The sequence below is a fragment of the Numenius arquata genome, chromosome 19 (genome assembly GCF_964106895.1).
Source record: "Numenius arquata chromosome 19, bNumArq3.hap1.1, whole genome shotgun sequence".
Classification (NCBI taxonomy): Eukaryota; Metazoa; Chordata; class Aves; order Charadriiformes; family Scolopacidae; genus Numenius; species Numenius arquata.
Genome location: NC_133594.1, coordinates 1,442,977 through 1,706,551, shown reverse-complemented (window position 1 = coordinate 1,706,551; position 263,575 = coordinate 1,442,977). Strand labels below are relative to the sequence as shown.

At 49.5% G+C, this 263,575-nt stretch overlaps 5 protein-coding genes across 10 annotated transcripts; 1 reads left to right on the top strand and 4 right to left on the bottom strand.

Annotated features, from left to right (window-relative positions):
* Positions 1-4,359: 4,359 nt before the first annotated feature.
* Positions 4,360-21,777, bottom strand: LOC141473623 (taperin-like). Its single transcript, XM_074161196.1, has 5 exons — positions 21,115-21,777; positions 19,675-21,030; positions 5,200-5,383; positions 4,807-4,937; positions 4,360-4,422 (listed from the first exon to the last, which is right to left on the bottom strand). The coding sequence occupies exons 1-5, from the start codon at positions 21,775-21,777 to the stop codon at positions 4,360-4,362; spliced, it is 2,397 nt and encodes a 798-aa protein (XP_074017297.1).
* Positions 21,778-32,105: 10,328 nt separating this feature from the next.
* On the bottom strand, positions 32,106-78,183 carry NSMF (NMDA receptor synaptonuclear signaling and neuronal migration factor). 5 transcript variants are annotated; one of them, XM_074161157.1, is made up of 16 exons: positions 78,077-78,183; positions 68,916-68,977; positions 57,596-58,075; positions 52,983-53,058; positions 50,670-50,675; positions 50,016-50,084; positions 45,808-45,860; positions 43,255-43,344; positions 41,499-41,620; positions 39,596-39,679; positions 38,917-38,950; positions 37,989-38,059; positions 36,768-36,847; positions 34,838-34,940; positions 34,382-34,457; positions 32,106-32,568 (listed from the first exon to the last, which is right to left on the bottom strand). In XM_074161157.1, the coding sequence occupies exons 1-16, from the start codon at positions 78,181-78,183 to the stop codon at positions 32,471-32,473; spliced, it is 1,611 nt and encodes a 536-aa protein (XP_074017258.1). In that variant the 3' UTR covers positions 32,106-32,470. The 5 variants fall into 5 exon arrangements, with proteins under 5 accessions (XP_074017258.1, XP_074017260.1, XP_074017259.1 ...); XM_074161159.1 differs by lacking the exon at positions 50,016-50,084; XM_074161158.1 differs by lacking the exon at positions 50,670-50,675.
* A 22,017-nt stretch (positions 78,184-100,200) lies between these two features.
* Positions 100,201-247,128, bottom strand: PNPLA7 (patatin like domain 7, lysophospholipase). 2 transcript variants are annotated; one of them, XM_074160969.1, is made up of 35 exons: positions 247,096-247,128; positions 243,564-243,629; positions 243,051-243,138; positions 241,689-241,771; positions 236,809-236,897; positions 236,246-236,386; positions 234,745-234,904; positions 233,598-233,678; positions 227,200-227,328; positions 225,732-225,812; positions 224,193-224,337; positions 223,478-223,570; positions 218,908-219,008; positions 218,014-218,160; positions 213,479-213,556; positions 212,445-212,650; positions 206,317-206,448; positions 204,028-204,151; positions 186,106-186,219; positions 172,190-172,250; positions 168,906-169,076; positions 157,398-157,461; positions 156,213-156,381; positions 154,893-155,075; positions 153,701-153,819; positions 134,721-134,877; positions 126,086-126,202; positions 121,647-121,716; positions 119,868-119,984; positions 117,383-117,531; positions 115,771-115,923; positions 112,969-113,076; positions 107,672-107,756; positions 102,035-102,138; positions 100,201-101,013 (listed from the first exon to the last, which is right to left on the bottom strand). In XM_074160969.1, the coding sequence occupies exons 1-35, from the start codon at positions 247,126-247,128 to the stop codon at positions 100,933-100,935; spliced, it is 3,999 nt and encodes a 1,332-aa protein (XP_074017070.1). In that variant the 3' UTR covers positions 100,201-100,932. The 2 variants fall into 2 exon arrangements, with proteins under 2 accessions (XP_074017070.1, XP_074017071.1); XM_074160970.1 differs by having other exon boundaries at positions 168,906-169,055.
* Positions 247,129-247,890: 762 nt separating this feature from the next.
* On the top strand, positions 247,891-248,519 carry MRPL41 (mitochondrial ribosomal protein L41). Its single transcript, XM_074161286.1, has one exon. The coding sequence runs from the start codon at positions 247,970-247,972 to the stop codon at positions 248,375-248,377; it is 408 nt and encodes a 135-aa protein (XP_074017387.1). The 5' UTR covers positions 247,891-247,969; the 3' UTR covers positions 248,378-248,519.
* A 2,734-nt stretch (positions 248,520-251,253) lies between these two features.
* On the bottom strand, positions 251,254-260,688 carry DPH7 (diphthamide biosynthesis 7). Its single transcript, XM_074161210.1, has 9 exons — positions 260,469-260,688; positions 259,513-259,649; positions 259,007-259,094; positions 258,224-258,309; positions 256,734-256,900; positions 256,170-256,242; positions 255,307-255,372; positions 254,379-254,551; positions 251,254-253,311 (listed from the first exon to the last, which is right to left on the bottom strand). The coding sequence occupies exons 1-9, from the start codon at positions 260,604-260,606 to the stop codon at positions 252,689-252,691; spliced, it is 1,551 nt and encodes a 516-aa protein (XP_074017311.1). The 5' UTR covers positions 260,607-260,688; the 3' UTR covers positions 251,254-252,688.
* Positions 260,689-263,575: the final 2,887 nt, after the last annotated feature.

Genomic DNA, 263,575 nt, shown 5'->3' with positions numbered 1-263,575 from the left:
GCCGCTGACCCAGACGACCGTGAATTTGTGCGCTGCGATGACAGAGCTGTTGGGCTACAAGGCATTCATTTTTTCCTCCAGTTTTTAATGTAATTTCTTCCATCTTTAATGGAATAATATCATTGAAAGAGTAGAAATGTCGGACCAGTAAAAGGTGTGGGCCGTTATTTATCGTTGGCAGTAAAGGGTGCAGGGGCTGTTGCTGTGGTTTGGGTGCTGGGGTGGCTCTACCCGTTCTCTGTTCCCGTGTCTGTAAAGTCTTCCAGGCAGGGACCCCTTGATCCTGCGTATAGGGTATCAGTAGAATTCAATTCTGAATTACACATGCATCAGCTTTTTCAAAAAAAAAAAAAAAAAAAAGGAAGGATCTTTCCAGCCCTGCTTTCAGAGAAGCAGTGATCTCGATAATCTTCTTTCCTTTGGTCCAAAAGCAGCCCTCCCCCTGTTAGCTGCTGCCTAAATTCTCCTTTTCCCAGTTGTTTCTTGAATGTGATCAACTACTCCGTGTCAGACCCTCTTCATCTCCCAACACCAGTACTTTCCCGTGACAATTATTTTTTCACACGAGGCTGGAGCTGTTTTCTCCTCCCACTTCAGGACCCGATGGTTTGGGGTGAAGTGGGGGAACTCACAAAAGAATTTAACAGCTTAAAAATTGTGTCGTAAAGCTCCTCAAACAAACAGCACCTTTTAAGAGTAAACCTTCCCTGAGATACAAGTCACAAAACCCCCAGCCTCCAAACGGATTGATGTTTATTGAAATTAAAAGACACTCAGAGGGAGTAAAAAGCAGAGGTGTCTCCAACTGTGGGGCGCTTACCTTCAGCTCTTCTCTGACCACTCGGTGATTTCCACAAGTTCATGGGAACGCAAATGATCTTTGGGACTAAAACCCTACTGTCACACTGTTACAACTGTCCACTGTATTAAAACTTTGAAATGGTGAGACAGACAGGCAGCGAGATCTCCTAAACCTGTTGCAGCTTGGCTTCCTAGAGCGCAGTAAGTGGGAATGTTGGATTGTGTACAGTGTAAGCTAAAAATAGGAGAAAAATAATAAAAGGAAAGATTTAGTCTGGCTTAAGGTCATTGTGGAGTTGAGTTAGTCTTGAAGCAAGAAACCTAAAGTGTGCGGGTTAACAGTGGAGACAGGTGAAACCGAGTCAGCTCAGTACAATTTAATCCAAAAAACTCGGGTATCAACATCTCCCTTAAAAATAACCCAAAACCCCAAAAGTTCACCCCACAGCCTGCTTCAGGAAGTTCTCTGCCTCATGCTCCAAGACCGACAAGCTGCTTAAGCTGTTCCATATTCAGAATGTGGGCACCAACCAGAGAAATTCCTCCCCAGATATTCCCACAGTGAGACAGGACGATACATCACCACGAATTAGATACTGTAAGGGCTGGAGAATCCCTCTTGCTGCAAGGTAGATCAGCTGGATTCAAAGGAAACTCATGAGAGAAAGAGTTTATGTAAAAATAAGCTATTTTTATTTCTTTCTTTCCCAGATTCTGGAGAGCTCTCAGACATTGCTAGATGTCCTGAAGGAAGAAATCGGGAATGCTGGTAAAGCCAGTGAGCCGCAAAGCACTTCAAAAGAAAGAGAAAAACAAGCACGTGGAGAAAAGCATTCCTAAATTTGTTCTTTAGCCTGGAGAGGCCTGTCCTGGGACAGCTGTTGGTCTGGGACAAGGATGCCACATTTAATAAAAGTCTTTGTTTTGCAGGAGTAAATTTTCCTTTCAGCTGCACTTTGGTATTAGTTAGAGATCTACTAAAGTTAGTCCTCAAAAGCCAGAGCTCAGGGGAAGCATCTACAAAAAAATACCCTTTATTTTGAGCACAGTGATACCGAAGCACATCCCTGGGGGTGACTCACCAGCTTATGCTTCTGCCCTCAAACAGCGTTCCCATCGCTCTGCCAGGAGCAGGCTCAGCGTTCACCCGGAGCAGGCAGGGATCAGAGTACAAAGCCGGGAGGCGCGAAGGCAGCACTCGGCGAGGTGTAAATCACAGCTACACGGTGGAGCAGGCAAAGTGGAAGGGGGAGTAGAGAAGTCGGAGCAGACCAGGGTACCAGGAGCTCCTGGGGAGAGCACACCCTGCGCTCCCACGCCTCCCCTGAGCCTCTCCCAACCAGAGACATGGCAGGCACAGGGCTCATCACCGAGAACAGCATGACAGTGGCTGAAGTCAGCAGAACAAGCTGCAGGATATTGCTGGCTCTAGCATTCCTCATCAATTCACGGCAGAACAAAGTCAGGAGTGGGTCAGACACCTGGTCCCCAATTTTAATTGCAAGCAGTTTGTGCTTTACTGTTAAGCTGCAAATCTTAAACTGGCTCGACCCAGTTTAAGTCAGCGAGATAGGGCTGCTTTCAACTGGCCTGAGCTTTTCCACAGCGCAGGATGCTCACTGGGACATTTTCTGCTAGAAAAAAGCTGTGCATAACCTTTTCTTCAAACAATGGTCCCTGATCTTTGGCTGTGGGCACTGCTCAGCGTTTAACTCCACGTATCTGATAACTTCCTTATCCCTTAAATCTAGCAGTCACTAGCGGTCCTGCATGCTTCCTCCTGCTACCCCGCTCTCAGCATCTTGTCCTGAAGTGTGTCATTAATGGGAGAAGCCTTAGCACACGGAATTCACTCGGTATTTGTATCGTGTCACAGGCTGAGGCCCTGCCAGCCATGTATGGTTCCTGGGAGGTCAGGCAGGGAACGGATCTCGAGCTAGCTTGGAAAGGACAAGCCTTAGAAGCGCAAGGAGGTATAAAGTGTTCCTTTGTGGCCCCTCCAGCCAACATCTAACAAGCTGCTGAGTATCTCACTATTTTTTTTTTTTTTTTTTGCATTATCTTTCCAGGAATATTTAGGCACCCAGGGCAGAAGAGGAAAACAGCTAGAAGTAGGTATGTCCTAACATTTAGTTCTGTCCGTATTTTTCAGCATAACAACCTTCCTCCTGCTGCTACAATATACACCAAAACGAGTGCAAGATACACAGGACATTTTCAGTTCACAGACTGGTGTCACCTTGATTAGACATTCATCATCTCTATATAACAGACAAACCAATAAACCTATCAAATTTAATCAAAGATACCAGCCTGTTACTTCGGATGGAGCCACACGCTGGGGTCCCACTCATTTCATAAAGCCCAAAGAGGCCGTGTCTATTCCAACCGCATCTCTTTTAATCCCAGAAGTATAAATCACATTAGCAGCAGTGTTCCATCTCTGCCAGAGTGCAAGTTTGACCCTGAGTTTACAGTAGTAGAAAACTGAAATGGAAGAGTCTAGCAGATTCCTTTGCATATTGGCTGCATTAAACAATTATAATAGAACTATAAAAATCCTAGGAAAAAAAAAACAAAAACAACATATTCCTTGTTCAAGTTCTGCAGAAAAAAGGAGTGGAATTGCCCTCCTGTGCTTTGCATTAGAGGAACAGAGTAAGCACGACTAGAAGGAAACCACCCCCCCGACCAAGGGAGTTAAATCTGGCCCCATTAGATGCTGGACAAAGCAACCAGAGGCACTGGCAAACTGGAGCACAATCACCAGTTCCTAGAGACTGGAGGTCAGAGCTGGGTATGGACAGGTCAAAGCTATGGCCAATGTTTGGGAATCTTCAAGAGGCTCAGGCCAGTCTGGACACTTCTGTACAGATCAGTGCAAAACTGACACCTAAAGCTAAAGGCATTCATTCCACTTCCCATCCCTCATGCTGTGTTCGGGTTCCTTCACAGGAACAGACAGAACTGGCACGTGAATTCCATGATGGTTCAGTGAAACTAGACCCAGAAACGTGCCAACACAAACCAGGAACCTTCAATGGTTTTCCATACTGACACCCAACCCAGCTGCCGAATCGCAGCCATCCCTGTGACTCCAGCTAACTGCCCACGTGCTCCCAGTGCTCCAACTCCAGAACCGTTCTTCACTGGGGCCTCCCATGGGAGAGGTGTCACAAAAGCCATCCAGACCCCATACAGCGCCTGGATGTGTGGACTCAGATAAACACTGGGAGGATCCACATCCATCCTGGGATTACAGATCTGGTCTTAAGATGCTTTGCCTCAGCGGCAGCTGATCTTGAACGAGGAATATGCAAGGCCACAGGTAGAATAAATCATACGCCTTAAAAGTAGTAGTTAGGTCCCAGAATCCAGTGCAAATATTCTCCGAAGATGTCTGACAGCATCTAGTCCACCCTTGGCATCGGGATCCAGCGAAAACCGTGGTGAGGGAGGGACCCAGAAGCTCGCTCAGCGGCGCTTGCCTGGGCGTTCGGATGGTGCACTGACGCGTTCCGTCCAGCAGCCGCTGCTGCAGGACAGGAGATGGAGCGATCAAAAATACAGAGCGGGCTCGCTGCTGAAATCGGAGAGTCCGCCCTTCTCTGCTGGGGTGAGCTGTGGAGAAAGCAGAGTTGACACAGAGGCGTCATCAAACCCGAAGGGAATGAGTACCCACACCTTTGGACGGTGAAGGCTGCACTGGCACCTCGCCCGGGGCTAACGAGCGCATTTAATTCCCCCCTCCAAACATGCCCTGGAGTACAAAGCCTGCCAGCTGCCTTATGTCTCCTTTACACACGTGGAGAGGCAGGTCTGCGAGTGGCACTGGGACCTTGTGTCTCTTTGTGCGTGGTGGCCCACCTCCCCAGGCAGCAAACACACACACACACACACGTGCACATCCACCCCATCCCATCCCCTCCTCTGTCCAGACCAGCCAGAGCACTGGGATAACCACACAGCAGGACAAAGCCAAAACCTGCTTATTTCAAGTCTCACCATGACTTGGCTCCCACGGGCATCGGCTTCCTTTGGGAGGGCTCCCTCTGCAGCAGGCATCTCCTCATACTTCTGCTCCTGCCACTCGCTGAACTTCACAGAGTGCTTTGGGGTGTAGCTGGATAAATCTGCTGGAAGGACAAAGCTGACATGAGTATTTCTCACTGCCCCAAAAGGAAGCAGAATCGGGATCCTAGCAGGGACAGCACGGAAGCTGCCTATCTGTGGTTCCCTGTTCTGGTTCCCCATCCCCACTAAGCCCCAGTTCTGCCATCAGTTGTCACCTCCATTGGCATTTCCACCTGTGTGGAGCCCCATGAGGGGCCACAGGAAACAGAGCCGGTGTCAGACACCACCAGTAACCCCACAGTGCCACCACAGCGCCTCGCTCACCTGAGTTCGGTGTACTGGGATGCAAAGTGCTATTTGGGCGTGGAATGTAAAAGGTGCAAGACTTGTCCTCCTCTGTTTCAGAGGCATGTCCATCCTCTTCCTCCTCTTCCTCTTCTGCCAGTGAGCTCTCTGATGGGTACTCAAACATAGTCTGCAAACTTGTCTCATTGAAAGAGATCTTCATCTAGACAACAGCAAAGGGGAATTATTAGAAAGCAGCACAAGAAACCATTGATCCCAGCCTCTGGCGACGGCCACCTCCCATCCCAGGGCTTCACTCTGCTTTGAAGAAGCCATGCATCTCCACCCCACCATTCCCAGGTTTGCCAGATCTCCTGCCGCGCTGAGAGAAACCACAGAGGCAGATCGCCAAATCGATGGGATGGGGTCAGGAGGCTGAGAGATCCAGAGCACCTCTGGCTTTTCATCCTGGTACACACTTTGCTATCCTCTCACACCAATGCCCAGCAGCCAGGAAGAGCTGCTGGAGCGTCCCTCAAGAGGGATTGGTGTTGCCAAGGAGGACAGGAAAGCATCCATGTGGTGGAAAGGTGACATCGCTAATTCCTGCCAATTCGTTTGTGTACCCATGCTCTAGACTGTGGAAACATCAGTGATCAGGACTACATTTTTGACTACATCCTGACAACAAGCTATTTACACTAGATAAAAACCAGGGTTTAATACCAAAAGTGAGAAGACGGAAGCAGCTAAAGGAGAGGTGGTACCGGGTGGTAGTAATAAGAGAAAATACTGGAGGTACTTAAAGGCTCTCTTTTGAAACCAGTTTTATTTAGTGTTCTCACTAGTGACCTTTGCACAGTAACTGGGAGACTGAGAATGAAGATGACTCCAACATGGGAGGAAAAAACAGAATTTTATGGGTCATTCAGAAAACTGGAGAGCAAGAACACCAGAAATGGGACGATGTTTAAGATCAACCCTTGCTCTAAGAGAAGTTCATCACCTGTGAATAACTGAGAAAGAAAATTCTGGATAGCAACAGGACTGTAATCATCACTAGGATGCTGCTACAATAAACCAGGAATAAAGCAGGGCATTTCCACTGGAAACAGGGACTGCCCGGCTCCATCCTCCCCAGTATCACCCAGTAGGTGGAAGAAGGCAGCAACTGGACTCCCCGTTTCTCTCCTCCAGGCAGAACAAACCAGCTCCCTCAGCTTCTCCTCACATGCCATTTCCTCCAGCCCCAGGAGCTCTTTGGTAGCCTCTGCTGGACTCGCTCCAGCTTCTGCATCTATCCCGTAGCAGGACGCCCAAACCCTGAAACTCCAGATGTGCTGTCCTGAGTTGAAAGGAAAAGCTGAGGGAAGAGGTTGTTCCCCTGCAGCCTTTCATGTCCTAATCATTATCTACCATTCTGCTTGGAAGATGTGGTTGCAAACCATCTCAGCAGGTGGAGAGGAGCTTCAGCCTGTCCACGTTAGCAAAAACGAAGGCTGAGAAAAAGCATAACAGCTCTTTGTAAGTACACCAAGAAAATAAACACCAAGGAGCAAAGAACTGCTGATGCCAGCACACAACAGACAAACAAGGAGGAAGAGCTTGCCAGGAATAAATTCATGCCAAAAGCAGGGAAGTATCTAGGCAATGCGGATCACGGTTCAGGAGCAGCTGCCTAAAGGTTGTTGTGATCCCTTTACTTCTAACTACATTTGAAAATGAGCAAATAGGGTTATGAACAGAATTAAAAGGGCATGGCTGCTTGTGAGAGGCGGTAGGAGCTGGATGGTTCAGAAGATCTCTTCTCATGCTGTGTAATAACAACCAGCAAGAAGAAAGTGCAGCACATTTGCTCCATGTGCCATATTTTTAGTTTCCCTCATGTACAAAACACCCCACAGGCTGAGAAACAGGTATCAATCACAACGCACCACCCGTGCTGCCCAGACACGTGTATTTCTTGTGAGAGCAGCCGCTGCCTCTGCATCTCCTGCACTGGGAGCACCGGTGCGATGATGCTGCCACCAACGAGGTCTTCTAAAGCCAAACCTGCCACCGCACAGGGGCCAGACCCTGCACACCATCAGTGAGCGGGAGCCAGCCCGCTACTGCCTCACCCTGCGCTGCCACGGACAGACACACGGAAGCTCTGTGCGTGAGAAAGGTTTTGAAGGCAAAACAGTGAGTATTTTACTCCTGATTTTCAAAAAAGCAATGCTGAGAGCTTGATTCAAACCCAGGTACCACAGGGAGTGCCTAACACCTCCTTCTGCACTGCAAATAGGCACGATGGAGCTGTGGCTGCTCTGCCCAAGTTGGGGACATCCCTCGGACACAGGCTGACTCCCTTCCCCACACTCCCAGGAGAAGGCAGGATGGAGGGCTTAAGCCCCTCTGCTGTGGGGGGTTAGGGGGGTTCAGCCTGGAGAAGAGAAGGCTCCAGGGAGACCTTAGAGCCCCTTCCAGTCCCTAAAGCGGCTCCAGGAAAGCTGGGGAGGGACTCTGGATCAGGGAGGCAAGCCATAGGATGAGGGGGAAGGGTTTTAAACTGACAGAAGGGAGATTGAGATGAGATGTGGGGAAGAAATTCTTTGCTGTGAGGGTGGTGAGAGCCTGGCCCAGGTTGCCCAGAGAAGCTGTGGCTGCCCCATCCCTGGAGGGGTTCAAGGCCAGGTTGGAGGAGGCTTTGATCCATCTGGTGTGGCGGGAGGTGTCCCTGCCCAGGGCAGGGGGTAGAACTAGAAGATCTCTAATGTCCCTTCCAACCCAAACCACTCTATGATTCTATGAAGAGCAGAGCGGAACCATCTGCCTTTCCCCTTTCCCTGCCCCTGACCTTCTCCAGATGACACACAGGGAAAGGAATGATTATATTTCAGAGAAAAGGGGTTGGAATAAAATGTCCCTGAAAGATCAGAGCATCCCAGTTGTTGTTCCCTGAATTTCTCACCCCTGCTGCTGACCTAGATGCTCCCTGATCCGAGCCAGGCAGGGACTGCTCACAATGTGGCGTCTGTGCTGGGGGACAAGCCACGCTGCCAGGCACGATGGCCGTGAGGCTCAGAAGCTCTCCCCGAAGCAGACACTGCTCACAGGCTGCTTACGCTGGCAGGCAAGGAGTTCTTGGCTAAACATGGAAAATAAAGGGGACAGGAGACACATGCCTTGTTTTTAGTTCCATCTCCCACGCTTAAATTCTAAGCCTTCCTGGTTTTCTACTAACAGGAGGAAGTCTCTAAGAAAAATAACTTTGAGTCCAGTTTGGGCCAAAGCTGCATGTAGTGCAGGAGGAGCAAACAGCCTCCCCAGGGAGTAAGACCAAGGAGTAGAAAGCAGCAGAAACAACCAGGAGACACCCCCAGAAGCAACACACCAACAGCCCAGGATAAGCCCTGGACCGGAGCAGCTCCCTCTCGCCCACAGCCAGTTCCAGAAGGCTCTGCCAGTGGGGCTTCTCGGGTACCTGCTGCAGGAGGCAACGCTGGAGATCCTCAGAGAGAGCAATCATTAACCACGGCAGTGCCAGCCCCACGCACCCAGAGCCCCAGCCTCGGGGAGAGCTCGTCACAGGACAATTTGCTGCTTCAGCAACTCCTCCCGTTGGGCCAGCGCAGCCCACGCGAGGCTGACACCAGCCCATCCTGCTTGGCGTGAGGGCACCTTGGCGCAAGCCCTCTCCCCAAAAACCACACTGGCTCCCTCTATGGTAGCATCCCATTCCCCTGCGCCCACTGCACGGCTGCCAAGAAGCAGGAAAAGCCCTGTGCCTGCTCTGCAATAAAGCACCCGGACGCACCCAGGCAAGGCAAACACCAGGGGAACAACCAGGCACCGGCACAGGGTCGGACTCCAGCTCCCTCCCCAGGCACCAGGTGGTTCCAGGGGAAGCACAAAGATCTGCCCGATCCAACAGAAGACGGAGGGCAACGTATTCAGGCATGACATGCGGGTCATCATCGCTGCCTTCAGAAAGCCTCTGAGCAGAACTGAGCGGTGTGCGCAGGGAACACAGGGAGACTCAGTCCCGGGAACCATCCGAAAAGGAAAATCAAGAGCCCAGGCAATAGGCCAGCACTATATGCTTTATGGGAACAGACTTTATGGGAACACAGAAGGCGACAGGGGTAGTTTTCCTTGAAGAAAATGGTACCCCACCAGAGCCCGGCCAGAGGCCTCTGCTCGTCGTGTCTCAGCAGTGGTCCCCCTGCTTCTGCCTCGGCAGCAGCTGCCGCCTGGGGAAAGGAAGAATTTTGCACCCTTCAGCTGTGGATACTTGCAGGGATTTGTCACTATTTGTTCAGGTGACGGCTTCACCCAGAACTCTGTCACAAACCCAGGGTCCAGCCCAAACCCATATATCTGTGTATTAATACTCTGCCCAGCAATCAGCCACGCTGGGAAGAATAAGGCAGGCTTTTAGGGGAATCTTGTGCTGTTCAGCCACCAGAGTCCTGTTGCCATAGCAAAAATCATTTATTTATTTGCTAGGATTTGAACAGTAATGAGTAATAGAGTACCCAGGAAAGGGAAGCCAGGGTAAACATTGCCCAACAAGCATAAATCTGAGTAGTCATAGAGGGCTCACTTAGAAAAGAAAAAAAAAAAAAAGACATATTAGAAATAAAAATAGCCAGTTTAGAGAAACCAACACGAATGGAAGTCAGCAGAATCCTCACCTCCAAAAGCCAAGGTGGGAAAGTCTGCAAGACTCCACAGTCAATGAAACAGCAAACACCTGATGGCTTCTCACAAACCAGGGCTTCACCCTAAGTCTCAGTAGCAAATCATGGGGTTAATCTCCATCCTCATCTCTTCTTAGTGTGGCTTTTCTCTTCCTCCATTATCACATTTGCTCCTTGCAGGTGTGGCAAAGCCAAAGTGATAAGGTAGGGTGGTTTACACCCTTTAAACAGGAATGCCTTTGGCAAGCCAAATTCTCACCTTGTAATTCTCACCTTGTAAGGAAAAAAATTGTTCTGGGCATTAAAAGAAAAAAAGAGAAAAAAAAAATCACCCTTTAACTATATTCCAGCAAGAAAAGTCAGAGTCAGCATATTGATCCCCCTTAACGTGGTTATGCTGCCCAAGTACTTCACAAGATCCACAGAACTGAGTAGCACCAGGGATCAAGATTTTGCTCTTTTCAGGTACTAATTTTCCTCTAATCATCCTCTGTCCCCAAGCAATATAATCCTGAAGTGACAATTAGTGCCTGACTCCTGAGGACATGCATGGGCTGCGGATGTGCTGCCGGGTGTGATGTAAAGCAGCTGGTTCAACAGCTTCTCACACCCGGTCGGCCAAACGCCGCCTCCTCTCTCGGCATCGGGAGGGTTTCGGCTAGTATCTGCAGGAAGGGCGGACAACAATTCAGTGTGGATACAAAAGAGCGAGAGACTGAGATCTGAGACAGAACGAGCATGGATAAAAATCCATGGTTTGAAGAAAAATCACCTTGTGCTTCTGTGCAGTCTTACATTGAGCTTAGCTACATTTGTTGATGCACTAGTTGTCGAGAAATCTGGTCAATGAGACAAAAAACACAAGCCATCAACTCCAGCTACCTGAAAACGGCAGCAGCAGAGAGCTGGGAGTGCATCAGGAAGCCTGTTGATACAGAGCATCCCATAGAGGTTTGCGAGAAACAGCCCCCCAGGCTGGGCAGAAAAGCTCCTCGAGCACCAAACCCCATTCGGTTGGTGGAGACTCTGCCCAGAGGAGCTCAGGATCCGTGCGAAGAGAAGGGTCTAACAGAGAAGAAGTTCCCAGCTCCACGCTGCCATGGGGTGAGAGGGAAGGTCCCTGCACAAAAAACTGCTTGTGAGATTGGAAACAGAGGGCAGAAGTAGATATTTTATGGTGGACAAAAATCCCCACAGGGTTAACCCAGATCTTTCCATCTGACCCAGCCTGACCGTTCCCACAGATCAGCAGATTTAGCAGAAGGAGGTGGAGGAGCGGTTCATAAACTGTGTACCTCTGCGAGGACCTTCAGTTTTTTCATGACAGCCCACAGTCAATGATCTAGACAACTCCTGTGCGATGCAGTTTTCTCTCTGAAACTTTTAGATAAAGGATTTTTGGGGAAATGAGCCATTTCACAGGAGTTAGGAACGAGCTTATCTACATGCCTGTAGATCCATGTTCATGTGTCAGCACCAACTGGTGAATAACTCCAGGCACAATCTCCGTGTGCAGCAGCCTGGAATAGTACCCCAGGAGCTGCACCAGCATCAGCATATTACCAAGGCATTTGCTATCATTCGGGAGAAGATAAGGAGCTTTTGTACATCCAGCTTTTCCTGGACACAGGAAGAAAGGGTTTTTCCCTGACAAGCACCCAGAGGAATGGTGGGGGACTCGAGGCTTGGTTCCTCCATTGGATTAACTCTGTATTGCCGTGGCTGAAGCAGCCTAAGTATGCCCAGAAAACTGCAGATGGCACTTCAAAAACATACTTTTCTGTCATTCTGTACAAAAGGAAGAGTTTTGGGGGCACAGGAGTTGGCCGCATCACAACAGGCTCACTCGGTCACGCTTTTTCAAGCGTTTCCTAAGAGTGACACTGAGTTTTGCTCAACGATTAACTGCATCACGGAGCAAGTTACTGAATAGAGCTGGCAGCACGGAAGATTTACAGCAGTGGCACGTCAAGGAAGCGCTGGGTTGCTGGGAGAAGAGAGGGTGCCTCCAGGACCGCATCCCAGCTCCCAAGGCATGAGGCAAAACAAGAAAGTCTCCATTTACAAGGCAACCCACAAAGCCAGCTCTGTGTAATCAATATGCCGAAGCACATGGCAGATAGGAGCAATGGATGGAGATTCGAAATATTAAACTCCTTGCACAAGACGGGCAAGTTTCAAATTCCTGCTGAGAAGTGACAGGGCAGGGACAGTCCCGGAGAGCACCGAAGGGCAGGCAGCTTTGTTAACTCTTCTGTGTCAGCCAAGAAGAGATTCCAGCACCCAACCAACGGCGGGGGCAGTCGGAGTCGCGGTCTGCCAGGGTACAAAGCCACCATTCACCCAGGGATCCTTCATTCCTCGCCACATCTGCGGGCAGAGGTGCCAGAGCCTTCCACAGTCTAACAAGCAAGTCAAATATTGCTTACTCAGCCCATAAAAATTGGACAAATCTCCCTACGTATCTGGAACAGATCTCATCTGAGTACACAAAGAGAGCAGGCAGAAACGAGATACAATTAGTGCCAAGACTCGGTATCTTCATAAACAATGCACAAAACTCCCAAACAGCAGAGGATTCTGCTTCACAGGCAGCTCCGAGCCCACAGTTTGTGGCTCCGCCGCGGCGCTGGGAGATGCCACCCACCAACATTTCTGTGTAACCGAGAGCGACCAGAGCATTCCACGCAAATACCTCGGTTTGGTGCAAGTGAGCCATCTCCTGCCCGAAAGGGCCGGACGGAACATCATTTCCTGGGAAATATGGGGAGATTGGGAAGAGAATTACTTCCCAGACTGGCAAAGAGCTCGTTCTAGACTTCAGGAGCAAAAGAACACGAAGAGCATTAGCTGCACGACAGAGCTCACGTCTCTCTTTGCCCTTTTTCTGTACTACTAATATGCAAAAGCCACTTCCCCGAAGAGAAGTGACTCTGCAGCAAGTTCACCACGGGATGTACGGATATGGCTCAGACCAGCATTTTCACCAGCTGCAAGCTGTAACACTTCCCCAGGCACGCAAGGGTTTTGCTCTCATAGCGTCCGAGATATTTTCCTCAGCTTACAGTCCATCCCATGCCTACGGAACAGCAGCTCCATCCTGGCAAGTCCCCAAGATCATCCGAAGGGCACTTCTCAGAAAACACCAGCACCAAGTTCCTTCAGTCTGGATTTTCCCAGGATGTTTGTGAAGTTTCCCTGTGCGATACAGGTGTTTCATGTGACTCTTCCCACACAAACTGTCCACGTAGCGATACCGTTACAGCTTCACGGCACACCCACGGCCCACACTAGGAAGAGTCTGGGTTTATAAATACATTTTAAATGGCCCAGGTTTCGCTCAGGACGGGAGCGAGCACCACCCCAGAGGCAAAAGAGATGCTGCTGCAGCAGTTCTGACAGAGATTTCCTTTACTGCCACTGAACCTGGAAAGTAAAGATTTTAATTTTCCCTACCGTCTCCTTCACGTAACACAGACAAGCAGGACTTCTGCCCCAGCCAGGCGGAGTGTGTACTTACAATCACAGAATTGCTGAGGTTGGAAGGGACCTTTCAGATCATCTAGTCCAACCATCAGCCTCACACTGCCAAAACCCATCACTAACTCAGGAACACCATGAGCTTGTACTGGAAAAAGCAGAGGGGGGAGCAAAACCCAAGCCCAAGACAAACTCAGATGGAGGGAAATTATAAACCATCTCCAATCTGGTCCACAGATTAAAGAAACCGATTAAGATAACATTAACCGTAATCCTCATGATGGGAATTCGGAGCACAAAGCACTTCAAATCTCTCAAGCTCTGGGGCGGGCTGAGCCCTGGGCACGTCCTAACCCGCTTCAAAGGCAGGCTGGGCTCTGATTTGCGTAAGAGTTTCTATTTTAGCTTTTCTGTCCCCTTCCCCGTGCTGCCAACAGCGGGGCAGGGGACGGCAGGAAGAGAGACGGGGGGGAACTGGAATTTGGGAGCAGCTTGGGCGGTCGCTGGGGCAGGAGACGAAGCATGGGAGCGGCACGGCCACGGAGAATCTCAGTCGCAGAAAATTTCCCACTACGGAGATGAGATAAATATGACTCATCTGCTCTGCCAGGGGTTTAGAGCAACAACTTCAAGGAGTTGGCAGGCAGCGGGGCAACAAAAAAAAAAAACCAACCTACTTCCCCACTGACAGCCTCAGGCCCAGCTTGTGAGGTGGTTTAAAAACTACAACCACAACAAAAAACTGATTTCTAGAGTCTTAAGCCATCGACATCACAGGCTAGAAATCAGCAGAATTAGAAAAGAGCAGGGAAATTGCCCGGTGTGGGTGAAGGAGCCTGCTCCCATCGGACAGGCGGCGGAGGGGAGGCACCACACCTCCTCAGGTAAGACACGTATTATTCTGAGCGGGACTTGTCACCGCTGACTTCATCTACCAAAAATTCAATAGGTCCCTGTCAGATACGTACTGCAGCCCCTCCTTAAAGGTGGCAGATGTATCTGTGCCAGCAGAGCACAGCCACGAGACAGAAAATACAACAGGGGCACTCAAGCTCTCCGACCTGAATAACACAAATCTGTGTCCTGATCCCTCCAAAACACAGAGACGAGGGAATCTAAGTCATTTTTGCAGAAAGATTTTTGCTTCTACCACCAGGTTAATTTCCTTGTGTTATGGTTAATTTACTTGTGTTACACATGGCAAATAAATACTTCAGGCAGTCACCGATATTTAGATTCCAGACTGTGCAGACTTGCTCCAGACAGGTCCAGGCAACAGTTGGAAGTGTTCGTCCCTGCCAACATCTCGAGCCCACACCTGGTTCTCACAGGAGACCATCTCCAGCAGAACCAAGCAGATGGGAAGCCACAGAGCAAGAAGTGCAGCAGGTTAGACCAACAAAACGGCCGCCCCGTCCTGCCCACGATGAAAAGCTGAGGGATGTTAGAATCACCTTTTAACAGGCATTTAAGTGGGCATTAAGGCACATTCAGGCATTACGCAGTTCAAAACATTAGAAAATGGACCACGGTAAAGTCCACGTAGCTGGAACTTTTTGAAGTTCAGCTGAAGCTGAACATATTTGAAGACAATTTTGTGAAGAAGCAGGAAAACATCAGACTCCAACTGTTTGGGTCCCACCAACCTTGCTGTTGTAAGCCCTGTTGACACAAGGCTGCAGGTCACCTCCCAGCACTCAAACTGCCAGCTGTGACAAGCAAAAAACATTAAAACCATCAATAATCTGCTGTCTGTTGGCTCTCAAAACCTGTTATTTACAGCACTTTGGGTGGCCTGGCCAGAAGTCACCTTTCTTGTAGGATCCCCAAGAGGTACCAGGTCCCGGAGGGGACAAACATACTGTGATTTGGGATAAATTTCAGGAGTGACAAGACATAAGGAAGGAGCACAGTTGGGGCAAATTCTGTACACACAGGACCCTTCCTGGCAGAGTCCAGCCTCCAACAAGAAGGGAACATGAAGCCTGAAGAATGACAACTGCTGGCAGCCTGCAGCCCCTTCCCGTCCCTCGCTCCAACATGCCAGTCACATGTTTTACAGAAACCTAGATTTCTATCTTGCGGACAACTTTATTGCACGTTATTCTGGCAGGCAACCAAACCAGGATTGGCTCTTGTCAGCTCAGCCGAGCTAGATTTTATCCTCCGAGATCCCAAAGATCCACAACCCGCAGCAAAGCCTTCCCTTCCTCCTGGGGCTGTTATCGGGCTGTGGTGGCTTTACAACTTCTGTGATAACAAAGTACGAAGAGGAGCACTGAACAGAGGTCACCAACAGCGCTCTGCATCCTCTGCCCCACTCCCTGTTTGGAATAAAGGTCAGTAGGTCTCCTTCCACCCCTGCACATGTATCCTGTCCTCACCAGCCAGCCTCTCCCAGCAGCTCACTTAATTTTCAAACTGCACTCACACCCCCGCTGCTTTATCTGAACTAACCCTCACGCCACTTGGAGAGGTCTCCAAACAGCCGCAGAGTGGTGGATGAACAGGCTTGAAGGGCATCTTAACACCTGCAGGAGGACAAGAGCTCCAACTCCCTGCCCGCACAGGCAGCCCAGTCCCTGGGACGGGCACGGCTGGGTCTCTCCCATCCACCTGCAGATCTTGCCCGTGTCCCATCACACACAACCCCATGTTCATCCTCACAGCCCTGAGTGAACAGCAACTGTCCCACCGCAGATCTTGCCTGTGTCCTGTGTCCCATCATACACAACCCTGTATTCACCCTCACAGCCCTGGGTGAACAGCAACTGTCCCACCACAGATCTTGCCTGTGTCCCATCACACACAACCCTGTGTTCACCCTCACAGCCCTGGGTGAACAGTGACTGTCCCACTGCAGATCTTGCCTGTGTCCCATCGTACACAACCCTGTGTTCACCCTCACAGCCCTGGGAGAACAGTGACTGTCCCACTGCAGATCTTGCCTGTGTCCCATCGTACACAACCCTGTGTTCACCCTCACAGCCCTGGGAGAACAACAACTCTCCCACCACAGCAGCTCCAGTTGGCATGAGAGAGCTGGGAAACCATTTCTTTTATTCTGACACAGGAACAGCATTTCTCTCTCTCTCATCAGCTCAATACCCAGCTCCAATCCCCAAACAAACAGCTGCTTCACATATTTGAAGTGTCTGGAAGGAGCAATAAAGCTATTTTTCCTGAAAGACCTTGAACACCAGCAGGCCATGGCAAAGTCCGGCCACGCAGCTGAGAGCAGGGGCTGGAGCTCCGTCCCCGCTCTCCCAGCCGCGCTCCCAGCCCAAAAAGCCACAGAGGACGTGGACCGAGTCAGGTCCATGTTGCTGGCATCTCTACCACAGTCAGGCAATCAATGGCCAGAAAAGGGGACGGAAAAGGCAGGCTGAATTTCCGCATTTGGAGAAAAACATGATTTGCATCTCTCAGAACAATCAGTGTAACTGCCAGGACCGCCTCCCTGCTCCCAATAAATCATTAGCCCCAACCGTAAGCACAGACACCCGCCGAGCCGCAGCATTCCCAGGCTGTGCCAGACCTGCTCTTTATCTCGCCCAGATTCCTGCTGGGCACCAGTGAGAGGATGAAATTTTCCAAGTCATCGGGGTTTCACCAAACACCACTTTCTTGAGCCTGGAGCACACTTTAAAGACCTTTCAGCAAATCTTAAGGCAAGGTCTGGAAAGGAAGATGCTCAGCAGGAGGCAGGTCCGCCTGGGGAGAACCAGCCCAAAAGACCCAGGCAGCTGCTGGGGTGATGAAACCAGCATCAGGTTTGATTTTGATAGCCCCAAAGAGAAAGGGACATTGGTTTTACTGCAGCTCCCAGCTCACAGGAAATGTCTGCATCTGCCCAATTCAGGCCAAAACCGAGTTTCTGAAAACCCCGACATATCTACAAAACAGAACCCTTGGTTTTGGCCGGTTGCCTTGGCGACACACAGCAATCTCTTGGGAAGAAACCAAGGAATGTGTCTTCACACTGGCTCCTTCCTGTTCAGGCATCAACGCTCAGCCTTATTATCCAGAGTAAAAGCCACAAACATCCTCTAGGTTAGGAGTAAACAGAAATCTGTCCATCGGCTTTCCACCGGCCACAGAGTCAAGCGACACTCCATGCTCGCCACCTCTGGCAAGGAGAAGGGAACCGAAAGAAAAGCCGGTATTTCTCCCACTCCGTCACCACATTTCATTTTACCCAGCAACTCGTGGCTCTTTACTACTTCTCCTTAAGCTGGAACTTATTTTCCAAAGGGTCCCCATCTGTTCAGCTCCCGAGCCCTGCAACATAACAGGCAGTTCCTCCTTCGCCTTTTAACATCTCTCTTCTCAGAAACTAGATGGCTATGCAAGTTCTCACGCAGGACATCCCCCACGTATAACTAATTCTCAGCAAATGCTACTACAGCTGTACGTGACGCGCACAAGTATTGAGCACTTTTCATCTCCAGAGTGCCCGCAGAGTGCTCTTAATGCCACTAAGCTGATAAGAACAGAAGCGGAGAAGCTACATGACCTGCCCAATGTCACACAAATCCAGCACAGAGCCGACAAAACAGTCGTCAACCAATTTCAAAGATTCATACGTTTTTTTAGGTTGGGAAAGGACCTCTGGAGGTCTCTAGCCCAGAGTCCTGCTCCAAGCAGGTCCAACCGGATCAGTTGTCCAAGGCTTTCCTTGGGCAAGTTTCAAATAGCTCCAAGGACGGAGACGCCACCACTTCTCTGGGTTCCTGTTCCAGTGTTCGACCAGCCTTTACACAATTCCGTCGCTGCACTGGCCTTGTCCTCGTCTCCCTTCCTCCTCTTTGTACAGTTTAAGGGTAGCTTCCACCACACGCCGCTCATTGGTTTTGATTACTTGAGCTTTATTTTATTACTTTTGCTTCATTCTGTTACCAGCAAGGCTGCTGCCCCAAAGCACCGCCCTGCACAGGGAAATCCGCTCCACTGACTGCAGCAGAAGCCGGGCTTCTCTAAGAGAGGCTGTCCTGCAAGGTTTCGTGTGTATTTTCTGCTCCATCCCAAGGTTACCCATAGCTGTAACATGCCTTCTTGATATTTTCACCATTTATACCACACGCCCGATGTGGTGTAAACCAAATTAATACCCCAACCTGCACAGAGCAAAGAAAACAGCTGGAATGAGTGCAATCCAGCAGGTATGTAAACAGCAGAACAATTCCAGTGTGATTAAGCATTAAGATGAGGACAAGAAAACACTACAGGAGCACTGAGCGAGAAGCAACACTCCTGCTTATTCTGGATCTCATGCTCCCCGATCTGCTACCTGCATTAGTCATCATCAAATTAACACGGACTGGGTGCTCTTATGAAGGAATCTAACAACGTCAAGCCACGAGAAACAGCACTCCCTGCCTCCCTCCTAAATGAGATGCACCCTATTCAAAGGATTTCCTCAAATTATAATGCTCAGTGCCTCAGGCACCCGTGTGGATTCAGTCTATCAAATATTTAGTCGAATTTAGGTAACGGAACGTAAAACAAATCTTCCCGCTATGGAAAAAGATGTCCCGCCACAGACCTAGAAACGGGGATTTCTCACCCCACTGCGCTGCTTTCAGAGCCCAACAATTCACACTTACTCCTCCGGCGCAGCAAAATAACCCAATCTTTCAGCATGAATGTGTCTTTATCACACCCAGCTGCGTTTCACCAAGCCATACAAAGATTAATTCTTAATTTACGGCTCACAAGGATCTAACTTAGATCCCAAGCAGTGAGAAAACCTGACATTCCCTCCAAAGACGTCTGGAGCAGTCGATGTCCCGCAGACCTTCAGAGATGCCACCACACATCCAGAACGAGCAGCCAGGTGGTATAATCCTATCAAGGGGAGTTAAGTTGTTGCTGATCTCTCTCTGCCTAATAGAGACCTAATTCTTGAGCCTCTATCAATAGATCACTAATGCGGGGAAGACGCCAGCCACTGTACTGTGTCACAAGCCGGGCAGTGACCATGAGGAACCTCAACCTGCCCAACAGCGAGCAGACACAGCGAGCAGGGCTGGAGAAGGGCTGCAGCCCTTCAAACCACGCAACTCACCTCCAGTTTCTAAACACCTGACATATTTCACTTTCCATTATCACACCTCTGAGAAGTGACTGTGGGAGATGCCCTGCAGTTATCACAGGTCACATCCCACTCCCATCTACTCCGTGGACCAGCACCCAGTGCCCCCTCCCCGAGGGCAAGCCTCTGGCTCCCAAAAGCACCAGAAAAACGCTGCCCATCTTCCCACCCAGTGCCTTGTGGAAAGACAAGCCAAAAGTAGTACCAACTACTTCCAGCCTGGCTGTTCAGCACAGAGGCACCCCAGGCAGTTACCTTCTTGCGGCGGGAGCCCGTCTTGCTCATGCAGGACCTCTCCAGGGACAGGTATCCCCCAATGACTTCGATCTCGTTCACAGTGGGGTAGCGCTTTTTATGGGACACCCCCGTTTGGGGCCCATCGGCGTTCTCCATGGCTTTGCCTTTGCTTTCCTCCTCCTCTTCCTCCCGCTGTGGCCTTCCGCTGGCATCATTAAGAGTCTGCAGCCCCGAGGCAACGGGCTTGCTTTTGGGCACGACAGTGAAGGTGCTGCCTCCCCTCTGATGGGGGACAGAGTGTGGTCTGTAGAGGGGCACGGAGGAAACCTCCATCTCCATGTCAGGGCCGGCTCCTCCAGGCTGACCCGCCAAGCTCCCCGTCCTCGCAGCCGAGCGGGCCCTGGGGGAAAGCTCCCCGCTCTCCGGCTCCACAATGTCATCGATGAAAGTCACAGGTACCAAGGGTTCCAGAGGCGCCGGCAGGGAAGTGATGGGCTCCTCCTGCTCCGGGGCAGAAGCCCTTGGGGGCTCCTTGGGTGCCTTCTCCTCCGAGGACGGTGGCGGTGGCCCCGGCCTGGTGCTCTGGGCGGGGGGCAGAGCCGGGCTCCCCTCCCGGCGGGGCACGAAGAGGAAGGAATTGCGTGAATTCAGGCGTAGCTTGGCCAGGGCTTGGGCCTGCAGGTCATGGGCTGGGATGGCAGCCAAGTCAGGCTTGGGGGCCGGGTGGATTTCGAAGGAGCCCCCAGCCCGGGGGGCAGAGGCGGAGAGCGGCTGAGTGGAGCTGGTGGCACTGGGGGCCAGACTGGCACTGGGTGGGGGGGACACGGCCGCTTCGGCCTCCTCCGGCTTTGGCCTCCTGGCGTTGGCTCTGGCATGGGAAGGGCTGGCAGATGGCACTGGCGGCCCCTTGGGTGGTGCAGGGCGGCCGGTGGGGACGGCACCGGGCTCGGGGAGGCGGCTGCCGGGGGGCAGCCCCCGGGGGGTGACGGTGAAGGAGTTGGAGCCGATCTTGTGGAGAAAGCAGTTGGCCTGGGGGGCTGCGGCTTTGGGGGCAGCTGGCACCGCCTGGGGGGCTGCAGCCTGGGGGGCTGCGGGCTGGGGGGTGACAGCCGGGGGGGGAGCCGGGGCTGTGGGCTGAGGGGTGACAGCTCGAGGGGGAGCCGGGGCCGTGGGCTGAGGGGTGGCAGCCCGGGGGGGAGCTGGCAGCGGCTGGGGGGTGGCCGGCACCGCCGGGGGGGTGGCAGCCCGGGGGGGAGCCGGCAGGGGCTGGGGGGCGGCCGGCGGAGGTGCCGGTCCCGCCTTCGGGGCCGAGGCCCGGGGGGAGCCGGGTCTCCTCTGGGGAGGTGCGGAGGCCCGGGGGGAGCCGGGCACCGCCTGCGGAGGGGGCGGCCCGGCCCGGGGGGAGCCCGGCACCGGCGGAGGAGCGGCCGGCCCGGCCCGGGGGGAGCCCGGTCCCACCTGCGGAGGAGCGGCCGGCCCGGCGCCGGGCCCGGGCCCGCTCAGCGCCTCCCCGCCGCGGCGTCGGCGTCCCCGCGGCCGCTGCCCGAACTTCTCCAGGAGGCGGCTGACGGTGCCCGGCTCGGCCGCCTCGGGCGACTCCGGCGGCTCGGCCGCCTCGTAGATGACGACCTGGTCGGCGCGGATCTCGGCCAGGGCGGCCCCGCGGCGGGCCAGCAGCTCCCGCAGCGGGTCGGGGCGCCGCGGCGGGTCGGAGCCGGAGGCGGCCGGGTCCCGGCGGCGGCCGGGCAGCGCGTCCCCTTCGGCGAAGCAGGCGGCGGCGTCGGGCTGGGACTCGATGATGAGGATGTTGTCGGCGCGGATGGTGCGGATGCCGGGCACGGCGCTGTACAGCTCCAGCAGCTGCTGCAGCGGCCGCGCCGACTCGGCGCCGTGCCCGGGCAGCCCCTGCCGCAGCCGCCGCCGCTCGCTCTCCAGCCGCATGAAGGGGTTCTCCCGCAGCGGGCCCAGGCTCTCCGCCACCACCAGCCGCTCCCCCGCCGGGGGCTCCGGCTCGCCGCCGGCCGCCCCGGCCAGCTTGGCCCGCTTCCTCTCCAGGATCTCCCGCTTCCAGGCGGGCTGAGCCCGCGGCCCGGCCCCGAGCGGCGGCTCGGCGCTGCTCATGGCGGCGGCCCCGGCGGCACTGCGCTGCCCAGCCGCCGCCGCCTCCTCCTCCTCCTCCTCCGCTCCGCCGCACCTGAGCAAGCCCCGCCGCCGGCCGCCGCGCCGCCCCCGGGCCGCCCTCCGCCGGGCGGGGCGGGCGCCATGACAGGCCCCCGCGGGCGGGCCGCTCCCTCAGGCCATGGCCGCCGTGGCCGTGCCGCCGCTCCCCGCCGGGTGTGGGGTCGGTGTCAAGGAGATCCGCCCCGTTACCTGCCCGGAGGGGAAAGGGAACGTGGCTGGAGACCTGCCGGGGTCCCTGCTTCCCACACCGCCCTGCCCTCACACACACCGGGGCGACGGGCTGGGGCGGGCCCCGGGGGTCTCGGGCCTGACAGGAGCCGGGGTGACCCACCATAGATAGCAAAAAAAAACCCTAATCTGCTCTTTCTCCTCATCCTGAGCTGGCCGCGTGGTGCCAGGTCAGGAGCGGAAAATACCTTTTGGGGTGACCCTGCCATAATCTCGGCCACGGTCTGAGGAAGAGCGGGCGTCTGGGCACGAGCAGCCATGGAACGAGCCGTCGCCACCGGAGGAATTGTCTTATCATTCATTCCCTGGAAGGAATGTCTTATCATTCCTCCCCGTCAGCGCAGAGATTTAGGGAGAGCTCTGGAGGAGACAAGCGGGGGTTTCCAGGGCACACGGCAGCCGAGCAGGAAAACGTTTTCCCCACCACCTTGGCCGTTCGGCGACGGCCGCTTCTTGGGCACAAAAGCGCGGGGAAAAGCGCTGCCATGGCGTTATTTCCAGGCAGTGCCTATTTTTAACCACCAGCAGGTTTCTTCGCGAAGTCAGTGCGACCAGGAAACGATCGCGCCACAGCTCAGGACTTTCCACGCCTCCGATAAGGCTGTGTGCCGAAATCCTGGGGCCCGGGAGGCGCGGGGGACATGGCCCCCAGTGACGTAAATAACCTTTGGCCAGAACTTGCCGCGGTCCCAGCCTGGCCGGGAGCTGCGGAGCCGCACCCCGGGGCTTCCTCGACGTGAGCGACTTCACCCCGCTCCTGCTGGGCTGCTGAAAACACAGGTGTGTTTACGGGAAGGAGCACCGTATCCTGCTGATAAGGCTCTTACCTTTGCACCCCCGAGCCAGAACAGAGCAATTATACCTTCTTCAACTGGTACCTGGAAATGATACTACTGAAAATAGCGTTTTATTGCCAAAGCTGCCCGGGTGCTGTGGGATGCCCAGATGTGCTGTGTGCCCCGAGGAGCTGCTCTGCTGCGAGCCAGCAAACCAGAACTGGATGGAAGGAGGCAGCATTTTGCAATTCAGCTTAAATAACACAGGGATGGTTTAAGGTTTACACATGACCCGCTGTGCTCGGCTGAAGCAGAGGTCCACGATGCACCATCCTGCATCCTGGCCCTCGCCGGGGCCCGCAGCGGGTGCCCGGGGCTGAAGGATAAAGACCGGGCAAGCGGGTAGTGACATTTCCCCGCCTCTGGTGACTCATGGCTCAGGCACGTACAGAGCCAACAATGTGCCTTTGTACTGGGGAGATCTCAATGGATTTCTCTTTCGTGGTCTTGTCTGGTTGGCTTTTGAGCCCGTGTAAAGCCCATAAATCCTGAAATAATGAATCCCACAGTTTATCTGCACCTGGTGCAAAGAAAACGCCTCCCTTTGTGGGGATTGAATCTGACATCTGCTGGTTTCGCTGCATGCCCGCCTGCCTGTATAACAAAAAAATAAATCCAGCCATTATTCACCTCCTCCCCTGCCAGTCAAGATGTGAGAGCCGTCTATCGTAGTTTCTGTCAACTCTTTCTGAGTCAGTGACACAGCGTTAAGGACCGGAGGCTGAAACTTGCCTGGCAAGCGAGCGCTTTGGAGCTAATCCCCTGCCTCGCTGTGTTTACACCCCCAGCGAACTCGAGCACTGCCCCAGTGCTGTTACCGAGGCTCCCGGGGATCCCGCTTCGCGCTCATGTTTTGGCATGAAAACGAATGCTCGATTACAAACCCCAGGTGTGAGGATGGCAGGGTGCCACCATGGAGCACGGGCACGAGTTCCCGGTATCCCAGCGGTGCCAGGGCACAGCTGATGTGGCTGCAGAGCTGGCGAGGGGACGGCAAATCTGACACGTCAGTGCCAGACGTGGCACACGGTGCTTGCGAGGGGACGTAGGGCTGGCACCAGCAGGATCTGCTGGGACAGCCCCACACTCAGCCGGGCGATGAGGGAAGAGGGAAAGAGCGGGGCCCAGCAGGACTCAGAGACAAGTGAATTCACCTTAAACCCCCAAGAGGCATCTCAGTTTCTCACCCTTTTACGGGACAGAGCAAAACTCTGCCTGCACAGCTCCCACTCTGGGCCTGTGTCCATCACACCACTGTGCGGAACGGAGCACGAAGGGAGAGGGAAGAGGGTGACAGGTAAAAATAATCCATTTTAACTGGGTTCCTGCAACAAATTTGATTTTGTACCCGAAGACACTGATTTGGAAACAGGACAGTGCAGCATGGAATGGTTCCAGGGTAAAGAATAGAGACCGTCTTTCTGGCCATGGGGTGCTCCGGGCTCCAATGACACCATGAAGGCCCCAGGAGAACAGTGGCCGGGTGTCTGGCCAGAAGCCGCCTGCGTGGGTGGTGGCAAGGGGTTAAAAGTGAATTCCGTCATCTGTCACGCTGCTGAGATGGATATGGCATGTCCCACCCTGCTGTGGCCGTGGCACGTGGAGGAGAATGTCTCCAAACGGGGAGGATGCAGAAACGAAGGGCGAAAGATCCCAGAGCTGAAGAAAAATGCCTGAAATGCCAGAGTTGTCGAGCCTGTTTGGCGCTGATCCCTGTGCTCAGAGGGGCTGCAGTTCCTGCCTTCAGTGAAAGACGAACACACAGGTGACTGTCAGCACTGGAGACAGATAAAGGGGAAAATTGCAGCTGGGAGATCAAGCCAGACCTGCTCACTTGGGGAATTAGGTCAAATGGACCTGCAACAGAGGGAACGCGATGCCTTCTGCCCTTCTGGGGACGTGCTTTATTTTGGAGCTTGTCCGTTTTCCCTAGAGGGATTATCAGGCCTTTAGCCTCCCTTGAATTTCTCCAGGGCTCTGTTTCTCACTGTGCAGGATGCTGCTGGGAGATTGGCCTTCCTCCCGGGGAAAGGGATAATGCTTAATGCTCTGTAATTCCTTAGCGATCCGGGCCGTGCTCACTAAGCCGCAGATGCTGCTGGAATCGTGCATCGCCCCATCCCATCCCCACCGCTGGACCTGCCTCTCTCAGATGGTCCCTCGTTTAAAGGAGTTTTTACCTTCCTCCCCTTTTAAGTGCATCTGGGCCTCTTACACCTCTGGAGTTCTCTGCATTTCCCTGCCGGCTGCCGTTCAGTGATGGCCGGTGTCCGTATCTCCCTCTCCTGACAGCACATGGCATTTCCTGGGCCTGCAAACTCAGCCAGAGAGCAACAACAACAAAACAAACGAGAGAAAACCCGCTTTCCCAGAAAACATCTCTTTTTATTAAATCACGTCTTAAAACCTAGAAACATTCATGTATTTGAAACCTGGTTATCGTACACGAAGCAGCAGATAGTCTCAGAGAAAGGTGTCAACGTAGGCAGCAGAGATGGCAGATGTCACGGCCAGGTTTGCCCCAGGCGTGGGCAGCCAGAAACCGCCTCAAAAACCGGGGAGAGTGCTTTGGAGTAGCTTTCTTTGACTTCCGAGGAGCCAACCTGCTGGTCCAGGGCCCACCGAGACCTCGGAGCTTACAATCTTTGTTCTCAAAAGTCTCCATCGAGACAGCGCGGGCCTCAAACCAGCATGTTCTGGGGTTGAGCTCTCTGGGAGCCAACGCTACAAGCTCCGTATGTGCCTGTTCTGCCTTCAGCTCCCCGTGGCTCTGGGGCGCAGCGCGGGCAGGTACGTGCGGAGCAGCCTCGTCCGAGCAGCGGTGCCGGACGCAGCCGCTGCCCCGCGCTCCCGTCTGATTCTGAAAGGAGCAGGACGCTGCCGGCTCCCTCTCAACTCAGCTGAGGGTAAAGGCAGAATCAGAGCACAGGGTGTCCCGTCTCCACACGGTTTGTCAAATGGCCAACTACTATTCAAACTTGGGTGGTTTGGGGTTTTTTTCCCCCTGTTATTTTGACAACGATGCTTTTTTCTTTCTTTTTTCTCATTTGGATGAAAGTAACTCAGCTCAGCTATCTGAGTTTAGGAGCACTATAGGATAGAGCCTGTCCTTGTGCACATACCAGATCCGTCTCCAAAGCCTGCACCGTTACCTTTTCCACTTGTTAACCATCTATTCGGTTGTCTTTTCAGAAAACCGATGATGCGCTACCGCCGCAAAGGGAGGGCTCGCAGCTGAGCAAAGGAGCTGGGAATGAAAACTGGTGCCTCAACTCCAGGGGGAAACAGTAAAGATCCCCAAAGCTCATTGACTCACAGCCCCGTGAGAGCTCAGTTCTTGCTGTTGCGTGATAACACAACTGAAGTCACCCCGGTTCCAGGAATAGTGTTGTTAGAGAACAGGAAACACAGAGCGGAAGAACTGCAGCCCCTTCTTGCTCATTCGGGTACGACTCCAGCCCGGCTTCCTGGGATGGGGAACATCAAACTCACTGTTTCTTCACTCATCCCCATCTTAACACCCAGCAAAATGCTGTCTCATGGCATCGGGGGCACAGCAAGCGCAGGGGAGCAGGGTCTGTACTCAAAGGGCATGGTGGTGATGGGTTTAGGGCATTTCAAGTAGAAGGGCAAAGATACCTGTCCTTGAATTCCCAGCTCTGCACCAGCTCTGAGTTAGCAGGGCCTTGCAGTGGGGACTATACCACTACGACTGAGGCTTAGCACTAAAAAATAAATTAAAAAAAAAAAAATCTAATATTTTTTAGTGTTATCTAATATTTTAGCCCCACAGTGCCTGTTGAAGCTTTCCGAATACCTGCAACGTGCATCTGTGCTGGTCCTGGTCACCGCCACCGTCACCAGCTCATCTGGATGCTGAGATAAGGAAGGAAGCCGCGAGTGCCCAATTAACTAAATACAGCTGCCTCCCCCCTGCCCCAATGTAAGACAGCCCTCGGTGCATCTTATCTGTCCTTAAGTGTGTCAACTTCAAGGATACACACTAAAAGCAATACAGTAACGTGAAAAATTATTAGGTTGTATTAGCTCCTTAAAATTTACTAAACATTTATAGAAAAAAGCAATTTAGCTTCCCCTCAGATGGATTCTTTACATTTAATGTCCATAATGTTTGTTCCTTCCAGTCTACTTTTTTCACCCCGATTGGCAGTATGTTGGGCTGAATTTATTTCTGAATCAAAGCAGCTACCGGTTCCTATCGCGCTTCGATGGCTCGTGCACAATCTCGGCAAGAGGCTGCTCACTGGCTTTTTGGGCAGAGACAGCAAACCCTGGTGTCTTCCCATTAACTGAGCCGATTACCTGCAGGATTACCTGGGAGCAACAACGATCACAATGGGGTTCGTGGTAATTAAACCACCCATTTACTCACTCAGCTCTCGCCTATGACAGTGTGCAGTAAGGCTGACTTGTCATCAAGACCATAACAGTTTCCAGTTGGCTTTGGCTTGTGTTTCCACAGCTGATAATTAAAAAACACTCCCATGGAAGATGGAGAAAGTCACAGGTGCTCTGCGATCAGTGGGACAAAATACAGGACCACAAACGACGTTCACAGACGGTGTGGAAAATGGTATTGCCGCTCGATATCCCTTGGGAGGATCCCTGGCATCCTTCAGGAAGGGCTCTGTATCACCAGCTCCAGGGACCGTTGCGGCAAAGCCCAGAGCGATGCAGCTGTACCTGTCCCCGTGAATCTGTCTCGGTACCGATCGCTCCAGGAAGGATGACACGGCCCAGCACGTCCTCTGATTGTGGCTCCAGTAACCCACACCAAGTGCCACGGGCCTGGAAGGATTTTTTTTTTTTTAATCATACAGTAACACACCTTATCCTGGACCAATACACCATTAATAACATGCAAGCGTGCCTTTTAAACTGGGCTTTGATGGGTTGAATGTTTACACTTACATCAAGACTGCAGAGCGAGCCTGTCCTTCCCCCTCCTGTCTGGGCTGGCATTAAGGACACACTCGCTATTTAAAAAAAAATCAGCATTTTCCATTCTTTCAACCAACCCCACTCGTGTCGCCTGAAGGTGCCGGAGCAGCGCTGGCAGCCGCTCTGCCAGCAGAGCCTTGGGAACAGGAACTCCCGGCCACAGGTCACTAAGGCAGTCACATCCCCAAACAAAAGCAGCTCTTTGTGAGACGGATGCGTGCCAGGAGCCGGAGAGACGCTAACACAGCACGGACACAGCCATGACGCTGCCTCGCACTTTACTGCACGAGGCAGAACAACCCGGGGGCAATCGAGGGGAAACGTCTCCCCCAGACCATGGGGAAGAGCCTGTGTGTGATGAGACGATGTGAACACACACACGCACTCCAGAAGCCACTGGAGCAGGAAACCCGTGTCGAGCTCCAGGCAACAAGTCCGGGCTGAGAAATGAAGAACAAATTCATTTCCAGAGTCCCCTCCGCAGAGGGAGCCCCTCCAGGGGCCGTGGCTCGGGTGGCTCCAGAGACACTGGGAGGCAGAAGCTGGTGGGATCCCACGGGTGCGGAGTCCTCGCACAGGACAGGATGCGTTGGCTGGTTGCCTTTTGCAGTCAGATGTTTTGCTAGAGCTACAAGGATTTTTCTGTTTTGGGGTGTTTTTTTAACGCAGGAAGGGATTATCTGCTGACTCATCCGTTTCCCATCCTGGGCTGGAGGTCAGCGGCGAAGGGAAGTTGGGGGCTGCAGCACGAGGAGAGGTGCAAAAAGCTGTATCTCAATTTTCTACCTATTTCTACATCCATCAGGTAACTTCAATTTTCTTCTTCCCTTTCCTTCCCAGCCAAATGAGAGGAAAAGAGAAAAGCCTCTTTGGAAAACCCTCTGTAAGGCAAGTGCCACATCCAAGAAGACCCCCCCCAGCTGGGTGAGTATTCTCTGCAGGCAACAGAGAACCTCTTTGGGGGCGGCTCCCAGCACGAGCCAGGCTGAGGAACAGCAGCTCACGCACTTGCTGCCCACCCTTCTCCCCTCCCAGAGGTGACAGTCCCACCTCAGGCCCCACCACAACCCCCAGAGCTCTCTGCTGATGGCCACCGGGCCAGGCGAGGGCTCTGAGGTCACATCCAGCACGGCCTGGAAGCAAGAGCAGCAGAAACCCCCCCTGCATGGCAGGGCTGCCACCCAGTTCAGCTGTCCCAGTTTAATCTGCTTCTTCCCGGGGTTAACCAGGTGTCTCTGTTTCTCCTGCCCTTCCTAAAAGCAAGTCCATTCCGCACAGGAGCAGTTCCCGGTGGTGGGGCTGAGCGTAACGGTGCCACGGGGCTGCGGATCCTCCACCAGATCCCCGGCAGCTCAACCGCACCGTAACCCGCTCGCTCCAATTACCCTCATTAGAGGCTCCACCAAGCCCATTCCGATGGCAATTAGCGACCGTGCGTGAACAAACTGGTTTCGGGGCTTCAGACAGACACAGCCCAAGAGCCGGGAGGTGAACGACTGAAGGAGCAGGTAGAAGTGGAAGGACAAATAGTCCTGTGTGCTCAGCAGCCACCACTGCTCCCGGCAGAGCCAGCCGTGCCCCGCGAGTCATCCTTTACAGCCTGGTCCCAGTGAGGAAGTTACAGGCTCTATTTTTAACTCTGAAGTTTAAATAATTACAATTTTTTTTTTTTTTTTTTTTTTTTTTTGCATCCCATCCTCCGCTGATCCCTTCCTTTCCCAACAGCCGCTCGGAAAAATCCAACCGGTTAAAAAGGGGGAAGAAATTTGTTTTCCTCTTTCAGCAATGGTGAACTTCAACGACGCTGTTCGCACAAAAGACTTGAGACATCAAAACACTGTTGTCTGCCCAGTCACAGCTTCTAGAGTATTTCATCTTTAGTCAAGTGAACGCTACAAAGGAAATAAATACGCTCATGTCCTAAACATCACAAACTATGAGGAATATAGATCTTTGGAAAAGAGAAATGCATTCAGCGTTTGTCATTACACTACACTACAGTCAACGGCACCAGTACAACCAGTAATGGTCATTCCAACGTACACCTTCCTACAGGAGTTACACAACTGTACAATCCACCTTCCTACTTTGCACCCCGAGTTCTACAAGTGGTCGATGAGAATAGATATACAATAGCTCTACAGAGAAATCACTGAAGTGGATACATAAACGGGCCCTTCCGGAGTTCAGTAAGATTTTCAATAATTCCACGATGCTACATTCATGCTACCAAGTTCACTGAATTGGGATTTTACTTTAGAAAAGAGAAAGGAAGAACAGTTTGTCTGTCTCCAGTCAGGAGCGTAACCACGGGAGGTAAAAGGGTCAGAAAGGGAGAGAGGGTTGTGTCAGCGTTTAATCCTGCCACGACCGTTTCCTTCTCCAAATAACGCGTGGCTTCTGGCTTTCATGGCACCCACAGCCCCCACCTCTCCCCAGCACGGCTGGCGGAGGCTGCTGCGCTAAATAATAGAGAATTGGCATAAATTTTGTTTCCTTTTTTATATCTGGCATTTTCTTCCACAAGCTACAGAGTGGTGCCTATTGTCCCCTTCACTGAAAATATGGAAAACACGCCCAAGTCGAGGGGATGAGACACGGGGACGAGATGCAGCCACCAAACCTGCTGTGCCCGCCCCGACAGCTCCCAGCCAGAGCAGGGGGCGACAGCCCACAACTATTTGGTTGCTTTCCATGACTTTAAACCATCTCTCTCCACCTATTCCTCCCTTTTCTGTATGTACATTATTTCTTCCAAAATTTTGCTATAAAACTGCTATAAATGTACAGGGTTCAGCAGTTCCGGCCAGGGGCCTGCTCCCCGAAAAGTACAGCCACAGATACGTCACAGGGGAAGGGGGACTCTACAGATCAGAACAACTAGTTTTTTGCAAGTATTTAAAAGAAGATTTGTACATATATTTTCCTTCACTTCACAATCAACTAATTTTAGACACCAGGAAATCAGGAAACCAAGGTAATCCTTCCTGGTTATTCTCTAGTATATTTTACTTATAAAAGAAAGAACTTTTATCACCTCCCAGAATTGCCAGAGTGACCTACACAGACTGTGGGTAATATTTATCCTCTGAACAGGCAAGTAGAGGATGAAAAAAAAAAACAAAAACCCTTCCCAAAACAAAAAGCAACATCCGACCTAAACAAACAAAAAGTAAATATATTCCAAAATAGATCCTCAAATAGGAAGTACAAATCTGGGTTCTCAAAGGACGGCTGCTCTGACCAAGCTCTGGCTTTACTCCGTCCCACACAGGGAGGGACGCGAGCAGCTCAGACCAATAAAGAGGTCCTTTTAGCATTGGGAAAGAGGTGGTTTATGCACAAAGACCTGGCGATCGAGTGAACACAGGGCAGATTCACACTCATGCTACAAACCGGTGCTCTGCTCCTCCAGAAGCATTTCCCCCACACGCCTGGGTGAAGTCTCCGTGGAGGGTTTCTGGTGGCCGTGGCACCGCGCGGCTCCAGGCTGGCAAGAGAACGCGGCTCAACACACAGCAAAACACTGGCATCAACAAGTAATTACCATGGCTATTAATTTCTAAGTCATTTTTATACCGTAGCGAACCCCATGGAGGTTTCTCAGCCAGGCACCCTATTTCTAACCTAAAGTATTTCAGCAAAACTAACAGTTTTGCAAGCAGCAAAAGAGAAAGTAACGAAGTTGTGTCTAATCGGAGGAGAACTATACATTCGTGAGAGAGCACATACAATTAGTGCAACACAGCTACTCTGAAAGTAACGAACCAAACCGGATTAATCGATGCAGCAGACATGCAGGGTCTGCTAAGTTACCTTAGAACATGTTTGCTGGTGATTAAATACGTCTACAGAAGATATATTACCGTTTTGAATATATTTTCAAGCAGACCAAAAATACCTCATCTATTGGTTACTGGTGTGTTATTTTTAACTAATTAAATATCGGGAGGGATTTTACCCCTCTTGCTATAAAAATTGCACTTATTTTCTATTAAACAAAAAAAAAAAAAAAAAAGAGTTAGATTTCAATTCTATATTCCAGTTTATATTCACAATGGAACTGGATCGTCTTGACCTAAGTCTGAGGAGTAGGTGTAGCCAGTCCTTGCTCTCCGAGATCCCCAGGCACGGAAGGTCCCATCAGCACAACCCCCTCCTTCCTCTGTGCTCCGGTCACTTCTTCACTGTAGTGCATGGGTAATTGATTTTATTCTATTTTTATTTTTTATTTTTTTTTTTGTAAGAAAACCTGAGCTTCAAAAGTCTTTAAAAGGACCTGGAATCAAATCTGGCCCATTCTGACCCAAAAACAGCTCAGTTCTGCAAGGAACTCCATCCTGTCCTCGTTTCACACAGCTCCTCCCGAGACACCACAGCTCTGACCTGAGACGAGCGAGGTCTCAAACCCTTTCCCTCCAGTCTCTCTTGACCCAGGAGATTTTTCTCCCGACACACTTCCGAGGGCTCCTTCTCCCCTCCCTTTAGCGCTGCTGCCTCCTATAGGGCTTCGAAGGGCTCCCTGTGCCAATAAAAAAGTCTCTCTGCAATAAGCACGACTTCTTGGACACCGGTGATCGACTTCCTCTTGCAAAGTCTTCTCCAGCTCATAAAATGTCATCATAATCCAATAGCTTAGAGTGCTGGCGGGTCTTCCAGAGGCGGTAAAGGCGGAAGTCAAAGTAAGTCTCAATCATTTGCTTACCTAGGAGAAGCAGAAGGAAGCGGAGGGGTTACAGCCCGCACCAGGGAGGGACGCGAGAGGCCACAGCAGCAAAAAAACTCCAACCCACCTATAGATGGGGGCACAGGAGAAGCCACCCATGTGCCTCATGGGGAGAACACTGGCATTCGGCACCCGCCCAGAGCACGTGAGGGTGCCCGTGGGAAGCAAACGTCTTTCGGGATCTTCTCAAACCACAAAAACCTCCCTATAATCCCCTCGCAGGGTCTGTCCCTGGGGCGGGAACGGAGCACAAAGTCTGGCTCCAGACTTTGACCCCTCTGCGCTGGCTGCAGACGGGGGGGCCGGGGGCGGCAGAGCCTCAGCCAAGGGCTCCAACAGCCTGCACGAGGCAGCCTGGCTCAGGGACTTTGGAAAATTACACATCAAGAGTAAACTCATTGTAAAGATTTGCGGGAAACATTAAAAATAATTAACATTGAATATTCAAAATAAAAATGGGTTTGTGTTTTGTTTAAATTCAGGCTAACGGGTTGTCTCTGTCCTGCAGAGCCATCTCTCCTCGCAGTGAGGAGCTCAACAGGACACACTAACACAAGTCCTGCGGCACCGGCAGCTCCGGTGGAACCTGGGGGTGGCAGAAGGCAGTCATAGACCCAAAGCCACCCACGGCGCTGGGGACAGCGAGCGCCTTTGAAAACACAAGGGCAAACAACCCCGGAGTCCGAGACAGGGCTCAAGTGGGGATTTTGGCTTTTGAGGCCTGATTAAGATTAGTTTCAGATGACTTTGCAAAGGATTAGAGGAGGGTACGCTATTGGCACGTCCCAGATTGATGGAGGGGATAAATCCCACCATACTCTTCCATCCAGCCTCCTGAGAGATCAGCTGCTTAAATGCACGTGCGCAGAACCCGCGGCATAAAAACCCGGGAATTTTCCTGCGAGGTGCTTCTTGGCACACGTGTACGGGCACGTTCCCTGCAGGATCCGTGCAAGCACCGCATAAAGCTGCATCCACACCTCCACAGGACACGCACGGATAACCCTGCGCAGCACGAACGCGCCCAACTCCCGTGCGCTGCTGTGACGGGAACGGGAGTTACGGATAACCCGTCAGTGCTGATGGCAGCCGTGAGCAGCAGAGGAAGAACCTACAGCGCTTACAGCCTAATGCTGCGTGTTCTTAACCCTCCAAGAGAACAAAGTACCAAGGACTACAGCGATGATAAAATAACAAGGGCCAATTCAGAATACGTCTGCATCTTACAGAACTGCAACCACAATTACTTATATTGATCAAAGAACAGGAAAAATTCTAGAGCCCCTTGAAATATCCCAAGCTACAGGCAAGAAAAAAAAAAAAAGGAAAGTAAACTGAGATGTAGAAAGGCTCTAATGGGCTATATCCCAGTCACTTGTTGATGACACAACACACTCGGTACCCGTGGTTTGAGTCCTGCAGAAGAGACCCCATCACAGTTGGTTACAGAAAAGGTTCTGCTCCCACATGCATTTCTCCCCAAGACTTCACATACCCTACTAATATGACCAATCTCCTGAACTGAGCCTGGAAAACAGCCTAATATTTAGGCTACTTTGCCATGGCCAGTGGCCTGGGAGAGGACTCTGCAGCTTCAGAGATGAAATGTGAAGATGGAGGAACTGCAAGGGGAAAACCAGGGTCAGCAGCTGAACTACACAAGGTGGTTACAGGCACAGTGAAGACCGTGGCAGGACTAAAGGGACCTCAAAATTGCTTTTTGAGGAAGATTCCCACTGAAGGGGGCAGGTTGATTGGGAAGGTGTGCGTCTTTGTACAGAAAATAAATTACCTTGAGCTGATAGTTCAAGTGGAGACTCAAAGGCAACCCTATAAGGATTCATTAAGTTTTTCAGATTCTGAAATAGCTGAAAGGAAAACATATCGAGAGTTAGCAGCTGAAAACAAAGGTGATCTCCAGGGCTCCCAGAATTGCCCACCCTTGTTCCCTACCTCTAGAAAACATTCCACTAACATCCTTTCAAGCATCTAGCTCAACAGTCAATAAATAAAGTGCTTTGAAGGACTGTTCTCCTCAAAGGCTTCAGTTTTTGTCCTGCACATCATTTATCATTCCTCCCTGGCCCTCCGGGGAAGGCATAATCCATAGGGTGGGGGCCCATTTACAGCCTCTCATGGGAGAGGATGGCAGCATCTTCCCTCACAGCAGGAGAGGAAGGGTTAGACCTCACAGTAGGACTGTTTGGGACTCAGACCTTCTCCAAGATGCGACCCAGAAAGTTCTTACCTTCTCCCCATTGGGGTTTCCAAGAACATAGCAGCCCATGATGTGAATGATATTTGGTTCAGGATTGACTTTACTCATCAGCCGGCTCAACCTCTTCCAGAAGCTGGAAAAAACAGATTTTTTTTATTTAAATTATGTATTATGTTCTTTCATATCTCCTCATATGCACGAGTAAGTACCAGGATGTGTGTGCACACACTGCTCAGAGGGGGCCTCAGACTTGTAGCCAGAGGAGCAAGCTGCTCAGGAAGAGCCCCTGGTTCTTAGACAAGGAAGAGCAGGGGCAGAGCAAGGGCCTGAGGAGCAGTTCCAAGTCATGTGGCAGAGAAGGAGAAGCAGCCCATCGAGCCAAGGAGGCTCCAAGGTGAAGAGAAGGGAGCAGAGTCCACCAGGAGTGCTTTTAGACTGACGATTTTACTAAGCACCCTCTTCCTGAGCAGTTCCCTCCAGTTTCCTCTCCCCCATTTCTAGCAACAATTGTCCAATCTCAATACGAGCATTATCAGCGGTCATTGCCAGGGCAGGAAATCAGAAGAAAACAGCTGAAGGGTTTGTTCTTCTACACAATGAGAGACACACCACCAAACCAAGCTGTTCCACCTCAGCCAGTGGTTGGTGCTGCTCCCTGGTCATAGAATCATAGAATGGTTAGAGTTGGAAGGGACCTTAAAGATCATCAAGTTCCAACCCCCCTGCCATGGGCAGGGACACCTCCACTAGAGCAGGTTGCTCAAAGCCCCATCCAGCCTGGCCTTAAATGCTTCCAGGGATGGGGCAGCCACAGCTTCCCTGGGCAACCTGTTCCAGTGCTTCACCACCCTCACCTTCACTCTGGTCAGTCCTGCTTTACCTTTTGTGACTACGGACCACGAACACTGCGCCTAAGGGACACGAAGTACAACCCCCTCCCTGCGTGGGGGGTCACAGCAGACCTCATGTGGGTTCTGAAGCCCAGCAGTTCCTCCATGGGGTCTGCAATCAGATCGCAGCCTCCCAGGCATGTACAGGCTGGATGGAGACACTCACTTCCAAGCACCCAAGTTGCCAGCTGTGAGTTCCCAGATTTTCGAAGGTCCCCGAATTCCCAGTTTGGGACCAGCTATGCCTGGACCGCGCTCAGAAGCGTGTACGCACACACGTGCTGAAGAATTTTGTTGATGGTGTTTGTGCCAGAGCATGAGCGCGCCGAGCAGATGTTGATTTTAATACTCAGTTCTCGGGCCAACAACGCGTTGTGTAGGAACAGGGTGGTTGCAGCCTCTCCCCCACAACAATGCGCTGTCAGCCAAGTACCTCCGCGCCAGCAGAAGGGAGCGGGCAGCAAAACAGGCAAAGCTTAACTCCCTGCAAGGAGAAGCAAAACTGCCTCTGTGACCCCGGCCGACAGGCTGGTGTGTCAGTGACAACCCTCCTCAGTGACCCGCTGGACTTGGAGCAGGCTGCGCAGAGACAAATTGCATTTCCCCCTGCAGTCGGGAGGGCAGTTACTGGAAACAGCTGGTGGGGGAACGGTTTGGATTTCTGCCACGAGTCGCCTGCTTAGAAATGCCATCTCAGCCTCTTCTGAGCCACAGAGGCACAAGGTGCACGTTCTGGTTTCTGGTCAGCAAAGCCTTCGTTAGGAGAGGAAATATCTTTTTCTTTTCCCCCCTCTTTTAATAGTGTCTAGTCCAGAGAGACACTAAACAGCAGATAAAAGCATAAATCTTCTGGTGATCCATCCCAGGGCTGCACCACCCCAGGGATGAGCATCTTCGCAGCTCCCCCTAAAGGAGCTGGAAGCTGTAATTGTGTCGCCCCTCCGTCTCCTCTTCCCCTGACCACGCCACCCCAGCTCCCTCCACCCCTCCTCTTGGCTACGCGCTACAAACACTGAGCAAACCCAGCAGAAAAACGCTGTGCAAGTCCAGAACGAAAGGCAGAAACTCACAGGATCATATCTTCCTCCTTCTCCACTTTGGCAAAAGTGGCAACTTTGTTCTTTAACAAGTATAAGTGACCGGGACCCCCCTGCAAGAGAGACACAGAGAGATGAAAACCACTTTATACAGTCCCTGGAGAAGGAAGAGACCAAGCCCCTGGATGTGTTTCTTGTCCTGCACAGCCATACCCAGCCGTGCCACAAGGGAGCAGAGCGGACAGGCCAGGCTGGCACGGCCGCTGCAGCCTCCTCAGCAGACACCGCAGGCGCTTGCTCAGGAAATATTCACATATGGGGAGCGTGCTGGGGGTTGGACTCTCTGCTTTTTACTGTTACGTGCCCACCTCACTTTAGAAAGGCACAATAATAGATAAAAATCTTTACTGTGGGTGGCTGGAGAGTAATAGGGAAGACAAGAAAGTCCCTTTCATTTGGGGACGCCAAGGGACTTGCCGTCACTGGCAGAGGAGAAGCTGAGCAATGCGGGGACAAGCGGGCAAGACGTCACTGTGGAAGAACTGGACTTTGGCAGTAGCTGGTGTAAAAAGATTGAGCAGAACATCAGGAAAGCCAAGAGTGGCCATCTCCGGGTCGGTGTGCTGCACACCCTGCCGCCTCGCAGCACTCGGCACGTGGGGGGAGCTCAGGTTATCTCCCAAACTTCTTGTTTCGAGGGGCCTGGCACAGCTGCCGGGGAAGCCCGAAGCTGAGCACCCTGCGGAACGAGGAGCCTGGGAAGGAAATCCCCGGCCAGCCCCAGATCCAGCGGGGCCTGAATCCGTCCCTCCCACCGCTCAGCACGCCCGGACCCTGAGCCCTCTCCCGCAGCACACGCTCCGAGCTGTGCCACCTGCGCGCTGATCCACAACACCCACCGCTGTCACTGTCACGCTGAAGCTCTATGAAAACTACAACCAGCACATTGCAAATCTCTCTTCCTTTCTCAGAAATCCTCCTTTTTCAGCCTGCGCTAATGCTGCTTTGCCTGCTTTTCCTTGAAAGCTGCTACGAAGCAGACTGGAGTTGGCCACACTAAATCAGATTTTATTTCCTGCTGTCACAGCAACTTTAGACCGCTCGGTGTCTGGGGAGACGAGAAGTGAAAGCTGAACACATGCAGTTACTTTAACAGAACCTGACTCTGGAGTATTGGTTCCTCTATGTAATTTTCCCCGTAGAAAAGGACAAATTTGTAACAAACCACCCAAGCGCTTAACAACTTTCACCTACCTGGCAAAATATCAGCATCTTCCAGATTTTGCAGCCTTTCCGATAAATGTTAAGCTTCTTCTCTATCTCCTCTGCAAAAAACACGTTGGAAAAGATGAAGCTAAAAAATTAATCTTAGTTCTTCTCACTTTAGTCTCGAAGGCAGGAGGCTGAGCTGTGAGGGGTGCTCAGCTCCTGTGTTCCCACTGACGTCAAAGCAAACCCTTTGGTTTCACGCTGTAGAAATCAGGAAACCCCAGTATGTAACAGAGAAGGGACAGTGCAGCACCAGATGCTGCTCTATAGCGACCACAGCACCATACCAGCAGTCCTGACCCTCTATTAATGCTCCTGCTCACCTACAAGGGTACTTTGCTGCCCTGTACCTCAGCTTCGCTTTCATAAACCAGGTGCTTGGCATAGAAAATCCTTTCAGTCCCTAAAGGGGCTCCAGGAAAGCTGGGGAGGGACTCTGGATCAGGGAGGCGAGCCATAGGACGAGGGGGAAAGGTTTGACACTGAAAAAGGGGAGATTGAGATGAGATCTCAGGAAGAAATTCTTTGCTGTGAGGGTGGTGAGAGCCTGGCCCAGGTTGCCCAGAGAAGCTGTGGCTGCCCCATCCCTGGAGGGGTTCAAGGCCAGGCTGGACTGGGCTTGGAGCAACCTGGTGTGGTGGGAGGTGTCCCTGCCCAGGGCAGGGGGGTTGGAATTAGGTGATCTTTAAGGTCCTTTCCAACCCAAACTATTCTATGGTTTTATGAAAATGGGCCACAGAAGTGAAGTTTTATTACTGCAGCATATCCAACAACAGCTGACTGTCAGGTGTCACTGGGGTGATACAAACACCTTTATGAGCAGCAGCCGAGGCACAGGGCAGAGGAGTGACTTTAACATATTGATCAGTTACGCTTGCAATGGGTAGGAGTTAAGAAAAGGAGTAAGACATACCTAGGATGTCATCAAAGGTGGCATGTTCGTGGTCCTAGAAACCGAGAGAAGACATATCAGGGTTCACTGTCACTGCACCAGCTCCCATGACATTACGACAGTCTCCAGGTGCAGCGGGCAGTGCGGGAGTTTCCTGGGCTGTCAGTCCCACCCTTCCCTTTCAAATTAAGTTAGTATTAAGTGATTAGAAAAAGAGACCTGTGACCCCTTGCTGGCATTTCAGACACCTACTCAGGTGATTGAAAAATCAAGGTTAATTCACGACTGACAGGGATGCACCGCTGTACATGGGGTGATGGGGGTCGCAGTCCACTGCAGAGCTCTGAGGTCCTGCTCATCCTGTCCCAGGAGGAGCTCTGCTGGTGTGCTCAGGCCTGCCCTCCTTCCCTTGCTAACGATGCCCATGCTGCCTGCCTGTGTCTGCATGCTCTGGTAGCCCACACGTGCTATTTTCACTCCACCTTATTCTTCCACCTAGTCCTGAGCCCCCACAAACCTACCCCAGACCCCAAAGCACAACCCCAGCCCTTTCCTGACAGCTTTTCCAAATCACATCAGTGTTTTGGAATCGCTGTAACAGGAACTAGGGGTAGGGACCTAAGAAAAAAAAAAAAAAAAAAAAATTCTCTGTATGAAGCCTGCTTCCCACACCTCCAGACAGCAGAAGCGACATACTTACGTAGAGAATGGGGATGATAGAGGGATCGTCCCTGCGGATAATTGTCGGGACATACTCTGCTTTGGGCACCTTGGAAGAAATGAGCTAAAAGGGGAAAAAAGTGCAACAGCATGAGGAGAAGCTGGTACAGCCTGAACAGAAGCACAAAGGCCACGATAACAGTTGTTCTCAGGTGTTACCCGAACTAGCAGCTATTCCAGCCTACCTACATCCCTGTGGAAGTCCTCCAAGCCTTTGGACCACTAGAGAGCACCCCCAGGCCTGCCAAGTACCCCTGTGTGTCACAGTCTCCTCAACCCCCATGTGCATCACCACAAATGGCTGTATCCCAGTAAAGGCCACTCCTGTACAGCCTTCCTCTCTGCCAGGGTCTGTGCTTCTGGCTGTAGAGGACCTCAAACCAGCACGCTCAGCTGGCCAGCAGTGGGACGGCCGCACGCCTGAAGAGGAACCAGCCAAGGGATGAAACAGCATCCAGCACAGGGAGGCACACAGCCATAGGACGTCAGGCAGATCACAGAATCATAGAATGGTTTGGGTGGGAAGGGACCTTAAAGACCATCCAGTGCCACCCCCTGCCCTGGGCAGGGACACCTCCCACCACACCAGGTTGCTCCAAGCCCCCTCCAACCTGGCCTTGAACCCCTCCAGGGATGGGGCAGCCACAGCTTCTCTGGGCAACCTGGGCCAGGGTCTCATCACCCTCACAGCAAAGAATTTCTTCCCCACATCTCATCTCAATCTGGGTGAAGTTTCAGCTGGCTCCATCAGCACAAGAGCCCGAGCCGATGGGCCTGCCACCAGCACAAGCCAAAGGGCTATGGGAACACGGGCGATTTGGCTGTGCTGGGATTTCAGGCACCTCTGTTCATCGCTGGGGGAGCACAGTGGGCAGCCTGGGCTCCAGCCTGCGCTGCCTTCAAAGCCCTCCCACCTGGTGGGGTCCAAGTCCCCTCTTTGGCCACACGGGAGTTAATATAAAGCTGTGCCTGAAGAGGAACAGTGTACAGAGCCCAGGGATGCACACTCCTCACACACCACATGGGGAGACACGTGGCAGGGCAGTCACCAAGGGCTGAGCAAACCCAGGGGCTGGGTTCCTCATGTTTGGGTCTCACTTGGCTGCTTCACCCCGAGAGTGCTTCAGGGCTGAGGCTGCACAGCCAGCCTGGGGACACGTATCAAAGCAGAATGTCTCCACGATGGAGCCTGGAGCAACCTGGTCTAGTGGGAGGTGTCTCTGCTTGGAACTTGATGATCTTTAGGGTCCTTTCCAACTCTAACCATTCTATGATTCTATGTCCTTCACTCTGCAGGATCCGTTCACACACAGCACTGCTGGGCTGGGCTGGCAATGCTGCCCTGAGAACAATCTAGAAGCTTGAGACCCCATTTTTCTCAAGTACTTGTGCCTGTGGCCAAAGAAGGGATGTGTGAAAACCTGGTCCCGTCTGCCAAACCCCACAGAGCAGAGTAGGAGGGAGCAGGAGGGAGCCTAGCACCAAGGAGTGATAACAGAGCAGGAAGCATCTCAAGGGGTGACATATGGCTCCAAAGAAAATCGGGCAAGTAGCAACAGGAGGGAGGGAGTGCTGGGACTGGGGACTCTACTGTCAGGGTTACCAAGGCTCAGGCCAACTCATTTCAGTGCTGGTGATGGTTCTGCTCTGATTTGGGCTTGGACTACAGGTCCTTCCACTTCCAGTTTTCTTTCAGCACATTATCCCCAGCAGCAACAGACGCCAAATACCATCTTGGCTGATCTCTGAGTGACCCTCATGCACACCTGAGGAGTTGTCTATCCAAAAGACTTGCCTCTTCCCCTGAAGATCCTAAACTTAGCAGCTCTGAAAGGGGAGACAGAGCCTGAGCACATATAGGTAGCTGAGCTGGAAACTCTCACCATTATTTTTGGTGGAATAAAGTCTTCTCCGTCACATGCCATGGCTTCAAGTTCCTTTTCTGCTTCCCAGTTCAAGTCAAAGTCACCATCCAAAGTGCCGCAGGAATCCTGAAGGTCATGGCCTGCCAGAACACAGCGTGCATTACAAGGGAGAACAGTTTGCCTTCCCCACGGGGTCCTGCCTGGCAGCGACCTCACAAGAGGTGCCACCAGCCATGAGACTTGTGCCCTCCTTTCTTCTATGGAGCGACAGACACCACACTTCGGGGCTGGCACCTCTGAGCAGACAAACAATGAACGAAGAGCGCACACACAGAGCCCGATGCCACACATCACAGAACTTCTCATCAGTCTCACAGTCACCAAGCTGAGCTTTCACATGGTAATTCACAACAGTCACCCTGTCATTTCAGAAATGGAGAAGGAGAGACAGGACGCAGACAGACTCTCTACGCTTCCACATGGCCAAGCTGACGAGCAAAATTCCAAAGACTTCAAAGCTGGTCTCCTTGAAATAATTACTGCTCTGACTACGTCTTCTGAGTGATTATAAAGAAACTCTGCCTTGTTGGTCAAACTGATCCTGGCAGAGAAGTCCCAGAGCGTGAGGACAGCCGTAGCAAACACAGTAGGATATATATACTTGAATTTGCCCTCCAAATTGACCTTACCTGTCGGCCTTCAATGCCTCCTGGGGAAAAAAACATCTGGAAGGAATATAATTGACCGTTAAAGGTTAAAAATAGAGATGGTTCCCCGAAGCCAGGGACTGAGGAAAGAGAACCGAGATGCCTCTATTTGTGATTTTTGGGATGTCCGGGTGTCACTGGGCAGTGCCTGGAGCCTGTCTGAACCATGGCGTCTCCATTCGCCTCCGAGTGAGCTGAGGGAGCGGGGAGGAATCAGACCGCAAAGGAACCATCGGGTCATGTTTTGAACCTCGCCTTTCATACATCTCCCCCTACAACCTGGTACAGTGTCTCCTACAGCTAGGAGGGCTGGGTCTCCTGCATTCCTGGCAGGTCCAGTCATTTCATTAGTGACGTTCATTTACTAAACAACCCACTTCAACATGGGCAAACTCATATCCACCATGTCCCTTGCCTACAGGATTTCAAATCTGGTAAAACATCCATTCCCTTTATAAAAACACAGGGAGAAGATGCTGGCGTTCCCTCCCGTAAATTAACGCAACAGCATCTCACTACCCACAAGCAGAACATGGCAGCATTACTGGGGATTCCCAGAGGAATTCCTGGCAGCCCAAATGAAGATCAGATTGCCCCAAGCTATCATCTGCACAGCCAGCACGGCCAGGAAATCAAAGCTACATCTCCTGGAGCGCTGCAGCTGTGCTCCTGAGCTATTCCAGCCTAAGAAAGCGCTCAGAAGGGGCTCTCGGGTGGGAAGCCAGGCAGGTTAGCCCCACTGGGTGAGCATAGCCTTGGACTGGTGTGCCTCCAGGTAGGCTGTTTTGGTCCCAAGCGGATAAGGGGTGATGGGAACAGAGGGCTATAAGAGCATCCTTTGGCAACTGGGCAATAACGTCAAGTTGGATGCGTTGTGCTCTACAAATAAATACAGGTACACACGGATGAATAGGTGCATATGCCTGGAGTGTTACTTGCTCAGATATTGTGAAACTAGAAGGATCACAGATGGGACAAAAGGGCACGGAGGAGTTACTCCAGTGGGACTCAACACCTCAGCTGGAGGGTTTGGCCACAAGAGGAAGCTCAAAGGACTCAGAACTCACTTTCTCGAGAGTCATGGAAGGAATCAGCTTTGATGGGAGTCGGGTCACTCCAGGACCTGCTGAAGCTCCTCTCACGCCGTTCGGCAAATGCTAGGATAAAACCAAAGCACGACATTATCAGACTCCAAAGCCACCTCTGCTGCTGCCAGCACAACAAAACATCCAGTAGATTTCCACCAAAGCCACACATCATGGACTCCCCTGTGCTTGTTCTTCCACTTGCCAAACGTGAGTCCTCTCCACACAGCAAACAGGGGTCTATCTTCCAGACAGCAGCAGACAAAGTGCCCACTTTCTGAGCAGGATCATTACAGGGGATGCAACACGGAAAAATGAGGACATTTGATGGTCTTTCCTTAAACGCACACCACTCAAACCTCAATTTAATCAAGGCTATTCCAGTGTCCCGCTCCGACTCAAAGGCCTCACAGGAAGATGGACTCAACAGCTAATGACTCGCACACGACCAGAAGGAGGCAGTAGTTCTCCAAGCATTCTCCCTTTGTGTTCTAGTGACACCCCAGAGCTGGAAAAAACGGGGGGAGGGCTTGGAAAGCTCATGCTTTCTGTATTTTGTTCTCGTTTTGCTTGCCTGCACTCCTGTAAGCACTCCCCGTCGAGTATTTTTTTTTCCCAATGGGTATTATATTGTTTGCATGGGCATTTCCCAAGCGGAATGACGGGAGCCTGGCCCAGCTGGCTGCACCACAGGCAAATTCCTGTGAACTGCCAGCCACAATGTCTGATTTGGCAAGCCTGGGTGAGAGCCATTCCACCCAGATTAACAGCCACTTATAGCCACTAATACCTATTTCTGGTAGCAGACAGAGCCAGTTTGTGCAGTGTATCCAGTAACAGCCTCTCATGTCAGCAGCACAGGAACCCACTGCAGATCGCATTGCAGGAGCCGAGAGGCAACCTGTCCTCTGCTGCAGCGTGTCCAGGTGTGACAAATCGCACAGGAAGCTCTTCAGGTGACCTCCATCCTCAGCTTTCCTTTCAAACCAGGCATCTAGCTATCGTGCACATGAAGAAAGCTTTGAAAACATGACCCGAGAGTTACCAGGCAGGGCAGCGTGCCTGAACTTCCAGACAGCTCTAGGGGAAGGTGAGCCCTGTTCACGTCAGGCAGCGCTAACTCAGACGCCAGTAAAGATGCTTTGAAGGGCAACGCTGTTTGCTGTTCACTTCCCACAGCATATGAGAATGGAGAGGAAAGAATGCAAATTCAGCCCGGCCAACGCTTTGCTGTGGGTAGTCTGTACACGATGCCTGGCCAGGGGGTGGGAAGAACAAGCTGTTTCCTCTTCTGGAACAGTCCTCAGCTCTCAGGAACCGGTTACACCATTCTCAGGCCATTTCACAGCGTGAAGGAGCTGCCCCAACCAAGTTATGGAGGAGTGTCACCTTCCTCAGGAACAGGGAACTGCTGTTTCCCAGGCTTAAGAGGTGATTTCTTCCCCAGTGAGGCATAACAGAATCACAGAATTACAGGGTTGGAAGGGACCTTTGGAGATCATCTAGTCCAACCCCCTGTCAGAGCAGGTTCACCACAGAATCTAGAGCAGGCTGGACAGGAATGAATAATCCAGGCAGGTTTGGAATATCTCCAGAGAAGGAGACCCCACACCCTCTCTGGGCAGCCTGTGCCAGGGCTCTGCCACCCTCACAGGAAAGAAGTTTTTCCTCATGTTCAGACAGAATTTCCCATGTTCCAGTTTGTGCCCATTGCCCCTTGTCCTGTCCCTGGGCACCACTGAGAAGAGTCTGGCCTCATCCTCTTGACACCCACCCTTTAGATATTGCTCAGCATCAATGAGGTCCCCTCTCAGTCTGCTCTTCTCCAGCTGAACAGCCCCAGGTCTCTCAGCCTTTCCTCAGCAGCGAGGTGCTCCAGTCCCTGATCATCTTCGTAGCCTCCACTGGACTCTCCAGTAGTTCCCTGTCCTTCTGGAACTGGGGGGCCCAGATAATACTCCTTTATTTCCCCCTTGCTCCAGTCTCTTCCCTGTTCCTCTTCTTTCGCCCTTCCACCGTCCTCTCAGTTCCCACCAGGCAACTTTCCCCCAGTTCCTGCTGCAGAGATGGTGGTGGGACAGGGGAGGAGAAAAGAGAAAGCCGCCAGTCTACAGGGCACTTGGAGCACCGACTGTCCCCAGGGAGCCCCGGCTGGCCCACAGCTTCAGTAAGAGGCCAGGCTGCCCTTGCCAGCTCTGCTGAACTCCCTGCTCTGGTCCTCCTCAGAAGCATCTATGCCAGTGATCACCAACAAGCACACGGGACAAGGACGCTGCAGCTCTCCTTCCACTCCTCGCACTGAGGCCACAGAGACATCCCACAGCTAAGGCAGAGGGTCCTTGGAAATAGCTTATGGGCTGCTTGTAGACATCCATGTGTCCTGGAGGCTTACAACCTGGCCTTTTTTGTGGGGTAAAATGGCATCAGCATGTCAAATCCTTTCTCCAGCCCAATGCTAGGTCCTTCCTACCCACATCTCCCCGTGTCCCACCAGCACAAACTCCTCACAGCCACATCTTACAGGTGCTCACTTACTTTGTGCTTTAACCCTTCGGCTCCCCACCATGCGGAGGTGCTTCCGAAAATTCCTGAAAGAAAGGCCAAACACAACCTCTGAGAAAGGTAATACAAAGCAATACCTGAGCCGTGCAGGACTGAAAAAGCTGGGAGGAAAAAAAAAAACAAAACTGGGAAGACGGTGTATTTCTTTCTGGGCATTCAAAAGCTGGAGACCCGCTTCCCAGCCTGCACCTACTCAGTGATGGGGACAGTGACATTTGCCAAGAGCGTGGCTGTTTCTTCTGAACTCCCCAGGCTGGTGGCACAGAGCAAGTGAGGTCCTACATGGCAGCCCCCTTCTCACGGCCGGCTTTCACTTTGCTGTGACTAAGGTACTTGTACCGTCACTCTGCTGAGGACACTGCCATGCCCTTGCTGGCAATGCTGCCCCTTCTCCTGTCACCAGCAGTAACTGCTCCCCTCCAACCTTTCTTTTGTTCTTCCCTTCAGCAGGACAGTGGGGTGTGCGGGCTTTGCCCTCCTCGGCAGCACACACACCCTGTGCTGATGGCTGTGCTCGTTCTCAAACACATTCACAGCAGCTGCTAAAATCCCACCTGTACCATTAGCAACCACATACTGCTCCCCAGGGCAAAGAGCTGGGAAAGACTGAAGCGGCTTCTTCCTTCTGGGATAGCACCATTCAGAAGGTCCTCGTGGGCCTGCTCCCTGCTAATCTGCCCGTCTCACCACGCATGTCCCTGCCCAGGACTCAGGCAGGGTTCAGAGCTACAGAGTCCACAGCTCCGGAGGATAAACCTTGGGGAGCTGCTACACCTGGTAGGTCTGTGTCAAACAGACTGTCCCGGCCGCTCCTGAGAGACCATGGCAAAGGGATACTTCGTCCAGCCCCTCCGAGTGCAAGGGACCCGCTTCCCTTTGTTTCCCCCCACTCACCTAGAGAGGAACCAAACAGGACAGGAACCAAACAGGACACCAGAGGAGACACAGGGAAGAAGCAGCAGGTGGAGTAGCAAGAAAAGTGTCACTCCTCCGTGAACTCTACTTCGGGTGACTTCACCCTGAAGTGCAGCCCCCATGGCCCCCAGGGATGTCAGTGAGCCTACGTGGAGCCTTCCTGGATCCCCTCCTTCCCCACCAACACACACCACAGACATCAAGCCACAGAGACTACCGCTGGTGAAAGAGGTAAAATGAGCAATGTCTGGCTCACACACAAGTTAGTGGGATGAGTAAGGACAGGTTACAACCATGCAGATGCTTTAGCAAGCCAACTGGACGAGAAGACACTTCCAGCACCGACATCAAGCTGATCAGAGCTAGTCAGATACATCTATTCTGATACAGAGAGATCAACCCAAACCTGGCCCCTGGGGAGGGAGAGCACTCACCCCACACCACCATCTGCACTGTCCCTCCTCTAGCCCCCACGTCGCCATCGGGATCCAAATGCAGCCACTCAAGAAGGAAAACCAGCAGCTGGGGAGCGGAGCTGGGAGCAACATTATTGCGTGACAAATTTCCATCTGCGCTTGGACTATTAATGTTCTTTTACAAAGCTTTGTTTTAGCTCTACTTGGGTCCGTGAAGATCCACTGCTGTGGATCGGATGACTGCCCCCCTGAGAGAAGTAACGAGAACAACTCACTTCAAGACATGCTGGACTGGCTCTAGATGCAAAAGGCTTCTGGCGTGTGTGATGGCTGGTAGCATGGGCTATCTTACTGCACATTAGATTAAAATCCATATAAATACAGTATTTTAAGGGAACCAGGGTTGTTCTTTACCCAAAAAAGGTCTTAGACATATGTTACAACTCAGAATGAAAATCTTTATGGTCCATTGTGAGACCAAAATCACACCAGACACTGAGCACCGATGGTAATTGCCAAGGCCACTGTCACATCCTTTGGGATTTTGGCATTTTGGAGTAAAAACCATTTTTCTGTGAAATGCTCGGTTGTCCTCTCTGCAGAGGAACTTCTTCAGCCCCTGGGGACAGGGAGTGAAGCCATCTTTGCCACAGAAGAGCGATGCTCCCAGCTGCCTGGACAGCTTGGTCTCTCCGTGAGTGTGGGCTGAGGGCAGCTGTCTAGATAAATCTGCTAAATCCTGCTGAGAGCAGCTCCTGGGAGAACCCAGCTGCTCGAGGGTAATCATCGCACTAAACGCTCGGAGAACAGGACAAAGGCCTTTTCCCCCTCCTCAGCTCTTCTAGAAATAAAGCACTTTGGAAAGAAGGTGTGAGCCTGGGACTGTCTCTCAATGTGGGCATCCTGTGGCCATCTAGATCCTTCTGAGGGCTTTTTACAGCCGCATTGGTCCTCAGGCCCCTCTGTGCTTGCCTGTTAGCACCAAAGGGCTGGCAGAGCACCCCTGGGGGGCCACACTCTGCTCTGAGCAATGGGGTGACACAAACCTGCCCAGTCCTCCTGCCCAGCTCCTGCAATTGCCCCCAGAAAACCCAGTGTTATTTGATCACCACCAAGATCTCTTCACCCATCAAAATTCAACAGTTACAGGGGTAAAGTCTCCTTAGCACTCCCTTTTCTGAACAGTCCTCCTCCTGACAGGCTCCAGCTCGCCACGCAGTCCACACGATCCTGTGCCACCTCCATGGGACCCATCCCAGTCAAAGGGTCTCTGAGACACAGCAGCCCCACTCCGCAGAGAAGCCTTTTCACCACCCAAACAGAGGTCAATGACAGAGTTCCTGACGTACATCAACGCTCTGCAAAATGCCCAACAGCATCTCTCAGGTCCTCCTCCCCATCTCCTCTTGGCCGCGGTCACAAGGCTCAGCAAACCACCGGGCATCACTCGCTCTCGAGGCAACACCCATTGCACCAGCATGTGCCACCCCATGCAAACTGGCCTCCTCGTGCACCAGACACACAGGGCCGAGCACTGAAGAGGGTGGGTGATAACAACAGAGCTTCCGAAACACCCGGGGTCATGAAGGGCTGTCCAAGAGCATCCGAAACTGCGGTGGGAGGCGTCCTCCTCATTCCCGGGAGAGGAGCACTGAGCAGTAACTGCAGGCAATCCTTACCGCTGGGCAGGGACTGCTTACATGGCACAGCCAAAAGCCCATCGTTGCTACCCTGTCTCCTCTTTATCACCAGATAAATACAGACGGGCTCCCCCTGCACAATCCTGCCCAGACCTTCAGTGTCCACAGGAGGTGAGGGGACAGGCTGGCTGCTCAACGCGAGGATGACATGACTGCGTCCTCTATCCTGAGCACTCAGCATCACCGAGGTGCACAACTCCTACTCCTGTATTCGTAAACCACATGAACAAGCCAGTCTCTAACATTTCTGTCTAAAAAAATTCCGAGAAACCTCTTTCTTTTTAAAGATACACTGTCTGTTTATTTACAGCATCTTTAGTTTTGATTCTTATTTCTCTTCAAAACCACCAACCTTAAAATGGCTAAAAAAAAAAAATATCTTCCTGGCAATTTCCCAGTTAGGAAAACCTGATGTTTTTCTCCCACTTTATTTTGAACAGCACTGAAGTGATCGTGGCACATTTTAACCAATGACATAAACGCCATGTTACCCTTCTTAGTAGGCTGCCAAAACACACGAGCCTTGGCACATCTGAAAAACCAGCAGGGTTGTGATGACCACAGCGGCAAAGTGATGTGCCCTGCGAGGCCAGCAGAGGGAAACCAGGGCCCATCTGTAACACCCAGGCAAGGAATCAGTCCCCATTCCCTTTTCTTTCCTTTCTGTTCTATAAAAAAAAATTTGAAAAAAATAGAATTCTGATCACTAGAGATGGTAATTTTGTTTCGGTCTCAGATTTTTGAGGTGCCTTTGTAAATGCAGCAACAGCACATAAGTCACTGGTTAGATGCTCAGCTAACCTCAAATTCCAAATATCTGGGAGAGGGCTGGGGAAATTGCATCTTTTCTTTTTTTATACATATATATATATATAATTTTGTTTCTGCCTGAGACACAGATGCTGTATATTTCATTTGGAAGCTTAAAAGAAACTTGACAGTGTTCCTTTAAGAAGATGGAGACCAGCTCTCTGGAGCCCCACAGCATTGTTCACCTCCACATTTCTAACACATCCACCGCTCGTGTCCCTATGAACAGCAACACAGACAGGGACAACCACGTTCAACGTCATCAAGCGTCACTAATGACACCCGGAGGGCCCATGCAACACCAGGCAAGGTTAGGGCTATGGGGGAAAACGGGCCCTACCTCTGTATTACAGCTGCAGAATCATTCTCTCGTTTCCGTCTCTTCCTCTCTGCGTAGCCCCTGAACGCCCTGGGAAACCATTTCAAGCCATTAACCAACTACACAGCTTTGAACTGGAGAGGACACGAAAGACAGACAAGGAAAGCTCTCACCAGACAACAGAGAGAGATCGGGCCGCCCGAGGAAGAGAGCCAACCCTTGAAGGACTGCGTGCGAGTCAGGGGGCAGGCAAGAGACTCACCAAACCAAGGGTCCTCACTCTCTGGGGCAGGTGGCTGGACAAGCACTTGTTCCTAAAGCAAACAAAGTGGCCAGAGCGTGGCCCAAGGAATGGGGGCGAGCGGCCATCGTCCCTGCTACGGAGGAATGGACCTACGAGACTGCAAACACAAAACCTCTGCACACCAGGATCAAGAGGGAAAAAAAAACATGCTAGCAACTGTCGTCTCCGTTTCAAAGATGAGGATGGTTGCAGTGTGATCCATGTAGGTCTACCAGGTGTAGCCATCTGACCTCCTGCCAGCGCACAAACAGCCCTAGCGTATGGAAAGCATGAGGGAATGTGATGGACAGGAGAGGAGAGGAGAGTTTATCCAGGACACCAACAGACAAGGAGATAAAAAAAAAAATAAAAAAAGAGAAGATTATACTTACGAGATGCTAGAGATTCCAGGAGATGCAGGGAAAAAGAAAGAGAAGAGGACTTCATTAGTGCTCAGCCCTGGCCAGCCTTCTGAGGGAATTCTCACTCCACAAGGAATATTTCTTGTTAGGTGGAAGGAAATTGCCTTTTAAATTAAACATTTCTCAGCGGTGAGACTCCTGTTTGACCGAGCTAAATCCTCCCTGGGCAGCACTGCCATGTGGCTTGGATGGAAATTAAACTCCATGTAGACCCAGAGAATGTGCAGATGTACAACTGAGGGCTGAACATGGCCCATCACGCTACAACAAGAGCTCAGCCTCATGGGCTTCTGGAGCAAGGAGACCTCCTCCCACAGTGACAGAGGCTTGTGAAGTCAGTCATGCTGTCTGGTCTATGAAGGAATCATAGAATGGTTTGGGTGGGAAGGGGACCTTAAAGATCACCTTGTTCCACCCTCCTGCCCTAGGCAGGGACACCTCCCACCAGACCAGGTTGATCAAAGCCCCATCCAACCTGGCCTTGAACCCCTCCAGGGATGGGGCAGCCACAGCTTCTCTGGGCAACCTGGGCCAGGCTCTCACCACCCTCACAGCAAAGAATTTCTTCCCCAGATCTCATCTCAATCTCCCCTTTTTCAGTGTCAAACTCTTCCCCCTCATCCTATGGCTCCCCTCCCTGATCCAGAGTCCCTCCCCAGCTTTCCTGGAGCCCCTTTAGGGACTGGAAGGGGCTCCAAGGTCTCCCTGGAGCCTTCTCTTCTCCAGGCTGAACCCCCCCAACTCTCTCAGCCTGTCCTCATAGAAGAGGTGCTCCTGAAGCACCAGGAACAAGGACGGTGGGCTAAAAACACTAGAGCAGAGGACAGGAGCGCTGGAGGAGCCATTCCAACCAGCTTAGGGAAGTGCCCTGAACTTTTGAAGATGTTTCTGTGCCAATGTGTTCTGTGTTCTGTGCCAATTTCTGTGTTTTCTAGAGGCAGCAGAGAATCTCCAGAAACATTAACTGGGGAGCGACATTAACCAAGGGAGCTCCCTTTGGCCTCCAACTGCTCTAAGCCTTGTAAACCTTGCCAGGGGCCACAACCCTGCAACAAACCTTGCGTGCAGCAAAGGTGACTTCAGATAGCAAAGGATGTGCCTGAAAGCAAAGGAAATGTGCTGATTTTGTGCATGGTTGGGTGTGTCAGAACAGAATAGATCCGCAGACTGCCCCCAGGCCCTGTGTCCCCAGGAATGTTAACCAGCTGGGGTGCCACCAGACTTACAGTCCCTGAGGAGGAGGCAGAGGGACATAGAGGCCAGGTAAGAGAAGCAGCACAGTTTTTTTTCCTGGGGGATGCAGGTCCCTTCCAATATCTCAGCAGCCACCCCTCTCCCCAGTGCTGGATCCAGCTCTCCCTGCATCAGTCCTGACAGGTCTGATCCAGCCTGGGTTATCCCAGCATCAACAATCAGCCTCTTTTCAGGATTTGGGAAGGGAAAGAAGGGAAAGAAGAAATCGCAGAGAAATAGATTACAAAAAGGAAACCTGATTAGACAAGGAGAAATAAAGAGAGCAGTAGAGCTGAAGGTGAGACAGATACTGGAAGAAGAACACAGGGAAAAGCGACAAGGCTGGAGAAGGGCCCTGGAAGGCAGAACAGTATCTCATTTCCCTCACTGCTTGCCTTGGCTTTCCTGCCAGGTAGGATACCAATAAGACGGTATTTCCTGACAAGCTGGGTACAACCTGGAAATGAGGATGCCCTTATTCTCTTCAATCCTTGGAGAACCACCTCCTTCCAACACACCACAACCAGCGGCACCTAAACCTGCATGGAGTGTAGAGGGAGAGGCTGTTCCTCACTTGGACCTGCAGAGATTTTACTGACACCTTCTCCAAATGACCAGACCAGCACAGAAGCTGTAGGGCTATATCTCATCCTCTGGAACAACGGATGTGGGACAAGCTTGGAATAACAGTCCTTCAGGGCAGTGGCTGCAGCAGAAGCAAGTGGTGGAAGGTCTCAGCTGGTGCTCCCACAGGACCCTCGCTCTGCAGAGGCACCCAGGGACAGGGCACGATGTCATGGAGAAAATAAGGGCAGCAGAGAAGAGCTGGGTAGCCCAAGGAGTTAAAGAAGGTAAAACCAAACAAGTGGGAGTAGTAGGAAAGAGAACCAGTAAGTGCAAAAAATAATAAGAGACAAGGTTTTCTCTTTCTCTCACCCCGGGACTGCGGTGCCAAAAACACAACTCAATTGCTCCAGGCTCAGATACAGTTTTGAGTGGGCCACAAGCTTTAAGACACACAATAAAAGCTACAGCAGTAGTTTCACTTACGCTTGCATAGTTGTAGTAGCAGTTTGAAAACTGAAGAGGTTCTCTTTGGGGAACCAGGTTCGTATGGGGACATCATCTGGAAGAGAGAGAGCAAAACCTGAGAATCCAGGGGGCACAGACGTCGTTCAGAACAGCAAGATTTTCCAGCTCCTTCTCTTAGTACTTCAGCATCCTGCCCTGTACTGGACAGGAGAGGCTCATCCTCCTCAGATACAGGCACACCGCCACCGAGTGTTTTGTACATTTGTGCTAAGCCTGTCTATCAGGCTACTAAATGAAGAATGAAAGCTCTATCCTAAGCGTGGAAGATTACAATAATCCAGGAATTACAGCAGAGACATTTGAACAAGAAAAAAAAAAATCCGGGGAAAGGAACATTTTTCATTAAAAGCATTTTCCAGCCTCTGCTTTTTCCTTAGTACCATTAGTTTGAAATGTTGAAATCCAGTTCTTTCTGATACAGCCTCCTGTGGAAGATGAAAAGCACTCACCTTCCTCTCTTCACAGCTGTAAGCCTGAGACAGACTCTTTTTTTTCTACCAATGAAGTTTCCATAAACCCCTCACACCTGCTCCTGATGACCCAGCCTTCAGGAGTTCTTCTGCTTTTAGAAGTCAAACAGCACATCAGCTGTGCACTCTGCAGATAACCCTGTGCTTATTTGGTCCCTTATGTTTGCAAACTGCCCTGTGGATTATTTCCTAATTCCGCTGCATTAGGAGACCCTATCATCTTCACATAATGCCCACTAAGACAAAAAGCAGGCAGCAAAATAAGTCACTAATTACGTGCGTGGGATGGTGGCGACCAGAAGGAGGAATCTGAACAAGCAGCAGCTCCTACCGGGAGCTCTCAGGCTGCAGTCGATCGGGCAGGGGAGCAGAGGTGTAGAAAATCCACAGACACAGGACGTGCAAGATCCCAGTGGATTGGATCCTAGGGATTTGGGGCTACTTGATTTTTCCTCTTGCTTCACTCCCAATTTGTGGCTTCCTTGCTTAATGCCGTGCCATGTGTTGCTGATCACGTCTTGCTTTACTCATTCAAGTTTTAAGATCATTAGCAACTACGGTATCTTACTCATTAATATTCTGGCATTGTCAAGAGTGGGTTTTTTTTATTCACTTTCATTGGCCAAAACCCAATCAAAGCCTTGATGTCTGCTGCAGGCATAATTACTACAGACCAGATACCTTACCAGCTGTTTGGTACGGAGCATCAGCTACCAGACTGATGCTGCTGTTCCCTGACAGCACAAAAATCGGCTGCAATTACAGATGCAAAAAATGCTAAATGCAACTGGGGAGGCTTCCTTTGAAGTGAAGCTTCCAAGAAATCACATAGAAAGCTGGAACAGACACTCCTCAGCCAACGGTTTATGTCAAGCCTTGTATAGAGGCACCCTAAGGAAATATATGTGTTACTTGAAAACTGCATTCTAGTACTTATTATGAAGTTCCTATGTCTGCTCTCCTCCAAAAAACAGAAATGAAATGCAAAACAGCTCAGACTGTAAATGAATTACTTGTTTGAAGTCTCAGACCCACAAAAGTGGCGAAGGAGGAGAAGTTGTACAAATTCCTTTTTAGCCAACAATTCTGTACAGAATTCTCAGGGACTACACATCTCAAAGGACTGACAATCTCTTAATATATTTTACAGCTTTTAAACTACTAGCTTTGATTCAAAGCAGAGTTTATAAACAACAGCTAATATCCTTATGAGGCTTTGCCTGGACAGTCACTGGAAGCCTCCCCTTCTTTTCTGATAGACAGGAGTCAAAACAGGAAAGATATCACTCCCTACCTGCAGCCCTCAATGGAGAATAAAGGATTTGTGACCCTTCAGAGGCGCCTCTTTACCAGCCAGAGGCAGAAGAGTAGCCGAGCAGCACACAGCTGGGGACCAGGGAGCACAGCTTCGCTCCACAGCTCATGCAGCTAATTAAAATTCAGATTATGAGTATGGCTATTTTGCTTCCAGGAGCAAAACAGCTCTACGCTCCTTTTTGGCCAGGCAGAGCATCTTGTTCTCCTTTCTTGTTACCACCAACTGTGATGAAACAGCCAAGGAACCGTGGGCCTGGTTAGGACTGGAGGAACATCACCACCACGTTCAGCATCTCCAGCCACTTCGCAGGCAGATCTCAGCGCTTCTGACCAGGAGTGGATGTGTTTGTACCAGGCACCGGGAGCAGCACAGGAGATGACAGCTTGTGCTTCTCTGGAATGGTGTTAGGCATCATAAACTCAGCATAAAAATCCATATTAAATTATGCCAATCTGGCCAAACTGCCACAAGTGTTGGTTTGCAGCAATAATGTGGCGTGTAAATCCAAACGGAGAAAGCAGCACTGTAAAGTGAACCTCCGGGGAAATTAGTCTGTCTCTCTCACCTCCATTCATCTCCACTGCTTTCTCTGCTGGCCATGCATGAAGGACGTTCCAAGAAATACTTCTTGCAGCCTGCAACAGTCGTGCCATTCCATTCTCGGTTTTTCTCCGAGTAACGACGCTCGGACAGAGAGTGCAAATGAGACCGAGCTGAGAAAACTTTCACTCCGTGATGCCAGTGCCACCACGGGGTCTGGTCTCAGAGGCACAGCACTGCCTGTGCAGACACACCTGCAGCCTCAGAAGGCTCATGGCAAGCACCAAGGGGACCTGTCCCTGCTCGTACCAATGTCACACATTCGTGGAGGCATCTGCAGGTTCAGCGCCGCCAACTCTGATCCCAACTAAGTATATTTTCAGAAAGGCAAATCTCCATTTCACATAGATAACCGGCCCTAACAAAAATCACTGCCCAGTTGAAAATACATATTATAAATGCCAAGGCCCAGAAACAGAACACGGCATCTCTCTATAGCATTTACTAGCATGTTTTCCAGCAAAAGGAAGCCTTTAGCTCCAGCTCTGAGGAGTTAAACTCCTCCATTCGTGATCGGGAGCTTTCCTTTGGTTCTGTACCAAGTAACCTGCTTCAGTCCCGCAGCACGGAGCACGTTTTGATTTGTTCAGGAAAGCTTTCAACATAAATCCGTGTGCATTAGAACAGGAAATCTTCACTTTCTTAATTCAGTACACATCGTGAGGCTGCAGCCGATCCAACTCAGCACCCTGACCTCCACAAGGCCAAGCCCCCGGGGCTATGATCTCCTTTCCCGAAAGACTGGCGCTGAAATGGCTTTTTCCGTCTTCACACAAGCTTTCTGGCTGCGTCATCATGTGCAGAGCCATCTTTTAGCAGGTAAAACAAGTAAAACCGTAATAGGTTTGTATACAGGAAAACTCTTCTCACTCCTTTACTTGCACTCAAGCAATAAAAATAATAAAGTCTACATTTGCACATGTAGTGTCTGATGTGAAGCCCCAAAATCACAGGGAACAAACAGAGAAACAGAGCTTACAAACTATGGAAAGGAAGCAGAGGGAACTGCAGGTGTTCTGCACACTCGATAATCCATTATTTTCTAATTGATATTCTTTACTATTAGTCCATGTGTTAATTTAGTGTTATGTGTTAACATAGAATGTGTTAATCACAGAATTTCAAGCATCTAGCCATGAAAATATGGTCCAGAACCCAAGCTTTCTGTGATTTTACCTGCAGTAAATACCACTAGGATATTTACTAGAAAACTATGAACCCAGGAAAGATGTACAGTTTGATCTCCACGGTCCTTATACTCAATTTATTTTCAAGGAGAAAACCTTGACCTTTCCTGGCTGGACATTCTGCTCTAAAAGGCTTGATGCGTGTTTACAGAAAAAAAAAAAATCAGACAAATTAGGTCAGACTCCTTGCCAGCCACATCCAGAGCTGACAGGCAAAGATGGACTGCGTACCAGCTTATAATTCAAAGCACATAAATCATGACATATATTTGATGAATAGTTAAGTTTTTAAAGACAAACAGGAATTTTTAAATGTAATTGAATAATTACAATTATTCCTTGAAAATATTGAGCGAATGGATAGTGAGTGGGGAAGAAAGTCCAATATTGTGTTATTTGCTAGTATTCATGGAAAGATCGTGAGGTGGCACTACATGGGGGACCCTGCTAAACTGCTTCCAGCCACGCAGACGAGCATTTTGGGGACACACCGATGTGCAGAACACTGTACCTGAGCTGAGGCTCCCGCTGAGCACCCCAGCATGAGGATTTCACTCTCTCAGCCCCAGAGTGAGGCAGAGGAGAAAGGGTCCCACTCTCAACTGCCTCCTGGATGAGCACCAATACAGGTGCTGGCACAGCCCCTCCTGCTCTTCCTTCACCAGAAAGGGAGCCCAGAGACCGCCCTCACCAACCTACATGAAGCTGCCATGAAAGCCACCCAGGCCATCTGCTGCTAACACGGCAGGAGCAGAGACAAGGGAGCTCAGACGAGTTGGCCTCAAACGGAGCTGAGCTTATTTCCTTCGACAATCCCTTTCCATGGACACTAGTGGGAGGTCCCAGCAAGGTGTTGAAGGGCAAACACAACAGTGCCCAACTCAAGGCAAATGGCAACGAAACCACCATGCTGGGCTAAGATGGGTGTCACCCTTCACCCCTGTGTCGATGAGTCCCTTTGTGTCCTTCCGGCACCTGGCACTTGCCCTTACTTACCAGACACTCGATCGACACTGTACATCCTCTCCAGCCGTTTTCTGTGCCACCCAGTCTCGCCGGATTGATGCTGCTCCAGGTCAAAGGAGTGCTGGGAAGAGGCCACCAGCCGGGCACAGTTTGGGCACTCCTTGGAGCCCTGCCGGCTGCCTGGCCAGCCCTTGCAATGCCTGCCGACGCCGTGAGAGCCACCAGCGCTCTGCACTTGGTGGCTGTGGTGGCATTCCTCTTGGGCAGCCCCCTTCATCACCACCAGTTCCATACTTTCGTTCTCATGGTCTGACAGCATTGGCCTCTCGCCAGAGATGGTGTAGACTCGTGGCTTCGGTCCCTCACTTGGCATCTTCTCCGTTTGCTCCTCAGAGAAGCTCCTCTCAAACTTGCCATCTGAGATGACAGAGAGCCGGCGCTTGTTCTGTGCCGCCTGCTGCATCTCGGGGGAGTCCTCCTGTCCGATGTAGGAGTCTGCTAGCAGGTGATCTGAAACGAACAGCACACGTTCCTTAAAACCAAAGCACCCCAGACACCCACAAATTCGGGAGGCTCTTTGTTACTGCTGCAGAAAGGTGAAGGGGGAGAGAGACACGGCAGGTCCCCCAGGAACCTTTTTAGGCGAACGTGTGCCCAGGGCCTTCTAAACCTCCAGAGCTGGCACTGAAATGAGAGACATGTCTCACAAATACACCCAATATTTTAAGCCTGTATGGCCACCAGACAAGGCTAGAAGCAAATGCAGGTCTCATTGTACAGCCTACAAATACACGCAAAACAGCCCTTGTTCGGTGCACAGTCCCGTCTGCTTCAGCGGGTTTGGCCACGCAAGGGCTACTGAGCCGGTGAAAGTCTGCAGGACAGGGACCAGCACCGACTTTCTAAGAAATGACAAACTCTTTGTGTTTTGCACCCCATTTTTTAGAACTAAGGTGCAAAACCACCAGGGTTTGGGGTGGTTTCCCCCCGCCTCTGATTTTCTGCCAGTTGGTTTGACATGAAAGAAATGCAAAAAGGCTTCATTCGGCAGCTGTTGCGCCGCGTCCTGCTCCCTGCAGCTCCCCCAGGTCAGCAGGGCCCGTCATGTGCCCAGATGGCCACAGCACGGCCTGCGGACGCCGTCCTGAAGGAAACAGCAGCCATGGCTTCCATTTGGAAGATGGAAAGGAGAGAGGCCCATGAGCGCAACTATCTTTGGAGCCCACACACTGGATGAAGTGCCAGGAAATCTCAGCATTTCCATGGCAATTCCATGCATGAACCCAACAGTAGCTCCCACCCACCTGGCTAATCCTTTTTTCAAGTAGCTGTTAATTACCTCTTACACTTCCCTTCAGAGGGAAGCAGCCAGGGGACTGTTAAAAAGGCTCAGCAGGGAATACATTATTCATGTGGCTGCTACCCCAGAAAAAATAAAATCATTAGTGTCCAGCACAGACAGCAGCATTTTAAACAGAGGCAGAAAGCAAACCCAAACCTTTACTTCACTACATACTTAAGGAACATCTTCCCTTTAGCTACTGAGCCGTGACCTGGGAGAACTCAGCAACAATCTGAGGCCTGGCCACCTTGTAGCTGGCCATGAAGAGATGAAGGAGGAAGAGACAGGACAAGTCTGATGTTATAGGTGTGCAACATGGACCTTTCACTGCTGCCACATTCTGGCTCCTACAAAGTGCCCATGTGCCCCTCTGAAAAGAGCCCCCCCAGTCCAAGGACCTATCCTTCCAGCTTTTGAATCTGAAGCCCATCCTGGATTGTGCTCACATTGCCATGGGCATCTCCTCTGCTCTGGCTGCAGCCGGGGCTGAACTGTGTTTAGCTGGTGCCGGTACAGTGTGTCACCCTCTTTGTGTTTTTCTGCTTGAGCTACAACCTCCTCCAGCACCACTGGGAGATAAATACACCTCCAGCCACTCAGCTCAAGAAGTGACTGTCAGGACCGTTCAAGGCTGACACAACTCAGGTTCTTTTCACTGGTCTCACAGTGAGACCCCACAGTGTGCAGATACTGCAGCCGGCAGCTGTTTGACTCCTTGAGCTGACCAGAAGGAGCCTGAAGGAGTCATAAGGAATCACAGAATGGTTTGGGTTGGAAGGGACATTAGAGATCTTCTAGTTCCACCCCCCTGCCCTGGGCAGGGACACCTCCCACCACACCAGGTTGATCAAAGCCCCCTCCAACCTGGCCTTGAACCCCTCCAGGGATGGGGCATCCACAGCTTCTCTGGGCAACCTGGGCCAGGCTCTCACCACCCTCACAGCAAAGAATTCCTTCCTGAGATCTCACCTCAATCTCCCCTTTTTCAGTGTCAAACCCTTCCCCCTCATCCTATGGCTCCCCTCCCTGATCCAGAGTCCCTCCCCAGCTTTCCTGGAGCCCCTTTAGGGACTGGAAGGGGCTCTAAGGTCTCCCCGGAGCCCTCTCTTCTCCAGGCTGAAGCCCCCCAACTCTCTCAGCCTGTCCTCACAGCAGAGGGGCTCTAGCCCTCGGAGCATCTTTGTGGCCTCCTCTGGACCCGCTCCAACAGGTCCATGTCCTTCCTGTGCTGAGGACTCCAGAGCTGGACACAGTACTCCAGGTGGGGTCTCTCAAAAAAAAAGCTCTCTTGAATCTATAGCTGATGCTGTCTTTCCAGACTTCACATGACACCCAAAACACATGTCTAGACGTAGTGAGGAGTCACACACCTCACTGATGCTGTCCAGGTAAAGTATGAAAGGTGGGCAGTGGTCTACTTCACCCATGGTCTCCTGCACAGAGACAGCATGGACACCTCCACCTCCTCCAGAAAGAGAGCCTGATGGACCAAAAGGGCTACCGCCAGCACAATGGCAAGCTATTCAAGTGGAAGAAGCTGCTCCACCAGCTGCCATTCAACAACTTGTCCACCCAGTCCTACCAGGTGCAGGATACAGTGTCATGGACCAAGCAGTGCAGAAAGTGTTGACAGGCTCCAAAGTCTCTCCAACCACTTGTCACCCCTCAGGAAGCAGCAGGCCACCACATTTGTTTTCCAGCATCTCAGACTCTCTCCAGTTACAAGACTAACTGTGTTCTGGAGCCTTGGGAAAACACCACTAAGTGGTTCTTCAAGATCTGCCAAAATCTGTTGGCTAATAGTGCCAAGCACACCATTTTTTAAATTAAAAACAAAGGCCAGCTCTAAGTACTCATCTCATCTTGTCAAACTTACTAATCTGTGTGGGCACAATGACACTATATATTTCTTAAGACACCACAAAATAACGGCTGACAGCTGCCCCTGTTCTTCCCAAAATGAATACTTTATGGAAGACGTATAGCCTCGTTAGAGCAAACACCCAGGACTAGGCACCTTTACCCACGCACTGACACCACCGCAATTCAGAGATCCAAGAACTTCTGAACTCTGGCATCTGTGGATAATGCAAAAATGAAGTGCCCAGAGTATACTAAGTCTGAAACTGCTGATCATCACAAGTGCAGAGAGACCAATTCCAGTCTCTGTTCATAAGCATTGAGGTCTGTCCAGCCCCATAAAATTTACAGATGTGTAAGTGGGAGATGACTGGTTTCTAGTAAGAGTCAACTTTTTCCTGAAATCATGGCAGGGTTACAATTCTTGACTGGATATATTTGACATAAACGGCCTGTCTGATCTAGCATGCAAAATGCAAGGATAATCATCTCTTCCTACCTCACTTGTCCCTAACCCAAGGTGTTTTCACTTGTACTTATCCAGGAGTTTCCATGCTCTACACCACAAAGGCCTGTCACCACACCGATGTGCTTTCTCCTTTCAAACAACTGGATAATTATTTCTTTTGATTCAATTTAGCACCTTCAGTAATGACACATTGGAGAAGCAACTTCATATGGGAAGGGAATGTGAAGCTTTATTCAAGACTTCTAGTTAATAAAGAATTTATCTTGGAAAAAAAAAATTAGTACGAAAGGAAGAGAGATTCAAACATCCATCATAATGAATTATTGGCTTCTAAAAACGAACCACGTCTGCACTAGCATTCACACACATGTGCGTGTTCACACACACCAGCAGCCCAGAGACATCACCAGTGACCAGTTCCCACATCTGTGCTTGCAGTGAACTTGATTCAGGGGCCAAAGCACTGAACCTGCTTTAGCTGTGGTATTTGAGGTTAACAGTTTGCTTCTGCTAAGAAAGAAGTCAAGCTGGTCCGGAAATCAATGCTGAATTAAACCTGAGCCATGGGGATATTCAGTGAATAGAGAGAAACAGTAACAGGGGGCTTCAGCAGTGCCTGGAATTGCCTTCTAAGAGCCAGCAGAAGCAGACTGCTGTTAACACCCTCTGCCTGGTTACTGCTGCTCCGCTTCGTTTCATTCTCACATCGCTTTTGCCACCTCTCCCACAACCAGCTGCTCCAGCCAAGCGCCGTGCCAGCCCAGGACAGCAGGACTCGGGAAGCCTAGCACCGTGCCATCCTCTCCAGCCACCCCGACGAAGCTGACCTGGTAACACCTCCGTTCCCTCACTTGCTCTCATCAGCAGCACCTTGTCTCACACAGCTGCAAAGCTACCTTAGAGCAGACAAAGCAGGTTCCTCAAAAGGATTTCTTTTCAGCTAGATTTGTGCTCTATGCAGATTTATTGTGCCCGAGGTACTTAACAGCAAGATGCAGGGAAGAGGATGAACGTGCTTGATCTGTAGATCATGTGTCTAATGGCAACAGAAACATCCAAATCGCATTTTCATCCCTTCCCTGTCAACCTGGGCCAAGTCTAACAGCCCGTCCAGAGCCCGGGGGCTCAACAGCCCAGCCCCAAGGGCCAAGACACTTCTCACCCCCCGTTGTTTATTTGACACGTCTCATTGGCTTCTCTTGCTCCTCTCTGATATTTCTTTCTCCACCTTCCAAGCAGCACTGTCCAACGCAGCTGTCAGGGTATGCGTGGCACCAAAGACACAGCCACCGACAGCAATGATAATCTCTACTGGTTAATTTGCAGTATCGTGGGAAAGCAAGAATCCACATTCTCTGTACATGTAGCTCCTGATAATTAAGCAGTTATTACTATTAGATACTTACAATACATCTTTTCTGATCCTGTAACTCTAACTTGAGCACTCACTCTGCCCCAGGTAACTAAAGGTGAAAGGACTGTCACATTTCCCGTTGCTGTCACACCGTTCTCAAGAGGAGGCAACAGGCAGGGACAAGCCTCAGATGAGTGATGCCCATTCACAACAGTGGGGGGACTCTTCCAGCCAGATCCCTATCTGATGCAGCCTGCCTTGTAACCCCACGGGATGAGAAGTTTATAAATCAAGGCAGAATATAGCCACAAGGCACAGACAGAAGCTTAAAAAAAAAAAAAAAAGGCCCAAATTTATTACTGTATTTAGCAGCCAAACTGATGATTAAAGTACCTTAGATTTAAAACTTCAGCTCCAGCATCAGAAGCAAAGTGGCAAAGGGGAATCCAGATTAAACCCTATTAAAAAAACATCTGTCATCTCAGAAAAATAAATTTCAGAGAAACAGTTCTCTCTTCCCTGCTCCACCTCAGCTGGACCTGTCTGGACCTGGTGTTTACGGTACCAGCTTTAAATGAAAGAACTGTCTCGGCCACTGAAGATGACTGGAAAGATTTTAGGTTTGCAGTATATGGACTTGCAGCATTGTTCGTAGGAGGAGGAGTGAAGTTAACGCTTTTTTATTATTATTTTACAGTAGGAGGAGTCCAGGTGATACTCTCAATAGGAGAGCAGACGGCTGCACTGGCTGGAGCCCAGAGCATTGCAAAATTAGTAACATCTTTTCAAACAGCACAGCCGAGCAGTTCCTCTTGCCATTTCAGCTCTGAGACGTTCCTTATGCCTGTCACTGCCCCGCAGGTGTGCTAAGAGGCTGTCAGGTCCTGTTCTCCTCTGCTCCCTCTCTGAGCGTGCATCCTGCTCCGTACCATGTCAGCACTGTCCTTCCTGACGCCAGTGTACCCAACGGGACCTGCCAGCACAGGGCTCCTGGCTCCAGGGACAGGCTGGCAGCCGACGTCGCTGCTCCGCAGGGCTGAGATGTAGTCAAGAAATAGGCACGGTAAAAACCATGAGATTTATTCAAAAATATTGAAGCATGAGGTAGGGAGATAAAAATGGAGATACAACAATTAAAAAAAAAAGGTCACAGTGGCATTTCAGCCAGGCAGTAGCTTCAGGATGACACGCACAAGGTTTGCTGTGGGATTACCCGGAGCCTGGCCAAGCCAGCCCCGCCGTGGCTTTATGGAGCACCCTGATCCTACCGCTCCCGAGGAAGGAACGTCACACGCTGCTCTGCAAAGCCACAGAGAAAAGGCAAGGGCCGCTTCAGTACGGGAGCTGCTCGGAGGAAAGAGAAGGTCACTTAACTATGACAAAATGGTTCCAATTAGTCTTCTGCGCTGAAATGGGCCTAGAAAACAAACAAGCCGAAGACACTGTTGACATTGTGCCTCATAGATGAGTAACCTTTAGTCTGGCCTGTAACGTTAATGTGAATAGATGAAATTGTTACTGCGAGACACGACCCAAAGGAGCAAATGGCAGCTCCACCACCAGCCTTAACATTTCCATGGTAACACCGTGACCTACATTTTTATTCACTTTATAAGTAAAAAACCATATTCCACGGCAAGTTTTAGGATACGCTCACACCATACCTGCACTGGCTGATCCTGGAAACAGCCTGAAACCCTCAGAGATGAGATTTCACCCCTCTGCTCTGCCCTGAACTCAGGCTGCCTACAAACCCCTCCGGACCTAGAGAGGTCTTTCTAGAAAGGCCACCTCCATTGCTCAAGGCCACCACATCAGCACAGGGACACTCCGAGAGCTGGGCCAGACACACTGCTGGGGTCTGTCCTGGGGACAGGGACACAGCCTCGGTGCTTACCCTGAATCGGGCTCTACTGGCAGCTCCACAGTCTAAACCTAGGCAAGCTAAAGGTCCTTCTTATGCCTCAGTGCCCTCGGTATCTTTTTCCTCTCACAGTTCCAGCACACGGAGATAAAGAAATCTAAAGCGGTATCTCAGTGCGGGGCCTCTGACATCTAACCTGGGAGAAGGAAACTCTGGGCAGGTCCAAAACTCTTTATCCCACGATCACTCTGAGTGATTACTGCTTCTACATTTTACTCTTTGCAGCCTTTTTACACTTCTCTTTCACAACACTTCAATCCTTTTCCCTGTCTTTCTTCTAGGTCTGTCCCAAGGTACACCCACTCCTACACTAGAACTATGCCACAGACAAGATGGGAAGTCTTTGGAAGGTACCAGAAGGCTACAAGAGCCAGGCAGGACTATGGGAACAGCCTTGCAGTCAGAATGAACACGGACCATGGGAGTGTTCTTCTTGGGGACCTTCCCCGAACTTCAGCCTGCGTGAATGAGCCAGCAAGAGAGCAGGAGGTACATTACCACCTCCCTTAACAGGTCACGTCCCTCCAGCTGCAGCAGAGTCCAATCCTCCCTTTTTTCTAATTCCTCAGAATATCTTAAAGATCAGGAGGAAAAAAAAACCTGAGTGATCCCAAGGGGACAATCCCTTCATCCTCTGCCAACAGCTCATACCCCATCACCAGGCAGCTTCCCTGTTCCAAGAGAGAAACAAAGAAAATAAAAATCTGTATTGCCATCATCCCTGCTGTAACCTCACAGAACAGAGTCAGGGCACTCTGAGCCAAGCGATGCAGAAGTAAATGTACCTCCCATGTCACCTGAGAAAGCCTCCTTCCAGAATAAGACACCGAAAAGTTGCAGAGGGACAGTCACACAGTATTCCTGAGCCGTGAACTTCTCAGGTCTCACATCAGGAAGAATCCAATGTTGTAACCAACAACAAATACTCTTCCTCACCTTTTTCCTCACTACACGTACACCCTGCAATGCCCTGCAATCCTCTTTACCTCCTGCTGATATTCAATTCCATAACCACTGCCCTGCTGAAGGAAATGGAGAACGGACAGACTGCAGTTTCATTGAAACTAGAAGATAAACAAAGCCTTGCAAATAACTCACCCCTCATTAAAATGCTTGGACATGGCAACATGATGCTGATATGCAATTCTTCATTAGTTCTTCATTACCACTCCCCAGTTTCTCAAAACCATTCTGCCACACACGTACACACAAGCTTTCCAGAGGAGCCCCAGAAATAGATTCTGGGGTGTAGAAGTTACCACCAAAGAATAATCTCTTTGATCAGTTGTGGAACGTGAGGTAAGAGGTGGGATGCAAAAGCCGTTACAACACCTCCTTCCCTTTGAGTCAAGAGACTCTAAAAAGTCAAGCCAAAATGGAGGATCCTCAGAGAATGAAGTGGAGCAGAAATGGAGTAAGTCGGGGCTGTCTCTGCACACTTGGCATCTCCATCCAGATGGTGGGTCTCCTGTGTCTGCCTGGGGTGTTACAGAGCTCCACCCTTCCAATGAGGAGCTGAAGCAGGTAAAGCAGCAAGAGAACTGGCATCCCAAATATTCACACCCACCTCATTTTCTGCATGAGGATTGTCCTCCACAGGCAGAGAGGAGGGTTCTAGCTCCTAGATCCGTAAAAGAGGAGGATCCTGCCCCTTCCTCCTCCATTTAGGCCTCCACTGTCCCACTGATGGCTCTGCCACCTTCCTGCTCCTCAGACCACAACCCTTTCCTCTTAATGCATTCATTAATCACTTTAAACCTTTCTTAAACCTTTTTTTTCCCTGGACTATAAACTACTGAGGTCAAGGCCTGCCTTCTCCCATATGAACTAGAGCCTTAGTGCCAGCTGCAGTCCGCTGGCAGCTCCAGGAGCATGTATATATACAGCTGGGGTTATTCCAGCAGAAAACAGGCCTATCCCACCAGGTAAAGATACTCATGGTGAAAGCCCAGATTTCCTTGAACAGTGATATACATGCACCGAGGCCTCACTTCTTCAGTGTGTTGAGCTTTCCTGACCTCAGGCACCAACACACACAAGCAGGAATTTAGCTACAGGAGACTGGTGGGCTTGGACAGCCATAACACCGCCTCTCTCTGCTTTCTTCAGCCAAGCTGAGGAGCTGGAGCAGATTCAGGTACTTCTATATATGTGCTACATCTTCCACTTATGTAGGAGAGGCCCTTCATTTGCTTCATTGGAGTCATTGGATGAAAACTAATCACACCGCTCAAGCCCTCTACTGAGCCAGAGGCGAAGCATTCAGGAACTTGCAAAAGCAATACGGAGATAGAGAGAATTTCGGCAGGAAGGAAAGAGTTGACTTCTCCGTTATTGGACCACTGGGACAAACAAAAGGGAGCCAAATTTTCTACTCTCAACATTTTTATAGGATAGCACCCTTCCTACCATGGTTATTTATAAAGAAGTGTTACAGACTGTGTTAAATTATACACTGCAGAATTTCAAAAGATGCCTTAAAAAGCGATTCTTCCCCCCCCCCCCCCCTTCTATAAACATTTAGAGTAATTTCTAGGGAACTTCATTTATTTCCAAGTCAATACTTAAGGATCCCATAAGGACTGTGGTATATCCATGTGTACCTCTTGCTGCTTGATTCTTACCTGTGGCAACTAAATTCTCTTGGATTCAAATACAGTCTCAAGCCTGACACACCACAGGGGCAGTGGGTATGAGAAGGCTTTGCTGGAGAGCGTACAGGTATTTTGCAAGCACAGAGAGCGCTTAAGCACTGGTCTAGGGAGCATAACAGCAGCACATTAACCGGGAGTCACATCATCTCTGTTTCCATGTTCTCCTTATCTACAGTCAGAGAGAGAAACGAGCACCAGGAGCACCCATAAGGCTGAGCAAAACAACAGCTTTGTAAGGACACATCAGAGAGGCTCCTTGGCCTTGACCAGGGCTCCCCAGGTCTCAGGCATCTGACCAGATCTGCCATTTCCCCTCGTCCCCATCAGAGATTCTCTGTCTGGCCTGAACATGACCCCACCAGCACTATGAGGGCACTACAAAGCGAGCAGGAGTCCACCCTTCTCCCTGTTGGAAACTGGGATGAGGGACTGCAGAAGAGGACTGACAGAGACTCCAGCTGACAGAAGAAGCTGCAAAAATGGCGATGATAAAGGATGCCTTTGCCATTCGGGGAAGCCTCCTCAGAGCTGCCCGGCCGGTCTCTGCACCCTCTTGTCCAACCCCTTCCTTCCCTCTGCCCCACAGATGCTCCATCTCAGCTGCACGAAACCCCAGCCCTTCCCTTCCCAGCACCATGGGTTGCTCTTAGACCAAGTAATTTAAGTAATGTATCACTGGAGTTTCTCATGGTTGAAAAAAAAAAAATAATCAAAGAAAACTGCAGTATGCTGTTTTAAAGCCGTTCCATTCACAAAGTTAGCACAATTCAGCCAAGGACAACTTGAAGGGCATTAGAAGAGATCCAAGAAAAAAGGCAGGGACTCATTCAGATGGGTGTCAAAGACTAGTGTGATTGGGCTTGCTCTTTCAGCAAGAGGCATTTCCTGCCTGTAGAGGTTTAATTAAACACACACACTTACAGTTTACCTAAAATGGTAACATCACTCTACATTACATTCTATTTAATAACTTTATCCCCTCCAAAACAGTTCAGTGCTACAGAACAATCTGCTACTTGCTCACATAGGATTTTCCGTGGATTCCACAGGATTTTCTATAGGTTTTGTAGTGAATTTATCATCCGCAAAGTGTTTTCTTTCCTTACAGAGAAGGCACGGCCATGTTAGCAGTCAAGTGAGTTTCCCTCATGGTCCTTGCCCATCAAGCAGAGCTCATCATAGGCTGAGGGTGATTTCTGCATCTAAATAATTAACACAATAGACAGCACATGCTGGTGCCTTCAACCAGACAAGGCAAACCTTGTTTTAACCCCTGATGAAGGAAACCTTGGGAATAAATCCAGAGGTGACCTTTGCCAGCAGACAGACTGCTGCACAGACACCAAGCAGGTCAATTAACACACTGTAACTCACCTTCTTTTTTATTCCCCAGAGAAAGCGAGAGCTAGGAGTGGCAAACCAGTGCAGAAGCCCTGTGCAGTGCAGTCTTTCACTTCCCAGCTGAAACTTCATCCAAGGATATCAGCTCTAGGAGTGAATGTATGACAGGGCACTCATCCCCTAAATCTGAACTTGTCCCCACAGCCCACCCAACCCGTGGGTCACCAAACTGCCTGTTCTCCTCCTCAAGGGCTTCACACATCTAGAGGGTAACTCCTTCTGTCTCTCTGCTGATGAGGTCTCACGCTAATCCTTTATGATAAATAAACGTGCTTTCATTTTAAGGCCTATTAATAAATAGGTGCATGCACATACAGATATAAAGAAGACGTGTCAATTCTCTTACCTGAACCGTTTCTACCTTCGGGATGGTTTTGTGAGAGATATTCTCCAAAAGCCCTTGCAGCTCTGCACATCCAGACATCACAGAAGGCAGGAAAGAAGAGAAAGAAAGAGATGGGTAATGGTTAAAGGCCAAGGGAAGAAGGAACAGTTCAATATACTGCTGTTTTCCTGCAGCTGCCTTTCCCTCATCTTCAAGTAACTCCAGTTTGAACCTGCTGCAATAGCAGTGGGGGTTTCCTGGTTATCGCACCTCAGTTTTCCCCTGGCCAAAGAGGAAGACAGTTGGACTACAAGCCCAGGACTGTTTTAGTCTTTAGCTTCTCTGTTAAACCTGGAAAAAAAAATAAATATTGAAATGTACCTGCATTAAACTTGGCCTTGTTTCTGTGATGCACATAGGAACTGGATGACTGTCTCGAACCACCTTAAGTTAAACCTTTTCTGGCAGCCCAGGGAAGAAAGGATCTCCACCACAATCCCAACCACCACCGCAGTCTTCTGCTCTGATTCTGAATGCTCCTGCCTGTGAGCTATCACACCTTAGACATCAATGCTAACACCCACCTCATCCACTTTAACCCTAAGCTCTCAAGCACCAACTATGGCAGTATTTGGGTTACTGGACAACGCTATTCGAGAGACCCCCACAACACCCCACAAAAGCAGTTCCTGTTTCTCTGATGGATTCAGGTCCTGTGGATGACTGAGATTTTACTGAAATATATTAAGAATCCACAGGCAGGGTGAGCTCAACCCGTATCACACATCAAGGCCTACACAAGAGAGCAAACCTATGAATATTCCAACCACAGAAAAGCTTTCTGCTTTCAGCCCACACAGGAAAGGAATCCTTGGTCAAGGCACACATTCCCTGGTATACATTAAATACAATCACCAGTCTCCTATTGCCAGAACATTGGTAAAATCCTGCTGCTGTGCTGCTTCTCCTGTGACTTGAGAGCTAATACCAGCTCTTACCCAGCCATCCATTTTCCCCAGGTCTGTAGAACAATCTCTGAGGTCTGCAGCATCACAATCAGGCTGGCATTTGCCAGTGGACAGTCCAGAGTAGAGGCTCACAAACAGCGAGATGGAACAGCCACCCACCTCCTTGGCAAGCCAGGCCAAGATACCCCAGCAGCCAAGCCCTCAGCCTGCAAGCACACCAGCATCTCTTGGGGGAGGAGACAAGGACGTGCTGTACCAGGGAAGATCCTCCATGCCGAGGTATCGCACCCACCATCCTCCTCCTTCAGAGGTGCTCAACCTCAGAACATCCTTCTCCAGCTCAAGCTGCCACAAAAGGCCACACTCTTACGAGCCATTAAACATCTAAGTGCAAAATGGCTTTGACCTCCAAAACAACCTTCTGCTTTGCTGCCCAATGCAGCAGCACATCCCAGCCTGCAGAGCCAGGATTTTCCCCCACTGCTTTTATACACCTCCTCCCAAAATGGAAAAGATTAACAAAGCTACAATATACCTCCCAGAGCGACTGGAGCTGGAAGGAGTGGGAAGTCCATTTGTTATCCACAGCCAGCAACAGGGGATCGATATGAACGATGAAGAAAGAGTAATTTAATCTCCCCGGGACTAAATTTCAGCACAGCCAAATGCAAAATGCTTTGGAGCAGCACAGCCGGAGCTATGCAAGAAGCAAAGTTTAACCTTCTGTGTCATTACAGGCTCAGATGTGGTGCTGAGGGTTTTTCTGTTTCCAGATTCATAGAATCATAGAATGGTTTGGGTTGGAAGGGACCTTAAAGACCATCCAGTCCCACCCCCTGCCTTGGGCAGGGACACCTCCCACCAGACCAGGTTGCTCCAAGCCCCCTCCAACCTGGCCTTGAACCCCTCCAGGGCTGGGGCAGCCACAGCTTCCCTGGGCAACCTGGGCCAGGCTCTCACCACCCTCAGAGTGAAAATTTCTTCCCGAGATCTCATCTAAATCTTCCCTCTTTCAGTTTGAAGCCATTACACCTCATCCTATCACTACATGTCCTTGTAAGAAGACCCTCTCCAGGTTTCTTGTAGGTCCCCTTCAGATTCTGGAAGGGGCTCTAAGGTCTCCCCGGAGCCTTCTCTTCTCCAGGCTGAACCCCCCCAACTCTCTCAGCCTGTCCTCACAGCAGAGGGGCTCCAGCCCTTGCAGCGTCTTCATGGCCTCCTCTGGACCCATTCTTGCCTGTCTGGTACCAGGCTGTACCTTTAGACACTAGCCTGGGGTAGCAGTTCCCCAAACTGCCTTCCTCAATGCCTAAGCACCCCCAGAGATGGTCACACAGAGGCTGTCACACTGGGGAACTGTACAATTAGCACGCAATCCCCCCTACAAAGAGCAAAGAGATGACCATCATGGTTCACCCATACAGGGGGACAAGTGCCTCGTGGATGTTCTTTGCACCCACTATCTTTCTGTCTGGGCAAAAAGCAAGACACACAAATGTAAAGTTAGGAGCTGGAGTGTGGCAACTACAGGGAAGTAGTTGAGTTCCCATCCCTGGAGGTACTTAAAAGACATGTAGATGTGGTGCTGAGGGTCATGATTTAGTGGACTTGGCAGTATTAGGTTTATGGTCGGACTTGATAATCGTAAGAGTCTTTTCCAACCTAAATGATTCTATGATTCTGACATCAGGCTATGAAGCTGCAAGAGCACTCCTGCGCTACTCCTGCGCTCCATCTCAGAGATGGTTAAGGCTCAGCCAAAGCCATGGCTGATCTCACGTAGCTCTGGCAACAGCCCCGCTATGAGCAGACGGCTGGGCTAAAGACTGCCAAGATCTTTTCCACCAAGACTTCTGGGACTCCAAGGCTTCCCATGGAAACATCTGTCCTTGCAAGGCATCATCAAGACCATTCATAAATAGGGCACTTACAGTCTTGCGAATGACTTTGAAGCTTCTCTTGTGCATCAGCAGTCACTCCATGTAGAAAAAAATAACAACAACAAAATAATAAGCAAGTCATCAGTGAGAGAACATGGTGATTTTCACAAAAAATGCTAAAATATGATGATAAAATCTAGTCTGTAACTAGTTCAAAAGCTCCAAGAGCACGTTTGCTCATACATCATTCTCTCCATTCATCTCTCTGCCAATGTCCGAAGTTGATCTGTCTGCCTTAAAATCTGAACGAACCTTGTTCCACAGTGGAAATGGCGTCACTCAGAATAAGCGCCCGAGTTTAAAGGAGCTGCAGTGTCTCTAACCTCACTCTTCTGTATCCCCCAGCAGATGAGGTGGGAGGATAAAACCCCAAGCGCCGGAGCTCCCAGAGAAGAGGCGATACCCAGACCTCTCCTCGCAGGTCAGAAGCACAGTCAAGGATCACATTGCTGCCCGGCCCAGGCTGAACCCACAGTTCTGGCACCACTGTCCCATTTCCACTGCTCTCGGACACCACAGGCCAACCTAAGAGCACATGAACATGGACGCTTGATCACAATTAACTAGCAGCAGCTAATGAGGTAATGAAGCCTGCACAGTACAATGTGCTGCGGGGGTTTTCCAGCCAATTACACTGCAAACTTCAGACTAATTTTTTTGCCTATTATCTCAGTGGTTCCCTTCTACATTCCTGCTTCCCAAGTGCTACCGGCTTGTCCTTGGCCGTGCCTCAGCTGATCTCCCACAGATGTCTGCATGTGCCCTTTGCCAAGGGGACTCTGCTGGCCACAATGGCTCCTTATGCCCAGTCTCCCCTTGCCAAGCCCTGTGTGCTCCTTTGCTGCCCTCGCTGTGCTCACAGTCACCCCAGTTTACCAGCATCTCCCCGTATCGTCAGCGTGCCATTTCCCCGCTCTCTTTGGCTGCCCACTTGATCCAAATAAAGTCAGAGCAAACTTCAAACGCATGGTGTCTGCTCTATTCATCCCATTCTTTTCTATTTCTTTTATCAACGCACTGTATTGACGTAAGCCACACAACTGTAGTTTTCTCTCAGCTGAGTTTTGCCTCCACTATCACAGCCCAAGAGAGCTCAAGCCCCATCGAGACTTCTGAAGGCACTGGACAGAAAACCCTTCAGCCGGGCTCAGAGCAGAGACACCTCAGGATAATTTAACTGGCAAGAGATAAAAAAGGAAACTTATTTCACATAAATGTGATGAAGTACAAGGTGCCTTACAGATACAGGGGCCGATGAGCTATAACCCTGAGTGTATGACACTGCAAAAGCTGCATACAAATGAGCAGGTAGTACCGCGAGGTAATCAGCTGACGACACGGCAGGTTTAGCCCTGACTCATCTGGAGAGAGGTTTTCATTTTAGTAGCAGCTCAGACCTGCATGTTACAGTGTCAGCACAGCTTGGTCTAACAAAGGGACATCATCCAGGGACCACAGCCCTGGTACACGGCGCTGCTGAGTCTAACCAGTAAAGGCAAGAGAGTTTTCTCTGCCATTGCCTCATAGAAAACACCACCATCTTCTCCAGCTTCTTCTCCATCAAAATGACTTCAAGAGCGCGGAGGGTGGGATGGGGCAACACAACCCCAGCAGCAAAGGCAGCTGCCCTTCCGAGGGCATTTTTCAGTACTCGCTGTGCCTTAGATGTCAAAGCCGGATTCGGGTCTGGAAGAGAAACTGAATGAGATTCTGTGAAGCAGCATAGATCTAGACATACATTTGCTAGAAGGAGGAAAGCTGCCAAATAATAAAGATCTCAATTACGACGTGATGAGCAAGGAATAGCCCTCATGTCTCTGAAATAATCACATCAACAGGATAAAAGGGGCCCTGATGCATACTAGCTGCTATGAGAAACTGATACACGCTAATTTATGCAGTCCACCAAACTGATGCTGAACTGAGTGAAGAAATGTGTGTACTGAGACACTCGGAGACACACAAAAGACCTGAGATAACTCCATGTAAAGCACAGCAGCGGGCTAAGCAAAACCTGCACTAGTCAGGAGTATTACATGCAAAAATAAAGAACACCCACCACCTTCTCGTGTTCCTTCAGAAGCAATGCCCAGAGGAGCTGCAGCAGGAATCTGTTGTGACAGCATCTGACAGTGCTGCATCTCAGGAAAACAAGAGAAGAGACCTCCTGCATCATCAGGACCTACGTCCTCCTACAGCAGCCACCCTGCTCCTGTCACCAAGCAGGTAGGGGAACGCTGCCAGCACATCCACAGTTAACGGCTCAGCCATTAGAGACTGTTGACACCTACCTTGTTTAAACCTAATAGTAACAATACCCTGACAAAAATTAAGTTTTCTGAAATGTAGGGAGATGGTAGCTGGAAAAAAATAATTTTAAATTTTGAAATTTTGAATTCTCACTCTCAAGAAAGGGAAATGGGATGTCGGCAATGGATCTTAAAGTGAAAGACCCCATAGTCCTGGAGGAATTTATAGTCACAAAGCTTGGACGGAAGAAAGGACAGAGTAGGAAGTTGTTAAAACAGGTAACCAAAGCTTGAGCGAGTTCGTATCATTCACAGGAAAATTCATAAGTGGAAAAAAGGAATCTAGACTATATGAAGAACCCTGATCTAAGCCAAAAATTGCTCACGCAGTAAGAAACCTGGGATAAGGAACGCATTCAAGTACCTCAGCATTTTGTCATTGCAAGATTTACCCTTTCGCAGCAATTAACGCTTCCTGGCCTTGTTTAATCCCACTCTCGAGCCCCCTCCAAGTCAGAAGAGAGGGAATGAGATCAAATTCCTCTTTCTCTGCGGGGTATCATAGACTAGACACCAAAGTCTTGAAATTGGCTAAGATGAACCACACGCTCGACTCTAATATTCCTTCTGCTAACTACAGAGATGGTTCTGGAACACCCAGCGAGAGTCTCATGTCTGTGTGCTCCCACTATCACATGCACCCAAAGAAAAGGCCAGAGCAACACAAAGCAGAGCTGCAGGAGAAGACTTACTTTATCAGCACATTTTGGGGTGTCAGTATTGTTCCGTAGGCGTCAAAGCAGTAAGGACAAAGAGAGCTCATTTCTAAAGGTTTTGGTCCATCCGTGCCCTTGACACCGTGCTGAGGAAGCCAAGGAGCGCGTGACAGACACCCCATGGGCCAGGAACCCCGAGGAGAACCTACACAAGCCCAAAGCGCAGCAGCCAGGGAGCCACCAGGAGAGGGGCAGCACCAAGGTCATGACTCAAGGACAACTGCGTCATCCCTGCCTTTGGGCTAAAAAGGGCAGACTGGAAGAAAAGCACAGTACCACAGTGAGACCTCACATATGAGCGCTTCAAACCCGATCAGAACGGCAGCACTAAAGCCTCAGCCGCCTCCTGGGCGCTGGACACAGAATCAGCGCAGAGTTTTCTGCTGGTCTCTCAGGAGAAGAGAAGACCACAGAGACCAAAGTTAGCAGCCTCGCAGATGCTCTCAACAACACCAGCACACAGCAACTATGCCATTATTTTCTAGGAAGCTATTAAAAGGACCCAGCACACAACAAACTGCATGGAGCTTAATTAATTCTCCTGGGACAGGAGGCTCCCCTGAGCGGCTCTGCAGAGATTTTAATTTAAGAATCTAGGGAGCTTGCACCTCTGCTCAGATCCCATTACTCGTGACAGCAAACAAACGATGGTCCCTGCTCAGTAAGACAGTCAAATGCACACATACACGCTTCAACCACACATAATAAATATACATCAGCAGGCACTTGGACTTGCAGCAAATTTCAGGAGGTGATTTTACCTCTCAAAAAGAAAAGCCGGGAGAAATATGAGCAGGGCAGAGCTTAGGAGGTACAGAGAAACAGTCCCAGGGCACCTCCTCCTGCAGCACGAGGACAGGATCCCACGGCTGCCTACCTGAAGCCGCAGGGGATGCGATCATTGCAGCAGTGCCACCCACACAGGTGACCCAAGTCCCCAGCCCTCTCAGGAAGGACAGAATATTATTTGAAGCCTTATCTACCATCCTGCAGAGCGTCCTTGCTGTGCATGAGTAAGATAAGGATGTGCGGGATACGTGGAGTAGGACCCAGGGCAGAGCAGAGGAGCTGTGTGCTATGTGCTCCAGGAAGCCCCAAGGAAACCTTTCAGCAGGTGGGTCATCACCGCTGTAGAGGTTCTGAGGGTGGCAGAGCCCTCACCAGGCAGGGGCTGAGACAAGCCTGGAGTGGCAGGATGGAGACACAGCGGCAGCACTTGTCCACACCGGCGCCTTTTCTGTGCAAAGAAGCAATGCTGGGAGCTCCTCAACAAGTTCTTTGCCCTCCCCAAAGGCTTTTTCGATTAGGCATTTCTAGAGCAGGGCATGAACAGGGAGACACAGAAGAGCACCCATCCTGCGCCATGGTCTACACGACCAGACACTCCTCAAGGACCTTATGTTCCCCAGCCCAAGTCCACTCAGCTGACTTTTCTGGTCAAACCGCCACAATTCACACCACCAAGAGACACCTCTGAGCTCCCACACAACAGCAGCAGCAGTTTGTCAGCAGTTCGAGCAGGCAGCAAACCACCTCCTGGACCCTACACAGTTGATGCTGCTTGAGCAGCATCTGCCCACCCTGGTGTGAGCTAACAAGCCATTGCGTTCAAAACATGTTAGTCGCTCCCAAACACCCACACCACCATTTGAAATCTTCCCGATTAGCAAATACGTTGTTTGTGTGACTGGCTGTCTAATCCTACTGCCAGAACACCATTACAACAGTTATGGTGCATTCTGTGTCATTTCTGTAATATCCACCTGGCTGACAACTGCCAGGAAAAATCCCACTTCCAGGTCTCTGAATGCCGCTGAAAGCGCTCACGGTTTCGTTACTGGTTATGAACAGGGTACATCACAACGTGGGGAAAAGTTCCAGGCTCTGCCCGGACACCTTTCTCCAGAGGCACTCCAGACTTTGAAGGATGGATTTCTTTACAACACAAACACAGAGGAATATATAGACATTTTTGGATCTCTCCCCTTCAAGCCGCAAGACTACCTTTCCTCCCAGCACAGCAGAGATGCCGTAGCGCCGAGTTACAGCCACAGAGAGGTGACTGAGATCTCTCAGCAGCGCAGATCGAGTCCTACACATGACTCCGGGTTATTCTAATGCAATTCTGTCTAACACAAAGGAGGTGTTATATAATGCAGCTGAAAAGTTTATTTCTTCCTTTTTTTTTTTTCCCAGCAGCAAAGAGCTAGTTCCGCTGTAGCGGAGGCACTGACAGCCCTACCCCGTTGCACAGCTGTGCCGTGGGAGCAGCCAAAAGCTGCGCCAATGTCCCCAAACAGTCACCGGGTGATCGCCGTGACACTTGCACTGCAGCGTGGGAGAAGGGTCGACTCCATCCCTCTGGGCAAAGGGCACGGTAGCAAAGCCCATCTGCAACAGCTTTTCAAACCCAAGTACAACCGAGCAGCATTTTCTAGGATCTCCCATGTTTGATCCTAAAAAGCACTGGAACCAGACAGTAAGTGAAATTCTGCACAAGCAATATAAAAACGTAACAGGCATGATACGGAACCCAAATCTTTTTTAAGCGGTCAGTGTAGCGGCTTGGGACACTGCCAGAGAGGGCAGAAATGGTGGGTGCAGATTTTCACACAGCAGTTTGCCATTCAAAAGCTCAGGAGCCTTTGACGAAAGCCGCTGACTTTGCCCTCGGACAGCCAGCCAGCATTTCAGCCGAGGAGAAGCCACCGAGGGCACCGACCACGCTCCCAATCCCCCAAGATTAGAAAGACCCAGCCCTGACAAATCCACTCCTGACCTGCTCCCTGCCAGCCCGGCAAATAGAACCCGCGGGTGATGCGAGCGGCAGGGACACCTCTGGGGACAAATTGCCTCTCCCAAGGCCGAGGGTCCGCTGCGTGCGGGGGGAGCGCGGTCGCCCACAGTCACCACCCAGCCGCTTTTGGGGGGCACCGCAGCAGCGGGTGAGGGGGACACACCGGCGGTGTCCCGTAGGGACAAACCGGGGTCCCTCCAAAGCGCTGCCACTGCCGAGCCCCGGGGGGACAACACCCTGCCCCGATGACCCTGCGCTCCGGCCCTGGGGGACAAGCTCCGGGGTGGTGCCGGCCGCCTCGGCTGGTCCTGAGGGGCTGGGGGGGGGCCTTCCCCACAGCTCGGCACCCCGACGCGGCCGGGGGCGGGCAGGGTCCCCGACACGGCGGGGCTCCCCGAGGCGCCGCGGCGAGGCCCGCCCCCGGTCCCCCGTCACCCACGCCCGGCACCCACCTCACTTTAGCCGCCACCGACGACATGGCCTCGTTCCTCAGCGTCTTCCTTTTGGACACGGCTGTGCCCATATTCGCGCGAGGGGGAGCCGCCGGGGGAGCGCTCATCGCACGACCCCGCGGCTGCCCATGCCGCGGCGGGGCCGGGTGCCGGGGCGCGCCGCCGCCCCTCGCTGCCGGGCTCCCCTCAGCGCCCCGCCATGGCTCGCCGCCCCCCGCGCCCCGCCGCGCTGCCCCCGGCGAGTGCTGCGCTCCGCTGCCGCCGCTGCCGCCGCTGCCTCCTCATTGACTGCGGCAGGAGGGAGGGCCCGGGCGCGGCCCGCCGCCCAGGAAGCGCCGCTATATTTGGCCGGCGGCTCCCTCCTCCGCCCCCGCCTCCCTCCCGCCTGACATCATGGCGGGCCGGCCGGGAGCGGGGCGCTGGCCCCGCCTGAGGTGGTTGCCTCGGCCCGGGGACCGAAGGGTGGCTGTGTCCCCTCCCGCCCCCGCGGCCATGGGAGTCCCGCGTTGGCCGCCCTCCTGCCCTCCCCTCCCCGGTCCCTGCCCGCACCTGAGGGGAACGGCCATGGGGGGCGGCTCCCTGTGGGCTCCCCTCAGGAAACAGACCGGCAGCCCGCACAAAACCCGGTCGTTTTGACATAAAACTACCGGTTGCCTTTGAAGGAACCAGTGAAAGGCTTTAGGCGCAGTTTGTTTTCCACAGCCGGGTGGTGTGTCGTGGTGATGGGGCGGTGGGTGGGGGCAACGGGGTCCCACTGCTCGACAGGTCAGGTTTTGAACATGGTGTCTCTGAGGAGACACTGGCCAGGGACAGTGGCTTTGTCCTCTCAGCTCGTGGTTGCCTACCGCCATGGTCCCAGAGCAGGTCCCAGGGTGGCATAGGAGTTGCCAGAGGTGGCAGAGCCATGAGGCACAGCTGGGTGTCCAGACACCTCTTCATCCCCAGTGTCACCTGCAAGAACAAACACCTTCCACAGGGTCATCAAACCCAGTGCAAGGAGATGATCGGCCGCTCAGTCAGCCAAGCCTCAGGAGGTTTTCAATTCATAGAATCACAGAACTCCTTGAGTTGGAAGGGACCTTCAAAGATCACCTATGCCATGGGCAGGGACATCTTCCACTAGACCAAGGTTGCTTCGAGCACCATCCAACCTGACCTTGAACACCCCAGTGATGGGACATCCATAACTTGTCTGGGCAACCTGTTCCAAGGTCTCACCACCCTCATCATCAAAAATCTCTTCCTTACACGCAATCTAAATCTAACCTTTTTCACTTTAAAAGCACTGTCCCTTGTCCTGTCACTACAGACCCCGGTAAAAAGTCTTTCTCCATCTTTCTTATAATCCACCTTTATACATTGAAAGACTGCAAGAAGGTCTCCCCGGAGCCGTCTCTTCTCCATCTGAACAATCCCAGCTCCTTCAGCCTTCACAGCAGAAGGGTTCCAGCCCTCACACCGGTGTCATGGATGTAGGTTTTGATCCCTAGGAGGGTTTGGAAAAGTGCTTTTCCTTGAGGAAGTATTTTATAAATCTGCTTTCAGGGTACCTGAGGGAGTGGGGGCAGCGAGATTTTAAATATCATTCACAATATATACAGAAAAAACACTTGGGTGGATCCTTGGCTCTGCAAACGAGTGCACGGATCCCAGGAATTCAAAGGGGTAGAAGTTTTATAGATAATTAAGCTTCCTACAAGCTTTGTGAAAAGGGGCAGCTGAAGGAGGGAGTGACAGACAAACAGACACACCTCATCTTTTCTGTACCTGGGGAAAGGCTGCAGCACGAGCTCACGTTTTACTGTCCTCCAGAGACTCTGCATGGAAGAGACCCAAAGTTTGGGAAAAGCTCCAGTCCTCTCTCTCCATAGACTCCAAAGTCAAATCTGCAAGAAAAAATATGAGGACTTGAACAAATTAAGTCTAACTGTTTGGTCTATTAATCTACAAATTGAAAAATAGAGCAATTCATGTAGAGAGGAGAAAAAAAGATGAATAAGGTACCCAACTACCCTGGCGCGTGTGGACACAAAGAGTGGGATGTAGATACCTCATTAGCTGGAATTTTATCATACACTGGGGAATTCACTGTGAATAAGAAACTTTCAGAAATGGACCTTCACTTAGACTGTGAGCGGAAAAAGTGCCATGTGTGCGAAATAAAGACGTCACTCTGCTTTTTCACTTAGACCAGCTGACCGAAGGAGAGGTGCTAAGTGACATGGGCTGCTCCATCGCTGCCACCGAGGGAGCTGGCCTCCGTGTCCTGCTCGTCTCTCCTCTTCCCACGGGGTTTTGTGACCCAAGTAGGACACACACAGCTCTGCTGTTACACGGCACTGAACAGAGCCTTCTTTAAACATTACGGTCTCAATCCCATGTGCTGATATCGGTGAACAGATTTTTAGGGCAGCTTCGCCTCAGTCCTGCGTGTCGGAAGCAAGTGTGGTAGAGCTGATGCTGCCCACCTAACGCGATGATGCCTTGCTTCAGACCATCAGAAACACAGAGACATGGAGACCTGAAGGTGCACACACAGACAAAAGAAAGGAGAAAAGAGAAACACAGGGCAATACTTTAAAAATAAAGTCAGCCCGAGCCTTTTCACTAAGCTTTCCCCCCCTTTTTTTCCTGTGTAATAAGAGGGGGAAAATGTTCTTTATTTCTACGTTTAAATATTTTGTTAGTAGTGGAAAATGCTATTCTTTAAAAATTCAAACAAGAAAAACCCCAAACTAACAGACAGGTCTACTCTATCCCCAACATATTCCCCAGCAGATCTACCTGGAAATACCCCAAAGCTGCTCACAGTGACATTTTTCATGTACGAAACAAAACCCAGTGTCAGTGCATTGGATTTCTTCCCACAGAAGATTACTCCCATTAAACTTCTCCTCATGACTATCCCCCCCCACCGGTTTTTGTTGCACAGTAACCAGAGAATTTCTACAACAGAAAATGAGAGAAAACCCATCTGTTTTTAGGGAGCACCTTAAAACTGTAGAGAACTTGAGCCTTGGAGGCAGTTACAGTCTCAGCGAAGCAGTGTCCAGCACTGTCAATTCCCAAAATTAAAAAGCAGGGATCGCTCCACCTTCCTCCTGTTTTCTGCCGCATTTGTGCCTCTTGAAGCTCTCTCAAAGTCTCCCTTGTCCATTCCCCAGCAAGATCTCGCTCCTTGAGGCTGGGGAGGGTCTAGCCCACTGTTGGGCCCACTTAAGGCACATTGGCTGCTCAGAGCTTGGCCAGATGGGTTTTGAAGACCTCCAAGGATGGAGATGCCACCACCACTCGGGTCCACAACTCAGGGATGCACTGCTCTCACAGGGAAAGATTTTTTCCATATGTTTAATGGGAATTTCCTTTGTTGCAACAAATGCCCACTGCTTGTTGATCTGCGTGGCCTTGAGAAGTGCCCAGCTCCATCAATCCATAGCACTCCACGGGCACTGGTCCATTTCCCTGCACTTTCCCCTGTTGCTCTCTGCTCCTTCCCTACCTTCATTTAAGGTTTTCTCCATAACTTTGGGTTTCTCTCAAGTATCTGGAGGTCTGGGTGACCCCAGTGTGGCACAGAAGAAGAGGCAGTCGGCCTCCGGCTCGTTGCAGCTGGAGAGATGCCTTTGCTTCGTGCTAGGAAAAAACGTCAGGCGAGCCAGGCAGACTGTTCTCCATCACTTCTCCATGGCAACAGGCCTTCCAGACGCATGCACGTAGGCAAACAGGCCGAGGAGGCAGGGAGCACCACGGTCCCTCCGCCCGAGCCCCAAACCTCCACTTGTGGGGCTGTCTCTGCTGAGCCCAGGTCATCCTCCGGGAGCACACCCCAAAACAGGTTCCAAAATAATCACAGCCAGTCAAAGAAATCCTTCCCTCCTTCCACCGGTGAAGGTACAATAGCCTGAAGCCCAAGCCGGTGATGATTTTTGTCCATATAAATGTGTCACACTTGAAAAGTCTGGTATCTCAGCATCCTCTCAGACCAAACACACATCTCCGTCCAGTGGGAAACCCAGAGCATTAGACCTGGTTAGGTCTAGGTCTTGGATCAGGCTGAGATGAGATGGCCTGATGATTCTCAGACTTTAAGGATACGGTCTTTTTATGTTTAGAAAAGCCATTTTTGTCTAAACAAGCAAAAGAATGTGTATCCTGACAATTTAAAGGCAAAAAGAGAAATAAGGCAAGCTAAAACCGGTCACAGGAACAACCTGCAAAAGGCAAAGGCAAATAATAGTAAATACTTCTTCAAACGCATCAAGCACAGGAAGCCTGTTGGAGTCTGGAGAGTCGGGAATTGGCCACAGTGCAAGAGGAGCATTCATAGGGGATAAGGTCAGAACAGAAAAACAATGAATATTTTGCATCTGTAGTCAGTGAGGGAAAGCTCAGAGAAGTTCCTGTGCCAAAAGTCATCTTTACATGGATGTGGCATTGGATTTGGCTCATATTCAAGTGTCAGCAGAAGAAGTTGAGGAATAAATAGCCGAACCAAAGAGTGCAAATTCACCAGACTGAGATGGTTCAGCTAAGTGCTCAGGAACTCAGAGATGAAGCAGTTTAATTACTTTATTGTAGCCTGTAATCACAGTGTGTAACACAGCCTGTGCATCCCAGAGCTTCAAGGTGACAAATGGGAAGGGTTTGGGGTTATTACAGACCATGAAGTTTGAGGTCCCTCCTGGGCAGACCGATAGAAATGGTAATAAAGTATATGATTAGTGCATAGTTGGATACATCTGAAATACTGGGAAGAAAAAAAAAAAGGTGTTTTTTCTTGATTAAAAGAATGCTTCATAAATCCATTGAGTCCTCTGTCAATGAGCATGTGGTATGGACTGCCTGGATTCCCAAAAGGTCTGTCACAGGAGTTTCTTACACAAAAACAGCTACCATGGGCTTAACAGAAAAGGCTTGAAATAGAGAAATAATGGGTTAAAGGGCTCTCAAAGAGCAGCTATCAATAGGCAAGGCCCCCGAAAGGAGGGAGTGCTTGAATGGAGCCCCACAGGGACCTGTGTTGGGGTCTGCTCACTTCAGCATATTCAGAAATAATCTAGAAAAGGAGTTGAAGAAAGGGGTGACCAAGCTTGCTGATGATGCCAAGGTATTCAGGCTCATAAATACATAAGACGCTGTGAAGAATTATACAAGGACCTCATGATAGTGAATAATTAGGTAATAAAATGGCTCAGGACATCCAGAGCAGATAATTACAGAGATAGGCACACAGGAGAAAACCAATCCCAACTTCAGTGGCACAGTACTGGGCTCTGCACTGATCCTTATCCTCTGAAACGGCCTCTTTTTCTCCCAGGTTCATGTGAGTATCATCCCCACCCCAGCTGTATTTGTGCCTCACAAACCGGTTGCTGGCTTTGGAGGGGGTACAAGCCCAGGAGGTAAAGGGAAGGGACCCAGCAGTGTGGTCAGTGTAAAACCAACACAAAGCAGGATGTTTAACAGGCCGTGTGGGATGACTGTAGTTTCTTTGGTCCAAATTGAGACGGGGATCGTTTGTGGTGCCTGCAGAAAAGATGGTGAGTTATTTAGTTACTGGGAAGGGCAGAAAAGAGTGGACAGAGTTTGAGGACAACAGCTATGGCCAACTGCAGTGGGCAGCTCAAGGTCTCCCAGGTCCCTCTGAAATATCATCTAACCACCTTCCCGCTTGGCCAGTTTAGTCACTTCAGGATGTTCCTGTTGAATTCATCGATTAGAAACTTCACTCTAATGAGGCACTGTAAGAAAATAACTTTCTCAACACTGGCATAATTAAAATTAGGCAATACATCAGGGAAGCAATATCAATAGCTAACAAGTTGGAGTTAGCCAAGAATAATGGTTTTTGCTTTGAGCAGATTCATTTGGACAGAGCTGTTCTTAAATGGCCAAGCATTTGACATCAGAAAATAAGAGGTTGTTTAAATGCAGTCCCAAAGATAGTCCTGATCACTGGATGAACAGGAATCAACCGGGATGCGGAGCACTCAACCCCAATGTTAGGCCAGCTCACCCCCAGCTATTTTTAGTAAAAGACCTAATCAGTAATTACCAGGGCTGGATAGAGCCTCTCAGCCTTTCTTTCTGTTATGTGACATGTCCCAGCCCTGATGTCCTAACGAGAGCAGTGTTAGGGGGAGAGGAATTCAGACCCCTTAGACCGTGGTCACTGGGTTACCTGTGCAGATTAAACCCTCTCCTCCACCCTCCTAAGTCACTGCACTTTCCCAAATCTTCTAATTTTGCCAGCATTATGAAGAAGCCAAATACTATTTTATATTACCTGCCTGCTCCTGCACAAGGCAGCAGTGTCCCCGGCAGGGCAATCCAGAAGCAGCCCTGGGCCAAACTGGAGATTTGGAAGGCAGCGTCTGAGCTTAGGTGGGGGTGAAGGATGTGGAAAAGCAGCCTTTCTATCCCAAATTTGGAAAAAAACATTCAAAAAAGGCCTTGGAGATTTACTTCCCATACATAGCCATAGTCTTGGGCGCATCTGAGGGCTGGTGCACCCTCTTGGGTGTGAAGGCCCAGCGTTGTCCAGGCTGAGTGTGGCTGGGAGGGCGCAGTGTGAGCTCCTGGGCTGGGCTTCTCGCACGAGGAGGGTCCCAGGCACAGAGAACCGGGGTGCGTTCCCCCCCAGCCGCAGAGCCGCTTCTCAGCCCCCGCCGACCTTCCAGGGGCTGGAGCAGACAATGACTCAGAACAGAAGCTCTTGCAGGTTGGGTCCAGTGGCAGCAGCCTGGCTTCCCACTGGGAGACTCCCATAGAAGAACTGAGTTGCCCTGGGTCCATCCAGCTCTGCAAGCGCAACCTGAAAGACCTTGCTCTGGCTGCCATTTGGAGAGACAGGAAGGCAATGATGCTGTGGGATCAAGTAGATCCCCCTCTACTCTGCTCTGGTGAGATCCCACCTGGAACACCATGTCCAGCTCTGGAGACCTCAGCATGAGAATCAGAATCAGAATCAGAATCAGAATCGTAGTGGTTGGAAGGGACCTCAGAGATCATCGAGTCCAAGAAGGACATGGACCTGTTGGAGCGGGTCTAGAGGAGGCCACGAGGATGATCAGGGGGCTGGAGCTAGATGACCTTTAAAGGTCCCTTCCAACCCAACACATTCTATGATTCTATGATTTATTTTGCCACCTTCTAGCCAAGAGCAGTGCAGGAGCCTCAGCAGCATTCTCTGAGCGGACATTAGAGATGGAGAGGACAGGCTTCAGCTTGGCACCACCATCCAGCAGCCCCTCTGGCCAGGCAATGCCTTCCCCTGCTCCCGCTGCACTGCAGCACCAGCACTGGCACGGCCCCGTGTGGGAGGCATCACGCTACTTAAAGAAAATTATGTTGCTGGCCTTTTCATTATGTTGCCCAGCAAATGTTCCCATGAAATATAGGCCTAATTATCTACCCACATTCAGATTACTCCAAGATGCAATTTCCTTCTACTCTGTGGAGTTTGCTTTCCTTCTGTGGATCTCATGATTGAAATACACTCAATTAGCTATTACTCTGCTGGCTGAAATCTTGAGCTGCCTTCCCGACAAGGCTGTTCCCTCTCGGTCCCGTTGGCATTACAACAGCCAGGTGACACAAGCTCACATATGAGCCACAGAGATGTCTCGCCACTCAGCCATGCCTGTTCTTTATTAGATTTGTATTGCAAATGGGGAGCCTAGTCAGGACTGAGGGCTTGAAAGATGAAGCATTGAACAAACTTGCCTTAAAACGTTGCCCCAGGAGGCTAAAATAATTTTCTAAATGCAAGCCGTGCCTTGCGCCAGGCAGATTGGAGCCAGGCAGACCCAGTCCCGTGCATACCCTTGTTAATATGCACGCACACCAATGATTAATGATGATGATGATGATGATAATAATAATACAGTTCGGACACTTAAGGGAGGACAGAAGCATGTTCAACCCCACCAACCATGTAGACCCTCCCATCCTTTCCCAAATCCCTCTATCCTTTCCCAAACTCCATCTTGAACACAACCAGAGTGTTCCCCATTGTGCCTTCCCACTCCCTGCATCCCCAGCCATGCAGTCTCCGCCTCGTGCCAGCAGAAGGCCTTTGCTTCTTGCTGCTAAAACAGTTTTCTGGCCATTTACTGAGCCTGAGAGCTCCTGAGCACCGATACTGGACAACTGTGCACAGAGTCTATAATGTTCAAAACCACCACAGGCAAGCGGAGCTGCCAAAGACCCCCCAGAAAGGAAGCAGCGGCAGCACGGGAGGGAGGTCGCTGTGGTCTGCGTCCATCCCTTGCGGGGGAACATTTCAAAAGCTCGCTCCTTAATCCCTGCCAGGGAACTCACTCTGCCCAGGAGAGGAAGACTCTGGATGAGACACCACGTTCTTGAGTCAGGAGAGCCAACAGGAAAGCGGGCATTTCAAAAGCAGCATAATATTATATACCTCTTTTTTTTCTTAAAATGATGCAGCAGGTGGAAAGGAACAAAAGGAACGAGCATTGGCTAGAGCAGGAGGCAGGATTTCAGCAGGATGGCAACGTCAGTTCACTCCTGTTGGCTAAATTAGCGGCATCACATTGGCATAAGCAAGTCACGGAATCACGGACTCATGGAATTGTTAGAGTTGGAAGTCCTTCAGAAGAAACTACAATAAATAAAACCAATTGGTGTAACAAAAGAAACAACAACGTGGATATTTCATACAGGGAAAAGACTCCTTAACTTCTCCACAGAAATGTGGAAGCGCCGGTGAGAAGGTTCTCTGGAGGTCTTTGGTCTTGCTGCCTGCTTGGAGCAGGACTGTCACCTACACCACAGCGACTTGGCTGAGTTGTGACGCTCTTCTTGGATGGTGATCCCCTTCCCCAGGGTGACGTGTTCCCACTGGTTCCTCCTGCTGAAGGGACACTGATTTTGCACCTGCCAGAGACAGGTTTTACTCTCAGGTCCCCAGCACTGGCAGGGACCATTCAGCAGCTGTGGAGATGCAGGACTTGGCCCTTACAATGGAGGTTCCTCAAGGTCGGGATTCCCGAAACAGCTCCAGGAACAGACCCGATGGTAATTGATTGCTCAATGATTCAGTGATTACTCAGTCTTTGCTCCATCCACACCTCAGTATTTCATTGTTTGGCAAAATAGCAGTCTGACTTTGTCCTGACATTGGTACCACGCAGCAGAAGAGCTGAACTTTGAAGCAGCTGTGTTTTATTGAAGATGGAAGAAAAAAATGTTGCCACTAAAGGAAAGTTTGTGTGACTGCGTCCCTAGAAACTTCTCACTCCTGAAGCTTTGCTCCAACCCTACCCTGCACCATGTCGAACCCTTGAAGGTGCTGGGCACAGAAACGAAACAATTTCCAGCTCCCTTGCACGTTTGCTATTACTGTTGGCAAAAGGGCTCAGGCAGAGCTGGAAACACAGCACCCACGCTCTGCGCAGCCCAGGGCACAGCCAGCTTCTGCCAGCTTCTTGCCTGCCGACACAGGGCTTCTGCCCGTCACGAGGCTGCTCAAGGGAGCGGTGAGGCCAAGGAGCAAGGAGAGAAGCAGGTAGAAACGTACGGGGAGGATGACTCAGAAAGCTCAGCTGGAGGATGAAGAGGGATGTGTTGGAGCAGGGCCAGAGGAGGCCACGGAGATGCTGCGAGGGCTGGAGCACCTCTGCTGTGAGGACAGGCTGAGAGAGTTGGGGGCGTTCAGCCTGGCTCCGGCCAGTCCCTAAAGGGGCTCCAGGAAAGCCGGGGAGGGACTTTTTACAAGGGCTTGTAGTGATAGGACAAGGGGTAATGGTTTTAAACTGAAAGAGGGGAGATTGAGATGAGATCTCAGGAAGAAATTCTTTGCTGTGAGGGTGGTGAGACCCTGGCCCAGGTTGCCCAGGGAAGCTGTGGCTGCCCCATCCCTGGAGGGGTTCAAGGCCAGGTTGGAAGGGGGTTTGAGCAACCTGGTGTGGTGGGAGGTGTCCCTGACCAGGTCCGTGGAACTGGACTAGATGGTCTTTAAGGTCCCTTCTGACCTAACCCATTCTACGATTTAACCGTTCACGCTTGGCAGGTGGAAGTAAACTATTTGCAATGGTTGGGGCAGAAGGAGGGAGAAGCTGAAAGGGAGGTGAGGAAAAGAGGAGAGCTGGGCTTTGCAGTATCGTGGGCATTGCAGGGCTTTCCTTGGCTCCTCTCTCTGGCCTGAAGTCCATACCTGTGTCTGTGCTAGTGATGAGAAGTGGCTCCGGCAGCATGGGGAGGTTCACACCGGTCTACACACATGTGAGGGCTGTTAGCAGCTCCTGGCCGTGGTGAGGGTGCAGCAAAATAGGTGCCATCTGCTTCAGCTGGGGCATCACACAAAGGCGCAGGCTGTAAAGAGCCTCTAGGTTAGACCCTGTTGGCAAGGATAACAAACCCCACAATTGCAAATAAAATAGCTCAGGGCACAGGAAAGGAGTGGCTTGGATGCATGCTGTAGGAGGGTTCATCTGTTTGACTGTCCCTGCCTGTGCCCGACTTCCAAGCCGTCCTGCAGAGAGGAAGAGGAGCCCTCAAAGGTTCATAGTGAAATGGGATGGGTGCTGAGGCAGGTTTGGCAGGAGCTTGGGATGGGCAGCAGCTGGACCCATCACCGTTCTGCAGGAAAGGACCTGGATGATGCTGCAAATCTTCAGCTGAACCAGAGCCAACAGTGTTGTGCTTGTGCGGAACAGGTGGATGTCACAGTGTGAGAAATAATACAGAATTAATAATACAGAAACTGTTGTGCGCAGGTCTGGTATGATATTGGCCGGAGGACCTGGCCTAGGTCTGGCTGCGGCGGTTCAGGGGAGATTTGGGCTGGTTGGGGAGAGCTCAGAGGAGCACCAGGAGGAGTCAGATGGTGTGAAAGTGCAGCCTGTGAGCAAAGGCTGAAAGTGGGACTGATTCATCCCAGAAAATCAAAGACTTGAGGGGGAGCCACAGCACAATGCTCCAGCTATGCATGAGGCAGGACAGGGAAAGAAGCAAACTGTGGTGGGGAAATTCAGGTTAGACCTAAAGAAAAGCTGGTTAAGGCCAGTGAAGCAGTGGAACAGACTGCCAGGGAGCACAGAGATGCTCCAGTGTGGGCAGAGCAGCTCGGGTGCTCTATTGGGTGTGACCAGCCAGAGCAGAACCTCCCTTGGGCACCAGGTCAGGAGGGATGATCTGGGCAGAGCCGCTCCAGCCCACCTTGCCAGCCTCCTATGGAGTCACCTAACTCTCCCATGGACTGGGATGGTAGACATTGAGCTTAGTGATATGGTTTAGTGATGGTTTTTGTCAGTGTTGGGTTGATGGTTGGACTACATCATCTGAAAGGTCCCTTCCAACCCAGGCAATTCTACGATTCTATGATTCCATGACTCGTTGGTCTCTTCATCACTCATGGAACCTGCAGCTTCACAAACTTCATGGAGATGGTGACAATTAAGAGGAAAATTGAAGGGGAAAAACCCCCCACCCTGTAGAGCGGGAAATCAGCAGTTCTTTGAGTAGAGTGTGCCATGGGGCAGAAAAGCTAATACTGCAGAGTCAAGAAAGTATAACTTTGGCTGAAAGCCCATCCTGTAAGTTGCTAACCTGAAAACAGCAATTGGAAGCAAAATTACAATATATATGAAGAGGAAGAAAGGACTAGATACTAATCAATAAGCAGCAATCACCACAATGAGCGATGAAGCAGAGATATTGATAGAGGGTAAACGGACAGAGGAAAATCTATGCCTGGCAAAGCCCCGACCAGAAAGAAGTTATTCACTAAATATATTAGAAACAAAAGAAATGTTAATGATGTTGTAGATTTGTTTCATAGACTTGGAGAAGCATAAGTGATAGGACAAGAGGGAATGGCCTCAAGTTGCACCAGAGGAGGTTTAGGACGGGTATTAGGGAAAAATGCCTTCACTGAAAAGGTTATCAAACATTGGCACAGGCTGCCCAGGGAAGTGGTGACATCACCATCCCTGGAGGGATTTAAAAGCCGGGCAGACATGGGTTAGTGGTGGTTTGGGCAGTGTTATGTTAATGGTTGGGCTCAATGATCTTAAAACTCCCTTCCAACCTAGATGATTCTATGATTCTATAAAAGATTTTGGTCAGGAGCAACCTCGGGTTTCTCTAGTCCAACCTCCTGCTTGGAGCAGGACTGATGTCAAAGCGACACAGCCTTGCTCAGGGATCGCCCAGTTGAATTTTGAAAATCTCCAAGCATGGAGAAGCCACAGCATTCCTAGACGAGGAGGTACATTGCTGGTGACAAGGCCCTCGGTGCGTCTCTTCTGCATTTAGAAAGGAAGGGAATGTAAGACACGAGGCTGAGGAAATATTCTTTGGTCTACTAACAACCGAGAGCATCTTGCGTGACATCTGTGGGGTTTCTAAACCAGCAGATCCACACCACCTGCCCCTGAGGGCCCTCAAGCCATGTGCTGAGCCCAGCGATGTTCTCTCGCTGCTGAGAAGCTCGAAGCCTGGGGAGACGCCAAGGTTGGCAGGATGTTATCGTGGTGCTCGGCGGGTGTCCTGGTTAACAGTGGGTCGGTGCAGCGTGACATTCAGATTGAAAAATGGAGAGGACACAGAGGATTCAATTAATATAGAATTCAAGGATTAAAAATACACCCATTGGTGTGGTGCAATGGAAAACGTCTTGTCAAATGAGCCTCATTTCATCCTTTGAGAAAATTACAAGTTTGTAGATAAAGGTTACCACGTAGCCATTATTTCCTTAGCTTTTGGCAACGTGTTTGACTTGATATCATATGACACCCTAATTACAAATTTAGCGCTATACAATCTCAATAAAGCCCACATTAAATGGCTTGAGAGCTGCAAGCCCAGCTTCAAAACAAGGAGTCATCAGTGAACAGAGATGATTGAGAGGGATTCTGCAGGAGTCAGTCCCAGCCTGACACTAATCAATGTTTTCATCATTGATTGAGAAATGAGCACAAAACACAGCTGATAAATTATACAGCTGCTGGAAGCAGAGGGACGGGCAGAGAATAATTATGACAGAGAACTTATCCCGAGCAACCGGGATCTGTTCTGTGCGCCAACCCATTTTCACTTGGCAGTATGAAAATAGGCCAGCTTTCAAACAGGAACGAAGGAGATGCTTCATCCAAAAAAGATGGGATGCAAAAAATCTAGACATCACCAAGGGAGGGGAAGGGAAGTCAGAGTTGCTTTTGCAACACTCCAGCGACACGGCACTGGCACCAGGTGCAGAAATTGGAGGCAGAGGATGAGAAAAGCAGGACCAACCTGTCTGTGATTTTCCACAGCGGAAGGAGCTGTGGGCAGAGAGGGGACGGCTGAAGTCCCAAAGGAGATGGACAAAGTCCCACAGAGGGGACAGACAAAGTCATCGAGCTGCAGGCAGCAGCCACACGGGCTGGGTGCAAGCCATGGGACCGGGGACGGGCTCCAGCCCACAACATACCTGTGAGTCCCACCTGGCAGCAGCGCAGGGACCCAGCCACGCTCACACTCCAGGGCACTCATCCCCATCCTCTTGGTTCCCTCCTAAAACGTGATGCTAAAAGCACTCTAGTTCCCAAGAGAAAAAAAAAAAAATTGATTTGCTGATTTCTTGCATCAGGCTTGGGTTACACCCCCCCTCGCCATTATTTTCTGCCACTAATTGTTAACACATTTATAATAAAGGCAAGCTGAGGTGGTTTGCTGAGGAGGCAGATGGGGAGGCTGGAGGTGAGACATCCAAGGCTCGCAGGAGAGTCTCTGCAAGGAGCAGGGGCCCGGCTGCAATTTGCCTCTTGATGTCTATTTACGCCACCGGTGGAGAGGCATTTTCTTGGGCAGATTCTGGACCTGCAGCCCCAGAGGGAGTTTTCCATCACCTGCTCCTAAATCCCCCCCAGACCCAGCATCCCAAGGGCCCCGGTGACCCTGCTGGACGGGGCCAGGATGGAGGCATCTCATGGCCGAAGTCCGACCCGGCGAGGCCGCGGCCCTTCGCAGCTGCCGGGGAAATGCTGGGCTCTGCCGGTATTTTTAGCTCTGCCGCCACATCGCTCGAGTTCACGGCGTGACCTAGTTTGGCGAGGAAAGCGCTCATCCCGCTGAGTCCCCGTGCTGCGGAGGACACCGATGGCTCTGGGATCGGCTCCCCCGGGGGCACCGCAGCCCTGGCACATGGCACTTTGCATCCCTGTGGATCAGCACGGCCGACCCAGGGGCAGATTTTTGGGGAGGGAGAGGAGGAGGAGGGTCCCGTGGGAGCCAGGGCTGCCTGCAGTGGGGACACGTGCATGGCTCCTGGGTGGGCGCTGCTCCACAGGGACTCGACGGCCTTTTTTCTTGGGGCCCTGCGATTCCACATTTTACTTGCCTTGTGCAAGATGAACACAGACACAGCCTGGATTTGTTTCCCCAAGGGATTTGCCTTCAACAACTCGGCTTCCCAGCTGGCCAAACTGTGTACCCAGCCTGGCTGGTCCCCTCTGGAGCCCCATCCAGCCTGACCAGTGATGGGGAGCAGAGCTGGGCTGATGCAGGGTCCGTGCCCAAGCTCTGGTGCCCACCCTGCCCACAGCTCCGGCAGGGACCAGGCTCAGCCCCGGCATCGCTCAGAGGCTGCATCTGCCTTGTCCTTCTGCAGAGGAGAGATGGGGAGGGACTCTTTATCAGGGAGGGGAGCCATAGGATGAGGGGAAAGGGTTTTAAACTGGAAGAAGGGAGATTTAGATGAGATCTCAGGAAGAAATTCTTTGCTGTGAGGGTGGTGAGAGCCTGGCCCAGGTTGCCCAGAGAAGCTGTGGCTGCCCCATCCCTGGAGGGGTTCAAGGCCAGGTTGGAGGGGGCTTGGAGCAACCTGGTCTGGTGGGAGGTGTCCCTGCCCAGGGCAGGGGGTGGCACTGGATGGGCTTTAAGGTCCCTTCCAACCCAAACCATTCTATGATTCTGTAAAGCCTCCCCTGGCAGCCACCATGCTCAGGGCTCGATGGCGGGATTGGCTCCCTGGGTCCATGCAATCCTGGTGCTCGAGGGATGGCAGGGTGCTGCCAACCACGCCAGCTGGGTACTATTTTAAATCATCCATCCCCTGCCAGCACTTTAAAATCCTCACTTGCCACCCTGGTTTTCATGCGAGGGACGTGAGCAGAAGCGCTCTCCTCCCACCGCCTGTGTCACACTGAAGAACGGCCACAGAGAGACACCATCTCCATGAACGTGGCAGTTTTTGGGCACTTAGAAAACCCCTTTCCTGACACTTGGGAGTGCAGTGGAAGGTTCCGGTGGAGCTCCAGGGGAGCCCCGGCAAGAGGCATGCTCACCTCAATGACCCCTGCAAGGCTCAGCTCTTCCTTCTGTTTTCAGGGACCAAATTCTCCTTCACCACCAGGCACATATCCGCCACAGGAGCCTTGATGGTGGCCGTGGCTGGCTGGTCTTGGCTGCAGCCTGAGCGCCGATCCAGGAGGCCGGCACAACCTCCTCCTCGCCAGCTCTTTCCCGCCTCATTACCCCCAAAATCTCAGGGGTGCACCGCTTTGCCAGCCCCGCTCTAAAAGCTTCTCTGATCTTTGCTTCGTTAAAAGTTTTCTATTTCCAGCGAGGAAGCAAGCGGAGGGGAGGGATTTTACAGCCCCTGGGTGACTTAGTGCTGTGGCTGAGCCACGGGCCAGCAGTTTGAGGGGTGTCCCGAGCCGGGCTGGCATCCCCCAGCTCTGCAGCAGGGAGAGAAGTCACCCATTAGCATTTCCAGCTAATTCAGCACCTATTTTAGGAGACGGGCAGCAGCAACAGCCTGGTCACACACAGGAGGAACAGACCCACGCCAGCCAGAGAGGGGAAAGTACCAAGATGGGACTGAGAATGATGAAGCCAAGGACATAGAGCCGGCACACGCGTCCTTCCCTGCCACTCCAACCGCACCAGGGCCAGTTCACCGCTCAGCCTGGCCAAATTCTCACTCAAAGAGCAGAAACAACCCTTCTGGCAATGGCAGCGACTGGCTGGAAACTGCCACCGAGGGCTTCTGCCTCGAGGCAACCATTAGTCACTGTGAGGAAAAAGAGATTCGCAACTTGACCCACGCAGAGGTGGATGCACATGAAAAAAAAATTGGCTATAAATGCAGCCATGGGCACAGGCAGTGCCACCACGCAGCCCGCTGTGTCCCCTTGGGCCCGTTGGGGTGCAGAGCACCCTGGCAGCCAACACCAAGGGCAAACGGGGCATTTGGGGCCACCTGTGACCGCCCATAGTAGCCCACGCAGCAGCAACATGCTCAAGCACGGGCTGAGCCCAGAGCTCGCCCCGTCCTGCCCGGGGACACGCAGCCAGGTCAGCGCCGCTGGAGCGAGGCACCAGCCTTATCCGACATATTCCTCTGGGGCTGTGCCTCACATCTAACGTGTCGCCTTCGAGGAAAAAATGTGTCATTTATGGTACATTTAAAATTAATGCACATTTAGTGTTCTTTCCCGTCCCGAATTACACATCGCATGAGTGCTATGGCGTCGAGCTGTGCTCGTCCCTGCGAGGACGGCATCGCCCGCCGGCGCCGCTGAGCCTGCCCTGCCTGACAGACACCACTGCAAAGGCAAGATTCCCAAAAATAAGTAGTTCCAGCAGCATTGTTAGTGTTTGTACCTCATCGGTACCAGCCCCTGCCTGGTGCCAGGGCTGTCCCGTGTCATCCAGGGCAACTTGGGTTCAGCACAGTCTGTATCAAGGCCATGTTGGACCAAAATGTCACTCCTCAGTGATAAACCTCTGCATTTCCAGAGCTGGAGGCCCAGCTGCTTCGTGACGGGAAGCTCGGTCCTGTCTGTTACCCCCGATGGTGTGTGAGGTTTAATTAAGAGCTGTCCCTGCTGGTGGCAGCCGCGGCGGAGAGTGGTGATGGTGGCTCTGCCAATTACCTGTGAAAATGCCACCTTCGCGCTAAGTAATGCTCAGGCCCCAGGTGCATTCCCAGCGCTGGGAACGTGGCTCCTGCAGTGTGTCTGCAGGAACAATCCCGACACACAAGTAGATTTATAGCATATTCACTTCTAAAACCAAGATGAACATTAATAGCACTTTGGTTTCTGCTTTTTTATTATTTTAAACAACAGGCAAATGCTCTTATTGCTTTTGCTAGTGCCACTGTTTCCCCTGAAGGCCTTGATTTCCATGAGGGAAGGGTTTGGCAGCGCTGACCTGCCCAGCATGGATGTCCCCAGGCTGTGGTGAGTGGGACACACTGGCATTTCCCACTTTTCCAATCCCCACAGGCAGCTGCACCCCATCCCCATTTCCCAAGGCAGCTCCCAGGCGCGGGAATTGGGCGCAGGGATGGGTGCCCTGCCAGCTCCTTTCAGCACTATTTATACCAAAGCCCAAATTAAAGCCATTGGGAAAAAGAGGGTCAGGCCCTCCGTGACCCGAGGAGGGGATGGGGACAAGGAGCGCGGACACAAACCCCACCAGACCCAACGGGAGCGGAATCAGGCGGGAAGGGGCCGCTAATGGGAGTCTGTGCCCTGGTGCCAGCAAGAGCCACATCACAAAATTACCTTCATCAAAGAAACAACATCTTAATAACCCCGATGCCTCCTGCTGCGGGAAGGCACGGTCCCGTGGCGAAACCTCACATCCCGTGGCCGTGTGTCAGCGGGGCTCTGGGCACGGTGGGCAGCAGCGGGTGCCGCTCCGGCCTTGCAGAGCCCCTGCGGGAGAGGAAAATATTTGCTGTGTTCCTCGTTTGCTGATTTTATTACTGGCTCTTACTCACAGCAACAGTAAATTAAACCCAGAGGCGCAGTAAAGCCCCCGCATCTTGACAACTTAAACACAGTCCTCAGGCGGCACGCAAGGAAAATCACACGTCGGAGGAGGTCAGGGGAGCACGAGTAAATAAGATGAGATTAATTTTGGAACAAGACGCAGTGAGAATGACGTCTGCCAGGGAAGGAGCATCGCAGGTCCCACCGCAGCCCTGGCCGTTCCTGCCCCCGGAGCAAAGCCTGGAGGGGCTGCACAGACACAACTGGGTCCACACAGGGTGAGAAACCTGAGAAACAGCAGCAGGAGCCACCACAAAGAGCCAGAGCCACACAGCAAGAGAGCAAAGCTCTCCCCTTGCCCACACAAGGCTTCCCAGGGAGCTTGGAGCAGTGCTTCCAGCTGCCACATGGGCCACAGGGGTTTGTTCTTCTTCTCAAACCCCACCAGAGCTGTCGCTAAGAGCTGAACAGCTCATGAGACTGCGTTAACGAAGCAACTAAATAAGTTCATTACTTGCACCGAGCCATTTGCAGTAGGTCAGCCCCAAGGCGCTGCCCTGTGGGGACAGGAGTGCCACCGCTCACCAACAGGGGAGGACCCTGGCTATGGTGTCCCCTCGCCAGGCATGGATGGGGGATGCGCTGTCAGCCCTTCCCCTGCAGGGACTGGGGCTGCAGTTGGAGTCCCGCCATCAAATTTCCCCCAAACACCCTCCCTCCTCTGTGGCTTCCCCTCCCCAGCGGGTGCCTGGTTCTCAGATCACCAATTCGGGGTACGTCTGTCCCCTCAGCCAGCAGCCCCGGTCACTGGCCGAGCCCTTGGGCAGCACAGGCTGAGCCCGGGGGCATTTCTTACCCTCGCTGGCTGCTCGGAGGGACTGAGCCCCGGCCACTGAGCAGGACTGGTGCTCGACCTACTGTGAATCCATCACTGGGACGTGTTTCTGGAAGCTCATCAAGGCTTCACCCCCAGAGTTGGCAACCATCAGATGTGTCAAGTCAAAGGCTTTCTGATGGACCTTTCCCACCGCAGCTACCGCTCATGGCCGTGGTTCCTCAGGACCTCGCTCCCATCCTGCTGCTTCGTTTTTGGCCTTGGCTGACATCAGGCTTGTTGTGGGGACAAGTTCTGTGTCCTCTTCGCTCAAGGTTTCAGCAGCCGGTTTGTCTCCTCCAGCAAGGCCAAATCCGGCCAGCTCCTAGTCAGACTTTACCTTTTGGTAAAGGCCCATGAAGAAGTCTCAGGGGGAGCAGGTGGTTTCCAGCCAAAGCCAGCACCCACGAGGCCTGGCAGGATGGTGGCCCTGCCCGGGACGGGCAGACTCGGGCTCTTCCAAAGCACCCTTCTCCTGCTCCATTGCAGCCACAAGGACTGTCGCTGTAGAGTCCGGGGCATGAAGGGGTGACCCAGCACCCACCCCTAGCACAGGGCTGGGTGTCCATGTGTTTAAAGCCTCCGCACATGGAACTGCACATGCGAGCGCAGGATCATCGGGATGCACCCAGGAGGTGCAGGATGGAGCGGAACCACTGATGGGACCAGGCAGCTGGGCAGACCGCAGCCAGCAGCGAAGCAAGCTGGAAAAATTATTTTGCTTATAAAGTTGTACCATAATTGTTTTACCTTCCTCTGCGCAGAAGGAAAGATTGTCTCCGTGTCCAGCGCTCAGCTGCGGAGAAGGCGGCTGGGGAGGAAAGCTGTGATCAGTTATTTAGAAGAGACTTTCGGTCTCACAGCAGAGGTTTATTTTCTGACTTCGGGCATCTGAACTAAGCGCCATTTCCCTGTGGGGGCACAAAGCGAATATAGAGGCTCTAATTGCACACCCGGGAGCCCACTATTTTTCTGTTTTCTGCGACTCCTTCCACCCATGTGGCCACGAGCCCAGGGGCTCACAGCCCGGCTCCGGGAGCGAGTCTGGCTGCCGGGAAGCGTAGAGACAGGAGACACAACTTGGAAATTCCCTGTTTGAAGAGATGGGAAGCGTTCTCCTGGACCAGCATGGAGCGATACCGCAGCGCTGGGGTCCATCATCCCTCTGGAAAACAACCCTTGGGCCCGTCCTGCCCCAGCCAGATCAGCTGCTGGGAAAAAGGGAACAAGCAGAAGCGGCGGCTGCTACAGGAAGCACAACGCAGGTGTCTACAAATGACAATCCGTCCTTCATCAGGAGGCTTGATCCAATCTCTGCTGAAGGCACTTTTGTTTTTTAAGTGTATCCCTCGAAGGCTGAAGGCCACTAGCCAGAAATGGGTTTGGTAAGAGCAACCAGGGGACCTGTCATCCCTAGGGTTGGTCTGTAGTCCAGCCCCGTTCTCCGTTTCCCAGGGGAAGGTTCCTGTGCTGTAACCCCCTATAAATACAGACGTTGAAGGGACTCACATCTGGTTTGCATCCCCCCATCAGAAAAACAAAGCTCTAAGTTGTGCTGCTGCTGCACAGACGTGATCCTCTTGCGTTCTTACACAAGACATGTCCTCTTGTGCTTACCCAGCAGACAGGGTAAGGTGGGCACCCACCTGCACCCACTCCCACCCTCCCCAGGCTCATCCCCAGCTTACGAGCACCTTCCCCCAGGCATCACCACCCGCCCTGTAACCAATCCCAACAGAAATTAAAGCTCTCCAGCCCAACAGGCAGCCTGTCCCAGCTGCCGGCGGCTCCACCTCCACTTCAAAAGCCATTTCTAACTTTTCCTTGCAAGAATTAATTCTTTTCAATGGCAGGGAACGACCTCCAGCAACTGCAACATCTGCTGTACAAATGCATTAACCAAAATCTGCACCAAAGATCTGGCTGATCCTTGCAGGGAAAGTCTCCAACCGCTTCTGCAGGGGCCTGTGGCCAGCTGGAGGTGCAGCCAGGCTGGGTGGTCTCACCACAGGGACAGCTGGGGCCTCTCTGCCAACAAAACGCTGACCTGAGGCTCTGACACTTGAAAATACCATTTTGTGTTAGAGGAACGGCCTCCCTGGGCAAAGGCTGCACGTTCATGGACATGATGGAGGAAAACACGATGCAGAGCAGGTGGAGAAGGAGAGCCTGTGCCAGCAGAGCGGAGGAGGTTAAATACAGAGAACAGGTCACACTTCCCAGCATTTACGACCACCACAGTCCTCAGTGGTGCTACTAAACACTGTTCTGGCCTCAAAGTTGCGCTGCCCAGCTCTGGTCACACCTGGAGGCATCGCCACTGGCTGCTGACGCACATCAGAAGGCCAGGAGAGCTCAGCAAAGGAGGCAGCTTTGAGGAACATCTTCGGTGCTCTGGTCAGATGACAAACCCCCTCAAGGCAACAGCACCCAGAGCCACCACCGAGCAGAAGAGTTTACGTAAAGCAAGAATTAGCTCGATTATCCAGCCACGGGGAACTATCGGCAATGACAGATGTGAGACAAGAAGAGCAAGCACCAGGGGACTTGTGAACACGGTCCAACTCACATCGACTGCTGCAGCCCCCGGGAGGGTGTTGTGGTTTCGGCCGAATTTACCAAAACCAGACCGACAGATGGCCCTTCCCCCCCTGCTCCCCCCCCCAAGAGAGGAGAGAGGAGGAGAAAGAGATAAGGAGATTCAGAAGTTTAGAATGAACTGAACTACTTTAATGAAGAATTAATATTATAATAAAAATAAAGAAGAAAATAATGAAATAGATACAATATATACAAAACCGTATCAAGCTCCCAGGATGACAGTCACGTCACCAGCAGGCACTGGGGAAGTCCCAGACTGGACTCAGCGACGGATGGGAACTGGATTCCAGCTCTGGAGTCAGGAACACACGGATCGGGATCAAAGGCAGATGGACAGACAGAGTCCTCTCTGGACGTCGGCCATCGCAGGAAGGGGCTGACCCTTTGATCCCTCAGCTTTTACACTGAGCATGGGGCAGATGGGATGGAATACCCCAGTTGGTCAGGTTTGGGTCACCTCTCCTGTCCCCTCCTCCCCACAGATGTGACCCCTCTACGTTTTTTCCATTTCCGACCCCCTAAGGGGGCAAATAACGAAATTGGCTGCCCTTGGTTGTTATGGCAATAAGGATAAGCAAGGGCCTCCCTGCACACCATCCCTTGGCACGGAGCACAAACACTGGTCTTACTGCTCTGAGAACGAGCAGTTTTCTCCACAACACGCCGTTAATTTCAGAGAGTTAGAGGAGGCCTGGCTAGGATGGAAAGTTACAGAACAGAAAATTGGTTCAGTTTTACTTCAAACCGGGACAGGGGGAAAAGCACCTGAGATTTCTTTCCAATACCCCGAGTGGCTCCCGCTGGGGCGAGGAATTGAAAACCACACGTGTTTCTTTGCAGGTCTGACAGGAGCAGAGGCAAGTTGGGCTCTTAGTTGTTGACAACTTTCTCTCTCAACACGAAGAACCACGCGGACATTTCAATCCAGCAAAAGAACTTTATTTCACAGGGCAAATACAACCAAATAGTGATTCCAGAGTTGCCCGGCAAGTGTCAGCTCCATGATCCGTCAGTAAATGTTCTGCTGGTGGCTTGAGGATACAGGCTCTATAGCTAGCACTCACATTAATTGATTTCTTAGGTTTAGATTTCAAGTGAAATACATTCAGACTGGCTCCTATCAGAGCACTGCTCACAAGTACGTGGTTCAAAGTCGCTGAGGAGTTAATTACGCAGTTACCTGATTCATATGACAAGAAAGCAACGCTGCTGCCTTGACCCGCAAAACCCTCCCTCTCTCCGGTGCTGCCGCTCGGAGCCTGCTCAGCACACGCAAAGGGCCTTCGCAGGAAAAACAGCGACTAGAACGTACAGCAGCAAAAATCAAGGCAGCATTTAACTGCACGTTCCCAGCACGTTTGCCCTCTGCCAGTCTCAGAGGGATAAATAACCGGCTGCCCGTATCGGCACCTCTACGGAGTGTGGGGCCCATCAGCCTCCCTTCACGGGAGGTCCAGGGGTACTTGGGCGCGATGCAGATACCTGTGCTTAGTGCTGGCAGCTGAATGCCCCATACCCTGTCCCGAGAAGGACGAAAGCTCGCTTAATTTCAACTAGACGTTGTTTTGCCTTTTTTTTAAAATGTTTAATAAATACGGCTGCTGTCAGTACCGATGGTTGTAGCTCTCAGCAAGGTCAGACTCTTCTGAGCGCTAGCTTGGCTCTCCCGTGCTGCTGGCCTGGCCACCCACACTGGGGACATTCCTGCGCCTTCTTATCTGCATGTCTTCATCCTGAAGGAGGGGAAAAAATTACGAAAAAATTACAAAAAAATACGAATTAATTCTTCAGCATCCTCTCTGAGCTGGATAAAATCTGTCCTCTTCCCCTCCACCCTTTCTTTGTTCACTAACCATTACTCACCGGAGATCTGCCCAGCAAACAAAAATCTTTACACCACCACTCCAGCTCCTCAAGGCACCGAAACCATCTTACATCCTCGCATGGGCAGGCACTTTCCCAATCCGCTCACCTGCTCCCACTAAGAAACTGCTCATGTCCAACACAACAGGTGGCTTCACCTGTTAAACCTGCTGGCCACGCTAGTCCGAGTAAGGACAGCAGGGGTACAGCCCTTCCAAGCTTTGCTTCTCAGGCTGTGGGCAACGTCATGGGACGTCTGACCTCAGGGCGGACCTGAGGCCCCACAGAATCAAACAGCTTTGGTTGGAAGGTTCCTCTGGAGGACATAATACAAGGTTCTGCTCTAAGCAGGGCTACCTCTAATGCTAGATCTGGTTCTTCAGGACATCTATTTGGTTTTCAGGTATCTGCAGGGATGGAGTTTCCACCATCTCCCTGCACAGCCCATTGCAGTTCTCAGCCCCGCTTACTGGGAAATATTTCCCCCTGTAGCCGGGGAGGATTCCTTTTAGCAGAAGTTGTGCCTGTTGCCTCTCATCTTTTTGCTGTGCATCTCTGCTGCTGTCTCCTCCATCACCACCCAGCAGAGAGCTGCAGGCAGACCTTCTCCTCTGCACTGGAGCTCCCTCAGCCCCTCCTTGTGCTGTATGTTCTCCATCCCCGACCCCTCACAAGCAAACCCACGGCGCTGCGGGGCCAGGTTTTAACCAGGGCCAGGTTTTGCCCCACACAACACCACTAAGAGCAAGGTTATTTCTGCACAGCCCTCAGCAAGGCTGAGGTGCTTTTCTCAGAAGCCTTCCGGACACCCCCGCCTCGCACCCACCGCACACCGTTCCCAGGGGACTCAGCATCGACACAGGCGCTGCCTGTTTGCTGGGCAGTTCGTACCGAGTCGGAGTCTTCTTCAGCCTGGTTGCTCATGAAATCAACATAATCATCCTTCTGGTTGTCCAGAATTTCTTCCTCGTACTCAGTCTGGTAGTCTGACTCATCTACAGAGAGAGCAGAGAAAAAACACCGGTTTTAAGCAGCACGGAGAGAGGCAGAGACCACTGGCAGGGGAAGGAGAGCTGTCTCCGTCGAGCAGTGGCTCGGGGCAGGGTGGCTGCTGGCCAACTCGGGGAACTGGCGCTACTCAAACACAGATATCTGCTCTCCAGCCAGATCACAAAATAAACCGTGTCCTGTATGTGAATTGGTGTCCTGGGGCCCTCCAGAATCTAAACAGCTTGGAGCAAGAGCAGTGAGCTACAAACTGTCCATGATATTCTGGTGGCCGCTGGCTGCCCAGCCCAATGGGACACAAATGCTGGCAATGGGGAGGTGCTCCCTGATGAACGCTCTTCAAGAATAGCTGCTGTTTCCCGCCTGTCAGTCCAGACAAGAGCTGTAAGATACCTCCAGAAGACATGCCTGCAAGCTCCAACCTCCCCTGGACACACCGGTCACAGACTCACTGAAAACAGGAACTTCCAGACACAGGGCAAGAGATGGTAATTCCCTGCCTCACAATCCCTGGTCCACAGTGACATTTGCACTCCCCTCCTCTCCACAGGGGACAATCAGCTGGTCTCTCCGGTAATCCAGCAGATGAACATAATTTAGGGAAGCTGAAGAGCCGTGGACACAGAGGCATGGTGGTCAGCAGCAGGACATGCCACCAAGCCCCCGGTCCCCAACCTGCTCCCACAGAATCAGACCCACCGGTGCCGACCCAACGCCTCTTCCAGCACCTGGCAATCGCTTTAGGCTCTGTAGAAGAGAGCGGGGGAGTCTCCTGCCAATGGGACCCATCTCCCACAGCAGCTCAGCGCTCACCAGAGGGCAGGGGCTCATCACCGGCCCCAGGGCAGCCCCCAGCCCCGTCCCGACCCAGCCTGGCACCACGGCACACGGGCAGCGGGACAAAGCGAGCGGCACTGGGCCACCTTCCTTCTGCACCGCTTCCGGCATGCGGTTTTTCACAATGCGAGTTAATGCACTAAAACAGCAGAAAATCTTTTTTTTTTTTATTTTTGAGACTAGGTTTTCCACCACTTCCATGAGTTAATTCAAGCGTGCTTGGAGTTGCTGAAGCAATACCTGGTTTTTCACCCCACTAGTGAAGAAAGCGGCTCGTGTTTAAACCAGATCCTTGATTAAGTATTTCTTTTGGGAACAGTCAGTAGCATCTGCTCCGCGCTGAAGACAACAGCACAGTCTGTTCCACAGCATTTTCTTCTAACACGATAACTACGACCAACTGCTACAACATTAGGATTAAAGACATTTGGAGTTTTTTAATATTTTTTTTTTTACTGTGGATCAGGGAATTATCGTTAGTTTATACTAAAAACATGACTGATAATCTTTGATGAAACACACCAGAGAAAGTGGAAACTCATCTGGAGAGCAGCAGAGAGCACCAACAGTAGTTTGCGGTTTATAGCTCCGATAAAGCTGATTGCCATCAAAACCAAACTCTTGGATTTTTCCAAGCACTATTTCCAAGCATTTAAGAGGTCTTTAGACAGATACTAAAAAACAGGAGAAGCGTGTTCCTTCTCCCATCCCTCACACAGCAGCTCCGGGTGCTGGAGGACTAGAGGGGAAAGGAGAACAGAAGGTGGTCCTGCTGTCCCCAACCATCACCCTCCATCACCCCCCTCGCGGCTGAGCGTCTGGGGCTCAAGGGGCTCCTTTACACTACAAAACCCCCCAGGAGCATCAGGCAGGACCTCGGTGCCCTGCTCACCACACCAACACCCAAACACCACAGTTCCAAACCGAGCCAGTGAAGAGGAGATACCACCAGGGAAAGGTTCCCGAGCCACTGCTACCGGGGGAGCGTGGTCACAGCAGGACGGTCACACTTCTCACGCCAAAGACCTGCTTTGTGATGCTGTAGCTTTCAGCATTTCTTTTGTATGTGCCTGATTTCTGCAGGCAACACCACACTTGAAGAGAACGGGTGCTGTGTGGTGAGAAGGTTTCTGCCTCGGTGGCACTGACAGAACTCGATGTAAATCAGGGAACCTGGTCGCTCATCACAACCCAAGGTGCGTTACTGCTGCTTGATGAAAGTACCTTCTAAGCAGCAAAGGTGCCAAGGGTGACCTAGTGCCCGATAATTTCTCACTCTCAGGGTGGCGAGATACTGGCCCAGGTTGCCCAGAGAAGCTGTGGCTGCCCCATCCCTGGAGGGGTTCAAGGCCAGGTTGGACGGGGCTTGGAGCAACCTGGTCTGGTGGGAGGTGCCCCTGCCCAGGGCAGGGGGTGGGACTGGATGGGCTTTAAGCTTCCTTCCAATTCAAACCATTCCATGATTCTATGATAACTGTGTCCCTTGGGAGGTTTTGGGATGTCTTCTGCTTCAGCTGTATTCCAAGACCAGGGATTTGACACCACGATTAACATCTCTCTCCCCAATGGCTGTTGCTGCCATCGCTCTGCTACACAGCAGGATCTCCTTCAGCCATGGCGTGCAGCGAGCATGCCACCTCATGCTGTGGAACCTGGCCATGGGGACATCCCTGCTTTGAAAAATGGGACGTGAAACCCGCTGTGGGAAATCAGCCAAGAGCCTGCGAGACTTTGGTCCTCAGAAATCCCTTCTGGGTGGGAGCGTGACCAGAGCCGCAGCTGAGCCACCCCTGGAGGATGGCATCTGTGCTCCCCTGGCCACGGCTGCATACAATGCAATTACAGCTGAACAAAGACAGAAAATCCCAATCGAGGAAGCGTTTGGATGCAGAACAGAAGCATGGCCACAAACCGCAGTGGCTCAGCTGTGAAAAGGAGCTTCTGTTCTCCTCCAGCCACTTCCCCTCCTGCCCACCAGCAGTGCAGGTACCTGGGTCCAGCATGGGGCTTTGCCCAGCTTCCCTCTCCTCACTCCTTCCCGAGGGACACACTCCATTTTTCTCTTTGTTTTTAATGGTTTCAATCATTGCTCTCAGTTTGCTCAAGAGCAAAGAGGAACCTTCATTGACTTTTCTCCCCAGAGAAGATACGGCTCCTGACCTGGAGGCTCCACCAGCCTCTGCCCATCGGGGCCTTTCACCCTCGGTACTGACGCTTCCCCCTTCTCCCAGTCAAGCCCAACGTGATCATCGTCATTTTCTTTCTTTAGAACAAAATTATTGACCTAATTTCTCCACCCAGCCTGAGCCTTACGGTATCCTGTCAGGCAGAGCCTTTCTACATCCCTGGCATCTGAGATCTCGCTCAGGAAGGGAATTCCATGGAGAAAAAAGTCCCCCCTCCCCTCGTGACGGTGCCATTTCTCAGCCAGGCTACCAAGAAGCACCCTGTCTTCTGACATGGGACAGAAACGCTCAGACCATCTTCACCACTGTCAGGAGCAGACAAACCAAGGGCTCACCAGCACATCGGAGGAACCATCTGAGAGCCCCACAGCCACTGCTGGGGAGCAGCCACCTTCCCCTTGAGCTCGCCTTGGTGCAGACCCTTCCCCGCATAGCTCCAGAGACCTCTTTAGCAAAAGCAATGGCATCTTGGAGGCACCGAGGTGATGCCACCCTCAGAGGAATGCCTTTACAGCCACTGCTCACTGAAAAACGGGCCAGGTCCCTGCAAACAGCGCATGGAGTCACCCACAACACAAACGTAAAAGGTCCTTCAAGACATGGCCCCCAGATGCGTGACACAAGCCTGCTATCCTCCCCCCTCCTATGGGGTCTCCACAACCAACAGCCTCCCGTGTCCATGAGGAGCACATGGCACTTGACCATCCCGTCCCGAGTGCCCCACGCACAGCCCCTCTTAGCCCAAAATCTGCCACATCTCCTTTCCGAGACGTGTCCTTTCGTTACACCCGTGCTCATGGCCTCACCCCGCAGCAGCAGGTCTTCCCGACGGGGGCGAGGAATCAGAAACTATATAAAGGAGGAAGATCCACCCCAGTAGACTGGTTGCACCTTAGCAGGTCTCGATGCCCATGCCCTAAATAACCGTGTTACATGAACTCTTCATCCTTATTCGCAATGGCTGTTTCAACCGCGTTTGATTAATATTGCCTTCATAAGGCATATGATGGCAATTAGCATTTCAAATTACCACAGGGACATCTCTACAAACAGTCACAGATGGGAGCACTGCTAACTTTAGCTTTCCCTCTGCGAGAACAAGGAATGGGGAGGAGGGGGAGAGACTGTTTATAAAGAGCTCCAGCCCCTGGTGAAACGCTGGGAAATTTCAGGGCTGCAAAGCTGGGATCCGTTTTGTGAAGCCAGCTTCGGGCAGGGCACGTACCGGGAGTTTCTGCAAAGGGCACGGCTGGAGCACCCGAGCACCTTCATGTAAGGATGCGGGAACCGTTACCTGCTCCTCGTTAGGCCACTGGGGCTCCCCGTAACGAGACGGTGCAAAAAGCAATGCAGCCACTGAGTCACTCCAGATCCCACTCGCTCAGCAGGAAGATCCGACCCCCGGCCTCTCCTGGAGGAGGGGGACGCAGAGGGTCTGGCCTGGGGCGAGCTCAGGCACAGCTGAGGCTGGAGATCACAGAATGCTATGGGGTTGGAAGGGACCTCTGGAGATCATCCAGTCCAACCCCCTGCCAAAGCAGGTCCACCCAGAGCAGGTCCCACAGGAACGTGTCCAGGTGGGTTTGAATGTCTCCAGAGAAGGAGACTCCACCACCTCTCTGGGCAGCCTCTTCCAGGGCTCTGCCACCCTCACAGCAAAGAAGTTCCTCCTCATGTTGAGATGGAACTTCCCATGTTCCAGTTTGTGCCCATTACCTCTTGTCCTGTCACTGGGCACCACTGAAGAAAGCCTGGCCCCATCCTCCTGACACCCACCCTTTAAGTATTTATAGGCGTTGATCAGATCCCCCCTCAGTCTTCTCTTCTCCAGACTAAACAGACCCAAGTCCCTCAGCCTTTCCTCAGCACAGAGATGCTCCAGGCCCCTCATCATCTTGGTAGCCCTCTGCTGTACCCTCTCCAGCAGTTCCCTGTCCTTCTTGAACTGGGGAGCCCAGAACTGGACCCAGTGCTCCAGATGGGGCCTCACCAGGACAGAGCAGAGGGGGAGGATGACCTCCCTCCACCTGCTGGCCATGCTCTTCTTGATGGACCCCAGGATGCCATTGGCCTTCTTGGCCACAAGGGCACATTGCTGGCTCATGGGCATCCTGTTGTCCACCAGGACTCCCAGGTCTTTTTCCTCAGAGCTGCTCTCCAGCAGGTCAGCCCCCAACCTATACCAGTGCAAGGGATTATTCCTCTCCAGGTGCAGCACCCTGCAGCCTTCAACCTTGCCCATGTTGAATTTCATCAGGTTCCTCTCTGCCCAACTCTCCAGCCTGTCCAGGTCTCGCTGGAGAGACCTCCCATCTCATTGGGATGGAGCTTTGGGGACAGGGGGACAACTGGCCACTGCGGCTCTGCTCAGAAGACGCACCAGCCAGCCCTGGGCCATCGCAGGGTACAGCACGGGCTGTCAGAAGAGTGCAGTGAGAGCAGGAGGAGCGAGGAGCCCTCTCTGCCCATCCCAACCCTCCCCCATCACCCCACTCACCGTCGGCCACGGGGGCTTTCACGGGCTCGATCCTGGACACGATTTCTGCCAGGTCCGTAAAAGAGGTGGTGGGACAGGTCACGTTCTGAAACACAGCATTATGGTTTAGGCATGTTAACAAATACACACCAAAAAATCCAAACATTTTTATCATATAAAAATAATACTGAACAGACAGAAAGCTCTGGACACACAAATTCTCCACTTCTGCCCCCTCAAAAGCCATTACTCATCAGTGAGTAATTCACAGAACAACCCCCCTGATGCAGGTCTGGTGGAGGAGACGGGATTCCCAAGTGCAAACTGTGGGACAACCTCTAATGGCTCCTTCTCCATCCATGCAACAAGAATCCTTATTAAAAATTTAGCATACTATAGAAAAGACCAGAGGGACAAGAACGGGAGGGTCTGGACTCTGTGACAGACAGAGCTCATTTTACTTGTGCATTCTCCATCGCTGTTTCTCTATAAGAGGGACCGGGTGCAGCCCCCAGGGAGTTCTCACCTTCCCTTGGGAGAGGGAGAAGGCTCTGGTGCCCAGGTGGGATGCTGCAGGTGGTCCTGCCCTGACCCTGCAGAGCGGTGCCGTGGGGGGCTGCACGGACAGCCCAGGCACTGGGGTGACCAGGATGCCCCTGGGGACCCCAACAAGCCACGGAGCTGGAGGAGCTGCCACGAGCAAGAGCCCACGGTACGTGGTCCACCCCCAGGGAGAAATATTTCCTACTGCAATCCCTCTTTTCAATAAACCCTCTCTATTTTTGCTCCGTCTCACCCAAGCAGTGGGCTGAGCGCTCTCTATTTTGAGAAGTTGCCTGCTCCAGGTTCTCCTCTAACAAACCCCAACTTTGGCATTTAAGAACCATTTCGGTCTTCCCACATGCCGTGCCGTGAGCAGCCCTGCCTACCTCCCCGGGGCCAGGCACAAGGGCACCAGATGGAAACCTGAACACCTCTCACCTTTTGGTTTGTTTTTTTTTTAAAACCAGTGATTTTAATCAGCACAATAGCAACGCCGACCCCAGAGGAAGACGGGGAAGAGCTGGCAGGGGGCCTGTTACCGGCACTGGGCTGCCGGGAATTGCTGCCACAGCCGACTTTCCAAACTCCCAGCCCCGGCCACGTGCTTCCAGACAGGGCAGTTTCCTAACACAGGGTTTTTATGAGCAATTCTTTGCTCTTCTGGTGAGAGCACTGATACCATGAATCACACAGCCCCTGGGGGGGTCACAGCAGCAGCCCATTATGGCTGCAGCAGATTGACCTTTAATCCCTAACTGACTTTTGATGTAATTTAGTACGGCTAAAGCAAGGTGCGGATCCAGGACAAGCAGCTGGTGGGGAGCGGACAGAGAAAAGCCCAGAGGGAATTAAAAAAATACCTGTATGAAACGAAACAGCAGTAGCTTAGGACACACACTTTAAAATATAAAGTCGGGAAGCTCAGAAGCTCAGTGTGACCGTTAAGGAACCATCAGGAAGGGTGAGTCAGCCCAGTCTCGCTTTGAACATCCGACCTGAATGGTGCAAGGGAAGCGTTTGCAGAAGGCTGTTCCTCAGGACAGGGGGGGAAAAAAAGCATCTACATCTTCATTTTGTGCCATATGACTCAGAGAGGGATACGTGCAAGCTCTGGCCCCCAGGCAGACACAGCAACGTTGGAGGCAAACACCTGAAAATGTGGACTCTCACCGAGTGGACAAAGAGCCAGACCCAGTGCCAGGAGGAAGGCCAGGCCTCGGGAGCACGGAGCAGACGGGGACTGGCTCCGGAGGGGACAAAAGTCCCGGGCACTGTATGAACCGCTGGATAGAATCCTGCAGCGACCGTCACCAAAAGGTGCTTGAGGAAAACCAGCATCGGCTCCTGCCGACGGGCTGCGAGGACAGAGGAGATCAAAGGGCACCGTGAGGGTGACCGGACCCGCGGGACCATCTCTTTGGGCCGGTGACACAGGGACGATCCCACCTGCTGGAGGAGGCTTGGGAGGCAGCTGCACCCCAAGGCCTCAGCACTGGAACGCAGTTTGTGGGAAACCAGGTGTCTTCCCACCCTCCGCTGGTGCTTTGCGAACAGGAATTTCACGTTTAAGCACTTCCTCTCCCCACTTTTGAGGACAAAACCACACTCCCATCAGTCAACACGAGGCAAAGAAGTGTCTCGGATTCCTTTTAAACCTACTCTAAAACCTTTCTGCTGGTACTATTTTTTTTTTTCCCAAGGAGGAAAGTATTCTCTTTGGCACAATCTTTATTAAATAAATTAGAGAAGAAAGACAGTTACTATTGTAGTCTGCTAGATTATATTTAGCTTTGACTATGAATAACACTTCACTAGACAAAACTTCCCCGAGGAGATCCAATTAACGGTACTGCATTATTCTGCGCTGGGGAAGAGCAAGGGTTGTTCAAGTGAAGTTTATGTGAGGTTCCTGTTGTTTGTGTCTTCAGTTATTTGCATTTCTGAGACAAGATAAACAGTGATCGAATGATGAAAGCAAAGGGAAAGTACCTAACTGATTAAATATCTGGAGTTTTAAAGTAAAAATTCAACGCTCACAACATGGAAACAAGATGATAAGAAACCGCGCTCAGCTCTCAGATGTTGAACGCTCCAGAAATAGCTGAAGAACTAAAACATATAGAGTATCAAAACCTTTGCTAATGAAAGGCAAGTTAAAAATATCAGCCGTTATCCGTGGAAGATAGCAGAGCTAAAGGACTTCAGTGACTCTAATGGACTAAGGGAAAAAAAAAGATAAAACATCCCAGTGGGAGCCTGCAATACTTGTTATTTTGTAGAAACAAATCTACTGAAACAAAAGTCCAATGAAAAAAATGTTGGTTTTTACCGGACTCCAGGGTTTTCAGAGGAAGAGCAGACTGTGTGGGTCGCAGGGAGCACGGCCTGGGGCTGAGCCTTAGCGTCAGTGTGGGGAACACACAGAGCTGATGGTTCCTGCTCCAGAACCCAGGCAGGTCGCTGAGTCTCCCTCCCGAGCCCGTTATTTCCACACTCTCCCTGTCTCAGCAATCAGCACTTTCTGCCTTGTTACCAAGGGCTTACTCAGAAATGCAACGCCAGGCTCTGTCTGCAATGAGTACGTGACATATTTGGTCTCCAGGGCAGTTGAAGAGCCATAAAAACCAAGGCAGATTGTGGTAAATGTTCGACATGCTGCTTGATGCACAGCTGTAATACCATGATTTAACTGAAATATGAGCCTGAATTACTGTATCCCATAGAATGGGCAATTTTAAAAGAAGTCTTCTTCTAAAGAGCCCTTTGTTACAGCAATGAATATGTTTGAGCTTGTTACCAGTTGGCGATAAAAGTTAGAGGATGAAATAGGACATAGCACCATTTCTGAGACACACACAATTTTCTCTCCCTTGACTTCTCCTTAACACAGACCAGCTTGAAACTCCTCTGAACACGAGGCAGAATGGGGACCTGTCTCCTACTGTATCTCCTTGTCCAGGTCCTCTTCCCAGTAAGAAATAACAACCTGGTGAGTTTTGGGGCTCCTCAGGCTCCTCAGCTTCCATAAAGCCCAGTCCTGCTGTGCTGCTCCCACGAGCACCCACCCTGCCAGCAGCTTGGGTGGGATTCCTCTGGTGACTGAAGCCATTGGCACTAGTGCCATTGGGTCCCTTCATGTGGCCGGAGCCGAGGGCGCCATTCATCTTATCCCAGTGGAGCCATTCCCATTTCATCAAGTGACTCACCCCCGACAGAGGCTCTTCTCTCTCTGGTGACAAACGGGGGTCAAGGGCAACTGGCTCAGATGTGGGCACCATCCACCGCTCGGTTTCTGGGCTAGTGTCCCTTCCTCTCCCCTTCCTCACGCTACGCCTCTCCTAGAGAAAGTGCTCGACCACCGATGTCTGGAAGAGCCGCAAATCCTCAATGTCGTGTTTCACCTCTATCGACTTTCCTCAGTGAGGCCACTACAGTTATCACACATTTTAGCAACCACTTAAAATATTACTGCTCATTTCCCCATCTCTAAAAGACGATAAAGATGAATTACCGGGTAAAACATGAAGCCTTTGTAGCACTTGGGTTTTAAATCAGAGGAATTCAAAGGAGGGTGAGGATAATAAGCCAATATGTTATAATATTGTACCCAAGTCTTCCAAAAGGTGATAACTTTCTTAAAAACAACTGAAACTTCCTGCCAAGAGATTCAGTCAGCCCTTGAGTTATGGACCAACTCTCGAAGCTGACCTCAAACTGTAAAGCCAAGAGAATTTTATCCTACTTTTAAGTAGGAATATTAACGAGACTGTACCCACACAGCAACACCAGGTAGCCTGGGGATTTACCCTAATCAGGCATTTACTCAACTGTACATTACCCGCTCGGGTGTGCTGAAGTGGGTGCAAGGAGATGTGTGGAACCCAGTGCCTTGGCAGCGCTGCAGGATTCTGCGGAGCCGCAGTGATGGCTCTGGCTCTACCAAATGTCTTTTCTAATAGAGGAGTGAGGAAGAAAAGCAACAAAGGAAGAAACCTATGGCTTTGCAGGGATTTTAACTCTTGGCTATAAACACATCTCCAAGGGTCTAATTCAGGTTTTCTGGAAGCATCTGAGAACTATTTGAGTCACATCATGAAAGCCAGCAATGGCTGAGATTGATGCCAGCGATCCCAATTCTCATCCTCCAAGACCAGCACTGGGATGCTGATGGGAGAGAGCCACTGCCCTGGCAGACCAGCTTGTAGTAGCAAGAACAATATCCAGGCATCACCAAAGTTTGTGGCACAAGAATAAATGAAAAATAATTCTTAGAAAGTTACTCGTTCCTGCCCAGCTTTACTCAGAGAGGCAGAGTCCACCCGCGCGTGCGAGCGATGGGTGCAAACGTGGCCCATCACCCCTCACCACAGACCATCCTCTCTGGCAGGAGCTGCTGGGGCAGTCACAGCCCCGCTCCAGCTCGGTGCAGAGCTCCTCAATCAGCAGCTTTTGTGCCCTCAGGACGGCACACGGGGATGGAGAAGAAAAACCTGGGTGTGTAGACATGTACCCATGGGCTACGCGTCTCAGCCAGAGCTGGTTACTGGTGAGCATCCTGCCTTCCCTCGAGGATTGTCGTGTTGTGAGCGATTCCAGGTGCTGAGAAACAGATGATACCTTTTCTTGCCTAAAATACAGTTTTAACCAATACATGTGTGCTCACAACAAGGACTTGAGGCAAGGGATCGTTCTCCGTCATGCCCCCGAGCAGCAGTACACAACCCGAGGCGCATCAACAGCTCTTGCAGAACAGCACATTTAAACCCAACACTTACATCAGTTTTGGATTTGCAAGGCTCCTGCCTGTCTTTCAGCATGTTGTCAAGGACTCCACTCCTGCACCAGACGTTAAACACTGTTTTCCCATGCTGATATCCCACTTCCTGGAAAAAAAGAGAGTCAGGAGAAAAAAAAAATAAATAATAGCTAAAAAAACATTATGTCCCATCTTTTGCAAATCCGTAGGGAACCCAGAGGTCCACCCCAAAGCCAGGCTGCACTTTCGCTACCTTCAGCCTCAGCTACACACGCTGTTCCGCCTAAGAATGAGGGGAACGATTAAGCAAACAAGGTGCTATTTTAAGTCCCAACGCTGACTTGACCTCCGACCCCAGGGTACGCAATGAAAAGTGCCACCTGACACAACTATTTTTACAGCAGTGGCCTCAAGCAGGCTGCCCACGGAGGAACGCCATAGAAAGAGAAGCTCAGGGCGCATATAATGCCCTTCCAGTACTGGCTCGCTCTTTGGGAGAAGACACCACAAATTAATTTGTGTCTTCTCCCCTCTTGGCTCAAGAATAGCCAAGAAAAGAAAATTTTGAAACTTTTCTAGCAAGGAAAAATTACTGTTGGGCACCCAGCTCCTAAATCTCTTGCAATAAGTTAAGGCAGATGGCACTGAACGTGCAAGCGCCAGTTTGCGGGAGCAGAGATGATGGCACATGGCCAACAGCGAACCCACAAACTCCACGTTCCTCTAATTTAACAGCATAAAGTAATTTGCGCTTGGAATAATAACACTAGCATGGGAACAATTGGAAAAAATACACCGACTGCTCCAAGTTTTTCTAACAAGACAGCAGAAACGGTGTTGAAAAACCAAACGGGAAGGAGAGAGCGACAGGTGTGGGAGCCCCGGATCCTATTTCCAGCTCCGGCGCTGGCACTAACCCCCCCCAGTGCTGGAAGCAGCCCCGGCACTGCCTCCCCACTGGTTTTTGGGCTGGAGTTCAAAGCGCGGGAGGCACTTCAGGCTGGAATTCACCCTCTCGTAATCTGCCGGAGCTTCTCAGCCCCGGGTGGCCGGGATCGCTCCAGAGGAAAAGGCACCTGATGGATCTACAGCTGGCTGGGACAGCCTGCTCCAAAATAACCGCCAGAACCAGAGCTTTGGGAAACGACACGCAGCCGACATCGCACTGGGCTGACGCAGAAGAGGGGTTTTGACAAGAAGAGGGGATTTTTGTTCTTTTGAATGTGCTGGTTATATGGGGCCCACTTCTATTCTCTGTAAAATCCAGGTACAGAGCTGAAATAAAAAACCCCGCGACATCGCAGCCTATAACGGCCTGATGCCCAGGGTGCCCTTTCCTTTAAGGTCAGCGCCATTTAAATCTTCCCTGTGGACAGCAGTGATTCAGCTGCACTGCAGGGAGTGAAAAATCCAGGAGGGTGCTGCCCCTGACACCTGCAGCCTCTCGTGCCAAGAACGTGCTCACAGAAAGTGACATCTCTGAGAAACCACACTTTTCTCCAGTTTTATTCCACTGAGAAAAATTTGCCCGGCGTCTTTAAATCTCTTTAACGACACCAAATTAGACAGAGACAGAACAATGATTTGACAGCTTATTATCTGTCCCCGTGATGAACTACCAGGCCCCTCCATCAAGGTTTTCAAAACGGCCAGGGCACTCCATCTAGCGAAGAATATTATTTATCAGCAAAGTCTTAGATCCACCGTTGGCAGACAGCACTGTTTGCCCAGGAGCTGCGAGACACCAAATATCCTTGAGAAAATGTTTATACGGGGGAAATCAGCTGGCGGTTTGGAATAGCTACTGTCCTAAGAACTCTCTCCAACGCAAATATGGAGGGCTTAATGGTTTTACTGGTTTTGTTTAGCATTTATAAGATGGTATTAGAGAAACCAACCCGCAGCCTAATGAGTATTGTAGGTTCTCACTATATCTATAAAGAAGATCAATCTAAAAGAAAACTGGTGGTGGTTTTTTTTCCCCAGCTTAGGAGAAGAGCAAAGCCATGTAGAAACACCTGAAGACAGATGTTTGCGTGACTGAAGGAGGCGAAAAATGGAAAGAGACAGTAAAATAACTTCCTCGACAAGAGGCAATGAGCCAGGATTGCCATCGTTACCCCAGCCTGGGCAGAGACGTTTTTGCTGCAAAAGCTGAATGCTGTCACTGAGACAATTCGACTGCACGTCTGGAGCCAGCTCCTCCCGTGCTGGCTCCTCATACACGGAAAAAACTAAATCCCAGGGACGTGTAACCTGGTACCACCCTTTTTACAACGTCCTTCCACTGACATTGGTACCATTTTCCTGACACTCTATCAGGTGCAGAGGAACTGCGGATGATAGGTTTTATTAATAGAAGTGTTGAAACGTTAACCGAGCCGGATATTTTAGCATGTTGCCCTCCATTTGGGTGATTCACAGCCTCCCCTACAGACTCCTTCAAATCTTTCACACGACAACAAGCTCCATAACGAAGGGAGAGAAACGACACCCTTTGACAAACCCCAACTGCCCAAAGCAGCTCAGACACCCAAGGGTTTTTAGCGAGCAGCTGAGCAAGAATTGTCAGGAGACAGAGCGAGGCAGCTGATCCCTTCACAGGTCATTATACAATCATGATTACTAACTCCATTTCTCCTGTTAATCCGACCTCACAGCCATGACATCATTCCACAACGTTATTTAGCGTCAATTCTTCGCTCTCTGCCAACTGACACCTCTCACTCCCCAACAGCTTAGGCACTAATTAGCACCACAAAGCAGCAGGTTTCTGTGGAACGGCAACAGGGGGGAGCTGCCTTCCCCAGGATGCACTTACACAGATTTCATCGAATTTCCCGAAGTCGAGGGTTCCGTAGCGGTCGATGGGCGGCCGGATGTACTCGCAGTAGTCGCTGTTCTTCACCATCTCCAGCTGCCGCACGCAGCACACGTACGCCAGCCGCGTCTGGATCTCGGCCATGTTCAGCACCTGCCGACGAGGCCACACACACCCGTCACGATTAATTCAGAAATTTTGCTTCAGAATACCTTCTGCATTCACAGCGGAGAAAGAGCAAGTTATCTATCCACTTATTTTTTTTTTTTTTCCAAGAGCACACAAAAGCCTGCTGAAGCCTTCGCACATCAGCACCTCCATCTGTTTCCCGGGCAGCGTGGACAGGCGGCCAGTGAGTCTCCAGAATCCACAGCAGAAAGGGAATTGCCTTCAAAGAGATTTCTGCAGTTCAAGGTTGAAGTGAGTCTCTCATTCCAGAATACAGTGGTACCTCAAGAGAGAGACCTGTGCCCAGGTGAGAGGGACACAGTGATGCTCCAAGGCAGACATCGGTGATGATCTCTACAGTACCAGGGCCAAGATTTCACAGAATGGTTGGGGTCAACAGGGACCTCTGGAGATTGTCTAGTCCAGCCCTCTCGGCTCAAGCAGGGGCAGGTTGTCCAAGACCACGTCCAGCTGAGTTTTGACTATCTCTACAGATGGAACCTCCCTGGTTGGCCAGTGTTTCACCACCCCCAGTGAAAAAAAGTGGTTTTTGGTGTTCAGAAGGAATCCCATGTTTCCATGTGTGCCTATAGCCATTTGGGCAGCTGGAGTATTTCACTGGGCACTAATGGGAAGAGTCAGGGTCTTCCATTTCCCCCACCAAACGCTCCCACCACGTGCTGGGAGGAGCATGGTCAGCTCTACCAAGGCACAGCAGGGCACCCCACAGCTGCACCAGCTCCAACAGGCCACTTCTCAGGGAGACCAGGCCTTTTCAGGGAAGGGAGTTATCACAGAGGAAAACTTCAGATTTCAGAGCAGTGACCACAGTTTGTGGTATTTTCCCCAGCTTTGGGAAGTGCAAGCAAGTATTTAACTTCCAATTCCAACAGGGGAATGTGTTAATTGTGGTTGGGAGGGAAGAAGAAACAACAGTATTCCCTTAGGGGGCAGCTGCTGAGCCAGATAATTTAGGAAATGCAGAATAAGTAACAGAATTGGCCTGGCTGCATGCAAGAGGAAAAAAACCAACCCAAGCATGCTCTGCAGCCCTGTGTTCATCAGCAGCAGTAATGTTAATTACTGCCTAGTGCTAAAATCTCCCTAAATCAACGCTTCAGAGACATACAGGATAGACACACTGAACTGGACAGAGTTACTACCCGTATTGGGAAAATTCGTAAATTCTGGTTTTATCAAATCTTAATGCACCTCTAAGAAAAGGTTTCTTTGCTCTACAATTCTACCATCCCCTCCCCAGACTGGGGCTCTACCCTCTCCCCGTGTCACCGCCTTTGGTGTCAGGGCACTGCCCAGCTGTCCACGGTAAGAGCTCAGACCCAAGGACAATGGTCTGTCACTGGGTTTGCTCCCTGAACGGACACGGGGGAGCTTCCTGCTCCGTCCATGGAAACAGCTGCCATTTCAATAGAGTCTACAATACCTTGACTTTCTCGGCCAGGGGATTCCACCTCTTCCAGAGCAGCCACCAGCCCGACAAGCAGTCGCCATAATTGGTGAGGTCTGTCTCATCCCGGCTCCCCACGTCGATCGCGATCACCACCTTTGCGCCCATGGACCTCACAACATCAGCTGGTGGGAAAGAAGGTCGTATCAGCACCAGCGCTGCCAAAGCTCAGGTACCTACAGCCAGGGAGTGTATAACCTGACATCGGACCTACCACAAGCATCTCTTTGAAGAGCCTCAGATATCAACATGTGCAGCAACTCTGCCGAGATCATTCCCCCTCGGGGCAGCTCACAGAATGACAGAATGATATGGGGTTGGAAGGGACCTCTGGAGATCATCCAGTCCAACCTCCTGCCAGAGCAGGCTCACCCAGAGCAGGTCCCACAGGAACGTGTCCAGGCGGGGTTTGAATGTCTCCAGAGAAGGAGACTCCACCACCTCTCTGGGCAGCCTCTTCCAGGGCTCTGCCACCCTCACAGGAAAGAAGTTCCTCCTCATCTTTAGGTGGAACTTCTTATATTCAAGTTTGTGCCCATTGCCCCTTGTCCTGTCACCGGGCATCACTGAAAAAAGACTGGCCCCATCCTCCTGACACCCACCCTTTAAGTATTTATAGGCATTGATCGGATCCCCCCTCAGCCTTCTCTTCTCCAGACTAAACAGACCCAAGTCCCTCAGCCTTTCCTCATCAGAGAGATGCTCAAGGCCCCTCATCATCTTGGTAGCCCGCTCCACACCAACTGTGAGTCCCCACTGCTGAAATGCTGGAAAACATCCCTTCTGGGGTATGTTCTGCCCCAGATGGGTGGGATGACCTGACTCTGGGCTCTGAGGCCACACTGTCACCAACGTGAAGGCAGCAGCAAAACTCTAGGGCAGGGCTGGGGGAGAGGAGGTGGGACACACACAGCTGGGGTCCACAGTCCCACTAGAGGTGGTATAACGTGACGGAGCAAGTTAAACCCACGTTAACTCTCCCTTGTGCAGCAGTTCTCATGGGAACAAAAGATCTGGGGGACACTCAGAGGACACAAGTGGCAGTGGCCTCAGCAAGGAGAGCTAGCAGTGCTGGGGCCAGCCCCACAGATAGAAGGTGGTGAAGGGAAGGAACAGCTCAGGAACCGGAGGATTGCAGTCTAAGAAAAGCTTTGGGAGCCAAGAGAAAGATTCATATTTGGAAGTGGGAGAGAGATGAGGCAACGCTTCCTACTTCAAGGTCAGCAAAAGGACTCTGCTGCAGCCTTTGGGTACGGGCGAGGATTTAGGGAAGTGCCAAGGGAGGGAGGAGAAGGACATGTACCTCACAGAGTGAATTTATATTTCTTCCACACCCCCAGAGTCCAAGATAGTTGCAGTTTCCAGAATAGTTTTGCGTAGGAAAACCATAGCTCTGAAGAACCAATTTAGATGCTTAATTTAGAGGCTTATTTAAATCCGATCTGTTCTGTAACTTGGGTTTACATTCCTGGGCTCGTTCAGTCTATTGTGTCTTTTCCACCCAGTGTCACCTGCAGGAGCGCTCTTTGCCTCTCCGATATGTGCAGGTGGAAGAGGTGCCTCACTTTGCAATTCGTGTTTTTGCTTACAGACACAAACCGAGAACATCAGATGTAGATTTTGGGAGTTGATTTTGTGTTATTCCCATTTCTGGTTTTTAGGCAAATCCAGCCCTGATGGAAAAATGCAATCTGGGTTTGTCTGGAACACAGAAATGGCTCGGGTTGCCCAGATGCGGGGTCTCTAGCTTAGATTCCTTCCTCATGGACACAATTGCAAGGACACCACGTATCTCTGTCCCCTCTCGGCCTCCCCCCTGAGCCCCTGCCTGCTGACTTTCTGATGACAGCCCTGACACAAACCACATCCCAAACACACACAAGTGAATTCAAACGCCTTGGACTCTTTGGGGTTCAGTCCTCATAACACCCCAAACTCCACAACACCCCTTGGAACACACCCCGTGAGCCCACGTGGTAACAGCTCACCACGACACCCAGCCCGTCAGCCGAACCCTTTGGGCTCTGGGGGACACCAGCCTGAACAACAAAGGGTTAATGCTGTCGCTTTCTCAGAATTATTTCTTATTCAACCGAGACTTTTTGAAAAGAAACTCAAAGATAGACTATACGTTTGCGGTTTAATTTCTGCTCCCTCCTTTCAGCGAGCACTGAAATAAATTCAAAATTGGCTGGGAATTATACGTTCAGAATCTGTCTATTAGGAAATACTTCGTAACAAAAAATAGTCTTAATAAAGCCGTGACAAAGCAAACACCTAGGAAACTGAGAACAATGACTCCTGGCAACCATCGTGAGAATAGAGGTGTCTGCAATATTTCTCCTCGGTTCATTTTGGGGGGAAAAGAGGGGAAAAAAATAAAAAAAGAGGACAAAGTTTTGCAGGCTGTCTGATGGGCCGTGTTCTCGGCAGCTTCTTCCCCGCTGCTGTGTGCACCTACCCGGCAGGTTGTTGATGTAACCCCCGTCCATCAAGAGGTGCCCATCCTTGGGGTCGCAGAGGGGAGGCATGTACCCGGAGAGGGACATGCTGGCGCGGACGTACCTCCAGAGAGAGCCTGCAGGGACGAGAGGGAGGGGACGGACACTGCGTTAATTACTGCCACAGAGGAGGGGCTTTTGCACTCATTAAAATAATGGAGAGATAGAGGCTGTCCTGAGAATACCCTTCGAAAGTTATTAAAGCAGTTTATTATTTTCTATACCATAATCCTGGCGAGGGGGAAACAAAAAAAAGCCCGGCTATGCAGACGTACAACCAGGCAAAGGCCTTGGAACCCGCAGTTTTAAGCCCATGCCTCATATTTATTGCCTTCAAGGCGATTTCAGCATATGCCTGACTGCAGGGATCATCTTTAGTGCTTTGTTGAGCTTACCCCGATAAGGAAAGAAAAAGGTTTCTCCCGGGGACAAAGGGATAGAAAGAATAAGCAGATTGAAGTGCAGCTGAAGCCATTATGTTCTACAGAGATCCACAAAAAACCCAGACTTTTAGCAGGAGCTGAACATGAAAAATATATGCTGTAGAAGGCCAAAAATGCTGTTTTCCCTGCTCTGTAATAAGCAAAACACTTCCACTTGTAAAAGTAGTGTGAGTACATGGTGGTGATCTTATCTCTGCTTAGGACATGTCTGTTAATAGTGCTGTAAGGAAGAAAGTTATAATCTTTTAAGCTGTTAGAAACAGAAAGTTTAATCAAGCAGAAATTGATTGGATCAGTTTCCCGTAAAACATTCTGCTTAAGGCTCTGATTTAGTTATTTCTCTCTTAACATTTGCATCAGCTGAACTGAGAAGACATTGCATTTCCAGAGAGGCCAAGAGTCTCGTCTGAGAAGCGAATCTTTAAAATATCAAAAATAAATAAGACTTGCAGTGTTAGCTCAACTCTCAGTAATTAACTACTTGGTGCTTCAAACAGCAACTCTTTCCAGCAAACCGGGAATTGATTTTTTTTTTTTTCTTGTCTTTTTAAAATACATAACAGCTCTGTTTCTAATTATAAGCCAAGCCCTCCTACTGTTTAGCACAGGTCAATGCTGGCAGCTTTGAGTTTTATTATTAATAGCTTTAGTTGAGTTGGAACTTCCACCCAAGAAAAACCCTGACTTCTTGTCAGAAGACGAGACTGAACCAAGAGTTTCCTGCCCTAACGGCGGGAACGGAGAGTCTTACCCCAGCTCAAAAGACAAAACATCAGAGACGTGGCAGCAAAGGTTTCAGCCGCCCACAGAAATATCTGGGGCTCCTGGTGGGCTTGATCTGGCTTCGCTGGAGCCTGAGTCACGGCACCGTTACCCCAGATAGACAAGTGTCCCACAGGGCTGGACACAAATGAGAACCTAACCCAGCCTCTGCTTCAGGCACAGGAGTCTCTCCATTGGGAAAACAGCTTCATTTAAGGGGAATTTGAATCTTAAAATGTTTTGGACACATTAGGTCTCATTTACGGCTAAAACACCTGCACTTTGCGGGATGTTTTAAGGAAACAGAATGGTGTCAATGGACCCATTTTATCTCTAAACAGTGAATATAGCATCTCATTTAATCCCAACAGCTCTGCTCCTTGTTATCTGCGTACCACCACAGTTTGGTGCTCAGCAAATAGCAGAGAAAGGAGAAACAAAAGGAAAGACAAATTTAAAGGCAAGGAAAATCCCAGGAACAAGAGGTGACACTGAAGTCCCATGTCATTATTTATGACCTGGCTACACACTCACCGTCCGTGTGGACCCTCATGGCTGAGGCAGTGATGTCAGTTGTGATAGTGAAGTAAGGAATCCACAGATCCTGCAACAAAGGAGGAACCAATTTGACTAAATCTCTAACCACGTACTTAAACTAAAGCCCATCCCTAGCACAAACCAAACAACAACCTCTGTGTCTTCACAGAGCAAGCTGCAGACACAAAGGCCTGCATGGGTGGAGAAAACCCCGTCAGCCCTGTGTTTAAGCTCATAAATTTGTTTCTCATGCAAACATTTCATTCAGAACCAAGGCAGACAAAAATCCTTATTTCCTTTTTTTAATAGCAAGACACACTTGTTCCAGAAGATTGTCTGTACAGAGCAGCACAGAAGCCTCATCACCCAAACCACAGTTCACCTTCTTTCTGGTATCTGTTTTTCTCTCAGATGAAGCGTGGTGGTCTGATGATAACTCTCATCTAAAGAGACCCCAAGGCTGTTTATTGCTGGAGGACAACGTGAAGACCCACCTTTTCTATATTCAGTTCTTATCTAGGTCGCTAAATACCTGCTCCTTTTGGCCTCCCCTGGAGACATGGCACTAAGCTGGAGAGACCTTTAATCTCACGCAGTGCAGCCATTCCTACCTTTCACCCCACAGCTTCCATCCAAGGTGGAGTTCACCCACCACACAGAGCACGTCTTCCACAATCACGTTCACCACGGATGAGCACGGAACTGCTCAGCTCCCCCTGACCCCAACCTAGGACTGCACAGGCAGCACCTTCCTCGCCTCAGCCCTGGGACACCAGAGCCCAAGACAAAGAGGGAAGAACATGAGTCATGGCCTCTGGACTAAGCAACGTTCAATTTGCACCTCGTGGTGATGAAGCTGGGGTCAGTTCAGCAGGAGACGCAGAGCAATGCTGCTGAGACCCAGACCTGCCTGGAGTCAGAGGACAACCCAAACCTTTGCACCATTTCCTATAGGAACAAAGGATCCTGCAAGGTAGGTCTGCAAGAAGACCCCAGAGGTTGCTTGAGATCCTGCAGGGTAACACAGCAGTGAGGAGCGTGGTACATAAGGAGAACGGTTGGGCTTTACAGGTTTATTCAGTGGGGCTCAAACCAACAAGCCCTGCTCCCGGCAGAGGAAGTTCTTGCTGTTGTTCAGCCGTGTTGGTACTCACGTCCCACTAAGCTGGAAAAACCAGCGTCTCAGTTGCCTCAGGGTTTGCTGGAGAGAGGATAGTTTTGGAAAGTCTCCGTGGTGCCTAGTGAAGCCTGCAGAGGGGAAGGAGGAGGACTTGTGGGCATAAATTGAACTTATGCCCAGAGAACAACAGCTGATGGTTCTGTGTCAATCAGCAAAGCCCAATCGAGACTGAAGAAGTAACCTTGCCTTCCCAGCCAGCCTCTTTCTTCACAGGACAAGGTGTCTGGGTCTTCTCTGGCACAGCTTTGATGTGCCTCAAACTGAAGCCAAACCAGGGCTTGGGTTCCAGCTCTCGGTACGAGCCGGGAAACTCTCCCTCTCTGCTCAGCCTCTCTCTCTGGTGTACAGTTCTGTCCTGTTCAATACGAAATTCTGAACTGCCAAGAAGGAGGGTTTTTTCTAGGGAGTTTAATCTCTTAAGCGGCTCTGCGAAGATGGTGAGATCGGGGAGGACGAACAGATGCTGCACAAGTATTACAACCCATCTGGTATAAATGCCACAGGAGGGCGGATGAATAAAGTGTGACTACGAGAGTATTAGGGGTGTCTCTCCACGCTAAAGATACCCCGGTGATCGCAGCTCTCTCTGCAGCAACCACATTTTAAGCAAAAATAGGGGAAGAGGGAAAGAAGTCTCTGACACTTCCTTTCATGAATAGGATTTTGCATGAATATCATGCAAACACATGCAGAAAAGAGACTAAACCCAGGCCTACGAGGCAGTAACGGAGACTGGGTTTCTCAGCTATCGTTTCATTTAATTTGGGGACAGAGCATTATTCAAGTCTGAAAAAGGACTTGATGAAAGTCTTTTCTGATTCCTCACACCTGACCCTCCCACTGGGATGACTCGCAAGAGCAATTTGTGCTTCTGGCACGGGGGATAAAAATTCCAGAGCCCAGTGCCCTTCCGGAAGGATGGGTAATTTCAGAGGAGCAATAACTCTATTTCTTGAGAAATCTCTTTCAAGTGCCCTGCCCTGGATTTCTGCGTGTTTTGCTGGAAGAACTCACACAGGCTGATCTCCTGGGCCGCCTTTGGCTGACATGGGCAGCAGCAATCCCGGGGGGGCTGGTAACCAGGGCTACCCCTCAAACGGCACCGTGGGAACCGGGCGGCACTTGCGGTACAGGGGTTGTCAGAGAGCAAATTTAAGAGAAAATGGAAACCTCCCTTTCAACGTCAGAAATAACAGTTCAATGTACGTGGCTCCGATGCAGAGGGATGAGGGCATGCGTGAGAAGCACAGGAGAGACACCCCACAGCCACAGGGAGTAAAAAGGTGGATCTGGGCCAGAGATTCCTAATTTTAAGCTTTTGTAGAGACACAAGGGCCGGTCTCCACCCCAGCCCCTCGGGGAGGAAGTTCTCAGGTTCTGCTGCCATCAGCCTCCAGACACAACTCTGAGTTCCTCAGGGGATAACGGACTCCTGCTGATGCGCATTTCCAGTTGGAAATCACTGCCACCCCCCTCCGAAACCTCTCCAGCTACGGAGAAAAGATGGATGTTTGCAGTTTGGACGCTTTGAAATAATGCTTTAAGAAAACATTTGTTTGAGGCTTAATGCGTCTTAGTTCAGCTCCTGTTACTTTATAAATTACACTTTACACTTAAGCGGCTTTAAATCTCCGGCTGCCCAGTGATATGACAGGTTAACCCGCGCCGATAACACCAACGGCAGAGAAGGAGTAACTGCCTCTGCCCTTGCAGAGACACACAACGTTTCTCCTGATTTATCTCACAACATTTCTCCTGATTTATCTGACAGAAGCCTTGGGAAAGCCGTGAGGAACCGCTTGGACATGGACCGAAGGCTTCAGCCTGTGACCCTCTGCGCGTGGGGCAGAGCTGATGCTGTCGGATGCCTCAGAACTGGGTTTCTCTTGGACAGAACCTTCCTGTGACCACAAGGTTAGAACAGATCATACAACTACAGCTGTTAAAAATCATAAGGAAGGAATCGACTGGATCTTAAAGGGAAGTACAATAAATTGACTGCTGAAATCAAAAGCAGTGACACACAGACCAGGGAAAGCTGGGGCCACCTAAGCTCAGAGGAGATGTTCTTCCTCGAAGCTGTGCTCAGTGTCACCTACAGCCTCACACTGACACGCACCATCCACAGCTCACACCACGTGAACCGGGAGAAGACCACGCTTCCCACCACCGAGAAGGTCCCGGTGCTTTGCACAAGCAGCTCCTCGGCTACGTCGAAGCAGAGAGGAGTTGGGGCTGTCACTGGACAATCACAGAATTTCCTATCAGACTCAGCTGGAACCAAAGAGAGGAGCTGGAGTGCTCCAAGAGAGGACACGCGTGATTAAAGAACTGAGAGTAGGGTATGGCTGGTGCTGCAAAATAACAGAACAAAAATAATTCCCGTCTCGGAAGGACTTATCACTCTAAAACTCCCAGCACCGTCCCCTCTGCACAGCAAATGCTATTTTAAGCTACATGATGATTAATCACTTTCATACTCACATTTAAGTAGGGAATGTTTTAGATTATTTTTAATTAAATATATTTAAAGTATATACAGCATTAATTTGCTACATAGTTTTTCACCACGAGGATTCCAAACACAGGAATAATTTGGTTAAAACTATAAAGGAGCTAAGATTGCAAGACTACCCACACGATCCCTGAGCTTGGTGATCCAGAAGAGAACCACTGACAGAGTGCTTTGCAAACTGCTGTTGTGAGGGACACGGGACAGGTGGGATTGGGAATGCGGCCACCGGCTCGGGCAGAGCATCCAACGCCTCGCAATCATAAAAGGTCACCACACACAAACCAGGAAACAACACACTCTGACCTTATCGTGGGTTTCAAGGGGCTGTTCCTAAAAACTCACTTGAGCTTCAAAAATAAAATAAAATTAAAAAAAGCCAAACCCACTGCTACCCTCTTCAAGACCTTCTTCTGGTGTCCCCTTAGACCTGATTTGCAGAAAAATAATGATAAAGCAATCTCAGCAATTCCACTTCAGAGACAGAATTTTAACTTCTGCTCTCAGACAGCAGGATCCCTTTGTCAAACAGAAGTGGCTACAAACAATCTACTCCTTGTGCTTTCTAAATCCACCAGAATGAAATAGGCACCTTCCTATATTCACGTAACATCACATTCAGTTTTAACATGTCCTCAGTCACCCCCCAGCCCCACATCTCATAAGAGCACGGAAGAAAACTATTTCTGCTACAACAGACACAGCGACATCATTGTCTGTACATCAAGGCAATAAACAACCCACCTCTATCTGCTTATCTTTGAAGATGTTGTTGATGCTGCTGTTAAAAGCCGCTCCAGAAAACATTGACGTTATTGGATATGTCAAGTCTAGAAAAGTCTTAAGCACCGAGTTCATAACCTAAAAAGGAAAAAAAAAAAAGCATTTCAAAGGTAAATATATGCAAGGATCCGTATGAACGTCTGCATTAATGTATGCAATTCCAGAGACATCATATTCCAGACTCTACAGCCAACACGCTGGAAGCGCTGCCAGTGTAAGTACAAAAGTTGTCAAGGGGACAGAAATACAACTACAAAAACTACAACCAGTAACTGCTTGCACGGTGTCATAAACCTAAAACAAAAAGCAGCAAACTCTGTAGCCAGTTCGGAATAAGGCTATGGAAGGGTATGCATTTGTGTGGCTTCCCTTCTACCCATAAATCAAAATATCCCTCCAAAGCAGTGTGCACGGCACAGGGTTCTGCCTTAACAAATGTACAGGAATTGTACAGTTTAATTCTTGATTTAATTTTTTTAAATAACAAAAAAATATTATTAGTTATCTCCCTCTTCATCGTTCTTTCCACAGCGTGCATGTGGTTCACCGGCATGGAAAGGAAATCATAAATCTGTAATATAGGAATCTGTACCACACAGAATCACAGAATATCTTTATACATCTCTTCAATTTGTGGATCACACCTCATTTTTCTTCCAGTCTTAAATCTTTTATCTGCCTCAGCGTAAGCACTTACAGAAACCCGTATGTGATTCTCTGGGGCTGCAACAAGGTGAAGTCACTCACACGTTAAAGAGCTTTCAACACACTTTCTATGTATCAATGTCCGTTATTTTTCATTCCCAAAGCCAGTGATCGTGCTCCTCACCTGCTGCCTTGGCAGCCAGCTCTTGGGTACTGCTATGGGTGCTCTACACAAACGCCATAATCCAAACCCCACGAGGTTTCCCAAAGCCCACAGATACCTATTACATTACAGAAGGGCGGCAGGCTCTTGTCACACGTGTCTCTTCTAAACACACACAAACTGTAATTAAGCTTTCAGGGATTCTTTTTTTATTTTCCATTTTGAATGCATTACACCCGGGCACTAACCTACAAGATAAAATGATGAAAATACCTAAACTCTATGGCATTATGGTCCCTGTATTTGTCCCACAACCATGCTATTGGTCTCAAATCCTAATAAATCCGAACAAAATTAAATATGTAATATATTACGTAATACTCAGTTAAAATGCAATAGAAGAGGAGAAAGCCCAATTAACTCATTCACAATTAAATAGGGTTTCCCTGGATGAAATATTTCTATTAGATGAGAGATTTTTCTCTCTCTCCATGGTCTCTCTAATTAACAAACAGCAGCGACGTGGCTCTGTACCCGGCAGAGCCGCAGCCTCCGAAACCGCCCTCGAGTAAAGGACCCAGCATCAACATCTGGCCCTTGCTTTACTCCAGCAGCGACTCAAAGAAGAGCAGGATTAGCCGACATCGTCATGTCCAGCTGCTTTTAAATATATATTAGGTATCTGCCCAGAGGATACATGTCCAAGTATTTAAAAAAAAAAAAAGAAAAAGAAAAAAAATCCTTAAAAACAAATATATAAACAAGAAACGTGGGAAAGTATAAAAGCGTGAGCACAAAAGCAATTATGAACCTGTCACCTTCATTTGCATCCTCATTTGAGGTTCTGAGGGGTGAGGACAGTGTGCCAACCTGACTATAGACACGCTACCCACGGCTTCAGAGTTAAATGGAATTACTTTTACTACTTAAAATAGGGATTTGGTCTCTGACATTACTTAGAATGATTAAATCAGGGAAAGAGGCATTTATAGAAAGTCCTTTATTTAATACCGAAGAAAAATCTCTCCGACTCAGCACCAAACATCAGGCTATCCTTGTGGCAAATGATGTTTATAATGCTGAGCCTCTACATTTTCCCCAGAATTAATGCTCGTGGTAATCTTGTACATGAACAAAATACTTCTAATTAACAGTTATTTCTTAATATTCTCATTTCTCATCACTGGAAGATACCCTTTTAGCTGATGCTGATGGCCAACAGCCTCCCTCCGCCTTCCAAGAATAGCTGCTACCACCCACCATTCTCCAGATAAATTAATTAAAGACCAGGGTTTGGAAGGGCAGCCAGAGCCTTCCGATGCTTCCCTTCCCCTCCGCCAACCGAGAGCTCCCGGGCCATCCCCGGCGGCTCTGAGGAGGACACATCTCGGGGTCCCTGCGTACAGTGATGGGAAGGCCAGCCTGAAGGCATCTCCAGTGGTTCCCCCGGGAGACAGCGGGTGTTTTCCAATTCTTCATGAACTTCTCATCAACTTTCATCTCTGCCACTCTGCTGCAAGACGGGCTTTCTCGGTAAAAAGACCTTCAATCCTAAAATTATTCTTAAAAGCTACCCCGTGGTATAACTTCAGCAAGGAAGGGACGAGGTGGTGATTCTGCTCATGGAGCAGAAGAACAAGAGCAAATGCACACGACCATGAGCAAAAAGAAACCTGAATTTTAATCTCTGGCTATTTTGTTCTTTGCTGCAGAGTGATTGTAAAAAAACCAGGATAATCCCAGAATTTTTCAATGTTCCTGAGTATAAAAAAAAAAAGGGGGTATGGGAAAACTTGTTGCAAAACCAAAAATTTAAAAGAGCAGAACAGATTAAATATTTTTAAAACTACTGGAGATAGCATCCAGAATTCCCTTCAGTGCCTTTCCAGTGTTCACGTTTCAATGAAACAAGCAACAGAATTCACAAAGAAAAAGATGTTAAAGACAAAATAAAAACATAACTCAGGCCAACAGCTTCAGATAAACAGCACTTCAGGGATCCATTTATCCCAAAGGCAGAAATTCCGGATAATGGAAGCTCAGACTTAAAGGTAAAGTATTAAGAAATCTAAGACTTGAAGAAAATTAAAATTAATCCATGTAAGAAACCGTGCAAGAAGCCATCTCGGAGAAAGGAGAAGGGGAGAGGCAAGGGAAGTAAATTATGTTTAAAATCAGATTCAGATGTCCTGATCCTGGAACACTCCCGTGCCATCTGTGGGATCTTGAGTGGAGGTGGTTGCTACAGTGCAGAAATAGGATGCTTTGGTGCCTTATCTGGGCATTTCAAAGCAACAGGCACGTTTGGATTTTGTGTGCAACCTTTTATCCGAATTTCCCAAAGTATAATGTTTGATTTTGGGTTAATTTCAACACCCCAAATAATATAACTGAAATGGTAAATATGAACTATCAGGCCTTATCGCTACATGAAAATAGATTTTTTCTGCACCTCAAGATATAACAATTTTTTATGATCTAATAAAAAGGCACCCGGTATTTTTGTCTTCTGTTGTGAATAATCTCAACTACAGAATTCCATCTGAAAGGCAACCAGAGGTAACACTTCAGCTGGCTTATGAGGGAAAAGCAATCTGCCCTGCTTTAATTCTTGCGAGAAACCCAGTGAGTAAAACCTTCCAAACTGGCTGATAAAGTTTTAAAGCTGTAATTAAGCCGCAGCAGAGCGGCCTGGGCAGCTCTGCCCTGGAGCGCCGGGGGCTGGAGGACACCCAGAGCAGCTTCTCGGCTGCAGCTCATCAACCCGACCGAACAGACAATACGTGCACACTCATTTGTGTGCAGTCTGTAACGAACCCCACATTTATTCAGGATGCGCTGCACTTTACAGCTGGTTTAGCCCATATTTACCTTCTGCCGTGCCTGAGCCAGCTCCAAGGCACTGGAACCGAGACTCCCTGCACCTGGGGGACTGGGACCAGTTTATTTTGCCCATCTCCTCTGGTCAGGAGGTATCTTTGCCGTAATATCCCACCCCGCTCTTCGTGCCAATCGAGTTTGGCACCGTTTGCCTACTCAGCTGGGGTTCTGTGTCTGTTTGCGGGGATCTGTCCTCGTAGCTCTTATGATACAGGAGGATCTGGCAGACGAACAAAATCAGTGTAGGATGCAGTGATTTACCAAACACGGCACCTACTGAGGATGCTCTCCCTCTGAATTCCATGGGGAAAGGCCCCTCTGTGGTCCCCACGGCGTGGCCATCCCACCCCTCCCCAGTGATCTCCTGCGGAACCCAGCACCATGCTCCCGCTCCGCACCGCCCCATCCATCCATCCATCCATCCATCCATCCATCCATCCATCCATCCCTGCACCCGGTCCCTCACGGGCTACAGGTACAGCATCACCCCGGCATGGTACAGAACAGCCTTTTTTCCTCAAAACAACAGATGTAACAGATCAAGAAAAACATTGGGATCCAGCCCAACAGCAGCTTCATCTGTCACACACCGGGGCTGATGGTTCTGCCCCCCCGGCACGGCCGCCTCGGCAGCTCCAGCAGCTGAGCTGGCCACAAACTGGCATGAGAGGGGGAAAAAAAGTGATGAATTTTTGGCCAGATCAGCTCATTAAACCACAGCATCTCCCAGTGCGCAGCGTCAGGGAGAAGCAGAAGCTCATGACTGCGACCTCAGAAACCCCCCATGTTTATTTGAGCTCTCGTGCAAATCACAGACAGCAAACGACTGCAGCTCCTACCCAGCAATTCCTCACTCTCATTACGGGAAGCTTTTCAGCTGCACGTTCCTGTAACCATATTCCCTTCAACTGCAGAATATTCCGTTCTTTGTGAAATATTTATACTTTGAAATATTAATTCTCCAATTTAAAAAAAAAAAAAAAAACACAAGAAAACCCAACAATCTGGAAACGTGAAAGCTTTTCTTTGTTTGTTTTGCTGGTTAAACACAGGTAGGGAGGACTCGGAGGCAGCACACAGTAACTAGCCTGACTGGTAATTTCCATACCCCTCTGTATTTCGACAAAAAGAGTCGTTTGTTTCTTTGCTGCTTCATTAGGTCCAGAAAACACATCCCATTAAAAATATCCCTTCTCCCAGCCCCAAGTGTACAACTAGAGATACGCCGATTTCTAAAAATACCAAAAAAAGAAATAACTGCAGGACAAAACCAGTATTTGTTTTGATGGGTAAAAAAAAAATAAATTAAAAACCATCAGAGTTACCTCATCCATCACAACAAAGGCATTTCAAAAACTCCCACGGGCTAAAAAAGCCAGGCTGCAAGGTTTTGCACAAAGAGCACTCAGCAATAACCTTCACCAGCAAAAGCTCCCAGGCTTCAGAGGAGCAGAATCAGCAGCTTCTGGAGCAGCTTCGGGGAGCGCTCAGGCCTTTTTGAATAACGTTGGTTTAACCAAGGACAGTCCCCAGAGCATCCCTTGCCCAGCAACCGCCTCCCGCAGCCGTGCTGCCCTGGGGACAGCAGGAACAGCCCCGGACACTGGGAATTCGGGGTTTATCTGGTGGATTTGTCACCTCGCTCACACCTTCATGTGGACCCCCAACAACCCTCCCCGCTGTTACACACGGAGCTCAGCGGAAGGAGCCCCTCGCCGTGCTCGGTCTGCAGTTGCTGCAACACAATACACGAGAAAATAACTCAGAATAGCCATCGTTAAAAAGATTTATAATCCCTCGAGGCACTTTGTACATTAGCTGTGATCTGAACCTGGAGAGAGGGTTTTCATGGCTTGTTCAAGGCTTGTTTCAATTCCCAATGCAACCATTTTGCTGGATGGTGCTGTTAACGGTGAAAAGGGCTTCAAACAGAGCAGCCTCTTCTGTTTTCATTCTCAAACCCTTGAACAACCTCTGGTTTGGATGTGGACCTGGCAAGCTTGTCAAAATACTCATGAAAAACCTCAGGAAAATCCATTCTTCATTAATAAGATGAAATGGCCTCTGTTAGAGCAAACATTAACCTTTCCTCCAGCTACTTATTTCCAGTTTTCAAGGTACCAACACCTGAAACAGCCCGAGGCTGGGCCAAAACCTGCCTTTTTCTTTGTGAAACGTTCTCTGAGCTCTGCAATTTGTGTTCCATAGTTAATGAGTAGATTAAATTTCTCCATTTCATCTCCAACTATTCTTGGTAAAAGCGAGTGTGATTCCAGATTGGGCTGGCAAACCTGAGAGCTGCAATGCTGGGAATGAAGCTCCTCCGATGGGAGCACAGCGCTGAGATGCCCAGAGAACAGCTTTTCCAGCTCTGCATCACCCCCTGCACAGAAGAGATCTGACAAGTTAACAAAGAAGAGGAGATAATCCTCTGGACAAATGCCGGGAGGAAAATTCCATGGCTCCAGCCTAAGGGAGAGCAAGGGAATCACAGAATCACAGAATGGTATGGGGTTGGAAGGGACCTCTGGAGATCATCCAGTCCAACCCCCTGCCAGAGCAGGTCCACCCAGAGCAGGTCCCACAGGAACGTGTCCAGGCGGGTTTGAACGTCTCCAGAGAAGGAGACTCCACCACCTCTCTGGGCAGCCTCTTCCAGGGCTCTGCCACCCTCACAGGAAAGAAGTTCCTCCTCATCTTTAGGTGGAACTTCTTATGTTCAACTTTGTGCCCATTTCTTCCTGTCCTGTCACTGGGCACCACTGAAAAAAGCCTGGCCCCATCCTCCTGACACCCACCCTTTAAGTATTTATATGCATTGATCAGATCCCCCCCTCAGCCTTCTCTTCTCCAGACTAAACAGACCCAAGTCCCTCAGCCTTTCCTCATCAGAGAGATGCTCCAGGCCCCTCATCACGTTTGTAGCCCTACAAAGAGGGCAGCGAGTCCCAGGGCGCTGAAAAACATCGCAGGGAGCTATGGCCTCATGCTCGCCCTGCCCCGATGCCGTCCTGTAAGCGTTTGGTAGCGACCAAGGTGGGAAATAAAGAACACAAGGTTAAGCAGGTGTCTGACACCATGCCGTACCGTTGTTTTTATGTCTCTAATCTCACGCCTCCTCCACCTTTGCGATTCCAGCAAACTGCTCTGTGTCATAAACAGTTTATGTTCCGGGTGCTTCCCAGCCCGGCCAGGCACAGGCAGTTCTTAAAATAAAAAGCACAAAATTCCCATTCTTCTAGCAAAGAGTGACAGGGAGGTGAAGCAGAGTCCCACGCTCCTCTGCCCTCCAGGAGAGCACAAACACCGGGGCCTCAATGTATATTTTAATGCCCCAGAGAATCTATCCTGCAAAGTCAGTGGTATCTCACCAACATACAGTAGATTTCGTCTCAGAGCCAGGGCGGGTGAGAAGGCAGTTGGGAAAGGAAAGCTGTGTCCATGTGCCAACTACAGACTCCGATTTCCCCCTAAAACTCAAGATCTAAGCAGACCTAGAGCTTAACCTAATTTAGAAAATTCCCTGTGTTTCTTCCCTTTCAATAGGAAAGCCACCAGGTGTCCTGGGTTGAGAGACACAGGACTAACTTTTCTTCTAATGCTGGGGAAAATTGCACATTTAAAAGACTCTAGTGTCTGAATTTGGGAAAATATTTACTTTATAGCCAGCCAGGCTCTGTGGGATTCAAGGTCAGTGTTTCCGAGCCTTGCCAGGGGCAGGGACAAGGAGGAGCAAGGCCTGGGCGTTTGACCCAGGCTGGCCAACAGGAGTGTTTCATACCATGAACGGCACATCCAATATAAATTAGAAAAGTTTGCTGCCCAGCTCTCTCTCTCCCTGATGGCGGCGGGTCCAGACAACTCCTTGCCCCGGTGCCGGAGCCCTGAGCCCTTCCCTTCCTCCTGAAGCCATTGCGCTCCCAGTGTCCCACATTGGCTGTCCCTGCCGGGAGGGCACAGCTCCTGCTGATATAGTTGGCTGAGGATAATTCCTGTATATCCTGTATCAGTACCGGGATTAATACTGGTTCTTTAGTATTATTGTTAATTATTTAGTCTATTAAATCTATTTATATTTCAACCCTTGTGTTTCTTTGTGTTCCCCGATTCCCCTTTCCGGGTGGGGAGGGGTCATCGGGTGATAGAATAATTGTCTAACGACGATAGATTGTTATGGGTTCTCTCAAACCATAACACCAGGACAATGTGGTTTCCGTATGAACAATACAAAGGAAACCAGCAAACTCCAGAAGTAACACTAAGCTTCACCTCCAGTCAATCTGAACTCGTGTGATCCGGTGTTAGTACCATTTTTCCCCAGCATCTCATACAATCAATAAATTCACCCACAGAAGTCACTACGTAAAACAACCTTCCCAAACCTTGCTTTAACTATGAAAATATGTTTTGGTATATATTTATATATATTTAAAGTTAAAACTTTCTCCTGAACCAGAGTACCCCCACTGTGGAGTTCTCAGGCTTACACCGTGAAGTACACATTTTGTATTTAGTTTAGAGAAGGATTACCTCCATCAATCAGTTCCACTGACAAATGACAGCATGTGAGAACGAAAGAGAGAAAATTATACAAAAGAGAAACACATTTGTTGAGAGCTGGAAAGGAAACAGATTCCAGCACATGGAAAAGAGAAGATAAAACAAAGATAAACACGGGCCAACAACATCACTCTGCGTTCGGAGCGTGACTCGAATCTGCGCCGAGCAAAGTCGAGCATCTGACTCCGGCAGGCGACAGGAGCGCCCGAGGAGGCGGGTGACGGTGACAGCTTCCCCTGCTCCCTCGGAGACAGGAGGGCCCTTTTCCCCGCGCAGACACCCAAGTGCGGACGGTGGCACTTCCCTGGGGGGGCGGCTCAGCTCCCGCACTCTGTTCCCAGCGCTTACCATGGCCCACTGCCTGGCCTTGATCCGCATCTGGTTGTAGCTGCGCTCCTCGGCGTACAGGGCGCTCATGAAAGCGCCGATGGACGTTCCTCCGATCATGTCCACGGGGATGCCGGCTTCGATCAGCGCCCTGATAACTCCCACCTGGGAGCATCCCCTGCGCCAAGAAAAGAAGGGAAAAAAAAAGACGTTATCAGACAAACAGCCACTGGAGGAGCACAAAGACATGAAGGCCACCTTCTAAGGGAACTTGAGCATGCGCTAGCTCAACTGCCAAACTCTTGCTAAACAATCCTCAGTGCCAGAAAAGAACTTTATGAATGCAGAAATCTTCAAACAGACTCCCGAGGGTCCTAGGAAATACAGACCACCAGCCCGACTGTAGTATGGAAGGCAAGGACAGGAAAACCACAGCCCAGAACCAAGCTGGTGGTTATGCGAGGGGAAAGTCAGCGTGGTTTTAAGGGAGTAACGCATCAAAATACTAAGGTCCTTCCAAAGCAGCCAAGAACGGCTGGATTTCAGAGACCCTTCCACAAGAGTCTTTTCCAGTGATTCTTCAAAGAAACTCAGCCGGCCTGGGAGCAGGGGATGGGTCACCGCATGGATTAATAATGAATTTGAAGATGGAAAACAAAGAGCAAGAGGAGACAAAGAGCGATGAGAAGGCAGGAGTTTCATTCAGCACATACACCCAGCAAAGGGGGCAGATGAGGAGACAACGTTTGAGGATGATACCAGTTCCTTCGGGACAGTAAATGTATTCCTTGATTTCAAGGAATGCAGCAGGAACTCAGAGCAATGATGGAACCGAGTGATAAACAACAGAGGAACCTCTGATGATGGGACAAGAGAAAAACAGAAGCAGCAATGCCCCTGCAGCAAGGAGCTCTTCACCACCACCTTCCCAGAGCTTCGGGAACCATTGTGGACATCCTCTGAAAAATATTAACCTTGTGCTCAGGGGAAACTCAAAAAGGAAACCAAAGAAACCAGAATAAAACATAAGAACATACACCCAGGATGCACCAGCATTCTGAAAACTGCAAGCAAGCTCAGACTTCCCACTGAAAAAAAATAATAAATAGAACTAGAAGATGACAGAGAGAAGCAAAAAAGATGACCATAATATGGAGAGGACTTTACATGAGAAGAAACCCAGGTCTCCAACTAGGGAAGACCACAACTGAGAGGAGACATACAGCCAAATCACCGTAAAGAAAATTTAATTTAAATGAAAGAATTCACACGCAGACATGCGTATGTAACACACAAATTGGGGAACCCACCACTACCGCATGCTGAAGAGGTGAAGTCACAAATGGATTTAACTGTGGGCTGGAGAAATCAAAGGGACCAGGCTGTCAGTGGCCACTAAACATGAAAAATGGAGGTGAAACCTTGCGTTCAGGAAGCTCAGAAGCTGCTAATTGTTGCAAATACTCATTTCGGAAGCAATTGCTACCACTTTCCATCAGGAGCGAGAGAGCAGGGGTGGAACTTCTGAGCTGTTCTTACAAAGAGTGATCCCTTGCCAGGAGAGGGATCCCTCCCTGTCCTACAGAACCACTACGAAACTCAGAAATTAGCAGCAGGTCACCTCCTGAACAGGACAACATTGTGACCTCCAGTCTCAAATGCTTTGCCCAGTTAATATCAAGTAAGTATTAGCTCATTCCACCTGGAGGGCTGCTTTGCAGTCCAACCCCCACAGCTGTAAAATCCTCCTTTTCCCATTTCCACCCCATTTTTCTGTTCCTCACAGTTTGCTTTATTTCCATCCTCTTTCCCTTTGCTGTTTACATCCTATAAATACTTGCTAACAGCTGCCAAGTCCACCGTAGGTGTCATTTGGCCAAGCTATGCTGAACGCATTCTTTCCATCCAAATAAATCCCCTCCAGCTGCTGAAATGCTTTGAGACAGGTTCTGGGTTATACTGGTGTAAATGACTTCAGTGACAGATCTGCGCTGGTGTAACCCAAGAGCAGAAAACGGCTCGTTGAGCTTTCCTCTCCACATTCTCCTTCCCCTGCTTTGCTGTTGCTTCTGCTCCTAAGATGCCCTAAGTGAAAATAATTCTATTTTCATCCCTGCCAGAGGAGCCTGTTGTTTTTAAGGCTTTTAGGTGGCAGTTATTTTTGCCATCTGCTTCTCGTGCCGGGCACCTGCTGCTGCCTCATCCCTGCGCCTCCGTCACCAGCTGATGCTGATGTTGCGCTGAGGAACACACCTTGCACCATCCAACCCGCTTCCTAGAGAGAGCCTACGTCCTCTGGATTCGTTAAGACACATTTAGTCCTGTAAAGCATTTCCTGCTTGGAGAGTAATTGTAAACTGGCCAGGACCAGCTCCAGACTGGATTGTCCCCCTTCCACCTCTTCCAAAACTGCATCTCCTCGTTCACGCGTTCGTGCATCCATAAAATACAAGGGATTTGACGTGATCACTCAGATTTGGTTTTACTTTGCCGTGTGATGCCTTTGGATGAATAACAAAAGATTATTATTACTTCTCTTGGCAAGCCATCGCCTCCGTGTCGTGCGTCGGCAGAGTCCCTGCCAATACCCAGCTGCCTGTGAAAGCCCCGCATCTCCAGCGGATGCATCGATTTCAAAGCACTGACCTGCAAAATGGGAAAAGTACTTTTCTTGCTCAGAAAGAGACCTCCTATTGACTGTCAGACCAAGTTCTGCTTCATTTATACATGACTACAAAGCTGATTCTTGCAATTCCAGCATCCTCAACAGCTCTGCAGTTGAATCCATCTGCGCAAACTAAAATCCCGAATGTGCCTGAACCGACCTCATTTCTCCATGTGCCCCCCAGCCTCACACGGATATTACTTCTTCTTATGCTCCAAGGGCTGGAGCCCCTCTGCTGTGAGCACAGGCTGGGAGAGTTGGGCAGGTTCTGCCTGGAGAAGAGAAGGCTCCGCAGAGACCTTAGAGCCCCTTCCAGTCCCTAAAGGGGCTCCAGGAAAGCTGGGGAGGGACTCTTGATCAGGGAGGGGAGCCATAGGAAGAGGGGGAAGGGTTTGACACTGAAAGAGGGGAGATTGAGATGAGATCTGGGGAAGAAATTCTTTGCCGTGAGGGTGGTGAGACCCTGGCCCAGGTTGCCCAGAGAAGCTGTGGCTGCCCCATCCCTGGAGGGGTTCAAGGCCAGGTTGGAGGGGGCTTGGAGCAACCTGGTCTGGTGGGAGGTGTCCCTGCCCAGGGCAGGGGGTGGGACTGGATGGGCTTTAAGGTCCCTTCCAACCTAAAGCATTCTATGATTCTAAATGGTTTCCCCCCTCCCTACAGCTTTAGGCCATCGTTACACCAACAATCTTTCACATTACCCCATGAAACTTTTCAACACCACCTCACTGTTAGTTCTCTCTTGGCCATTTCTTGGCAGCTCTGGGTGTACATACAGATGGACGTGATGCCAAAGGGAGCCAAGGGCCGGAGCTGGTACTTTACCAGCAGCATCCCTCACATCCACAACGTGCCGGTGCATCACCGATACCCGGAGTGGGCAGCTCTCGTACTACGACTAACAAAGAAAAGAAACTGAAGCCAGGAGCTACGTCCCTGTTAACAGTCAGAGCACCAGCACAGGAAAAAAACACCAAAAAACAGGAATCATGGGCTTCTTGTGATACCAGGCACAATTTCACATGGGATCTGCCCCATTCTAGGACAACATGTGAAAATAGAAGTGTTTGGCAAGCGGAGTACGAAAGACAATTGCTTGTTGCAACGCTGTAGGTGCCCATCAGTGCCGGAGCTCTGGGGTGGAGCAGAGGAAGGGACAGCGAAAATCTCCAGTTACCTGGTTGGCAGAGAGTGAATGTCCCTTACCCCGGAGCGAAGGAGGAAGGGGGGAGGACATCTAGATGGGAGGAAGGAGGTCTCGGAGAGGGATGCGCAGTGTGTGCTGCCGGAGCTGCACAGACAGCTGTCCTTGGCCTTAAAGCCGCCGGATGGTGCAGCTGGAGGGAGCGTTTCCCCTGCCAGGATTAACGCCTGTCCCTCGGACGGTGACGGGGACTCCTGCCACCAAGGACAAATGACCTAGAAGATTTTTTCCAAATAATTTGCACCAGGACATGAAGATTTTCCCGCAAAGTGCAGAGTCTATATATTAACAAAAACTCTTTTCCATCGTATATCACTCCCTAGGACAGTGCTCTTCACAGAGAGAACAGTAACGGCACCCACCAGTTTGAGGAAGAACTGGAAATAAGAGCCAGGCTCCAGTGTCACCCCTGCCATTGCCCCCAAATGGATCTGAGCCGGGCAAGTCACTGGCTGCTCCGGGCACCAGCCACCCTGCAGTGGCACTTACTGCGCTACTCACCAACCTTGTGCTTCAAATATGCCTAAAAAGCCCCCAAAAGCAGTGCCCGGCTGCCTAAATTTCAAGCACCATCTCTTCTTTGTACGAATAATCACAAATAAGTGACCGGGAAGCAGGGAGGGGGGGTTGAAAACACGCTTCCTTGAAATAACAGGGCATGGCAGAAGGTCCCGCAGGAAAATTCCTGCTCCTGAAACGAGCCCTAGCTTTCATCCCCCGGGGAAATGCCACCGGCATGTGACAGGAACGCACAGGAACCGATAGAAGAGAAATTCTTCTGCGAGACGTGCATGTGTCTGCTCCACACGTGCCAGGGCTCAGATTAGACACGGCTCCGGGGAAGGAGCGAGCAAATGCAGCCGGAGGGTTCGGATTAAAGCCTCAGCGGGAAGACAGGCTGCCTGTCCTCCGGGCTCGCGTCGGGGGCTGAAAAAAATACAATTAATACAAAACCAGAGACTGCGCACCAATATTTTCGCCATCAGCCACCTTTAACACATCAATAGGATGTTGCCTGTCAATGTCAGGAAGAATAAATGTGACGCTGTGAGCACACAGGGAGGGGACGCTCGTTCTTCAGACGGTGACTGCGGGAGCAGCCAGGGCTGCGGCTCGGTCGCCCCCACACCTCGGTGTCCACTGCAGGCTCAGGAAGGACGAGAAAACACAGCCCAGGGGTTCGGCCGCCCCAGCACCCACCTCTCCTCCTCACTGACTCGTCAGGATGAAGGGGATCTCTCTGAACACAAGGAAGAGATGCTATTTCCTTTAGTTAAAAACGGGATTAAGGTCACGGCTGCTGCAGGGCTCTGCCGTGTCCCCAACCAAAGCCCCCATGAAGCAGGACACACCACTTGCTACACCTCGTTCCTGATGTAGTTAAGTGGGAAAGTAGGTAGAAAACCAGAGAAGTTGCCAAAGGGACTTTACTGAGCTCCACTAGAGCCAAACAATCCTGAATTAAGGCTCCCTCATAACCTTAAAACTCCTGAAGAGGCAATTCTATGCCAATAAAACCAGCTTTTCCTTCATGAAACAGCTTTGATTCAAAGCACATTAGGAGCAGTTGTTAGAACACCCGGCTCAGGGGGTGAGCGCAGATGAATATGTATTTACCACAGGCGTTTCGGAGATGAGCAGAAGTGGCACGTTGGGCAACCATTCCCCCAACGCTGCCTGGAAAGCGCTGGAGATAAACCAATGGCAACCGAGCTTCCAGCCGCCGGGAACAGACTGTACATCCCGAAACACCAGCAGGAGGGCTCACCTGCACTTCTGGGACCAGGGTCCCCAAAAACGGGGCTGGTTACTGAATTAGTGGGTCTCAGATGAATACACACAGCTACAACCACTACAGACCGGTTACCTGAATAACATTTTACCTGAATTACCTTTTCTGCCCGGCAGAAAAGGACCTGGGGGTGTTGGTCGACTGTCGGCTGAACATGAGCCAGCAGTGTGCCCAGGTGGCCAAGAAGGCCAACGGCATCCTGGCCTGTGTCAGGAACAGCGTGGTGAGTAGGACTCGGGAGGTGATGGTCCCCCTGTGCTGGGCACTGGTGAGGCCCCACCTCGAGGGCTGGGTCCAGTTTTGGGCCCCTCACCACAAAGAAAGACATTGAGGGGCTGGAGCGGGTCCAGAGAAGGGCAACGGAGCTGGTGAGGGGTCTGGAGAACAAGTCTTGTGAGGAGAGGCTGAGGGAGCTGGGGGGGTTCAACCTGGAGAAAAGGAGGCTGAGGGGAGACCTTCTCGCTCTCTCCAACTCCCTGAAAGGAGGGGGTAGCCAGGGGGGGTCGGTCTCTTCTCCCAAGGAACAGGCAATAGGACAAGAGGAAAGGGCCTCAAGTTGCAGCAGGGGAGGTTCAGATTGGATATTGGGAAGAATTTTGACACGGAAAGGGTTCTTAAGCCTTGGAATGGGCTGCCCAGGGAAGGGGTTGAGGCACCATCCCTGGAGGGATTTAAAAGCTGGGTTGACATGGTGCTGAGGGACATGGGTTAGTGATGGTTTCTTTTGTTCGTTCTTTCTGGATTTTCTTTTTTTAATCAGAGTTAGACTGATGGTTGGACTAGATGATCTTAAAGGTCCCTTCCAACCTAGATAATTCTATGATTCTATAACATCTGTCGTGGTGGTGGTGGTGTTAGATACCTTCCCAGAGTTATGCTGGAGGGGCTCATTGTACTGGGGCAGGGGGAAGATTAGATGTTATTTAAATGAAGGGCTATATAGAGTCATATCTGGAAACACGAGATAAAAAGCAGTTCCTTTTTTATATAAAAAGAAGCATTGTTCGTACATAATCCCGACATCGAGTGGCACAGTCACTGACTTAGAAATCAAGCACATTTTCTACAAGCTGCAACTGTATTATCTCCAATTTGGCACCTTCAATCCTCTGCAGCTGCAACAACACATACAAACGTTGCTTTGAGAACTCAGCGCACTTGCATCTTTCCAATAACGCTATTTCTCAGCTTTCTCAACCATAAAACTTCCCAGTATCACAAATTTGCCAGACTAATTACAGTGATTGATCTGTCAGCTCTATAGGATAACAGAAACCAGACCACTGCATTTCTGCTCCTGCTGTTCTACCTGCACACTTAGGAGGAAGTTTCCAATCAGGACAACATTAATTAATTAGTTAAGCCCCATTTCTAAGCTAAATAGAGGGAATAATCCCACATTACTTGGTTCTAACCCAAACATCCAGTTACCAACAGGATCCTTCCCAGCAGCTGCTTTCTCCCTTCACTGCCCGTTTCTAAAAACGACCCCACTTACAGGCTTTATCGATCCAGAGACCTGATTTCTTCCCGTCTTCTCCTCCATTAGCAACAGCCTCCTTTCATCCTCCCACTTAGCTTTGCCCTCAGACTCCCACCATCTCCTTCACTCCAGATAAGAAGTCATTTTCCCTTTAGCCCTTTCCCACATTAACCCTGTGCACTCAGGGCTACGCAAGCGTCTTCCGCAGAAAAAGTGACTCCTATTTATCACAACCCCAGTGAAACCACCTTCCTGCAAGAAAATCCAAATACAATGTCCTTTTAGCACTGATCTTGTTTCTGCTCGAGGCACTAACTTTAGAACAAACTTTAAACAGAGGGATTTGTGCCTGACGCAGAAGTAAATGATCAAAAATGGCTCAGCCCTTCCAGGAGGGCTGTCAGGTCTACTCAGTCCTAGGGTGCAAAGGGATATGTGAGTAAACCACTGGAGGGGAGAAGAAGTACAAAATAAAGCCAGAGTAAAAGTATATTAGAAAATGCACCAGGGTTTTTGTTTTCTGATCCCACCTGCCAGCTCCGGGAGGTGTGCGCGGGAGGAGAAGGAGGGGAGAGAGGTGGGAACTGCACCCCCATCGCTCCCTGTCTGGGGAGGGCAAACAAGATCCTGCCTCTTACACTGAGCCAAGAAACAATTCAGTTATCTGAAAATAAAAATAAGTTATTTGGAAAACAAATATATCCTCCCTCCTTCCCCCACCCCTTTGAGAGTTAGTTGTGCAAAGTTTTAGAAGAACTCTTTTTGAGCACAGAGTCTGGAAGGTGCAGAAATAACAAACAGAAGCATTGCTCGTTAAACAATTTAACGTTAAACAATTTAACAATTTACTCACAACTTCTCCAATCTCCTCTTTCTTAGCAGGAAAGCTCATTGCCCAGACAAGGTTAGAAAGAGATTCCTAAAATTCACAACGATGCAAGAGCTTCACCACCTTCCTGAAAGCATGTGGACTTGCCAGCAGAGCACTATGGCTGCTCCGTGGAAAGCATTCCCTCAAATGTCCACCTCTCTAACGCCACACGTGGGTTTTTTTCAGCTGATAAAGAGAGATGCAAAACTAGTAACAAAAGTTAAACCACAACTCCACCATCTCCTTGTTTAATCTCATCTGTATATCAACACACTGCTACGACTAAATGAGTTTGGTGGGCTGAGGACTGGGGATTAGGACAGGACAGTCCAAACAAACCACTTCCAATCCATTTTTATTTTCTTTAAGTCATAACTTTGAAGTAGATGGCTCCCAGGCTCCTGCTGCTTGGAGGATTTAATAGCAGCCATTAAAACCTTCAACCTCCATGGCAAATGAGAGCAAACGAGCAATTACATAGGTGCTACAGATGGGAAAAAGACCGATCAGATCACTGAGCATTACGTGGGTGCCAAACCATATGAACATGGCTTTTATGTGCATGTGATGACCCAACTATTACACAACCCACCGAGCAATTAGCTCTCAGATCCGGTAACAGCCGTGCAGCTCTGTCCATGTTTTAGACAGGATTTTGAACTGAGGCATAAACACTATTAATATGGCTGAGCTCTCGGGCAACACACAAGATGGTCCGTCCCTGAAGACATCAAAGCAAAGCCTCTCAGGAGCAATTACACTGCGGTCTCTTACCGACCATTTGCAAACAGAAAGTCTGAAGCCTTTGGTACGAGCTCACAGCCACCTCTCATGAGGTTTTCTGAACAAAAGCAAATACTCAGAACTCACTGTTTCATTTTTAGGACTTGGGTTTTGTTTGCTCAAATGATATACTCTAGGGCTGACCTGGACAAGACTCAAATCAGGTACCCAAACAGAAGTTATCATCATATTTTCCAAGGAAGAGCCCACATCCCTCACCATTCTCCTTCAGCCTCTACAGAACAGCACCAAAAGAACAGCACCATGTCGAAAGTGTATTTTTGTCTTTAAGGATAAAGAGTTTAGATTCTTGTTATTTTAGTTCCTGGATATTGCCTCAAAATCACAGAATCACAGAATGCTATGGGGTTGGAAGGGACCTCTGGAGATCATCTAGTCCGACCCCCCTGCAAAAGCAAATCTGCTTTTTGAAAGACAGAGGGAATCCAGGAGCCTGATTGCGTGGCTGACACTGGAATTCAGCTTCGGTTTGGTTTATCTGCATGTGGCAATGGATGCTCTGCTCGTGACGAGCACAAACACGCAGGGCACAGGCCACATCTCAAACACCTACATGAGTCACAACAAGCTCTGAAGCCCCCATACGTCAATCTGAGCTTCGAAAAGGGATATAATAAAGAAGAATTACAACTCCTCTGTGCACCGAGATACAGATATCTATCCACACACACAAAAACATACCGCAGGTCATCAAACAGCCTCCCTTCCTCTGAAACACACCTACCCCGTCAGGCAGCAAACCCTGCGTGAAGGAGGGTGACGGGCACAGGCTGACGAACGCAGAGGTCACGAGGATTAACCTTGGGGCTGCCAACTTTCTGCCCTTCCACATGTTAAAAGACAGATTTGGCCTGGGGTCCAAAGGAATTACTTTGAAGAAAGGGAATTGGAGGAAGGAGATTTCAAGTATTCAAGCGTAGGGTTTTTTTCATGACAAAGTAGATTCAGTGTCTTTTGTATCATTTGGATACTTCAGTGCTGCAGAAATCTTGCTTCATCAGCCGTTATTGGCCACTGACAGACTGCAGATGCTGGATGGTAAAGCTTCATTCTTCCGTTTAAAAGAAGGGAAGAAGCATTTCTCAAGTTCCTTTCATATTGCAGTTCCATTTCCTGACACCTTTTACAGCAATATCAGGATGAGGGATGGGATCCTTTTAGCCGTCCATATCCTTCAAGACCTGTCTTGCTATAGGAAAGGAGGGCAGAGTCCTCACACGCCACCTCAGTATCTTGGAGCAAGCAATTGGAAATGAAAGGTGAATTTCATGGATGCTGCCTGACTGTATTGGGGGAGAGAAAGAGACAAAACAGGAATTGCAAAAAATCCTCACTCTTATCTTGCATAAGTAGAATTTAGGAAACGGTGTGAAGTGAGCGTGGAAGGAGCCAATCTGTGCCTGACTGGCCCCGTACAGCACCGCTGGACACGGGTATCTTCACCAAACCCAAGCAGAGCCCAGCACTGCTGACCACCGCTCTCCACACCACCAAGGCTGCCCAAGGACAGTGCTGGACCCACATCACCTCTCCAAGATCCCCACGTCTAGCCATTAACCTTTCCAGGATGCCAGGAAAGCAACCATGTCCCCCGTAGCCCATTAGAACCTGGCACATCCTACAGACTCCGTTTCAGAGGCAGCTCCTCAGGGACCTGTTGGTTTTCATCAGAGCCCCTCTCCTCCAGCACCTCTGCACTCCAGAGAAGACACAGAAGACATCCCTGCCCAGAATTGGCCGGGGACTATAGGCTTTGCTTGTGTGTGCTCTTTGCTTCCCAGAATGAGCGAGGATACTCTCAAACCCAAGCAGCCCCTGCAAACATGTTGACCATGTCTTGGCCCTGTACCCGGACAACACAAACAGGGTCACCAGCAGCCTGGTTATTCCTCAGCCACCACGCGCTGGAATAAAGAGTTAATTTTATCATAATGATTGGGCTGGATGTCAGGTTTCAAGCAAATTCCTCAGACCCATCCAACCCATGAGACGAAAGCACAAATCCATATACATTTTGATGGAACACCACCATCCTAAAACCCCAAACGATTCTTAGTGGTAATGGTTTATTCTTCGCTTCTGTGTAAGCGCTTCGGAGCAATTTATAAAGGGGGACCTGCACCGATGCCAAAGCTGAGACGGGAAACGCCTCGTTTTACAAAAGGAGAACACAAGTTATAAGCGTTTAAGCCATTTGCTCAAGCCCACGTGGCGTGAGGAGCTGAAAAGCAGTGAAGTGAACCCCTGACTGCCCATCCCTGGCGTCTGAGAGGTGACCCCCAAGAGTAGCAGTAACTCAGGACACCACCAGCAGCCCAGAGAGGCTGGTGATGCTCTTTCAGAACTATCCTGGCCTAGGTAAGAATGAAGAACAATGGTTTTAGCAAGAATTTTGTTTCAAAATTTACTTCAGAACAATTGTTTTATCAGACGGTGGTTTTTTGAGTACTTCAAAGAAGCAGAATCTAATTGTTACACATTTTTCAAGCCGTCAGCCCTCTCTTTACTGTAAATTTTAAGCACTGTGAGATAAAGGTAACAAACGAAGGGGATACCTGTACCCCACCACAAGCCACTGAGAGCAACCTTAAACCTTGCTATCAATAATCTATTTGCGGAACACAGTGTGATCCTGAAACTCACTGCATGATTCGAGAATTATTTCAAAGCCAAGGGCATTTCTGTTGACAAATAAGGACCATGCCCGGTACGGCAGAAGCAGTTGGCAAACCACCTTTTTTGCAATGGGTCCGTTGAGAGAGAACTCAAAAGCAAAGCCTGGGAAAGGAAAAAAAGGGCTGATGTAAAGAAAAAGAGAAGGAACGAGAGTGGGAGGAAAAGGCTGCAAAGAAACTGGGTAATATTTGGGCTGGGATGTGTCAGAAAGGGAAAAGGGAGACTTGCAGACTAACAGAGACACGGCCTGGTAAATAGATTATATACAATTTAGACAGGACTGGAAGCATGAAGACGACATTATCAAGCAAGTTCTCAAGCCGAGCAGCACTTTTTCCACTCCAGCACAAGGAACTGGCAACACCAGCACGTTTGGCTCCCTAGATCCCGGTCCCCACACCTCGGCGTGCCCCCAGCAGACTCGGAATATGTACAGTTCCGAACCCAGCAAAGGAGCTGACAAACATTTGCTGTGTTCCAACTTATGTGAGGAACTTCAAGAGCCCAGGAAATTCCCATGGGATTTTCTTTCATCCCTTCTGTGATCTCTAGATTGAGTATGTTTAGGATCCCATAGGGGGAAACACCGCTCTGTGTTCTTTACGGCAGGATTTTCAGCGCACGTCTCTGGAGGCACCTTCTGAATTCAGGCACCAAATTCCCTCCCTCTCCCCCCACATTCTTGCAACAGCACCTCGTTTGGGGGCTTGTGGTCAAATATGATAGCTTAAAAAAGCAACTTGCTTCATGCTTCCAGTTCGTGCCTTGTATTTGAGGCTCAGTAATTGATCTTACGAGCCCTCCACCTCCATCTGAAGGGCTGCAGCTCCTCAGGGGTAGTTTTAAGACAACGTCCACACACACTTCTCGCACTGACAGGAGTAAAAAGCCTCGTGTCGTTAGTTATCCGTCTTAGCAGAGGAGTAAGAATTAATCTTCCTTAACTGCTGGAACTGAATCCGAAGCACCTGCACCATAAAACTTCACGCAGTGTCCCCAGGAGACTGTGTTACTGCCCAAGACTGAGCATCAGGCTTTCATAACCATGGAGCTGCCATCGCCCGCATCATCTGCATCCCATGAGCAAACTGCCCATCCCGAGGACAGCGCTTTGCCATTGGAACATCGTTCCTGCCTCGAATTCCAGCTTTTTATTCCTCAGTACACACATTGTATGGGTATGAGATGTCAGCTCCACCACTGCACTGCCAGCCCCTGCTCCACCCCACGGTGTCCAAACCCCTGTCCTCTCCCGGGAGACTCTACTTTTATTACACCCTCTCTAAGCTTAGATGTTTTCTGGGCAGTCTTCCCTATTTTCAGGGAACAGAAATGCTTCTCTCTGCTTTTGTGGACCATGGAGCAAAAGATGACACTCCAGAAGGGAATCTCAGTGGCTGGATAACTGGTGCAGCTACAGCTCCCAGTGCTCCTCTCCACAGCAGCGGAGCTGGAAACCAGACCCTCCTGCGTTGCCATTTGACCTTGGTCTTTGGTAGAGCCAACAGCAGCCCCAAAAAAGAAGAGGTTTTCTTTCTAACATCCCTTCCTCGCAGCACATTGCCCCAGTGAGTCCAGCTGCTGCGTTACCACGTTATGCTGCTGAGCATTTGCATGTTCATTAATTTTGGCAGCTCGTCAGCTTTTCCTTAGCCAGTTCAAACGAGGGAAAGAAAACAGTGATTTCATAGCTTCTCTCAGAAAAAAGCTGATGAGAATTTCACAGGCGGTGAAAGCAGAATTCCTGTTGCCTGCAGTGTGTCCTCTTGCCAAACACCAACGATCTGCATCACGCAATGAACTGAAAGTTTGTCAGAGTTAAGATGGCAAAATCCAATTAAGTAGGAAGCATCAAACAACTAAATAACAGAGTAACCACAAAACGCCTCCTGTCCTCAATTATCATGGGAAAAAGACAGAATTAAGAACCAGCCTGCCCTCACCCAGGATGAGACCACAAGGTTTTTGTACATTTTAAGGCTCCTCTCCAAGTCAGAATAACAAATGAGACCAAAAAACAAAACAAACCCCAAAACATACCCCTATCTTTATTAACAATTTCTGTCTCCTCGCATCAGCATACTGCAAATTCAGCCTCTGCACTTATGCCAACTCTGGTACCGCTTAATTGCTGAGACTGTAATTAAAGTACTGCGTTACAGGCCATGGAGCATCAGCAACACGTCCCTTCGTCTGCTAATGGCAGCCAGGAGCTCCCCAGAAGGCTCTGTCCCAGAGGAGAGCAACGTGCAAAGACACTACAGCAGGAATATAATATCCTACCCTTTAGCATTTACTCACTTTGAAGTGTTCTACATGGATAGGGCAGGTCATCAATATTCAAATTTAATTCCTTTTTAATCAAGATGCAGCAGGGGAGGCACTACAGGGTTTGTTCACACACAAGGGCTCCTCACCTCCTGCCAAACCCACATTCAGAAAAGGAACACAATCTTCTAAAGTTCTCAGAATGACTGTTTCAAGTTTTTCCTTACGTTATGTTGGGAGCTTTCCATCAACCCTTCTCCACCGCGATTGCTCAGACACACAAAGGGGCACGGTGACAGCTGGGAAACCTCTCAACGTGCCGCCCCGTTGGACCCAGCCTTCAACTAAGAGTTCCTTGTACCCGCGCTGGGAGATGAACGTATGCTCCCACCACATCCCCAGCCGGGTGTGGGCATGCCCTGCCTTCGCCTTGTGTGACCCGTGTACATAGGACAACCTGAGCTGTACGTCCTTGGCTCCTTCCAACGGCACAATGCGGTTTTTCCCAACCCGACTGTGCCAGGGATTACTCATAAGCTGCAAGTCTTTGTCCCAGTGCAGACAAAGCACAAGCAAACTCTGTCTTTGTGCCCTCTGGATGGACAGCAGTGCCAAGGGACCAGTCTCCGGTGGCAGAGAAGGTACGCAAGGCTGATAAACAGCTTTTTACTCAGATTTGCCTCAATAAATTGGAGTTGCAGCCAAACATAATGGATGCAGCGACAGTAAAGCCTCATTGTTCTATTCTTCATGGAATTACGGGCCTTGGAGTCAAACACTGGGGGTGCAGAAGGCAAATGGGATCTCTGAGAGCAGAACAACTACGAGGTCTGCCTCTTGGACAATCTTCTAGTCCTTTCATCGTTGGGTAAAGCCATCGCATAGAAGACAAAGCCAGGCTTTGAGGAGTGCAGAGACCCCAGCTGGGCTCAGCGCGGCCGCCAGCAGGTGACCGGGTGGTGGATGGACCTGCACCTTTGGCTTTCCCTGAAAGCATGGCGTGTCAGCACCCTGCACGGGGCACGGGCTTCGGGACAGAGGAGGCAACGAGCGGGTTCATCAGACACAAGTATCTCCATAATAAGGAGGGCATAACTCGCTTCTCCTACGCTGCTGCTTTTATCTTCCCTTTTCCGAGGGCCAGAACTGAAAATAAAGAAGAAAAAGCAGAAAGAACAGGTTGATGAAACAGGGCAACTGCCCAAAACGAAAAGGCCTGAGTCTGAGTCGAATCCCTAGAGTCAGCAAGAAAGCGCTGTGGGGAAAAAAAAACCTACTTGACATATCGAGAGCTGAGGTGAAAGAGGTTTGAGGAGAAAACTAAATGGAAAAAACAGAAAAGAAAAAGATGCCCCGATTGACAAATACCCTTCAACAGCAGCTCCTCGGGGAAGGCTTAAAAGCTCTGCCTGAAGGACAGGGCGGTGGGGAGGAGGGGAAGGCCCCGTGCACCACGTCACACGGACGGGGCAGGACACACGGCCACCACGAGCACCCACTGGTAAAGGTCTCCGGCACCACAGGGGTTCATTCCCAGCATGGACGTGCAGCCGATTATTGTGCCTTATTTTAGACAGCTGTCCCAGTTTGAAGTAAAACCAAACCAATTTTCTGTTCTGTAACTTTCCATCCTAGCCAGGCCTCCTCTAACTCTCTGAAATTAACGGCGTGTTGTGGAGAAAACTGCTTGTTCTCAGAACGATAAGACCAGTGTTTGTGCTCCGTGCCAAGGGATGGTGTGCAGGGAGGCCCTTGCTTATCCTTATTGCTATAACAACCAAGGGCAGCCAATTTCGTTATTTGCCCCATTAGGGGGTCGGAAATGGAAAAGCCTAGAGAGGTCCCATCTGTGGGGAGGAGTGGACAGGAGAGGTGACCCAAACCTGACCAACTGGGGTATTCCATCCCATCTGCCCCACACTCAGTGTAAAAGCTGAGGGATCAAAGGGTCAGCCCCTTCCTGCGATGGCCGACGTCCAGAGAGGACTCTGTCTGTTCATCTGCCTTTGATCCCGATCCGTGTGTTCCTGACTCCAGAGCTGGAACCCAGTTCCCATTCGTTGCCGAGTCGTCTGGGACTTCCCCAGTGCCTGCCGGTGACGTGACTGTCATCCTGGGAGCTTGATACGGTTTTGTATATATTGTATCTATTTCATTATTTTCTTCTTTTTGATTTTAATATTAATTCTTCATTAAAGTAGTTTAGTTCATTCTAAACTCGGAAATCTCCTTATCTCTTCCTCTCCCCTCTTTTGGGGTGGAGGAGAAGTGCCATCTGTCAGTCTGGTTTTGGTAAATTTGGCCAAAACCACAACAACAGCACACTCAAAAAAGGCCAAGTAACTTCTTTTAACAATAGCTCTTTCCTTCTCAATGCACATACCTTACAGGCATCACATACTTGTATCATGTGTGTTACTGCAAATACAGATTCCTGTCAAAATAACCAAGCGGGAACCAGTCGAATGCTTTGTGTTTTCCCATTATGCCTTTGTGGAACAGGCACGTTGGACCAAATTCACTCCTAGAACAATGCCATTCCAATCAACAACAAAGCCTGTCATCACAGTTTTGGTGAAGTCAGTCGTCTTAAACAGCATGACTCGCTTTTTTCCCGAAGCCCTAGGGATTCCCAGATACTTCTGTGTTAATTATTTACTCCCCATAAATTTTAGTTTTCAAACAGCTTTGCTAAGACAGCGATCGAAACCCAACGGAAGGGTGGGCTGTACGTGGGATGGCTAAAGGTCACGGAAACAATTTATGGGAGGGTTTCTGCCTTTGTTGCGGGATTTGGTGTGTCATTATATTTGCAACTGCATTTCAAAGGTATTATTTCTCTAAACGTAAATCCTCTTTCCTTCCCTCAAACTCCACAATGTTTCTAACTGAAATTAAGTGAGCACTTAACAAAAGCAAACCACTATAATTTTAGAACCGTATCACTTCAATTTGTTGTATTTTTGTACTCGCAAGAGAAGTAAAACCTTTAGTTCCTCTGAGCCTTTTGTCATGACAAACCACAAAGATAATTACTAGGAAGCTGCTCTGGTAAAACCTCCCAAACCGATTGTCATTGGGAAGGAGGCAAACACCCCCAAAATAACAACTAAATAATTGATATTACTGGAGTCACAGAAGACAATGCCTTTAACAGAAATAACCGCCAGCACCCTGTAACTATGGGCTCGCTCCGGGTTGTGACCGGGGTGATTCACGCTGCTCGAACGCGGTGGGAGGTTTTTAGTGTGTTATCCAAAGGCTGCACTAACTGTCAAGTGTCCCTGACCCGTCAAAATGTTTTTAGCTGGAATGGACTTTAATTGCAGGATGACTGTAAGCGCCCAGTGCGTAATCCCTGGAAGTTCCCTTTTTAGTAGGGACTGGGGCCTCAGAACTCACTTCGACCTGTGAACCCTCCCAAGGCAGATGTTTACACAGTTCAGAGTAACCTCATCCTTTTCCCAGAGTCTTAATTATAGTCTCACTTCGAAAACAAAGTTTTAAGAAATCCAAATCTTTCATCTAACCACAATTTAGATGACAATTCAACTACAGAAACACCATTCTGTATCTTTCCCTTGAAAACACAAGGCTCACACCATCCACGTGCCAGCCTGAACCCCCAGAAAAAGCATTTTAGCCCATGACATGAATAGGGTTTCAGAGAAAGAAGAAATTATCGTATTTATCTGTTCTGCCATTTAATCCTCTTAAAGTCCTCCATATTGCGTAGAAGCAGGAATGAGCAAATTAATGGCTGATGGGACGAGGTGACATCGCTGACCAGGTGGTGACAGAAAACCTGACGCCAGCAGAGAGGCCGTGCCGCGGTTCAGGGCTGCGGAGGAGGACACGGGACCAACAAAGAGGCTCAATAATCCTGCTCTCTCTTACCTCTGCTCCTGAAAACCAGCAGGCGGTAGCTTGCAAATTAAGTAGGAGAACAAAAAAAAAAAAATAAAAATAAATAGTTTGGCAAAAATTACAGCAGTGTTTACAGAACGAAGAAAGGAAGGGAACGAGCAAAATGTGCTGCCAGAAATACCAAAGTGCACATATTTTAGCACGACACAGGCTGCAGCAGAGACAGAGACACCAGATAGCTGCTAACAAAAAACCCACCCCAAGTGCTTTGAATTCGACAGAAGCCTCCCGAGATCCCCAGATTGAGTAGAAGCTCCCCTCCTCTGCTTTACCTTGTGTCTCCACAGGATAGTGCTTATCTCAGAAATGAAATCCTGAGACCATCCCAGGTGAGGACACCGCGGAGCCAGCGGGATAACGGCATCTTCGCAGACACTCAGAGAACAGCCGCGGCGCTGGCTGTCTCAGCGTCAAGTGACTAATCACAACAAGCTGCCACAAAGGAGCTCTGGCCTTTCCCCTAACGAATACTCCCCCCAAAGCACACACTGGCCCAAAGACAAAACTGTGATAATTCCCTGGATTTAAATAGACAGACGATGTGCAAATTATATATTTTATTTTTGAGAGCAGTATTTCAAAGCACCATTATAAAGAAGGGCTTCAAGTACACGATGACGAAGACAACGGAGACGGTGCTCTCTTGAGACAAAGAGCTACTAAATTCTGTCTGTCTCAACATAAGACTCTCGAAGTAAAAAGGGATTTCAAAGAAAAATGTCAGTAATAATTTATTCCCAAAGCTCACGAGGAATTCAGATGGAATCCTAACCGAGTGTTCAGCACACACCTTGCCCCCACGTCGGCAAAAATACAATCCTTCTGTACAGTGAGGCTGCCAGAGGTGTGTGGGTACCTGGGGGTTTGGGTCATTATAAAGAAGAGAACATTCTCCCATTAGGGGACATAGTTCCTCTTGCTGCTCAAACTTTGAAGAGCTTTGGGGGCCTTTGAAATATTGTGAGCTATTTTCTAATATAAGAATCCATAGGGGGAAAAAAAACCCCAATCCATAGTGTAGGCCAACAGAAGAAAGAAGCGTCATACTTAGTGCCCTGGTCATCTCCTGGTATTAAGCTCAACTGATGAGAGGTCTCAAGAGGTCACAGACACTCGTGTTCCCTCTGCAGAAATCCAAGCACAAACCCGCACGGCGGGTTAAGTTTGTGTAAAAAAAAGCAACTCCTCAGTGTCTCCCCCAAACGCTGCTCACAGAACAGTGCTGGTTTTACAGCGCTTGGGTTATGCTGAAGTGACCGTGGTGCCCCAGGACCTGGCAGCAAGGCACCACCGTGCCCAGGACAAGCCACCTACCTTGCTCCTCCGCCCCCCAGCACCAGCGCAATGGCGTTTCCAGTCAGAACACGGGCCAGGCGAGAAAAGTCGGAGTGACGGTCTGGCGGCTTCTGGAAGACGCGTTCGTACATCTCTATCTGCAGAAGGGAGGCAGAAGATGGTCACTCTAAAGGTGGGGCAGAGTCTACGCTACCCCAACAACATACTGCTAAAAATCTGATGGCTGTTTGTCAAAGGAAAAGAGGGTTAATGAACCATCCAAACAGTTCTAGTGATCACATGCGTCGTAGTACAGTATTTTCTTTGGAGCTACTCCTCTTTCCTGACAAGGATCTGAAGTTACTGGGAAGCATCCCAAGTCTGCCTCTGCACTACCTTTAGCATGGTTTTCGCAAGGATGGGGACCCTCCCGATGAGGAGGGCTCTGCTCCCTACACACACCTATCAATACGACCCTGAGGTGGTATTTACTGTCTTCAGCCACGCACGCATGCTGTGTCCAGCTCTGGAGTCCTCAGCACAGGAAGGACATGGACCTGTTGGAGCAGGGCCAGAGGAGGCCACGAAGATACCACGAGGGCTGGAGCCCCTCTGCTGTGAGGACAGGCTGAGAGAGTTGGGGGGGTTCAGCCTGGAGAAGAGAAGGCTCCGCAGAGACCTTAGAGCCCCTTCCAGTCCCTAAAGGGGCTCCAGAAAAGCTGGGGAGGGACTCTTGATCAGGGAGGGGAGCCATAGGATGAGGGGGAAGGGTTTGACACTGAAAGAGGGGAGATTGAGATGGGATATTAGGAAGAAACTCTTTGCTGTGAGGGTGGTGAGACCCTGGCCCAGGTTGCCCAGAGAAGCTGTGGCTGCCCCATCCCTGGAGGGGTTCAAGGCCAGGTTGGAGGGGGCTTGGAGCAACCTGCTCTGGTGGGAGGTGTCCCTGCCCAGGGCAGGGGGTGGCACTGGATGGGCTTTCCTTCCAACCTCCAACCCAAACCGTTCTGTGATTCTATGATTTTATGATCCATAAAGACGACATGAGCCCCTTATCCCTGTGTTTCCTAGAGTAAGGTGAAGTCAAACAATTTAAAGAGAACACTATCTGTGTCACAGTCAGTTCCACATCAGAATATCACCTAGTACCATTATGTCAGATCTCCTTTGATACATGGATTACAAGTAAAGTACAGCAAAGGGACCAGCCACCCAAGCAGGACTCTCTTACCAGCTTGGGCAGGCTTCTTCTGGAGAAGACTCTGCGCGGGCAGCGGAGGTGAAGATGGGCAGAACACCAGCTCCGCATGTTGAGCCATTCCACGGTTCGGGAAGGGAGAGGCCCATCCTCCTTATGGAGCAGAATGAGCTGCTTCTGGGCTCGGACCGCCGTGTTCTCCAGCATCTTCTCCAGCTACAGCACAGACCAAAGGAACGAGGGTGTCAGGTATTTACTGCTCCAGTAGCAGTTTAACAGAAATATGTATTGTGAAATACATATATATATATATATACACACACACACATCTATACATCTGACCCATATTCCCATCTGAATCTGCAGACACACTAAGGACCCTCAAACAAGATTGCTTTAGACAACTGCCCTGTTAGCTGTGGACTTCCATGGCATACAGAACTCCAAAATCAGACAAGGATTCAAACCCGACTACTTAAAAATGAATGCTTTTTACCTAAACCACAGCCCATTAAATGCACAGCACAGACACACGCTGTTCATGCAGAATGAGATCGCTGCCCAAGTCATACTTCAGCCTACAAATGTTCAGCATGTTTTGTTCTTTCACTTCCAATCAGACCCTTTTTTCCTCCTTGCATTCCTTATTTTTTTTTTTTTTTTTTTTTTGTTGATTTAGGCAACTGATGGAGACTGGCTTTTACTGTGCTTCCTGCCTCCCACAGACAGCCATGAGGAACCAACACAAAGTGACACACAGGAACGCTGCAGATGGTGCCAGTCCCAGGCTCTTGGGAGGTCAGACTCAGCGCTGCGCAATCCTAACAAACCCACCAGTGACCTCCTTTTTAAATTTCTTGCAGAATTTATCTGCCCGGTCAAACAAGTTTGGTAATGAAAGATCAAAAATAAAAATAGATAGTAAGGGGGAAAAAAAAAGTACAGCTTACAATCTGTAATAAAATATACTAAATTATTCATACAATACAATTTATATCAATTTTTTCCTAGGCACACAGCATGAATTCCATCCAGGCAGTAAAGAATTTATCTCTCTATCTGGACATCCTGCAAAGAAATTCTGGACAGAGAGGCAAAGCTTCAAAGCGATTTGGGTTTTCATTTACCATTGGCCAGAATGACTCTTTAGAGGAAAAGAACTTCTATATAAAACTTGCCACTTCAGAGGATCCTCATTCAATTCTCTTTCTATTTATAATATGCTTTTCTCAGGAATATTTCATTATTGATGCTTCCCTGGGTATTAAACCCAGGAAAATTCATGAGTATGAAAGAACCTTCTTTGATGTGCATGGTGAAAGCTGCCAGTGCAGGAAGGAGCTATGTCCCCACCTCCCCAACGGTGGGCTCCTGCTCCCCCAGCCCCACGATGAGGATGCAGTCCGCCTGCCGGATGCAGCGCTGGGTCCAGGGGGTGAGGGTGCTGTCTGCCTGGTACAGCACGATACGGTGGATATCCTCCTGCTGGCCCAGCCAGCTGGTTAGTCGGTACTCATGGGTGCTGGGGACAGAAAAGGAAAAAAACATTAAAATAAAAAAACCCAAATTCAAACAGTTTTATATCACAGCTCCTGATAGAGAGAAATCTTACACATCAAGCACAAAGTCGTAAGGGCATCAGAGACCCGCATCTCTTCACAGAATCACATGGGGTTGGAAGGGACCTCTGGAGATCATCCAGTCCAACCCCCTGCCAGAGCAGGCTCACCCAGAGCAGGTCCCACAGGAATGTGTCCAGGTGGGGTTTGAATGTCTCCAGAGAAGGAGACTCCACCACCTCCCTGAGCAGCCTCTTCCAGGGCTCTGCCACCCTCACAGCAAAGAAGTTCCTCCTCATGTCGAGATGGAACTTCCCATGTTCCAGTTTGTGCCCGTTCCCTCTTGTCCTGTCCCTGGGCACCACTGAAAAAAGCCTGGCCCCATCCTCCTGACACCCACCCTTTAAGTCTTTATAGGCGTTGATCAGATCCCCCCTCAGTCTTCTCCAGACTAAACAGACCCAAGTCCCTCAGCCTCTCCTTGTAAGAGAGATGCTCGAGGCCCCTCATCATCTTTGTAGCCCTCTGCTGTACCCTCTCCAGCAGTTCCCTGTCCTTCTTGAACTGGGGAGACTGGATGATCTCTTGCTCATCCACTCTAGGAACCTTATCTGTCCACATTCCCAGGCTCCTGCTTTCTTTATTTCTTCATTATTTATACCACTAGACATATACACAGAGGAAAGAGGACGCAGCAATGCCCAACGTCAGCAAGTCTTCCATAGCACCCCTAAGGAGTACACAACACCCCCTTGGAGCAATCCTGCTTTTCCCATTTCACAAGTGAGAAAGCAGCTATGGAAAAAAAACCCCACCCACATTTGAACCAAATACTTGGAAACGCTGGTGTCTCAAACACCTTGATGAGAAAGCACAATATATGTTAAAACACGGGATTTTATTCCCAAGCGCCGTATATTTATAAGCCCAGCACGGTATCTCTCTGCATTCTCTCGTAAGCAATAAGGAGGGCAGGTACCTATCGAGCGCCGCAGAGCCCAGTCGCTGTTTGATGTTGTCGCTGGTGAGCAGCAGAGTCGGACCTGGAAGAACAAGTTTCACGGGTGAGAACCCTCCATCCAGCCCCCGCCACCCCGCAGTGAGTAGATGCAGCTGTAAGAAACGCAGGTCTGTGAGTCTGCTGTGAAGATCACGATGGATCAGGGCGTGCATCAGAGTCGTCGTGGAAGAAAGAGCTTCAAGGTCTTCACAAAGATTTTCACCTTTAAATACAATAACATCTGCCCATTCTCCGCATTCCCTGAGCCCTGTTACTGCACTAGTCTCAGCCCACACGCTCTCTTTTATTGCATTCCTCAGTCTCGCAGGGTGACAGTTTCCACTGCAGCTGCATTCTCACAGACAAAGAAAAGCAGAATATCACGTACCTTTCCCAACCATAGAAATCCCAGGAATCTGGTTTCAAAGAAAAAAAAGCTATTTCCTGACCTATTGAAATACATTATTTTTTCATCCTGCACCGAACCAACTCCCCAGATGAATCCTAAAGCTCCCTCTAGTACTGCTGCTTCTTTTTCAACACGCCAACAAGCATCTATATCCCTACCAGCCCCAAGCAGAGACCCCCAAATCCCTAGGGCACAGTCCCATTCCCACCGCTTCCACCGCCCAGACAGGCCCCCGCACATCTGGCGTCAGCGTTACACCAGAGATGAACTTTGGTGGACGTAAAGTTTCTTGCAGGCACTTTAGTCTATTTTTCTCATTACCAGTTCCATTCCACCAGCAGCAACACACGCCATATGCGGTGGGGGTTGCGGAATAACTGCAGCTAAATACAAAAAAAAAAAAAAAAAGCAAAGCAAAGAAAACCTAAGGGATTAACCTCATACCTAAAGAAAAGATTATCTGTCTCGTACTGAGAGAGAAACGTGCATTTACAAAACATGAAAGAGCAGTTGCTTTGTATTAATGTTTTCGTAATGTAATCCTTCACTTTTTCATTAATAAGAACTGAAATTTATGTGCGAAGTAACAAAATACTTAATTATGTGAGGTCTCTCAAGGCATTAATAAAGCAGCCTGGCTTAATGTGTTTAGTAAAAATCAAGGAACCATGAAGGAAGGAACAACGTGGTAAAAGGTCGCAATTTCACACTTATATGCTCAAAAAGCAAAAACCGGCAGCACGGTGTCGGGAGCCGGCATCCTGACCTTCAGGGCAACTCACGTCCCCCCCAGTGCTCGGTTCCTCCTGCGAAGACTTCTCTTTGTTTTAACACACTTCAGTGTTAGACTTGAAAAGAACTCAGAAGTACGAGATCTGGACTTATGCAAAGCGTTTGACACTGTCCTGCACAACATCCTGGTCTCTACATCAGAGAGACTTGGTTTTGATGGATGGACCACTCGGTGGATCAGGAACTGCCTGGATGGCCGCACTCAAAGGGTTGCGGTCAACGGCTCAACATCCAAGTGGAAACCAGTGATAAGTGGCATTCCTCAGGGGTCGGTACTGGGACCAGTGCTATTCAACATCTTTGTCAGAGACATGGACAGTGGGATTGAGTGCTCCCTCAGCAAGTCTGTCGATGACACCAAGTTGTGTGGAGCGGTCGACGCGCTGGAGGGAAGGGATGCCATCCAGACAGACCTGGACAGGCTTGGGAGGTGGGCCCATGTGAACCTCAAGAAGTCCAAGTGCAAGGTCCTGCACCTGGGTCAGGGCAATCCCAAGCATAAATCCAGGCTGGGCAGAGAATGGATGGAGAGCAGCCCTGAGGAGAAGGACCTGGGGGTGTTGGTGGATGAGAAGCTCAAAACACCCCAGCAACGTGCACTGGCAGACCAGAAAGCCTCCCGCACCCTGGGCCGCATCCCCAGCTGCGTGGCCAGCAGGGTGAGGGGAGGGATTCTGCCCCTCTGCTCCGCTCTGGGGAGACCTACCCCCCAGTGCTGCCTCCAGCTCTGGGGCCACCAACGTCAGAAGGACATGGAGCTGTTGGAGCAGGACCAGAGGAGGCCACAGAGATGCTGCAAGAGCTGGAGCCCCTCTGCTGTGAGCACAGGCTGAGAGAGTTGGGGGGGTTCAGCCTGGAGAAGAGAAGGCTCCACAGAGACCTTAGAGCCCCTTCCAGTCCCTAAAGGGGCTCCAGGAAAGCTGGGGAGGGACTCTTGATCAGGGAGGGGAGCCATAGGATGAGGGGAAGGGTTTGACACTGAAAGAGGGGAGATTGAGATGGGATCTCAGGAAGAAATTCTTTGCTGTGAGGGTGGTGAGACCCTGGCCCAGGTTGCCCAGAGAAGCTGTGGCTGCCCCATCCCTGGAGGGGTTCAAGGCCAGGTTGGACGGGGCTTTGATCAACCTGGTCTGGTGGGAGGTGTCCCTGCCCAGGGCAGGGGGTGGGACTCAATGATCTTTAAGGTCCCTTCCAACCCAAACCATTCTGTGATTCCATGGTTTTTTCACCTTGTATTTTCAAACAGCCAAACAATGTTTGCTCTTTGTTACACTGATGATGAAGGAAGAGCAAACAAAAACGGACAAAAATATCCCATAAGTTGAGACCAAAAGATAAAAAAGTAAAAGCTGGTACAAAAGCATCAAAAGGAGGATGGACTTGAGAGTAGAATTTCATTTTCTCATCCTCCAATAAGGTTTATGATCATTGGTTCCTATGAAAACAATGACCCCAAAGCAGGGGGAAATAATTCCTAAGCCTTTCAAGAGCAGAACTGGTTAAACCTGCCCTTCCCTGCATCGGTGCTGCTGGAACGTCTGTCTGCAGGGAACAGACCCAAGGCTTGTGGCGGTTTTACCTCTTAATTTTTAACATTGGTCTATTCTTTGATCCGGTTCAAATTCAGCCTCACAAACAGTTGGGCCAGCACAGCTTTGGTTGAGGTAACGGGATTAAGAGAAGAAATACTCCTGACACTGCGTGCTCTGAAGACGGCGAGGGAGAGAGGGCAGGTCAACTCTGAAAAAGCATTCAACAGCAAAGTTATCATTTGTGTTCATTAACGTGTCAAAGTTCTCAGCAAAACAGAAATGATATGTAGAGCAAATATTCTTCTAGGGTATGTGACTTACAAAGCTTTATGACAGCGGTGGAAGTTTAGGAGGCAAAGAACGCACAGCCAGGAATGCAAAATGAGCTGAGGAATACAATAAAAATGTCACGTAAGGAGACTAACGACACGCTCCACCCCTGGGTTTGCCTGGTACCTCCCCACACCGCTCACCGGGATCCGAGAACACCAGCACAGGAGCCTGGAGGGCACCCCGCTGATCTGGTGGACCGGGGGAACATGCCCTAAGGGGAAACCATTAAACCCAGTGACCCAGCCAGAACGCCTTTATACAGGGCGAGGGGCAGGCTCTGTAGAGCTGGGGGGCACCTTTATGTCAGTGTCGTGGTTTAACCCCGGCCAGCAGCCAGGACCGTGCAGTTCTCCCCCTTGCCTCCCAGAAACGCAGGGGGAACAGGGGAAAGGGAAGGGGAAAAAATCTCATGGGTTGAGGTAAAGACAGTTTAATAGAAAAATAACAGAAAAATATATCGATATATTGTATATTCTTTTACCATCATTATTAAAGTAATACCGCACGAGCCACTCTCACCAGCCGGTGAATCAGTTGCCCAGCCTGTCCTGAGCAGTGATTGCGAATCCCCCTCCCGGCCAAACCCCATTTCTATACCCGGTGTGACATCTACGGCACGGGATATTCCACTGGCCATTCCATTTTCATTCTATGCTCCTCCTCAGCTTCTATGGGAAGCTGAAAAAAAGTCCCTGAATAGTATAAACATCACCTAGGAACAACTAACACAATATGCATTATTGACATCCGTTTCAAACCAAACCTGAACGGCAGCCACCCCCAGAAAGAAAAATAACCGTCCCAGCTGAAACCAGGACAGCTAGTCAAGGTGATGGCTACCTCACCTACAGGTACCTTGAATGGGGACAGGACACCCCCATCAAGTATCAAAAGAGCCTTGGAGAGGCACGTGGCTCCAGAAATCACGTTCACTCACTTCACTTTTGCACGTGGAAAAGAAGCCGTTCCCAGTATGTGACACAAACACTTGTGTACGGGCAGGGACACGGCTGTGCCGGCTCGGGGGGGCTCTGCCCAGCATCCCCCCTGCACACCACAGCGTGGCACAAAGATGCCCAAACCCTTGTTCATCCCCAGCACAGAACACGGCGATGCTTCCAACTGAACCAACTCTGTTTTGCTTCAGAAGTAACAACCATCTGCTCTACATTTCCAATTTCTAGCGAGTTCCCAATTAAATCAACCATTAAATAACCCTCCATTAATCTGATCGAGAACACCAACATATGCGTTCTCAAGTGCATGAAACGGAATGACCAAAAGTGTTATTTAAACTAAACCGCTGAGAGCAAGGAAGTAATAAAAGTCATTCTGAAGTGCACCCCCCCTCACACAGCCACACCAGGAGGCAGGAGGGTCGGGGACGGTGCGTTACCGCATCCTCACCACGCGCTGTCACGCTTACACACCATCCTCTGGCGACACTCTCCCCACACCTGACACCAGCCTCGCAGGCGACTTACTGCTGCTGTCGGCATCCTCCCTCCATCCCTCCATCCTCCAGCAGCTGCCTGCACCCTTCGGGGCCTCTTCGCTTTCTGCAGGATTAGACACGGGGTGAATAGCTAAGAACATAGGAGAGGTGATAGGAGGTAACGTTAAATATTTATCTAAGCCCAACGGTAACTCTCTGACTGCCACCAGCAGCAGATTGCTGGGGAACAGTATTACAGCGAGGAAAATGTAACGACATTCTCCCAGCCTCCAGCAATTTGCAGTTCATTAATTCCTCAAGCCAGAGGTGGTGACTTTTAATAGCCCCCCGGAGGATTTTTTTCTTTCAGCAAACTCGCTGGGATTCATAATCTCAGCTTTTATGGCCTTTAGGTGAGAAAACACGGCGTGGCAGCGGTCTTACCCCCAGGAACAGAGGATCATGATTCATGGGGAAACCTCATGGAGCATCGAAATGGGTACTCCAGAGCTGGCTGTTCTTCGGTACGGAGCTACAGGCCCGTGGAAGAGAAGTGAGGAGAGAAAAAAAAATATGCTGGCAAATATCAGAGTCTAGTTCATTTTATCTTTTAAGAATATCAGGCACTCAAGAGAAAGGTTCAGACAGCCCTTCAGAAAGGCTTCCATGCTCAAACCCTGCCCCAGTGAAGAGACAGAAGTGTCACACAAGAGACAGAATCACAGAATGACATGGGGTTGGAAGGGACCTCTGGAGACCATCCAGTCCAACCCCCTGCCAGAGCAGGTCCACCCAGAGCAGGTCCCACAGGAACGTGCCCAGGCGGGTTTGAATGTCTCCAGAGAAGGAGACTCCACCACCTCTCTGGGCAGCCTCTTCCAGGGCTCTGCCACCCTCACAGCAAAGAAGTTCCTCCTCATGTTTATGTGGGACTTCTTATACTCAAGTTTGTGCCCATTACCTCTTGTCCTGTCCCTGGGCACCACTGAAAAAAGCCCGGCCCCATCCTCCTGACACCCACCCTTTAAGTAACTCTCTTGTTCTTTCCAGAGATGAGCACACCATTCACTTCTGTAATTTTTTTCCCCACATAACACCAATTTCCTAAGATGTGAAGCAGTGGGAATAGAGATACCCTCGTTCTAAGTCTAATAAAACATGGTCAAAAAGTTGCCCAGAGAAATCAGAGGTCAAGGACTGATCTCTGATGGTCAGAAATGGTTGCAAATCCATCTCACCTGGAAAAAATACCTGCACAAAATGATACTGCCCAGTACAAAATGCGCTGAGGAAAAGATTTTATCACAGCAAACTTACTTGCCTGGACTTCATCAAAGAAGAAGTTATATTTGGCCTCACAGAAGTCTACAAAATTATGTGCCAAAGAGACAGAACTGATGAACGAGTTTGATGTCGCCCAGCAGAAGTTGTGCCAGGGTCCAGGCACCACATTAAACACTTGACATTTACATCTAATGTGTGTGTAAAGCAGGGAAATTCAGGCAGAGCCACAATTAAAACCTCCAATACGTTATTAGTAAAGATATTTCCAAGAGCATTCCAATACCTTATGCATTTTTAGAAACTAAAAGAAAGCTTATATTTAAAGGGCAGAAAGGAAGGAGAGAGACACATATGTTGGATTTGAATCCCTCTCTACTTCAGTTTGAATTTACATACGATCAGAGGGCTCCACATATAATTAGAATTTGCGCAGCCATGTGGTGTCATTTAGCTGGTCTCAGTAAAAGAACAAAGAAAAAAAAAACAACGAGGCAAATACTTTTAATAAAATTTGAAAATTGCAGAAGAGCTTTTCACAGAATCACAGAATGCTGTGGGGTTGGGAAGGGACCTCTGGAGATCATCCAGTCCAACCCCCTGCCAAAGCAGGTCCACCCAGAGCAGGTCCCACAGGAACGTGTCCAGGTGGGGTTTGAATGTCTCCAGAGAAGGAGACTCCACCACCTCTCTGGGCAGCCTCTTCCAGGGCTCTGCCACCCTCCCAGGAAAGAAGTTCCTCCTCATGTTGAGATGGAGCTTCTTACATTCAAGTTTGTGCCCATTACCTCTTGTCCTGTCACTGGGCACCACTGAAAAAAGCCTGGCCCCATCCTCCTGACACCCACCCTTTAAGTCTTTATAGGCGTTGATCAGATCCCCCCTCAGCCTTCTCTTCTCCAGACTAAAAAGACCCAAGTCCCTCAGCCTTTCCTCAGCACAGAGATGCTCCAGGCCCCTCATCATCTTTGTACCCCTCTGCTGTACCCTCTCCAGAAGTTCCCTGTTTTTCTTGAACTGGGGAGCCCAGAACTGGAGCTGGGTGGAAGTCATTGCTGAACTGCTCTCCATCATCTTTGAAAGGTCATCATCTGGAGAACAGGCAAGGTGCCTGAGGACTGGAGGAAAGCTTTATGATAAGAGATGCTCTCAGGTCTACTAGGATTAAGGGGAAAAAATATTAATAATAAAAATAGCCATCACGAACCTTGATCAGAATTCATCGTCACAGTTATCCTAACCTGAAACTTTTCACAGTAGCACCACGTGCCCACCTTCATCTCGCTCCGCTTCAGAAGCACAAAATTCTGTCCCTGATTTTTGGAATTTTTATATTCTACACCCTTTCCTCTGGAGACCCAAAGACCAAGATTCAAAGGGAGGGCTCCCACGCCGAAGCACACAAGGATGTAGTGCACAAGCAGCGGCGCAGCCCCAGCTCACCGTGCTCTGCAGGACTCGCCTCTCTCCTCAGTGCCCAGACCACCATTTCCACTCATACCTCTCTCAAGAGGAAGGTGGGACCAGGCAGAGTTATTGCCACCAAGGAACTGCTTCACCCTCCAGCTTTTAACACAACAAACCCCATGGAAACACGGGGACCCCTCAGTGTGTAACTGGGACACGGTCACACTGTCCAGAAACAGCGTCTGAATTATCATAAACCGCAGAAACACCAGATCTCAAAGAAACCAGCACGAGTTGGGTGGATGAAGCTGCGGGTGGTACCAGCCCTCGGTGGTCCCTGTGTGCAGAGCCCAGCACAGCCCAGCCAGCGGGCGCTGGGGCCCAGGGAGCCCAGTGTGGAGGACAGTCTGGTCACACCAGGAGTTCCCATTGCAAATGTCAGAGGAAAAACAGACAAAAATTGAAAAAAATATAATTAAGCCCACACAAGAGAATCAAGCAACCAGAGCAATAGGTCCCGCCTCATTGCCGGGAAAAGTGCTTTGGAGGGGAGGAACATTCTGAATGCTTTTTCCAGCTCTTGTGGACAGTACATATTAATTCATGGTGTTACGAAACCTCCACTATCAGACTGAGATATTCTATTTGTCGTTATTTTCACACTCCTTTAATAACATGAAAGCAGTTAAAAATTACAAAAAAAAAATAATCCTGTTAAACAGATTAACCTCCGGCCAGCTCCAGCCCACAGCGCTGCCAAATAGCCTTCTAATGCCACTTCCAGAAAAAGAAAAACCGTCTCCTAATCTCATTTTGCCGGGTGTGTTCCAGCCCAGCCGGTGTCCCCAGCTCTGCCCCCGGGATGTGGCTCATCCTGGAGAGCGGCAGGAGCCGGTACCTCCCGATGGTTCTTAAACCATCTCCCCGTTACTGCGTGACTTCTCCGGATTCCTTCTCTCCTCTTGTCTCCAACTTGCTCCGAGGGGATTCTCGGCATCGCTGCCACGTTCATCTAAGTTAATATTAACAGGAAGAGTAAAGAATTTGCTAAAATAATATATTATTATTAATTATAATTATAATTATTAATAATAATTAAGAATTGCAGAGAATGGCTGGAGAGCAGCCCTGAGGAGAAGGACTTGGGGGTGCTCGTGGATGAGAAGCTCAACATGAGCCAGCAATGTGCACTGGCAGCCCAGAAAGCCAACCGCATCCTGGGCTGCATCAGAGAAGTGTGGCCAGCAGGTCACGGGAGGCGATTCTGCCCCTCTGCTCTGCGCTCGTGAGACCCCACCTGGAGTCCTGTGTCCAGCTTTGGAGTCCTCAACACAGGAAGGACATGGACCTGTTGGAACGGGTCCAGCGGAGGGCCACAAAGATGATCAGAGGGATGGAGCACCTCCCCTATGAAGACAGGCTGAGAGAGCTGGGGTTGTTCAGCCTGGAGAAGAGAAGGCTCCGGGGAGACCTCATAGCAGCCTTCCAATATCTGAAGGGAGCCTCCAGGAGAGCCGGAGAGGGACTCTTTGTCAGGAAGTGTAGTGACAGGACAAGGGGTAATGGTTTTAAATTGGAAGAGGGGAGATTTAGATTAGATATTAGGAGGAAACTCTTTCCTGTGAGGGTGGTGAAGCACTGGAACAGGTTGCCCAGGGAAGTTGTGGATGCCCCATCCCTGGAAGTGTTTAAGGCCAGGCTGGATGGGGCTTTGCGCAACCTGCTCTAGTGGAGGTGTCCCTGCCCATGGCAGGGGGGTTGGAACTCGATGATCTTTAAGGTCCCTTCCAACTCTAACCATTCTGTGATTCCATTATTAAGTTGCAACAGAAAGCTAAACCCAACTGCTTCAGCCCCACACAAGCTCACGCAGCCCAAGGCCTCCCTCCACTGGAGGGTATTTAAAGCCCAGAACAATGAAAGAAAACAGCTCAAATGTTAAGTCAAGTGTTAAGTGGCAACGTCCGATTACAATTTGTAATTAAACAAAAAGTTCTAGAAAAACCAAAAGAGTAAACAACAGAAATATGCTCATAGCAGCAAACGGACACAGCGAAGCCCCTTATTTTCACAATTAGGAACAAGCACTCAAAGAGACTGCCTTAAGAGAAAGATTTTCAATTAAGCCTTCTCAAGCATATTAAACAACCCCTCTCGTTTCCATAAATACATTTAAGGTCTAATCACAGTTCACACCCAAACCCCAAGAGCTAATTAGCCAATTTGGAAGCAGGAGGCAGGGAAGCCCTCAGGTGGCAGCGGCACCAGGCTCTGGTGCACCAGCTGCTCCCCAGGGACCAAGGGGACCCCTCCACCCCCCCTCCCAGTCCCCCACGCACAAAACGGACCCGGTCCCAACGGTCAGGAGAATAACGAGACAATCTAAAAAATTAACTGAGCAAAATGCTCCACAGCGCTGACTTCACCACCCGTTTCATTTTTTGATGCAAAAAGTCAGAAGAAAAATCGTCCCAAAAACCCAGCCCCTCTCCTTGCAGCGAGGCACCATCTGGCACATCGCTCACAGCACTTTGTCACGCACCAGCGAGGGACACCCAACCAACTTACAGCCATAGGATAAAGGAGAAAATACAAAAGCTACCAAAAATAAAAAATAAATAAAAGAGAATGCTGCTTCTGCTAAAAAAAAAAAAAGATAAAAAAAATAAAGCCTGCACGAAAAGCCCTCCATAAAGTATGGAAACACGCCCAGCAAAGCACGGGCAGAAGGTCTGAAGGTTTAACCACCGTCTCAGAGGTTGGTGGGGCTGAATAAGCCAGAGGCTGACCCGAGAAGGGGGGCTGCCGAGGCCAGAGAGCTGGCTCCCCCAGCTGTGATTTCAGCCATCCGGGCAGCCGTGTTTTCACACAACCCTCCACTTCCCACCGCAGCCGCCTGCTCCGCTCTGGCAAGAACTTTGGATGCCAAGGTCGTAGAGCACCATCTATAGCTGCCAGGCACCCCCAGATGTCAGGCGAGGAAAAGAAAAGAAAAAGGAAGGGTGAAGGAGGAAAGGGCAAGTGATCAAAACAAAGCCCCTCGTTTGTTACGTTCTAGTTGCTGTCAACTAGATGGGTTCTTTTTATTCTGAATAGTCCAGAAACTTGAGTTTCTGTTTGTTTTATTTACAGGCTCCCGTTGCTGTCACGCATCAAAACAAGCTGGCAACGATCCCTAAGAAGTACCCATTAGCAATCCAGCCATGGCTGAGAGCTGTGCTCCCTTACGGATGCAAAATTCTTCTGCCATCTCAAAATAAGAGGAGTCTTCAAACACCCACAAAAGAGTTCTCGCTGTAACACATCTCCACCACAAGCTGCACGCACATCCCTCTTTCAAAAGGTTAAAGAGTTCAAGCATCAACAGCTTTTTCCTGTGCCTGCTCACCTAGAAGATTTTTTTAAGCAGAATAATAAGTGCCAGCTCCAGATACCCTTAAGGTCAAAAAGGAAATAACCAATAAATGTAAGTGGTTATACCTCAAGCATCGTGTAACCTGTATTTTTCAAAATAATAAGCCGTGAGACAGCAGACTAACAACTCATCAAAGGAGAGTTGACTCAAGAGATCTGCGGCAGCGTACGAGGACGAGAAGAGGATGTTCAGGAAATGTCAAACCGTAGCACCGAGCGTGAACTGTGAATTAAATACACTGTTTTGTGAGCAGCTAGAACTCGCACACACAACTTGACCAACGGAGAAAGCAATTAATGACTCAACCGCGAGCCAAATACGTGGTTTCGTGAGCTCGGGAGACAAACAAGCTGGCAACAAATGGGACAACGGTTTAAGACTTAAGTTTGGACTTCCAGTGCCAAACTGGATCTTCCCCACAAGCCTCTTCCATCAAGTCTTCTGCTTATGACTCACGGCATGACGGCAACAAAAGAAAACTGCCAACGAAATCCTTTGCTGGATGAGGGCGTAGAATTGAGGAAGCCTGAAAGTCTCAGGCAGGAGAGAGAACCAGAGTCAGGGATGTCCCCAGGGAAGTGGTGGTGGGATGTGCCCACTGGAGTCTCAGGGGTGCTGATGGCAGCCAAGGCGGGAGGCCAGACAGACCGCCTAATATTTCTGAGTCGTTAAGGCTGCAAAGTTTTCCACTGAAATTAAATGCACGTCAGGGATGGGGAGAGAGAAGCAAGAGGTGATGAAACAGGCTGCTCCTGAGCACTGCTGTGCTGCTGCCCCCTACGGCAGCAAGAGTCCACCTCTGAGTAAAGACAGGCCGTGCCCCTCTAAACAAATAAGCACCATTTATTTCCCGTGACGCAGTAACAGGGGAACGCTTTCTTACCCACGGCAGTGAGGGCATGCTTGAGCTCCAGAGTAAAAGCCGTAAGCGGCACCTCTTCGGAGGCCGGCATAATCGCCACCGTGGAGAGATTGCTGGCAGGATTCCCGGCATCCCACTTGCTGCTCGAGCTGTGCAATCCCAGGGGGTGACCTGCAGGAAAAGAAAAAACACCTTGCCGTCAGCCAGCCCAGACAGCGAGGTGTCACGTCATCGTTTCCAACTGCCAGGCAGCCAGGAAAGCGGCACTGAATTCCTCATCCGACGGTGAGCAATTGAGGGAACTGGGCATGTTTAGTTTGGAGCAGAGGAGGCTGAGGGGAGACCTCATTGTCCTCTACAACTCCCCGAAAGGAGGGTGTAGAGAAGTGGGTGTTGGCCTCTTCTCCCAAGGGAATAATGACAGGAGCAGAGGAAATGGTCTGAAGTTGGGGCAGGGGAGGTTTAGATTAGATATTGGGAAGAATGACTTTACTGAGAGGGTGGTCAGGCACTGGAACAGCCTGCCCAGGGAGGTGGTGGAGTCGCCATCCCTGGAGGTGTTTAAGGAACGTGTAGACGTGGCACTTCAGGGCATGCTCCAGTGCCCGGGATTGTGGGGGTCATTTGTGTGTGTGTGGTTGGACTCGGTGATCTCAAAGGTCCTTTCCAACCATGATGACTCTGTGATTCCGTGAATTTAACACCCTCCACGGCACACAAAAGGGAAGAGTTCCCACATATTTCACCCGTAAGAGGATGAGGATCAGTTTCCATCGCGTCTGGCTGCTGACACAACACACCTGGGGAAAAGTCAGGCCATGGTAAAATATCTGGGTGCCAGGAACAGGTTAAATACAACATGCATTTACCTGACCTGCTGAGAAAGAGATGAAAAGGCACTTTGAATTGCTTTGAACGGCCACAACTTTGGAACAGACATTGATTTAGGCCAGGAGAGGAATTAGCTTAACTACCCAAACCCCAAAACCTTTTGCCAGTATCAAAACATTCCAAAAACTCAACATTCACTTTCTATGGTGTTCCTGATCAAGGACATAAATACCTGTTTTCAACAAAGTTCCCATAGGAAATGCGTGTCTCCACCTACTTTCACTTCTCTCTGAGATGGGAAAATGTGGAGCTTTACAGGGATGTGCTCAGGAGTATTAACATAAAACATGGAACCTCTGAAGTAGCTGTAAAGTGACTGTGGAAGCATCTCCAGTACAAGATGGGAAGCTGAGCACGGACAAAGAGATGGGCAGAGGAAAGCGTTTTTTGACGGAAGCATGCGATGCACGTGACAAAGATTAAGGTCCTTCTTGATGGCTTAGGACAGGAAAAGATCAGTCATCGGGGTGTTCTACAAACTCTTCTTTTTATTTTGATACTGTTTCTTTTCTCTTTAGCTGAGCTTTCTCAGACAACCTTACTTTGCTGCTAATGCCTATCAACTCCGCTCCAAGTACGCAATAAACTCATTGTCACCTGAGCTAGGATTCAGTGTCCTGCTTTTCACCCAGCAAAGGCCTAGGATGCACCATTAAGATGAATTCTTGCGATGGACATATGGAAATACTTGATTTACCATATGAAAACTCACTCAAAGTCTACATACAAGATCGACAGTACATTGCTGGACACAAAGAAATATCAGATAAACTTTTTTTCAAACATATTCAGCGATTGAGTTATTCATTTCAAGTCTTCTAAAATAGCTCTGCGCAGACCATTAAATAGTTTTTCCACTCTTTTTGGCCATCTTCAAGAAGATACCGTAGGTTCAAACACATTCCGCATCACTGCTCAGCTCCTTCATCTCCGCCAGCCTTTCCCTCCTCAGAACTTCAATGGTGAGTCTCTGATTGAACTCCTGTTACTGCCACTAATTGTCCTCCCGTTTTCTCCAGATGACATCTTGCCCTCTTTCCCAACCCCTGCGGGCTCTGCCTGAGGCCACAAAGGCATTTCAGCGCCCACAAAAGTTTCACTACAATTATCACCGGAGATTCACGTGCAGCTGATGGTGGACAGAAAGCTGAGCACGTAAAGAGTGGACCTGGAGATTCACTCCCCAAAACTGCCCCAAAACGTGAGAATTGACTACCTCATTTTCAGTCTCCTTGGAATATTTAAAAACAGCAAAAGAAGTAATTAAAAAAAAAAAACAAACAAACAACAGAATCACAGAATCACAGAATCTTCTTGGTTGGAAGGGACCTTTGAGATCATCGAGCCCAACCACAAAAAAAACCCAAAACAAACAAAAACCAAAACAAAACCCCAGCAACAAAAAAAAAAACCAAAAAAACCAAACCAAACACCAAAAATAAAACAAAACCAAAACCCACACAAAATAAACACCCACAACCACACCCCACACCCACCCACAAACAGACACAAACCAACCATCTCGGGCACTGGAGCATGCCCTGAAGTGCCACGTCTACACGTTGCTTAAATCCCTCCAGGGATGGCGACTCCACCACCTCCCTGGGCAGGCTGTTCCAGTGCCCGACCACCCTCTCAGTAAAGTCATTCTTCCTAATATCTAATCTAAACCTCCCCTGCCCCAACTTCAGACCATTTCCTCTGCTCCTGTCATTATTCCCTTGGGAGAAGAGGCCAACACCCACCTCTCTACACCCTCCTTTCGGGGAGTTGTAGAGGGCAATGAGGTCTCCCCTCAGCCTCCTCTTCTCCAAACTGAACATGCCAAAAGAACCTCCCGACACCCTCAGGAGTTAACGGGCATCTGTTTTCTTTTAAAAGCTGCTGAAGAAATTTTGGAGAATTCCCTCCTACTCGCTTCCCTTCCACCAGTGAACACGCTTTGTTTTGCCTCTGCCAGACACACAAAGCTCCAGAACCGATCCGCAGCAGCCCATTTCCTCCCCGACAATTCATTAGGATAATGCAAACACAGACACATTGGGTCGGTCTATATGCAGATGCCGCTCAGCACGACTATCCGATTCAAGCTGCTATTTCCAATTCTCCCTTTGAGCTCCCGCAAGAGATTTCAAGGAGATTTCACTGCTCATACGCAGCATCCCTTCTCTATCTCGGTTGCGGCTCGTTCCATTCCCACACTTCACCACGCTCCACAAAAAAAAAAAAAAAAAAAAAAGTAGACACACACATATATTTATAATAAAATCAGCATTCTCTTGTGACAACAGCTAAAATATTTAGCGACAAACTCTCTTTTCAAGTATGCATTTTCTGTTTCCAGATTTAACGATGCAAATCTGGCTTCAAGGAAGCACCGGCATCAATGGGAATAGTCCAGGAACGAGCCTTACCTCCCTGCTGAAGGCTGCCAAGAATCTTCTCGCCCAGCAAGTGAATAAGTCTAGTCACAACCTAGCAATGGGAGAGAGGGGAAAAGAAAAGAAACAAACATTCAGGCAGAAGGTACTAAATATAATGCATTTAAACAATTACTTTCAATTTTCTAAGATATTATCTCAAGTGGGACCACGCAGAGACAAGGGTTTATAACCACGGCTTCCTTCACGGCCGTGACCTGTGGTGACTGCTCATTTGTCTCGATTCCTTTTACCTTATTTTACTCTAATCTGGAAAAAAACAAGAAAACAAAACAAAACAAAACAAAAAAAAAAAGGCGATATTTAGCTCACTTTGGGAGGAAAAGAAAAAAATCCAATTATTTTGGGAAACAAGACAAATTGCATTTTCAGTTCTCTTTTCTCTCCGCAGGGCACTTGCAGCTCTGAGCCTCTGTCCCTGCCCGGCGGCTGTCGCTCACCTCCACCCTCTGAAGGTGCTCGAGGCTCAAAAAGGTTCAGTTTGGGCCCAAACAGATCTCCCCTCAACCCCACCCCACCCCCAGTTCTGCTTCCTCCTGACCCCGAGTGAATTAATCAATGTTTACAGTAACTAATTGAAGGCATCTTGAATAAAAGAGATAAATACACACTCTGAAACCCTGCAGCATCAGAACAAGGTATCTAAGAAATTGCTTTCCCCCTCAAACCACGTTTGTGTGGCACCTTTGAAGGGACAGATTATTTTCCCCAGCTTTTTTTTTCCCACAGGACTTACATCGACATAAACCAATATTCAAATAGCCAAGCACGGCTGAGAACTGACAAGCTTCCCTCCAACTTCAATTAACAATCAATAATTCCCCACAAGCAGAGCAGAAGGCTAATAATCACAATACCAAGGAGTGACAGACTTAAAAAAATGCATGATTTATTCTGAAAAGCTCTGCGCAAATGTTCTACCCAATAAGGAAAAGAGATATTTAAATGCATTAAGAATTAATAGAGCAATCATTAGACACTCTCTCCCAGACAAATAATTCAAGGTCAAAATATCTCTAATCTGCAGGAGGACATGAAAAAAAAAAACCCAAAACCACAAGGAGAAAAGTTCTCCAAACTCTCAACAAGTTAAACAAGCAGCAAATGGCTACATTGGACTTTGGAGACAGAAACACACGCTGTTCCCATGAGAACAAGCACTTCAGGGCACATCTTTCAAATAAAAGACCGAGTAAGCACCAAGGCAGGTCAGTGTGCTCATCGGAATCACTTACGTATCCTGCTTTGAAAAAATAAAATAAAATAAAATAAATTGCCCTAGACTGAAACTCCACAGCGTTACTCAGTGTCAGTAGTTCCACAGGGTCTGGAGGAGGAGGGGAGAAGCACACGGGAGGCTCCCAACACGGCGTGACCTCGAGTGGAGCGAGGAGGAAGAGCTACACAACGTTATTTGAGCAACTTCTGTCCCGTAGTCGTAACTGCAAGGTCTTAAGGATGCCCCATCAACGGCCTCCTCAGTGAGCCCAGGTCGACTTCTCCAACGTTCCTCTTATTTGCACCAACAGTGGACACAACCGTCTGTACCCGCTTCACCGACAGCACCGACCCGGCACAACCGCGGAGTTAACGAGTGACGGTGGAACGAGGGCAGCTCCCGACAGCAGGGGAGCTCCCAGCCGCCCTCCTCATCCAGGAACCCCAAACGGGAGATAAAACACTTCCCCTTGTCCAACAAGAGCTGAAGATCACCCAGCCGACTCGTTACCACTTTAGTAACACCAGGATCTATGGTTCCGGGATCCAATTAATCATAGAATGGTTTGGGTTGGAAGGGACCTTAAAGACCATCCAGTCCCACCCCCTGCCCTGGGCAGGGACACCTCCCACCAGACCAGGTTGCTCCAAGCCCCCTCCAACCTGGCCTTGAACCCCTCCAGGGATGGGGCAGCCACAGCTTCTCTGGGCAACCTGGGCCAGGCTCTCACCACCCTCAGTGAAAAATGGCACTGTGTGTAGTACGGAAAATTACCCAAACTACAGGGAAGCAGGGTGGGAAAGAGGGAATTCTTAATAAAACTTACGAGGCTGCTTGTCCTTCCCAAGGGAGACAACCTGCCTCTTGAGAACGTTCGTGTCCCCAGCTCCCATCGTTCACCCAACAACCCGTACCTGCACACCAGGGCTTTCCTTAAGCAGTTTCGGAAGGTGTTATGAACACTTTACACTCCTGAACCACTTTAAAAGTCAGAATTTTAATTACTTACTAAAAACCATCTCCTGTATTTATAACTTTTTCCACTTTACAGGCATCTCAGGAGAGCTCCAGCTTAGTTAAAGAAAACGTCCAAGGTTAATGACGGAACTAAGAATAAAAGCTATTGCTCTCATTTTCCAGTTGGCTGCTCCTGTTACCAGGAAATATTATTTGCCTTGTTTGCTAGAGCAAACCTTACAGCCTCAGTACATATAGATATGGAAAAATTATTTCCCCGGTGACTTTGTAAGACAAGCAAATTGCTAACCATAACGGGATGAGTCACTCTGTCGCAGTCATGGCAACGTCGAAGGAACATCAATTTGGGATCAGAGCTAAGAGCTGGCCTGAAATTTCCTTGGAGTTTTATGTTATGTACCCTAAATTTTCTTTCACAAAAAGGCAATGTGTTCCTCTGAAAGGGACCCGTCCGTCCGTCTGAGGGAGAAGCCAATATAAATCACATTTCTTCATCGACAACAGACCCGAGCGTCAATGACTGACCTGACCCCGTGGCTGAGCGGAGCAGCTCCCACCAAATTCACTCCAACAGGGAGAATTAAAAAAGGATCACCCTTCGGGTTTCCAAACCCCTTTATTCCAACCTCTCCGGGAACAGGGCACAAGAAGAAGGAGCAGCGCGGCTCGACAGAGCCCAGGAGATGATGAGAAGGAAGCCAGGGGACCAGGATGGGACCTGGGGGGTGGGATGGAGGGGGCTGCTTTAGCCTGGGAAGAGGAGGAAGCAGAAATGAGCCCTGGGGCTGGGAGGGCTCGGACAGGGATTGCAGGGAAAACTGAAGAATTCTTCCAAGCATTCCTGGAAGAGAATGAGGCAGGAGAAAGGCAGAGACCGGGGCACTGGCAGGCAGGTGCCTCGGCACAGACGGCTGGGCAGGGATTCAGCAGGCGCTTATTCCCACCTTATTTAGCTGGATTTCGTAGGAAAAGCCCTGGAATTGGCAGTGAGGGTTTGGGCAGAGGGGGAGGCAGGAACTCTGGCAGCACTGACGGGAAAACCAAATTTAGCTGGAAGAAACAGTGAGTTTCCAGCCCTCTGGAGGTGCCACCCAGCCTCCACCACTGCCCCCAGCACCCGATGGACTAGGCACTGGTTTTCCAAAAGAAGGCAGGACTCCTACCCCTTCTCCCCAGCTTTTCCCGAGCGCCGTGCCAGCAGAGCGCTTCCCAGACATCTGAACACGCAGGACTGTCTCGTTGCCGCGGTGTCACCGTCGCCCAGGGCTAGACAGCCTTCACGGCACAGTCGGAAGCGTCTGTTGTGCTCATCCCTCTGGCACATCCCGGATTTCACAGCCTTTTCCAGCAGCCACCAGCCCTGCCGACACCCCCCCGCTCTCCCCAGAACCCAGCCCGCTGGCACGGCATCGCACCGCTCGGATTTAAGGTTTGAAGGAAAATCCTGCACTGCAAAAAGGTGGCAAGTTGGAGTCCGGGCTTATCCCAGAGCACCGGGAGGTTTCTCAATTAGGCGAGAATCGTTAGTTGCCTGCGAAGGAAATGCCACTTTTTGACCCCTTGTACCAAGGATGGAGCCAAACCTGCCCCAGTTTGTGAGGAAGTTGGATTTATCATCCCTCAGGATTAGAAACCAGTGAGCGGAGCCAGCTCGGTTAATCACAGTTAATCACCTCAACCCATAACGAGGAGCAGAGGCATCGATTAGGCGCTCCCGGCGCAGGTCGGGAGCAAACGGAGCGGGGCTGCTGGAACTGCCACAGCGCAGGTAAAAGGTGTCCTTGTCACACGGGGTGCACCATCCTACCCACCGCTGCCATCGCAGGCTGGGGGACAGGTCAGAAAGGTCACCAGGCTTTGCCAGAAACCCATATATATATATATATATATATATATATCTCCGCCTATAGGGGCTGGCAGTCCGAGTCTGGGCTCTGGAGCTGGGGAACCTGCCTTGGTTGTGAAGACCCAGGTCAACAGAAGAAGGTGAAGAAGGTCAACTCCCCAAAAAAACCCCAGCAAAACAGCAACCAAAGAAAAAACCCCAAACAAAGAGACAAAACAAAAAAAACCCCATCAACCCCCCCCAGAGCAAACAAATATTCACCCTCCTGAGCTTATGCAGCAGATTTTTCAGGCCAGAAAGAAGAAATCTAACCCCACGGGGCTAAAAAACTGAGCATTTCTCCACCCCAAAAGCTACTCGGGATCCCAGGTGCCTCAGTCCCGGTCTCCAAAAGCCCCGAAACCTCCCTGCTCTGCAGCTGTGAATTCATAAAACCTGTCCCAGAGCAGGACGTTCAGTTGAGACCCACATTTTGCAAGGGAAATAAAACGTTGCTGCTCCTCCTTCCCCCTCCTCCTCTCTTCCGATTACCGCACCGGAACAGCTCTGTGAAGGGCAGAGCGGGATAAAGAGCATTTCTCTCTCTGGAACGGTGTTGGAGAGCACTTTGCTCGGCACAACTCCACCGCCCGGCTCACCACCCACCTCCTCCGCTGCCTGGAAGCGTGTTGTCTTCCTGGCTGTGTCTCAAATCAGCTCCATCCCCAGTCAGACCCAGTCCAGCCCCAGCAGCCTCCAACCCTCCCCTCCAGCTCCCCCATCCTGAGTGGGAAACTCTGCTTCGGCATCTGCTACAGAGAAGCCTCTGGGAAACCATTAATTTTCCCTCTGCTTAACTAACGTTAAATTACTGCACAGCCCCGCAGCCTCGCAGGGCGAGGACCGAACTCCGTGTTCCCCAGGGGACTGCGTTTGCCTGCTTCAGGATGATTAATTTCGGTTTCAAAACGAACGTCCTTCAGCGATGGTGAGTAGGACTCGGGAGGTGACCGTCCCCCTGCACTGGGCACTGGGGAGGCCCCACCTCGAGGGCTGGGTCCAGTTTTGGGCACCTCACCACAAAAAAGCCATTGAGGGGCTGGAGCGGGTCCAGAGAAGGGCAACGGAGCTGGTGAGGGGTCTGGAGCACAAGTCTTGTGAGGAGAGGCTGAGGGAGCTGGGGGGGTTCAGCCTGGAGAAAAGGAGGCTGAGGGGAGACCTTCTCGCTCTCTACAACTCCCTGAAGGGAGGGGGTAGCCAGGGGGGGGTCAGTCTCTTCTCCCAAGGAACAGGCGATGGGACAAGAGGAAACGGCCTCAAGTTGCAGCAGGGGAGGTTCAGATTGGATATTGGGAAGAATTTTGACCTGGAAAGGGTTATTAAGCCTTGGAATGGGCTGCCCAGGGAAGGGGTTGAGGCACCATCCCTGGAGGGGTTTAAAAGCCGGGTTGACATGGTGCTGAGGGACATGGGTTAGTGATGGTTTCTTTTGTTGGTTTTTTTTTGTTGTTTTTTTTCTTTATCAGAGTTAGGTTGATGGTTGGACTCGATGATCTTAAAGATCCCTTCCAACCCAGACAGTTGTATGATTCTATGCTTCTGTGATGGGGCTGGGCAGGGTTCCAGCTCAGCACGGCCGGGTAGTGATGCTCCATCCTGCTCGGCCCGAGGTACCTTCTTCCTTCACGCCTACCGGAATTCCCACACCAAGCGGCTATAGTCACCCTGCAGCGTTTTATTTCCTATAATCCTTTAAAATACTTCAACCTATTATTCACACCGAGCTGATCTTCCAAGGCCGGGTTCTAGTTAAAGCTTTTTGTCCCTATTCAACTGTGACACCTAAAAGCTGCTTTGCAATAAGCCCTTTTGAAAGTGATTTTCATGAGAAGTCAGTTATGAAATAGTTTCCTATGGATATTTATTTCATTCCGGGAACAGTAGGGATTGCCTGGAAAACTGACTCTCTGCTGATAGATAACAAGGGTAACAAAAGCTTTTTCCCTTCTTAGCTAATTTTTAACCAACTGATTTAGAGATATCACAAAATCCACACCCGTATCCAAGTGCACAGCAACAACTAACTGATGTGAAAGGTTCTGTGTGGCACAAACCCACCTTTAGAAGAAGAGGAGGCACATAAAACCAAACCGAAACCAATACATTCATCAACCCTGCCCCACGCTGCAGAGGTTCAGGTTTAATTGTGAGCTATTTTAAATCTAAGGAACAAACTCCTACACAAGGAGTCGTCCCCTCTCGCCGGTGTCACAGAATCACAGAATCACAGAGGTTGGAAGGGACCTTTTAAGATCATCTAGTCCAACCAATGAAAAAAAAAAAAAAAACAAACAAAAAAAAAAACCCAAAAACAAAAACCACCACACACGCAACCCACACACACACCACCACACCACCCAACACTAATCCATATTCCCAAGCACTATGTCAACTCCTCTCTTGAATACCTCCAGGGATGGTGCCTCAACCACCGCCCTGGGCAGCCCATTCCAATGCCTGACAACCCTTTCAGTAAAGAAATATTTCCTAATATCTAACCTGAACTTCCCCTGGCGCAACTTGAGGCCATTGCCCCTTGTCCTATCATCTGTAACTTGGGAGAAGAGACCGACCCCCGCCTCTCTACAGCCTCCTTTCAGGTACTTGTAGAGAGCAATAAGGTCTCCCCTCAGTCTCCTCTTCCCCAGACTGAACAACCCCAGCTCCCTCAGCCTCTCTTCGTAAGACTTGTGCTCCAGACCCCTCACCAGCTTCGTTGCCCTTCTCTGGACCTGCTCCAGCACCTCAATGTCTTTCCTGTGGTAGGGGGCCCAAAGCTGGACGCAGTACTCGAGGTGGGGTCTCACCAGTGCCGAGTACAGGGGGACGATCACCTCTCGGGTCCTACTCACCACACTGTTCTTGATACAGGCCAGGATGCTGTTGGCCTTTTTGGCCACCTGGGCACACTGCTGGCTCATGTTCAGCCTGCTGTCGACCAACACCCCCAGGTCCTTTTCTGCCAGGCAGCTCTCCAGCCATTCTTCCCCAAGCCTGTAGCGCTGCCTGGGGTTGCTGTGACCCAAGTGCAGGACCTGGCACTTGGCCTTATTGAACCTCATCCCGTTGGTCTCAGCCCATCGATCCAGCCTGTCTAGATCCCTCTGCAAAGCCTCTCTACCCTCCAGCAGATCAACACTGCCACCCAGCTTGGTGTCGTCTGCAAATTTGCTGAGGGTGCTTTCGATCCCCTCGTCCAGATCATTGATAAAGATGTTGAAGAGAACCGGCCCTTCTTGTCTTCGTGTCTTCGTGCGGGTTCCTGCTTTAGGAACCCAGCCCCGGGTAAGGCAGGTGGGGAACAGCCCGACGTGTCCGTACGGACCCTGTACCGCCAGCAGATACACAGCCCTACACACCCCATCCTGCTTGTCCTTCCAAGTCTGCTCCGATCCTCTCCGGCGGATCCTCTCACATCGCCCAGATCCACAAGACCAGGATTCTCACACTCAACAGGACGGCTTGCGGGTACTTTCTCTGTCACTTTGAAGTTTCAAAACTAAGATACTTAACAGTTAAGCCTTTAAAACTTCAAATCAGTCATCCAGTAGGCCACCTTTAAATTAAATATGTTAAATAACAATTTACTGCTGCCTTCATAGCAGGGTATTATAGACCTTCACATACAGACGTGATTTAGTTGAAGGACACGTAAGAGGGCTTTCTACCACACAGGGACCCAACGTGAATAAGCAAGTGCAGAAAACAGGGCTGCCAAGGGTTTTCTGTTCTACAAAGTAAATGCAATTGGGGTAAAATAGTAATAACAGCCATTTTATCTATACAAATTCACACAATGGCAGGCTCCTTGCTGCAGAGCTCTTTCCAGCAGTTGCCATTATCCTCCACCAGCTTTCTTAAGGGTTTTTTTGAGGGACAAGGGAGGAGGAGAGGGAAATTAGATCATCAACTTGAACAGACCCGTGGCGTTATTGAAGCTTCCCGTGGCCCCAGACCAGATGAAACACTCCGCCCGCCACGGAATCGGGGAGGCGGGGGGCGCTCCGATGAAAACTCCCGACGGTTTGAGAACCGCCGTGACAAAGCAGATCTTAAATGCTCACTCGCAACGATTTCCGGCACCTTTACGGAAGAACTGAAGCTTTATCCCGGGGCTGTTTGAGCTTCCAATGTTTGTGATCCATTGTGTCATGAAGAAAAACGTCAGCCCCGCATCACGGCAATGACTGAGCCCCCGCGCCGGGCAGCACCAGCCCCTCACCACGCTCCCACCCAACGGCGTCTCCTTTTCACATCCTCTTCTCCCCCGGACAAGGAAAACTTTATTTCAAAGGGTCACGAGAGCAAATGCGGAAAAATCTGGAAGCCTGGCCTCTCCTGACCCATTCTGGGGCGCCACATCCAGCTGAAACAACGTGAGGCGTGACGTACCCGACATTCAAATATGAGAAAAAACTTCTTCCCAGTGAGGGTGGCAGAGCCCTGGAACAGGCTGCCCAGGGAGGGTGTGGAGTCCCCGTCTCTGGAGATTTTCAAGACCCACCTGGATGCTCCTGAGTAACATGCTCTGACATGCTCTGGGCAATCCTGCTTCAGCAGGGGAGTTGGACTAGATGATCTTTATGGTCCCTTCCAACTCTAAAAATTCAGTGAAATTCAGTGAAAATTCAGTACCCAGCGCCCGAGGGGAGCGGTTTGAAAAGAGGGCAGAGCCCCGAGCCCCGGGTGCGAGGAGAGAGCCCTCGGGAGGGCTCCTGCCGCTTCAGAGAAGCTCTGGCTAAAACACACCTACAAAGAGAGCAGGACTCGCTGTTCGAGCCGGTTCTGAATATCCTTAAACCCCAAGGGCAGACTTGGAGAATTAAAAGAAGGATGCAGAAAGACTCTGTGTTTTCTAGCACGCAAACTCCTGTCTTACGCTTCACACACACCCCCCCCAAGCTCCGCAGCGATTTCTCGGTGCGATTTCCATCAGCTACAGCAGGTCTAAATTTCAAGTTAGGATTAAAAAACAACCACCAAACCAAAAGCAATCTCGGCTCAGTAGAGGCAAAGCTGATCTGTGAAAGGCCATCCAAGCTGTGCGCTGCTGGTAGAACATCTCCGTAATCTGTTCACAAATTCTGCTGCTTCGAAACCGCTTTGCGGTGCCAAAAATCGTGAGCCGATTCTCTTGTCCTACTTTTCCCAACTGAAGGCAGGGACGGAAATAGAAAGAATCGATTCCCTTTCACTCCTGCATCTCTGAAAGGCTTCAGCCAGCACCAGAGAGGAGCACCGAGGCTGCCAGAGGAGCAAATGCTCTCGCTGGCCGAGTGCCCCGGTGGCTCTGGAGAGCTGTGGCCCTCGGGTAGGAGCGCCGAGAAAACGAGGGGGAAGTTTGGCACCGTGGACCACTTCCAATTGGGAACATCCAGGATGCTATATCCAGAGTGACTCCGGGCTGGGGTGCTCTCCTGAGAAGCCAGGAGATGTGGATTTGACTTCTGCAGGCTGAGCAGGATCCACAAGCCCAACATCTGTCACTTCTGGGCACATACTCTGAAATTTTGGCTGTTACTTAGAACTGAGATGAGCTTCCCCATGCTCACCCATCTGCTTCAGCCCTCAGAATAACAGCAGCTCTAGCGGGTCCCACCAAAATCCCAGCAGACCAGTGTCCTGCCTCCGACAGGACCACAGCAGATGCCCAGGGGAGAAGCCAAACCAGGGCGAGCACACGGTGCTGCCCCAGGCACCAGCTCTGCCGTCTGTCCATCCCAGCTCAAGGAACCTGAACTGCTTTAGGGACTAACGGAGCGTGATTTCCCTCACTTGATGCTCTTCTCATCAGCAAGCACCACCCACGTTTACAGTTTTCTTACCCATCAGGTAATATTTTCTTACAGCGCATTCCAGAGCTGGAACCCTCTCTGGATCATCTACAAACACACCACGACTGGTGAAAAGGTTGCAGGACGGAGACTCCCCACTAAACTCCTAGAATGAAAAGGTTCTTTTGCCCTTGTCATCTCAAGGGTAACGAATCGAGAGGATAACTCTGTCTCGGGAACTGCCCGGGTCCTGGCTGTTGGGGTTCACGCTCCTGAGGCTCTGCAGAGACTGCCAGGAGGAAGACGGAACAAAAGCAGTTCTCCCTGGAATCAGAGGGATTCCTCTGAACTCCCCTGGAGGGGTTCAAGGCCAGGCTGGATGGGGCTTTGAGCAGCCTGGTCTGGTGGGAGGTGTCCCTGCCCAGGGCAGGGGGTTGGAACTCGATGATCTTTAAGGTCCCTTCCAACTCTAACCATTCTGTGATTCTGCCATTCTAACTAAGGGAACGTTTCACCCGGCTCAGGGGACAAGCACCACCGTCTGATCACTGCTCCACCAAGTGAGACTGGTTCTCTTACCCTTCCCATCAGCAGGGGAGCATGTGTTTGACAGAGGCAGAGTTGCTTTTTGTTTTTTTGGTTTGTTTACTTAAAAGATGGTTTTCTGATCTGCAGAGGCCTGAGAAGGAGATCCCCCCCCGGCTGCCGAATCCCAAGCCAGCTCTCACTACCTGGTCAGTCATTTCCGAACTATTGCCCCTGCTATCCCTTCCTTACTTCTGGTTGGATGGGGAAAACCCCACCGTAAAGCCGGTGTATAAATCACTGCTACAGTAACAGGAGAGAAAATAAGGCCGAGAGAATTCATGTGGCCCATCCCTCTGCTCAGCACTAGGCACTACCTCAACCATAATTTTTTTAAGAGGTTATAAAAACGAGTAACAATCTTTTAGCCTTTCTAGGGAGTACAGTCAGCTTTTTCTCAATATCCAGCTGCTGCAATTCTAGGACATCACCATTTGCTCTATTCCGATATGGCGAGTAGTTTATGCCCTTGCTATCAGAAGACAACTTTATACATTTGAAAATAGCTACCATGTCTTCCCTTACCCTTCCCCAGCTTTTTGCCTTTAGAGATGAATATTTCTAAACACCAGACAGGCACCTTTTTGTGCTCTTGACTCTTCTCATTTAGTCTGCCTCTTCCTTCAAACGTGCTGCCACAGGCTGGTACTGAAGCTTTTCCAGTATCAGGGAGAACACAAGGATTTCTTCATTCCAAACAACATTCTATGAACATAGTTTGTTTTTTTCCTCGCAACTGCATGACATCGTTCAGGCATGGTCAGCTTTTGATCCCCCAATGCCTGGATTCTTCTTCTAAGAAACAGCTACACAGACCCTTTTCTCTGTACACAATTTATTAGTTTCCAGCTCAAAACCTTCTCTCCAGGATACTCCTTTAAAGTTAAAGTTGACTTTGCACTTTCTACTTGACTTCAAACTTTCTACCCTATTGTTTTCCTCCATCACTTCAATTCCCCTTCACTTCTGTCCTTCCTCTCCTATCTGACGGACCTAACAGACAAAAAGAGAAGACACAAGAACTTTGAGATCACATTAAAAATATTTTATCTTAGATTCTTAAGACAGTCCGAAGGCATAAACCATATAAATCACCTACTAAGTCTATCTTACGCTCCTCTTCCTATTTCTAATGCTTGTTCTAAAGTAATCCGATAGTAGGAAGGCAAGCCGTCACATTTCTGATAGCAGGTTAACATCTGTTTAGAATTTGGAGATCTCAAACAGCAGCAAGAACATGGTTTTCTAACAACCTTTTTTATAACACGTTTCCTTAAAAGACCTATTTTAGCATGTGGTGTCATTGCAACTATCAGCCAAACTACACGCAAGTCCAGAGAAAACTAATTCCATATTAAAATAGGTGAGGAATTTGAGTCTGACGGGCTGCATTCTTTAGACACGGGGAAGACATTTGATTTCTATTACAAATATGAATTGTACGAGAAATGTGACACTCGGGCTCAACTTTAACTGCAAAGCAAAAAGATTTACATCTCCACAGACAGCACTCTTAAATTTTGCCGACTGATAGAACAGGAAAGGGGAAGAGAGAGAAAAGAGAGGCTGAAATCAATTCTTGCCCCAGGAAAAGAGGCAGAATTAGAGCGCTGAGCTGCACACAGGTGTGTTCAAGGCATCACTAAAGACAACACGTCCAGTGCTTACTGGTAACTTACAGTTTAAATGTTTACAATGACATTTAAAATCATCCTCTACGCAAAGAGAAAGGTGGGTTTAAATTCCACCCGGCTCATTTCCCTTCTTCCTGATCTGTCACAAGGAGGGTGACACTTGAAAGGACAACTCAAGAGGAGACGTGCCGCTGGCGGGACCGGGGTTGTGGCTGGGATGCGCAGAGGCTGTGGGAAATCTGTGCCGTTACACAGATAACGGCAGAATCCGAGGATATTCCAGAGAAATCCAGAGAACAGGAGCGTCTCAACAACCCGCAACACAAGCTCAGAAACACTTAAACAAAAATAATGCTTCCAGGGAAACAGGGAGATTAGCTTGCACTCTCCTAACTTCTGAACACTTACCGCAATGAGGAAATCATCCCAGCAATAACACAGACAAAACCCCACGGGTTGTTTTTAACATGAGAATTCATGAATACAGGCCTTATATTATACAGTTTAAAAAAATAATCAAAAAACGTTATTATGGGTCCCAGGAAGGCAAAAGAATACAAGTATTATAATTGGGTTTATTACTCTTGCAGGTTTTTTTAAGATATCTGGTAAAATAAGTTTATGACTTAAAGACAGCAAAAAGAAAAAATCAGAAATAATCTGAAATAATAGCATTAAAGAATTGCCTTTAAGGCTAGAGCAATGATTTAGTGCTTAGTATAATGTCCCTGATGCATTTAGGGACAAAAGAATTAAATTTCACGTCCGTCAGTCTCCAGATTTGCAGGAGAGACGTATAATGTCAAGTGAATTAAAGAAGACGGATGAGTTGATGGATACAGAGGGAGCAATCGGAGTCTTCAGGACACAGACAGACCTGGTGGCTGCAGAACGAGGACTGACAGCCTAAAACACATGGAAGAGGAAACCCACCCCCCAAATATCAATGCTCTGGAAATAAAGGTACAACCAAGTGCTCACTTTGAGTCCCAGCGAGTGAGACAAACGAGTAACAACATTGTAAAGTGATTTTAGAAGTCAAACTCTCATTTACTATCAATAGCACTAAGTGGTTTCCACTTTGACATTGAGGGGCTGGAGCAGGTCCAGAGAAGGGCAACGGAGCTGGTGAGGGGTCTGGAGAACAAGTCTTGTGAGGAGAGGCTGAGGGAGCTGGGGGGGTTCAGCCTGGAGAAAAGGAGGCTGAGGGGAGACCTTCTCGCTCTCTACAACTCCCTGAAAGGAGGGTGTAGCTGGGGGGGGTCGGTCTCTTCTCCCAAGGAACAGGCGATGGGACAAGAGGAAAGGGCCTCAAGTTGCAGCAGGGGAGGTTCAGATTGGATATTGGGAAGAATTTTGACCCGGAAAGGGTTATTAAGCCTTGGAATGGGCTGCCCAGGGAAGGGGTTGAGGCACCGTCCCTGGAGGGGTTTAAAAGCTGGGTTGACATGGTGCTGAGGGACATGGGTTAGTGATGGTTTTTATCAGAGTTCGGTTGATGGTTGGACTCGATGATCTGAAGGTCCCTTCCAACCCAGACAGTTCTACGATTCTATGCACATCCTGCATTTAGCATGAACTTCTCCCAGATACACAAACAGCCCTGCAATAAAACATCCTCAAAGTGATTAGAAGATAAGGGAAGAGAAGCTGGTGAAAGTCTGTATGGATCAGATCAGGCAGACAGAGAGAACCAGATGTTTTCTCGGTGCGCATCGATCATACACAAAACCCAGAGGACGTGGTGCTAAAGGGGAGCTTCAGCTCCTCAGACGTCTCTTGAGACAGACAGAAAATACTTTTCATTTTCTTACCTGGGGGAATTTGCGCTTGATGGACGTCAGTGCTCCCTCCGGGAGCTTGGCAAGTTCTGAATCTCGGACTGCGTGGACCGTTGTGGCTCGAGGTTGGTGGGTTAACGCCTCCACCTGAAAGAGCACAAAGCCAGAACGTGAACCGTCAGTCACAACACGCCGCAAAAATCAAACGTCGGGATGAAGAAACGGAACAATTCCCGAGAACGGGGCTCTCAGGCTTGTCGCTCTCACACCTTCCAAACAGAAGGCTCTTTTTCCCCTTCTTTCCGAAGGCACGTCCACGGCAGCGTGAGCATCTGCTGAACCCCCGCCTCCCCGGCACACGCTCTGCCCTCGCACGCTCCCGCTTTCCCACCCAACTGGATCCCAAAGCACCGGATGGACGGAGTTACAGGAGAAAGTTCTGCCTGAGCTTTTGCAGGCTCTCACACACACAGTTCATCTCCGAGTGAGGATAAATCTGCTCCTAACACTGGCCAGAACAACAGCCAGAGACACGCAATGGACTCACCTATCACGGCACTTACAGCTTTTAATCCATCCTTTTTAATTGTGATAAAGCCATCCAAGAGAGAGAGAGAAATCCACTTCTCTACTGCTCTTCCTTTCTTTTCTCCCCTCAATGCCACCCTGAAATGCTGTCATTTTACTCTCAGAAGCTGAACACCAGCAACCTTGAAATAATCAAAACTTCCTAAAAATTAAAGAAAGGGATGAGGAGCAAATCAGCGTATTTTGGCCAGAAGTGAGCTTTGCTTTTACTTTTCTTTTTTTTTTTCTTTTGTTGTTTGTTTGTTGGGGTTTTTGTTAACGTATATATGTAAAAGGAGGAACTTCTTTGCTGTGAGGGTGGCAGAGCCCTGGAAGAGGCTGCCCAGGGAGGTGGTGGAGTCTCCTTCTCTGGAGACATTCAAACCCGCCTGGACACGTTCCTGTGGGACCTGCTCTGGGTGACCCTGCTCTGGCGGGGGGTTGGACTGGATGATCTCCAGAGGTCCCTTCCAACCCCATATCATCCTGTGATTCTGTGCAATGTAAACGGGAAAACACGGGACAGGACACACCTACCTGAATATTACCCACTATTTCACCTAGAAACATTTATTATAATTAAGATTAGAAGTTTAATGAAGAAAATGATGACGCAATGAAAATTTATACAGAGATATTCTCCTTCCCGGGCAGAACCCGACACAATAGAAACAAACCCGAGTTCTAAAAGCGCCCCCCCAGCAAAGCGCCCCCCCGAGTGCCCCCTCTGCCTGGGAGGGAAACGCAGAAACCGAATTCCCTGGAGAAATATCTTCACCCGCTTTCAGGAGAGCTCCTGCTGGGCGAGATGGCGTCACTCGGAGCTCAGGCGTGAGCTACAACGTTTAATTGCCTAGAAACAGCCCGGTGCTGAGTTCTGCAGGTTTTAGCAACGGGCAACGTTCAGTGGGTTTGAAATCCCCCCCTCAGTCGTTTGGAAAAAAAAAAAAAAGGGTTGTCGCTGTGGGGGCTGTAATTACTAAGGTTAAAACACAAAAAACAATTCTCACCAATGTATGCGATGTATGGACATAGAATAAAAATGAATGTGATTTTTCATTTTAAGTTTTCCAGGAGAAAAAGAAACAGAAAATATATCGGCTTATAATTGTCTTGTTGTGGAGTTGGGGGGCTCGATGGGTTGGTTGGGTTGGGTTTTGGGTTTTTTTTCCCAGGATTAGTTCCAAAGCTTACATTTACAGCAAATTCCAACACAATCAATATTTTTACTATAGAACCAGAGGCTCAGGCACACAAGAAGTTATTGCCGTGCATGTGATGCCCTGTACAACGGCAGAGCTGTGCCGGGCACCCGGGCATCGGCTTCTGCCCACGCGACAAGAAAATTAATTGAAGACACGCAGCTCCACGACCCCGCTTCCAACAGGAGCGCGCTCCTGGAAAACGACGTGCACAAAATGCACAAGTCAGGCAGCCAGATCTCAAAACCTTGCAATTAGCCCCCAAAGCTGAGATGAGGCTGCCAATATTACCTCTGCCACAGAGAGTTCCATCAACACCGACCGCGACGCAGGAACCCCCCCCCCTCGCCCCAAGTGCAACGAAGGTCAGTACATTTTGCAAGACGTGGCCTTTGGGTTTTGCTCAGATGCCAGGGATGTTTTCTTATGTAATCACATTTTAAACTAATTATATACAAGGGGAAAAAAAAGAAAAAAAAAAGTCATGCCATCTTTGGACACACAGTCAGAGAGAAACAGGTCCCCTCTACGTTCCCCAAGCGGTTCCATCACGTCTCCTGTTTTCTCTCTCTCCCCTATTGCCAGCTTTTTATCACAGTTTTTTGCTCTGTAATTTTGCTTCCTTACCCTGAAAGCAGGTTAAGAGTTTCAGTTGTTAAAATAAACCCTTTCTCCTCTCCAGTCATCATCTGATTGAGTTTAATTTGTACAAAGAAGAAAAAACACTCCAACTGTCTCACCTCCTTTTCCACTCTTTTTGTGATATACAAGTGCATAAAATTAACTGTGCTCCAAAGGGCTCACAAGCCTTTCAGGAAAGAGGAGATCTGTAAAAAAGGGAATTAAAATTTAACTTTAAAACAACGCCTCAGGGGTTATTTTTTTCCTCCAAACTGACTTTGTCTTTTCAAATCGTTCCCTGGGCAGATCGGGGGGAGATGGAGCCCTTGTTCAAACCTCCTCCACAAGGAGCCATCCCAGTCTCCGGAGTAAGTGGCATTTCCACCACCACCAGTGTTATGGACCCCCACCATTGCAGGGAATTTCTTGAATGTAATTCCCAACTGATTGCAGAAACTGGATCTTGCATTATTCCTATATACAGGTACTACCTAAGTCTTGCCATCAGCTTTGATGTTTTCATGCAAACACACCCCAATATTCCAGCATGGAAAATATCTGGGTCCCAGACACCAAGAAATTCAAATTTTGCTTTCCCCTTGGATATTATCATCTCAGCTGCAAATCTTAATAGTTATTCCAAACTATTCAGACAATACTTCCTCTTTGCTGGAAGCGAGAGGGCTCTCATTGAACATTTGGACCATAGAATCATAGAACCATGGAATCGTTTGGGTTGGAAGGGACCTTTCAGATCATCGAGTCCAACCATCAACCCAACATTGACAAACCCATCACTGACCCATGTCCCTCAGCACCACGTCTGCCCGGCTTTTAAATCCCTCCAGGGATGGGGACTCCACCACTGCCCTGGGCAGCCTGCACCATTGGGAGGATTATTCTCAATCTTCACTATGTTCTCACCTCTCCCCTCCTTACACCCCCTGGTTAAAAAGCTTTCTTTGCATTACTGTTAGATTTTCTGCACATGGGAATCTGCCAAATCAAATCAGTATTTGGCTATTTCTCACCCTTTTTGGAGATGAAAAAACATACTCTAACACTGAGTCATAGTTCTCCCCTGTAAATTATACTTTTCTTCTTTGTATTTATTCTTAATAAACCGTTTTGAGATGTCATCTATTCAGAGTTTTTTCTTCTTGCTTAGAAAAAAAAAGTTTCATGCAACATCAGTACTTAAAATCATTTTGCTCTTAAGCCACATTCAAACCCTTGGGCTCCCCTGCTCAGTGAACCTTTTAAATAAGTTTTCTTATTTTTCCAGGTTTGTAAATAGTACAAGACTTAGAGATCTGCCCCATCCCTGGAAGCGTTGCCCCATCCCTGGAAGTGTTTAAGGCCAGGCTGGATGGGGCTTTGAGCAACCTGCTCTAGTGGAGGTGTCTCTGCCCAGGGCAGGGGGGTTGGAACTCCATGATTTTTAAGGTCCCTTCCAACTCTAACCATTCTATGATTGTGTGATCTAGCTTCAACTTTAATACGACTGAAATCCACCCGTGATCAGACGATCAACCCCGTAAGATTATTTCTTTGGTTATAAAACCCAAATTTAATATTTTGATCACCCACAAATAGTCACACAACAACAGACACCTTCATAATAAATTAATAAATGTTTTCAGAAATAATATTATTATGTTCCAAATCTTACCCAACCCAATCTGGGGGAGAGGAAGCGTGTAGATATATGTGTATATATATAAGCATATTTGTGTGTGTGTGTGCGTGTGTATATATATATCTCACCCAAGGTTGCCTTTGAGCTCCTTCTCAGAGCACCACAATCACCATTTAGCTGTGCCAGCACGAACACAGCTACAATATCTGTTCCAGTGCAAGAATCAGCGGATTCTTTCCCACTTCTTTTCAAATTCAAGTCAACATGATCCATTTTGCTTGAGGCAGTAGAACATCTCTGCTTCTTCTCCCACAGCATCCATTCCTTCTCCTTATTAACAAGCCTCTAAAGAAGTTCTGCCTCACTGCCCATTTCTGGTCTTCTCTTTCAATGTTTAATTCCCCCATCTGCCGTCCTTGCGCTGCTTCTCTCTCTCTCAAACAATCCTCTGGTTTTCCTGGAGTTCACCGAAGGCTTGAGCCCATCACCTCCTCTGCTCCAGCTGGACCAGCTAGTCTTCTCCTTGCCATCTTAATATCTACTGAGCTTACGTTTCAGTGCCATTTCCACTCAGAAATCTGTCCCTCTCTGAAACCCAACTGCTGTGCCTTATTTTAGCAATCATGCCGAAATTCTCAGTGTTCCATTCACTGCTCCCCTGTCCCCAAGGTCTAACCCTCGGCTCCTGGTTTACAGCGAGCACCAACCTCTCCACCTCCATCCCACCCTCCGGAATCCATCCCTCCACCTTTGCCTTACTCCCATTTCCTCCAAGAGCCGCAGGAAGCCATGCCTCAAATGCTATTAATAATTTGCATCGAGGAGCACATATCAATTTAGAGCGTTATCTGCCCTGCGGTTCTTATAACTGACCATGAATGCTACCATCGGTGGTGGCCCCTCCTGCACCATTGCCGTTCTGTTCTTCCTAACATTAACAAAAAGAAAAGAAAAAAAAAAAAACACCTAGAAATAGATTTATGCTCTTTTTACTGTTCCAGCTAATCCTGACAGCCAGGTTTCTCCTTGCTCAGTATTAAATAGTGAGAAAACCACGAACGATGCATCCATCACGTACAACACACATGATTCACACCCCAGGCTTACAAGCTCTTTGTAAAGAGAAAGTGTTATCGTAAATCTTTTAAAAGGAGGGGGAAAAACAATTTATATTCTCATGACCTCTTTTGACTTCATTTTCAACAGTCGTTCCTGACAGCTCCTCTTGCAGCTTTATAAATTACACACTTGGAAAGTAAAAATCTAACAAGTGTCGTCTTCTGCAAGTTGCTCTAATTCCTCCAAATTCCTTTTTGAGCTACATCCAACAAATCACTCTGAATATTTGCTCCCCTTAAGCGTGTGCACAGCCCCAGAGGAGGGGGCACAGCGGTCCCCAACCTTCCCCTCAAGCATCTCTGAGGCTTCACGGAGGACTTGACTTAACCAAAGCCAGGGCTGGTTTCCAGTCTCTCTGCTGGGCCAATGAATCGTCGCGTCTCTGCACAAACTCGGCCTCACTTTAACAAATTATTGGGTGACTTTTCTAATAGCCAGCAAACAGTAAAACGGAAGTAATTTCAAAATACAGTTTCTTGTGTAGATTACTTCTTTCCAAGGGGGGGGTTGGAGTCTGCCTGGTGCAGGAGCAGACAGGTCCACTCTGAATTAGCGACGCACGCCAACAGGATGGTGTCTACAGCCACAGGTCCATCCTCCCCGACCTCCGACCAGAGGCACGTTCACACACCCCTGTGGCTCCTCCTGCGCCTTCCCCTCCCATCCATCCCGTAATACACTGCTTTGAGTCTCTCTTCATTCGGGCTACTAATCCGCCTGAGAAGCTTTTATTCTCTCATACATCATATTTCTTTCTCTCATATCAATCTTTTCCTTGCCACCCCGTCACAAAGAGCAGTAATTTTTCCACATCAAGGGAACGCTGCATTTCGGTCCTTGCAGTGGCCGCGGTGCAGCAGGAGGGAGCAGCAGCCACGGGAATGAAAGCATCGGTTACGGGGAGACCCCGGGAAGCAGGTTAGGACCCCAAGGATTATTAAATTATGTAGTTTAAACTCTTCATCTTCCAAACCCTCATTGATGAAAGCAAGTCAATTAGCCTAGTATTTGTAGGCTTCGAGTTTTCATGTCCACACCAGATGTTTTGGCAAGACCCTGCAGCCCACCAACAGGCACCCTCTGACGGAGCGCTCCAGGGAGATCGGGCAGGACACGTCCAGCCGTGCTTCAACCAACGCGGCATCACGCCTCACAAAACAAACTGAGAACTCCAGTAACAGTCACAAAGAGTAAAAAAGCTTCTCTTCTCTTCAAGACAAGCGTAGTTTCCACCGGCACCGCCACCGCCACCGGAGGGGACACGGACCATGGAGGGTGCAGCGTTTCAAACAGACACTTCCGAGCATTCCCTGCACAGACACCCTGGTTCCCCACGGAAAAGACAATCGGCTCCAAGGTCCCTCTGCCCAAACTGCCTCCTCGCTCTCTCCTTCCACAACATCCACCCAAACCGTGCCAGGCAAAGACAGCAGCTCACCCAAGGGCACCGGGGAGAAGCACCACGACAGCAGGGAACACAAGGGACAGGGATGAAATACCCCGCACGAGGAAGCGCAGATACAGCCGCAGAGGCGCAAGGAGAAGAAACACCAACACTGACATCTGCTGATAGTCTGGGAGGCTCAAGGAATGGGACAGGCAACAAGTCAATGCCCAGGTACCTAGTGGCACAGTCCTATCAAGCCGCATCACAACGGCCAACACAAGCTCTGGACCAGCGCAGGCTCCAGCCACACGTGTGGGTTTTCCCAGCAATGCTCTTGCTAGACACAGCCAGGAGATGCTGCTTGCTGGAACCAAAGACAGCGATGGAACACAATCAATATTACATGAAGGGCAACCAAACACTACGTGGAACAATTGTTTTCCCGATTAAACAAGCTGCTCTCAGCCCCTTCTTCAGCTCATTGGCACCAGGAGCAGCAGAGGATGCTCATCTCAAAGGTGTTCCCTCCAGCCACCCCTTCGGAAGGATCCCTAACGTTAACTTGTTTGTATCAGAAAAGGACAAAGGAGGAGACGCTGCTGGAAGCGATGAACGAGTGGGAAGAGCAACCAGACAAGCTGCAAATCGATGCTGTTTGCGGGAGCGGTGCCAGCGGATGGATGCAGTACGCCGTGTACTCTTGAAAGTTGTTCTCACAACCACCTTCTGCAATCCTGCGCGTGCCAAGTCAGCCCCGTGACTGAGGACATCCAGCATTCTGCTGTGCAGGAATCCAAACCTCCCTCTCTCATTTATTTATATATATATATATATATATATTTATAGGGGGGTTTTATATATATATAAAAATATAAGACTTACATACACATACTCATACATCTAAGTCTTACTTTGTGTATCTAGATGTGGGGATGTGTAAACGTATATATAAAATATACATGAAAATTAAATAAGACTGAGCTTGCTACCTTTAGTAATTAAGGCAGTTCTCCCGAGAGGACTGAGCCTGTGTTTTGGAGCAGCGCAGTGACAGTCCTGCTGCAGCAGTTAATGTAGTTAAAGGACAGAAAAGGGAACGATGATGGCTGGGGAAGGGGACTGATAACAGCCCTACCTCAGGTATTTATATTTCACTCCTTATTCACACGTGGCTATAGAAAAGATGGGAAGTCACATGCACCTTTTGCTCCCCTAATCCAATTTTACAGTCAAAATAAAACCCCCAAAAATATACCAAAATTTATCTGAAGCACACACACACACACACAAAAAAAAATCCACCAAATTTATCCAGGTTGCCTGAAGAGTACCTGCAAGCGTGATGCCACTGACAGGCACGGAGCACGCTCCTCCTACGGTCAAATTATGCCTGAATTTCAGCAGTGGAAGCAGAGATAACAGAACCACAGAATGACATGGGGTTGGAAGGGACCTCTGGAGATCATCCAGTCCAACCCCCTGCCAGAGCAGGTCCACCCAGAGCAGGTCCCACAGGAACGTGTCCAGGTGGGGGTTGAATGTCTCCAGAGAAGGAGACTCCACCACCTCTCTGGGCAGCCTCTTCCAGGGCTCTGCCATCCTCACAGCAAAGAAGTTCCTCCTCATGTTGAGATGGAACTTCCCATGCTCCAGTTTGTGCCCATTTCCTCTTGTCCTGTCCCTGGGCACCACTGAAAAAAGCCCAGCCCCATCCTCCTGACACCCACCCTTTAAGTCTTTATAGGCGTTGATCAAATCCCCCCTCAGTCTTCTCTTCTCCAGACTAAAAAGACTCAAGTCCCTCAGCCTTTCCTCAGCACAGAGATGCTCCAGGCCCATCATCTTGGTAGCCCTCTGCTGTACCCTCTCCAGCAGTTCCCTGTCCTTCTTGAACCGGGAAGCCCAGAACTGGACCCAGTGCTCCAGCTGTGGCCTCCCCAGGGCAGAGCAGAGGGGGAGGATGACCTCCCTCCACCTGCCGGCCACACTCTTCCTGATGCACCCCGGGATGCCATTGGCCTTCTTGGCCAAAAGGGCACACTGTTGGCTCATGGGCATCCTGTTGTCCACCAGGATTCCCAGGTCCTTTTCCTCAGAGCTGCTCTCCAGCAGGTCACCCCCAACCTGTCCTGGTGCAGGGGGTTATTTCTCCCCAGGTGCAGCGTCCTGCATTTCCTTTATTGAAGTACAACAGGTTCCTCTCTGCCCAACTCTCCAGCCTGTCCAGGTCCAGTAACAGCCTGTCCAGGTCAGATAACAGAACACGATGACCTGCTGGAATACTTTCCAACAAGGGAGAGATCTGATTGCTTTTGACTCAGGTCCACACCACAAGAAAACCAAACCTGGCTGGAACTTTAGCTAAATCCCTCCCCATCCTTCCCTGCCAACTCTGCCCCATAAATACCTCCTGTGGCCTCTGCCAGACCCCGCTCCACACTCCTCCCTGGCCTCCGAGCATCTTCACCATGATGAAAAGGCTCACACTTCTCTGCCTTACTTAATGATGCTTGCCAAGAGGAGAAGTTCTAATCAAGGAAAAAAAAAAAAAAAAAGATCTCTTTTGCTACCAACTAACTTGTGTGTTTTGCAGTGGCTAAAGGGATGTGGCATTGGCTCCCGCCACTCACAAACCAGGCTGGTTGGTGCAGCGTTTCCCTGAATGGAAGGGAGCAAGGAGCAGGAGGCAAGGGAGGTGGAAGATGGTCCCGGAGGTGGGACCACAAGTTGTACAGAGAGTTAGCTGACAGCAGGACACCAGGAATGATATCATCACAGGGGAGATGAGCTGGAAGCAGGAGGGAGACACAAAACAGCTTAAGGAGTGACAGTTTGATCTATTAAATCACCTCTATCAAACCCAGCAGGTCACAACTATCACTATTTGTCATGAAAGAATTTGGCTAAGGAGATAAATCCCTCTGCAGTTTTATCTGGGGCAGCAGCAAAGCCAAATGACTTACCCACATAACGTTAATGCCAGATAATTTAATGCCAGATCCTGTCAAAACTGTGCCTGTGGTTTTCCCAACCGGCGATGAGACCCCTGAACTGCACCACAACATCGCTCAGTTCTGAATGGTCTCGTACCCTCACCAGCTGTTCAGAACTTGAGGTAAATAAAGAGAAAAGATAAATCGTTGTGGGTAAAAGAATAAAGTGGTGGAGGGAAAAGAATCGGAAAACCGGACAGTACTCAGCAGCTGACAGTGTCAGTGAAGCTGCTCGTAGGAAACTGAGGTTCAGATGGCTCAGATCAGTGACTCCAGCTGAGAACACCCTCAGGACAGGTTTGGAAATTGGGACATCGAGGTTCTAGATTCAGCCTGACACGAGTTCAGCTCTGCAAAAGCGAACTCATTTCTCAGAGCATCCTCTGTCTCCCTTTGCTGCTGGTAAATCATAGAAAGGTTCAGATTGGAAGGGACCTTAAAGATCATCCAGTGCCACCCCCTGCCCTGGGCAGGGACACCTCCCACCAGACCAGGTTGCTCCAAGCCCCCTCCAACCTGGCCTTGAACCCCTCCAGGGATGGGGCAGCCACAGCTTCTCTGGGCAACCTGGGCCAGGGTCTCACCACCCTCACAGCAAAGAGTTTCTTCCCCAGATCTCATCTCAATCTCCCCTCTTCCAGTTTGAAGCTATTACCCCTCATCCTATGGCTCCCCTCCCTGATCCAGAGTCCCTTCCCAGCTTTTCTGGAGCCCCTTGAGGGACTGGAAGGGGCTCTAAGGTCTCCCCGGAGCCTTCTCTTCTCCAGGCTGAACCCCCCCAACTCTCTCAGCCTGTCCTCACAGCAGAGGGGCTCCAGCCCTCCCACCATCTCCGTGTCCTTCCTGTGCTGAGGACTCCAGAGCTGGACACAGTGGTGGGGTCTGTTGTTGTGTGGTTTGTGTTTTGCTTTGGGTTTTGTTTGTTTGTTTGAGGTATTTGGTTGGTTTATTTTGGTTTTTGGTTTTGGTTTTTTGTTGTTGTTGTTTTTTTTTAATACAATTTCACACCTAAGATGCTGGTAGGCAAATAATAATTTTTAGTAACGTATTACCAAGGGAGAGGGTGGAAGAGCTGGAAAAAGAACACCTCCTTCCAGATCCACGACTTCCAGCTCGGTTCTTGGACCTCATCCACCTCCGGTTTCCACAGATACAGGCTGTGCAGAGAGAGCGCCTGAGGTGTCACGAACCTGAATTAACCCAAAATCTGTTTTTTTTTAGTGACTTAACGCTTTAAAAACAGAAGAATTCGCAGTCTGAAAAAAATCACATGCAACTAATGGGCAAGAAGCATCCACACGCATGAAAATGACAAAGTAGAGCAGAATTTGCCCAGTTTCAGCGCGGTTGTGGAGGGTACAACGATATTCAGCAGCTTTGGAAGTGTCAAAGGGCTGTGGCGTGTGATAACATTAATGTTGATAAAGAACAAACGCCTGACAAGTGTAATCCCGATGCCGGTGTGTTCCCTTTGAGGATTACTCAGCAATTAAGGATTTCTAACAGTTTGTGTTCCATTTCAAAAGGACAATGCTCCAAATCCCTAAGGAAATCATAAGCCAGTTACAGATTCTCCTTGGTTTTCAACTTCTAAAAAGAGAAAAAAGCCATGCACAGTTAACTCTATTAACGAGATGAACCGCTTAACATCTAAAAAACACTAAAAGAGCAATTATTTCTAGAATGTAAAGCGTGATTTCTTCCACAGCAGAACTGGTACGTCTCAGCGCCGGCGGCTGAGCGTTCCGTCTCTGCAATTCATCACTCGTGCTGCCCCGTGTTAAAATAAAGCGTTCGTGCCCAACTGCCCCATCCCTGGAGGGGTTCAAGGCCAGGTTGGACGGGGCTTGGAGCAACCTGGTCTGGTGGGAGGTGTCCCTGCCCAGGGCAGGGGGTGGCACTGGATGGGCTTTAAGGTCTGTTCCAACCCGAACCATTCCGTGATTCTTTCTGCATGTGTTTTGCTATTTTGCTACCCAAAAATGACTGGGTATAGTCCTATTAGTAATGAGGGGCATTCTGGTCGTTAAAGAGGAACAGAAAGGATTTTGAATTAACCAAGACATTGCTGTAACTTTCCCACTCGGGGTGTTTTTGAAAGCCGATGGTTTGCTGGTAAAGACACTGCAGACAGTTTTATGAGACAGGGCTACCAATAAGTCCCACCATAAAGTACCCAAGAGCCCAGCTTTTAAAAATATTGGAAGTTCAACAGTGGTCACTGAGGCCCCTAATGCCACCTGGCATTTAGTTGTCTTACAACACTGCAGCAGGAACCCAATTAAGACAAAGTGTTGACTTGCATAAAAAGTTAATTGCATAGAAGGTTCTGTCACGTCCAGGTATTTGTAGGGAGCCAGGAGTGTAAATACAACTTTCATTCAGCAGGAGATTATGCTGCAGGAGGGCTCTGCTGGGTTTTTCTCCCTTCTCCTCACCCACTTGTGTCTTTCCAACAATGCAAAAAGCAAAGAACACTCATCTCAGCAGACACCTGGAGTTGCGCTCCCGTAACCCATCGGGGACAAACCATTTTGCAGGTTGTAAAAAAATACTAAATAACTGCCCCGGTCTCACCAGCAGCGCGAGGGACAGGACGGAGTGTCACAGCCTGGGCCAGTTCGCTTACTGTCCCCAGACATAACAAATCAACAAGTGAAAAGGGATCCTCTCTCAGATAACAATGCGTTCCTGAGATCCAGATGACAAGAGCAAAAACTACAGTTTGCAGAACGTAACCAAGATCAGAACTACAGCAGCTACATCAAGGAAAAAAATGAGAGACTGATGTAAGCATTTTAAACAAAGAACTTGCCCTTGCACTCTACCAAGACACAGTGGGCTTTTCTGATTTGCTCTGGGGTCACCTGGGCACGGTAGAATCACAGAACAATATGGGGTTGGAAGGGACCTCTGGAGATCATCCAGTCCAACCCCCTGCCAGAGCAGGTCCACCCAGAGCAGGTCCCACAGGAACGTGTCCAGGTGGGGTTTGAATGTCTCCAGAGAAGGAGACTCCACCACCTCTCTGGGCAGCCTCTTCCAGGGCTCTGCCACCCTCACAGCAAAGAAGTTCCTCCTCATCTTTAGGTGGAACTTCTTATGTTCCAGTTTGTGCCTGTTCCCTCTTGTCCTGTCACTGGGCACCACTGAAAAAAGACTGGCCCCATCCTCCTGACACCCTCCCTTTAAGTACTTATAGGCGTTGATCAGACCCCCCCTCAGTCTTCTCTTCTCAAGACTAAACAGACCCAAGTCCCTCAGCCTTTCCTCATCAGAGAGATGTTCTACTCCCCTCATCAATGCTAGAAGAGTTACTCTGTATCTCGCATAATGGCTTAATACAATTAATATGCCAACATTTTTCCACGAGCGCTTCTGCAGCATAGGCACCAACAAATTAAAAGATTCCCCCCCAAATGGTCAAATGATAGTCTCTAGACAACAGGACGTCTGTCAACTGTATTTCATAGAATCATAGAATAATTATAATTGCAAGGGACCTTAAAGATCATCGAGTTCCAACCCCCCTGCCATGGGCAGGGACACCTCCACTAGAGCAGGTTGCTCAAAGCCCCATCCAGCCTGGCCTTAAAACACTTCCAGGGATGGGGCAGCCACAACTTCCCTGGGCAACCTGTTCCAGTGCTTCACCACCCTCACAGGAAAGAATTTCTTCCTAATATCTAATCTAAATCTCCCCTCTTCCAATTTAAAACCATTGCCCCTTGTCCTGTCACTTCTGACAAAGAGTCCCTCTCCGGCTCTCCTGGAGGCTCCCTTCAGATATTGGAAGGCTGCCATGAGGTCTCCCTGGAGCCTTCTCTTCTCCAGGCTGAACAACCCCAGCTCTCTCAGCCTGTCTTCATAGGAGAGGTGCTCCATCCCTCTGATCATCTTTGTGGCCCTCCGCTGGACCCATTCCAACAGGTCCATGTCCTTCCTGTGTTGAGGACTCCAAAGCTGGACACAGTGTTCCAGGTGGGGTCTCACGAGCACAGAGTAGAATCACCTCCCTCGCCCTGCTGGCCACACTTCTCTGATGCAGCCCAGGATGCGGTTGGCTCTCTGGGCTGCCAGTGCACATTGACGGCTCATGTTGAGCTTCTCATCCACAAGCACCCCCAAGTCCTTCTCCTCAGGGCTGCTCTCCAGCCATTCTCCGCCCAACCTGTATTTGTGCCTGGGATTGCCATGTCCCAGGTGCAGGACCCTGCACTTGGCCTGGTTGAACTTCATACGATTTGCACGAGCCCATCTCTCAATCCTGTCCAGGTCCCTCTGGATGGCATCCCTTCCCTCCAGTGTGCTGACTATGCGACCAAGCTTAGTGTTGTTGGCAAATTTGCTGAGGGTGCACTCTATCCCACCGTCCATGTCTCAAAGATGTTGAATGACAAAGATGTTGAACAGCACTGGTCCCAGTACCGACCCCTGAGGAACACCACTCGTCACTGGCTGCCAATTGGACATTGAGCCGTTGACCACAACCCTTTGAGTGCAGCCATCCAGCCAGTTCCTTATCCACCAAGTGGTCCATCCATCAAAGCCATGACTTTCCAATTTTGAGACCAGGATGTCGTGCGGGACACTGCCAAATGCTTTGCATAAGTCCAGGTAGATGACGTCTGTTGCTCTGCCCTTGTCCACCAAGTCTGTGGCAGTATCGTAAAAGGCCACCAAATTTGTCAGGCACGATTTGTCCTTGGTGAGGCCATGTTGGCTGTCTCCAATCATCTCCTTATTTTCCACATTCCTTAGCAGAGATTCCAGGAGGATCTGCTCCATGATCTTGCCAGGCACAGAGGTGAGGCTGACTGGCCTATAGTTCCCTGGGTCTTCTTTTTTCCCTTTTTTGAGTATCGGGGTTATGTTCCCCTTTTTCCGGTCACTGGGAACTTCACCAGATTGCCACGATTTCTCAAATATGATGGAAAGCACCTTAGCAACTTCGTCCGCCAGCTCCCTCAGGACCTGTGGATGGATTTCGTCAGGTCCCATGGACTTATGCACCTTCAGGTTCCTTAGGTGGTCTCAAACCTGATGTTCTCCTACTGTGGGCAGTTCTTCATTCGCAGAGCCCCTGTTTTTGCCTTCCGTGACTTGGGCAGTGTGGTTAGAGCCCTTGCCGGTGAAGACTGAGGCAAAAAAGTTGTTCAGTAGCTCAGCCTTATCCATATCCTGGGAGGCCAGGTCTCCCGTTACCTTCCGGAGAGGGCCCACAACTTCCCTAGTCTTGCCTTTGTCCCTGACATATCTATAGAAGTTTTTCTTATTGTTTTTGATGTCCCTGGCTAGATTTAGTTCTGCCTGGGCTTTTGCTTGCTGGATCTTGCTTGCCTGAGCTTGCTGCACACCCTCCTCGCTTCTCTGTGAATCCTGAATTCTACCATTCACGATCGCTGCAGCCGAGGCTACCCTTGAACTTGACATTCCCCACCAGCCCCTCCTTGTTGGTAAGAACAAGGTCCTTTCAAGCGGTCAAATTTATTTCAAATGCGAGGGAATTATTTAAGAGGTTCATCATCGTCCTTTAAAAACTACCTGGAAGGTCTTCCATCAAGTTTTGCCCAGACACAGGAACGGGAGGGTTCAGGTGAGCAGCAGCAAGGAGCCGGCAGCATCCCTCCGAAAAGGCTCCCAGGGAGCAGGGACCACTTTCTCCTGGGATAACCATCCTCAGCTCTTCAAGGAACTACACAGGGAAGGCAAAATTTACTTTCTAATCTGTTCTTCTCCCCCTGAACTGACAGACCTCAGAAACAGATGCCATTGAGTCAGTGTAAGGAACAAAGCGGTTGGAGCCACACATTTAGCCTTGGGAGCACACACACATGCTTGAAAATTAGCATCTTGTCTGAAATCCTTCATTTTTCAGTGCGTTTCTTCTGAAAGCAGAAATGGCAGATACTCATATGCATATGGCACACAGCATTTTTTAAATTCTGAAATAAAGGCAATAAACAAAAATACATCGACTACAAGAATCTTCTCTCTCATTAGTGCCCACGGTTCTGAGTGACACGGGGGGGACTTGGAGGTGTTTCAGGGAGGAACACGCCACCAGTTGATCAAAATACTAATTACCAATACCAACTGCTAATTTCATCCCTTGCAAGCACCTAGGACCCTCCAATTACTTTACTCTCAGGGGAAAAAAAGTCCAATCTTACAGCAGGCTTTTAAAGGTTTACAACAGATCCTGCAGAAGGGGATAAACAAATCTTTTTAAAAGGGAAAATGTCATTTTACTAATGCCCTCTGCACAGAACGGCTCCATTAATCCTGGCAATCTTTACAAATCCTCCCCCATGTTTTCGAACAGGAGCCAGAGCATCGGGATTCGTTCAACCAACGGCAGCGTGAGTCAGTGGGGCTGGGAGCCGGGGGAAGGAAGGAGTAGGTGACGTCCACGGAGTCACAAAAGTCTTCAAAATGATTCATGTCACAACACGGATCCAGAAAAGCGACTTATGGTTTAGACATAACCTATACGGGTATCTCTGTGTCCCTGCCCAGGGACTGACCAGCAAACAGGGCACCACAAACACCTCCCCGTCCATCCACCCAACCCACCGCTATCCCCAACAGATCAACGGTCGACCCATCGTGGAACGTTCTGCCCAAACCCGCAGTGGTGCTCGTGCAGGGGGTCGGGTTTAGACCCCGCGCTCCCCTGTCGCTCAAAACTGCTTTCAGAATGTAGAACAGCTCTGTTGCTTTAACCTGGGAGCTCTGCAAAACTCCGGGAGCTTGAGAGTGGAGCTGCAGATCATCGCTGGAGAGAGAGCAGGGAAAGGAGGAGGGAAACGCTCCTACGTGTCAAACCTGACAAAGCCTTATTCACACGCTGAAAGGTCTCACACCAGCACGATTAGTCACATAACATCTCAGCCTTTTTTGTCAAACCATGGCATTTTACCTTTAAGGAGGTGGCCCAAAGAGGTGGCCCAAAAGAGAAAAACAAAGAAAGAGAATTTAATGGTGTGCCCAGCAGCGGAACAGCCCCAAGTGTGCTCCTGAGCCAGAAGCAGCGCTGATCTTGGGAACGTATCCTTAAACTGCCCACACACAACTCAACGAACGTGGCTCAGTCTTCTGCTGGAGGTGGCACCGAAATTATTTCTTATAGGCTACTGCAGACACTTCACATTTTATACAATTTATTTGAAAGTTACTGAGCAAGTGAAAGTGAGCCACGAACGCAAACTGCAAAGGTCCAGAGACTTCACCCTCTTTACAAGAAAGCTTTTTACTTCTCTCAAGAAGAACAGCTCAGACGTGAGGTCGGTTCCTGGTCTCACACAGTGCACGAGAGCTCGGCCACGGACACCTCACAGTACAGTGTGTCACCCCCCCGCCATCAGGGACACCCAGCTCTCGCCCACTGGTGCAGAGAGTCCTCCGTTACACACACGGCCAGGGGTCGAGGGAAAGAGGAGAATCTCTTATTAACTCTCAACTGCTGGATCATACCACTTTCAAAAATAATCACCTTCTGCAATCTCAAATCAGCTCTTCAGAGGAAACCAGCCTCGTTCTCCCCCTTCCTCTTCCTCCTGACCTCTATGAACAATCTCTCCCCACACTAACAGCAACTCTCATGTTTTCTTTATTCAGAGAAAAAAGAAATTCTGGCTATAGACAGATCTACATTAAATGATGCGTTTTCAGCTCAGAAAGCAGAAGAGGGCCTGAAGAACAATCTCAGAATTCAGAAACCTTCTAATTTTAAATATAAAACTCAAACAAGCCATGCATATTTTATGATGTAGGACTCCCATTTCAGTTGTTCAACTAGGACTGAGAAACAAAAAACGAACGTGGGAGAGGATAAACGTGGAAAAATACTACAATTTTGAAATCAAGAAGTTGCTTTATTGGAGCAACTTTTATAAATAAAACTTATCTAAATAAAACTTTTAATAACTGCACATTCCCTGACCAACCTGATGCAGCTCTGAAGATACCTCTGCTCCCTTGGAGGGCATTGGAGCTTCCAGGGGCCCCAGCCGAACTCTATGACACTACATTTAACATTTATTCAAATCACTACTTAGGACACATTCCTGCAATTTGAATAAATCACTATTTAGGACACATTCCTGCAATTCTTCCTGAATGATTCTGACAGGCTGCGTCCCTCTCAATGTGAAAGAAAGCAACCCATATCACGAGAGAGCATTGTGCAGCGCTTTTTGGTTTGGTTGTGACTTTTCTTGTTTACTTTTCTTTTTAAACCAAATCTAATAATCCCATTTGTGTATTATTATATAAGTTTCCGGGTAGAAAAGACTTTCCATCTTTTCAACTTAGTCAAACTCCTTAACTAAGATTAATAATAGATCAGAGCAATATTTTGTTTGTTGGTCTGGAGTCAATACCAATTTCTCAGCCAAACAATTAGTTTTTGAAACCAGCTCTTACCACTCCAATTAAATCTCCTCGTCCATATTCACCCGTCAGGTGCTTTTTCCCATCGTCCATCCGTATGACGGAGCGGAGTCGCCCGTTCAACACGATGTACGTGCAGTCTGACTTGTCGCCCTGCCTGCGGAAAGAATGAGCGATAATGAGGATCAGTGAAGCATCTTGGATCAGCAAATGCATCCAGAGCCTGAGCCTTCTAATACGCTGATCATCTCCCCCTACAGCAGCCCTCCAGTCCATTAAGGGGCTCCAGGAAAGCTGGGGAGGGACTCTTGATCCGGGAGGGGAGCAATGGGACGAGGGGGAAGGGTTTGACACTGAAAGAGGGGAGATTGAGATGGGATCTCGGGAAGAAATTCTTTGCTGTGAGGGTGGTGAGAGCCTGGCCCAGGTTGCCCAGAGAAGCTGTGGCTGCCCCATCCCTGGAGGGGTTCAAGGCCAGGCTGGATGGGGCTTGGAGCAACCTGGTCTGGTGGGAGGTGTCCCTGCTCAGGGCAGGGGGTGAAGCTGGGTGGGCTTTAAGGTCCCTTCCAACCCAAACCATTCTGTGATTAGAGGAAAATGCTTAACCAACAGTTAAACCCAACAAGCAAACAAGAAAGTGAACAGGCGTCTGTTAGAAGGTGATTTGGAAGATGTTTGACGTTTAAACAATGTACAGTACATTTAAACAATGTACAGGCTTTGCACATGTGGTGAGCGTTCACCCTGGAAGCAGACGACCAGGACGCGAGGGGTCTCTGGGGGAGACACCAGGCTCGTGACCGGTGACAGCCAGAGCGCGTTGCCATCGCGAGGTCACTGTGGAGGCACAGAGCAGCTCTGCAGCTCACAGAGAAAAACTCCCGAGTGGCTCAGGATTTGGATTCCTTTCGGTGCACACACCTCAGGCTGTCGGGAAGGCTTTGCTATATCGAGTTTGCACGACTGAGAGTGCTGTTTGGCAGCAGATCTCCAGCACAACCTGGAAAATCGCGGATGAGACACCATACTTCTGGTAGGGGAGTTAAAACTAGTACAAGGAATTCCAAAAGATTTTAACAAAATACGGACAGCTATGGCTGCTTTGATGGACAAAGTAATCCAAAGCTTCCGTTAGCATTAGTGCTGCAGGTATAGTTATAAAAGTTAAAGTTACAATCATATAGAACACGTGCTAAATGAGAACTTTATTCTCCCACCACTGCAGCCGCCATGCAATCGCTCAAAAGCATCCTAGTACAAAAATTCATAAAACTAAGTTTTCCCAAGGACAACTTTTGCCCCTTAAGCACAATGCGCAGTGCCTATTTTCAATTTACTATTGAATAAGCCTAACTGAATTACCTTTGAGTTTTGTTGTTTATTTTAGAAAGGCTGAAAAACTCTGAGCAATAGACGTTCGTGCCCTTAACAATGCAGAAACTACCACCAGAACGTACCGCTGTTTATGTCGTAATCGATTATGCCATTTTAAAAGCTTGCTGAGACAATATAATGGATGAGGAACAGTATGAAAGAATTTCGGTAACACCTGGTGACAAGAGACTGAAGCAACGTCAAAGGGTGCGGCAGAAAGAAAATGATCTCAAAATAGGCAAACAGATAAACCCGATGGGACGGTTGATAAATTTAGTCCAGTGAGTTTCTTATTCTATATATCACCAAGGGAGCATGGCTTCTTAACTACAAATACTTAAATATCCATAGAATCATAGAATTGTCTGGGTTGGAAGGGACCTTTCGGATCATCGAGTCCAACCATCAACCGAACTCTGATAAAAACCATCACTAACCCATGTCCCTCAGCACCATGTCAACCCGGCTTTTAAATCCCTCCAGGGACGGGGCCTCAACCCCTTCCCTGGGCAGCCCATTCCAAGGCTTAATAACCATTTCCGTGTCAAAATTCTTCCCAATATCCAATCTGAACCTCCCCTGGTGCAACTTGAGGCCATTTCCTCTTGTTCCATCACCTGTTCCTTGGGAGAAGAGACCGACCCCCCCTGGCTACACCCTCCTTTCAGGGAGTTGTAGAGAGCGAGAAGGTCTCCCCTCAGCCTCCTTTTCTCCAGGCTGAACCCCCCCAGTTCCCTCAGCCTCTCCTCACAAGACTTGTTCTCCAGACCCCTCACCAGCTCCGTTGCCCTTCTCTGGACCTGCTCCAGCCCCTCAATGTCTTTTTTGTGGTGAGGGGCCCAAAACTGGACACAGCCCTCGAGGTGGGACCTCACCAGTGCCCAGTGCAGGGGGAAAAGCGGAGGTTCAGGGTTCAGCAGACCACAGACAACTTTGTCCACATCTCACCTGTAAACAGCTCGTCCAGCCTCAACCTCCATCCAGTCCAGGGCAAAGTCCATCTGCCTAACGAACGGGGACATCCTCTTCACCACAGTGTGGGCCACGCCGAGAACCATGCTTGGCTGCTCCCGCATTATCCTAGAGGGGAAAAAAGGCGTTAAAGTTCTTCCCCAAAATAGGAATGGGCACACACCCACAGAGCACCCCAGTGCAGCCGGGCAGTTACACAGGCGCTAACTCAGGAGTCAGTACGTACCCATATACACCCCACTGCAGCAGAGAGAATTTGACAGAGTATGGGGCTGGCCAGCCCAGCCCAAATTCACCGTCACTCAAAGCTGACACTGTCCCAGTTGCAGTAGGACTAGGCTACTGGGCTGCCGGCTCATCCTGCTGTCTGTCCCAATTTCGTAGATGGGAGCCATGTAGCTCTTCTTTATGAGCCACCCTCCAAACCTCCCCTAAACTCAGGTCTCTTAAAACTCGGGAAAATGTTTATACTGCCCAGAAGACTGTCCCTCCCCGCCGTTCCGCACCTCTCAGTCTCACACACGTGCTCACGGTTTCACCTAGATTTTATTTCAGGTGTTAGATGTGAAGCCTGATGCTCTTCAAAATAAGCTCTGTATTTCAAATGTTCCCTTTTCCCTTTTGCAAAGCCCAGAAAGAACTGAAGCATCTCCTAATAAAGCTTCTGATCTTCACACTGAATCTTTTGAGCGAGGCTTAAAGTCTTTAATAGTAAAGATACCATGGAATTCAATACTTTTCTCAAAACGAAAAGCTTTGAGAACGTTCTTTCAGTGGTAACTGCAAACTCGACACTGACTGCGAAGCCTGAGGGACACCTGATAAGGGCTCATTAAACTCTTATTTCTCATTCTTTTTAGCCTAAAGGTCAGTGCATCCTGTTACCTTGCGAGCACTCCAGTTCCTACCGAAGCACTGCTCCTCAGGAGTGAACCGATCGCGCGTGTCTCCAAACAGGGTACCTGTTGGGACACCTCATCTTTTCTGTTCCTGCACAGCATCGAGAGCCATCGATGGCAAACGACTAAAAACTAGTTATTTGACAAGAGGCAGCACAATTCAGTAAGAAGCAGGTAAGTGTATGCAGACGCGGTAGGTGAAGTGGACGCAGACAGAGATGGGGGAGCTCCCTCAAAGCCACACATGGGCAGAAACAAAGAAGAGAAAACGATAAATACTTGGTGTGTTTTTCTCATCAGTGTTGCCTTTACAGTGAAGATATCGGACGATCTACTTAGGAGACCCCCTGTACGTGGAAACTCACGCTCAACACAAATCATGTGTCCCTGCCCAGGGCAGGGGGTTGGAACTTGATGATCTTTAAGGTCCCTTCCAACCCGAACCAGTCCATGATTCTGTGCGAGCTTCGTATCTAATCTTGCACCCTAAAAAACAGAGAGGAGGAGAGAAAGGCACGGAAGGAGTGTTGTCAGTCTTGGTTCCCCGACTGAGACACGGTTCCTTGTGGAGCGCTGTAACCCAGCAGAAATCAGAGAGAGCCTGAGCAGAGCTCCACAGTCCCGGAACATGATAACAAAAGCCTGGATGAAGCACAGGAACTGCCCCAAAGTTTCTAAAACATGAGAGCGCTCATCCGTTAGTCCCGCAGCTGCAGCAAGAGCCCCAGCGGTGACAGGGACAGGGTCAGGTGCAGCTCACAGGAGCTTTCGGGAGCTTTCGTGTTTATCTGCTCTCCTTACCCAGTGCCTCAAATTACTTCTTTTCACAATAATGAAGCTTATCATTTCTTCAGCTGAAATCCCTGAATTTGAAACGGAAGAGATTCATAGGGCTATATCCCTATTCCAGAGGGAGCTCATCGCATCGTCCCCCTGCACTCCTGTGTGCAATTAGGTAAATTAAACTGAACCCCAGCTCTCACATTTAGCACAGTTTAAAATCCAACCATCAAAACAGCGTTCGGGAAGAGCAGGACAGGTTTCCTCTCCTGCCCCTCTGCTCTTGCCCTGAGGTTTCTGTGCCCCCCATCTCCTACCCAAGACACCCACAGACTTACTTTGCTTTCCATAAGCCACTATTGCATGTGAAAACAACGTTATCTACGGAAACTTTACCAACCTAATGTAACTTTGAGCAAAAAGTCAAAGGAGCTGGAAGAGGCAGCCCAGAATAAGCACTAAAAACCAGACAACACTACTCCCTCAACACACACACAACACCCAGCCCTATCCCCCTTCTCAGCTGGTGCAAAAGTTAAATAACCCCCTGAAAACTCCTGGGTGGTTTGGCTCCTTGTTTTTGCTCCGCTTGCTTATTTAGCCCTCAAAGTCTCCTCCCACACAGGCTGTCTGCTGTGATCAATAAAAGCCATTTACTCCTTTTCCTCCATCAAGATAAGTACCTTAATACTTAATGCATTCAAAATGTAAACTACTACCAGGCTGCTTTTCCTTCCATCTGGAGCTCTCTATTATTTCTCTCAGTGCTCTATAACTTGGACAAGAGCGTTAGCGTCGAAGGTAAAAGCCCACCCTCATGCACAAGAAGAGAAAAGCAGAGTTTTTCCCCCCATTATCAGCCAGGTTTCCTTCCTCTCCCTCGGGCATTTCCATCTTTGCTCTTCTCCTGGGCACGCACCTGCACTGCGAAAATGAAAACCCAAAGCTCTGTACTACAGAAACCTGTTTCTGAAAGGATCCTGAGGGTTTTTTATTCGAAAGCACAGCAAATATAGTGATGAAAAGGCAAAACTAGTGTCTGTGAAAGCCCGGGACTGATCCGATATTCTCGTGGATGTGGATGCAATGTGACATTCAGCTTGGCTGGCAATAGAAAATAAAAAAAATCAAATCCTGCTTTTCTGGCAAGAGCACACGACTAAGACTCCAAACTGTGAAATGTACTGAAGCAGAGAACGAGAGCGTCCCCAGGACTGCAGAACCTGAACACGGCCCCTCCAGAGTCTGGTGACAACTTGATTACGCCGTTGGGCAGGAGACACCAGCAGCTGCCGCGTAGGCACCGCACACTGGGTACATCAGCTCAGCAAAACAGCAACGCGTTTAAGGTATACACTACGTAATTAGCTTGTGCCACCCCTATACTTCAGCTCTGCATTTACAGACAGTTATTTAGCCGTGGTGATACCACGTAAAAGGCTCCTGCCCCAAAGTTTCAGTGAAAAGGATTGAATCTGTTGTCCAACACCCAACGTGCAATTCCACACCCTGGGCTACTTCCATTACTGCGCTCTCCGCCTAATAGCGGTTATTGACCATGTTCTTTCTGCTGCGCCCTCTCGTTAATTATTGAGAAAAAATACATACGATGTTCCAGGGCAGCTCAAAGAAAAAGAGTAATGTGTTTGACAAGAAAGGAAGAAAGGAATTTTGGAGAATAATAGAGGTTCTCGTCAAATTTCTTCTGGTCAGTAAGTAAAATAAGAGCCAAAAAAAAAAAATTCTAAAATCCCAAATTATTCCTGGGAGATTCCCAGAGAAGGAGAAAACCTGGTGCTGCAGCAGTCTGAGCACAGAATTCGGCACAAAAAGCGTACCATAAAACTTACATCTAATTTTGTCAACAAGTTTTTCACAGAGTCACAGAATGACATGGGGTTGGAAGGGACCTCTGGAGATCATCCAGTCCAACCCCCTGCCAGAGCAGGCTCATCCAGAGCAGGTCCCACAGGAACGTGTCCAGGTGGGGTTTGAATGTCTCCAGAGAAGGAGACTCCACCACCTCTCTGGGCAGCCTCTTCCAGGGCTCTGCCACCCTCACAGGAAAGAAGCTCCTCCTCATCTTTAGGTGGAACTTCTTATGTTCCAGTTTGTGCCCATTTCCTCTTGTCCTGTCACTGGGCACCACTGAAAAAAGCCCAGCCCCATCCTCCTGACACCCACCCTTTAAGTCTTTATAGGCGTTGATCAGATCCCCCCTCAATCTTCTCTTCTCCAGACTAAACAGACCCAAGTCCCTCAGCCTTTCCTCAGCACAGAGATGCTCGAGGCCCCTCATCATCTTTGTACCCCTCTGCTGTACCCTCTCCAGCAGTTCCCTGTCCTTCTTGAACCGGGAAGCCCAGAACTGGACCCAGTGCTCCAGATGGGGCCTCACCAGGGCAGAGCAGAGGGGGAGGATGACCTCCCTCCACCTGCTGGCCACACTCTTCCTGATGTACCCCAGGATGCCATTGGCCTTCTTGGCCACAAGGGCACATTGCTGACTCATGGGCATCCTATTGTCCACCAGGACTCCCAGGTCCTTTTCCTCAGAGCTGCTCTCCAGCAGGTCACCCCCAACCTGTCCTGGTGCAGGGGTTATTCCTCCCAAGGTGCAGCGCCCTGCACTTGCCCTTGTTGAATTTCCTCAGGTTCCTCTCTGCCCAACCCTCCAGCCTGGCCAGGTCTCGCTGGATGGCAGCACAGCCTTCTGGGGTGTTTTCTTTCTCATAGAGTTCAAAGCAAAAATGAACAAACTTGAAGAAACGTGGTGCTTTTCAAAGACTTCCTACAATGACACTTTCAAATATGGGAACAGGAGCTAGAAGTGATACAAAGCTTGGTTGTAAGGAGAAATTGTGAAGATGGAATGCTGCAAGATCACGGAGCTCGTAAAATGCAGAAAACTGGCAACAGACTTTATAAAGGAGAAAAAGGAAGATTCGGAAGGGTCCCAAAGATGAAGAGGTGATACACGGATGGGTTCGAGATCACTGACTAGTAAGGGATTAACGGAAGCAAAAGGTAAGTTGGAATAAACAAGAGACAATTCAATTCTTGAGAGAGAAGAGAAAACTCAGGAAAATGGGCTCAAGCAAACGAGAGTTAATCCAGGACTGAATATGAAACCAGGCAAAAAAAAGAGAAGGAAAAGGTGGAATCTGAGTGGTGTGTTGAGACGACATAACAAAACTTAAAAAGTCAGAAACAAGGAGGAAAACAACAGCAGAAGAAGAAAGAATGAAAAAGCAGGAACTTAGAAGAAATAGGTCTGATCCCGCATGGAATGGCACAAGCGGGGCACATTTATCAGTAATTAGGTCGGAGAGTTGATGTTCACTGCACAGACTTGGAAAAGCCCAGCTAAATCACCCAAACCCACTGGTGAGCACAGCAAGTTCAGTTTTATAGCAGCCAGCCTTCTGCCTGGGGGGAAAAAACAAAAATAATAAGAAAAAGATAATCAGAGAGTAAGATTCTGTGGTGGAGTTGATTAGGAATACAAACAATTAGATTTAGAAAGTCAGAAGTACACAGAAATATACAACCTAACTGTGGCCTGGAAAACACGACCTCTACAAGTCCGACACGTAACACAGGACCGATGGCACGTTCAAGCAGGAATTGAAAAAGGAGAATAGGAAAGGAAATAGAGGTATTTGACACAAATTATGTGTGTGAACTAAGTCTTAACAATAGGAACACTGAAAAAAATCAAGGGCATTAATCATTAATATTGGAAAACAAAGCTAACCACAGCCATCGTATTGGATTTGGATGTGTGTTTTTTAATTAAGAAATACCTATATCCCCCTTTAAGCATTAACTCATGAGTCATGTGCTACTTCCAAGGTCTAGAAAGGAACCTGCCTTGCAAAGAACAACATCTTGCAGGCATTATTCTTTGCCCTATTCTACTCGCGAGCATTGAAAACCTGTAGTTACACCAAGATCAATCATTCACAGCACATCCCCCAGCCTGGGCTGTGTTTGGAAGCAGAACTGGGAGGGTTCTCCAGCCAAAAGGAATAATGAATCTAAGAGAAAGGGCAAAGAAACACCAGCGGAGCACAGGCTCTGGCCAGACTTTCTTATTTGGATTGTGAAGTGCATGAGTCTTGGGTCATAAATCACACCTGACTGGGTTAAGTGCTCTATAAACCTGGAACAAAGATACCACCATTTAATATGACCATGCATTGCCTCTTGCTGGAGATAAAGCCATCTGATCGACGGGTCAGAGCTCATCTGGATGCTTGAAACCCTCCCGTAAGCTATCTGGTTTGCTACAGGAGGGATTGCAGCAGTAGTACATCACACACACATCCACCGCTCCCCATTTGTTCAAAAGGGCCATAAAAAAATAAATAAAATAATAAAACATAAGTAAAAATCAATATCAGTTTCCATGGCAGAACTCACTCATAGAAGTGGGACTTGGAAATGGAGAGGAAGCTGCAGTCTCGATTGGCCTTGATGGTGAAAATGAGGGGTTCCCCGGTCAGGACGGCGAGCTGGCCCACCAGCTCCCCAGGATGGGTGATGAAGAGGCAGGTGTCCTCCTCCGAGTCTATCTTCCTCTGGTACACGTGAAGCATCCCCGAGACCACAAAGCACACATTAACATCCTGCAGAAAATGGAAAAGAGAGCTCAATAAAACCCCCAAAGATTTTTAAAAGCAATGAGCACAGCGACAGTACTATCGTGACCGATCTGTTTTCCAGAAAGCTCCCTACAGTTTTTGAACAATTAGGTGATAAAATAAGACACAATCGTGAATTATTAAAAGCGGGTTATGAATATTTAAAACTAAGCAGCCACAATATTGAAAAATGTGTTTCTCTTTGGATGGTTATGGAAAATGAAGGCTGCATCTGTAAGATCTGAAGAAATAACAATAGAATTGCGAATGGAGATAAGGGGGCAATCACGGCGGCAGATGAGGGACAGAGCAGTTCAGCAGAGCAGGATTCAGCAGCACCGTAAATAGAGCTGCCCCTCAACTGTTTTGCATAAGCTCATCTATTTATACTGCATTATTATAAATGAACCTCGTTTTCCCAAATACACTTTGCTATAAACAAACAACACCGGATTTCTAGCGTACGGGGGTACAAAAACCCCACTTTACTGCAACTGAATGCCACCAGGGGAAGCCTGCGGTGCGGGACATGGAAAGGGGCTGCACGGTCCCCGTCCCCCTCAGGAAGGATGGGGTCTGACACCCCACACCTCATGAAGGTACCCGAGAGCCGAAAGCAGAGGGGTCCCAGCTCTCAGCTCTGCTCCACCGCTGCTCCCCCGGCACAGAACGGCCGAGAGCCCTTCACCCCCAGGAGAGCAGGCTCGGGAGGGATTCTTTATCTGTCATCATCAACGTGTATAAAACCTTACGGTGGGTGGAAAGGCCGAGCCAGACTCGCGTTCTCTCCGCTCCCAGACGATGCTCACCCACCTGATCTCCCTGCCGCGACAGCACGGTCCCAGCAGTAACCTGGTGCAGCGTCACTTTGCCGTCCAACAGCGAAGGATCCTGGAGAAGAAAGGGGCGGGGGGAGGACAATTTACTCCTCTGTGCACATGTAAAGGTCCAAGAGCGTGAGAAGCATTGAAATAAAGCAAATAAGGATAATAATTACTAAAGATGATGTCATAACCTTGTCTAGAGGGAGGTGTCCCTGCCCATGGCAGGGGGTTGGAACTGGATGCTCTTTAAGGTCCCTTCCAACCCAAACCATTCTGTGATCTTGTAAGTACTTGAATCTCTTTAAAATATGGTGCATGATTTTTGTGTTTCCCTACACAGCAAATGTTTCTTCCAGAAGAAAAAAGGTTTAATTTTTTTCAATTGATCAAACTTAGATTCTTAGAGGGTTTTATATTTGTCAGTTTTTCCCCCAGACTCTTTTAAGGGTCTGTAACGAAAAGAGACCTCCATCAGCTGGCATGAAAATCATCAAATATGAAGTTATTTGCAAAGGAAAGTGGAACCAGGGGAGAGTGTCTGCACTGGGGGGAACTGGACAAGACGCTCTAACGCTTGCTTTACCTCAGCCCTTCCCTGCACACACGTGGCAGATTTTCATACATGCTGTGGACCAAAAGCTTCCCCAAAGGGATGAGATTTTGGGCGCGTGCACACACGGACCGCACAGGGGAGTGGGAATTTTCCTCCTGAATCAAGAGCACGTGAGATGCAGGGTCTTTCCAAGAGCCTGCCTTCGGCTTGGGCTCAGCCCCAAACCCTTCCCACGGCTCGGAGCCGGTTCCTCCCCAGCTCCAACGCTGGTCCCCACCACAGTCCCCAGGATGTGACCGGCGGCCAACAGGCACGGAGAGAATTTTCTTGCACCTCAAAGAACTGCCCACACCATGTGGTGGCCCGTGGGTGGCCCGTATCAAACCCTCACGCTTCGGGCCACCTTTGCTTCAGCAGAACTTCTACCCAAACCAGCAAATCCCTCAACAGCTCAAGGTTTTATTATCAGCATCCGAACGAGCAGGGGCAAAAACGTAGGCTCAATTACACGATTCTTGCTTTATGCTGAAGAGGACAACGCAGTCCTGGGGTCTCGCAGCTTCTCTGCAGGGCAAAGGGGGACAATCCTGTGCCCGGTTCTTGGCCACGGGGGTAGAACCACCGAGAGCACGAGCCGCAGGCACAGCACAGTACAATCCAGCACAAGCAGCACAGGGGAACCTGCCCAGAGCCATTAGCCTCATGGCAGCAGGAAAACAACATCCCGGAGATGTAAACACTTTATCGGTGTCACTGTTACGCCAGGTTTTTCTCTTTTCATTTTCGGTTGGGAAAAAAAAAAAAAAAAAAAAATAGAGCAAGCGAAATAATCAGAATTATTCTTCACACCTACAGCTGATAAAAAGAACAGATTTTCATCAAAAAAATAGTTTTATTGAAACCAATCTGTTTCATGGGAACGTATCCAATGCAAAAAACCTGACAAGCACCTGTCAAAATATTTCAGTTCAGCAATATCAACTCAACTAATTTCTATAATGTTTTTTTTCTATATTTATATGTTTATGGTTGTATAGTATTACCTTGTACTTAAAGACAAAGTTTATCTATGAAGGTATCTCATGGTAAGGGAATAAGTAGAGCTCGTCAGGGAGATTTCTCAATGGCTTTTTTTTTTGGCTGCGTTAGCTCTAACAAAAATTGTTGCAAAGATTTTCTTCTTGTCTAAGGCTACTTAATTCTTGGAACGGATTGTGCACAAAGCTGGGAAGTCCTCGGCACTGGAGATCTTTAAGAACAGTTTAGACAAAAACCTGCCAGAAATGACTTAGCAATATTTGATCCTGCCTTGGGCACGAAAGAGACTGAACAACCTCCAAGCAGTCCTTGAAATCCCACTTTTCTGTGCTATTCCTACCCTGACTGAGCAACAAAGGAGTTGAGAAATAAGATCATGGCCAAGATCCATCCTGTCTTGTCCCTTCTCTCTTGAATGGGCACGACCAGCAGCCCCAGGTTCAGCACCGCACCGTTACAAGGTTGGAGCTACATAACTCTGCGCTGACCCCCTCCAGCCACGAGCCTTCAGGAAAAGAAGTCACTGGCACAACAAGATCCATTTCACAGCGAGTTTCTCTGTGTTACTGTAACAGACAATAAATTAGCAGGGGTTTATGGTACAGAAGCGAAGGCACAAACCACTTAGGAACGATAAACAAAAGCAGTAACGAACTGGGACAGACAAATCATTTTTTTGTGTCAAAGGCAGCGACTCGATTCCCGTGTAACTCAGGAGGACACAGGTCCCACAGCATCCTTTAACTCCCATAACTGCAGCTAAAACTGAAAAGGAAAAAGTCGTATGAGACCGAAAACCATTCACGGCAGCGACCCACGAAATTAACGTTATTTACAACAAAAGGAAAAAAGAAAATCTGAATTCTGCAGTCAGACACCCAAGGGTCATTTGAAACGATACCAACAGCACCTCTCTCCTAGAGTAAATTATCTCCTCCTCTCTCTCTCTTACAGGCTTGTGGAAAAAATCCCGACCAACCAACCGAAAAAACAAACCACCACCATCTGCCATCAAAGCATCTTGATTTTATTCACACCGATTGGCTGCTCTGAAAACCGACACCTTACAGTGCCTCCAGCCAGCTAAGAAATAAAAGATCCGAGCTACTTTTTTTAAGAGAAGAGTTTACAGGATTCATTTTCTTCCTTTACGTAAGCACTATCGAACACAAATATCGGAAACACAATGAAGACTTTTCTTCCATTGCCAGAATGGCAGAGGAAGAATCAACTTTTGCTATCCCGCATCGAAAAGAAATTAACATTGACCTTTAAATGAGATTTCTAGCATTTGGCCATGTTCCACCAGATTCTTATTTGCTTGTGAAAAACTGGGTTGCTGTAATACCAAAGTTTGAAAAGCCGACCTTATTTCATTACTGTTTGGATCTTCATGTTAAAATCACTGCCTGCAGATGCTGCCTTTTAAGGACACTGTTCCAATTCAACTTCAACTCTAATCTGTTCACTTGTTAGTTACTGAGAAATTTATTCTATTTTGAAAGGGGAGACAGGGGGGAAAAGGGAGAGAGGGGGGGAACGGGGAGAGAGGGGGGGAAGTGAGGGTGCCAGAGCCCTGGAACAGGCTGCCCAGGGAGGGTGTGGAGTCCCCTTCTTTGGAGATTTTCAAGACCTGCCTGGATGCTCCTGAGTAACATGCTCTGACACGCTCTGGGCAATCCTGCTTCAGCAGGGGAGTTGGACTAGATGATCTTTATGGTCCCTTCCAACTCTAAAAAAATTCAGTGAAATTCAGTGAAGTGCTGTAAATGGGTAGCTTCAGTGATCTTGGAATTTTTGCTCATGACCGGACAGGTCTGAAGAGGAAAACACCACTTGTACGTTGGATGGATACAAACCTCTGTCAGAAGCGGAGCCTGAGGCCAGTCCTTCCAAGAACAGAGGCTGAATAGAACAGATGAAGGTACCTAGTCCTACTTTACTCCGTCTGTAACAAGAACGGCTTCTAAAAATAGACTGTAGCCTTTTCAGGAAGATATAAATGCTTGGAAAAACTGAAAATTAAGGTAACGAGAGTGAAGTCCCTGCAGACTAACAGACAGCACCGCATCCGCAGTCAATGCGGCCACAACGCAGAGCCGGGACCTCCAGCAGCTGAAAAACCACGACTGAGGTTTCAAAGGTGCAAGGGGAACAATTTGGAATTCAGGGGGGAATGCTAAAATCCAAAAGTAAAATCCTTTAAGTTCTAGCAAGTGCCGTTTGGTGAGGGCCGTTAAAGCAGAGGCTGCAGCCGCCGTGCCCAGCCCCCCGGCGGCACCTCCAGGCTCCCGCCACTGAAGCGCAGGCTGTAACGACCAGGGGATCTGGGGCGGATTCAGGCAGATGCGGGATTTTCCCAGACTGATTCGCTGCACGAACAGCCACGCCTCCGTAATGAAACGCAGCCGGAATCACAGGAAGGCTAAAACCAAACGCTTTCATTCCTCCTCCCAAGGCGAAGGTGCCGAGCAGGGACCGAGCTTCAGTAACGACCGCGAGGGCAGAGTCAGCTGTGAGACACGCTCAGAGCAACGGCCAAATACAGAGAGTCTGCCCCAAAAATCAACGAGGCGCTCGGACGCTATGCCAACAGGGGGAACAGACCCAGCAACCACCTGAACAATTTTCCATACCTTCTTCACACAGTTTGTGAGAGCACGAAATTACAAGGCGGCAGGAATTTCAGGTTTAACTCTCACAGGGATAAATCCGGGCACAGTGCGAAAAGATTCAAGCCGTGTGTTTCAGTACGGGCTTTTCAAATGGCAGAATAATTCAGATTTATTTCAGTCCTGCTAATAACTTCAACAGACGAGAGAATAAAGCATTCAGCTCGTCTGCAGCAGACCGGGGAGCCAATTTACTTTTTAGTGCCTGGCAGATCGGGATGAAAAGCCAAAACAAAGCCATTTCTCCCTGCAATAACTTACATCAAGTTTCATCAAGGTTGAAAGGTCTTTCTTTGCTGCTTCCACGATGGCATCGGTATGTTTGCTATTGCAGGAGTCCTGCGCGGCGCTGTAATGGAAAACTGCCGAAGGAGTTTCTGTCACCGTCACAGTCTTCTTCAATATGGACTGCAGAGAGCAGATAGACAACAAGGATGGGGTTGGATGTTAGAATTGGCACCCGCCCAGCACAAACTCGCCGCAGCATCTGTGTTCTCCATCCACCACAACTGGTGGCCCGGAGGAAAAAAAGCAGCTCGGTTTCCAAAAACAGCTTGCTAACTTCATTATCCTTGTGGTTTTTTTCTGCAAAGCCTGACACTCAAGTCAAAGAAAGTTACTCATCGCGGCTCACGAAAGGGAAGAACAAGAGGCTTTTCAGAAACTGGGCAGCTGCCAGCTTGACAGAACTAAAACTTGATCAACACCCCTTACAAAGATGGAGGAAAAGATAAAATGCCCATCAAGGTCACACCGAGCTACAGTTGCTCTTTAGATTTTGGTTTGCAGTTTTATAATTCAAGAGCATTTTTGTGCTCTTAACTTTCAGGTCAGTATTCACAAAAAGCAAACCAGAAAACAAAAAACAGATTTACAAAACATGATTGAAAACCTACGGGAAGTTCATGGGCTGACACAAGATTTTAATTCCTTGCTGCAAAGTAGTTCTCACAAATAAAACACGGGCTGACAAACCCACCTTTCCAAATAATCCTTCTCATGAGTCAGAGAAGTATCGAGAAGCTGCAGCAGTGCTTTCCCGTTACCTGCCAAGGGAATCTCCACAGAATTTCAACATCTGCACTAAACGGTCACCAAAAGTCTTCTGCAAGAGCTGTAAGTTCAAACACAGCAGTAAAGGAGGAGCAGCCCCACCTTGCCCACCACCGGAGCGCTGGCCATGTCCTCCGAGCCAAAGTGCACCCGGGCCCTTCCGTACGCCGTCCCCGCCTCTGGCTTTGTGCCGCTGGAGTTACCTACGAACAATATAAATAGAAACCTTTTTTTAGCACCTCCTTTATCACAGTTTGTCACAAAGAGCAGACGGTGCGTGAAGTCGAGCAACTTTTCGCTTGTTTGGTCATTTCTCAACCTGAGGATAAAATCCAAAGTGGCATTCTCATATTCTTATTTATTTCCTGGTTCCTTTGGACCTGGAAGATCTGATGGGAACCTTACATCTTCTCATCCGAGCTCATGCCCCAATAGGTCCCAAAATTCCCACATCCAGCCTTGTACAGAGAACAATTATTATTTTGGAGTTGACAAAACAGAGTCATTTGGATCTGAAGATTATCAGGAAGAGGCAAATCCACCAAACATATTTTCCTCATTGTTTTCAGGAAATTATTCTTATTAATCTTTTCTCTACTAAACCAAAGAACTTTTTTTGTACCTGATATATTGCAAGAGCTTTCATAGGGAGAATATTACAATCAGCATCATCTTAAAGTCTCTCCATAGAAAGCACTCCCCCCAACACCTCAAATCATTTCAGATCTTTTCTACAACTCATCCAGGCTTTCAGTGCACGTCCTGTGCCGAGAGATACGGACAGAATTCCCTCACAGCTCTCACTGATTTAAATTCATGAATTTGAAGTCACTAACGGCGTCTATTCCTTATTTCCCAGCTTTAATAGATCTTAATTATGTTGGCTCCTTGGTTGTCCCATCCGCTTTCCAGGAACTTATCTGAGATAATCAATAACACAAACGTAATTGGGAAAAGCTTCCTATTTAATTACCTACAGTAGGATACCCACGTATCAGCCTGACGATTTACAGATGAGTTTAAGAATGATGCAGAGATTGCCATTTCCTTTAACAGATAAACCTATCATCATTTCTATCATATTTCTATGCCTGATATTATCTCAAAAATATACTGCATTCACAAAAGTTTAAATTTTCTCCCTTACGCTTTGTTCTAATACTTCTGCTTTTTTTAAATATAAATTGCTGCTCAAAAACAGGATGGCCCTTTAGGAAAAGCAACTTGTCTTTGCCAACTGTTGAATTTTGTTACCTAATAAACTCTGAAAGAGCTCAAATTTTTCACTTTTAATTTCTCCCCCATTCTCCTCTCTCTACACACACACACTCGAGTCTGCCTAGAATTCCCCCAATCTTTGGAAAGTTACCTTTTGGAAACACGGAGCTGTCCCGTGTTTACACCCTTGTTACATATGATCATGTGAAAATATTCCCCTCTCATGAACGGCTGTCTATAAATTTAATTTTAAAAAATACAATTATTTCATTTCTGAAGGAGCTTGACTCCCATCTCCACCCCAGCCAGCACAAGGAAAGAATCCGACTGAGAGAATCCCAAGATTCAGACCCACCTCAGAGTTCTCTTCGCCACGTTATCTACAAACAGGAACAAATCTTTGCGTGTAGGAAATCCACAGCTGCCTCTGGGGTCATAACACCATCTAATCCTCAGCCTCCGACCAAGAAACCCAACAAGCTGACCCAAAGATTGCCATCAGCAAAAAACTTACAAACCATAAAAAAAAAATAAAATTAAATTAAAAAAAGAGCTGTTGATGCTACGAACTGAATTTTATACACACTGAATTTCATCCTGCAACACTAAAGACCCTAAATTAGTTATAAACAAAAAAAGCTGGGCCAGTAGAACTAGCAGCCTGGAGCTCCATATGGGCTGATTTAACTACCTGTCAATTATGCTGCCCCACAAATCACAGTGTCACCGTAATTACTGAGCCCCATCACACCAAGTGCATTTGAAATCTAAACACACACTTCTCAGGTTAAACCTAAATAACCTGATAATGGGTATGTAGGCACGAAAAGCATCCTCTACATAGCTTTGCATATTAAAAAAAAAAAAAAAATTAGAGCGAGGAAAAAGAGGAGGCATTTTAAGAGTGAAAGCTTATGTCTACTAGACTCTATGCAAAGTAGAAGTCTTCATCTCAGTCATAGATATAAGCTTCCCACACAGTGATTAATTAAACTGTCTTGCTGCTCAAACGGGAGCTGGAGAGGAGACAGCAGCACGAGCTTTCACTGGGACTCCCGAGTCAAAAGAACAGAAGGCCGTGGGAAACTGGGGAAGGCAGCCCTGGGTGGTGGAGACGTGCTCGCCCGTGTCCCACACACCACGGGAGGGACGTGGCTGCACCAGCAATGGCAAGTGACAGTCCCTGGCAGCGCCTCAGGGCCTCGCTCCTTCCCAGCACCCACCGAAATACCTGCTTTTCCCGCCGGGGGGGTCCTGCGCTCCTGCTGTACGGCTCCAGATTTGAAAGAGGAAAAGCAGCTTCTTAACAAAATCCACCCAAACCAACCAACACAAGACAACCGCTATTTAACCCTAAGAAAATTGGGAACACGTTTCCAGGAACAATAAAAGTGATGAAGTTATCACATACAATTGTTTGTTTTATTTAATTCTTCTCTCCAGCTACTCCACGTGGCCCAATTACCTCCCCCCGCACACAAAGGGTTACTGTGCTTAAGACGCAGCCTCGCAGGAGCTGAGGGGACTGGATTTCACCACTTACTGCCCTCACCTACACAACGGCCTGTTTCAGTTAGATAGTTCTACAAAACCCAGAAGAACAAATTCACACCCCAAGCCCAGAGGCAACTGAGGCAAGAGTGTTTTCCCCAAAGTATTTAGCAGTTTTTGTTAATTCCAATCAGCCAAGTAAATCAAAGAGGTGCTGAGATAATAGCACCTGTATGACTCTAATAACGGACAGTTCTCACTTCTCTGAATCAATAATCATCATAATCAACGTTCCCGTGGAGGCTGAACACACAGTTCAGGAATAGAACACACACAGGAATAGAATCTGGAGCAAGATCTTGATCTTTTCGTTACTGACACCAAGACACTTTCCCTGCAAGCTGAACAGTGACTGCGACCTCAGTGCAGCGAGCAGAAATCAGCTCCATCAACGGAGGCAAATCATAATTACCCAATTAGATACGCTCTTCTGTCAGTAAAAATTAATTCTCTCTCTCTGCTAAGCTCTGCGTACCCCGACATAACTCTTACGGCACGTAAAGGGAGACGGGAAGGACAAATGGATGGATTCACTGCTCAGTACGCAGGGATCCTTCCGCATGGAAGCTCCTGGGAACACGCAGGGACTCTGCCCCAGAAGTCCCAGGGCTGCAGAGACGGATCCCACCGAGCCCTGGCACTCACGGGGGGAAGCGGCCGCCCTCAGAGCCTCAAGCAAGCACCGCTTAATTCTCCTCCGGATCGGCTCTGCTGGGACATCTTCTAACGCCCAGCGCCAAGTGACCTAATACACACGAAAATAAAGCCAAGACTTGCACAGGTCAGTTCAATCTTTTCCCTTACTTTGTTTCCCTGGTTCAGAAAGATGATCTACTTATCACCAGCCAAAATCCGACTTCTTTGCCACATCCATCCCTCGGGACAGTAACACGGGAGTTATGAGAAACTGCAGCTGGGACATCGTACAGCAGAAACTGCAGAGGAAGCGAATCAGCTCTCTATTGTTAGAAATGGAGTAACTACCCATCCCGCTCTTCTGTACACGTCACCAACTTAACGTGACAGCAACGAGTATGAGACACCTTACAGTGGGGAAAGCCCTCAATGCTGAGGGATCCCTCAGCCTGGCTCCCTCCCCTCTCCTTGTCTCCCTCCCCTCTCCTTGTCTCCCTCCCCTCTAGCCCCTCCGAGTACGTTCTGATCTCCCAAACGTTTAACAATGTAAGCAGTACGTGTATCTTCTAATATATCCGGGGTACCTTTATTCCTGATCAAACTTTAGATGACTTCTCCATCAACAATATCTCTCCCCAATGACTGCAGTACCTGAGCCTGACCTCACAACTGCCTCAAGACGGTTCGTTTGGGATTCAGCTAACGAAAGGCAAATGATGCCTTCTGCGATTCCCCCAAGAACTCCCAGTTTCTCCACCTGGGACACAGAGCCGACCTCAACAACTGGCTCAGAGGAAGGTGTCTACAGTGACTGAAGTTCACCGAAATGAATACTGCAGCATCAAACCAGCTCAGCCTTATAAATGTCTCATCAGAGCATTCAGTGATAAATCACCTTTACTACCCACTCAGAAAACACTCCTCTAAAAGCATCAAAGCCATGTAATGTGCTCTTTGGAACAATCAGCCAAGCAAAAGTCGTGTGTCATCTTTCACACGACAGATGACAGCATATCATCATAACTCACTTGGTTTCAGTTCTATCAATTAATAAAGCTTTTCATTTGCAGGTCTCTCTCTAGCCAAATTACTGTACCGTTCCCCGTGGCAAATAAATTTTTGACAAATGAGGTAGGAAGCAGCACCACCGCGAGATGATTATCTGACATAAAGAGGAGGATTATCTAACCCCGTGCTCCAGAGAGCCCCTGTCTTCCCCCGCAGGATTAGATACACATTTCCCACAATCTTGTCCAGCAGCACTTACTAGAAGGCTCTGCAGACCCTGCACAGGGAGGTGAAGAAAGGCTTCTTCTGAAAACATGCTCAGAGTTTTCTGTACCAGAAACCTTCAACGTGTCTGAAATGTAGAAACAGAAGTTACATGAACGTAAACACATGGTAGTCCCTAATAAAATAACACTTCATTAACAGCAAGAACCTCTCGCTCCCCACTTTTAAAACTTAAAGGCTACATTAAAGGTTTTGAACCACCAACGTTAAACACTGTTTAAACCTGCTTCCTGCTTTTGATTTAATTTTAAAAAAATTTTCAGGTTCAGAGGGAATTCAACTCAATCTGTTTTCCTAGGTTCAGCTTCCATACCGACACCTCAACCCAAGAGCCTACACGTGTCTAGCAACTCTCCTGCTAGTCTCCGGAGCGCGGGACTTTCACAGCTCCCCCTATGAAGTCAGCTTTAGGAGCCACTTTTTTCACCCTTCCCCTCGATATCATTAATCCCACAGCAATAATTCCCTATGAAAGCTAAGGACTATCTAAAAACTTCCAACCTGAAACTGATTTAAGATAAACCCTAACTACTCTAATCAAATAAAAATCACAGAATCATAGAATGGTTCGGGTTGGAAGGGACCTTAAAGATCATTGAGTTCCAACCCCCCCGCCATCATCTTAAGAAGAGCACAACAATTAAAGAACATGACAGAGGTCAGTCACTGCACGTTTCCAGAAACATTACCTATTTCTGGTGCTTCCCCAGCCTTTTCAGATTTTTCTGCGCGATCCTCCTCTGACATATTGGACACTTGTCTTTTCACCGCTTTGCTGGAACTCGCTCCAGAGGTGACACTGGCCACCGAGGTGAGGGGGATGGCTTGGCTCTGCTGCAGACAGCAAGGGGAAGAGCAAACGTGAACCACACACCCACGTGTTAAACACAAACCAACCCCTGGGGGGGTTCTCCTGGCCGCAGTGATCAAAGACTACCAAGGGTGGCCTTGCAGTGACATCTGCCAGCTCCCTCAGCACTGGTGCATCCCACCGTGGCACACAGACTCGTGTGTGTCATTCACTTCAGTACTCCCTGACCCGATCCTCCTCTACCAAGGGTACATCCTCCTTGGAACTGAGTTTCACTGAATTTCACTGAATTTTTTTAGAGTTGGAAGGGACCATATAGATCATCTAGTCCAACTCCCCCGCTAAAGCAGGATTGCTTAGAGAATGCTACTCAGGACTGCATCCAGGCGGGTCTTGAAAATCTCCAAAGAAGGGGACTCCACACCCTCCCTGGGCAGCCTGTTCCAGGGCTCTGGCACCCTCACCGTGAAGAAATTCTTTCTCATATTCGAGTGGAACCTCCTATGTTCCAACTTGTGCCCGTTGCCCCTCGTCCTGTCACTGGGAACCACTGAAAAGAGTCCGGCTCCATCCTCCTTCAGCCCACCCTTCAGATACTTATAGGCATTAATAAGGTCTCCCCTCAGCCTTCTCTTCTCCAGGCTAAAGAGTCCCAGCTCTCTCAGCCTTTCTTCATAAGGGAGATGCTCCAATCCTTGAATCATCCTCGTTGCCCTTCGCTGGACTCTTTCCAGTAGTTCCCTGTCCCTCTTGAATTGGGGAGCCCAGAACTGGATGCAGTATTCCAGTTGTGGCCTCGCCAGTGCAGAGTAGAGGGGGAGGATGACTTCCCTCGACCTACTGGCCACACTCTTCCCTATGCAGCCCAGGATCCCATTGGCCTTCCTGGCCACAAGAGCACACTGCTTGCTCATTGTCATTTTGCTGTCTACCAGGACTCCCAGATCTTTCTCTTCGGAGCTTGGCTCCAGCAGGTCCACACCTAACCTGTATTGGTGCCTAACATTCTTCTTCCCCAGGTGTAGCACCTTACACTTTTCCCTGTTGAACCTCATGAGGTTCTTCCTTGCCCAGTTCTCCTGTCACAGGCAGAAGTGACTCGGGATCATGAACACGTCAGGGCTCACTGAAACACACCGACGTACGCACACCGTGATGCGCAGACCCTGGTGTGAAGTGACCCACTGCTTCCAACTTTTGGAACTTAAGCTCGTCCCCCTCCTCTGAATTCCCCAGGCATCAGCGTAGGCAAGAATTTACGGGCTGGTTTGAGCAAGTACCTGACTTCTCAAGCACTGTCATTATTAAATTAATACGTAACACTTGATTTACGATCTTCTGACAAAAGGCAAACCCCTCTGTGCCCAGTGGCAGACGGGCTGCACAGGGAGAGCAGATAAAACGTCCCCAAACTTACACAGTTGAAGAGCTCAGGTGTCAGACCCAGGTAGTTGTGCAACGCGAGGAACGTCACCCTCTGCAGCCTCACCATGATGATCTAGAAACGGGAAACCAAGAAGCCATAGGGATGGATTTAGCATTCTCCCACACTCGTTCTGGCATTTGGATACAGTTACGTACCAGAGCACCTGGAGGCATTTCATCAAACACAGACTGTACCCGGAGCTGAAATTCCTTCTTAGCAGTTGACAAATTGAGGCAAAGACAGATTCAAGTGATTTACCAAAGACTTTGCAATCATTGGATGGCACAAGGATCCAAAGACTTACCCCCAAACACCAAATAATGCTTTTTGGGTTTTGGAAACATTAAAGTTGCCTTGAAATAAATGCATTTGGTTCCATTTTTCTCACCCTCATTAAAAAAACTATTCCAGCTTTCCCCATAGCGAGCGTGTGCCACTGCTCTACAGACACTCTAGCGTAAGGCATCGCTGCCACCCGACCTTCCTCTGCCCTGGCACGTTATTCCCGCTCTCAAGCCATCATCTTTTTTGTATCAGCTCTCACAGAGCAAATTAAATAGGTATAATGATCTGTTCTGCTCAGCCGTCAGTAATAGGAGGTTCACGTGTCACTCATAAATCATCCAGGTACCAGAACGGTCTGCGAGGGCAAAGAGATTTAGAAGGGATAGTAAAACAAGAGGAGAGCCCAGAATGAGCGACGGGGGCACGTGCACCCGTTTGGCTGGGGTACCCCCGGCATAACGCCCCCCTGGGCAAACTCTCCGCACCGGAATCGTTACCACACCAGCCCCTGTACCAGCTCCCACCCGCAGGACGCACAACACGCATTTGCAGTGGCTGCTTGAAAGCTGTCTAAGCTGCTGCACAGCAAAGGAGGGTGAAAAACCCAACAGAGAGCACAGCTCGTTCCTCAGGTGCTGACAATTGCTCCTGAAGTGGAAACTCACACGTCAGGCTGAATTTTGTTAATTTTGCAAAGGGTCATCACTCAACAAAGAGCTTCTGAGGGTACATCAGTCCTTTTCTAGAACATGCGACAGTCCTGTCCAGACTCTGAGCCACTTTGAAGCCTTGTTGGTGCAAAGCACGATGCAGAGCCCAGGCCAGCACATTCGGCTCCACCAGGACCAAAGAGCTTCCAGCCCAGGTCAGGCTCAGTCAAGAGCCTACCACAGGCAGAAACTGCTTCAGAGTGTGTGTTTGTGTGTGTGTGTATGATTTATTCCTTCCTGTACATGATTAATGCTGAGATCGTTAAGTCTAGGGCTCTAAGAGCGAGAGGAATAGCAGAATTAGCCCAATTCTTGAGAAGAAGCTACACTGAACACTTCCATACCTGCAACAGGATGATGAGCTTGCTGAACTTCAACACGTCTTCTCCGTAACTTTGAAATTACAGCGATTTTTGCCCCCCTCCAATCCTACGTAACTGCTGTAACGTAACAACGCAGCTTACCTGTACCACTCTAACAAGAGTTTCGGGGTATTTCTGGAAGACGTCTTGAAAGGCGCTTGCTGGAAGTTGCAATATAGTGGAGGGAATGGCTGCTCGGGCTGAGACCGTTTTATAGGGAGCAGGGTGACCCTAACAGAAAGTTTCAGAGATACAAGGTTAATTCACCGATTATCTGACCCAGTCCTTCCCCATCGCTTCCCAAATTTCCGCTTTGATATTGTATACGCTTGACAGGCATCGTCTGAACCCAAAAAGCCTTGAAGTTACGCCCCGTGACCCGCGGTTGGTGTAATGAGGGCAGTGTGGTCAGGGGAACCCACACCAGCCGTTTCACCCGCGTTAAACCGAGACAGAGGGAGAGAAACCAGAGCCACAGGAAGGGCTATCAGGTTTAGGGGGTTTAGGTTTAGCTGCTCCGTCAGCTCCCTTACAGCTTTATTACAGACAAAGCCAAACTACAGAAGGATTTCAAGTTCCAGCTATTCAAGACTGCAGAGAAAAGAGGTTTTTTCGATTTTATTATCTGTACTGACGACCGAGCTATTTGCTGCAGCAACAGTCACAGACCCATACAATCAGCAAAAAATATAATATAAAAAAATCATATAGTAATTACATACATGATGGAATAAGCAAAAACCCAGGCAGACTTCTGTTCTGAGATACATATATTCATATATATATATATATATATATGAAACGTTCCAAATGACAAAGCCAAACAACTTCTCTTTACTTGAGATAAACCAGGTCTTGATCATCCCGAGTTGCTTGAAGAACAGATGGAGAATTAAGAAACCAATGAAAGATAAAATTCCAAGTGGGTAGAACACAGAGATCTTTATACCGGCAGGCAGACCTCTGGTTCAGGATTTTCCCCCTTGAATCAAAATAGATTTTGACAAAAATCTACTGCCAAACACTTGGGTAAAACACTCCAGACAACATCCCTCCTCCTCCATTAGTAGATGCTGAAAAGAATACATACAAGTCATGAATCCATTTACTAATCCATGAAACCCCGATTTACCCGCTATCTCCAAGATAAAAGCAGTCCTTTTGCAGCATGGAGCAGGAGCTGAGGAAGAAACCGAGTTTCTACTTTAACACGCTCACAGCTCCTGCAGCTTTCATTCCTCCTGAGCAGCAGAAGGCAATTTTTTCCAAACACTAAACACACAGATGCTAAATGCTGATTACGAACCAAAAAACTTGCAAGTCTTCCAGAGCATCAGACAACTACACACAGTCCCCGCGAAAGAATTCCTGCCTGAAGAACTCGGCAAAGCCAAACGAGAGACATTCTGGACAACTTTAACCGCTCTGGAAAATAAAGCTCCGGCTCTGCCTGCCTTGCTGGCCTGGGAGTCACGATGAAGCAGATTCTAAAATTAAATTAAATTAATTGGAACCAATTTCTTAATTACACCGACTTCAGCTGACCTTTTTATAAAATCTGGGGATGGTATTTATAGCTTTGATTTTCAAGTTCCTGAGGGATTTGAAGTTTTAAACATCTCTTTGACCTACCAGGCGTCCTCAGTTTTCCCGAGTTTCTTTTAATTAAGTAAAGAAATTAACAAATTACATTTCTGTGCCTTTTGCCGTACCAAAAATAAATCCAACATTCCTCTTTTAAAGACCAGTTCACAGCGGGGCTTCAGACGAAGAAGTCATTTGGAACTCTCCTTATACTCAAATGTAAAAGGAAATGTATGTAGTCTGCTTTTAAGGCCATCAACGTGCTATCAACTGGATTTCCCACCAACCTCTGTACCAAATACATCGGGAAAAACTAAGGAAGTCTATTAAATGTTTAGTCGCTGGATAAAAAATAAGCATTAAGTCTGACATCTATGCATCTAAGTCTAAGTGGTTAGTGGCACAGAATCCAGTTGGAGGTCCATAACAAGTGGTGTTCCCCAGGGGTCAGTACTGGGTCCAGTCCTCTTCAATACATCCATCAATGACCTGGATGAAGGGATGGAATGTACCCTCAGCAAGTTTGCTGATGATACAAAACTGGGAGGGGTGTCTGACACATCAGAAGGCTGTGCCGCCATCCAGCGAGACCTGGCCAGGCTGGAGGGTTGGGCAGAGAGGAGCCTGAGGAAATTCAACAAGGGCAAGTGCAGGACGCTGCACCTGGGGAGGAATAACCCCTGCACCAGGACAGGTTGGGGGTGACCTGCTGGAGAGCAGCTCTGAGGAGAAAGACCTGGGAGTCCTGGTGGACAACAGCATGACCACAAGTCAGCAATGTGCCCTTGTGGCCAAGAAGGCCAATGGCATTCTGGGGTGCATCAGGAAGAGTGTGGCCAGCAGGTGGAGGGAGGTCATCCTCCCCCTCTGCTCTGCCCTGGTGAGGCCCCATCTGGAGCACTGGGTCCAGTTCTGGGCTCCCCAGTTCAAGAAGGACAGGGAACTGCTGGAGAGGGTACAGCAGAGGGCTACCAAGACGATGAGGGGCCTCGAGCATCTCTGTGCTGAGGAAAGGCTGAGGGACTTGGGTCTGTTTAGTCTGGAGAAGAGAAGACTGAGGGGGGATCTGATCAACGCCTATAAATACTTAAAGGGTGGGTGTCAGGAGGATGGGGCCAGGCTTTTTTCAGTGGTGCCCAGGGACAGGACAAGAGGAAATGGGCACAAACTGGAACATGGGAAGTTCCATCTCAACATGAGGAGGAACTTCTTTCCTGTGAGGGTGGCAGAGCCCTGGAAGAGGCTGCCCAGAGAGGTGGTGGAGTCTCCTTCTCTGGAGACATTCCAACCCGCCTGGACACGTTCCTGTGGGACTTGCTCTGGGTGGACCTGCTTTGGCAGGGGGTTGGACTGGATGATCTCCAGAGGTCCCTTCCAACCCCATAGCATCCTGTGATTCTGTATCACATTTAAATGGTTTACATTCTACCCAGCAAAGCGACTGTTTTTTCCCCTGAGCGGTGCCTGTGTGAGCACAGACCGACGCTGACAGTCCCTCAGAAAACCAGTTTTAGGATAATAACAGATAATGATGCAGCAGCCTTTTCCTCCAAAGAACAGCCCATCCCTCCAGTTTTTCAGCGTATAATCTTTCCTTTTCGCAGTCCCTGCGTGCGAGCAGCTGCTTTCCAAAGGGCTCTAATCGGGCTGGAACACACTAAAAGCTGTCAGAGGAAGGCGAAGAGGAAACGTCCCCATAATTGTCAGGTCTCTTAAACATAATGTAATCAACAGCACACGGAGAATACCGTGTTTAAATGATAATATTTTACAGTCACATACTGAGGTCACAAGGAACAGTTAAGTTCTTATCATCGGTACCGAACTAAGGGTTTTTCAACAGAGAACTTTTTGCTCGGAGCACAGATAACTACTTACGTCTGTCCTGCTCTAATTGCTGGGGAGTAATTCAATACTGCAGGTGACAAACGTCACAGCTAAAGCGGTAGTTGAATCCAGATGACAGACAGTGGCCAAATCCCAATGAATTTGGTTAAGAAATCACAGAAACATAGAATCACAGTTTGGGTTGGAAAGGACCTTAAAAACCACCCAGCTCCACCCCCTGCCCTGGGCAGGGACACCTCCCACCAGACCAGGTTGCTCAAAGCCTCGTCTGTGCTACAAAAAAAGGCCCCAAAGCCCCAAATGCGCCACAAGAGACAGAGGTGTCTTACATTCTCCCACCTGGAGTGGCAATTTCTTTTTGTACCCAAAATCTGGGACATTCTCCCTCTTCCCGTTGCTCGGATTTCACCTTCCTCTGCTCCTCCCTGCCATCCTTCGTGCTGCATCGACACTGCTAACTTCTTGCAGCAATCAATTACTTCATCATAACCTCGCCTACCTCGTCCACTGTCATTCAGACAGACTCGAGCCGCGCAGGCTCACCTTTATCCAAGTGCTTTTTCATCCTCTTTTAATCCTCAGACTTTCATTTTTCCCCCCTCATTCACTGGCAACTGATCGATATTCCTCCCAGTCTCTTCCTTTTTATTCCAGCTATGCCACATGCTCACGGGTCTCCAATGGAGACCTCCACATGGAGGACAAAGGAAGAGTAAACCCCAAAGTCCTCGCAATTGGCATCAAATACCATCTTTATTCATCACGTTCAACTCTGAGAGAAAATTCACCATTCCGGGAGCAGATCTGACTGCACACGGGGGCAGAGCAAGCTCTCGGCAACAGCTCCTGAAAACACTCGCATGGACATCGACAACATTCCGTTCAGACAATTCTTTAATATTAGAGGCAGCATCAATTCAGAGTCAGATTAATTACAACACAGAGTTATTCCAAAACACCAGGGAAGGGACAGCATCTGCCTGGATTCAAAGCCTCCCACTTCTCCTCCGAGTTTTGAGAAAGCAGCACTTATCTCTTCTCAGAACGAAGGAAATAGAGCACAAGCCTCTTAAGTCAGAGCTGGTATCTTTGTATTCAGTAGATCTAAGGGGACTTTTCGATTTAAAAAATTGGAAAATTCAATTAGAAAAGTACCTCTTGTGTGATCTTTCTTTTAGATCCAACAACAAGAGGTCACCACTTCTTGCTGCAACCTCAATTTTCTCTCACTTCTCTCACCCAAGCTGGGGACCACCTGATGTCAGACGTTACAGAATCAGCCAAAGAAACCACAAATCCAGCTCAGACAACTCAAATCCTCTCTGAATACATTCTTTCTTCATGTCAGAGCCATGCGTCTGGCGGTACGGTGAAACTTCATTAAGATTACGGTGTCTGCAGGAATTGCTGTCTACGCCTCATTCACTACTTTGGAATCCCACTGAGAAGCCGCCTCTATTTTGACCAACGCTACTTTCTCTTTCCTTGCCCATTTTCGTGCTACTCCTACACCCAAAGTCAGCAAAGAGCGTAAGGGAGAGGAAAAACAGAAATAAAACACCCAGTTCACAAAGCTGGGAAACAAGGGAGAAAAGAGAGAGCAGTAAAAATAAATGAGAACAAGTCTCAATAAATGAGAACAACCTGCAAGGTTTTGGTTATACACCCTTCCACACACTGATAACTCTCTTCAACACACTTTCAGTAACTTTAGTTATACCACTGGTAAATCAGAAAATAAAAGAGAAAGAGAAACAAATGATACAATGAGAATTAAAAAAAAAAACAACTAAAAACAGAACAAAAACGACAACACAAAATGAATGGCAATGACCTGTTAAAAAAACCCCAAACCTCAAGCCATCGTTAGACAGGAAGGATTTCTTCTCGTTTATTCAAAAAGAACATAGGAAAAGAATTCATGTATTCGTGTTCCCATATGGTGGGGCCTGCTCTTCAGAATATTGGCATTAAGAAAATGTACTGGTGGAAGTAACAAGGGCAAAATAACTCTAAATCTGCTATTACTATGGATTCGACAGCAAGAACTAGACTTGTACAGTCCAAATTACTCACATGCCGTTACTTTCTACAGAAGAAAGTGTGACCAAGCTTAAAAACTGTTTATCACTTTCAATAGGTTTTATGGAAATTATATATATATATATATATATACACCTGTTTGCACCTAGAAGTAGCAAAGAACACTTTACAGAATCATTAAAACTACTTACACATCAAATAACGGTACCCTTTAATGGAAGGAGACAGCCGAGCACAAGAGAAACACGACACAAGGTCGAATATGAACAATTTATTGATTAGTTTATCCTCATCCTCTCAACTACCAAAATCCTTCAAGTAAGCAGTTGAAGTGCGTGCGTGTTATTGGAGATGATGAATTCACCACCTCTGATTTAGGTATTCCTACACAGATGTACTGTGACAATTGCAGCAAAGCCATCGTCGTAATTCCAACCGAAACAAATCCCACCCCCCCCCCGGCTAATTGGTGCGGTAACGACAGGCAGCTCACATTGAGCTCATCTCGTCACCCGCCAAAGAGCACAACCTTCAGATGGTCACCAGCAACATTAATGTATTAGGAAGAAATTAAATCCATCAACTGGTTTCACAGTATAATTACAATAATAACAACTGTCAGATTTATTTTCATTAGACTAAATAAAAATAAATTCAGTAAGCAACAAACCAAACAGCATAAAAGCCTGGACTTCTGGGCCCTAACCTGGTCCTCCTCCTGACTGCTTTGTGACCCTGAGCAAACCAAACCATACCTCAGTTTTCCAGCCATAAAAGAATAATTCAAATCCTACTGTTTATCAGACACAGCCAGTGTTACGCTGTCAAGCGTAGGGGTTTCACAACCAACTAACACCCCACAGAGCTAAGCTTACAGCCGTGAAGGCCTGGGAGGAGGAAAAGGATTGATCAAAAAGCTGTTTTCCATCCTGACTCTTTCCTAGCAATATTCCAAGTGTGTTTCCCCCGAGAGGTTGCGTGCCACGAAGCAGTGCTGCAGAAAACCTGCGCCTTCAAGAACTTACCGTGATGACATCGAGAATGCTGAGAAGGCTGTGGACGTTGTCTCCTGCCAGCACCTCCTTCACCACCACTTCTGTCCCGTCCTGAAAACATAGAAGAGGAGATCACTGCGGGCTCACGGCTGCGGATCGGGCACGTACGGGGCACCTCACAAAGCTTAACTTGCTCTCATTCTCCCAGATACTCTGAGCAGCCCGAGAAGAAACCATCCCCCATTATAACTTGGATGCTTATTTTCTCTCTGCTCTAGCAGAAATGTGCTAATTCAAAGCACCAAAGTTTTAAACCACCATTCTAAAAGCGACAAAGAAACTAAAAGGCAGTTTTGTCCAGGGGGAGGTGTGACCTGCTCTTCTTTGCTCTGTAACAACAATAAAAAAAAAAATAAAAAATAAAAAAGCTTCCTTTACTCTGAGCCAGAATGAGCTCCCTTTACCGAGGGATTGCATGTCCAGAGGAAGTACAAAACAAAGAAAAGCAAAATGCAAAAATGTACAGAAATCAGTAAATTTGAGATAACTTACAAACACAAAATCCCTGCATTTTCAGCCATCAGAAAACTGTTCACACGTTAAAGCTACACTCAAGGTTCAGTCAGGAAGAAGGGGAGGAAAAAATAAGTCTAAACTGGCAGAAGGGATCGCAGGGGTTAGCACTCAACGTTTTAAGACTCACCCATAAAACAAACCATCATTTCTCTTCCCTTTTTACCCAAAAGTGAGTCTGAATCTTCCCCCTCCCAGGCAAACCTGCCGACTACCACGCGAGAATGTTCTGGAGCGACGTGTATGTGATCCCCATTCCCCTCTGTTTGGGGAACCACCAGCCAGGAGGAGAACACTTCATGGCCCTGCAGAACCCATTTGTGCCCCGTCCTCCCCCAAGAACTACGTAACCAGAGGGCGTGAGGACATTTCAGAATGTCTGATCGGCATCGTGTTCCGCTCTCTCATCGAAGATCGGGGGGATCACAGCTAAAAAACCTGATCTTTATAAATTAAATACCACAGCCCTGAAGGGTTGGAAGTAATCCCTTCTAAATCACTATGATTTAAATGTCTAAGTTTAATCAATGCTTAATGATTCATGGCAACCTATACGCTACGCCAACAGATTTATCTCAAGAACAGTAAATCAGTTTATTCTTACACTTTCTTGAATGCAAACTTCCAGCCTGCCTTCCTGCACGACGTAGATGCTGTTATCCAGCTGCCCCGGACGGAAGATGTATTCACCTTCGTGCAACTGCACATAGAACATGTGTTTGCACAGCTCCAGGAACAGAGGTTTCTCAAAGTGGCCAAGGACCCTGCAGAAAACGCAAAGGGAAACCTAAAATCACCACTGCCCTTGGAAAATCCTTCCTAAATTAAAGCCTCCCAGCGTGGAAATCAGGGGAACCCAGAGGCAGTTCACTGCAGTGCGACAGGAGCAGAACTCCCCGGTGCAGAAGCACAAGAGCACCGTGAAACGCTTAAAACTGAAAATACTGGAGGTCCTTTTTTGAGCAGCACCGCGAGCGATGCCAGCACGCTCAGAAGATGTATATCCAGCCTTCCTCAAACAAACATAACCTTTGAAGGGGAAGAAATACAAAAACCTGCAATAGATTCACACACTGCATGAAAAAAATTACTCTTTGGAACCTTCCCTTTTAATATAGCTTCCCTGTCCAGGGAATCGGACCACATGAGAAATACGGAAAACAAAGGGAAAAATCCCTGTCGTGCACATCCTTGTAAGTTTGGAATATTCCATCTCCTGCAGGTACCGTGCAGCTGGACTCCTGTGGTACTGGAACTCGTCAGGCAGACAGACAGACGCGCCTTAAACCCGCTCGTTCTGTGCGCAGGACCAGAAGGGCCCTTCCTACAGCTCCATCAGCTCCACATTTAACAGCACCAATCAATCAAAATCTACTGCAACATCAATTAGTCATAGGAGATCATAATTTCACAGTAGAAAGTTCAGATGATTTAAATAACAGTTTTATTACAGTATGTCTGACCTTCAGGACTAAATTATATCATAACTGGGAGAAAAATGCACACACACAAACAAAGCCAGAATTAGAGGCTCTTTGCTGAGTCAGCAAAATCACCTTGACTGAAGGGGCACAAAGCCCATCCCTTCCTCTCAGCCCACCAAAGAGCTGGGAGGATTAAGCTGACTTTGATTCTGCAACCTTTTGAGCCACAGAAATAAAAGATTCTGCAGTTTAGAGTTGTCAATGAGGAATCCAATTAACATTTAGCAATTATGATGCCTTTCTGGACCAAAAAATTACCTGGTGTTGTCTAAAGTGAATTTTAAAAAAGTACTAACAGAAATCTGCTCATGTTAGAAAAGCTTTATTATCATTATCCCCAAATCAAATTTAGGCCACTAATCCACGTCCTTCTTTTTTTTTAAAAAAAAAAAAAAAAACAAAACCCACACTCAACTGTTTTCTTCATGTTTCTAGAAAATTAGAAGTCATTTATTCTCTCCCCGTGCTCAGATGAACTTTCAGTCAACTGCTTAAAGATTCTGCCCACATAGTGATAAAACTGGTCTTGACTTAAAGGCTTGACACAAACCGCTAAATATGTAGCTCACTCTAACATCCGGCGAAAGCAAAATCCAAGCTTCTCTTTCCGTTTGACATTACCTAACGTTTTTAAGCATGTACAGGACTTCCGATGGCAAATGGGAATTCTTTGCATCAAATTCAGCCAGGTCAGCCTCTAGCAAAGAGGGAGGCGGTTCTTTCGGCTGCAGGGTCGGACACTCCTTCTTAATACGCAGAATCCTACAAAGAAAAACACGTCAGAAAGTTCAGGAATTCTCCTCGTTTGTCTTAAGTACGGGCTCTCTGCTGACACCAGAGGCTGGCTGCAATATTAAATGCACATCACACCAAGGTACACATTATCTAGTAGATAAAACGTTCCACCCTCCTGCCCTTCTCGAGCAAAGCCAGAGACTGTGCTGCACAAACCACTCCATTCCCGCAAACTTCCCAGCATAAACCCCCCCATTCCAGCAACTTCTCAGCATAAACCCCTCCATTCCAGCAACTTCCCAGCAAAACGCCGGGCTGAGGCACAGCTGTGAAAAACCAGCAGCTACGGAAGAGCGCTGCGCTGGGGATAGGTTCCACACCACAAACAAAAAACCCACAAAACCAGCCTCCAGGGCAGGAATTTTCCCCTTTCCCAAAAGCCCAAGTACCTTTTAGCCAAAGATAAAACCTTTGCCCGCTTCCGCATCCTTTGGCGTGGCATGGTGTTCCCGACCAGAGAGTTTGGAAGAGTTCTAACCTAGGTGGAAATAACGAAGTTATGATGAAGTTGGGGTTGGAACTCCATGATCTTTAAGGTCCCTTCCAACCCGAACCATTCTATGAAATAATGAAAATAAAAACATTCACTAAAAACCAAAACAAACAAAAAAACCCCAAACCAACCCACTAGCTCCAACCCTGCAAAGGCTCCAACTCATCAGAACATGAGCTGAGTGAAGCACTCACACAAGACCTTGGAGGACTGGAACAACACCTACTCCAGGAACAGTTTCTTTCCGGAAAGCGAGTGTATTTTGGTTTTAATAAGCAACTACTGCGGTGGTAATGGATGGTAGAGGGAAAAAAAAACCTTAGTTATATGGTTCTCACGCACAAACACTCAACAACAGGCAGAGAAAGGCATGTTTAGTTTGGAGCAGAGGAGGCTGAGGGGAGACCTCATTGTCCTCTACAGCTACTTGAAAGGAGGGTGTAGAGAAGTGGGTGTTGGCCTCTTCTCCCAAGGGAATAATGACAGGAGCAGAGGAAATGGTCTGAAGTTGCGGCAGGGGAGGTTTAGATTAGATATTAGGAAGAATGACTTTACTGAGAGGGTGGTCGGGCACTGGAACAGCCTGCCCAGGGAGGTGGTGGAGTCGCCATCCCTGGAGGGATTTAAGGAACGTGTAGACATGGCACTGCAGGGCATGCTCCAGTGCCTGAGATTTGTAGGGGGGTTTTTTTGTGTGTGTGTGTGTGTGGTTGGACTCGGTGATCTCAGAGGTCCTTTCCAACCATGACGACTCTGTGATTCTGTGATTTAAGGCTCCAGTCCTCCTATGGTGGTCTGTGATGGTGACAAACCAGGGCTGTGCTAGTTTTTGAGCCGGTGACAAACAGCACCGCAGACACCCAGTGAGGCTTTTGCTGGTTTTGAACAGTTCCTAAGTGCCACCTTCTGGAGAAAGCCAACAACTGCGAGACCGAGAAAAAAAAAAAATCTCATTACTTTCAAAACATTACTAGTTCCGTCTGTTTCTCCGGGAGTTGAATCCCAGGAAAAGGTTTCTCTCACAAAAAAAGAAAAAAACAAAAAACAAAAACAAAAATTTAATTAGTTTGGAGACTCACATTGTAATGTGTTTTTTTTTAGAAAGTAAAATCTTGGTATTTTATCAAAAATACATGGAGTACACAGTCAACAGCAGTTTGTAATGTTCTATGTCTTATTTAGGAATAAAAACAAGGTCTAAAACCCCAAAGCAAAGCTACCTGAGATGATTTTGCCATGTGGAATTCTAAGCATTCTTTACTTTTGTGTGTTACACACAACCAGCCCTGCTAAAGAACATTAAACTGAAGAAGTTGCCGGCAACACACACGATTTCCTTTCACTGGGGGCTTTTTCTGGGCAAGTTCTACATAAAGGCTGACCTGCAACTCCAAAGCCAGGTTCAGGGAGTCATCTCCTCCCTCCACAACCAAACACAGCCCCACAACTGATTATTAAAAACAAGACAGTGTCTAATTATTAAGCCCAAGTATTTGCCTTCACTTCAAAAAAGCTGAGCAGCGTGCGAGGCTGGCCTGGGTTGAGAGACACAGGAATAACTTTTCTTCTAATGCTGGGGAAAATTACACTTTTAGAAGACTCTAGTGTCTGAATTTCTGAAAATATTTACTTTATAGCCAGCCAGGCTCTGTGGGATTCAAGGTCAGTGTTTCCGAGCCTTGCCAGGGGCAGGGACAAGGAGGAGCAAGGCCTGGGCGTTTGACCCAGGCTGGCCAACAGGAGTGTTTCATACCATGAACGGCACATCCAATATAAATTAGAAAAGTTTGCTGCCCAGCTCTCTCTCTCCCTGAAGGCGGCGGGTCCAGACAACTCCTTGCCCCGGTGCCGGAGCCCTGAGCCCTTCCCTTCCTCCTGAAGCCATTGCGCTCCCAGTGTCCCACACTGGCTGTCCCTGCTGGGAGGGCACAGCTCCTGCTGATATAGATGGCTGAGGATAATTCCTGTATATCCTGTATCAGTATCGGGATTAATACTGGTTCTTTAGTATTATTGTTAATTATTTAGTCTTAGTCTATTAAATCTATTTATACTTCAGCCCTTGTGTTTCTTTGTGTTCCCCGATTCCCCTTTCCAGGTGGGGAGGGGTCATCGGGTGAGAGAATAATTGTCTAACGATGATAGATTGTTATGGGTTCTCTCAAACCATAACAGAGGCAGGGGGCCGTGGTGGCTCACAGGAGGAAGTGTTCCTCAGCAAGCAGTGACTAACGAAGGAAGTTTACTTACCTGTACGTTATTTTTCTACAGGTGTTGTTTTAAGTGCCCTGGCAGTGTGGGCGCACACCCAGACTCGAGTGGGGTGTCCCTAGGGCACAGCTGGGACACCCCAGCTCTGCTACAGTCCCCACAGGGGCCAGTCCCGATCCCACCTCGCAGCTCCCCGGGGCTGAAGCGTCCATCGGACCCACACCCTGGCTGTGACCCCACAGGACGGCGGGCAGGGAGCACTTATTGCCATCAAAATAGCCTTTTCCTTCACCTGTATCTCCAGATACAAGTGAGCAACAACCATTTGCTACGGTAAAAAGGGGTCGGAGTCCCCACCTGAGTATCACGGAATCGTCAGAGTTGGAAGGGACCTCTAGAGACCATCTAGTCCAACGCCCCTGCCAAAGCAGGGTTGCCCAGAGCACATCACTCAGGAGCATCCAGGTGGGGCTTGAAGATCTCCAGAGAAGGGGACTCCACACCCTCCCTGGGCAGCCTGTTCCAGGGCTCTGCCACCCTCACCGGAAAGAAGTTCTTCCTCATATTTGAATGGAACTTCCCATGTTCCAGCTTGTGCCCATTGCCCCTCGTCCTGTCACTGGGAACCACTGAAAAGAGTCCAGCTCCATCCTCCTTCAACCCACCCTTTAGATACTTGGAAGCGTTCATAAGGTCTCCCCTCAACCTTCTCTTCTCCAGGCTAAAGAGTCCCAGCTCTCTCAGCTTTTCCTCATCAGGGAGATGCTCCAATCCCTCCATCATCTCCGTGGCCCTTCGCTGGGCTCTCTCCAGTAGTTCCCTGTCTCTCTTGAACTGGGGAGCCCAGAACTGGACACGGTATTCCAGTTGTGGCCTCACCAGGGCAGAGTAGAGGGGGAGAATGACCTCCCTTGACCTACTGGCCACACTCTTCCCTGTGCAGCCCAGGGTTCCATTGGCCCTCTTGGTGACAAGGGCACATTGCTGGCTCACAGACAGTTTACTATCCACCAGGACCCCCAGATCCTTCTCCTCAGAAGTGCTTTCCAGCAGGTCCATCCCTAACCTATATTGGTGCCAGGCATTCTTACTCCCCAGATGCAGGACCCTACACTTGCCCTTGCTGCACAGATTTTAGTATGGGAAGAGTTGAACAGGGAAGGCACCTCAGCCTCCAGGACCTTCTGTACAAGCTTGTAACCAACCCAAACACAAACCCTCTGCCACTCGTGACACCTCTGCGAAGGTGAGTTGTTTTCACCATGGGGATACTGTCAGTCAGAAAAAAAAAAAGGAATCTCACATTCCACATACACTCTGTATTTTGAGGAGAAAGACAGGAAGATTAAACTCTTCAGTCAAATGAAACCCAGGCGATGGGCGCTGAACACCCAGCACGTCTACTGAGATTAACCTCATCCATTAAAGACACGTCCGCCTTCAGGTTTCCTCAAGCCTTCTCGTGGCAATTTCCCAGGAAAAGCCACTTGTAAAGACAAAAGTAAGAAACAAACAAGCAAAAAACAGCCCTAAATATCCAACAGGCAGCCATAGACATGAAGGATTTAACCAACTGATGCAGAAACAGATTCCTGATTGATGGAAAATTCTTGAGGAGACCTTCCGGAATAACAGGGCAGGAACAACATTGGAAGAGGACCCTGAGGGACAGGTAGTTATTCCTTGTGACAATCCAAGGCAAAGAGGTCAATCTCGGGATAAACCCCTCTTGAACAGTCTCTGATGAGACAGTCTGATGAGTCCTACTTGCAATTCAGTACAAGACAACAGGAGCTCATACGCTGAAGCGCTTGGTGCTCCTCACAGGGAGAGGGCAGAAAGGTAAACCCGGGCATCTGCTCCATGGACAGGCTCACAGGGGAAAGGAGGTGCCAGCTTTGAACTTAACAGCAGTTAAAGTCATTATCTGAAAAGGACAATCCTGAATATGGGCACTGAATGTCTCGAACATAATCCTAAATACTGAGAAAGGGGATGGAGCCAGACTCTCCTCACTGGTGCCCAGTGACAGGACAAGAGGTATCGGGCACAAACTGGAACACGGGAAGTTCCATCTCAACATGAGGAGGAACTTCTTTCCTGTGAGGGTGGCAGAGCCCTGGAAGAGGCTGCCCAGAGAAGTGCTGGAGTCTCCTTCTCTGGAGACATTCAAACCCGCCCGGACACGTTCCTGTGGGACCTGCTCTGGGTGGACCTGCTCTGGCAGGGGGTTGGACTGGATGGTCTCCAGAGGTCCCTGCCAGTCTGGGATTCCATGTAAGACAGATTACTGTAGGTATATAAAAACCATCAACTCCATAGTGGAGTAGTTAGATTTCCCCCTACCCTCAGTGTCTGCAAATATTCTTGAAAGAGGAAAGAACAAGAAGCTATTGCTGTTCCATCGGCAATTCAGGCAGAATTGCAGGAGCTCTGAAACATCCCCAAAATTCCAGTGACGTTCTATGTTGAAGGCCCTGGGCCAGGCTAAGCAAATGCAGCATCGTGAAGTTTACAACATCTCCCAAAATGGATTTTAATCTGTACTTCCCTCTCGCCGCTTACCTTTCTCATGATCTTCCGCCCGTAGAACATCACTTTGTCTCGCTTGCGAAACCTGTACTGAGGCACGTGCGGCTGGAGTTGTTCTGAAACAGAGAAGGGGCATCACATCAGAACCCATCCACAGCTCTACGCAGAGGGAAAGAAAACCAAGCACAGGCTGTCAGCGTTGCTCCCTCCGTAACAGCTCCGGCTCCTGTCTGCTGAGCGTCAAGCTCTGATGGCCAGCCTTTGGAATTTAAACCCACACAAAATACCTCGTTACCCAACCCTGGGGAGCCAAACCAGAGCAGGGAAGAGCTGGCTTGAGGCTCTGTCTAACCGCTGGAGGAGATAAAACAGCTCTCCAAACAGATCCAAGGATAAAGTAATCTTAATCTCACAAAGGAAACCTCTAATTCACCTGGTTCTCCTTACTCTAACAGTTAAACGGCAGCAGGTTTGAAATTATTTGCCTGCCGACTGAGCCAGCAATGTGCCCTTGTGGCCAAGAGGGCCAATGGGATCCTGGGCTGCACAGGGAAGAGTGTGGCCAGTAGGTCAAGGGAGGTCATTCTCCCCCTCTACTCTGCCCTGGTGAGGCCACAACTGGAATACTGTGTCCAGTTCTGGGCTCCCCAGTTCAAGAGAGACAGGGAACTACTGGAGAGAGTCCAGCGTAGGGCAACAAAGATGATGGAGGGACTGGAGCATCTCCCTGATGAGGAAAGGCTGAGAGAGCTGGGACTCTTTAGCCTGGAGAAGAGAAGGTTGAGGGGAGACCTTATGAACGCTTCCAAGTATCTAAAGGGTGGGTTGAAGGAGGATGGAGCCGGACTCTTTTCAGTGGTTCCCAGTGACAGGACAAGGGGCAACGGGCACAAGCTGGAACATGGGAAGTTCCATTCAAATATGAGGAAGAACTTCTTTCCGGTGAGGGTGGCAGAGCCCTGGAACAGGCTGCCCAGGGAGGGTGTGGAGTCCCCTTCTCTGGAGATCTTCAAGACCCACCTGGATGCTCCTGAGTGATGTGCTCTGGGCAACCCTGCTTTGGCAGGGGAGTTGGACTAGATGGTCTCTAGAGGTCCCTTCCAACTCTGACAACTCCATGATTCCGTGACTGATACTAAGGCTACCACACACTAGAGAAATAAAAACCTCGAGCGTCCTGCACCTGACAATTACGAATCCCGTGTTCAGGCCTGGGTCAGGGAATCAACACAAGTTCTTCATCCTTTTAAAGTTCTTTTCCCGCAAGAACCACTAGCTTCACAGCAAGCAATTATTACAAACTGGCGTAGAATCTACCGCGTATTATTACAAAATACTGAAGGTAGCTGAGAAAACTGGTTTTAAAACATATGTAACTTTTTTTTGAGTACTTACTAGACTGTTTCACTCTTCTGTAAACGACAAACACAACAATTGCTATCAGCAGTAACGCAACTGCAGCTCCAATTGCCATCCCCGTCAGCTGTGAGAGGAATTGAGAGGAAATAAGTTACTAACTTCTAAAGTTGAAAATTATTAAGTACTTTTTGCAGGGCTGAAGAACACTTAGCTCAGTAAGATGTCTAAAAGTCCAGCATATTCATAAATACTTAATTTTTAATTAAAACATCACGCATGCAAGAAGTTGAAACCACATCAGTATCTCACTCGTAGGCTCCACATGCAAAATATTCAGCATTTTTGCCCCTCAAGATCAATGAGCTGATCAACTCCACGTACATGGGATGAAATAACAGGAATTAATTCCTGCCTCAGGCACAGCGACAACGAAAACACAAACACTCGGACTCTGACACTGACTTAGCAGAGTTCTTAGAAGTTAGGAGAAGCTCCACACTATTGATGCACACAGAGCCTTTCATCCCGTTGACCGAAGCTCTACGTTACCATAGTGGTCTGTATCCTGTCCTCTATGAACTGAAGAATTTGCGTTCCGCCTGCTGCTGGCACAGCCTAGAACCAAACGGAAAGAGAAATTAGTTTCCCATAACTGGCGAAAAGCTTCCGTAAAAACATCTCCCCGCCTGCTCTGGTGCATACAACGCAAGTGGGTTGTATTTTCCAGCGTCTGTCTTTCAACTACAGCCCACTTTGCAAACACAAGGCACACCGTGGAGATGGGGTCAGTACTGGAGTTCACTGGTGTGAGTTCAACGCGTTCCTAAATAGTCATAAACCAGGCTCAAAACAGCGAGGCGGTAACTTTTCTGACGACTCGATGTTATTCAGAGCAACAAGGACGAGAACTGAACGTAAAGGACTTTGTGAGATTGAGAAAAGAAGTAATAAAACAGCCGAACGAATTCACCACACAAATAGCGTTAGGAGATGGGAAAAAGCTCTAACCTCAGGTGTAGAGTCCTGGGGCCTGAGCCCACTGTTGTTATTCAGGAAAAAAAACTGGAAGTTAAAGTATCGTCTCACAAAGGCCAGCTCAAAACTCGCCAGAATGGGGGGAAAAAGCAAACTAAACATTAGGAACAAGTGGAAAAAAAATGAGTACCAGGACAGGTATGTCCCCTTGTAAGTCTCGGATCTTACAAATAGTTGAATTTTAAGTATTACACGCAGTTCTGGTCCCAGTTTTTGCCCTCAGTTCCAGATCTGGATGACTTCTTAATTTAGCTTTGCCACTGTCCTGGGTTGAGAGACACAGGACTAACTTTTCTTCTAATGCTGGGGAAAATTGCACTTTTAGAAGACCCTAGTGTCTGAATTTGGGAAAATATTTACTTTATAGCCAGCCAGGCTCTGTGGGATTCAAGGTCAGTGTTTCCGAGCCTTGCCAGGGGCAGGGACAAGGAGGAGCAAGGCCTGGGCGTTTGACCCAGGCTGGCCAACAGGAGTGTTTCATACCATGAACGGCACATCCAATATAAATTAGAAAAGTTTGCTGCCCAGCTCTCTCTCTCCCTGATGGCGGCGGGTCCAGACAACTCCTTGCCCCGGTGCCGGAGCCCTGAGCCCTTCCCTTCCTCCTGAAGCCATTGCGCTCCCAGTGTCCCACATTGGCTGTCCCTGCTGGGAGGGCACAGCTCCTGCTGATATAGTTGGCTGAGGATAATTCCTGTATATCCTGTATCAGTATCGGGATTAATACTGGTTCTTTAGTATTATTGTTAATTATTTAGTTTTAGTCTATTAAATCTATTTATATTTCAACCCTTGTGTTTCTTTGTGTTCCCCGATTCCCCGTTCCGGGTGGGGAGGGGTCATCGGGTGAGAGAATAATTGTCTAACGACGATAGATTGTTATGGGTTCTCTCAAACCATAACAGCCACCAAGAGAGGAATGAAGTTCACGCCGAGAGTGGCCAAACTAGTTTCTCTCAGGAAATTCATTCCAGTTCTACAGCACAAGTAAAACTCCTGCCTGACCAGTCCACACAAAGGGCTCCCGGTCTCCGTTTGTCTCCTTCGGTTGCTTTAACACGGCATAGCGACAATTTATTTTCCCAGCATTAGTCAAACTAACTCTCTCCCTGTTATTACCAGACTGTTATCAGTGGGATTGTCGCAGAAAGTCACAAGAATTTGAAAACAAAAAAAAACAAAAAAAAAAAAAAAAGAGTTGAAAATTTGCTAGGAACAAATACAACACATTCCGGTAAAACAGGGCGAGTTGTTGGTATAAATCTATTGTGGTCACTTAATTTATTTCCCCTTGACGGCGTCAGGGACACGCACAGTTCTGCTGCCGTCCAGGCCCATGGGATCTCAAATAACATCCAAAATAGTAGTTGCCAACTGCCACTCGCATCGCTGCTACACGAGCGGAGGAACCAAATTCACGAGCAAAAGAATAAAATACAGGTGCACAGAGCGAGCCCTCACGCCTCGCTACGGAAAACCAGCCAGGGAAAGTAGAAATTCCCATCTCCAAGCAAAACTGAGAGGTTCTCGCAAGGTTTCTCACAAACCCCAGTGAGAACGTGGTATTCTCAAGCACGGACAATCCTTGCGGAAAAGCTGGAGAGACGGAAGCAGTTATTGTTACGTGACAGCTCCTGGGAGAGGTCTGAGGTCACGGTGAAGTCACCAGCTCTTGCAGGACCCTCCCGTCAGCCCGAGCCCGCGGGAGCTCCCTTTGCAGGGTGACAGCCAGCACCGACGCTCGGGGACGTCACAGGAGCCTTTCCCAGCCCCAAACAGTTCTCGGACACAAAACGCGTGTGGAACAACCCTGCAAAGACCCTCACTCCATCGGGAAACGGAGCAATGACGTGCAAAGAGTATTTATTAAGGAGCATTTGTCTGCTTTTTCCAATGATGTTGACATTTCATTAAGAAAACGAGAATTAACAGTAATTAACAAAAAAAAATACAGCTACATAAATAAAGCACACGCTCCCCCCCGAGTCCCAAGCGCAGAACAGGCAGCTCTGCTGGGGGATTAACAACTCCACCAACTCCAAAGGCAGACAGCGAGACATTCCCCGCTCAGGGAGGGAGGGGTGGGAAACGCTTACCGGCGCCGAAAGCAGGGCCTTGAAATTCGGGGTGCCCCCCCCCCCAAAAAAAAACATCGGAGTCCTCCCAGCTCCCGGGCACACGGCTCCACACGCCTGCGGCCGACTGCAGGTACTCCAGCTTCCCAAAACCCTTTGGCCCAAAGGCTAAAGCTCTGATCAGGAAAGGTTCTTTCCAAAGTAAAAGCATCCAAAGACGTTACGCGAATGTTACGGGATCGGGTACGTGTTAGGGTTTGAAGAAGCCACAACAATTTATTGTTGTTTAGATGATTATTCTCTCACCCTTCCCCGCCCGGGAAGGGGAATCGGGAAAAAGAAGGAAACCCAAGAGTGGACATCGAAACAGATTTAATAGAAGAAGACTAGATAATTAACACTAGTGATAATAAAGAACAAATATTGATCCCGATACCACTATAAAACATACAAGGATTATAATCAACTGATTCTATCGGCAGGAAGCCGTGCTCTCCCAGACGATGTGGGACCCTGCGAGCGCCGCGGGGCTGGGACGGAGGGAAGGGTTCAAGGCTCCAGCACCGGGACAAGGAGTTCTCAGGAGACAGAACCCCCCCAGCAAACTTGCTAATTTCTATGGAACGTGACGTTCACGGTATGAAATAACCCTGTTGGCAGCTTGGGTCAAGTGCCCGGGTCTCGCTCCTCCTCCTCCTCATCCCCACACCCAGGGAGCTGGAGAACACCGAGACCTTGAATCCCACATCCCAGAGCTGGCTGTAAAGTAAATATTTTCACAAATTCAAGACACTGGAGTCTTCTGGCAGTGCAGCCTTCCCGAGCGTTAGAAGAGACCTTACTGAAAAGTAAAATTCCTGAGAGAAATCAATCCCGTGTGGCTCACGCCAGGCCAGCACGGGGCCGTCCAGCCCCAGGAACCACTAATGGGGAAAGAACTATGTCCCGAAGGGAGAGCGGAGCGATCCTACCTCCAGGCTGGTGCTGTTGGCCTCCTCCTCCATCGCGGGGGTACGGCAGGAGCTGGCGTGTCAAGAAACGACGAGCAGAGGGCGTTAGGAGATGAGGCAACCCCTGCCCCAAAGTCCCGGAGCCCCACCGGCTGCGTCCCCCCGGCCCGGCCGAGCGCCGCGACCCCGGAGAACGGCGTTACCGTTCACTCACCGTCCCCCTGCTTCGCGCTGACCGACAAACCCCGGCAAGGCTCGCGCAGAGGCGGCGCTACCGGGACCGGCGGCTGCGGAAGGCCCCCGGGGAGCGGGGGACAGGACCTCGCTCCGACCCCTCCGGAGCGCGGCTGCGGCCCCTCTGCACCCCCCGGTCACGGCGGCCGGGCCCTCGCCCCCTCCCGTTAAACAGACACGGAGCGTTAATGGACAGCCTCCCGCCAGCCCCGCGGGCACCGCCGCCCCCAAACCCCGGGCCCCGGGCCCCCACCACCGCTCCCCGAACCGGGCCTGGTCCCGGTCCCGGTCCCGGTCCCGGCCCCTCACCCGCCGCCGCCTCCCCAGGAGCCGCCCGGGTCAAAGGTCACCCCCGCGCCCGGGGGCGGAGGTCGCGGAGGGAAGACCCCACCCGCCGCCGTCCGCCGAGGGCAAGCGGCAGGCCCCGCCCACGCCCCGCGCCGCTCGCTTCTGATTGGACGGGACAGACCCCACCCCCGCGGCCAATGGCCCGCGGTCGCCGCGGGGCCACGATAGGCGCTGCGGATTGGCTGGCGCCCGCCGGCCAATGGGAGCGGGCGGTGTTGGCGTGTGGGGAGGCGGGAGCGCCCTGAGGTGAGGGGAGCGGCGGCGGAGCGGGAGCGGACTCGGCGCGCCTTGGGGAGGCTGCGGGTGCTCGGCCATGGGGCTGCTGACCGAGCTGGCCCGCGGGCTAGTGCGGGGCGCCGACCGCATGTCCCCCTTCACCAGCAAGCGCGGCCCGCGGACCTACAACAAGGGCCGGGGCGCCAGGAGGCCGGGCGTGCTCACCTCCAACAGGAAATTCATCCGCATCGAGAAGATGGTGCCGCAGTTCATCGTCCCCGACCTGGAAGGCTTCAAGCTCAAACCCTACGTCTCGTACCGCGCCCCCCAGGGCTCTGAGCCGCCCATGACGGCCAAGCAGCTCTTCACCGAGGTGGTGGCTCCCCACATTGAGAAGGACGTGAAGGAAGGCACTTTTGACCCCAACAACCTGGAGAAATATGGCTTCGAGCCCACGCAGGAGGGCAAGCTCTTCCAGCTCTTCCCCAAGAACTATGTGCGGTAGTGAGGAGGGAGTGAGGAGCAGGGGCTCCCGGGGCTGCCGTGGAAGAGCATCGCCGCACAAGGAAGAGCATCGCCGTCCTGTGAGACACAACCTGCACCAGCAAACACGGGACAGCTTCTGTCACTGGCTATTAAAAGCAAATCCTTCCACTTTGTCTTTCTACAATGTCTGATTTAAAATGCTGTGGGGAAATGGGGGGGTTAAATTCCCAATCCTGGCTAAGGAAAGCGTTACTCGTGCCTTGCACTGTGTGTGTAGTTGTGTTGTGTGAGCGCGCAGGTGTCCAGACAAGAGCTGATTGACCAAGCGCTGACAATCAGCAGGAGGCAGTTTTTTTCCAGGCTGCTGAAACAACATTCCTTCCTTCTGGGAAGGAATTTCTGTTTTCTGGGGAGAGGGCACATCCGATCTCCTTGAGGGAGGGTCTGGCGTTCCTGGCTGTGGAGGGCTGGCCGCTGCAAGCCGGCCCCAGTCCAGGAGCGCCGCCCCGCTCACCCCGAGAGAGGGGACCCCTCGCTGATTTACCCCCTGCCCCAACGACATGTTCCACCAAACCAGGAGCGAGACCCCCAACAGGCCAAACCAAGGCTGCACCTAAACCCTCTCTCAGAGAGACTCGTGGCTTACCTTGAATGCCACCATTTTTCCAGACTTTCCCAAGCCTTAAAGCTACTCTTTCTTTTAGAGTAAATCAAGATACAGTTAATAGCTGCATTTCGGGTCTGTTCCTTAGTGCAGCTGCTGGAAGTTACAAGATAACTGTTTACATTTGAAATGTATCTCAAGAATTGTTATTTTTTGACATGTTCCTAGAAGAGCAGTGTCTGGCTGTTCATCAAATTAACTGGATACAAGTGACGTTGCTATGACCCTCGTTGTGACACTGGTTGAAGTAGAAACTGCTAAATTCCAAATGTTTTTGGTAATAGCATGTTTTCTCTGACACCCAAGTGCTGGAGTCTTTTGAGAAAATTATCCCTCTGTGCGACGGTTCTGTGTCCCTCCCTAGAGGTACTCGGGAGTTTATTTTCCATGAAGTTTTTCCAAACTGCAAAGCTTAAGCATTAGAGAATTAAATTGCAATGAAAACGTTCACTTTTGGAGAAAGGAAGCACGTTCAGTGTGTTTTCTGTGAGCATCCAGCCTGTCGTGACGATTGCCAGATGAGTCCTTAAAGCGGTGTTTAAAAAAAAAAAAAATCTATTTTCAGGTTGTTTAAGAAAATACCTGTTTTCAGGGCTGGCCGGGGCTGTGCTGGCGGGGAGAGGATGCTGCGCTGCCTTCTGCTGCTTGCTGCCGCAGCCCCGGGGAACCGCAGGGGAAGGAGGAGTTGTCAGCGCAGAGGGTTCAGGAAACCAGGGCGAGGGAAGGGACAGTTTTCTAATTAATTTAGCCCGACCTGCATTTTTCACTTATTTTTTTTTAGCTCATCAGAATAATGCTGATACAGAAGCAGTTTTCTGCCTTCAGCTCTGGATGCTGTGGGTGGTGCTTTGCCCCTTCCTTTCAGAGGTGTCGCGTTTTTAGGTCCCACCTCGCGCTTTCCGGAAGGGCCAGGAGAGGTGAGCACGAGGCTGGAGAGCAGGAGGTCCCGTGCCCTTGGACACCAATACAGCCTGGTCTCAGATTCATAGATTGGTCCAGGCCGGAAGGGACCTCCAAAGGTCATCTAGTCCGACCTCCCCGCAGTCAGCAGGGACACCCCCAACCAGACCAGGTTGCCCAGGGCCTCGTTGAGCTTCACCTTGAATGTCTCCAGGGAAGGGGCCTCAACCACCTCCCTTGGCAACCTGTTCCAGTGTTCCACCACCCTCATGGTAAAGAACTTGTTCCTAATATCCAATCTAAATCTGTTCTTCTCCAGCTTAAAACCATTGCCCCTCGTCCTGTCACTGCAGCCTTTGGAAACAGACCCTCCCCAGCCTTCCTGTAGCCCCCCTCAGGTACTGGAAGGCCGCTATTAGGTCTCCCCGGAGCCTCCTCTTCTCCAGGCTGAACAACCCCAGCTCCCTCAGCCTGTCCTCGTAGCAGAGGTGCTCCAGCCCCCTGATCATTTTGGTGGCCCTCCTCTGGACCCGCTCCATCAGGTCCATGTCCTTCCTATATTGAGGGCTCCAGACCTGCACACAGTGCTCCAGGTGAGGTCTCACCAGAGCAGAGTAAAGTGGCAGAATCACCTCTCTGGATCTGCTGGCAACACTTCTCTTGATGCAGCCCAGGATGGGATTGGCCTTCTGGGCTGCGAGAGCACACTGCCTGCTCATGTCCAGCTTCTCGTCCATCAGCACCCCCAAGTCCCTTTCCTCAGGGCTGCTTTCTAATACCCCATCCCCCAGGCTGTATTTATACTGAGGATTGTTCTGGCCCAGGTGCAGAATCCTGCACTTGCTTTTGTTGAACCTCATGAGGTTCATCTGGGCCCACCTCTCCAGCCTGTCCAGGTCCCTCTGAATGACATCCCGTCCCTCTGGTGTATCGACAACACCACACAGCTTGGTGTCGTCTGCAAACTTGCTGATGGTGCTCTCAATCCCTCTATGTCATTGATAAAAATGTTAAGCAGATGTCTTGAACACCTCTCCAGCCTCGCTAACCTCAGACTGTTGCCTCTTCATCTCACACGGCAATAAAAAAGCCAATTACAACCTTTTAAGACGAGAGTCACAGTCAGAAGCAGTGTTGCTGCAGGATACACCCTCGGTGTTGGCACCCAGGCGGGAGGGAACTGGATTGTCCGCTCTGGCTCCCAAAGAACGTTCAACACCACCAAACGCCCTCAGAGAGACGGAGCCATCACGGAACGAGGCAGAAGGTCCTCACAAGGACTGACTGTCCAGGGCTTTTTTAAAATCAAACCAACCAAGGAAAATAAACCACTTATATTGATTTTATTTTAGAAACATCCAAAAATAGGGTGGTTTTGGTTTGGTTTTTTTTTTAACAAAAGCTCTTGTTGACAATACTAATATGAATCTTCACGTAACAGCGCTCAAGAAAGTTTTCTAAAATGCACATTCACCCTTCAAAAAGGCGTTTCGAAGCAGTAAAATTCTCTGCTGCACCTCGCTGTAGGTGCAGCGCTGGTACAGACAGACCTGTTGCTGGTGTTTCTGTCCCTCCAGGCGACTAATTCTTTAGGACCCTCAAAGAGAAGCCCCGATAGCTAGACGTTACTTACCTACTTTAAGCCGTTTTTCTGTTTCTAGGAAGAGAACAGAGAAAGTGTTCCAGAAACGGCGTTTTGCTGATACTTCACAGTGAAAAAAGAAAGCTAATGGAGCAACCGTGAGAAATTCTGCAGCCATTCCTGGAGGTAGTTAGGGCAACGCTGTAAAGATTTTGGTTTCCGTACTTAGTATTTTGAACTTTGATAATGTCAGGAAACACTGCTTAGACTTTTTGGAGGTTTTGATCTTAAAGCTGTTCACCTTTACATAACGGAAAGATCTTGACTTTGGAGCTAAACGTACGTCTGGCTGTGGAGAGCGGGAAACATGAGTTTGCTACCAAGAGGCTGTGGGGGGGTTGATGGTGGCACTAAGACACAGCGGGGCTCGCGACGGCATTTCCGCTAAACCAGGCTGTGCCTCGCTTGGGGAGCGATAAAGCGAGATCACAGCCGGGTGATGAGTCCGATGTAAAGATCAGACTGTGCGAGTAGACCAGAACCCCCCCAAGAAAGGCCCTGCCTGGAACTGCTGTCAGTCGTACCGCTCAGCCTGATTTCCGTCTGAAAAAGGACTTCTACCAACGATCCGTACGAGCACATCGCACTGTCGGTATCTGGACCATCTTTGAGGACCTTCTCAAGGTACACACTAGTTGACAGATGGCACAGCAAAGCCTCTACACACACAGCGGAGCCTCTACACATGGGCTCTCCTGAGACGCCCAGGAAAACTCGGATCACATCCTGAGTCTACACGTAGCAGCACAGCCAAGTTTGGTTTGTGATGGAAGGAGAACAGGCTTAACGGATCCATCATGCAAACGCAAACCAGCCTTGAAGGGATTCAAATACAGGGCACAAGAGAGGAAGGCTCTCCTACTTTGAGCTAGTACATCAAGGGAAAACTAAATAAACGCGTCTGTGCTCGACCACACTCCTCAAAGCAAAGCCTTTTCTCAAGTGCCGAAAATAAACCACCGGTAATTCCATCAGTATCCAATCATCATCAGTATCAGTATCAGCCTTAGAGGACTCACAAGCTCAGCGATAAAACTGGCAAAGCCCAGCAGAAATCAGAGAGGGCATAAGCTCCACCGTCGCTCTCCGCAGAGGAGTTTCCCACCCCTCTGCCCCGGGACTGGTCAATGCACACCCTCGGCTGCTCTGTCAGACAGGGACATGGTACCTGACGTCCCCGAGGGGCTCACCAGGCTCATCTCCCACTTCCACACGTGGAGGATGTTGTCATAGAAAGAACAAGTTGCCACAATGCTCGTTTCTTTGGGGCTGTCTAGAGACCTGGCTGAATCACCGCTTCTCTCCAGGCCCATCCCGTTGGGTCTCCGAGCGCCTGACTCGGAACCACTGGGGGACTCGGGGTCTCCCCCTTGCTCAGGCCCCCCCGACGAACGCAAACTCCCCTTTAACCCGGGGCCCCTAAGCAGGGCAGCAGCCCCAGGCTGCTTAGGACCCCCCTCTGCTTTGGGCGGCAAGGCAGGGCCTTCACTCTCCTCATCCAGTACTACATCAAAAGTAGCTGTAGGAGACTCATAGATTATCTTCAGGTTTTGGACCTGCAAATTCAGTCTCTCATCTCCTTCCTCTGATCTTCCCGCAAGCTCCTCCGCAGACCGGCACGCGGCGGCGGAGTCCTGTGTCGCAGTCAGGGAATCCCTGGGACACAGCCTTGACCAGTCAGCCCCGTAGGCCAAGGAATTGTGCAAGACATAGGATGACAGGATGATACATTCCTCCATGTTTTCCGCTAAAAAAAATAAAATAAAAAAAAAAAAATACTGACATGAGTAGAAATCAGGTTGTGAAATGGTTTGTTGCAGACTGCTCAGAAGCCATTCCAGCCCTGGCGATGTCCTACGGGAAGCGTTCTCTGGTTATTGCCTTCTCCACAACAGAGACAAGCGTTCTAGGAGAAATGAGGCGCTGCCTCTGCTCACCATTTTTCAGCCACCTCTCATGACCCTTGGTTTTCCCTGGGTCAGTAAGGAGACAGGGGAAGAGGGTTTAACGTGCGTGAGGTTTAAGAGCCTCGTTATTCAAAACAGCTAAAACGGCTCAAGACAAGAAAGACGCCACAGCGATCCCCGCTGAGCCATAAATGCAGCCGGTGAGATTGTCAGACCAGGTTCTGCTTATTAATAACTTGCAGATGTGTTCTTCCCATGAGCTGTCAGTATTTGATATTAAATGGACATCAGGTTCCTCCCTTCCCTCTACAGCAGAAATGTTATCCTCATTTCGCAAGCCGTGGATCTGCCCAAGGCCTGGAGAAACCCAGGAAGGCAACCATTTTATGCAAGATTGCATTTGTAATGTAGATGCAAACAGCTTTTAATCATGTAAATACCTTCTGATTCACACTAAGAGCTTATTCGGGTTATTCTAGATCAACCAGACTGCACGGCACTTCCTTTTGAGGCAACAACCAACTCACCAGCAGGTCAGTAACTTCTGCTGACAGTACAGCATCACCCGACACTCGGAAGAACCTCTGTGACCCCCGGAGATGGACACAGACCGGAACAGTTGTGTCACCAGGTAATGCTTCCACACCAAACCAAACGGGCTTTCTTCCCATGGACAGGAGTTATGAGAGATTTACACCTGAGTAATGGCAGTGCCTTTGCACAACCCATCAGGCCAACAGCAAGGGCAGGTCTGGGAAAGCCGGAAAACCTCAAGTTGGAATGAAAATCCATGGCCGTTACCAACATCGAGACCTTTCCAGCAATCTCAGAGCTGGGGTTCCCCCATTAACCCAGAGGTGGGAAAGGGGAGCAGCGCACGAGCAGCTCTGTCCTGCTGAACACTCACCCATACTCCCGCGGCAGTCCAGGATTTTGAAGCCGCTCTGCATGCAGGCTGCTAACAGCACAAAATCACAGCTCGGGTGCCACTTCAGCCTCCAAACTCCTCCTTCCACGTGGGTGTCCGCCAGCGGCTGCTTCATGTTCCTGGTGTCCCACAACAGCACGTGCTCGTCGTAGCTGGAGACACATTGCAGATAAATACACAGACAAGCAGCAAAGCTGATTCAGTGCAACAAGTACAGAGAAAATTACTCTATATTGCATGCTCTTCACCACAGTGACTTTCTGAAGAGACCACCTCTTCAGTGCTGAGTCCCTGTACTCAGCACTGGTGAGGCCACACCTCGAGTATTGTGTCCAGTTTTGGGCACCTCAATACAAGAGAGATATCGAGGTGCTGGAGTGAGTGCAGAGGAGGGCAACGAAGCTGGTGAAGGGCCTGGAAAATAAATCATATGAAGAGCGGCTGAAGGAGCTGGGACTGTTTAGTATGAGGAAGAGGAGGCTGAGGGGAGACCTCATCACTCTCTACAACTACTTGAAAGGACACTGTAGAGAGGTTGGTGCTGGTCTCTTCGCACAGGTAATTAATGACAGAACGAGAGGGAATGGCTTCAAGCTCCAACAGGGTAGGTTTAGACTGAACATTAGGAAAGAATTTTTCACAGAACAAGTGGTCAGGCATTGGAACAGGCTGCCCAGGGAGGTGGTCGAGTCACCATCCCTGGATGTGTTTAAGAGACGTTTAGATGTGGTGTTGGGGGATATGGTGTAGGGGAGAACTTTGTAGTGTAGGGTAGATGGTTGGACTCAATGGTCCCAAGGGTCTCTTCCAACCTAGATGATTCTGTTCTATTCTATTCAGCGGCAGCACATTCAAAATGCCAGAGGAGGCTGGTCACACTAGTGAGGAGCAGCTGGAAGGGATTTACCTGCCGGTAGCCAGAAGATTCTCCCGGTGGGGACTGCACTGAATGCTGCACACCCCCATCGAGTGTCTGCAAAAGAGGGAAGAGACAGCAACGTACGATCTGAGAAGGGATTCTTCCTTGAATGTCAAGGATTTTTCCTCTATATTGCTGCATCAAGGGGTCTCAGGAAAGGAGAGTAAAGTGAACTCAAATTTCAGTCCACAGAGGCAGAGTTCCATTTACACAATCCAGCAGCCTTCCCAGGGCAAAGCTTCCACTCACACACTCTCTCAGCACAAATATTTTCTAGTAATAGTTGTACCATAAACTGCTGTTCAGAGCCGTAAGAATTTCAACACAACTCCATTCCCAGGAGACTTCCCTCCCAACATTCATATTTCCATAGCGATAATCCCCAGTGTATTCTAAGGTTACATATAGAATGTCACTGGAGAGCTGTGCATATTGTTTTAATCATATTCTAAAAGATTATGCCACCAGAAAAAAAGAGATTACTTTGAATGAGTGAACAGAGGAGAATAAAATATTTTCTAAAAAACATTCCATAGTAAGATACTCAAATTTAACACACAAAAGTTCCCCAAATAAAAGTGTAAATCAGGATCCTTCTTTTACAAAGAAGCTATCGCCATCCTCCTGTGTGGAATGAGCAGTTGGTTTAATACACTGAAGGACATGGGGAAGGAAGTTTCAACCCGAAGTTGTCCTGATGAATAAACCTAACAGATGTCTGCAGTTCCCGAGGGAGGCAGGAACAGGGCTCTGTCTGTCACCGCACATCTCTCACTCCCTGCCTCGGGACGGGGCACGGCAGCAGCGCGTGTTCACAGGCTATGGCTGTAGGTCCAGCTGCAGACACTCACCTCTTGCTGGTGAAAACAGGAGTCTCCGGGCTGCGCCTGGTGTCCCAGCCCTTCAGCAAACTGTCATCGCCCCCTGCACAAACACAGAACATCCTTACCCCCAACACCACCAGTGCAGGACACGCAGGCAACACCGAGCTGATGCTTTTCCGCCCCAGGATCTCATAGCATTTAACAGACAAAGCAAACCTCATTGGAGGCTCACAGTCCTTGTCACCACAGAAGAGACCCGCATTAACAACAACCTCACTTTGCTAAGCAAAAAAAAAAAAAAATTAGAAGATAAATTCTGGACTCTAGAAGCTCTCTGCTCTTTTGCACACCACAAGAGATTATCATCTTTTTTGCCAAAGCACAGTTTAAAAGGCACAATTTCTCCTAATAACTCCAATCACTTCCCACAACCAAGAAGCCTTTTACCCCTAGCAGAGGCCCCAACTCTTTCGAGAGGTGTGACACAAGCAGCATGCACAACCCAGGGAAGTAAAATCCCAAGGAACACCCACCCTAAACAAGGTGCCCCCTCCCCAACGCCCCCAAACGATATTCCCAGCCCTTACAGACCTGAATACACGACATCAGTGTCCCAGTAATTAAAAGCAGCAATCCAGGCCTCAAATTTGTGAGCTTCCCACTGGTTCAGGACGTGCACAGAAGGAGCGGATTCATCTACGGAGAAGAGATTCAGCCTCCCCTCTGAATCACTGCTGATCACTCTCAAAGGACATCCACTGCAGTGGAACACAGAGAAAACATTAGAAATTACTGAAACCTGTGCTCTAAGAAGGTGTTAAGAGTTAAAAAAAAAAAAGCAGCCAAATATAGACAGATAATGTAACATAATACTATAGAAGGTTTGATTTAAGTAAATATTGACAGAGACCAGTAGTACAGTGGAAGGAATATGCGAATTTATACAGTTCTTCTCAGCTTGGGCCCATCCCATCTTAAAATCATCTACTCTGATGATCCCCATTCCCTGATCTCAGGGAGGAGAGGGGGAGCAAACCCCTCACGCTCATGAGAGGAAAAGAAAACCAGCCTTGGGTCTTTCTTTCCCCTAGATGCATAACTTGTCTTCTCACATGCTTGATATTACATCAATAAACCATGTGAAGAGGGATTTTTTTTTTTTCCCCTCCAAGTCAGACCTACAAGGACCTCTCAGAGTCTCCTCCCTCTTTTGGAGTCTGAAGAAATGCTCTATTTCCCTGCCGTCACAGACATCTGAAGCACTGGTGGATCCTGACCTTTCCTGCTCTCTTCCCGGGGCACGGGACAGTTGCAGTTTCTGGACACAGTGGTCTTGGAGCACTGGCAAAAGTTTTGCCGCTCAGAGTGCACAGATTTTCTGACATTCCCTGACACGAAACAGCTTTAATTAGCAAAAGGTACTAAATACTTGCCCTACAGCATTAAGCACGCAACTGCCTGATTCCCCCAGTTTCCAGCCTCACACTAGAGGCGCCACTCTCTGCTTTGCACTTAATTTACAGAAAACATATACTCTACCTCCTTCAAGGTACGGCTAATTCATGGCATTTCATGCAGTGATGCCATTTTTGAAGTCAAACGTACGAGCATTCACGAGAGGAAGGAGCCACTTCCAAACCAATTCTCTCCCGTTTATCACTAACCCACGTTTAAGCTTCCTACACGTGCTATTATTAGCAGTTCTTAAGCAGAACTTCACACTACGATTTCAGCCATTCTAAGAGCAAATCTGGAACCAGTGGGTCCATCTGTGTCCCGTTCTGGTCCTTCCTTTCAGCAAAGACAAGAGAAGAGGTGTCCCTGGCTCACCCGCCACCGTTCCCCAGAGCACACCTCACATTTGTTGTTGGTTTAGTCTCTGTTACAGCGGCCACAATATATGCGCTTGTTCCTTTCTCACCCTTCTCTGGAAATAGTAACTTCTAGAGAAGGTGCAGGGAGAGAAATTTCACAAAAAGCCACCAAAGGTTCATTCATCAAAGCCCTCAACGTATGCCTGAAAGCTGTCACACACACAGTGACCTCCAACACCAGCCCTTGTCTCCCATCCTCACCATTGCTCACGTCCTGTGGACCAGTCTAAAGACAAGGCCAGACGCTGCGCCCCAAGATCGACCCTGAAGCACGGCTCCAACCTGCAGCTGTTCTTCTACTGGAAAGAAAAGGGGTGGGTTAAGACTGGGAAGGCAGCAGGTCCGTACCACCACGGGTACTGCAGGTGCTTTCCAGAGACCCATGAGCACTTTAGGGTCCCACACTGAAGAGATTAAACGTCCCACAGCAACGTACAATCGCTTAGTCCTGGCTGATGGTTAAATACACACATACATGGAATCCCCACCCTCTCCTTCCCACCAAATCCCGCTTAAATTTTGCTTCTTCTCAATAAATGATGAAGCACAGGAGAAGTGATGACTTGACTGCTGAATTCCCTTATAGACCCGCTTCTGCTTCCTTCGCCCTGTGGGGATGGCTCTCCTGATGACTCCCTTCTCTCACCAACCCAAAGACACCCCTCTCCACAATCTATCCCTCTTTTTAACAATTTTGTATCTTCTGCTGTGTTAATCTATACTCTCAAGAGACAGTTCCCAGAGTTTGCTTCTGCTCCCCTCACGCCTCTCGTCTCCCACGCTCTGCCCAGCCAGTCCCTCTGGTGCCATGAACAAATTTGTGGGATTTATGAGAAACATTATCAGAAGACAGAAGAAGTGTTTAAAAAGCTAAGCCCCGGAAACCACACAGCTTCCCTAAAAGTCTCCAAACACCACTAATAAATCCAGGGGACTATTAAATCTGAGTTAAGCACAGCTTCAACAGCAGGAGGCGTTACAGCCACCTACCTCACTCCCAGTCAGGTGGCAGAACTCCACGGCGCCCGTCGAGTTCGCGATGCCAACCATGGGGTGTTCTGCAACAGGAACGTGGCACCTGTAAGATCAAGTCAAACGGGTCCATCTTCCTTGTCTCTTAAGAGGAAAGCAAAGTCATAACTTTTATTCCAGGATGTACGAGGAGAAGGTACTTGATCAAAAAAATCTCATGAAGGAAATCCAAGGCTCCTCGAGGTCCCACAAACCCGCATAAAGGGAACTATATATAGGGGACGTCTACTAAATATTATTATATAAATAAAAGAGGTCCATAGTCACTGACCAGCAGAAGAGCATAACAGAAACGAGCACAACCTTTGCTCACTGGAGCAGACTGGAGAATACTTCCCTCCAAGAAGCCAGGGACAGTTCAGTGAGTAAATACTACTGTTGCTGCCACACTGACAGCCAAAAATAGGACCCCGGGGGGCAGACCACACTGCCGTGAGCTCCAAGCCTGGAGGGACCAGCATTACCATTTGATGTCCAGGATGGCAGCAGTGTCAATCCTCTGGATTTCAGTCAGCGGGATGTAAGGCTGCTCCTCGTTGTAGTGATACAGGTAGAGGCGTCCAGTCCGGTCACAGGTGCCATTGCTTCCTCGGGAGTCAGTCTGCATCAAAAAGTGGGAAGAAAAGAATACGTTTAGCAGCAATTCTGCCTCCCCCAGCACTCTCCCCGCCCAAGATCTTGCCAGGACCAGCCGGTGGGAGCAGGGCAGAGGGCTCCCGCTTGTCAAGTCCCTCTCTTGGGGGACTAAATCCCCCACAGCACCCTCAGCCCCAGCCACGCTCCCCGGCGGGGCCCGCTCAGCCCCACACGCTGCGGCCACCTCAAGCCAGCCCAGCAGGGACAAGGCTCGGCCCCACAGGACCAGCGCTGAGGCAGCCGGGGGGGCACCCAGCACCTGGCTGAGGCCGCCGGTGGCGGCTGAGGTGGACGGCGAAGGGCAGGAAACCACCCTGGGCCCGGCTGTGGTGGCTGGGGGTGACCCCGGGCCCAGGTGAGGTGGCAGGGGGAGACCCCGGGCCCAGCTGAGGTGGCAGGGGGCGACACTGGGCCCGGCTGAGGTGGCAGGGGCCACCCCGGGCCGAGCTGAGGTGGCCGGCGAAGGGCGGGAAACCACCCTGGGCCCGGCTGCGGTGGCTGGAGGTGACCCCGGGCCCAGGTGAGGTGGCAGGGGGCGACACCGGACCGAGCTGAGGTGGCAGGGGCCACCCCGGGCCGAGCTGAGGCGGCCGGCGAAGGGCGGGAAACCACCCTGGGCCCGGCTGAGGGAGCTGGGGCGGCCAGGGGCGACCCAGGGCCGGGCTGAGGCGGCCGGGGGCGAACCCCGGGCCCGGCTGAGGCGGCCCGCAAAGGCGGGAAAGCGCCGCCGGGCCCGGCCGCGGTGTGCTGGGGGTGCCGGCGAGCCCCGGCGGGTGGGTCTCACCGCGGCGGGCGGGCGAAGGTGGTAGGTGCCGCAGGCCAGGATGCTGTGCCAGCCCTCCACCGGGCACCACTCCACCGCGTCGGCGCTGAACTCCGTGTCCACCACCTGCAGCGTCCGCGTCCTGCACGGCGCCGCCATCTCAGGGCGGGCTCATGCTGCGGGGCGGCTCCGGGGAGGGCTGCGGGGCCGGCGCGCAGCGGAACCGCCGCCCGTCTGCTTCCCGGTCAGGGGCGGGCCCGGCCCGGCCCCCGCGGCTCCGCGGGCGGAGCTGCCCCCGCCCCGCCGCTGCCCCGGGCCGGGCTCGTCGGCACAAGCGGCTCCGGGAGGTGCTGGGCTCCCTCCTTCGGCGCCCTCGGATGGGGGTGACCCCGTTAACTCCCCCGAACGCCGCTTCCAGAGCCCACCGCGTCCTGCGGAGAGGCCCTGCAGCTCTAACCCCCGCGAGGTGACCGGCTGCCGCTCGGTCGTAACCCGGCAGGTGTGGTTAGAGACAAAACCGGCTTCGCTGTTCCCTTGGCATCCTCCCTCTTAAAGACCTTCCTCTCATCCTGTCCCTCATCTCTCTTCCAGAGCAGAGATGTGGTTGTGCCTTCGCAGAAGCTCAGCAAGTTTGTGGACAACACCAAGCTGTGTGGAGCGGTCAACACGCTGGAGGGAAGGGATGCCATCCAGAGGGACCTGGACAGGCTGGAGAGGTGGGACTGTGCCAACATCACGAAGTTCAACCAGGCCGAGTGCAAGGTCCTGCACCTGTGTCAGGGCAACCCCAAGCATAAATCCAGGCTGGGCAGAGAATGGATGGAGAGCAGCCCTGAGGAGAAGGACCTGGGGGTGTTGGTTGATGAGAAGCTCAACAGGAGCTAGCAACATGACCTGGCAGCCCAGAAAGCCTCCCACATCCTGGGCTGCATCCCCAGCAGCATGGCCAGCAGGGTGAGGGGGAGGATTCTGCCCCTCTGCTCCGCTCTGGGGACCATCCCCCCAATGCTGCCTCCAGCTCTGGGGCCACCAACATCAGAAGGACATGGAGCTGTAGGAGCAGGGCCAGAGGGGGCCACAGAGATGCTGGGATGGCTGGAGCCCCTCTGCTGTGAAGACAGGCTGAGAGAGTTGGGGGGGTTCAGCCTGGAGAAGAGAAGGCTCCGCAGAGACCTTAGAGCCCCTTCCAGTCCCTAAAGGGGCTCCAGGAAAGCTGGGGAGAGATTTGTGATCAGGGAGGGGAGCCATAGGACAAGGGGGAAGGGTTTGACACTGAAAGAGGGGAGATTGAGATGAGATCTCAGGAAGAAATTCTTTGCTGTGAGGGCGGTGAGACCCTGGCCCAGGTTGCCCAGAGAAGCTGTGGCTGCCCCATCCCTGGAGGGGTTCAAGGCCAGGTTGGACAGGGCTTTGATCAACCTGGTCTGATGGGAGGTGTCCCTGCCCAGGACAGGGGGTGGGACTGGATGGGCTTTAAGGTCCCTTCCGACCCAAACCATTCTATGATTCCTCATATTCCTGTCACTCATCTCTCTTTGAGAGTAAAGATGTGGTTGTGCCTTTGCAGAATTCCCCTATCCTGGGAATAGGAGGGATCCTATTCCCTGCCGTGAGCCTCTCCCCTTTCCTCACAAAGGTCTTGGAAAGCCAAGACTCCATGGTCAGGATGTGGCACACAGTGTTTATGCCCTGGTGCTGATCTCTGCTCTCCCGTTCTTTCCTTGAACCTGGTTTGCTGCTGTTCCCCAAGCAGAAATTTCTGCAGGACTGTGTTTCACAACCCAAAGGTCTCATTGCTGATTGAAAATACTCCACCATGAGCTCGTCTTTTGATGTTTTCCCATAAGCAACACATTTACTGACACCGAATTTCATCTACTATTCTGCCTCATAAGGTCCTTCTGCAATTCTTCACTCAGCCTTTATTATATTATTACACTGAGTAACCTCATCAGTGGATGTTGTCACCTTCCTGATTCATTACTTTTTCCCAATTATTTTTTAATATATTGGGCATCCAGCTGTTGACTTCCCTCCACCAAATAAACTCCATCCCTTTAACTCTTCCTTTCCCATGTTTTAAATTGTTGTTTGTCCATGTGACAATATTCCCCTTTTTCCACAGCAGCTTTTTTTCCATTAAGTGCCTTAAGCAAAGCCACAATTTTGGAAGCTCAAGCAGACTGTCCCAACCAAAGCCCCTTTATCCCTTGCTTATTGATGCCACTAAAACAATTCCGATGGAGTTTTGAAGTATGACTTCCCTCTAGAAAAACTGTGTTGACTCCTCCCCGATATTTAGCCATTGATGCTGCACCTATGAACCTGTGAAGTGCCAGCGCTGTGCTCGCCTGCCTGGATCTGCCGCATCTGCCCTGAAACTCCCTTCAGCAGCCACTTTGCCGTGGCACCAGGGAGATGTCACCACCCCAGCTGGGAGCTCGGCTCACTCATCCTGGAGCTCCCTCAGAGCTGTAGGTGGCACCGTCTGGTCCCAGCAACTTGTTACTGCTCATTTCATCTGAACCTCAATCTCTCCTGAAAACACTTCAGTTTTAAACAGATTCTCTGTTGAGCTCCCCCAGCGCTTCCTCACCCAACACACACGCAAACAGTTCACTCGGGGTCCTTCTGCTGGGACTTTACCTTCAGGTCAGACCTTCCCTTTACTGTCCATCACGTCTGACTCTGGCAGTCTCCCTGCTCCTCTTCTTTTCAAAATTATTTGTGCAAGTTTTATGAATTGAACATTCTTCATATTACACCTTCCTTTCATTTACTTTGGTGGGGGGGTTTGTTATTTTGTTGGTTGGTTAGGGGTTTTTTGTTGATTGGTTTTTGATTTGGTTTGGGGTTTTGTTCTGTTGGTTTTGTTTGATTTTGGTTTTTTTTTTTTTGTTTTTGTTTTTGTTTGTTTTTCTGCATTTCACCTGCCAAATCTTATTCTTCCCATCTTCTACATTTGGACAGCAGTGCAGTTTATAAAGGATTCCTTCTTATTCTATGAGCCTCCTGCCCACTGCTCTTTAATGGCACCAACCTCCTTTTGTCCTCTCTCAACATTTTCTCCTGGCCCCAGGGTGGTGTCTGACACTGTCTCCCCACCACCTGCAAGCGCTGAAGTCTTT

Excerpts from the sequence above, each read along its gene's own strand:
- LOC141473623 (XM_074161196.1), bottom strand. The coding sequence starts at position 21,777 with ATGAGCAGCGCCGAGCCGCCGCTCGGGGCCGGGCCGCGGGCTCAGCCC. Across the intron at positions 5,384-19,674 it reads CGGGCTCCCGCCGCAAGAAG|ATGAAGATCTCTTTCAATGA; the intron begins GTAACTGCCTGG and ends GCTGTTGTCTAG. Across the intron at positions 4,423-4,806 it reads CCCGTGGGAGCCAAGTCATG|CTCACCCCAGCAGAGAAGGG; the intron begins GTGAGACTTGAA and ends CTTTCTCCACAG.
- NSMF (XM_074161157.1), bottom strand. The coding sequence starts at position 78,183 with ATGAGCGCTCCCCCGGCGGCTCCCCCTCGCGCGAATATGGGCACAGCC. Across the intron at positions 68,978-78,076 it reads TCGGTGGCGGCTAAAGTGAG|AGCTGCAAGGGCTTTTGGAG; the intron begins GTGGGTGCCGGG and ends CTGGATGTGCAG. Across the intron at positions 34,458-34,837 it reads GAAACCCCAATGGGGAGAAG|CTATTTCAGAATCTGAAAAA; the intron begins GTAAGAACTTTC and ends TTTTCCTTTCAG.
- PNPLA7 (XM_074160969.1), bottom strand. The coding sequence starts at position 247,128 with ATGGAGGAGGAGGCCAACAGCACCAGCCTGGAG. Across the intron at positions 169,077-172,189 it reads TGGCAGCCTTCAGCAGGGAG|GTGTTTTTTCTTTTCCTGCA; the intron begins GTAAGGCTCGTT and ends GCTGACGGCAAG. Across the intron at positions 102,139-107,671 it reads GAAAGCCCCCGTGGCCGACG|ATGAGTCAGACTACCAGACT; the intron begins GTGAGTGGGGTG and ends CTCTCTCTGTAG.
- MRPL41 (XM_074161286.1), top strand. The coding sequence starts at position 247,970 with ATGGGGCTGCTGACCGAGCTGGCCCGCGGGCTAGTGCGGGGCGCCGAC.
- DPH7 (XM_074161210.1), bottom strand. The coding sequence starts at position 260,606 with ATGGCGGCGCCGTGCAGGACGCGGACGCTGCAGGTGGTGGACACGGAG. Across the intron at positions 254,552-255,306 it reads AATCTTCTGGCTACCGGCAG|CTACGACGAGCACGTGCTGT; the intron begins GTAAATCCCTTC and ends ATGTGTCTCCAG. Across the intron at positions 253,312-254,378 it reads GGACTGCCGCGGGAGTATGG|CGGAAAACATGGAGGAATGT; the intron begins GTGAGTGTTCAG and ends TATTTTTTTTAG.